Source organism: Mesoplodon densirostris, chromosome X (assembly GCF_025265405.1).
Source record: "Mesoplodon densirostris isolate mMesDen1 chromosome X, mMesDen1 primary haplotype, whole genome shotgun sequence".
NCBI lineage: Eukaryota > Metazoa > Chordata > Mammalia > Artiodactyla > Ziphiidae > Mesoplodon > Mesoplodon densirostris.
Window position 1 is genome coordinate 42,292,681 of NC_082681.1, and position 277,633 is coordinate 42,570,313.

A 277,633-nucleotide genomic window follows, 5' to 3' on the forward strand; every position below is an offset into this window, starting at 1 on the left:
CTCCACTCTTGCATAAACCTTCACTCTACCTCAATTTGAAATCCAAATTAGTTTCCCATCATTCCACACTTGCTGCCATTGGTTCAGGACAGTGCGTTACAGTGTAATACATGTTCCAATGTGAGTGTGTGTCAGAGGTCACCTGCAGGGCTTGTTGAAACACAGATTATTGGACCTCCCCTCCCAGAGTTTCTGATTCAGTCGGTTTGGGGTGAGGATCTGATCATTTGAGCTTCTAACGAGCTCCCCAGTGACGTGGATGCTGCTGGTCCAGGAACCACACTTTGAGAAGCACTGGTATAGCAGTTAAAGAGTATGGCTTCTGGATCCAATCTGCCTGAGTTCGAATCCTGGCTCTGACTTTTTTTTTTTTTTTTTTTTTTGCGGCACACGGGCCTCTCATTGCTGTGGCCTGTCCCATTGCGGAGCACAGGCTCTGGACGCGCAGGCTCCGCGGCCGTGGCTCACGGGGCCAGCTGCTCCGTGGCATGCGGGATCCTCCTGGACTGGGGCACGAACCCGTGTCCCCTGCATCGGCAGGCAGACTCTCAACCACTGCGCCATCAGGGAAGCCCCTGGATCTGACTATTAAGTTGTGTAACATTAGGCAAGTTCTTAGTCCCTCAGTTTCCTCATTTGTAAAATAGAGGTAATAATGCCTACCTCATAAGGTTGTTGTGAAGATTACATGATTTAATATATATAGTTCTTAGTACACTGGCACATAATAAATGCTGTAAATTGTTGGGTATTATTGTTCAATTGACCCAAAATGCTAGAGCCAGTAAGAATAATCTAGGCCATCCCTCACGAAATCCAAGTCCAAATTTGCATAATACCTTTATTCTTGCTGTATGTAGTACTCATTATTTTGCTAAATGCTTTTCTTTAGGTTGGCTCATGGTTTTACCTGGCTAAATTTATTTTAAAATAAAACTAGAAATGGAAGACCAGTGTTTTCCAAATTTAAGATAGAATATATAAAAAACTATTAAAATAAAATAAATTTATCTGTGTACCACCTCAAACCACTGATTGTTTGGGTGTCCCTCTTTGAAAGAGGATTGATGTCACTCATAAGCCTTCTTTTCAAATAAGGAAACTGAAATCCAAAGGAAAGGAGGTACTCACTTATGATCACAGAAAGTTAATGGTAGAGCTGAGACCAAGTTTCCTCAATCCCTGACAAGGATACTGTCTTTACTACCTCTTGGAAGAAATGCCCCACTACCCCTTCCTCCTGCCTTAGGATGACATTCTGGCAGCTGTCTCTCTAATACTGAAGACACCTAATTTCTATCAAGGTTTTGTCATTTAACCTGATTTTATAGGTCTGTGACAACATCTGTTGTTATATCATAGGGGTTTTGGCCATGGTTGATTATTGTCCTAAGAGCTTAGTGTTGGAAGAGAAGCCGAACATGCTGGCTGCCAGATAATTAGGAGGAAGTGTGAAAAATGAACATGGGCAAGAAAAACAGTCAGAGGTTTTTAACAGGGTGAGGTTGGCATACCAATGACAGGAGAGAACTGAAAAGCAGATTCAGGGTACATACACAACTTGGATCTCAACAAAGTTAGAGGAAAGAGGAAAGAAGAGCAGGGAAGAGGAAAGAGGCTCTGAATGCTGTGTTGTTTGGTAGGCCATATGCAAGCATGGGAGAAGTCTATTTATCTGATGAGTCTCTTTATGGAACCATCAGTCCTTTCTCAAGTTCTTTCAACACCCAAGGGCATCCTGGCCCTCACCTTGAGAAATGCTGCTTTACATTTTAGTGTGGAGCACTAACACAGACTCTTCTAGATAGCATAGACCCTCAACTTAGTCCAATTCAAATAGCAGTCCATCAGAGCAGAACTTTGCATACAGCTCTCTTCAGGAAGTAAGCCCCCTGAATTCTGAGGTGCCCTTCCGTTTTTCTTCTTCCCTGTGAGACTCAGAGTGGCTTGAGCAATTAGCAGAACCAACACTGGGGATTCTTTGTAAGTGTGCTCTCAAGAGGGATAGAGCCTTCTTAAGCCATCCAACTTTTGGAAAGCTTCCCTGGCAGATCTGGGGAAGGGTTTATACAAAACATGGTGAGGGTTTGCTTTTTCCCTGAGGCACCATTTTCCATTGTTGCTTTTTTTTATCACTGGAGTTAAGAAGTTCAGGATTATACAAAATGCGCTGAATAGCCAAAGCAATCTTGAAAAAGAAAAATGGAGCTGGAGGAATCAGGCTCCCTGACTTAAGACTGTACTACAAAGCTACAGTCATCAAGAAAGTATGGTACTGGCACAAAATCAGAAATATAGATCAATGGAACAGGATAGAAAGCCCAGAGATAAACCCACACACACATGGTCACCTTATTTTTGATAAAGGAGGCACGAATATACAATGGAGAAAAGACAGCTTCTTCAGTAAGTGGTGCTGGGAAAACTGGACAGCTACGTGTAAAAGAATGGAATTAGGACACTCCCTAACACCATACACAAAAATAAACTCAAAATGAATTAAAGATCTAAATGTAAGGCCAAACACTATAAAACTCTTAGAGGAAAACATAGGCAGAACATTCTATGACATAAATCACAACAAGATCCTTTTTGATCCACCTCCTAGAGTAATGGAAATAAAACAAAAATAAACAAATGGGACCTAATGAAACTTCAAAGCTTTTGCACAGCAAAGGAAACCATAAACAAGATGAAAAGACAATCCTCAGAATGGGAGAAAATATTTGCAAATGAAGCAAGTGACAAAGGATTAATCTCCAAAATTTACAAGCAGTTCATGCAGCTCAATATCAAAAAAACAAACAACCCAATCCAAAAATGGGCAGAAGATCTAAACAGACATTTCTCCAAAGAAGGCACACAGATTGCCAACAAACACATGAAAAGATGCTCAACATCACTAATCGTCAGAGAAATGCAAATCAAAACCACAGTGAGGTATCACCTCACACTGGTCAGAATGGCCATCATCAAAAAATCTAGAAACAATAAGTGCTGAAGAGGGTGTGGAGAAAAGGGAACTCTCCTGTACTGTTGGTGATAATGTAAATTGATACAGCCACTATGGAGAACAGTATGGACGTTCCTTAGAAAACTAAAAATAGAACAACCATATGACCCAGCAATCCCACTACTGGGCCTATACCCGGAGAAAACCATAATTCAAAAAGAGTCAGGTACCCCAATGTTCATTGCAGCTCTATTTACAATAGCCAGGACATGGAAGCAACCTTAGTGTCCATCAACAGATGAATGGACAAAGAAGATGTGACACATATATACAATGGAATATTACTCAGCCATAAAAAGGAGTGAAATTGAGTTACTTGCAGTGAGGTGAATGGACCTAGCATCTGTCATACAGAGTGAAGTAAGTCAGAAAGAGTAAAAAAAATACTGTATGCTAACTCATATGCACGGAATCTAAAAAAATGGTATGGATGAACCTAGTGGCAGGGCAGGAGTAATGGCACAGACGTAGAGAGTGGACTTGAGGACATGGTGGGAGGGGAGGGGAAGCTGGGACAAAGTGAGAGAGCAGCATTGACATATATACACTACCAAGAAGGAGAGGATGTGGGGATATATGTATACATATAGCTGATTCACTTTGTTGTACAGCAGAAACTATATATAACAATTATAGTCCAATAAAAATGGAAAAAATAACTTATCTCACTGAAAAAAAAAGTTCAGGATTTGCACAGATAAGGTAAAGTAAACAAAATATTTTACCCCACTGGTGGTTTCTCCAAGCTTAACTTCCCCTCTCCCCACATACTCCTTCCATCCTAGTCCCATGATCCTGGCATATACACACCTCTGACCCCTCTTCTATTCTGCACAGTTCCCCAAGATAAGCAAAACTAATAGAGGTAGCTATATGCAGAGTGCCCACGAATGTTACCACATCTATTGATACAAGACTTAGAGGAGTGTGTGAGCTGTATAAAATGGACATTCTGGCCTCAAAGCATTGTGCATTTAACATGTACAGTTGATTGATTTCACCTCTTTTTCTTCCCAGACAGGAATTAATTATTCCCCTTGCATGTTAGCAAACCAACGTGTCATGTTCTTTGGGACTCGGAGTGTGTTAACTCAAACCAAATTACAAAAGTCCCCTGATGTCAACTATAACTGTCTAGGAGTACTTTTGTTGCAACCATATTCCAGGCATCTTAGGGAAGAATATTATAGAGTAAAAATCATTCCCTTTAAATAGGTGTACCCATAGGATTACAGATATCCCACTGAAATGTTCAGTAAAATCTTGATAGGCCAGAACCTTTGCTCTCTGGGATATCTGTGGTACTCCTCTTTTAGGAAGAATCACATATGAGAGGGAAATGACCTGAGAGGTCAGGGATATAGCCCAGAAAAAAAAAAATGGAGTTTCCAGGTAGCATCCTGGGACCCCTTCCCATTTAGTCCATGTCCTGCAGCTCTAACAAATACAGACTCAGACAATGGGAAATGATCTACTGGAGAATAACTCAGAAGCCACTGAGCTCTCAAATAGCAAAGAAAGATTTTCTATCATCTCCACGTCTACCTTATGAGACAGGAAGGTTGCCTCTGACAATTTAGAGAGATTTGCATCAATAAGGTTTTTCCCATTAGGCCTCAATGAACCATACAATTCTGTAAATTTGCACAGTCCATACTCCAAGAGTCCCCGTTACATAAAAGATTTACTGTAAACTCTAATAAATACCTTAATAAATTAATGAGTTTTCTAAAAGATAGGGCCCACAGGAACCCACAAATCTTAGGATATGATGCCCAAGGGCTGAGGAAGTTGCTTGTGAATCAGGACCTTCTCCAGCTTGGGAAAGAAGTGGGGGTTCCAGTTCTGCCCCAGCCCGGCCTGGACTCCACGGGAATATATGCATTCTCTATTTTTACTTGGTTTCTGGGCTTTTATGTGCAAATCATTCAGTGGTCACAGTACCTATGACAGGATCCAGGATTCTCATTTCAACAAATATTTCATGGCCATGTGGCTAGGTTCTAGGGAAACATAGATGAACAAGACAGAGACCCCACCCTCAAGCACCTCACTACCTGGTGACAGAAGGAGACCAAGAGATTAACAATCACAATTTACAGAGGTAAATGTTATTATAGAGGTATAAACACAATGCAAAGTGAGCATTTTTTGTTATTTGACAGATAGTAGAAATAGCTATAAGGACGATTATTTCCTTTGCTGATGTGACCACTTTTTTTTTATGGGTTAAGATCAGATTTATTTGAACTAGAAAAAAAAAAGAAAAAAATGATTACTTCATTACTGTACGTTATAGGGATATATGTTCAGCAGCATATAACTTCTTGCAAAAATATTTTCACATGAGAATTCATGTTTGGGCCTTTATTTACTATATAATATAACTTTTGTATATCTAGCTCCCTTCTATAATGTCAGCTACACGAGGGCAGGGATTTTTGCCTGTTTCATTCACTGTTGTAGCTGCAGCGCCTAGAACTGAGCCAGTGAATGTGTAATAAATATTTGTTGAACAGATGAGTAAATTAAATATAGATGATTAAAAATTATGAGAAGTGCCATGAAAGAATATTAACGTGTGTGGTTAGAGATTATAACAAGGGTATCTGCTGTAGATCAGGGCATCTCGATGGGTCTCTCTGAGCCAGAGACATTTGAGCAGAGACATGAAGAGTCAGCCAAGACAAGAGTGTTACCCTTTAGACAACAAACAGCTCCCATTTGGCATACAAAAACTTCTGGAAATCTGCATATGTCTGGTTTTTAAGTGGCTCACATTTTCAGGCTACTCAGTTGACATGTTAAGAAATGGGTTCGAAGTGGCAATTTGTAGGCAGGGGTTCTTGTTGATTATCTCAGTCTCCCAGTTCTACATAAATCATTGGGTTTAAAGCCAAGGCAACAGAGTTCAGACCCATGTTTCCCTCCTGCTTCAGTCCCCATGTGGGTTTCTGGATAGACTTAGTTCCGTGCATGCAGTCTCTTGAAACTCCTTTGTGACCTCTTTGGAGCTGGCACCGCCACTCAGGATGCTCTCCTTCATTGGCAAGAGACAGGTCTGCCATCTGGAGTCAGAAAAACAGCCTGCCAACCACTGAACAGTTCAGCCTGGGCCCCGGACAATCAGCATCGGGCAATAGCCAATTCCTTGTCTGCAATTTGCTGATTATCACACCCCAGGGTGTGGGATTGTACAGCCAGGACCGTTTTGCTCTGCCTCTCATCAAGGCAGAATGAACACAGATCCTGACAGGTCAAATCTTCCCCCAGACCTCAGAGGTTGCTGTACAAAGGACCAGGCTTAATCTCTGGCCAAGTGTATAATTCATTTATCTGCACGGTCATGAATTCTGGGCTCTCAGGGCAGGAAGCGTGGGGCATTGTGACTGGTTCTACAGGCCCAGGGAGTCACTTAAGCCCTGATTGTATTGTGGAGGGAGGGATTTCGGAGACAAAGGCTTCTGTCCTCCAGAGATTGAGCAGACTGGAAGGGGAGCCTATGCGCACAAAGAAATGGCGCTGTAGGGAGAGGTTGACAGCCTTGTCATCAATGCCCATGAACTTCTCTAGATCATGTAAGTGATGACAAGGGGGCTGGAATTAATTATTTCATAGACTTTAGCCAAGAGGAATTGAGATAGGTAAAGAGTTCATCTCAGGATGTTTGCCCACTGCACATCCGCCACTTTGTAGTGGAGAGAAGTTTTAAACACCAAGTGCTACTTTTTTCACTTGTCCCCTTCTCAGGGAGCTGTTGGGGGTCTTAATTTTCACCTCCAGCTGTCAGAGCTCCTTTACCACCACCCAAAAGACTTGAAATAGAAGGCAGTGCTGTATAGAGAGCAGATACTTTAAAGCTAATTGGAAATTGTTTGGAAATTTACAGTTTCCTGGCTTGGCCAGCTGGCGCTCTCTCTCTGATCCTCTGGACTTCCTGCTGAAGAGAGATGGGAAGGGGATGCCATTCTGTGTTCCTGTAGTTTCATTTGCATGGTTCCACAGCCTGAGGGAAGTTGACCCGCTGCAATAAATGTAGCCTCAAATTTAGAGTTATTTGGATTTTCAAGTGTTTCCAGCTCCATATCTTTCATGTCACTGCAGCCTACATTGAACTGTGCAATGGAGGGCATTTTAAACATGAATTGTATGTTAGATATACACTGCAGGCTCTAGAAAGGGAGGAGGCGGAGTGTCATGGAAGGCAGAAAGCACTGCAGAGGAAGGCAAAGGACAGGGCTCTAGTGCCTACTCTGACCTTGTATACTTCACCTCTTTGTATGGTGAAATATCCGGATGCATCATTTTTTACTTTTCTCCCTATTCATTTTTGGGATGTGATGTAAAGGACATGATGAAATGCCAGGCCCAGATCTCCCTAACCAATCCTATTAGTATCTACACTGACAGTCATTCATCACTCCATTGAAGGGTCTCTGAGTGCAATCATTATCTGGAATGCAATCAGGCATCAAATACATTATCAGTCATTAATACTTTTCCCCTCAAATGCATTTATCAAATTAGTCTCAAGAGAAAATTGGGACCCCTGGGGAAACGGACTGAAAGTATAAAGCTCTCTACGGTGACTGGAGAGGATTTTGTTTGCTTAGTCTTTTTACCCTTTGACACCTAATAATAGGTGCATAGATAGTTGCATAGATAATCAGATAGTTCCTAGATAATCAGCAAGCACTAAAGAGTCCCTGCTTCATATGAGTTCACTTATCTGCCAGCCAACAGCCTTATCACTGGTAAAACCATCAGAGGACTCTATATCCCAGTGCATCCCAAGCAGTTTGTTGCTTTTTTCAGCAAATCTTTGTTAAGCGCTAATTCTAGCACTGTGCTAGGTCCTGTAGAGGATATGGAAAATATTTCCATAGTCTTCCTTTAATGAGCTTGTTTTCTGGTTATTGGAGATAAGTCAACAAAATCTGCAATGTAAACCTTTAAGGACCACGTGCTAAGTGACATAATTAGTGCTCCAGATAGAGTTTTGCAGTGATGTAGCAGATGGATTAGTCAGGATAGGGTTCTTGATGGAGATGAGACTTTTCCTGGGGCCTTGAAAAATGCATATAATTTTAATATGAAGAGAAGAAGGAAGAGGGCCATTTGTGCAAAGAGAATTACACGAACCAAGGTCCAGAGGTGGGGATGAGCCTATAAATGTATGTGGAGGGGTTATGTAAAAGAGATAAGGGTAGAAAAAAAAAGCTTCAGACCAGAGTAAAGAGCAGAAGAATCTTGATTTGATCCTTTACAGTAGTATCTTCAAAACCTTTTTGATCATACATTCCTATCAGAAAAATACATTAACATACCCCCAACGTACATATATTTATTTGTAAAGGGTATACTTATACTAATGCACTAGTACATTATAAAGCATAAGCAAAAATTATAAAGGATGATGTAATAAAAATTTAAAAGTTCTAATATTTCCTTCTCATACCCCAAAAATCATCTTGTGTTCCCCCTGGGGTGCCTGTGCCCCCGCTCTGGATACCACTGCCTTAGAGCATCAGTTAAACATTTTGGGACTACAGAGCCCTTTAAAAGTCTGATGAAAGCTACATGTCCTCTTCTCTCCCCAGAAATCCATGTACAGATGCTTAAGTTTTTTGTACAATTTCAAAAAGGGTGGAACAGGTGATGAACCCTCTGAAGCCCATTCTTAGACCCCAGTTTAAGAACCCCTTCCCTGGGTGGAGAAAGACACTGAAGACTTCTGAGTAGTATAACAGCCTGTAGACTTTAATCTTTTCATTGAATTTGGTCATCGTGCATAAGATGAATTGGCTGTGGCCAGGGTGGTGTGGGCAAGGGCAGGTGGTAGAAGCAGGGAGACAAATTAATAGGCTACTTCAAAACCTCAGGCCTGAAGTACAAATGTAATGACAATGGAAAAGGGAACAGATGCAAATAACATTTCAAAGGAAGCGTGAGTGGGTTTCAGTGATCAATAGCAGATGAAGGGGAGGGAGGGGAATCAATGGCAACTCTGAGGCCTCAAGTTTGGGGTAGTGGAGGAAGGGCAATGATTCTTGGAAACTGTAAACTGGTTCAGATGACAGCCCAGCATCCCAATAGAAATCATCTGAGGACAGTGAGAAATGGGGGATGAAGCTTGGGAAAACAATCAGACAGGAGTCACAGATTGGGGAGTTGAAAGAATGGGAGTAGAGCAGCTCTGAGAACAGACAGAATAACAATGGTAAACATTTATGTACCAGGCACTGTTCTAAGCACTTTACATACATCGATTCAGTTAATCCTTATGACAACCTCTGTGAGGCAAGTGCTATTACAATCATCATTCCATTTTATAAGTGGGAAACTGAAATAAAGCATCTTGCCTCAAAGTCACAGAGCTAGGAAGTATCAGTAAGGTTTCCAACCCAAGTGGTCTCCAGAATCTCTACCCCTGAGCACCATTCCATGTGGCGTCTCAAGAGTGAGGGATGGAGAGTGAGTGATGGGAAAGTTCACAGGGAGAGGAGAAGAGGAAAGGACTAGCACCTATGGAGCACCCCAATGGATCAGGCATTGTGCCAGTGCTCTAATAATAATAAAGGCAGTATAGCAGGGGCATAGTTAAAACCACCAAGCGCTTTCTGGGGCATAGTGAATATACGTCGTTTTAAAATCAGTCAGCACCCAAATGCCATTTCTAGTTGGAAAGAATTCCCCATTGCATGAGTCTTGTTGTGGAGCAGGGCTTCCCCCCTTACTGTGGAAGCTGAAGGAGACCAGATACTTTCTTTCCCCATTCCTGGGTAGCTACGGGGTGGGCACAGGACCTATGCCCGGCCAATAGGGCACTTTCCCTGCAACTTTCAATCTGGAGCAACTGAAGCTAAGATGACAAGACAGAATTCAACTACAGTGGTAGTCCATGGCTGTGGTTATGGTACCTCGACCAGACTGTTCCTGCTACTGAGGTTCCAAAGTCTTCTCCACCCTTCCGTCTATTCTGGAAGTCTCCATATCACAGATTGTCAAACTACAAATCTGGCCCATTACCTTTTATTCCAAATAAAGTTTTATTAGCACACAGCCACACCCATGCATTTATTCAATATGTATTGTCTTTGGCTGTTTGGGGCCTACAGTGGCAGAGTTGAATAGTTGCAACATACATACAGTTGAATAGTTGCAACACCATACATACAGCCCACAAAGCCTAAAATATTTACTACGTGGCCCTTTCCAGAAAGTTTGCCCTCTCCTGCTCTACATCCTTCCAGTATATCCCTTTTTTGCTTAATATGTGCAGACTTGATTTCTATTGCTTACAGCTAAGAACTTTAACTGATACAAATGTATTATCTCATCTAATCCTCACAACAACCCAGACAAGTAGGTGCTATCATTAACCTCAATTTGAAGAGAAGAAAACTAAGACACAAGGAGGTTATCTGCTCGGGATCACACAGATAATAAGTGCTAGGAAGTGACACAGCTGAAATTCCAGCCCAGTTCTATCTGACTCTATCATACATGAAAGAAATGAAGAAAATGGAGATGGGGCAGTTAGCAGTCCCAGACCTGTTTTGAGATAGGAAATGAAGGAAAATTCTTTCCCCATGTTGTGCAGAAGCACCAAAGTGATCCGCACCATAGAAACAGAGAGGAGAAAGGAATAGAGATAGCAGCAGCTTGGGTTTGACATGTTTATCTCCCTCTTGGCTGCTTCTATGCAGTCTATTAAAATGTTGGTTTGAGCCTCTGTCAAAAGGTTACACCGACCTCTCAATTCTTACATCCTCTGCCAGCCTTTTACTTGTTGAGAAATCTAGAATACATTTGAGTTGCAGCCCAGAGGTATACTAGACTGCGGAGTTTGAATTCTCTCTTCAGGTCACTTGGACCTATGCTGGATCCAGGTGACAGGAGCTGAAGTACCATATTGTTTCCTCTGCTAAAATCTGTGCCTTTTGAGGACAGAGTGTGTTGGGCTGCACCCCACAGGCCTGTAAGCCTTGTAGTTGCCCAGCCTTGAGACCAAAGAAAGAGCCCAGAGACAGCAACAGGGACGTCAGTGGTTTATTGGGTAGGGGACATTACACGTCCTCAATAAAAGGGCCTGGAGTGACACCCCCCACTGTGGATGGCAGGCAAGACATGGCAGTCATCCTCACTCCTGGGGGAGAAGGCAGCTACCATTAATAGGGGGAATTATGTCAGGTTGGCTCATCAGTTACCAGGGAAACCAGCAGCTTGGGCACAGCCTGAGGTTAATGACCATCACGAGGGCTGATGTTTCTCTTTAATAAAATAGCAGGTGGAGCCATTCGAGCCTAAGGATTGGAACAATCACTAGCTAGGGCAGGGGGCAAGCACGTTCTTGTGAGTAGGGTGTAGGTGAGGCAGGAACTGGTCGAGCAGGGGATGTACAAAGAGCAAGAGAACAGCCATCTTGAGTGGCCTGACTATATAGGGTGCAAGGCTTGCTCGCTAATACCACCTACGTATTGAAATATGTAGTCGGTGCCGTCTTTTGAAGTGGCACATGTGGAGATGACCACAAAAGCTAATTTCACAGGCAACCCCCTGTCCTCTCTGTGTGACTAGGGCAGATGGTCACTTTCACCCTGAGCTCAGCTGTCTGGAGCTTTTGCTTTGCTAAATAAGACGACAATGGCCAATAAGCCACAGCTTTTTAGGGGTGGATGGGAGAAGGTTCGGGCATGTACAGCTTTTCAGTCTCACCCACTGGGCCTGGAGTTCCTTCCATGGGACTCTTGTGAATCCTTACAATAACACGGTGTTCCCTCTGCTCAGTATACCATTTAATTAAGCTAATTAATGACAAGTAAACATCTCACAGCAGCGAGCCTTCTGTTGGAAGAGTCTGAAGGTAGCAAGGAGCAAAATGCAGACTGGTGAAGGAGGCTTCTTGGACCAAGGCTTTTGGAGTGTTATCGGACTGACCTGTTTGTTTATGCACGCGGGGACTGATGGACACACACACACACACACACACACACACACACATACACACACACACCTTTCTGTTAAAAGAATCTTCTTTTAAGCTTGTTGGGAGAATTTGTGAGTTTCATTATTGTCACGTGTACTGAGGGAGTGATTTTACCCTCAGCAAACTTCTCTCTCTGATAATTTAAAGAAGAAGACCCTACTTCTGCCAAGTAGGTTGGGAGAAAATTTGTGAGCGTCCTGTATTTTGTAGTACATGATGGTCCCCCAGGAATGCCTTTTTTTTTTTTTAACCATCTGCTAATGGGCCAAGGGGACACCCGAAGTGGTGTCTAAAGACAGACATCTTTTTGCTTTGGGTCAAAACCCAGCTCCATGGCTGTCCGAGCTGGCTCATTTTTGGATGAGTGCCTGGAGCTAACTAGCAAAAGAGTGAACCCAGGGAAGCCGTTAGGAACTTTCATTATTATTTCTTGATGATCTGTATGTGGAAAAGGAGTGTTGGTCAGGATGGTTGAATCAGCCTGCAGGTTAGGACAGTCGAACCAGCCTTCAGCACACTCATTCGCAAGGTCTAATCACCATGCTCTGATCATATTCACCTAGTACTGGATCCTTGTTCAAAGCACTTTCCCATTGAAGATTCTTGTTAAACCCTTGCAACTGTGCAAGTTCCATTATTAGGGGCTACCCTGTAGATCAGTTGGTCAATAGCTATGCCATTCGGCAGGTCAGATGCTCAGGTGTGTGTTTCCAGGTGCCCTGGGCCTGGGAATTGAGGAATTGTGGCATTACTGGACAGCTCAAAGAGAAGCAGAGCCTAAGCAAACTGAACTCACAGTTGCATGTTTTTATGATCAGTGACCAACGATACAACGATGACCAACAAGAGACTCTGATTCTCTCAACCCTTTGATTTTGCTGTAAAATTCTTTCAAATTAAATCTTCTCTGACCAAACTCAATGTTGATTCTAAGCACTATAACTCTGAGAATGTTGCTTAAAAGTGAACACTGAATAACACATTGTGGCAACGGAGCCCTGTTTGGTGTAATCAGAGAAGAGTGTTTGATACCTCACTTCTCATTCTCCCATGAAGGAAGCAAAAAACGTTGATGAACACATCTGAAGAGCCCATTTTTCACAGGGCTTCCCGTATGCACACTCAGATAAGGGGATCACATGTCTTAGTTAAGTCCACAAACAGAAAATACAGATCATAACTTTGCCGTTCTTCTGAAGAGAACTAAAAGAGAAAATATGACAGCTGTCATTTCATTAAATGTCACATAAGCTGCCCCAACTTTGGAGGAGGACATTCATGTGTTTGATGGATAGGACTAAGTTGTTTGAGCAGTAAGGGGGCTCGTGTCTATCCTGCAGTGAAGCGGTGATGTAGGTTGATGTTTCTCCAAACACATGTGGTAGCTTTTGTGTTCACACAGGTGCAAGGGTGATGCAACTTTGACACTGCATTCACTTCAACTACTATGTAAAGCAGAAGCTCCCAGCTTTGGTTGCACATTAGAATCATGTGGGGAGCTTTTTCAACTCCCAATGGCCAGGCCACACCCTGTCTTAGCTTGGGCTATCATAATAAAATATCATTGCTGTGGCTTCAACAACAGAAATTTGATTACAGTTCTGGAGGCTGGAAGTCCAAGATCGGGGAGCCAGCATGGTTGGGTTTTGGTGAGAGCTCTCTTCCTGGCTTGCAGATGGCCACCTTCTCACTGTGTCCTCACATGGTGGAGAGAGAACTCTGGTGTCTCCTCTTCTTATAAGGGCACCAGTTCTTTCTGATCAGGGCTCCATCCTTATGACCTCGTTTAACTTTAATCACCTCCTTAAGCCTGTTTCTCCAGTATAATTATGGGGGGTGGGCGTGTAGGCTTCATTATGAATTTTAGGAGAACGCAATTCAGCCCACTGGATACCCTAAACCAATTAATTAGATCAGACTGCCTGAGAATGAGACCCAGGCATCAGTAGTTCTTAAAGCCCTCCAGGTAATTCCAATATGCAGCCAAGCTGAGAACTACTAATTTAGAGCAGCCCACAGATCAGTAGCATCAACATCACCTGGGAGCTTGTTAGAAAAGCAGCATCTTGGGTCTTACCTCTGACCTCTGGAACCAGAACCTGAAATTGAACAGGATGCCCAGGTAATCCGTATGCACGGTACATTTTCAGAAGCACTGATTGAGAGCATCTAACACGTTTCTACTCTAGAGCATCTTCCTCCTTCCTTATGCAGTCAAATATTTGCAACAATAGCTATGTGAGCCCTTTACAAACTATAGGATTATCTCCGATACCAGATGGTTGGCTGGGCAGTCTTCAGACAATTGCTGCATGGTACAGAGTACGAGGTGGTCTGCTGGGGTCTGATCACTCACTCAGGTGTCATGCGCATTGCTGGGTAACTGCCAACAATGTGAGTGAAGTGACCAGTTTGAGGTTCTCTTCTGAAAACAGGAGTGCAGTCCCCTCTTTCTTCCTGGTAATGTTTTTGCTATTGGATCGGTTTCACAGAATTATCTTGTCTCAAAACCATTTGCAGCCTCTTTTTCAGGCTATGAATTTCACCCAGTTGGCTTGTTCAGCTTATTATTGCCAAAGGTTTTGATTATTAAGAGGGCATACCACTAACCCAATCTAGATGTTTCCTATATGTACTGCTCATACTTAGTGGTTTCCATGGTTTCCACAAAAATCAACCTCTTTGTCTGGTCTTGTTACAGCCTCGTCATTAATTGCATGGTGGTATTGTTTTTCTTTGATGTCAGCTACTCTGGGCAATAAGGTTTTCTTTGTTGTTGTAAAAATGCATTTTACTAGTTTCAGTTGGGGAAGATGAAGAAGTTCTAGAGATGGTTGGTCGTGATGTTTGCACAGCAACGTGAATGTACTTAATGCCGCAGAACTGTACACAAAATTGGTTGAAATGGTACATCTTTATGTCATGCATTTTACCACAATTTTAAAAAATAATGCATTTTACTAAATGCAGTGATGTGTCTTGGTTTGGGTCCTGGGACAGAAAAAGGGCATTAGGATAAAAACTGATGAAATCTGAATGAAGAATGGAGTTTTGTTAACAGTCTCATATCAATGTTAATTTCTTGGTTGTGATAAATGTACAATAGTTATGTAAGATGTGAACATTAGGGGAAATCAGGTGATGGATGTGTGGAGTATATGAGAACTCTTTGCTACCCTGGCAACTTCTCTATAGATCTAAGATTATTCCCCAAAACAGGTTACTAAAATATTAAAAATTGTTTCTAGTCTGATACATCATTTTGGAAAGGATGTAGGAAAGACCAGTAGAGCAATCTGACAGAAGACAACAAGAGCTAGAATCCTTTTCTTCTCCAGAGCTTTCAGGTCAAGCCCCTTAGAAATGATGGCAGCTGAGGGTCAACAGAGCACCCCTCACCATGATATGGTCCTCTGCAAATAACTTGGTCAGAGGGCACTTTTTCTTCAGGGCTCCAAGCTGTAAAAAGTTAATTCATTACTTCTATGTATCTCACAGAGGCTCTTAATAGTACTATTTGCTGAATGTCAGTTCAGCATAATAGTTAAGAGTGTGGAAGTCTGAATTTGAATAGGGCTTCTCCCACTTTCCAACTGTATGACTATGGCTAGTTATTTAACCTCTCTTTGTCTCATTTTCCTTATATAGAAAGTGTGGATGATAATGGTACCTCCTTCATAAGACTTTCTGAGCATTAAATGAGAGCATCCTTATGAGGTGCTTAGCACGGGCCTGACATACAGTGAATGCTGGGTGTTATTATTTATGTGCAGATACTATATTGTGTTTTATAGGCATTTATATTACATGTGAACCTCCTATCATGTCTCACTTTTATTTTTCACAGCTTTTAAATTATATATTATATATACTACAACAAATTTTAAATTACATTTAATATACAGTGTAGTCAAATCATAAGTGTACAGCACAAAGAATTTTTACAAAGTTAACACACCCATGTTAACAATCAGATAAAAATATAAAACATCATCCTCACCCCAGAAGTCCCCCATATGTCCCCTCCCATTTATTACCCACCACAATTACTCATTTGTTATTGTTTATATTCAATTTCAGAGATCCTTCCCCCTCCACCTTTCATAATTTAATATAATTTTGGGATAGGCAAAACAATAACATGGTTCAAAAGTCAAAATTCCACATTAAGAAAAACAAATATCATATATTAATGCATATGTGTGGAATCTAGAAAAATGGTATAGATGACCTTATTTGCAAAGCAGAAATAGAGACACAGATGTAGAGAACAAATGTATGGACAGCAAGGGGGGAAAGGGGGTGAGGGTGGGATGAATTGGGAGATTGGGATTGACATATATACACTATTGATACTATGTATAAGATAGATAACTAATGAGAATGTACTGTATAGCTCAGGGAACTCTACTCAGTGCTCTGTGGTGACCTAAATGGGAAGGAAATCCAAAAAAGAGGGGATATATGTATACATATAGCTGATTCACTTTGCTGTACAGTAGAAACTAACACATTATAAAGCAACTATACTCCAACAAAAATTAATTTAAAAAAATCTCTGCATTAGTTAATCTCTTTTTCTCCTTCCCTCTCTTTCCTCCAATATCTAATTTGAAGTAACATAGCTATTTATTTTTAAATGAGAATCACATGGCACTTTTGTCAGAAAATTACATGGATGGTAGTTTCTAAAACATTCTGCAGTACTTCACAGACCCCTCAATTCAGTTCAACCAATATTAAGTGAGCACCTACTATGGCAAAGCACAGTAGTGGAAAAAAAGGTGAAGCAAAGTCCCATTTTTAGATGCTCCAAGTCTGGTTAGAGAAACTGACCCTTAGACATAGAATTCTAGTTGTTCAATGCACACTCTGAATATACAGTAGAGGTACAAAGTTCTGTATGGAAAATTACTATTCACAATAACAACAAAAAGAAAACCTGTAACTTTTTTTGTTAGTAGTTCACCTAACAAAAAGTATATCAGACATTTTCCAGATAAAAATTTTGAATTCCATTAATGAAACATAAATGACCTGAATAAATGGTGGGATATACCGTGTTGGCAGATGGGATGACTTATCATTGTAAAGATGTCAATTTTACCCAAATCTATCAATTCAGTGCCATTCCCATCAAAATACCAGCAGGATGTTTTAAGTAACTTGAAAAACTTATTCTAAAATGTATATAGAAAAATAAATGTCTATGAATATCTAAGTCAATTTTGAAAAAGAACAGATGAGAGATGTGCTCTTCTACAGTTTGAGACATCATCATCATCATCATCATAAACTGTAGGACTGTCAATAAACCATAGGAATAGAACATAGAGCACAGAAACAGATGATAATAAGTACAACGCAATTTCGCAGCAAGGGAAGGATGGATCATTTGGTATTGGAAGGAGTGGGTCACCATGTGGCAAAACTTCCCAATCAGTGTGTCATACTGAAAGCCACAAATGGGTTATAGAGGTGTAGAGCTATTGATCCCCTTGACCCTTAGGATGGCCAGGCAGGACCTAAAGTGGCCAGAGCTCCGGTGGCCTCCATCTCTGGCTATAAGCAGCCCCATCCATTTACCACATTATGCTTGGCGCATACTACCATATACTCTCTACGCCATGACATCGAAAAGATTGAGAAGCACTGCTATATGGAGAAAAATGAAGTTGCATCACTACTTCACATCACCTACCAAGGTGACTTCCAAGTCGATTAGAAGCCTAAATGTGAAAGGTAAAACTATAAATGTACAATTTCTTTATAGTTTGAAATGGTATAGGACTTCATAATTAAGACCCCAAAGTCCAAAACATAAGGTCAAAAAAGTCATGAATTTTACTACAACAAACCTAAGATTTTCAATTCAATGAAAGGACACCATAGACAAAGTTAACAGACAGATGATAGACTTGAAGGTATTTGCAATGTCTAAAACTGACAAGGCATTGATATCTAGAATGTCCGGGGGACTCTGGTAACTTATCAAGAAAAAGGCAGAAAACACAATAGACAAATGGGCAAAGCACATTTACAGTATGGACAGCTCACAGAAGGGAAAACTGTATTGGCTAACAGGCATATGAAGAGATGATCGATCTCTCTAGTATTCAGAGAAATGCATATTAAAATAACAGAGAACAAGTTGTACTCATCCAATTGACAAAAATTAAAAAGTCAGATAACACCAAACATTTGTGAGCATGTGGGGGGCAAAAGGAATTCTCTTGCATTGCTGGTGGGAGTGTAAACTGGAATAGCTTTTGAAGAGCAATATGGTGGCACTTCTTGATGGTAGCTATGTATATATTCCTACAACCCAGCAACCTCACTCCTGAGTATATATCCTGGCCAAATTCTCCATAGTTCTAAAATGGAACCCTTATGAAGATATTTATCATAGAATCATTTGTTTATCACAGAATCATTTGTGTTAAGTGATTGGCTGCAAACTAGGTTGTCCATCAGTGAGGGAATATACATAGAAAGCAAGCTGAATGCATACTATGCATACTAACAAGGATTAGGAGCAAATACCAACATAGATCTTAAAAACATTCTCATGAAAGGAGAAATAGAATGATCTCTATATAGCCCAGTGACATTTGCTTGAATTTAAATACACACATACAGGGCTTCCCTCATGGCGCAGTGGTTGAGAGTCCACCTGCTGATGCAGGGGACATGGGTTCGTGCCCCAGTCCGGGAGGATCCCACATGCCACAGAGTGGCTGGGCCCGTGAGCCATGGCTGCTGAGCCTGTGCTCCACGACGGGAGAGGCCACAAGAGTGAGAGGCCCGTGTACCGCAAAAAAAAAAAAAAAACACATACACACCAAAGGTAGGAGACAGATATAGATGTGGATGTAGGTGATGTACACGTAGGTGTAGGTGTAGATCTAGATATAGATGGATATCTTGGACTGACATCAAATACATTTGAGAAATTTCCTGTGAGGGGACAAGAATGAGAGTGGAGATTTGGATGAAGGAAAATTTAAAAATAAAAGGAGGGGCCTTATATGGACTAATGATTCTATTTTGCCATGAACTGAGGGGTGTGACAAATCCAGCTCTCTATAGCTGAATTCCAAACCAAAAAAAGTTGTTTCAAGTGTTAGAAAAAGGAGACGTTAACTCCAAGCAGGGAAATACGAGAAGTCTTTTTGGAAGAGGTCAGATTTGAGTTGAACTTTGAAGGATGGTTAGAACCTTGGTAGAGAGTTCTGGAAGAGAAGGGTATTTTTGGCAAGGAAACCTCTTGGTTGGAAGCCCAGGGGTGAGAAAGAGTACAGTGTGGATTTAAGAATCAACGAGGAGACTGTTATACTTGGAGTCTAGGGCAGGTAAGGGTGTTAAGGGGGAAAATAAGCCTGCAAAAACAGGTGGGAACTGAATGAAGGGCCATCAATGCCCAGTTAAGGAGTACGGATTTAGCTGTGAAAGTAATGGGGAGTGATTTACAGTTTTGAGCGGAGGAGCAATAGGATCAGACTTAGGAAGATTACTGTCCAGAGTGTTAGATTGTGGCAATGTTTGACTGGACACAGAGAGGACTCCAGAGGCTATTGTCATTATCCACGGGAGAGCTAATGAGGGACTGAGATAAGCTTTGGTATTGGTCCCTAAGAGGACCAATAATAGTGCCGTGGACATGGACTTGGGAAATTGACAGGACCTGAGAAATAAATTAGAGCGATGCTTCATCTTTATAGAGGAGGTGGTAGAAGCTGTAGGTGGTGGATGAAATCACCAAGAGACAGGCAAGAGCCTCTGGGCAGAATAGAAGGGACCAGTAAAGAAGATGGCGACATGATAAAAGACTAGAGAGTCCAGCGTATAGAGCAATGAAAGCCAAGGAGAGGGTTTCAGAAGGGAAACGAGTGCTTAGCAATGACAAAAGCTGCAGAGAAGGCCTATGGGATTCAAATTTAGCAGGGATCACTGGTTACTTTCCAGAGAGGACTTTCGAGCCAGAAGAGTTGGTCGGCCCAGATGGCCTGGGGGTGGGGAGAGTGGTAGGAGAGGAAGAGTGGCGGCAATGAGTGATGTCTATCAAGAGGTTTGTTCTGGAAGTGTGATGGAGAGATGGAGTGGTCAGAGCAGCAGAGGAAAGATTTTCCTTTATTTTTTTAGCATCAAGCAGATGAGAGCACATCTTGAAGACCAACAGAAAGCAACCAGTCTAGAAGATAGAAAGGGAAGAGAGGGTAGTTAACAGGAGTAGGGTCTCAAGGGATAGGAGGGTCCCTCTGAGCCCTGGAGCAGCCTACCTGGCCATGCTCATTGAAAGCTAGCCTTGCTGTACCTTGATTTCCACCTTTCCCCTAATCATGCTCCTTTGTTTTGCCTTTGGGAGAGCGTCCCTCTCCCAGATGACTTACTAGAACTTTCCCCTGCCCCCCTTTTACACCTCCTCACTTTTTTTTCCTTCTGCTGGGTTCCAGAGACTGGTTGAAACTAGACTAACAAAGAAACCTCTCTTTGTCAGTCAGCAAGTTGAGAGAAGTGATTAGCTGCTAGGTTCTTAGGCCAAAGGACCTGCAGCACTCAAAGCCTTGAAGGGGAAAGCACTTGAAGGTCTGTTTACCACTCAGCTTTAGGGGGCAATTGTTGCTACTCTTGGCTACAGGCTTCACCGGGGACTTTATCTCTGCAGAATTCTCTGTTAACTTTTTCTGAAAGATTGCCAGCACCAGATCTAAAAGCTTTTAAAATCCTCATAAAACCAGAGAATGAAAAAAGCGGTGATGGATGGAGAGGTAAGGGGGGGCCATGGGGCTTCTTGCCCAGATAACCTCCCCGGGCCAGGCCCCTGGACAGGCCAGCTCCGTTTTCATATCTTTTGTCCCCCAGGTCCTAGGGTTTGGCTCCTTTTGCTTTCTTTTCCAGCTGCTGCTTCCTCCCTCCCCAATTTTCCACCTGGATTCCTCTCAGAATCCTCTCCTGATTTATCCCTAACTCTGCTTTCTCTGGGAACCAGATTATTGTTTTAAGCTGTTTAAAGTGCTTTCATTTCTCCTATCTCTAAGGGAGTAGTTGGGCAGAGTGAAGTATAACAAAAATGTAAATGACACTGTGGCAGTGGAGAAGGTATAGAGGACCAAGAACTCAGACAAAACATGTCTTCAGTGAACTGTGAACATGGGAGCTACCTGCTTCCCAACCCACACATGCCATTGACTCTGCCCTGGGCATTGGCACCATTATCTTTGCATCAGCCCAAACCATCTCCCTTTGAATTGGATACTACAGCAAGGTCGTGTAGATGTGGCGTGACATCGCTAATGGTCTGGTGGATTTCTCCACATCTGGATCACCAGGTTGTTCTCTCTGACTCCAGATTTGTCTTGACAGCCTTGACTCAAGTACTAAATGATGGGCATAGTTCCTAGCTATAGCTAGTCTAGCCTTCTCCCTTTGAGCCAGGCCCAAATGGTCTAGGAAGTCATCTGTTTATCAGGAATGACTAGCTCCCCTCCGGCTCACTCTCCAGCCTGGCCCCCAAGATCAGCTGTGTCAACAGTGCTTTCATATCCTCCTGTTGGACCCACCCGTCTCCCTCACCCCCAGTACTTCTGATGTATGTGCCAGCATCCAACCCTGGCAAACCCCGCTACCTGCTTTGCCAGGGCTGCCAAGTACAGTTTGAGGAAGCTTCCCCAACAAAAGTACGTTCTCTAGTGTCCACAGAGCCCTCAGAGCTGCTTGGCAGCCCTTCACACTTTTCTAACAATTGACTTCCTGCCATGGCCTCCACAGCATCTCCTCCCCGCCCTTTGCCAGTCGTCCTCAACCTCAAATATCCTCACTCTCTACCTGCAACCTCACTTCCTACATTTATTGAGAAAACAGGTCAAGTTGAAATGGACTTTCTCCACTTCCCTCTTTCTTACCAAAACTCATCCTGGCTCCTTTTCTTCATGCATCCTTCTCCACTCTCTAGTTTGGAGGGGTAAAATGTGCTCCTCTATCTTCAAGACAGATCTATCGACGGCCCTTGGGTTCAGAATCCTATCCCTTCTGCCTTCCTCTGCCTTATGGTATATTGATGTGTGTACATAACTAGTCTCTCTGACCTGGACTGAGAGTGCCTCAAGGGCAGGGACTGTGTTACTTTCATCTATGTGCTCCCAACATGTGTCACCATGGCTGGCGCACAGTAGGCTCTCCACAACTGTTTTCTCAATTGATGAGTTATGAAGGGACGATGTAGATTGACTTGAGTTCTCTGTCCTTTGTGCATCTACTTAATTGGTTAATAAGTGTGCCAATGGGCAGCAAGATGGATGAAGGGAAGAGTCAAAAGGATTCAATAAGCTCCAGATCCAGGGCTTTGGGTGGAGTTACATGACATTTTTGTGGGAATTTGGGACCCAGAATTGACCTGTCTCTTTATAAAGGGAGTAGCAGAAAAAGCACCAGACTGGGACTAAGAAGGTCTGGCTCTGCTGCTCAGAAGCTGTGTGGCCACGGACAAGTTAATTCACTTCTGGTCTCAATTACTTCTCTAGTACTTTGAGGATGGGGATATTCTGAACATTCAATGGAGTCGTGGATGTGCAAACACAATTGAAATCTGAAGCGCCTCTCCAAAGCAAGATTGTAGCTTGTTTCTGATGCCACTAATAGCTCTGGAGCTTCTACTTGTCACCTATACCACAGCAGCCTCCACCAGCACAGCCCATCTTTCCTGTTGCACACAGAGCTTGATTTCATCTCAGCTTCCCATTGTCCACCACGTAAAAGGAAAATATATCAGAAATGTGGAGCTTCTCGCCCTCTAGACCCCCTTCCCCTCTCCTTTTTGGCCTGCTCACCTCTGTGCGGATGACTGGACTTGTCCATAGGGACTACTGCATACAGCTGGCAGGGGGAGCTGTAAGTCATCCCATCTTCTTGAATTCAAATCCACGGCAGGCTGGGAGGTGTAGGGTAGGCTAAGCCAGAGCACCAGCAAGCCCTACCATTTTAGCAGACTCCTGTGCCTGCGGGCATGTGTATTGGGGTTGGAATGCCTATCTCTTTATCTGCATGGGTGTGGAAATGAATGCTCCTCTGGTTCTAAATGAATGCAGGGGTGTGGGCCTGTAGGAGAACAGCAGGGAGACTATATGAGTAAATTGTTCCTCTCGCTCCCCTGCCCTCCCCTCCCCTTTCAGAGCTCCCTGAGTTCTTTGACAATGGGGTCCTAGCAGATTTCTTTCATCCTATCCTCCTTTTTCTCCTTCTGTTTAAGGAGCAGTAATTGGTTACTCTCTGTTACCTTGCACCCCCAAAACTTGAGGGCTTCTCACCAGAGACTTGGGGAAGCCAACAGTGATCCAGAAGCAATCAGCTCACACCAGCTCAGTATTGGACCAAAGGTTGTGTGGTATATCAATGATGGGTAATTTATTATGTCAGAGAAAAATGCCACAATATCCCTTTTCTAATGGAGTAGGTACACTACAGCAAAAATTGCTGTAAAGTGAATTTCTGGCAAGACCTGTTTCACTTTGATTTTTTCATTATAAAACCATGGCTATGTTTTGCTAGAAAAAAGAAAACAAAACAAAAAAAAAAGATTGGCTCCAGGTTGTAATTAAACCATGTGTTTTAAAATAAACCACATTTATTTATTTATTTATTTATTTATTTATTTATTTATTTATTTATGTTGGAGTATAATTGCTTTACAATGGTGTGTTAGTTTCTGCTTTATAACAAAGTGAATCAGCTATACATATACATATGTTCCCATATCTCTTCCCTCTTGCATCTCCCTCCCTCCCTCCCACCCTCCCTATCCCACCCCTCTAGGTGGTCACAAAGCACCAAGCTGATCTCCCCGTGCTATGCGGCTGCTTCCCACTAGCTATCAGTTTTACATTTGGGACTGTATATATGTCCATGCCACTCTCTCAATTTGTCCCAGCTTACCCTTCCCCCTCCCCGTGTCCTCAAGTCCATTCTCTAGTAGGTCTGAGTCTTTATTCCTGTCCTGCCCCTAGGTTGTTCATGACCTTTTTTTTTTTTTTTTAGATTCCACATATATTTGTTAGCATACGGTATTTGTTTTTCTCTTTCTGACTTACTTCACTCTGTATGACAGACTCTAGGTCCATCCACCTCACAACAAATGACTCAATTTCATTTCTTTTTATGGCTGAGTAATATTCCATTGTATATATGTGCCACATCTTGTTTATCCATTCATCTGTCTATGGACACTTAGGTTGCTTCCATGTCCTGGCTATTGTAAATAGAGCTGCAATGAACATTGTAAACCACATATTTTTAAACTACAATAATAGGATAAGAGGGTAGGTCCACATTCTTTCTAAACTATAATGACAACCCTGTGCTGGACCGTTAATTTGCTCCTACCTTTCACAGCTTTACATTCTGCTCCTTGTTTCATTCAATTTTTTGTCTATTGAAATCTCCTCCTCGTGAGCCTGTATTTATTTAAGAGCTTACAGCCCTATGAGCCCAGCAAACAGGGGTTTTTGAACACTGGGAGTTTGGTTACTAGGGCTTTTTTTCCCCCAAAGCAAAACTTAGTCCATGGAATGAACCCTCAGCCCCTTTTCACATACATTGTCTCAACTGATGTTCAAAGCAATTCAGGAAATAGGCAGGGCAAGTAATATCCCCATTTTGCTGATGAGAAAACTAAGGCCGAGAGATGAATTGGCTTTCTCAAGATCACACAGTCAGAAAGTGAGGGCAGGAAATAGAAACTTAATCCTATGATTCTGCTTTAAACAGGCAAATTTTCTGTTTACTAGAAGGCTTTCTTAAGAGACTTGTCCCATCAAATCATACACAAGTTGCCCTTCAAATTCTAACGAAAACAAAATTATGGTAAGTTAAGTATTTCAAATTTTTCCAACGTGTGTATTAGTTTTAGGTTAAATTCATCCTAAGTAGATAGAACTGTATTTATTTCCTCATGCAGTCTGGAATCTCAGCACACACTTTATAGTACAGTGGGGCTCTTTGTATAGTCTGCATGTGTATTTGAAGGGCTACGGGGACTCATTCAACCATTTGTAATGGTCACAGAGGTGTTTGGTTGTTCTGTTTTTATTTTTGTGGCCAACTATTGGTCATATTTCCAGTTTCATTTGATTTGGGGTTCTTGACTATCCCAATTATACTATTATCACAAAAGAAGAGATTTTTCTGGTTTCTGATGTAGTTTTAAGAACATGTTATAGAGAAAAGGGAGACCTGAAAATTCTTCATCAACTTATTTGCCTCTATCTAGCAGACATCTCTGCTTCATCCTATTTTAACAATTATTAGCATTTCCCAAGAGCAAGGGAAAATACGACATGTTTAAAGACAAAATTACCAATTTCTGGGCCTCCCTGGTGGCGCAGTGGTTGAGAGTCCGCCTGCCAATGCAGGGGATACGGGTTCATGCCCCGGTCTGGGAGGATCCCATATGCCGCGGAGCGGCTGGGCCCGTGAGCCATGGCCGCTGAGCCTGCGCATCCGGAGCCTGTGCTCCGCAACGGGAGAGGCCACAACAGTGAGAGGCCCGTGTACGACAAAAAAAAAAAAAAAAAAAAAAAAAAAAATTACCAATTTCTGCTCACCACGATGATCATCAAATTAGTACACTGTGCCTGTATTCCCCCTTCCACCCCTAATTGAATATGCTAGCATTAGGAACTCGTAGCACATCAGAATTTGTCTACGAGAACCTAGTAGACTGTCCATTGCCCACAGACCAATCAATAAGGCCACTTTAATTGTGGAACAAGAAGGAACCTTCCATCTTTTTAAGGTCTAGGATGTGCTATCCCTTGAAGTGCCTTTTATGACTTAATTCTGTTAAGCGAGTTTCTATTAAATGGTACCTGTTCCAGTGAAAAGATTGGGAAAATTGAGATAAATTGTTCCAGTATCAATGAAAATGAAAATATTTTCTGCCCACAGTAGCTCTCACTGCCCCTCTTCAAGTGGGTTTGTGTTTCTATTAATACTTTCAGAGCATTATTCAATGCAGAGAGGCAATATAAGCTTGGTAGAAGAAGCAGAGGATTTGGTATCACCAAAATTGGCTTCACCAGTTGCTTACTGTGTGAATTCAAGCAAATTCCTTACCCTGTCTATATTTCAGTTTCCTCATCTGTAAGATGCATCTAATACCCACCTGTTAGGGCTGTTTAGAGGATTAAAGGAGACAGGTTAAATGAGACGGCACTTAGTATGTGTTTGGTGAAAAGAAGGTTATTATTATGTTTTAGAAGAGAAATGTGAATAAACAGGTAGAAGGGAGGGCTGCAAAGCCTTGCCTAACAAGAGTTAAATGTTAGCACTCTGGGAGGTGTCTTTCCAAAAATTTAAACATGCTGACAACAGCCAATGGGATGGGTGTGTGTGTCTTTGCAAACAAAACATGTAGATGCATGTCTTCATGCCTGGGCTGGCTGCTTCAAACACTGATTATAGCTTAAGAACTAGAAAATAAATGTGTTTTCATTTGGGTGTTGAGGGCGAGACTCTGATACTGCTTCTCAGCTATGGCAGACACTGAGAATTTTGGGGGTTCGTTCTTTGGTAGACACTAATCACCTATTTTTTTTTTTTTTTTTTGGAAGATGGGAAGGGTCACTGGCTGTGCTGGCAAATTGTAGATGCTGCTAACATTATCAAGCTGAACCAGGGCTTCCTGGGCCACAAAATGGATCTGTACATCTGTATAATATGAGTCTTTATCTGCCGACTTTATTTTTTTATTTATTTATTTTTTTTGCGGTATGCGGGCCTCTCACTGTTGTGGCCTCCCCCGTTGCGGAGCACAGGCTCCGGACGCGCAGGCTCCGGACGCGCAGGCTCAGCGGCCATGGCTCACGGGCCCAGCCGCTCCGCGGCATATGGGATCCTCCCAGACCGGGGCACGAACCCGTATCCCCTGCATTAGCAGGCGGACTCTCAACCACTTGCGCCACCAGGGAGGCCCTATCTGCCGACTTTAGACCTATTCTTCACCTGCTGGTGTTCTTTCTCCCTTATTTACTTCTGCAGACAGCACTAGCCCATTAGTGCTGTTACTAGGAGAGTGGATTGTAGGGCTGTACGGATGGCTGTTTCCGTTTGTCGCAATAGAAGGAGCACAGAGTTGATGGGGAGGCCCTGATATTCACTCTGCCACTGACCAGCTGTGTGAAATTAGCAAGCCTCATTGGCTAACCACTTTGTAGCTTGGTGCCCTCCACCTACTTCACAGGTGTATTGTGATGCTCCAAAAGAATGGTGAAAGGAATAGTGTTCTGAGGTTTCTTAAGTAATCTGCCCTTGGGGGGTATCATCGTTAGTTTCCTTCTTACCACATATTTCATGGCTAGGGAGGGATCCCAGCTACTTAGGCCAGAATCTGTTAAGTTCTTACACCCCCTCCACCCTGGCCTCATAGCTGAGATGGGAACTCCAGCTGAAAACTAGGGACAAATTGTAGAATTCAAGCCACCTGGTCCCTAGGCGGGAGGTCAGGGATCTCTGCTCCCCTTTTACGAGAGGCCACAAGGGATATTTTGGGATGGCAGCAGAGTCTTTTAATCTCATTTTGCCCCTAATGAGACTTGGAAGTGGCCTTCTCAAGGATTCCCACGTGCATATTTAATTCTATATTTTCATTCATTCCACAATTGTGCCTTTCCCACACAATTATGTTTTGAGGGTCTACTGCACACCAGACACTGCATCTCTCAGAGATACCAGGGCAAACAAGGTCAGTTGAGCTCCCTGCCCTCTCAGACTTTCCAGTCTAGTGACAGAAACAGGTGCTGAACATCTCCCAAGATGGTCCGAAGGTATCTTAATCCCCACCTCTCCAGAGGTGAACTCTCATCTTCTACCCAAAACTTCCTCCCCTAAGCTTCCTCATGTCAATGAGGAGATCCACTCGGTCATCCAGTCAAGAGACTTGGGAGTCCTCCTTCACACCTCCCTGTCTTACCCACCAATTCCAATCTAGCATCAAGTCCTATCATTTTTAGCCTCTGAAATATCTCTTAAATCCATCTTGTCCCTGTCTTCACTGCCATGAACCTAGTTCAGGTCACCATTATTTCTCTCCCTGAGATCACAACCTCCTCACTGGGTTCCCTGTCTCTGGTCTTGCTGTCCCATCCACTCCCTTCCACTTGTGATGTGTCCAGAGGTGATACTGTATGAACTTGAGTTAGTCCCTTTCCCTTTCTGGGCTTCAACTTCTCCATCCTGAACTGGATGATTGTCTAAGTCTGGTGCAGCTCTCTTTTCTGTTGATCTGTGATCAGATGTTTCTTGCTCGTACTCTAGTGCAGCCATCCAGATTTCCAAAGAAGATACTGATACACCTGGCCTTCTGGCTTCTTGGTGCGTGTACTCATTCGTTCATTTCTCCATTCAGCAAACATTTACTGAGCACCCACTGTGTATGAGGCACTGTAGTTAGCACAAGTGATTCAGTGGGAAGTAAGACACAGGCCCTGTCTTCAAGGAGTTCAATCTCTTGGGGGGTGGTGGTATGGACACAAATAGACAATCTAGCCCATTCTGTGGGGGGGGGGTAATCATGAAAGTTTACCTGGAAGAGCTGATATCTTAGTTGGAGCCTGAATGATAAATAGGAGCTAGCCAGGAGAACAAAGGCATGTACAAAGGTCCTGAGGCAGGATGCTGGGAGAGACTAAATCTAGACTGAAGAATGACAGACCAATTGGGAGGCTGTGGCGCCACTCTAGGGGAGAGACAAGGAAGTCCTAAACTAAGACCATAGAGGCAGAGAAAAATGGACAGGTTTCAGTTATATTTTCAAGGTGGAATTGACAGTCCTTGCTGGTGAATTGGATGTAGAAGATGAGGGGAAGAGAGAGGTCATGGAGGACCCTTGGGTTTTTGGCTTTATCAGCTTTGTAGATGGACTGCTATTTACAGAGTTAGTTCCATTATCTCAGGAGGAAGGATCTGGTTTGGGGAATGAGGCTGGGGAAAAGATGATGGGTTCAGCTTTAGTCTTGTTGAGTTTGAGTTGGAATATCCAGGTGGAGAGGTCTAGTAAGCCATTGGCTATAAGGATCTGACACACTGAGAAGAGGAATCTGGTCTGGAGGTTCAGACTGGGGAGTCATTAGCTTGTAGATGAGGTCCCTTTGAGGAGAATGAGCAGACCCTGAAGAACTGAGTGCCCAAGAAATCCAGGACATCAGTGCTAAGAGGGGAAATACTCTCCCAGATGTGGAGTGCCCATTGATTCCTGGGCACACATCTCTGCCCCAAAGAGAGTTTCACAATGTTGTCTGTGCATTGCTCACTTATACTTAAGAGAAGGAGCATTAAGTACCCAATTATAACTTCTCCATTTTACCATAAACATGCCTTAAAGAAGAGAGGAAACAGATACGTTCATGCTCTCTACCAGGTATGTTACATTCACTGACTCAAATGCTCCCAATAACCCTACACTAGAGCTATTATTTCTTGGAGCCCTTAGAAACTCAGAGTGGTTAAGTCACTTGCCCAAGGTCACATAGCTATTAAATGGCACTAAGATCTGACTCCAGGTCTGTCCTACTCCAGACCCTGCACCATTATACCACCTAACAGCACTCCACCACCTCCTTCAGTATAGCCAGATCCTTAATAAAGCCTGTGCACACCGCTTTTCCCTTCTGTGCTTCATAAATATCATTTGCATCCCCTAGCTTAACACTTTGCTCTCCATTAAAATACAAATCCCCTGGGGAGAAGTAAAGCTCTAAGTTGTTGTCAGTCATTTATGCCTCAGTGGGAATGAATTTCAGATTCTTCCTTAAGAACAAATTTTAATTTTATGGGACAAGGACACTGGAACCTTGAGGGAGGGATAAAAAGGCAGAAATGGGCTTCGTAATGAAAAGTCATTCCCCTCTTAGTTTCATAGTTCTACTTGGTTGGAGACATGTGCTGTTAAGGTTCTTAGATGCTATTTCTGCATATGTGTACTACTTTATATGCAGGCCCATTTCTGGGTCAGCTACCCCAGTTATCTGGGGCTGGGGCTCGGGTGTGGTCTGATCGGAGGTGAAATTAAACTACACAGTGGGGACTTCCCTGGTGGTGCAGTGGTTAAGAATCCGCCTGCCAATGCAGGGGACACAGGTTCGAGCCCTGGTCCAGGAAGATCCCACATGCCGCGGAGCAACTAAGCCCGTGCACCACAACTACTGAGCCTGTGCTCTAGAGCCCGCGAGCCACAACTACTGAGCCCGTGAGCCGCAACTACTGAGCCCACCTGCGGCAACTACTGAAGCCCATGCACCTAGAGCCCATGCCCCACAACAAGAGAAGCCACCGTGGTGAGAAGCCCGTGTACCTCAACGAAGAGTAGCCCCCGCTCGCCGCAACTAGAGAAAGCCCGTGCGCAGCAACGAAGACCCAACACGGCCAAAATAAATAAATAAATAAATAAATGTATATATATATTTAAAAAAAGCCAGTGTTGTCCCAAGCATTATCTAAAAGAAAACCACTACACGCTGACCCCAACCCACTGTGGTCAGCAGGAGGCAGCCAGCCTGGGCCTTAGGCTCAAGTCCCAGCTCACTCTCTTGAGAATTAGACCCTGATGTGCATATTTAAAATACCAAGCGGATGGAGGCAGGAGAGCTTGTTGGAAAGACTTGGAGGAGTCCCTTCTGCCCTGTCTGGCTCTATTTGCCAAAATAAATGACATGTATCAGGGCAGGGCATTTGTCCAAGCCCATTGAAATTCTGCTAGCAGTCCAAACAGTGATGATGTTTCAGATTGGTTCTGTGAAATGATCAGTTAGGAAGAGAGAAATGATGTGTGAGCATCTGGCTACTGCAGCCTACTGATGGGGACAGTCCCAGGGGCGGGCCTGGGGTGTGGGGGGGGGCAGCCTCAAGGACCCCCCAGGACATCTGCCACTGGCAAACAGGGAGAGAGCCACACACTGGCAACGAGTGGTCTAGTTTGAGTCCCATGCTGTTCCTCACTAGCTACGTGACCTAAACAAGTCCTTCCCGTTCTCTCGGTCTCCTTTTTCCCCCTGTGTATAAAATAGAGCCTGGATGGAACGGTCTCTAAGGGCCCTTCTTGCTCCAACATTCCGTGACTTCTCTGATACTGGTTTGATTTCTTTTTCTCTGTAGTGGTAGAGGGAGAGGCCCACCCACCCACCTGCTTATCTGTAGCCGCTATGTTCTCACACTGCCCTCTGCTGGCCATTATGAAAAGTGCCACCGATAGCTTCTTTGGAGGAAAACAAGCGAACAAACCAAAAAAAGCACTTCATCATTGATTTAGTATTAAGCGTCAGCAGTCCACTGGACATGGTGACAGAAAGCCTATGCATTGGAGACGAGGGAAAAGATCATACAGCTATACGCACAGAGTAAGCATAGCTAGAGATGGCTGACAGAACAGCCCAAGAAAGAAATGTCTCTCTCAATTTTTTTCTTTGCCATCTTCGTCTGTTCATGGTGCTCTGTGCCACTGTATGAAAGAGAGGACCTCAGTGGATAGGAAGCCTCCTTGTCTCGTATCCTAGGACTGCAGGCTCCAGAAGGGCCTGGCACCACAATAAAGAGGAAGTTCTGGGCCAACAGCGCCTCAGAGGACTTAAGACATCCCGCAGGCCCTGCTTCTGTCTAAGAGGTTTCTAGCTGAGACCAGCCCAGAAGTACACCTTCCTCCAAGGGGTACCGTTTCAATTGCCCCTTTGGAAAAAGAATTCGAATTCAAAGAGTCCATGAGCTCTTTCAGAGACTCACTTTAAGCTCTCTGACTGGAATGGAGGAGTCATCTGTGTGGCTATGGTAAATTCAGCCTGCCCTCCCAGCCAAGAGAAAGGGAGCGGGCCATGGAAGCCTGCCTTTTCTGGATGGAATCAGATTTCCTGTTAAATGCAGCCCAAGAATTGCCTCACTCCTATGTCTCTTTGCTTATTCTTGCTGAGTGTGCACTCACAAAGGCAAGAGACCAGGGCTGGAGTGTGCCAGCCCCTATGCCCACACCAGGCACTGCTCAGGCTCTAGTGATGTGAGCAAGATGGGAATTGGGCCACGCCACAGTCTGCCCTCTCAGTAGCTGTTCAACGGTTTATCATGCTCTCACCTCCCCTCCCTTGATGCGCGAAAGCTTTGGGCAGGGCTCAGATTTGGGTCAAGCATTCAGTGCCCTGACTGCATCTCCTTTGCTAGTAATAACATGGTCTTGGCAAACCTATCGTACCTCTCATCCTCCCACCAACCAGTCCTTTCCTCCCCCAACAGCTGGTTCTTATCTGTCTCCCTTGTTCCAGCCTCAGGCAGGCTGCCCTGGCCTCATGCTTACACACACACACACGCGCGCACGTGCACGCACGTGCACGCGCACATGTGCAGATTCTCCCGAACACTTGTTGATGAGTTTCAGCCCTGAAACACTGCCTTCCTCCCATCCCTCCTGTGTCCCCAAACCTCTAAGGGTTCCCTATTTCCTGCCACATCAAGTCTTCAACTTCCCTGCCTTGCTTTCCAGGCCTACTTCAGCTGGGGCCCACTCAGCCTTTCCAGTGTGGGCCGTGACTCCCCTGAGCCGTGGACAGAATGTAAGCATTCCACAAACCCTCCATGGCCAACCCTGCCTTTGTGTTCCCGCAGCACTTCTGCTCCATTCCGGACTTGAACTGTTTGCAGTGGTTTTGTGTACATTAGTCTTGAAAGCTAGGCCCACATTTTAGACTTCTTTGTTAATCCTCAACCACAACCCAGCACTATTTTTTTAAGTGTTGCTCTTTTACTTTTTAGTTGTGTGTGTGTGTGTGTGTGTGTGTATATATACAGTGAAAATTTATAAGAGTAATAAATAAGAGAATCATTGTAAACAGAAGTTCAACCAATAGGAGGTAAGAGCATAAAAAGTAAAAGTTAACCTCCCACCCCATCATTCCCAGAAATAAGCCTGTTAAGCATTGTGCAGCCTAGCACCCTCTGTAGGTTGCGTGTTAGGGGTCGGGAACGTTTGATTGGTGAGTGGCACCCGCAGAGAATTGCATCTCCTTGGGAAGAGCATCTTTTACTTCTTTGCTAGAGTCCCAGGTCTTCATGGGCCTGATTGACACTGGAAATTTTAGTCTGAAGGCCCCGCATAGCTGGCATCCACTTGCGTCTCCAGTACGTGACTCTAACCACTGCATAAAGCATCTGTCCTCAGCCCTTTCAAAAGTAAATCTTGAAGGTGAATATTAAAGGGCATGTTTAATGGAATTTTCTCAGAGTTTTGCACAGGTTTGTAGGAAATTGCGGACAGTCGGTAAAAGGGGCTAAGGGGCAGAGATGGAAGTGTTTATGAAAATAGGCTTTCTACCTGATATGGTGTTGTGTTCTCTGAGAGTTAATGCACATTAGTAATGGTTTTCATTTTTCTGCCAAGAAAATTCAGTCCCTTCTGGGATTTGTTCTAAACAGACTAGCCGGCCTCTGTTGCACCGACTGGGGTTAATTCTCTATCTCGGTCAGCTTGAAAATGTCAGCCTGAACTCTCAGACTTAATTGTTACAGACACTTTATCACCAGGGCATTCAAAATCCTCAGGCTGCTCCCTCTTGCTATCATAATTGATACTTAATGGATATTCTCAGGCTTCTTGGATTTTACACATTCAACACTGTACCGATGGCGCGGGTGCCGGGGCATAGAGAGGGAGCAAATAAACAATGTGTGTGTGTTCGCTGTGAGTGTCTGTTTCTAGTTGCAGTGCTGGGGTTCTGGGAACTGCCGTCAAAGATAAGCTGATAGGTTGGTCAACCGTGGGTTTCTGGGTTCTCCTCCCTCTGGCCCACCGAGGCAGTGTTCTCCAGGCACAGCCATTTCCGGACTTCACTGCAAGCATGCGGTTGGCCATTTGGACATGGGTTCGAAAACGTCCTGATGCTCTCCAGAGTTCTGTTCTTTCACTCTTTTAACAACCTGATGGATGGCCTAGCATTAACTAGGAAGAGGACAATGTTATCCAGCCTGAATAACTAATCTCCTAAGAAGTACAAAGTTGAAGGATCTTGGTGCACATGAATCTTATTAAATGTGCTTATAAAATATGTTCTATCCAAATAAGCTTAGCAGCCCCTAAAATAGCCCGTTCTGATCCATGTCTGGAACTTTGGCATGCTTCATAGGTCTCTAAGCCAAAATTATTTAGTGAAGTGATGACAGTGTTCTTTGTGCATGGGAAAATGGGAAGCGGGGATGGTAAGTCCTCTGTTGACTAATCGTACTCCTTCTGTCCATCTTAGGGGCGACCAGGACCAATTGGAATTCAAGGTCCAGTGGGTCCTCAAGGATTTCCTGGCCCTAGTGGTTTATCAGGGTTGAAAGGAGAAAGGGGCTCCCCAGGACCTCTGGGACCGTATGGACAAAAAGGAGATAAGGTAAGAACACCAAAGCTTGATTTTTCCTTTCACTCATGGGCTGTAAGTGTGAAGGTAAAAGGTTCTAAATCTCAGTTCTGTTTATTTATGGAAAGAATACTAATCCCAAATACCTTGGTGCCAGGCTACATACTTTAATAAGAGACAGGCTGGGTGTTGTGCTGCTACAGCCCATTTTTGGTGAGATTCCCATAGCCAGCAAGTCAGAAAGTGCATGTATAAGCTATTTGCTAGACAAGTGGGCTGACTGTGGTGGGAAGTCATGTGGGTTTGAACTGGGCATGGGTCAGAAGGCCAATCAACAGGGCAGCAAAGGAATCCAAGTAAGGGGAACAGGATTCAAGGGGTCAGAATGCTTGGAAACCAGCTGGGCCACAAATATAGGGAAAGAGATGCAAGAAAGATTGATCATGTCATGGTGGCTGGCTGACTGAGGTTAGCAGTTCAGTTTATGTTATCTGCCGATTTTAATCACCTCCTACTCACCCCATTGGTGAGGGAGGGATTCCTACTCTAGGGTCCTGGGGATGGCCAAAGTCATGACACCTGACACTGGACAGAAGAGATCACCAACAGGTTTATTAGTCACATACACTCACAGCACAGGGGAGGAGGACATCACACCCCATGCAGGGCCACACAGGGCTTGCGCTCTGAAACAGAAGGAGCCAGAAGGGGCTGTGAGAAGCAGACTTTTGTCATGTCAACAGGGTGAGCGCCCCTTAATTCTCGAGGGAGGGTATAACTGGCTTGTTTAAATAATTCAGTGGGCCAGCAGGGGATGGAAACCCACTACTCAGGAATAAGCGGGAACTGCACCTGGTCTATTTAATAAGAAGGGTCGTTTGCCCAAGAGACCTTATCTTCAGAAGCAGAGTGGAGAAGTGAACTTTTGCTTAGGCCATTTGAGGCCCTCCCAGTTTTCCCAGATGTCAAGGCAGCATGTAATATTGAGCCTTATTTTTAGGTCTTACACCACATTGTCTAAGACAAGAACTGTCCGAGACCTTAGGTAGAGGCTAGTGATCACTTGGAAGTGGAATAGGGAGCAAGGTGATGCAATGTGGGGAGGGAGGTACAAAATACTTCTTAACAGCTTAGGTCATGAATCACATGAACAAACCCACTTCATCTAATGGAGATCAGTTATATCATCTCTTACATTCCTCTCCCTACTCCTTTTTTTAGGGTCCCATGGGAGTTCCTGGGTTTCTTGGCATCAATGGGATTCCGGTGAGTGTGTTCATAGAAGCATTTTTGAAATTTATTTTATTGAAGTATAGTTGATTTACAATGTTGTGTTAGTTTCTGGTGTACAACAAAATGATTCAGTTATACATATATATATACATTTTTTTTCATATTCTTTTCCATGATGGTTTATCACAGGATACTGAATATAGTTCCCTGTGCTATACAGTAGGACCTTGTTGTTTATCCATTGCATAGAGGCATTTTTAATACAACCTCTAGGTTCTGCCTCATAGCTCAAGCACTTTGGCCTTAACAACATCCTGTCTCAGGCACACATGCTCAGGGCCAAGTGTTGAGATGTGCATGGTAAAGCTTAAAGGGCAGTGCTCATCCACAGTTTCCTTGGGATTCAGTTACGGGCAGAGCTAAACCATATGGTTGGGTGATGCAGAGACATGTGCAGGCATAAAAGACCATCAGTATCTTAGACAAAATGAGTTAGGTCTTATGGCTTGAGGGGAGCTTTCATTGGGGATGAGGGACTGGTGTGAAGACAGTGCCACATTAGAGCACATACATCCTCATTATAAGAAATTAAGAGGGTACATGAAATTAGATAGAAAAATACTTAGTGATACCTTAATACATTTAATTTTAATAATTTCTCTTCAGCCTTATTTCAGAGTGAATTTCCCTTTAGTTGTTTTTTTTGACTCTTAAATACAATTTTTAAAGGTTGCTTTTTATTTAGTTATTACAACACATTGGCTATATTCCCTGTGTTGTACAATACATCCTTGAGCCTGTCTTACACCCAATAGTTTGTACCTCCCACTCCCCCATCCCCTATAGTGCCCCTCCCTTCCCCCACCAGTAACCACTAGTTTGTTCTCTGTATCTGTGAGTCTGCTTCCTTTTTGTTATATTCACTAGTTTGCTGTATTTTTTAGATTCCACATATAATTGACATCGTACAGTATTTGTCTTTCTCTGTCTGCCTTATTTCACTTAGCATAACACCCTGCAAGTCCATCCATGTTGCTTTAAATGGCAAAATTTCGGTCTTTTTTATGGCTGAGTGGTATTCCATTGTGGTATATATATACCACATCTTCTTTATCCATTCATCTGTTGATGGACATTTAGGTTGCTTCCATATCTTGGCAATTGTAAATAATGCTGTTATGAACATTGGGGTGCATGTATCTTTTTGAATTAGTGTTTTGGGTTTTTTTCGGATGTATACCCAGGAGTGGAATTGCTGGGTCATATGATAGTTCTATTTTTATTTTTTTGAGAAACCTCCATACCATTTTCCACACTGGCTGCACCAATTTACATTCCCACCAACAGTGTAGGAGGGTTCTCTTTTCTCTACATCCTTGTCAACATTTGTTATTTGTGTTCTTTTTGAGGATAGCCATTCTGATAGATGTGAGGTCATACCTCATTGTGGTTTTCATTTGTATTTCCTGATGATTAGTGATGTTGAGCATTTTTTCATGTGCCTGTTGGCCATCTGCATTTCTTCTTTGGAAAAATGTCTATTCAGTTCTTCTGCCCATTTTTTAATTGGGTTGTTTGTTTTTTTGATATTGAGTTGTATGAGCTGTTTATATATGTTGGATATTAACCCCTTATCAGTCATATCATTTGCACATATCTTCTCCCATTCATTAGGTTGCTTTTTTGCTTTGTTGATGGTTTTTACAAAGTGGCTACTCCTAAGATCACTTGGAGACAGCCTCTTCCATTCATCCTGAGGAACTGGCTTTGCTGGAGATAAGTGGGGAGTCTGGAGCTTGCAGACATCTCCTTTTCCCATTCCATCCAGCCCAATCCCTTAGTTTCTCCATTTTCACCCAATATCCCTACTTATCCTGCCACTGGAGATTGCATGGTAACATTTCTCCAGCCTTTAAGATACAGTATTTGGAACTTACTTCTATCACTTTTTAGTTATATCCTTCAGCACTTCTCTATATATTTAATCTTTAGCCTGGACTGTGTTTGCCTCTAGCAGTGGTTTTCAACCTTAAGAGAAGAACCAAATCTTGTGTAGAAGCTCATCATATATAGAACAGGAAAAAATGGAGCTCCTCCATTTGAGGAAAGTCCTACATCATGCCTTTATCTTTCAAACAACCTCTAAGGGGTTCTTTTGAATCATATCAAAGCAGTTTGGTAAACTCTTGACTTAACAGCTTCTTGTGTTACACTACATAATCATCTAGTATCAGCTAAGGGGGTTCGGATTTCTTTGTGCCAATCTATAGGTATTTCTTGAGTACCCGCTATGTGCTAGCACTCTACTATGGGAATACAAAAAAGGCATATGGCTCTGCCCTCAAAGGTATTATCATCTGATTCACTTTATCCCCAGATCTCGTATACATTTGTGGATTTGGAGAATAGAAGGCTCACTTACCTTGTATTTGTTATACATATCAACAAATCAGCCATAATATTTCTGCCTGTTATTCAACTGCAGAGCCTGCAAAATGCCCAGGAAGGGGCCAGTGGGGAAATAAGTGGACGGGGTTGGCCACCCTTTTATGCCATCCCCTGGGGTTTTCTCATGGCTGTGTTCTATGACCACGTCATCCAGAGTCTCCACTCAGAATGTGTATCTTGTGGGAACCAGTGGGTGAGGGAAACTAGCAAACTGGAGGACACCTCTTCCATTCATCCTGTGGAGCTGGCTTCACCAGAGATGAGTGGAGGATTTGAAGCTCACAACAATACTATACCCTTTCTCCTGTAGTCTCTTTTTAATGGGGGCTGGAAGGAAATGAATCCTGTGAAGCAGAGGCTGATTCCGGTTCTGAGCTGGAACCCACTCCAGAGTCCAGCTGGACACTTCTGCCCCCAACTTGTGGCCAACAGAGCCAGAGGGCTTCTAGAAATTGACCACTTCTCTTTGAGGGCCTCGTTGCTTGGGAGAATGAGTCGCAGCTGTCCAGATTCCTCCAAATGAGTGTGCTGCTCCCAGTAGAAGTCCCCACTCCCTTGGCCCTTCGCTTGGCCCTTCCCTTGACCTAAGGTTGCACATTTTTCCTTTTGACTTTCAGTCACTTTAGCTTCAGGCTCCAAGCCTCACTACTCTAAGAAATTATTATCCCCTGTTCCCTCCCTCTCTTCCAGCTATTCATGATGTATTAATGAGCACCTCCTGTTGACAGCTTACCTCTCCTTTCCATCTCTATTCTTCCAGGAGTCTTTGGTGTCTGTCCCACACACTCTAGCTCCTTATTACATATGGTACATGGTATTTATTGACTGTCTTGTATGATAGCCTTATCTAGCTCCTTGAAAGCACAGAGTCTGTCTTCTGCTCCTCTCAGAGGCCTCAGAGACCACAGAGCTAAATTCAGCATAGAGTAGGAACTCCAGAAATACTGGGGGGACTGACTCCAACCTTTAGTGCCTATAGAAGCAGCAGTTCTCAGACAGGCAAGACTCCCTCAGACAGAGGAAAACACAGATACCCTCGGCCCAGTCAGACTAATTATTTTGCCCAACTTTCAGCAGCACTTTATTAAGCCATTTGGCTAAAACCAACAGCTTCCCCAAAACACATCTTACTAAACTGGATCACTGCACAAATCTGGTTTCCCCTCGTGATATTGGTGGACTGCTCACATCTGTGTCACTGGTTTTGGTCCCAGAACTCCATTTTTGCTGTCATGTAGACACTTTCCACATGAATGAGCAAGAGCATCCAAGTCTGTGCACTAAGGGGCACGGCCACCAGTTGAGAGTGAACAAACAAGCAGTCATCAAGATATTCAACATTAAAACAATATGGACGAGGGGCGGTAGGGCTGTGGCTTTTAACGATGTCACAGCTGTGAGTTGGGCTGTGGCACCCACAAGAAATGTAGGTTGAGCCAATGTTTTCAGTTCAAATAAGTTGGAAGCAGAAGTTTTCAAGTTGTCCTTTGCAATCTATGTTTAGCTTTTCCCATGGAGTCAATCTCAAACATTTCCCCGCCTAGAGACTCGTAAATGAACACACGAGGTTTATATCTTCAAAATGACCACGTACCACTCACCAAATGGAAACTTTTCCTTTGCACTCTGGGTTCTGAGGAACATTGCTTTTCTGGAATACAGCAGATCCACCTATTCTGTGTGTTTAATCCCCTGTGATTATATAGAACCGTGGTTTTCTCCCTCAAAGAGCTGCATTCCCTTGGAGAGCTGGCACACACATATGTAAAGTCATTATCTCTACCCAGAAAGGGCAGAACCAAGGTCCCAGGACTAAGGAAGATCCCTAGTACTGAGCCAGCCTGTTGTCTTGTCTTAACTCATCTCTGTTACCCAGTTGAGAGATAACCCCTAGCAAACTTGGCCGGGACATTTTAAAATGGTGATTAGGATCCCAGGAAGAAATAGACACTCCACCTGAAGGGGTCGACTAAATAGAGTTAAGTGAAGCGTTTATTTAAAGGATGCAAGCAGGGTTAAGGGAAACAACAGTGCAGGGTGAAGCAACCAGCCCAAAGCTGTTACCACCCCTAGTCCCAAAGGGGAAAGGAGGAATGATAATACTGGAACCCTGTAAGAACTGGAGCCATGGAATAACAGTTGCCCAGTGGGAGCTAAGATTATAGAGGAATGTGGCCATTGCCAGAAATATAGCCAAGGAGGGAGGGCATGGGAGAAATAAACAATCTGTGCTCGTCCTTCTCGTGCTCTCCCATCTCCTGTTTGTGCCTCCCAGTGACCAAATATAACTGGAAGGCAGAGGGAAAGGGAGCCTAGACAGTACCATCCGTGAAGGTCAGCCTCCCAAGGCACAGATCTAGGGAAGGTAGAGTGTAGATCTTCAGGGCAAACAGGAATAGCCACCTCATTTGGTAATAAAATGTTGATGACTCTAGTAAGCTGTCTCAGTTTCCCCAGTGCAACTAAAACTCCTCACCTGAGTCTGGAGAGGCACAGCTTATAACAGGTTTATTGCAAAGATATGTTTATTGACCACTCCTCTGGACTCTGCATTCCATGAGTCCAGCAGTCTAGACTCATACTCTTGCATTAACAGATCATCTATCTCCTACAACTATAATAGCAATGAAAATGAAACAGAATTCTATGGAGCATTCTCACAATAAGCATTTGACAAAAGGTTGTTTCCTCTAACAATTTGAAAAGTTGCTTTTTGAACACATGGCATGTTTCCCCCAAATCATTAAATATATATACATATATGTATATATATTTTAAAGCCAAATATATATTTTATATATATTTTAAAGCCAAATAAAATATATGTATATACATGTATATATATATGTGTATGTGTGTGTGTGTGTGTGTGTGTGTGTGTGTATATACACAAAAATATATATGGCTTTTAAAAGTGTGTATGGGAAGGTGGGAGTCTACCTTTTATTGACCCATCTAGATTTTTGGTCTTTCAGGTCATCTCTTTGCTCCATACCCAACACACAACCTGATTTTGATAGATTGAAAAAGATATATTTCCTACAAAGAGGTAGATTCTATGCACCAAGGAAGCACAGAATTATTGAATTCAGACACCAACTGTATGTGAATGATTACTGATTCCCCAGCAAAACAACTGCCTCAGTAATGAGTATGAAGAAGAGAAGATACAGTTCCCTGACTGAAGCAATAGCATGACGTGAGAAAATGACAAAATAAGGTTCAAAGTGTGGTTCTTCCTTGACTTGTTTATTTTTGACCAAGCAGCATTCAGGAGAGGTGGTGCTATGGAAACTCCTTCTGCTCTTGACCAAAATCCAGCCTCATTTCGCATGCAGAGCTTCCAATACAGAAAGCCGTGCCAGGCTGCCCAGGTTCCAGTCTGTTCTGAGGAATTCCCAAGGCCTGGCATGCTTCCCTGTTGGTAGAAGTCCAGCTGCCTGGCAGCTAAGCCCCATCTTAGTACATCTTAGTACATCTTTGTACTGAAGGAAGGTGAAGTTGCAGCACCCTGTGTAGCCCATCTCTTCACGTTTGATCCCTTTGGTTTCAGCTTGGATCCTATTAAAGCATCAATCTTTTGCAGAGGGGTAACACTGAGCTGTCATCAGCCACCTACACCTGAGTATAGTGAACAGCGATGGCAGCAGAGGTGATGGGGCAAAGGGAGTGGACAAGGAGCCAGAGTTTGACAGCATCCTTGACTTCTCTCACTGTGGAGCTTGTCGGAATAGCTAAGAGTCCTGTGGCTGACTTGATCCCTTCTTTCTCTTTGAACAGGGCCACCCTGGACAGCCAGGACCCAGAGGCCCACCTGGCCTGGATGGCTGTAATGGAACTCAAGGAGCTGTTGGATTTCCAGGCCCTGATGGCTATCCCGGGCTTCTCGGACAACCCGTATGCTGCCAGATCTTTATACATTATTTCAAATGGCTTTGCTTGCCTCCAAGTGTGCCCTATCTTCTGTTTCTCTGGAGAGCTCGTTAAGTAGCCGAGGGGCAACCACTGCAGACCCTTGTCCAATGCAGGAGTCTATGCTGGCAACACCACAACATTAAAAGTCTAAAGAAGAATACCAGTTGCAGGGAAGTGTACACATGCTACACTACTTAGGATTTGGTTGTTTTTAATGATGCTTTTAGAGTTGGCAAGATTATGAAAAGACTAGTAAATTTTAGAGCAAAGTACACACTTGGGCTATTTGACATTTTCCCACATTAGACGATATTGTGAGATGCAGTACTTGGAAGGCTTACATGGGATCATGGGAGCACTAACAGTGACCCAAAGGGCTTGGCAAGCTTGGTCTCTACCAGCGATTCTTAACCAGCAGTGATTTTGCCCTGCCCCCCATCCCCGGGGACATTTGACAGTTATTTTTTTTTTTTATTTTTTTTTTTTTTTGCTGTACGCGGGCCTCTCACTGCTGTGGCCTCTCCCGTTGCGGAGCACAGGCTCCGGACACACAGGCTCCGCGGCCATGGCTCGCGGGCCCAGCCGCTCCGCGGCATGTGGGATCTTCCGGGATCGGGGCACGAACCCGTGTCCCCTGCATCGACAGGCGGACTCTCAACCACTGCGCCACCAGGGAAGCCCCATTTGACAGTTATTATTGACACTTTTGGTCTTCATAACTGGGGGTGTGCTACTGGCACAGGATAGCTCCCCATCACAACATCAAGGAATCATCTGTCCCAAAGTATCAATAGTGAGAAATAGTTGGGAAATCCTGCTCTACACTGACGTAGTTTTCCCTCTTCCCATCCGCTCCCCACATCACAACCCTCAGTTCTGGGATTGTTAAGACGTTTATTGTATCTTGGTGTCATCACTTTTATTTCATTCCATTCATCCAGATAGAGCTCAAATATTGGGATCTAAAAGATCTCTAAAAGATACCATGCCCTTGCAAGGCTACTTTTATGAGTGGCTGAAAAGAGAAGAATAACACATTTCAAGCCCATTCTCAACCTCATTTGAAATAATCTAAGAGAATAAGGGTACTGATGTGATACATTTAGCTAGAAATTGCACTATCTGTTAGACTCCATAGCTAGGTGAATTAATTGGCGTTTTACTGGAAGAGCATTGCCTTCAGTGACCAAGTTGTGGGTGTGAGTGCATACGTGAGAAGGTGAGACGGACAAAGCACAAGCACCAGATTGGCATAAGGACCTTCACAACTATGGACCAAAGCAATATACATCAGGGAGTGGGGGAGAAAGATGTATTACCAACATAGTATGAGCTGTTTGAGTCACAAAGGCCTCCAAACACTGCTATGGCAACAGGGGAGGAAAACAAATCACATCTGTGTTAAGACAATGGAAATCCAGCAAAGTAAGGAATCACTGCCCCCAAGAGGGAGAAAAGAAATTTTGAGGTAATAAACAGCCCCTGACAGCCAAAGAACCAGGGTAAAACCTAATCCTGTCCCTAAACCTCCCCTTAAGCCTAAATAGGAACTTGGGTGTGTATTTTACTAAGCTGAACCTTACTAACCCTGCCGAATACTGAATGGATATCCTTTGAATCTTCTTTGATGAAAGTAGTGGCCATGAGAATAAGGGGAAATCGGAAGTGTTAGGAAAGAAACTGGTTTGCGCTTCTGGAACCACATTGTACTTTTATTATACCTATGGACCTTGAACTCAGGAATCCATCATTCAGTCAACGCTTCAGTCCCCAAAGCTTAGCCCTACTCCCAACACTAATCCCAACTTCCCCTTAGGTATAGGGATATTGATTTTCCCCAGGAGGCCAACATCTAGCAGATATTAGGTGGCATCTGCCACTGAGACATTAAAAAGTCTGGCTGACTAGATGGGTTGGGCATACTTTGAACTGTTTTCCATGTTAACAGTGAGACACACTAGCCTCTTAGACAGGTGTAGAAACTGAAGTTGTATGGTAGAAGCACAGGATGGAGATGGTTTTGTAGCTATATCTTAGACCAGGCGTCTGCAAACTGGCCCATGGGACCCTTGTCCCATGGCTTGTTTTTCCATTTTTAAAAGACTGTGAAGAAAAACAGAAGAATATGAAACAGAGCACAGATATGGCCCACACAGCCTATATTGTTTACTATCTGGCTCTTTTCAGAAAAAGTCCACTAACCTCTGTCCTAGACCTAGTCCCTGTCAGTGACTTGTACCTGTGAGATATGGAGCAGGTGAGCTATAGGCTTATAAACGGCATGTGTATTATATGTGGATGTTCAGATTGGTACTCTGAATAGATTCAAAGTCTACTTTCTAATCCCTTTACAGACGTCTGACTTGGAGGCTGGGGGAGCAGGCATGCAGCTCTGAGACACAGCACAGTTCAGGGGATGTACTTTGCCCCCTTAGCATGGCCAACTCTGCCATAGAATAAGCCACATGGTTTTAGGCTCTTGCTTTTCCATCCTCTGTCTGATCAGATCATACTATTAACAATACTGTGTGTGTGTGTGTGTGCCTGCGTGCATTTCTTCACAAAATTTTCTTATTTTGCTCAGGGGCTTCCTGGTCAGAAAGGCTCTAAAGGTGAACCTATCCTTGCCCAAGGTGATTTCAAAGGAATGAAGGTAAGAGCCTCTAAGGCAGACAGCTGAGTAGGCTATAAGCTGAGTTCCCCGGAATGGAGCCCCACATCCAATGAAAACATTTCCAGAACTACCATCTGCGTCTCTATTTAAGGAGCAGACCAAGCTGGATTTAAAAAAGAATCCAGAGCTTTTTGTGGTGGAAACATTGACAGAAACGTTTGCAACCATACTGTCAAAAAGATTTGCTTTGTAAGATCTAGGCCAAAAATAGGGGACAGATCAGCAAACAAACAGTTTGCATGGGTGTCATTTTCCTTGACAAGCCGAGACACTTCCTGGAGGCAGATACCTTTTGTCTACTACAGAATCTTTGATGTCTGCATACCTTGGTTTGTAGCCATGTATGTCTCTGCCCATCTTAACATGGCCACCAGCCCAGGATCATGGCTCCGCCCTTTTCTGTACCTGCATACCAGCCATCACCCTCGCTGGGCCCCTGACTATCTACAAAAGTTGCCCATCCACTCTGAAGCTGGCTGGAAACTTTCATCTCTTCCTGGAATTGACAAGAACCTTTTGTATTCTTGTGGCTGTATTCTTGGTGTATGCTGCCTGGTATCCTGTGGGCCTTCAGTAAACTCTGGTGCCAAATGACTGACCCTAATCCCTTGCAGAGTGGGAAGGGAGCCCATCATTTCCCTGGGAGCAGACAGGAATCTATGAGTGCAACATCTGAGGGGAAATGCACCCAAACTCACTCAGCTGAAGATGGCACCTTTCTGTCTTCCACCCATGCACAGAGCCAGAAATATTGGAAATCACCTTGGAAGGCAGTGATGGGTGTGGGTAGCTGAGAACTGAAGAAGGTACAGTGTTTCGGTTCTTGACTATAGAAGCCATAGCTGAAGATGGAACGTTAGACTTGGAAAGGACCTCATGATTGTCAGATTCATGTTGCTCATTTTACAGATAGAAAAACTGAGGTAGCCTGAGGCTATGTGACTTGCTCACAGGCACAAGCCAGCTTCCCGAAGAGCTAAAACCCAGGCAGTGCTCTTCCCAGGTTGCAGAGAGCTGATTTTTCACTGTAAGCCAAGCGGGATAAGACTAGCAGGTGTCAAAATGTGACCATTGTTGTAGCAAACATTGATTAAATGGTTTTGCCAAAAACCAAAGAGACCCTGGACCCAGCGGAACACAGCAATTTCCACAAGATGGTTATATTACAGATTCATACGGTGACTTAAGATGCTGCAAAGTAATTAAAATGTAATCAGAGACTATATGCTCTATTGATTCTCCCTTGAAATGTCTGATTTGCGTTGTATACATATGGGCACAGATTCTCTGGGGATAAAGGCACACCAGAACGTAGCTTTGCTTTCCTCCAAAAAGAGCAGGAAAATCACCAGCCCGCAGAAACAGTTTCTAATTGATAAGTTCCTAGCAAAGGTGAAAATTAATTAATCCAAGTAAAATATGAATTCCTGTTCAACCAAGGCTATAATATTTTTCTTCTAGAGTCTAGATTTTTCTTAAGAAAAAAAAGTAGATGGTTGAATCTTTCCAATTCATGCATTATTTAAAACACAAGACCTTGACAGAAGAGGCCCAAGCTTCAGTGATGCATTTTTATGCCTATTGCATCTTAGGTCAGTTATCTGTGAAATACCACAAGTTTAATGTATTCATCTCTTCAATGTCCTGCCTTTGTCTGTTTCTCAGGGGGAGCCTGGGCTGCCTGGACTGGATGGAATCACTGTAAGTTGTTACCTGTGTGTTGAGCTCCCAATGTTTGTCTAGTCAACAGTACCAATGACCCCTTTTCATTCCTCTCTACGGTGTTCGAAGGTCTTTGTAGACCTTCTCAAGGACAATCCAGAGAGGTAAAGTAGAATAGATCACTCTACCGACATTTTCCAAATGAGAAAGTACTGAGAGGATGGACTGTCTACCTTCAGTGACATGGCAGGCTGGCTTTCAGACCTCTCGGCCAGGGACCTGCATCCTCCCTGGATGGGAAAGAATTTTGCCTGTCATTTGGCAAGCATTTATTAAGTGTTTTCTGTGTGTTCAGAGTACTGTGGGTAAAATAAAAGAAGCAAAACACTCTTCTTTAAAAGGTATTCCACGTAGAAAAAATTTTTAGGGACTCAATAAGAGTGAGTCCATGAAAGGCCATGAGTTGTATTAATAAGAGCTTTGTTTTTCCTTGACTTTCCACATTGTCATCATTTTCCTTTGAAGTGGCTTCATAAAGGCCCCTTCTCTCCTCCTCTTTTCCTGTATCACGGTTCCTTCCTTTCTTCTTCCATTCCAGAACAGATACTGAGCAGAACAGATACTGAGCAAAGGGCTAGGAGTGATCCCTGAGACAATTCAGACATGGTCTCTGCACACACACAGCCACCTCCCACCCCAGCGTGTGAAAAACTAGTAGGAATGTGGCGTAAGGATTCCACTGACAGCATCAAGAAAGAGATGCTGTCCACCTAAGGCTACATCATGAGAAACTTTATATCTAAGAGAAGGTAGCCTCTGAAAAGTGTACCTGACATTTCGGCTGGCTGGCAATGGGAGGAAGCTTTCTAAACAGAGAGTAGTGTGAGCAAGCACACATGTAAACAGGGATGAGTGAGGACCAAGGGCATAGAGGTCTAGAGTGAAACAGCATTGGTTTAGATGGTGTGTTAACTAAATCTGTAGAATAACATCCAGTGTATTTGCTGCATAACTTCTCTTAGAGATGCCTTTCCCTGCCCCCAGAAGTACAGTGTTTGTCTGCATATACAGATATGATAAATAAACCACTTAGATTTGGGGAGGGGGGGTTCCTGGCTGGATAAGAGATTTGTGATCAGTTAGAAGACCACAGGTTATTAGTTATTATCAGAGCAATGTTCTACTCTCATGTATTCCTGTGAAACCTTTGAACCCCTACTTTCTCTCCCTCCTGTCTAAGTCTCAACTTTACTTAGCCTCTCCATCCCTTACCTAAGCACATATCACCTTATTGCTGCTCCCCAGCTTTAACAGGGCCATGAATTTTCCCATACCATCTTTCTCTTCAGATTTTGTTCTCTTACTTTCAATATTGTCATCATTCATTTCAAAATATTTTCTAGTTTCCCTTCGGATTTTTTCTTTGACCCATGGAGACTTGTGTTTAATTTCCCAAAATTTGTGACTTTCCAGATATCTTTATATTATTGATTTCTAGTTTGATTTTATTGCAGTTAGAGAGCATATTCTGGATTATTTCAATGCTTTTAAATTTGTTCAGTTTTATTTTATGGCCCAACCTATGGAACTATCTTGGTGAATGTTCCATATGTACTTGTAGAGACTATGTATTCAGCTGGCTGGGGCGGGTATAGTGATCTAAAAAATATCCATTAGGTCAAGGTAGTTGATAATGTGGTTTGGACCTTCTTTGTCCTCACTGATTTTTTTGTTTAGTTGTTCTATTAATAACTGAGGGAGGAATGTTAAAATCTCCATCTAGAATCGTGAATTTATCTATTTCTCCTTACAGTTCCATCAGTCTTTGCTTCATGTATTTTGAAGCTCTGCTAATAGGTGCATACACATCTAAGACAGATATAGATATATTTGTCTTCTTGATGAATTGAACTATTTTACCGTTACAAAATGCCCCCTCTTTATCTCTAGTAATATTCTTTGTCTCAAAGTCTACTTTATCTGATATTAATAAAACTTTTTTCTTTTTTAAGTTTTTGGTTATTTTTATCACTTTAATATGAAAATTTTCAAATAGAGAGCAAAGTTGAAGAAAGTTTTCAGTGAACACCTGTACCATGAATACTTTATTCTACTTGATTTACCACACTTCCATCCATCAAGCCATCTTATTCTTGATGCATTTCAAAGTTAATGGCAGACAATAGTACTCTTACCCCTAAATACCACAGCATGCCTACCATTAGCTAGACTTCAAATTTTGTTTACAGTTTTTCTTTGTATGTAAAATTTACATATAATGAAATACACAAATCTTAAATGTGCCTTTGCTGCATTTTCACAAATGCACACTCTGTGTAACTCAAACCCTCTTAAGGTGTAGACCATTCCCATCACCTCAGAAAGTTCCCTCCTGCTCCTTCCCAGTCAATCCCTGCCCCGCCGCACATCACAGGCAATCACTGTTCTGATTTTTCTTCTATCATAGATAAGTGTTCCATATTCTAGAACTTCAAACAAAGGGAATAATACAATATGTAGCCTTCGGGATCAGGCTTGTTTCACTTAGAACAGTACTTTTGAGGTTCATCCTCATTGTTTCATATATCAATAATTTGTTGCTTTTTATTATTGAGTATTATTCTACATATAGATGTATGAGTTTTTAAAATCAATCCTAGTATCAGTGGACACCTGAGATATTTCCATTTTTTAAAAATTTTATTGAAGTATAGTTGATTTACAATGTTGTGTTAATTTCTGATGTAGAGAAAAGTGACTCAGATATATATATATATATATATATATATAGATAGATAGATAGATATAGAGATATATATATATATATATTCTTTTTCATATTCTTTTCCATTATGGTTTGTCATAGGATATTGAATAAAGTTCCCTGTGCTATACAGTAGGACCTTGTTGTGTATCCATCCTATGTATGTTTGCATCTGCTAATCCCAAACTCCCAATCCTTCCCTCCCCCACTCCCCTCCCCGTTGACAACCACAAGTCTGTTCTCTATGTCTGTGAGTCTGCTCCTGTTTCGTAGATAAGTTCATTTGTGTCGTATTTTAGATTCCACATATAAGTGATATCATATGGTATTTGTCTTTCTCTTTCTGACTTACTTCACTTAGTATGATGATCTCTAGGTCCATCCATGTTGCTGCAAATGGCATTATTTCATTCTTTTTTATGGCTGAGTAGTATTCCATGGTATAAATATACCACATCTTCTTTAGCCATTCATCTGACATTTTTCAATTTTTAACTATTATTATTTTTTCTTTTTTCTAACATTTATAGGAGTATAATTGCTTTACATTGTTGTCTTAGTTTGTGCTGTATAACAAAGTGAATCAGCTATATGTATACTTATATCCTCATATACCCTCCCTCTTGCGCCTCCCTCCCACTCTCACAATCCCACCCCTCTAGGTGGTCACAAAGCACAGAGCTGACCTCCGTGTGCTATGCAGCTGCTTCCCACTAGCTATCTGTTTTACATTTGGTAGTGTATATATGTCCATGCCACTCTCTCACTTCATCCCAGCTTACCCTTCCCCCTCCCCATGTCCTCAAGTCCATTCTCTACGTCTGCATCTTTATTCCTGTCCTGCCCCTAGGTTCTTCAGAACCAATTTTTTTTTAGATTCCATATATATGTGTTAGCATACGGTATTTGTTTTTCTCTTTCTGACTTACTTCACTCTGTATGACAGATTTTAGGTCCATCCACCTCACTACAAATAACTCAATTTCGTTTCTTCTTATGTCTGAGTAATATTCCATTGTATATATGTGCCACATCTTCTTTATCCATTCATCTGTCGATGGACACTTAGGTTGCTTCCATGTCCTGGCTATTGTAAATAGAGCTGCAATGAACATTGTGGTACATGACTCTTCTTGAATTACGGTTTTCTCAGGGTATATGCCCAGCAGTGGGATTGCTGGGCCGTATGGTACTTCTATTTTTAGTTTTTTAAGGAACCTCCATACTGTTCTCCATAGTGGCTGTATCAATTTACATTCCCACCAACAAGAGGGTTCCCTTTTCTCCACACCGTCTCCAGCATTTATTCTTTGTAGATATTTTGATGACAGCCATTCTGACTGGTGTGAGGTGATACCTCATTGTAGCTTTGATTTGCATTTCTCTAATGATTAGTGATGTTGAGTATTTTTTCATGTGTTTGTTGGCAATCTGTATTCCTTCTTTGGAGAAATGTCTATTTAGGTCTTCTGCCCATTTTGGGATTGGGTTGCTTGTTTTTTGATATTGAGCTGTATGAGCTGCATGAGCTGCTTATATATTTTGGAGATTAATCCTTTGTCAGTTGCTTCATTTGCAAATATTTTCTCCCATTCTTAGGGTTATCTTTTCGTCTTGTTTATGGTTTCCTTTGCTGTGCAAAAGCTTTTAAGTTTCATTAGGTCCCATTTGTTTATTTTTGTTTTTATTTCCATTACTCTAGGAGATGGGTCAAAAAGGATCTTGCTGTGATTTATGTCATAGAATGTTCTGCCTATGTTTTCCTCTAAGAGTTTCCTCTAAGAGTTTTATAGTGCTTGGCCTTACATTTAGGTCTTCAATCCATTTTGAGTTTATTTTGGTGTATGGTGTTAAGGAGTGTTCTAATTTCATTCTTTTACATGTAGCTGTCCAGTTTTCCCAGCACCACTTATTGAAGAGGCTGTCTTTTCTCCATTGTATATTCTTGCCTCCTTTATCAAAGATAAGGTGACCATATGTGCGTGGGTTTATCTCTGGGCTTTCTATCCCGTTCCATTGATCTATATTTCTGTTTTTGTGCCAGTACCATACTGTCTTGATTACTGTAGCTTTGTAGTATAGTCTGAAGTCAGGGACCCTGATTCCTACAGCTCTATTTTTCTTTCTCAAGATTGCTTTGGCTCTTCGGGGTCTTTTGTGTTTCCATACAAATTTTGAAATTTTTTGTTCTAGTTCTGTGAAAAATTCCATTAGTAGTTTGATAGGGATTGCATTGAATCTGTAGATTGCTTTGGGTAGTATAGTCATTTTCACAATCTTGATTCTCCAAGAACATGGTATATCTCTCCATCTGTTTGTATCATCTTTAATTTCTTTCATCAGTGTCTTATAGTTTTCTGCATACAGGTTTTTGTCTCCTTACATAGGTTTATTCGTAGGTATTTTATTATTTTTGTTGCAGTGGTAAATGGGAGTGTTTACTTAATTTCTCTTTCAGATTTTTCATCATTAGTGTATAGGAATTCAAGAGATTTCTGTGCATTAATTTTGTATTTTGCTACTTTACCAAATTCATTGATTAGCTCTAGTAGTTTTCTGGTAGCATCTTTAGGATTCTCTATGTATAATATCATGTCATCTGCAAACAGTGACAGTTTTACTTTTTCTTTTCTGATTTGGATTCCTTTTATTCCTTTCTCTTCTCTGATTGCTGTGGCTAAAACTTCCAAAACTATGTTGAGTAATAGCAATGAGAGTGGGCAACCTTGTCTTGTTCCTGATCTTAATGGAAATGGTTTCAATTTTTCACCATTGAGAATGATGTTCGCTGTGATTTTGTCATATGTGACCTTTATTATGTTGAGGTAAGTTCCCTCTATGCCTACTTTCTGGAGAGTTTTTATCATAAATGGATGTTGAATATTGTTGAAAGCTTTTTCTGCATCTATTGAGATGATCATATGGTTTTTAATCTTCAGTTTGTTAATATGGTGTATCACATTGATTTATTTGCATATATTGAAGAACCCTTGCATTCCTGGGATAAATTCCACTTGATCATGATGTATGATCCTTTTAGTGTGCTGCTGGATTCTGTTTGCTAGTATTTTGCTAGGATTTTTGCATCTATGTTCATCAGTGACATTGGCCTGTAGTTTTCTTTTTTGTGTGTGACATCTTTGTCTGGTTTTGGTATCTGGGTGATGGTGGCCTCATAGAATGAGTTTGGGAGTGTTCCTCCCTCTGCTATATTTTGGAAGAGTTTGAGAAGGATAGGTGTTAGCTCTTCCCTAAATGTTTGATAGAATTCACTTATGAAGCCATCGGTCCTGAGCTTTTGTTTGTTGGGAGGTTTTTAATCACAGTTTCAATTTCAGTGCTTGTGATTGGTCTGTTCATATTTTCTATTTCTTCCTGGTTCAGTCTCGGCAGGTTGTGCATTTCTAAGAATTTGTCTTCTTCCAGGTTGTCCATTTTATTGGCATATAGTTGCTTGTAGTAATCTCTTGTGATCCTTTGTATTTCTGCAGTGTCAGTTTTTACTTCTCCTTTTTCATTTTTAATTCTGTTGATTTGAGTCCTCTCCCTTTTCTTCTTGATGAGTCTGGCTAATGGTTTATCAATTTTGTTTATCTTCCCAAAGAACCAGCTTTTAGTTTTATTGATCTTTCCTGTTGTTTCCTTCATTTCTTTTTCATTTATTTCTGACCTGATCTTTATGATTTCTTTCCTCTGCTAAATTTGGGGGGTTTTTTGTTCTTCTTTCTCTAATTGCTTTAGCTGTAAGGTTAGCTTGTTTATTTGAGATTTTTCTGGTTTCTTGAGGTAGGATTGTATTGCTATAAACTTCCCTCTTAGAACTGCTTTTGCTGCATCCCATAGGTTTTGGGCCATCGTGTTTTCTCAGTTTTTAACTATCATGAATAAAGTTGCTATGAACATTCTTGTGCAATTCTTGTGTATATATTTTTCTTGAGAAACTGCCATACTTTTTTGACCTTGATAAAAACATGCCTCTCTAGGGCCCACAAGGAGCACCCGGATCTTCAGGAGCTGTGGGACCCATAGGACCACCAGGACTGCAAGTAAGACCCAGCTAAATCTACCACATGTTCACAGCATTCACATGAATGCTTTCCCTACCAGGCCATGGATTAAATGTAAGCCTATGTAAATGTAGGCCCTCCTAGCAGAGAATGGCAACTTCCATTCTTGGAGGTTAAAGTGAAGCATGCTCTTGTAAGGAGCTATTTGTTATCTTCTTTTATCAGAGTCTCTCTGACCATCCACTCTGTGCCTCCAAAACCTCCTAGTGTAGCTCAACCTAAAGTGTAGCCCAAGGATGGCTAATACCCGGCACATCTATTGTGACCTTCCACTCCCCTTACCCACGACAGACATTGCTAATTAATCACATCATTATCACCCACCCTGAGCACAGAGGCAGCTTCAAAATCTTTCTCAACACTTCACCTTGGAGAGCTCTTCCCACCTACCTATTTCCCATCACTGGCTATAGGAAGAGCATAGCCAGTCATCTGTGTGGTTCTGGGAAATCCACATCCCCAGATTGTTCTCTCTCCAATGTGTGAAATCCCACCACCACTGATTACTTTGGTTTACTTTCACCAAAAGTCATCATTTAAAAAGTGCTGACCTAATGGGAAGAATGACACAGGAAGTCTTCACTACCATAGCATGAATGTGGTTATCAGGTCAATTGGGGAAATTTCAAAGGAGATTTTAAAAAAAGGAACCCAGGGAGAAGGAGCTAGAATCTTCTACACCAAAGCCAGACCACATCAAGGGGGTGGGGGACTTATCTTCAGTGACTCTCAACATGCCTAGATTCTTCGGGGCTGAAACTAAAAAGCGCTCTTTCCTTTCATTTTACATCTAGGGTCCTCCAGGCCCCCCTGGTTTCCCTGGTCCTGATGTAAGTAGACTTTGTCTTGGGGCATTTGACCTCCTACCACTAAGTACTCTAGTTTCCCCAGAGATATTCTGGTCTGATTAAACATACTTTCTGGTAAAAAAGACTGCATTCCAATTTAAGTTCCTGGAGGTTGTTTAGTAATTGATTTTGTTTTTCCTCCCTACACCCCTTTGCCCCAGGGGAATATGGGGTTAGGTTTCCAAGGAGAGAAAGGAGTCAAGGTAAATAAATTTTGGAACATACGCTCTGCAGTCCATATGCTCCTAGAAATGTGTCTAGCTGCACACATGTGCCTGCTTGTGATAGGGCTGCATGTGCACGCATAGGCTACTGTGGTCTTTTTCCTTCAAAATATTGTAGTCTTCCTGCTTCCTACCTGTGAAATGTACATGTCTTACAAACATATGCTCTTTTTTTTTTTTTTTTTTTTTTTGCGGTATGCGGGCCTCTCACTGCTGTGGCCTCTCCCGTTGCGGAGCACAGGCTCTGGACGCACAGGCTCAGTGGCCATGGCTAACGGGCCCAGCCGCTCCGCAGCATGTGGGATCTTCCCAGACCGGGGCACGAACCCGTGTCCCTGCATTGGCAGGCGGACTCTCAACCACTGCGCCACCAAGGAAGCCCACAAACATATGCTCCTGAGATATATTTTCTCTTCCTTCCACCTGGGTATTTCCCTGCTGATTTGTATTATATTGTGTCACCTTCTCTTTCCTTTTCTCTGCTTCTCTTCTCTCCATCCTTCCTCCTCCTCCTCCTCCTCTCTCTATCTCCTCTATCTCTCCTTCTTAACCCTCTCTCATCATTCCCTTTTATTTCCCTTCCCTCATTCTCCTATTTCCCTCTATACAAACTGTATAGTGATTTAGGAGCCTCAAGGGAGACTGGGAGCTTGCCCTCCCCATCCTTGGCAGCTGCCTCTTGTAGACTGCACTGTCTTCAAGGAGCAAATCCAGTCTTCAGTGTTCCAACACAGACTTCACTACCTCTGCTTGTGCTCTTGGCAACGATTGGACCAGTTAGAGTCTGATCACTGTTGCCAAAAGGTAGCCATTTACCTTGCTCAAATCCTTTTTTGCTTTCTTCTAAACACCCTTTCATGCATGACCATGGCAACCGTGAACCTGCCATTTACTTTCATCCATCTTGCTTCCTCCCTCTGCAGTGCTGATACAAAATGCATCTGGTCAGGCTTATAATTCTTTTCACCCCTTGAGACTGTTAGCTTTGTTTCCTCATTGATGCAAAGGTGAGGGTGAAGAGGCTAAAGTCATGGACAGTTGATTTGTGAATTACATCCTGAGGACAAACCTACCCTCCGGAGAAATATCTGTGTGGTGTCTGCTTTGCTTAATGTTTCCTTTGATCTTACAGGGGGATGTTGGCCTGCCTGGCCCTGCAGGACCCCCACCATCTACTGGGGAACTGGAATTCATGGGATTTCCAAAAGGGAAGAAAGGATCCAAGGTAGTGAACATTTGAGAACAAGAAGTTAATAAGCCTTTTCCTATTAATACCAGAGTTCAACTCTAATAACCAGAGTATACTGGAAGGATAGAGGGTTCTGGGTAATATGGATATGAGCTTGCCTGGGTTTCTGAATATTCATTCAAGTGCTATTTTCTGTGTTTGTTTTGCAGATTCAGTTATCAAAACGCTGAATAACTTAAAACAAACATTTAATAGTTGGGGTTTCTTCCTCCTGACTACCAACCCTGTCAATACTTACGTTGTCCCCAAAACACTGTGACAGAACAATAGGGTATAATGGTTGCTTTCAAGTTATCTGTTTAAAGAAATTATTTGCCCTCAGAACATGACCCTGCAAATAGTGTATACTGTCACCAAGTGGCAGTAGATGCCCTAATTTGCCTGATCTGAACTACCAAGGCTGAAGCTGTAGACCTGTTTAACCGAGATATTTTATAATCTGTATTTTGATATGAGTGTACACATGGTTGTATTTGAATGACTATTTGCTGCTAAGGTGTGCAGATATCTTTCAATAACCTGACTTCCCTCCCTTCCTGGGGATTCCTTAAGTTTTGTGATCCTGCACCTATGGTCAAGGGACCCAGGCAGGGGAAGGTGTTTAGTCCCATTTCTTTAATTCTGTCTTTGTGGAAGCAACAGCTCCAGGCCTTCTCCAGGTTTACAGGAAGTAATTATTGAGTTGGGAACAGTTTGGGAGCATATGAAAAATTGCCTGCCTCCCTAATCATTCCCAAACCTTAGGGAACCCTTTCATGGCACTTATAGATAAATTAGCATATCAAGGAAAGAGATTAGAGTATTATGTTGCCCTTTGCAAACTGTAATTATTACTCTTTTCCCAAAACCACTGATGTATTTGCAGCCAGTAATTTGCTAGAGGAAATCGCACTGAACAGCTTCTTCCGGTAGAAAGAAAGCAGATGATCATCTTTTCTATCTCCCAATTAGCCTGAGCATTTGAGACTCTGTTTCGGATAGTTTTCTTTGCCTGTCATGGACTTTGGTCCTTTCCACACTACTAAGGGCTCCGTAAACTAAGACATCCTGGTGTAGTTACTAGTTGTGGAAACTAGGCAATCTGCACCAGCCTCTGGTGTCCCAATTGTGATGCCCTATGGTTTCCCACTGCCCAGCCCAAATAACTCAAGGGGACCATCTCCTTTATGTTCACTGCTTCCTGCTGCTACTCACTAAGCTTTGGTTGATTTTCCAGGGTGAACCAGGGCTTCAGGGCTTCCCAGGAATAAGTGGTCCTCCAGGTCTCCCGGTAAGTCTCCCTATTTGGTCAACATGTATTCAAGGATCTGATTGGACAAAAGCTATACCAATAGAAAGCTAACAGGAGGACCTCCTTCCTATGGTTATTGTAGAGAATTTCACTATCTTCATTGTTAGAAGGCATTTAAGGAAATGTCTTGTTTTTCAAACCCATGAGGACATTAGGTTCTTTATGAGACTATATAGCTTAGAGGTTATAATCTCAAGCTCTAGAGGTAAAACAGACCTAGGCTTGACTTCTGATTTCAGCAGTTTCTAACTATGTAAACTTGGACAAGTTTCTTAACTTTTCTGAGCCTCAATTTCCTAACCTACCAAAAAAGGGATAATAATGGGGGTGGTTATGAGAATTAAATGAGATAATATGCATGAAAAGGGCTTAATAAATGCCTGGCACGTATCAATTGTTGAGTAATTGGTAGTTAGTGTTAGTGATCCTATTTTCACTTTCCTATGTGCCCTTGTATCTTAGATTCTTTCACCCAACAAATACTTTTTGAGGGCCCCTATTTGCAAGGCCTTCTGCTTGATTCTACGGCTGCAACAGCAACTAACAGTCAGATAAGTAAAAGTCCCTGTCCTTGAGGAAAGTACATTCCAATTGGGGGGGATGAGGGAGGGGAGAGAATCAACAAGTAAACAAATGAAGGAGAACAAGTTCATATATTGGTAAGTGATACATAGAAGATAAAAAAGGGTAAAAGTGATGGAGTGTGGATGGGGAATGGAATGGGCACCTTTGGACAGAGTGGTCAAGAAGGGCCTCTCTGAGGGATCGCTTATTATGAGGGAGCGAGTCATGTGAAAGTTCGGGAAGAGTGTTTCTGGCCAAGGGAACCATAAGTGTCAACACCCTGAGGTTGGAACAAGCTCAGTGCTTTAGAGGAACAGCAAGAAGGTGAGCGGGTGGAGAAGAGTGAGCGAGGCCAAGAACCAGACAGAGAGGCAGGAGCCAGATCATGGAGACCTTTGTAGGTCAAATGTGGCTTTTATGTTAAATGTAATGGGAAGCCATTGGAAGGCCCTGACTTGTATTTTTAAGATCTCTCTGGTGGTAGTGGGAGTTGGGGGGCTGGGTCATGGAGGATGGGGGGAGGGGAAGGCAGCAAACAGAGGCTACTGCAACAATCCTGGTGAGAAATGGTGGTGGCTTGGACTAGGATGATGGCAGTGGAAATGGAGAGAAGTGCATGGATTCAAAATGTAAAAAGTTTACAATTTTTGTTACAGAACATTTCAAACACATACAAAATAGGGAGAGCGGCATAATGGTCCCCCTGTGTACCCATTACCTAGCTTCAATAATTAGCAACTCATGGCCAATCTGAAGCCAACAACAGATGTGGCATTTCATTACAAATACCTCAGTATTTCTAAGAGATAAGGACTTTTTAAAAACATAATGATGATTTCATCACCACTAATTAATTATCAGAAATGACAATATCTGTTAAGTCAGAATTCAGGTTTATGATTGTCTCATAAATATAACTTTTTTATAATTACCTGGTTTTGAATCAGAATCCAAACGATGCTCACACATTACATTTGGTTGATGTATCTCTTAAACTACAAGATATGTTTTGAAGGAGCTGATGAGATTTCCATGGATTGGGTGTAGGAGTCAGGAGGGAAATGGATGAATCAAAGATGACTAGGCCTGCCCCCGGCTTGCTTGCAAAGTGGGGAGAGATGACTCCGGTGGTTCCCTGCAGTTCTTTGAAACACTTTGGGTCTCTCCAGGTGGCCAGAAAACACAGCCAGTACAGCCAGTGGCACAGATTGCTTCCACAGTGATCCCTACTACTCCATAGAGACACAGGGGCAACAGAGAACCATCTATTCAATGGCCTTGGTTTTAATCAGCTCAGTATCTAATGAATCAAAGGGAAAGAATCTTGATGTTGGAGACAGGACACCTGGACTTCAGCCTCAGCCCCAGCTCTGGGCCTTCAAGTATCTGAACCTCTCTGTATATATGTCATGTGGCAATGGTCATATCTACTGTTTTGAGGCCCAACTCACAATGTTCATCAGGTTTCTTTATAAAGTATACATCTGTGCTGTCCAATATGATAACCACTAGCCACATAACAGCTACCAATCCCTTGAAATGTGGCTAGTCTGAAATGAGATGTGCTGTAAGTGTAAAATACACACCAGATTTCCAAACCTAGGTGTGAGGAAAATAATCTAAATGATCTCATTAACAATTTTTACGTCAGTGTTGAAATGACAATATTTATGATGTGTTTCGTTAAATAAAATGTTGTTAAATGAACCTCACCTATTTGTTTTACTTTTTTAATGAAGCTACTAGAAAATTTAAAATAACATAGTAGTTCACATTATCTTTCGATTGGACAGCACAGACATAGAGTACTTTGCAAGTGGGCTGGGGAATAAAGTCTGCACCTTTCTTTGTGAGCATTTCACATAAATTCTAGTCACCTCATATCATCCCTATGATGTAAGCAATGTGGGCTGGGTTTATATCCCTGACTGATGAGGAAACCATGGCCTGAACGGGTAAAGAGGCTTGTCCAGAGTCACCCAGCAAGTTATTAGCAGAGCTGAGACTGAAATTCAGTTTTCTTGAATACTAGCCAACTCCAGGCTTTTTCCTCATACCATACTGCCCCCTACTGTTCAGTTCATTCTTGTCATGGTGGTTGTGGATTGCGTGATCTCTGGTGCTTTGCAGTTCCCTGGCTCACGCTCCCTCCCTCCTTACCATTCCCTTCCCTGTTCTACCTCAGAGGATTTCCCCTTCTGCAATTTCACCCGTTCCCTTTTGCCCTGTGAAAGAAAGACACACTGACTGACAGCAATGAACAGTGATAAATTGCAATACCGTTTCAAGCTCAGCATTTCCAGTGTTTCATAGCGTGGCCTGACAAATAGAAACCCCAGTTGATTGTAAAGACATCCAAGGTGGAAAAAAAGCTTCCTTTATATGGTACAGCATATTTTCAGAGAGTGGGAATCAAGAAACCAGAGTTCTCAGGCCACTTTGGTGTGGATTCCACATGCAACCCTGGCCAAATCCTATAACTCCTTTGCTGCTAATATCTCTATCTGCTTAATGGGAACATTTATAGGTAACTTCTGTGACTTCTGCCAGAATAGTTGTAAGAAGAAAGGTGGTGACGTGTTTGAGATGCTCTGGGCTTTTCAGAGGAAACACACTTCTCAAATCCGAAGTCCTCACGTCGGCTTTCAATTATCCACACTTACTGAGAAACAAGGCAGCGCTGAGGGTGGAAATCTCTAGGGAATCTGAAATGTTCCCTTCAACCATTTGTTTTCTTTCCATCCTAGCCCAGATCTTTGCAGGAGCTGCTGACAAGTGGCCAACCTGAGTGATTTAGACCTCACTTTCTTTCCCTTGCCCCGTCTGCACTGACCCAGCATCCTTGCTTTTCTGGCTCAGCCCCAGCTTCACACATTTCATGACATTGTCCCAGCAGCACACTCACGTGTAGGCCACAGATGCTCCCGTGGAGATTGTCAAAGAGAGTCATATACCTCTGTGCCCTCCAAGACACCAGCAAACGCAGGGTAAGGCAACATGGCAGATGATGGGAGAGAGAAGGGGAGAAAGCGGTGAATCCTGAGGTACCTATTGAGTGGATCTGAGGCAACTACTGGACAGGCGGGAGTTCTCTTTCTGCTGAGCACCAGGCTTTCCAGGCACTTCAGGTAGGTCCTTCGGAGGAGGAGCCCCCTCTTGACAGACTTAAGCTAAGCCCTCCCCTCCTCTCCCCCCCCTCAACCCGGCACCCTGAGGGGTAGTAGCAGCAGTGTGGCAGGGTCAGAGTTGACAAGGAGACTGACTTTCCTAACCTCTCAAGTTTCACATCTCAAGTCACCCTCGCAGTGCCAAGCCAAACCCATTGCTGCAGTTTAGCCTCCAAAATGTGACCCCCAAATATGATCGTTCCCCGCCCCTCCCCCATGGCCTCCGTCCCCCTTTCCAGGCTTCAGCCTCCTTCCTGCCTTCCTGCCCTCCTTGTGCACGTGGGCCTCGCCCCTCTCCACCGCCCTCACTGGGGCCGGACGAGGAGCTCAGGCAGAGTGGGTGACCACCGTGCTGGCAGCCTGCCTCTCGGGCCAGCAGGCCTCTGAGGACCCAGGGCCAGAGTGTCTTTCACTCCACAGCGGGGCCTCACGGCCCCTGGTTCCAGACTACTGTTTGCAGCTTGCCTTTTTCTCACACCCCCCTCCTCACCCTGCTGTCCGCCCCGACTCCCAGCCACGTGACTGAAGTTGAGTTTTTGCAGAGCCACTAATATCCATGAACCCAAAATACCAGGAGACCAGAGCCCTAGAGACCACACCTGTAAACAGCTAAGCTAGTGCTCTAATGAGGTGTTCCTGACCGTGGGTGAGAAGGGGTAAGAGAGCAGTGGGTGCTGATCAGCTCATGATGGCGACCGACTGGGACGGGGCAGGGGCCCAAGACATCTTGTTAGAACAGCTTGTTCAGCAGGGCCTCGTACAGGGCCTCCCTGTGCTGGGAGACAAGCTGAGCCTACAGCCCAATATCTTGCCAAGTCATTTATGTTTTACTGGCTCTAACCCCGACACACAAATTGCTTTTTAACAATTTTTTTTTCCTTTTTAAACTTTGTATATGTTTTTTTGCTCACCTTGTAGCTCAAGCTCTCAGACCCTCTCTCTGAGAAAGCAAGAGTCCAGAGGCTCTTTCTGCTTTCCGGAGAAGAAGGACAAGGCCCCCTTGTCTTTACATCTGTGGAAAAGACAGGTGGAGGCTGTGAGATGGTACCTGGACATTCTTTTTCTCACGCTTTTGAACAGTTTTTTTCCCTGGGTCACTGTTCCATTTAATTCAACAAGTGTGTATTGGACCACCTTGTATGTGTTCAGGCTACAGTAACATGCCTTGGAGGAGACAGAAGTGAATGTGATACAGACCTTCTCTCACAGACTTTCATCCGGAACCCCGGCTTAGTGCTTGAAGAGTTTGGGGCAGCGTGGGCTGCCGTAGCTTCTGTGCACAGGCCAGGGAAGGCTCCGCAAAGTGTTTGACTTCAGCCGCCAATAGATACACGCCACCAGGGGGCAGCATGCCTTGGTTTCCAATTCGAGCTGCAGAACTAAGTTTGCATTCAGTTTGACACAGGGGCCTTTCAAATAGAAATCCTATTCAGCATGAGGTCTGAGCAATTTGACTCCTAACTGTAGATATAGAAAAGAGGGAAGGCAAGTAGGAACCAAAGGCTGCTTTGAGTTGGACCCTTCACAGGCATACACTCCCCTCCTCAACAACAACAACAATAAAAACAACTCACGTTTTAAAAACAAAAGAAAGTAAAAACTTGAGCCTAGAAAACTAAGGGCTATACAGCCAACTGTACCCACGGGAATGCTCTGAGTATGAAAGAGGAAGAAAACTACAAATGGGATTGGAGCAGTGCTTTTACAATCAGCTGAGCCAGGTCACATCAAGAGGACAACAGGAGATGTGCCATAACATTTAGTGTCTTTCACAAGCTTACATTTGAGAGAACTTCACTGCCTCCTTTACTCTCATGATAGGCCTAAATGCTATTTGCCAACATCCGTGCTCCAGGAAGTCCCATTTTAAACAGTAACAACAAAGTGACCTCGATTACATTTGCCATGAAAGACTTTATCCACTCTGGTAATGAATTCTTCTGTATCTCGGGGCCCAGAATATGCTTGCCCTGGACCCAGAGAGGAGGAAGCTCTCTCATTCACTCTGCTTTTTGGATTTCTGCTTGTTCCTAGAGAATCCCCAAGTCATGTCTGTGGCTGCAAGCCCTCACCTTCTGTGAGCAGGACAAGAGGGGTTGGTGACCATCTTGCAGTCCCTTTGAGAGTGTTCCTAAAGCCCGCACAGTTCTAGATCATGCCTAGATAGAAACACTCCTTCCCACTGCAGAGGATGTTGCAGTCATCATGTCTCCAAAGGGCAAAAGCTCTTCTCTCTAGCATCAATCCCCAAGGATTAACACAGTTCTCCATTTGTGGGTCATCTTTGACCCAAGCTCCTAGATAGTGGGAAGCAGCCTGTTCTCTGGAACAGCCATGGAATGGAAGCTAAAGCCCTGACTGTCTCATTGACTCTCTAAGTCATGCAAGATGCTTGGCCCTTCTGAGTGTTAGTTTCCGCATCTGTAAAATCAATGAGGTTAGATCTGTCATTATTTCTATGCTGTTAGTTCGTGTTTCCATAAATACTTGTAATAGTTTTTTGGGGAGAAGACATTACTTCTAGAACCAAAAAGAAGCCTTTAATGAATGGTTCAAATTATCTTCAAGTCCTATGTGTTTCCCAGGCGGTGATGAGACGCTCAGCATGGTGAGCTTCCCCAGTGGGACAGTGGAGCTGATTGGAAATTACCACCTTGCCAAATTTGGATGGAGCCAGGAGACCTGTGAGGAAATGAATGTTATAATCTGTGGTCTCTTTTTCCTTTAGGGCTTTGGAATTGCTGGAGAAAAGGGAGAAAAGGGAATCCCTGGTTTGCCGGGACCTAGGGTATGAACCTGGAATTTTGCTTGCCTGGATCTGTCAAGTCACCCGGTCCCTTTTGTTTCCTGTTTGCATCTCTGTTATGTAACTTGATGGCCTCCTAAGCTTCTCTTGTTTCTCTTTCTCAACCCTCGGGCAGGTCCCTAAGACCTCTTCCTCTCCCTTCTGCCACATTCCCTTGACTTAGTGGCTCCTTTGAATAAGGAATGAGGTACAGTAAGTCCCCTACATACAAACCTTCAAGTTGTGAACCTTTCAAAGATGGAAACGTATTATAAACCTATTACAGTACAGTACTATATAGCCAATTGTGTTAGTTGGGTATCTAGGCTAACTTTGTTGGACTTATGAACAAACTGGACTTACAAACGCACTCTTGGAATGGAACTCGTTCGCATGTAGGGGACTTACTGTACCCCCTACACCAGGTGGTTCCTCAGCCCCTTTACTCTCCTTGTCCTCAACTATAATTATCTTCTGGGCTAAAGAATGACATGTCTTACTTTCATTCCATTCTATCCTGAGGGAAGGTGGGGTAGGGGCAGTTTGCAGGAATGGAAGAAAGAGGACCAAGTGCAATTTTTATAGGACAGAAACAAACCTGAGAAGTTCTAGAACATAGTGAGTAATGTTTGGAGTCAACAGTTTCCAATAATAATCTCACTTCAAGTGGAGAAATAACTGTTAGCCTCTCTGATTCCTAGCTTCAGGCTCTTAGGTCTTACGTTGTTAGTAATTGGCCAACCTTAGCCTTAAAGAAGCAACATTTCAGAGAATTAGTTGTCTTTTTAGCTTGTTCATGAAGTTTGTCAGGAGTCTTTTGAGTATTCAGCAATGTTCATCCATTACCCTGCCATTTCTTTCTTCACTTTCCTTTACTCCCTTGTCTTGAAAACACAAAATCACCAACAAAAATGCATTGGGGGAGAGAGACGAGAGGCCCTCCCACAATCTATTTAAAAATCTCATGACTTGGAACTAATGCAGACTAAGTATAATACCACCCAGCCCTTCTACCCAATTCCACCTAGTACTTAAAATGTTTCCATTTATTTAGCTCTTTAAAAATTCCCTGTGTGCCTATTCAGCCTGATGGATTAGTGCTTAGAAAGAAGTCATTAAGGCACGTCTAGGAACATTCTCTTACCTGGTTTTAGCAGCTGCTAAATCCTGATCTCAGTTGGAGAGCTTTGTTAAGTAAGTCTAGTTGCTTTGTCTAGTATGGGCTATTAATCTTTCTAAGGTACCTCTGTTCTCTTTACAGGGTCCCACGGGTTTAGAAGGAGTCCATGGCCCTCCAGGGAGTCAGGTATTTTGGTTAATATCATTAAAGCCTCAGTGTATAAAATCCAAATCAGAAGACCCTCTTGCTTTACTTAACATGATCATCAATCCAAAGGGGAACACTGCTTACAATTCAAATTGTCCACCTCTCTTTGTTTGATAGAATCTCAGCCACTCACTTCTTTTGTTTTTACCCAAGAAGATGAGTGTCCAGTGTTCAGTGCTATGATGCAGTCGTACTCCTTTAACATGTTATCAGGGCCTAGCAAAGCCAGCCTGCTTGTATTCATCTCTAGCCTTGTGGCCTTTGTACCTCCTAACATGCAAGTTGGCTACCTAAGTGCCATATTGCCTTCTGGAACATTTTACGGCTTCCAGAGTCAGGTATGATCCATATATATCCTGGAATGCCGGCCAAAATCCCTGTGCCATTTGCCCTGGCCTAATCCAAAAACCACCCCCTCTTATGCTCTTAGACATTCAATTCAGTTGTAACTATGTTTCTGTCACAGGGCAAGAAGGGGTCTTCAGGTTTCCCTGGGCTTAATGGATTCCCAGGAATTAAGGTAATGTTGTTGGGAAGTGAAAATCCAGGATTGAGGAGATGGAAGGGTGAAGAATTAGTATAAATGCTATTTAGTCCATTTGGGCTGTTATAACAAAATATCACAGACTGGGTGGCCTATAAAAAAGAGAAATTTATTTCTCATAGTTCTGGAGTCTGGAAGTCTGAGATCAGGGGGCCAGTATGGTTAGGTTCTGGTGAACATTCCCCCTCTGGCTTGCAAACTGCCTACTTCTTGCTGTGTCCTCACATGGTGGAAGGGGCAGGCTAGCTCTCTTGGGCCTCTTTTATAAGGGCACTAACAATGGTGGGAGCTCTGCCCTCATGACCTAATCACCTCCCAAAGGCCTCACCTCCTAATATTGTCATCACCTTAGGCATTAGGTTTTCAACATGAATTTTCGGGCGACACAAACACTCAGATCATAGCAAATGCCTATATGAAGAAATGGAGTATTTTTTAGTATTTTGACATTTTAGATGTCACCCTTTTCACACGAAATGCATACAAGCAAATCCATCCCTACAAGGAGAAATATTTTATTATTGACATTGTTTAGAATTGCCAACTTTTGGGTTTTGTTATTGTTTTTAAATTCTCTCAAGCAATGCATCCCCTTATTGCCTGCACCTGGGGCAGACAGCTCCTACCTCCCAACCCTGAATATGCCACTCTGTCTGATTCTGGTACCTGAGTCTCCCTTTTGAGAGAATTAGGACTCTTTTGACTTCCTCTGCCTGACATCACCCACTAACAGGGGCCATGACAGTAGCAGAGTCCCAAGCCTGCTGAAAGTGGGGAAAAAAAGTTAAAACTCTGTTCCCTCCTTAACACCTCTTGGGTATAGCCGTATTGTCTATTCCTGCAATATGTTTCCCAGGCCCAGAAGCAGACTGTCTTGGAGTCAGGTTGCAAGATAAAATTGGGATCCCTTGTCCTTGACAGGTTCTCAATTGAGTGTCAGGCCTCTGGGCTGCCTTGTGTCACCTTCATCTTAAATTTATTGGACTTTGAAATTAACCTATGGATTATTTGGCCCTGGAAATCAGGGGTTACAGAAGGAGGAACCTTCCATTGTCCCAGGGAATGGTTTTGAGGGAACATAAATCTTATGTGATGAGGTCACAGAAATATTTGTGTTTAATGTATTTAATCTTTGCAGGGTGAAAAGGGTGACATTGGCCTGCCAGGCCCAGATGTTTTCATCGATACAGATGGTGCTGTGATCTCAGGTGCAACTTTTCATTGATTGGAGTGGAAAAAAAAAGATAGGAACTTGAATTCTATATCCCCTGCAATTGTTAAGAGGATACTTTGTCAGCCACTGGATTGCTGCTAAACCCGATCCCCACAAGGGCCACTCATGGATCCTAAACTTGGGAAATGAATCTAACTCCAATGTCTTAGGCAAAGAAGCCAAGCTCCATACTCCATGTTTGTGTTGGGTCCACCAAGACTAGGATTTGCGTTGGCCTGGGTCTGGATTTGCTAAAAATGGTTCTCCTAGTGATGCTTAGGGAAGGATTCATACCCTCCCAGCTAGGCTAACTTCAGCCTGATACTCTGGGACACACAGGGTCTCATGTACATGATCCCATGCATGCTTGAGCTTGACAATTTCATGGGAAGTGGAAAAGTATCTTTCATTAGGGGAGCAAGTATCTTTTGGTTAGGACAGCCCTCAATGGTGTGACGCTTTGGAAGTTTGCCTTCACCTCTCCTTGTTCTAGTTACTGTGTGTGCCCAACTCTTCCCTTTGACTTCTCTAGAGATCTGGATGTCAGTGTCTCCAGCTACTTCTCGCTTGACCAAAGGCTTCTCCTATAGTGCCTCTTCCAGCTGGGTCTCCTAACTTCCTTCTCCTCACATCCTCTCAGGCCGGTGCCCTGTCTGGTAAACTCATTAAAGCTGAGGTGTTAATGGTTGACAGTGGCTTTCTGTGTTCCACACTCGAGAAACCTGTGTAACATGAAGAGTAGGCTTCAACACCTTAACCCAAATGGCAGAGATTTGAGGCATGACAAAAGATTACTAGTAGTAGAAGAACCTTCCTAGTACTTATCAGATCTTACCATGGAAGGTAAGCCCTGGCCAGACCAGTACTGAACAGTAGGAGAGCCTTAGCTCAAATAGGCCCATTATCACGTGAGGGCATTAGCATCTGGGAAACCTATGAAGGGCAAGAAAGGTGCTTCTAACCTGAGGACATCTCCTTGCAACTCTTTTGAGGCATTTTGTGGCATTTGTTGGCCTCCCTTCGGTTTGCTTACTGCCTTTTTTGTTGTTGTTGCAATGCCAGGTTATCCTGGAGACCCCGGTATGCCAGGCCTCCCAGGCCTTAAAGGAGATGAAGGCATCCAGGGCCTGCCTGGACCCCCTGGTGCCCCTGGATTACCAGCTTTACCAGGTAAAACAAACTAACCCACCCCATGCACAGATCTCCACTCTGGTGCTCAGCATCCCCTTCTATACTCTGGTCTGGGTACATACCCAGCCAAAATCAAAAGAAAGGTAGGCTATAGTCAGTAGGCTCCCTGCTGCAAGCCCAAGACCAATGTATATGAGAATAGGGCTTGGGTAAGCAGCTTTCCCTTGACCTCAATAATGTACCATAACTAGACAGGCAATCCCAGACCATCAATGAGGGGGCCTGTGTTGGCCTGCCAGAGCCCTGTCACCCTTCTGTTTATGTGCCATCCCAGTTGATGCTTGCCAGAAGGAGCTAACAAAAGCCCAGATGAAAGTTTGTACCCAGACCTTCACTCTGTGCTTAACCCAGGATCCTGTGGATGACATCCTTGACACAATCATTGGAGGAACACACCCATATGTCACTCTATAGTAGTAAATAGAGAAAGGGCATGCCAGAGTCTGGGAGGCAGTGATATTCCAAATGTAAAGCCTCAGACATTACTTTTAAAGACAGCAGTTTCTAAATTCTCTGGAGATGGGCCTCTGTAAGGATACCTGTGCTTTTAAAATGGCCCCTTGGAGGAGGTACAGCTGATCTCAGCACCGAGGTGGAAAAAATCTAGAAATGGGAGGCTGGAGACCCAGGTTTCCCTCTCAGGTGTGCCACTTAGAAGTTCTGCACCCCTGACCATGTTTCTGTACGTCTTTGGGCCTCCATTTCCCAAGAGGTTAGGCTAGCTGATTCCTAGGGACCCTTCTAACTCAGCTGCAGGAGAAGGGCAAATGCTTTCCCAAATTCTTCCTTGGAGCTAGTGTCTAACATCGGCACTGATTGGAATCCCCTGAAGAGGAGGGTGATGTGATGAACATGTTTGTGTGGGCTTATCCTTCCAGGTGGCCCCGGTGCTCTAGGGCTCCAGGGAGTTCCAGGCCTGAAGGGGGACCAAGGAAACCCCGGCCACACCACAATTGGGGCAGCTGGCCTCCCTGGCAGAGATGGTTTGCCAGGCCTGCCAGGCCTACCAGGCCTACCCGGTAAGTTGTTTGTTTCTCTCTTTGGTCTTGAGATCCAGGTGTGATCCAGATTGCAGAACAGTACTGATTTTTGAGGGAGGGAGCATCTCACAGGTTAGGGACCACAGCAATCAGAGTATGCATCAAGGAATAGACAAGTGAGGGCCATCTCAATGATCAGACACTACCTAATGCCTTCTGACTTCGTAGTCATTCCGTTTCCCCGTTCACTGTTCTCAGCCCCTAGGCCTGTGGTCTTGCAGCTTCTGAAGGAGCAGCATTGGCTCTTTCAAGCTTTCCCTGGTCCTCAGGGCTCCAGCAGGGTGGGCTGAGAGTCCAAGAAATGGGAAACCAAGCCTGGATCCTCAAAGTGGCTGCTAAAAGCCTCCACAGGGCTTATTCTCCTTAGGTCATCTACCTGAGCATGAGATTCTAGATTCTAAGCAAAAGGCTAGAAATATGCTCCACATGTTTCTTTGTAACCTGCAAGCCCTGACCACTGCAGCTTGTACCCATCTCCTCTTTTGTCCTAAGAGGACTTCCTGGGTTAGACATGGGGACTGCTGAGTTGCTGAAGCTGCCTTGGTTATTCCCATATCCCCAATGTCTAGTCCAGTGCCTGGAGCATAGTAGACATCCTATAAGTAGTAGTAGTAGAGAGAATTGAACCAACAGAGTTTGGACCTGTTACAGACTTTGGGTCCTCGTCTTGGATTTTTTGGGGGGAGGGTGTCTCTGCTCTGTTGGTTGAGGCTCAAGGTCCCTGGGTGACTGAGCTGCTATGCTGAGTCACATGAGCCCAGGCGCCTGTAAGTTGCCAATCTTTTATGTTTCTTTTTCCTAAAGGTCCAGCATTTGAGACGGGAACTCTACAGAGCACAGAGCCAGGGCTGCCTGGTCTCCGAGGAGAACGAGGTCCAAAAGGAAACCCGGGCCTCAAAGGAATCAAAGGTGATTTTGTCCCCTTAGGTTTCTTTGTTCCCCAAACTCCCTGGAGAAGGCCCTCTGGGAAGAAGCAAACTAACAGCCTTGGGAACCTGAACAAGACCAATCCTGGATCTTGAGTGGGGATGTGATTATACGACTATTGGAAGTGTTATATTTGGAGCTCTAAGACTGAGGCTGGCGATTGAGGTCACACAGGACAAAGTGGCCCCCAGGCTACTCTACCTGCCCCTCCACCTGCAGAAGCTACTCTGCACATTCTGCAGCCCCTCTCAGTTTGCAAGGCCAAGGCAAGAAGTCACTTATGATTACCTTCAGCCTGAAGGAGAGGTCAAGACCTGGAACTCTGAAAAAGTCAACTGGCTCCTGGAAAACAACTCCGGTCCCCACAGATTGACTGAAGGATTGATTGATTGCCCCAGCCTTCTGCTGCCTTGCACTTTCCATCTTCCTGTTGTCTTTGGGTCATTCGTCCATTTCATACTCTGAGGGGCAGATGCTAAAGTGCAAATAAATCACTTCATTATAGTTCCAGCCCAGGGCAGGGTGGAGGAAGAGGTAAAAGTACTGGCTGAAGAGAGGTTTGGGTATACCTGGGAGTTTCAGGTACCTGAGATCTCTCAAGGAATTCTCTCAAGGAATTTATAGCTCTCCTCGACCTCAAACAGAGAGGTTTTAACTCACTCCTCTCCTTTCTCATTGCCCTATCATAAAATGGAACTACCTAAGTATAGGAGCTAGTTCAGAAATTTTGGAAAGCCCCATCTCTAATTTTTAGATCCAGGGAAGATGATTGAGGGCAAAGAATATTAAATTTCAAGTCTTGACCTAGGATTTCAACTTTGGCCCTTCCCTGACTCACTGCAGAGCTAGTGCGCTTCTTGATACCATTCTCATACTTAAAAACAGGGCCAACTCTAATGCCTCCCCTCCTATATTCCCATGGGACCAGAAGGTTTTTTTTTTTTTCTCTCTCTCTCTCTGAGACTGGAATAGTGATAGTGGTTCTCAAGTGATTCACTGGACATGAGAATCACCTAGGGGAAATTACTACAAATTAGATTCTTGGATGTGGCCACCTGAGAGCCTGATTGATTGGACCTGGGGTGAGGCCCAGCAAGCTGCCTTATAAACAAGCATCCCAGGTGACTCATGCAGGAGGTTCATGGATCACACTCAAGAAATGGTTATTTGGAGAACAGGCTGTTCTTTCAGAGTTTCAGGGATTATCGATTTTCTAAAGGTAGGAGGAGGCCCTTCAGGATCTTAGGGAAACGCAGAGTCACCTCTGTTGATCCAAAGTCTCATTTCCTAGACCATAAGCATGGAAGGTATAAGTGGCTGGGCTATAGTGCTAGTGACTCCTTGCTATCTCTTCAAAGATGCTTTGCTGAAATCTCTGTCGTCAATTTATTTGGCATTTGTCTCTGTGTACAAAAGACAGGGGAAAGACATTTTGGTGAATAGGATGTTCAAGTGGCTTGGATTCCAGACTCTCAGTTGGTTAGTATAGGTCCGTGGTTCTCAACTCTGGCTGCACATTAGACTCACTGATGGCTGGGCTCCACCCCAGAAGATTGAAATCCAAATCACTAGCACAGATGTACTTTGATGGAAAGTGAACCTAGTTCATTCGAGTCTGTTCTCTGCAGGCCTTCTGATTCCCTCCATGGAGTTGTTCAGGTCACAAATTACCACTGGCAGGTCTTCCTTCTTCTTGGAAAGATGGCCCACTTAGATTAATGTTGTCTCTTTTTTTTTCCTCCAGGGGACTCAGGTTTTTGTGCTTGTGATGGTGGTGTCCCAAACATTGGACCACCTGGGGAGCCAGGCCTGCCTGGGCCACCAGGTCTCCTGGGCCTTCCGGGTCTGAAAGGAACAAGAGGAGATTCAGGCTCTGGGGGTGCACAGGGCCCATCAGGGGATCCAGTAAGTCTTACCAAACTTTGGCTCTGAGGGAGCAAATGGGAGCTTTTAAATGCCCCTCACTCCTCACCAATCACTTTCCTAAAACACATAAAAGAAAGATGGGGATAAAGCAGACCTTCAAGGTTTTGATCCGTAGTATGAAGAAGTCTATCTAGGTATCTTGAAAGTCCCTTTCTGCTTTAACCTACCTATGTTCCCTCCCTTCCTCCCTCCCTTCCTTCCACAAAATTATTTACATTTGCCTAGAACTGTGCCAGGCCCTGAAGACAAGGTTCCCATCCTCAAAGATTTCAAAATTTAGAAAGGGTAAGAAAATAAATGGGCAATTATAATCCAAGATGACGATATAATCCAGTGTCCAGAACTGCACCAAAATGTACCCAAGGACCTGTTTTAGGTCAGACCTATGCGAGGTGCCAGAATCTTATGAAGTCTGCATCTCCTCATCATTCCCTTCTGTCTTTTTGTCAGGGTGTATTTGGGCCTCGAGGTCTGGCAGGCCCCAAAGGAAAGAAAGGGGAAGCGACTCTCAGTACAGGATCAGGGATGCCAGGAGATCAGGGTGATCCTGGTCCCCAGGGGCTCCCTGGCGAGACAGGAGCCCCAGGCAAGGACGGAGTACCAGGTTTACCAGGCCTGCCAGGCTTTCAGGTAAGTCGATTGTTCCTGGGTAAATAGTGCTGTAAATCCTCACACCTGACTTGGCAGGTGGGTGGGTGGGGAGTATCTGATGGCTACTTCCTGCCTCTGCCACTGACACTTTTGGCTCTGTGCTTTTCCTTTCTGTAAAATAGGGATCTTTTTCTCAGAATGGGTCATTGGCTCACTTGATAAACGCTAGTGACAACTGACCACATCACTTAAAATGTTTCTGCTTCTCAGGAGCTTTCCCTTGCAAGTAATCCAGCTGCTTTCTATGACCCCCCCCCAACCAGAGTTGTCCTTCCCCCTCACCCCCACCAATCTAGAACCTTTTGCATTATCAGATCACTCAGGGTTGACAAGCTTCACTCCCATTAACTCGACTCAGAAGAATTGATTGAAAAACTAGAGTGACAGAGAATTTTAACCAAAAAATAAAGCCCTGCTCATACTGGTTAGGTGTTTCTTTCCTGTGGTCAGAGGGCTCTCCAGATAAGTCTCTTAAGTCATGCTTTCATCCTTTCCTATGTGTTGTCTAGGGTGATGGTGGACAGGGCTTCCCAGGTGAAAAGGGGTTACCAGGACTTCCTGGTGAAAAAGGCCACACTGGTCCAATTGGCCCCCCAGGAATTGGGCTACCAGGATCTTCTGGACCTCATGGGCTTCCTGGAGATAAAGGAGTAGATGGATTCCCAGGGCAACCAGGCCCCCCTGGGATTCCAGGTGAGTCGGGGAATCATCTGGCTTTGGGCTTGGAAAACTGACTCCTTGAGGGTAGATATGACCCAGATGCGTAAAATGTGTCATAAGAAGGCTAACTGGAATCACTACTTTCAATCCTCTTGAGGGTTTTCATGTGGAAAAAGGGTCATACTGTGGTACAGTTACACAGAACAATATAGATTTCAGCCCTACTAAGTGAAAAACTTTCTAACAGAGCAGTCTGAAAGTATAACAGAATGGCCTTGGGAGGTTATGAGCTCATAATCCCTGGAAGATTTCAAGCAGAAGCTGGATGACCATTTATTACAAGTGCCATGGAAGTAATGAGTGGAAATTGGACAAGGAAGCTATCCTCTAAGTTGTATGGTAATATCATCAGTAGGGAAGAACCTTTCCTTAATTCATGAGATCTCAGATTGAGAAGAGACCCTAGTTCTATCTAGTCTGATCTCCATTTCATACCTTAAATCCCTCCCATTTATGTAACTTCTCTTTGTACTTGAATTTTAGTAATTATAATGAGTGACAGCCCTGCTTATAGATCAAGGTACTATGCTATTAACTTGCCTTCTTGCATACAGCTAGAACAGTTCTTCATCCTAACTTCTGTGTTTCCACAACTTCTATGTTCCCATTAGTGGTACCACACTTCTTGTAGTCGTCTGAAGTTTGAAAACTTGAAATTCGTCTCATATTCTTCATTTGCAATGCCTCTTATATTCTCCCCTTCTTCTTCTTGGTATTAAGCTCATTATCTCATGCCTAGCTAACACCTATATGCTTGTTGGAATAGATGGATGGATGGATGAATAGATGGATGGATGGATGGAAGAATGACAACATCCTAAGTAGTTTTTCATTTCCTGCCTCTAGACTTTCCCCACTCAATTCCACTATGAACACTGCTGCCAATTTAATAATCTGTAAAGAGCTGGTTCCATCATGTTACTCCCCTAGTCCAAAGCCACAAATGTTCTCTACTAAATAGAGGACAATGTTCAAACTCCTCAGCCTAGAATTCAGAAGTCTCCAAACATGGACACAACCAACCTTTCTAACCTGACTTTATCTCATACTCTTCATGATTAAAACAAAACAAAACACTAAGACAACAGTATCTTTCACTGTCCCCATAAACCATATATTCATTTCTAACTCCAAGATTTTGCCCATGTTGCCTTTTTCTTGAATATGCTTCCTCCTTTCTCTATGTACTCACATCCCATCCAACTTTCAGGGTTCGATATAGGCCCTAATTCTTCCACTAAGCTTTCTCATGACCCCTATAGTATGTCTTTGCCAGTTAGATTATATATTTTCTTCCATTAATGCTTTTACTTTTTCCAAATGCATTGTAAGCCTCTGGATACTAAGGAAGTAATCCTTTTTAGTGTTTCTCAACCTGCCTAGTGTAGTGCAGTGTTCCACAGGAGACTAATATACATTTACAGAGGAAAGGGCCTTTTCCATAACCAAGGACCTTTTTCTTAGACCTATTTCTCCTCTTTCCACCTCATCACCTTGAAGAATTACAAAAAAGAAGACAGATACCAGGTCTTGTAAAAATTTATTTCTTTTAAAATGTACTTTTGTGAATTGGTATAATAAGGATTACAGTACAAGTTAAAAATGGATGATTCCAGATTCTTAAACCCAAGTCAGTATTTCAGTCCAAGTCAGTATCCCTATTAAGGCTGTGAGGAATTTTGTCAAACAAAACCATTCGGCCCTTTGGAAGTCCTGGTGTCAGCTATAGCTTTGCTTCCAGCTCTGTTCCCAGAGACATTATTCATGGTCATTCCACCGCCCCTCCGCCAATTGGGTCTTCGTTCTAGTTCAACCCATTTTGCAGGCAACTAGGTTTTAAACTGAGTTATATTAACATGGTGCCTATATACTTAGATACGCTCAAATCTGGATATTATCAACATTTCAACTGCTTGGAAACAGAAGGAAGCCCACAGGAACATTTCTGTCCCAAACTTCACTATCCCTGGACCCAGAAACTTCTCAGGAAACTAGTGATCTAGAAAGCTATAGCCTGGGAGATGCCTTATGCAGAAAATGTTCTTGTTGCAATACCAAGACTTTCCCAAAAATTACTTCAATTAAGAGCATTAGCTTTCTTTTTCTCTCTACAGCCACCAAATATAACTCCTCAAACCTAGCTTTCTTTCCACACAATTGTAAAAACACTTAACCTGTGGGCCCTAAACATTTGCATTATGGTCATTGCTGTTGCCATGAAAGATGAAGATGCTGTTCCTAAATGTACTCACTCCAACTGGTGGTGGCTCAGGCTAGGACAACTACATTGCCAGGAAAGGGAATGAAGTCAACAGAAGCCTTTCAACCTAATAGTGTGAATTATTACAAATCCTGGGCAAGGAGACAACTGGCTGCTTCCAAAGAGGCTCTGATCCAGATGCTCATAGTAATCAATCACCCTGGTTATCACTGCAGCGGCTACTGTGTCCTTGATCCAGTGTGGATGCCAGCTTTCTCGACTCAGTCCAGACAGGGAATTTGATCGGTGGGCTACAGACAAGACTTCCCTTGGGCCTCAAGGAACTTCTGTCCCTGTTTAATTTTCTTCTTTACTTGTTTGGTCTAGGTGACTGCTGCTGCAGGGAGAAGGTTGGGCAAGGAGACTTAGACACAGAGGGAGGTGAGAGGCAGTTAGGTCTAGAGGTTCTCAAACACCAGTGATGGCAAACCACCCCCCTTCCTTTTTGTTCACTTAATGTCAGACACTCACCATGGCCTGAGCACCACACTGGAGGCCCGGGCTGGGGAGGGGTGATCCTAAGGCTGGGGCGCAAAGACTCACGCTGACACCGCTGCAAAGTCTCCTTAGCACACCTCTCCTGGGAGGGAGGAGAGAGGAAGTGGGCATGCAGTCTCTGCAAGGGGATGGCCTTCTTCACTGTGCATGTTGATGGCTTGGCTGATCTCTTCCTTGAGCATCTTCATTTATGAACTTAACTGAGGCCATGACTTGCCTTGGGAGGTACCTGGAAGGAGCCACACATGTCTGATATTTATTCACTGGAACCAGAATCAGCTGAGATGTTAGAATCTTGATAACCAGAGGTGCTTTTTTATTCTGAAGATGAATTTTGTCATTAATGGGGAAAATTCTGAATTTTCTAGGTCATTTGTTGCACTTATAAAACAGAACAAGGGTAGAGCTGGTTTCTGCTTTGTTGGGGAGAAGGCTCGGAATTCAGGGATGTAAAGTAAAAGACAGGAATGTAAAGTAAAAGAGTCAGATAGCAGTATGACGTGAAGTCCTTACCTTCTCACCATTTTGACCCTCTGCTTGCAATACACAAATGTGTTGTGTTGTACAGGACTGGTCAGAGGCAAAGGGAAGTATGTCCTTGATTTCCTCTGGGTTCTACTCATCTTCCCTTTTCTAAGTATATTTCCTGCCCTGGAACCTTTCCAGATGCCTGTCCTTGGCCCCATCTTCTAAAGATTTTGTTTTGCTCTGGCTGTCACAGGTGAAAATAATCTATGAAACAGAAATGATCAATTGAAAATGGATGGCTTCATGTTTGGACCTGGCCCAGAGATATTTGTATTTTATCCAGTTTGTTTTTTAAGACTTAAAGCAATGGAACTACAGTGTTTGACACATTAGAGTCAATCAGCTACTGAAATAGTTGGGGCAGGAGGGTTTTCTGCAGGGTCCCTCTCATGATACCATCTAGCGAGGCAGTTCTTCAGCCTAGTCCAAAGCTGAGCACAGGACTGGCAGCCCTCTCCCCATGAAGCATCTCATCCATCATGAGATGCTTGCTCATAAAGCATGTTTCCACAGTAGGGAAATAGCCCTCCAAAATAGCTCCATCATTTCAACATCTGGCAGGATGGAGATGGGTATGACTACCTATGGAGGAAGATCAGGCTTGTGGCCATCTTTCCACCTGTGGAAATATAACTATAGGAGCCTGAGGTCTAGAAGGCAGAGAGTTGCTGCCCAGGCTACAAAGTAGTGTCACTAACCTGACTGAGGTAGAATCCAGGGGATGGCCTTGCGGGAGCTCTTCTGAATACTCCTCCTTAAGTAAGATACTAAAACACTAGTATTCACTGAGCACATACCAGGGTGTCAGGCGCTGTGCTAAGTGCTGTTAACACTATTCCATATAATCCTCACAAGCACCATATGACGTAAGTAGCTCCAATTTTACACGTGAGACTCAGAGAGGTTGAGTATCTCGCTCATACCACTAGTTAGTAGCAGAACTACAATACAAGCTCAGCTCTGTCTGGCTTCAGAGCCCAACCTCTTAACCAATACATTATACTGTTCAATTCCAAATTTTGATTTAGGACTAGAACAGGTGGGCTAAAATGCCATCAAGCCTTTAAATTGGAAAATGGAAGCGGGACTGGAGGAGGAATGCTAGCCAGTTCAGTAAGCAGTCTGAATCATAGGTTGTATACATATCTTTAAGAGATGCAATTTGTGATTTATTTTACGTACAGGCAAAAGCTATAGCAGTTTATTAGAACTGTGGACTCTGGCTTAAAGTAGATCTCAGGGGATTGTTTTAATGAATAGGCAAGACTGATTTTAATTAGCAATTGCTTATAAATGGCGTTTGAAGGAGCCAACTAACAATTTGTTCACTGGTATTTTATTAAACCTCCCCCCTGTGATCTTATAGACTCTTTATTCGCACTATTAGTGAGCAAGGAAGAATTTGCCAGGGGAAGGGCTCCGCAGGTCAATTTCAATGTCTTGAATAGTGAAATTGACTACCCCTTCTCCCTGAGTAGCAGAGTTGACAGTTTCAAATGAGGAGGTGAGGGAAGGGTCACTGTCTGCCATGGCCAAGAGAGTGGCCTTCAGTGTTTACCTGGTACAGACATATGGGTCCATCTGACCAAGGACAATCAGTAGGTTTCAGTAGATCTCAAATAACATGTGTCAAAAGAACCCAGTGGTTTGGGAAAAGCCTCATTCCAAGAAAAGAGCAGTCATCTGAACCTGAGAGGTATTGGCTTCAAACACTCCAATCTAGTGATGTGGGCATAATAATAACTAACACCAAGCACGCATCCTAGGGAGGGGTTCCATCTGAAGGCAGGGTGAATAGGCAACTGCTGTTTGCTGCTCTTCCTACACAACAGGAAACTTTGTTAGAATGAGATGTCCTGACTTGGACACTAGGGGCATTCTTATCTGTGAGAAATTGCACTAGGAGTAACTCCCAAGAGCTTCTGATGCTATGATTTTTCTGCATGGGCTCCCAGCTTCTGGGTGGGGAGAATAACTTAGCTGTTCCATTCGATGGAGTGGGAGTAAAGGAGCATGCTAGGGGGAAATCGTCTGTGACTCAGGGGGTTCACCACCTGCTCACATGTTACCATTTACAGGTATCACCTTGCCTTGTATTATTCCTGGGCCATACGGTCCATCAGGATTCCCAGGAGCTCCCGGATTCCCAGGTATGGAATGAGGCCAGAAAAAGCCACTGAGCACACTTGTAAGGGCCATGCACCAAAGGAAGCTGAGGATAGCCCGGTAGCATTTGGGGATCCACATTCCTTCTGAGAGGGTGGCCTTGAGGATTGAGGAAATAGAATGGCTGCTAGAGAGGGCTGTGTCGGGAGGTGAGAATAAGAGAGGGTCTCCAAGAGCCTAGAATTTTTTTTTTCGGCCGCACCACACAGCTTGTGGGATATTAGTCCCCCAACCAGGGATCAAACCCACGCCCTTGGCAGTGAAAGCACGGAGTCCTAACCACTGGACCACCAGGGAATTCCCGAGACTAGGATTCTTGACTGGATATCACAAATCATAGCTAGCCACACTGACTTTCCTTTCCCCTTACCACTCACATTTGGGTTTTCAGGCCCTAACGGGGCCCGTGGCCTCCCTGGGACTCCAGGCCAGCCTGGATTGCATGGAAATAAAGGAGAGCCCGGAAGTCCAGGATTGGTTCACCTCCATGAATTGCCAGGTAAGAAAAGGAGCTTCTCCTCACCTGCTTCTCCTTTTGTGTGAATGTGTGTTTGGATTGTGGTAGCCATCCACCCACTATAGGAAGTTAGGTTTGTGCTCTGGTGTAAGTGGGACAGTTTTAATTTCATACTCAGGCAAGAGAGCTCAGAGCTATAGAATGCCAGCATCTCAGAGCAATAACGGCCATTTGTGCGGAGCTGGGCCAACGTCTTCACTTTCAGAGGAGGAAACTGAGGCTCCTATGGAAGGTGACTCACCTGAGATCACAAGGTCACTAGTGATAGAGCTAGGACTCTGCCACGTGGTCTGACTGCAAGTTCTATGGCAGTTTCCTGGATCAACTCCTTAAAGGTCAGAGAAGGAGATTCAGATGAGTGAGAGGGAAGTTGTCGTATTTCAAAGCCTTCACTCACACCCTGTCATTCCAACCTGAGCTTCATTGTTCTGCACTGCACCAGTGGTTCTCAAACTGTTCCCTCGGCCAGAAGCGTCAGCATCACCTGGGAACTTGGTAGTAACGCAGTGCCTTGGCCCCTTGGCAGAGTTACTGATCAGAAGCTCTGCGGGTGGGCCCTGCAATCTGGCTTTTCCCAGGCACCCCTGCCCCAGGAGACTCTGATGCATGCTCCGTTTGAGAACCACCCTTGCTCTACGGCATGAGGCTCATCTTAGGTCACGTTCCCTCGGGCTTATCAGTGCTGCAGGTCCCTCTGCCACCCAGAAAGAGGGAGGCGTGATAGCAGGAGTTAGACGACTCCAGAAGAGACCAGGCCTTTGACAGGAGGTCCTGGGCGTAACCTGTGCTCTTTGGCCACTGTAGGCTCCCCAGGAGTGGGTTGCTGAGCTCTGCCCGCTGAGCTAGAACCTCCTCCAGGGCACATGGGGCAGTCCCTGCCACTGGGCAAGTCTTCCCAGGACCAGAGACTCCTGACCTTTAAGGGAAGCGACACACATTACTAATATGTTAGCTTTTGTAGTAGGGAAAAAACCTGTGTCAGAGTCCTCTCCCCAAACCTACACTTCTAAACCTCCATGGCCTTTTATTTTTGCCTCTTTACATTTAGGATTTCCTGGACCTCGTGGAGAGAAGGGCTTGCCTGGGTTTCCTGGGCTCCCTGGAAAAGATGGCTTGCCTGGGAAAGTTGGCAGTCCCGGCTTACCAGGTCCCAAGGGAGCCCCTGGTGACATCATTGGTGCTGAAAATGGTGCTCCTGGGGAGCAAGGCCTACAGGGACTGCCAGGGGACAGAGGATTTCCTGGAGACTCTGGCTTTACAGGACCCAAGGGTGACTCTCTTTGCCCCACTTATTTGACAGTCTACAGAAAGCCTTTCAGTAACTGCTATACTTGCATGAATACCTGCATGACTCTGGGGTGATGGATTAATTAGGGGCTTGAAATAAAAAGTCATTTTGTTCTGTCCTTCCCTTTGTGGAACTTTTTCTTAAATCACCTGTGTCCATTCTCCTGTCTTAGTAATTCCAGAAGTATCTATAATCCATAGTCAGATTTCTTGCAGAGCCTGTGATTAGCAACAAGGCTTGAGCTGACAAGACAGTGGCACGTGGGGTGCATCCTGGGCAGGCTCTTCCGCTGGAAGTTGGTTTGGTAATCGGCCCCTGCTATCAGTCCAGGCTGTAATTGTCTGGCCCTTCCTTTCCTTAGGTTTGCTCGGGAAGTCGGGCTTGCTGGGCCCCAAAGGTGATCGGGGCAGCCCTGGAATACCAGGCCGCGCAGGACAACCAGGCCTCCGGGGATCTGATGGTCTATTCGGCATCAAGGGCAAACCCGGGTTCCCAGGAACACCAGGCTTTCCAGGCACTTCAGGTAGGTCCTTCGGAGGAGGAGCCCCCTCTTGACAGACTTAAGCTAAGCCCTCCCCTCCTCTCCCCCCCCTCAACCCGGCACCCTGAGGGGTAGTAGCAGCAGTGTGGCAGGGTCAGAGTTGACAAGGAGACTGACTTTCCTAACCTCTCAAGTTTCACATCTCAAGTCACCCTCGCAGTGCCAAGCCAAACCCATTGCTGCAGTTTAGCCTCCAAAATGTGACCCCCAAATATGATCGTTCCCCGCCCCTCCCCCATGGCCTCCGTCCCCCTTTCCAGGCTTCAGCCTCCTTCCTGCCTTCCTGCCCTCCTTGTGCACGTGGGCCTCGCCCCTCTCCACCGCCCTCACTGGGGCCGGACGAGGAGCTCAGGCAGAGCGGGTGACCACCGTGCTGGCAGCCTGCCTCTCGGGCCAGCAGGCCTCTGAGGACCCAGGGCCAGAGTGTCTTTCACTCCACAGCGGGGCCTCACGGCCCCTGGTTCCAGACTACTGTTTGCAGCTTGCCTTTTTCTCACACCCCCCTCCTCACCCTGCTGTCCGCCCCGACTCCCAGCCACGTGACTGAAGTTGAGCTTTTGCAGAGCCACTAATATCTCTTTTTATCCCCTTTGTCCTTCTGTGTTTCTGGGCTCTTCACATAGGCTGTCCAGGTGAGAAGACAGCACACAAGCTCACAGACTAACACTCCCACTAGCTTGGCCCCTTGGGGAATTATCTTACTATACACTATAACCTGGCAAGGCCAGGGGTCCCTGAACTCATGCTGTGGGGTTGGCCCCCATTGAATTTCCTTCCCTTGTTGTGGAATCCCCTTCACAGCCTCCCATTAGAATCCTGGGGCTCGCAGCTACTTGATGCTTTTCAATCCATAGAAGGCCAAGTCAGCCATTCATTTAGGTCCTTGGGGGCCCAAATACCTCTGTCGTCACTGATTTAATCCTTTGGTTTTTTAATTTCCTTGCTTTGTACCTGAACATTCCACTCTGGCAGCAGCTCAGGAGGTTAATCCCATTGAGCAACTTAAAGCCTGGTGAAAGAAGTTTCAGAATACCTAGGATACCAGATGGGCCTTGGGGATTTCTACAGTACTTGGCCCTAGGGGGTCTTTCAACCCTAATGCCAAGGAACTGGCTGACTTAACTGCTTGCATGAGGGATTAAAAGGGCAGCCCTGTATCCATGGCTCCCTGGGAGGCTGAAACAATGGCTTGGCTTTAACCTCTACTTCACCGATTGGCTCAGGAAACAGCCATTGTGGAGTGATTCAAACTGGAAGTACCAGGAAACTAGAGTCCAGTTGCCACCCTGGCTTCCCAGAGCTCCATTCAAAGGCTAAAGTGTGAACCACATTCATGAAGGGGGAAGAGTTATCATCAGAAGGGGTTTGCTCTCCCCCCTCCCCGCCCCCGCCAGCTACAGTGCCATGTTGAAAGAAGTCGCCATTGGCGGGGCGCCCTGGGTGGTAGGTGCTAATGCTTCAGCCAACTAAGAACTCTGTCTGTTAGCAGCCTGCCTAAGCCATTGTTAAAGGGCAGTTTATAAACGCTAACAAGCCAACCAACCAGAAGCCATGGGAATGGGCAGCGGCCCAGATCTGGACAGAGTCTCACTTGACAGCTGTCCTGTGTTCTCTCCTGTACTGATTCAGGACATCCTGGAAAGAAAGGTCCAAGAGGCGATATAGGTCCCCCTGCATCAGCTGGAAAGAGAGGCCTGCCTGGGCTGAAAGGCCTTCCAGGATCTCCAGGGCTAATTGGCTTCCTGGGGAACTCCGGCTTGCCAGGGGCCGCTGGACTGCCAGGCCTGCCAGGTCCGAAGGGTAAGTGAAGGTATCAGGAAGGCACCAGTGGGGGCCAAAAAGGGGCTGCCATGCTGCCCAGCTCGCCCCCACCCTCCTCTCTGCCTGGGAAAGGGGAATGGGGAGGGAGGTGGGCAGGGCTTTCTTGGCAAGATAGTTGGACAAGGCTAGTGCTAAAGGAGGAACCCCACCCAAGGTGAGTCGCCTTCCCTGCCTGCTGGGTGGATCACTGGGCTGAATAGCATGGGCAGGGAGCCCAAGACAGGAACAGCCACACCAGGGTTACTCATTTGCACAACTTCTACCATAGAGCCTGATCACTCTCAACTCCTGTGACTGTCCTGCTAGACACCAGAGGCTGGGCATGGGGGGAAAGTGACTGGTCCAAGGTCACACAACTGGTTAGCAACAGCACCAGGCTAGAGCTCATCTCCCTGCCTCCTGGCCATAGGCTTCTTTTTTTTCCTCCTGTGCCAAACATGAGCTCTAACTTGGCAAATCATAAGAGAGGTTCCCACCTCTTCTTTCCTTTCTGGTGCTTAGTACAATGTCCCTGTTCAGGGAAGTAGCATAACATGTACTGACTAAGAGCTTTGGCTTTGGGGTTAGAGAAACTTGGGTTTGAATCCCTTCTCTGCAACTTCCTAGCTGTGTGACTTTGGGTGAGTTAATTAACGTCTCTGAGCTTCCATTTTCTTATATGTCAAACAGGGATAATAATAGAAATTCTTGTTTCTCAACAGGTGAGAAGGGGTCTGTTGGACTGATAGGTTTTCCAGGGATTCCAGGTCTCCCTGGTATTCCTGGTGCAAGTGGATTAAAGGGAATTCCTGGGTTGACGGGAAGAGTTGGACCATCTGGACAGGCTGGTAGCCCTGGTGAAAAAGGTGAGCTGGGGAATTGAATTCTGGAATTGCCACCCATGCTTCCCATGGTCCATTTTGTTTATCAACTTTGTCATTCCTGTGGCTTATACCAACCCTCTGTTAGATAATAAGATCTGAGGTTTCTGAATGAAGTCCTTTTAAACCAAAAGACCTAATCACTCTGAGTTACTACTGCACGTTAGAGGCCTGGACACACATTCCCATTGCTCAGTGGAGAAGGGTTTTGAGTAGGGTCTAAAGTTGCAGGTGGACCTTGAGTTTGTCGAAGGAGGGAGAGGGCGTGCACATTAATGCAAAGTTGGGGAAACAGGGGCGGGGAAGAAGGTGGAAGAGCCCAGAAAGGGGGCCTGGGGTGGGGCAGGAAGAGCTGATATGAGCAGTCAGCCCGTGCCTGACCTCGTGTCTAAGCTCCTGCTCACACGGCTCTCATGATCTCCATCCCTGCAGGAGACAGAGGCGACCCGGGGCCCGTCGGAGTACCCAGCCCCAGACTTCCAGTGCGGAACCTGCACTTCACAGGAGACAAAGGCTCTCAGGGCTTAGCTGGATCCATTGGATTTCCTGGGCCCAGAGGTGCTGCGGCAGGGAATGGGCAGGAGAAATGCCCAAGACAGTTTTTATGACCAAATTCAACTTCTTTCCTGAGAAAAGGCCCCTCAGAACAAGAACCCCCAGAGCAGCAGTATGGGTGGCAGCTGGGGATCCACGGAGGCTGCCTTCCCTGGGCCTGAGGGCGGCCTGGACCGTGAGCCTGCCAATTTTCATTGCCACTGTGGAACTCCGTTTTTGAACCACAGGCGGCTGTATCCCTGGAAGGGCCTGGCAGACAGTGGGGATGGGCACTGAGTGGCTTTCCCAGTGAGGTACCTCCCTCTATCCCCACTCCTCCCCCTAAGCTAATTGTCCCCAAGCTTGCGCTTTGGCCGCCTGTGACCCAGGGCACGTGCACCTTGGGGAGAAGATTTTCTCTTGCCTAGAGTCTTTCCACAAGACTTTTGCTTCTTTCCCAGGTGACAAAGGAGAGGCTGGCAGCCCTGGGCCACCAGGCTTGCCTGGAGCTCCTGGCTTCCCCAGCCTCATCAAGGGACTTAGTGGGAGACCAGGCTCCCCTGGCTCCACAGGACTACGGGGCTTACCAGGCCTGAAGGGGTCCCCTGGAATCACAGGTTTCCCAGGAATACCAGGAGAAAGTGTGAGTCGGCCCACATCTTTATCTCCCCACCACGGAACGGCCTCCATAGCAGGGGGATGTGTTCCTATTGCCCACCTTTCTGATCCGAGCCCACTTCCCAGCCCCCTTGCCCAGCTCCCTCCCCCAGCTCACCCCAGACAATGCCCCTCCTTGAGTCTGCCAGGTCTTCTCACCCTTTCCCAAACATCCCCTCTTCCTTCCGGGGCCCTTGTTCATGCTATCTTCCCCCACGTGGCAGAGCGTCCTCCTCAAAATTGCTGACTACCTGCCTGTCCTTCAGGCCCTAGCCCAGGCACCCGCCCCTCCAGGAGTCCCTGAGCTCCCACCCTGCTGGCACCCTACACTTCTCACTGCTTACACTTATCCTAGTTGGTTCTGTGTGGGTCTGATTTCCTCAACGAGACTGTTAGGACTTGAAAACAAGAACCACCTTGCATGCTTTTTGGTCTGCATCCCACCGCCAGCATCCCACATTGAGTTTGGGACAGCAGAAGAATTCGGTACAGACTATTTGATGTTTTGATTTCAGCAAGGTCTTTGCCAGTTGTTGCTTCTTGTGGAGACAACAAAGAATCAAAACCAGTTTCTCTGGGTTCTTAAAAGTTTGGGTGGTAGAGTAGGCTTAGCAATGAGAAGACGTAGGCTTGCATCTCAGCTCCATCACTCATTAGCTCTGTGATTTTGTACGTATCGCTTAACTTGGTAGAGCCTCGCTTTTCTCATTTGTTAAAAATGGGAATAATTTCCAAACCTTCTTCAGACCATAGTGAGGGTTAAGTGAGCTGATGTGTGTAAAGCAGTTACGTTGTATTTGGCACATGGTAGGCTCTGAATAAATAGTAGCAATAATAGTAGTAGTATTGAAGGGACTAAATAAACTGGATCACAGGACACCTGTGTTCCCTGCAGACAAAGTCCCTGTCCTTTAAAAGCGTCAGTCCAGCTTGTGGAGAGAAAACACCACACACACACACCCCTGAAGCAACTGCAAAATAAACAATTCTCAACCTGCTACTTACACACTAGGAAGGATGGAATCGAAGTGGGACAGCATTCTGGGAGGGGTCCCAGCATGAGCAGAGGCTCAGAATGAGTAGATATGGCAATACGCAGAAAAGGCCAGGTGAATGCAGGGGGTGTCCTGGGTCGTGGTCCAGTGACCAGAGTGACCCAAGTTGGACTCCTACCCAAGGCACTAGGTAGCATATGTCCTTACTGGGTACATCTCCAATGAATCAAAACCATACCAGATGCCAGGGAAAGAATTGTACCAATGGCAGCTGACACGCCCATTTCCCAGACTCAGATAGTATGTTGGACATTAGCCAATGAAGGCAGTTTTTCTTGTGAAAATCATGGAAATATTAGCCCAAATTCAGACTCCAGTACCTGTATGCATACAGCCCACTACCTGGTGGCAGAAAGACTCTGTTCCTTGTGGAACCCGCGGCAGAGAGCTAGCCCCACGTTGGTGAGGCCACGCTTGTTCTCATGCATAATGGCTCCAGAGCTTTGGCATGGGCGGTGATAGCCAACTGTATGCAGAGCAGATCAAATGCCTGGCCTGACTGTTAGGTTTTGTATTTCCTAAGAGACTTGCTAGAACATTCACACCTTGATTTCCCAAGATACCAATTTTGATAGGCATTGGGAAGTTATGAATGACAAGACCAGGATTGATCTGCAGATCGAATCCCTCCCCTGTAACCCGTAAATACGCATTTCCGCCCTCTTGCTCATCACTTTCCCCTCTGCAGGATGCCCCCCACCTGTCTGCCCCTGCCACAGACTACTCGATGGACATCTCTCCAGCAGTGGCTCAGGGAAGGGATGGGGAAGAGAGGGCGGGAGGCCCTGAGCGCTGGGCAGAAATACTGACTCCCGTCTTGCTTTGAAGGGTTCACAGGGTCTCAATGGAGCTCCTGGGCTCCCAGGAGCATCTGGTCTCCCAGGTTTAAAAGGTAAGGAGCATTTTCCCCTTTAATGCGTTTTTCCAGAGCAAGGTGGATTTCTAACAGGCTCAGGGCTCTCCCTGGGGGAGACATTGTGTTTCGAGGAAAAGGAATCGATTTACATTTCCCCTTCGGCTGAACCCCCTTTGCAGTCTTTGTTCCTCAAAGATACGTGACAAACAGTGGTTTGACCCAGCTGCCTTCCAGATTCAGCAGCAGAGGAGAACCTCAGCTCTAAACAGTCTCCTCTTCTGGTGATGTTTTAGGGCCCCTCCTCTCATCTTCTCTGCCCATACTGAGCCTAGTGATGTGTTTCCCAATGGAGATATGCTGCATGTAGCAGCATTTCATGCCAATAGTCTGGTAGCATCCAAGCCCTTCATTGGGGCATAAAAGCATAACCTTTTACCCACGGGGTAACTGTGTCAAGGAGCCTCTCTGGCTATGATTTTTTTTTTCTGTCAAAAGATCTATGTGCTGCAAATTGAGCTGTAGCTTCTCCTGACCACTTGAACAATGTCTTGATATCCCCAGGAGATCAAGGCCAGACACTTGGAATTTCTGGTAGCCCAGGACCCAAGGGACAACCTGGGGAGCCTGGTTTCAAAGGTAAGGCTGCTGTACTTTTGTCTCCCATGTCTCACAAACTCCTCAAAACTGAGGATCGGAAGGAATTTTGGGGGCCAACCCCAAATTCTGCAACTTCTATACAGTGCAGAAAAATTCCTACCTGACATGTATCCACTCAGAGGCAGTCAACAGTTTTCCCAAGCAAACCAGCCTACTTTTCCTTCAAGACTCACAGACTTACGGGATAAGTCTAAGACCTTTAAGATAATGGTGTCCACCCCCTTAGTTTTTAGTTAAACTAAATACTTTGTGAACATTTCCATACATCGCTCCTACTCCTGGGAACACTCAGAACAAGTTTACTTACTTTTCAATTGGGAAGCATCTTTCAAATATGAAGACAGCTGTCACAATCCCTTTCAGAGTATCTTTGTTGGATCCAGCTCCCATGGCAACTCAAAATGGCTTCACCTTCCTGCTCCCCCTCTCCCGTGGAGGAACACACTGCCTGAACTGTGGCCTGATCACTCAGCATTTTTCTTCATTTTGTAGGTGTGAAAGGAAAAGATGGACCAGTTGGTGAGGTGGGTTTCCCAGGAAACAGAGGTGAAGATGGGAAAGTTGGTATTTCTGGAGATGTTGGCCTTCCTGCCTCCCCAGGTACCATGCCACATGACAACTTTACTCTGAAAAAGTTCAGAACAGCTTCAAGTCACAACCCCTTCTGAACTTCTGCCTTGTTTTCACTTTTAGGACTCCCCGGGGTCGCAGGCATGAGAGGAAATCCAGGGCTTCCAGGTTCTTCAGGCCATCCAGGGGCAGCTGGGCCCCTGGGACCCCCTGGCCTAATAGGAACCAAAGGTATGAGAGTTGGGAGTAGGCAGTGGGGAAAAGGGTCCTTTCCTCAAAAAAAGGATGGCAACTACTTTTTCTTAGGAGACCCTAAGCTGGGATTAAGCCGTATCCAGGGGAGTCATTGACTGGGTTTCATGAGGGATAACAGGAAAGGAGGAGGAAGAAGAAGAAAGGAGTGCAAACATGAATGGGAAGAGGAGAACATGGGATCCATGGAGAGCAGAGTTGGGAAGGAAGGTCGTTGCCCTGGCATATGTAGCCTTTTCCTGACTTAGAGATTGGGCAGCAAGTCTCTGGGAGCTGGCAGCTCCAGGTCTTGGCACTGCCACTCTGATTTCTTCTTGGAGATACCTCATTATCTACCACCCTGCTCTTAAGCTATATTGGTCTCTAATAAGAGGCAGGAAGACTTAGGGTGGAGGGTGGAGACTAGGTGTGGTCCAGTCTCCCTTAGGGCATTAAATAATGCCCTTTATTTAATAATGACCTTTGAAATGAGGACTTTGCAGTGCCTCTGGGGGCAGGACCTTTTGCTGACCCTTCATGATTCAGAGTGGCTGGAGCCATTTCTGATATTCTCTCCCCTCAGGTTTCCCTGGACTTCCTGGTTTACATGGACTGAATGGGCTGCCAGGAACCAAGGGAACCCATGGAACTCCAGGTAAGCAAGACCCTCAAAGGCAAAGAGGAGAGCACTCGCTCTCTCGGAAGCCTGACAGAGGCTGGCCTTGAGTTCTTGGCTGTGCTGTATCCCATATCCTTAGACTCCTAGGTCTCCTTGACAGCCCCCAATTTGGGATGCCTTGATGTGGGGAAGAAGGAGGATGCGGTTCGTCCTTCTACCTGAACGAGCTCTCCTTCCTGTCATTTCAATCCTCAGCCTCCAGTGTCTGTCAAGCAGGCCCCCTGCAAGTGAGCTAGGCACAAAGGTCTCACCCCCACTGACTTCTGTCCCCGCATCTCTCTGCATCTCCTCCTAGGACCTAGTATAACTGGTGTGCCTGGGCCAGCTGGCCTGCCTGGTCCCAAAGGAGAAAAAGGTTCTCCAGGAATTGGCATCGGAGCCCCAGGAAAGCCAGGCGTGAGAGGACCAAAAGGTAGCAGAGGTAAGTGAGGCCAAGTCAGGCTTGGCTGGGCAGCCAGGGTTGGGTTTCCTCAGGGCCATGTGGCTCACAGGGATGAGCGGTGCGTGTCTTTGCATATCTGGGAATCTCAGAACCCAGTGGAACTGACTACCGACAAAAAGAGGGTAGGCTACAATTAGGGCTTTCCTGGGAAGGGGTGTCAGAGAGCAGTTCAGTGAGTCCCACCCCCCCAGCCTCCAGGTTCCCTCCCACTCTCCCTTATCAACCTCAGGGCCTCTCTTTCTCACTTTGCCACATAAACTAAGCCTGGGTTTAATGGTCCTGAGGGACTGTGCTTGTCCACATAGCGAGAGGTTTACCAGAAGTTCCTTGGTGTCCAGTGCGGTTGGCAGTCCCAGAGCCCTGGAACGACAGTGTGGCTGCTGGAAGGAGCCCAAGTCTAAGAGGATAAATGTCTCCCTAGGACAGGCACACAGCAAGCACTTGATTAGGATTTACTAGGTTTACTAGAAATCTGGTTTCGTCTTAATCTCGGCCCCTGACTCATCACATAGTCTGAAGTCCCCTTCTGAGCCCCCATTTCCCCACTTCTCAAATAGTCTGAATGAATTCTGATTCATTAACTCTCCTTAGAAATGTTCTGGAGACACATATACCTCCCACTCAACGTAGAACAAGAAATGAATTTAGTGTAGTATCACAGCTAAGAGTATGGGCTCTGAAGTTACACTGATAGATTCAAATTCCAGCTCTCCCTCTCACTAGCTAAGTGACCTTGAACAAGGAAGTTACGTGCCCCTCCATCCCAAAGGAACGTGGGTTTCCTTTTCCATAAAAGGTGAATAAGAGAATCTACCCCATAGGTTTGGTGAGGAATCAATGAGGAGTGAGGTAATGTATATGGAATCACTTAGCACAGTGCATGGCACATAGTAGTTGGTCAAGAAACACTGGCCATTATACCATCACATGTTACCTGGGGAAATCATGTTTTCAAAATGTTCTGTTCCTTATAGTTCTGAGGCCTGATGTCCCACCACGTTATTTTATGTGTTTATGTGCATGTGTGTGTAGGTTTTCCAGGAACTATATTCATGCATTAATTCATTTCCAGCTGCACTATTTTTTTGCGGTACGTGGGCCTCTCACTGCTGTGGCCTCTCCCACCACAGAGCACAGGCTCCGGACACGCAGGCCCAGCGGCCATGGCTCACGGGCCCAGCAGCTCCCCGGCACGTGGGATCCTCCCGGACCGGGGCACGAACCCGTGCCCCCTGCATTGGCAGATGGACTCCCAACCACTGCGCCACCAGGGAAGCCCCGCCAGCTGTATTTCATATCGGGGCATCTGCTATCTCTGTGTTTACTCCTTCCTTTGTCTGGACCAACCTGTACTTTTCTGAAAGCCAGCAGCTTCTTCAGAGTGAGGCCTCCAACAGGGTCTGAGCCTATAGGGAGGTTGTGTGGCTTCTTTGGCAGGAGATAGAGAAGAAGGGTCCTGGGTGGAAGCACAGGCATGATGCGTGTTCTGTTTTTAAACCTTGACTATGAATTCCTGGTCATTAAATTATTCATTGCCTCTGGCTATCTGAGGTAATAAAATCACAATCACAAATGCAGTAAACAGTACATGTCAAGGTAGATACATTTCAGGCACATAACAGAGAGGGGGAAGAAAAGGAAGTTACACAGGAATACATTTGGTATGACTCCAACCAATATGTTGTTTAGGGATACAAATATGCATGGTCAAACTGTGATGAAAAGGGAATGATGAACACAAACTTCAGGAGTGGTTGCCTCTGCGAGGGAGGGAAGGTGGTGGAATCTGTGAAGGGCATGCAAAGAAATTCAAAGTTATCGCTATATTCTTTTCCTTAAATTGGGTGGTTGGAACACAGATGTTCATTGTATCTGGATGATTTTTTAACATATGATTTATAAATATTCTTCTGTTCTTCTCAATATCTAATTAAAACAATTTGTTTTAAAAGAATATAGGAAATCCCCAACATGAACCGAATCTCTGATTTGATTAAAGAAATCAGTGTACAATGAAGATTTACCCCCAAGAAAATTTCCTAAGAGCAATCCCTGACCCTACAATACCTTCATCTAAATAACATTAAATTAGGCCAAACATTTTCATATTTGCACTAAATATTGAGAGGCTGCATTCGTATATTGGAGGTTTTTTTTTTTTTTTTTACGTCTCTGACAATGGAATGAGTTGGGAAAACATGCCATCTTGCATTTTCATGTGATCATTTACAACGTCTCATTCCTTCTACCTACCACCAGTCCCTCCCACCAGGAAAATTGCACAAACCTCTTAGATAGCCTCATCCACCAGAGGGCAGACAGCAGAAGCAAGAAGAACTACAGTCCTGCAGCCTGTGGAAGAAAAACCACATTCACAGAAAGATAGACAAGATGAAAATGCAGAGGGCTATGCACCAGATGAAGGAAAAAGATAAAACCCCAGAAAAACAACTAAACGAAGTGGAGATAGGCAACCTTCTAGAAAAAGAATTCAGAATAATGATAGTGAAGATGATCCAGGACCTCAGAAAAAGAATGGAGGCAAAGATCGAGAAGCTGCAAGAAATGTTTAACAAAGATTTAGAAGAATTAAAGAACAAACAAACAGAGATGAACAATACAATAACTGAAATGAAAACTACACTAGAAGGAATCAAAAGCAGAATAACTGGGGCAGAAGAACGGATAAGTGACCTGGAAGACAGAATGGTGGAATTCACAGCTGCGGAACAGAATAAAGAAAAAAGAATGAAAAGAAATGAAGACAGCCTAAGAGACTTCTGGGACAACATTAAATGCAACAACATTCACATTATAGGGGTCCCAGAAGGAGAAGAGAGAGAGAAAGGACCAGAGGAAATATTTGAAGAGATTATAATCGAAAACTTCCCTAACATGGGAAAGGAAATAGCCACCCAAGACCAGGAAGTGAAGAGGGTCCCATACAGGATAAACCCAAGGAGAAACATGCTGAGACACATAGTAATCAAATTGGGAAAAATTAAAGACAAAGAAAAATTATTGAAAGCAGCAAGGGAAAAACTACAAATAATATACAAGGGAACTCCCATAAGGTTAACAACTGATTTCTCAGCAGAAACTCTACAAGCCAGAAGGGAGTGGTATGATATACTTAAACTGATGGAAGGGAAGAACCTACAACTAAGATAACTCTACCCAGCAAGGATCTCATTCAGATTCGATGGAGAAATCAAAAGCTTTACAGACAAGCAAAAGCTAAGAGAATTCAGCACCACCAAACCAGCTCTACAACAAATGCTAAAGAAACTTCTCTAAGTGGGAAACACAAGAGAAGAAAAGAACCTACAAAAACAAACCAAAAACAATTAAGAAAAGGGTCATAGGAACATACATATCGATAATTACCTTAAACGTGAATGGATTAAATGCTCCAACCAAAAGACACAGCCTTGCTGAATGGATACAAAAACAAGACCCATATATATGCTATATGCTGGCTACAAGAGACCCACTTCAGAACTAGGGACACATAGAGACTGAAAGTGAGGGGATGGAAAAAGATATTCCATGCAAATGGAAATCAAAAGAAAGCTGGAGTAGCAATACTCATATCAGATAAAATAGACTTTAAAATAAAGAATGTTACAAGAGACAAGGAAGGACACTACATAATGATCAAGGGATCAATCCAAGAAGAAGATATAACAATTATAAATATGTATGCACCCAACATAGGAGCACCTCAATACATAAGGCAACTGCTAACAGCTATAAAACAGGAAATCGACAGTAACACAATAATAGTGTGGGACTTTAACACCTCATTTACACCAATGGACAGATCATCCAAAATGAAAATAAATAAGGAAACAAAAGCTTTAAATGACACAATAGACCAGTTAGATTTAATTGATATTTATAGGATATTCCATCCAAAATCAGCAGATTACACTTTCTTCTCAAGTGCGCATGGAACATTCTCCAGGATAGATCACATCTTGGGTCACAAATCAAGCCTCAGTAAATTTAAGAAAATTGAAATCATATCAAGCATCTTTTCTGACCGCAACACTATGAGATTAGAAATGGATTACAGGGAAAAACACGTAAAAAAACACAAACATGGAGGCTAAACAATATGTTACTAAATAACCAAGAGATCTCTGAAGAAATCAAAGAGGAAATCAAAAAATACCTAGAGACAAATGACAAGGAAAACACGACGATCCAAAACCTATGGGATGCAGCAAAAGCAGCTCTAAGAGGGAAGTTTATAGCTATACAAGCCTACCTCAAGAAACAAGAAAAATCTCAAATAAAGAATCTAACCTTACACCTGAAGGAGCTAGAGAAAGAAGAACAAACAAAACCCAAAGTTAGCAGAAGGAAAGAAATCATAAAGATCAGAGCAGAAATAAATGAAATAGAAACAAAGAAAGCAATAGCAAAGATCAATAAGATGAAAAGCTGGTTCTTTGAGAAGATAAACAAAATTGATAAACCATTAGCCAGACTCATAAAGAAAAAGGGAGAGAGGACTCAAATCAATAAAATTAGAAATGAAAAAGGAGAAGTTACAACAGAAACCGCAGAAGTGCAAAGCATCCTGAGAGACTACTACCAGCAACTGTATGCCAATAAAATAGACAACCTGGAAGAAATGGACAAATTCTTAGAAAGGTATAACCTTCCAAGACTGAACCAGGACAAAATAGAATATATGAGCAGACCAATCACAAGTAATGAAATTGAAACTGTGATTAAAAATCTTCCAACAAACAAAAGTCCTGGACCATATGGCTTCACAGGTGAATTGTAGCAAACATTTAGAGAAGAGCTAACACCCATCCTTCTCAAACTCTTCCAAAAAATTGCAGAGGAAGGAACACGCCCAAACTTATTCTATGAGGCCACCATCACCCTGATACCAAAATCAGACAAAGATACTACACAAAAAGAAAATAACAGACCAATATCACTTATGAATATAAATGCAAAAATCCTGAACAAAATACCAGCAAACAGAATCCAACAACACATTAAACGGATCATACACCATGATCAAGTGGGATTTATCCCAGGAATGCAAGGATTCTTCAATATATGCAAATCAATCAATGTGATACACCATATTAACAAATTGAAGAATAAAAACCATATGATCACCTGCCGGGGTCCCGGGATCCAGGGGTGGCTTCCCTGGGAGAACGCACGGCGCGCCTCGGGCTGGTGCAACGTCACGCCGACCTCTGCCACTGCGGGTTCGCCCCGCACTCCGTGCCCCTCCCTCCCGCCCGGCCTGAGTGAGCCAGAGTCCCTGAAGAGGCTACTCCTTTAACCCTGTCCTGTCTGAGCGAAGAACAGACACCCTCCGGTGACCTACACGCAGAGGCGGGGCCAAATCCAAAGCTGAGACCCAGGAGCTGTGAGAACAAAGAAGAGAAAGGGAAACCTCTCCCAGCAGCCTCAGAAGCAGCGGATTAAAGCTCCACAATCAACTTCATGTACCCTGCATCTGTGGAATACATGAATAGACAACAAATCATCCCAAATTGAGTAGCCAGGAGTCAGTGCTGTGCCTCTGAGGTGGGAGAGCGAACTTCAGGACACTGGTCCACAAGAGACCTCCCAGCTCCACATAATATCAAACGGCGAAAATCTTCCAGAGATCTCCATCTCAACACCAGCACCCAGCTTCACTCAACGACCAGCAAGCTACAGTGCTGGACACCCTATGCCAAACAACTAGCAAGACAGGAACACAACACCACCCATTAGCAGAGAGGCGGCCTCAAATCATAAAAAGTCCGCAAACACCCCAAAACACACCACCAGACGTGGACCTGCCCACCAGAAAGACAAGATCCAGCCTCATCCACCAGAACACAGGCAGTAGTCCCCTCCACCAAGAAGCCTACACAACCCACTAAACCAACCTTAGCCACTGGGGACAGACACCAAAAACAACGGGAACTACGAACCTGCAGCCTGCAAAAAGGAGACCCCAAACACAGTAACATAAGCAAAATGAGAAGACAGAAAAACACACAGCAGGAGAAGGAGCAAGATAAAAACCCACCAGACCTAACAAATGAAGAGGTAATAGGCAGTCTATCTGAAAAAGAATTCAGAATATTGATGGTAAAGATGATCCAAAATCTTGGAAATAGAATAGACAAAATGCAAGAAACAGTTAACAAGGACCTAGAAGAACTAAAGAGGAATCAAGCATCGATTAAAAACTCAATAAATGAAATAAAAAATACTCTAGATGGGATCAATAGCAGAATAACTGAGGCAGAAGAACGGATAAGTGAGGTGGAAGATAAAATAGTGGAAATAACTGCTGCACAGCAAAATAAAGAAAAAAGAATGAAAAGAACAGAGGACAGTCTCAGAGACCTCTGGGACAACATTAAATGCACCAACTTTCGAATTATAGGGGTTCCAGAAGAAGAAGAGAAAAAGAAAGGGTCTGAGAAAATATTTGAAGAGATTATAGTTGAAAACTTCCCTAATATGGGAAAGGAAATAGTTAATCAAGTCCAGGAGGCACAGAGAGTCCCATACAGAATAAATCCAAGGAGAAATACACCAAGACACATATTAATCAAACTGTCAAAAATTAAACACAAAGAAATCATATTAAAAGCAGCAAGGCAAAAACAACAAATAACACACAAGGGAATCCCCATCAGGATAACAGCTGATCTCTCAGCAGAAACTCTACAAGCCAGAAGGGAGTGGCAGGACATACTTAAAGTGATGAAGGAGAAAAACCTGCAACCAAGATTACTCTACCCAGCAAGGATCTCATTCAGATTTGATGGAGAAATTAAAACCTTTACAGACAAGCAAAAGCTGAGAGAGTTCAGCACCACCAAACCAGCTTTACAACAAATGCTAAAGGAACTTCTCTAGGCAAGAAACACAACAGAAGGAAAAGAACTACAATAACGAACCCAAAACAATTAAGAAAATGGGAATAGGAACATACATATCAATAATTACCTTAAATGTAAATGGACTAAATGCTCCCACCAAAAGACACAGACTGGCTGAATGGATACAAAAACAAGACCCATATATATGCTGTCTACAAGAGACCCACTTCAGACCTAGAGACACATACAGACTGAAAGTAAGGGGATGGAAAAAGATATTCCATGCAAATGGAAACCAAAAGAAAGCTGGAGTAGCAATTCTCATATCAGACAAAATAGACTTTAAAATAAAGACTACTAGAAGAGACAAAGAAGGACACTACATAATGATCAAGGGATCAATCCAAGAAGAAGATATAACAATTGTAAATATTTATGCACCAAACATAGGAGCACCTCAATACATAAGGGAAATATTAACAGCCATAAAAAGAGAAATCGACAGTAACACAATCATAGTAGGGGACTTTAACACCCCACTTTCACCAATGGACAGGTCATCCAAAATGAAAATAAATAAGGAAACACAAGCTTTAAATGATACATTAAACAAGATGGACTTAATTGATATTTATAGGACATTCCATCCAAAAACAACAGAATACACATTTTTCTCAAGTGCTCATGGAACCTTCTCCAGGATAGATCATATCTTGGGTCACAAATCAAGCCTTGGTAAATTTAAGAAAATTGAAATTGTATCAAGTATCTTTTCCGACCACAATGCTATGAGACTAGATATCAATTACAGGAAAAGAGCTGTAAAACATACAAACACATGGAGGCTAAACAATACACTACTTAATAACGAAGTGATCACTGAAGAAATCAAAGAGGAAATTAAAAAATACCTAGAAACAAATGACAATGGAGACACGACGACCCAAAACCTATGGGATGCAGCAAAAGCAGTTCTAAGAGGGAAGTTTATGGCAATACAATCCCACCTTAAGAAACAGGAAATATCTCGAATAAACAACCTAACCTTGCACCTAAAGCAATTAGAGAAAGAAGAACAAAAACATCCCAAAGTTAGCAGAAGGAAAGAAATCATAAAAATCAGATCAGAAATAAATGAAAAAGAAATGAAGGAAACGATAGCAAAGATCAATAAAACTAAAAGCTGGTTCTTTGAGAAGATAAACAAAATTGATAAACCATTAGCCAGACTCATCAAGAAAAAAAGGGAGAAGACTCAAATCAATAGAATTAGAAATGAAAAAGGAGAAGTAACAACTGACACTGCAGAAATACAAAAGATCATGAGAGATTACTATAAGCAACTCTATGCCAATAAAATGGACAACCTGGAAGAAATGGACAAATTCTTAGAAATGCACAACCTGCCAAGACTGAATCAGGAAGAAATAGAAAATATGAACAGACCAATCACAAGCACTGAAATTGAAACTGTGATTAAAAATCTTCCAACAAACAAAAGCCCAGGAACGGATGGCTTCACAGGCGAATTCTATCAAGCATTTAGAGAAGAGCTAACACCTATCCTTCTCAAACTCTTCCAAAATATAGCAGAGGGAGGAACACTCCCAAACTCATTCTACGAGGCCACCATCACCTTGATACCAAAACCAGACAAGGATGTCACAAAGAAAGAAAACTACAGGCCAATATCACTGATGAACATAGATGCAAAAATCCTCAACAAAATACTAGCAAACAGAATCCAACAGCACATTAAAAGGATCATACACCATGATCAAGTGGGGTTTATTCCAGGAATGCAAGGATTCTTCAGTATACGCAAATCAATCAGTGTGATACACCATATTAACAAACTGAAGGAGAAAAACCATATGATCATCTCAATAGATGCAGAGAAAGCTTTTGACAAAATTCAACACCCATTTATGATAAAAACCCTGCAGAAAGTAGGCATAGAGGGAACTTTCCTCAACATAATAAAGGCCATATATGACAAACCCACAGCCAGCATCGTCCTCAATGGTGAAAAACTGAAACCATTTCCACTAAGATCAGGAACAAGACAAGGTTGCCCACTCTCACCACTCTTATTCAACATAGTTGTGGAAGTTTTAGCCACAGCAGTCAGAGAAGAAAAGGAAATAAAAGGAATACAAATGGGAAAAGAAGAAGTAAAGCTGTCACTGTTTGCAGATGACATGATACTATACATAGAGAATCCTAAAGATGCTACCAGAAAACTACTAGAGCTAATCAATGAATCTGGTAAAGTTGCAGGATACAAAATTAATGCACAGAAATCTCTGGCATTCCTATATACTAATGATGAAAAATCTGAAAGTGAAATCAAGGAAACACTCCCATTTACCATTGCAACAAAAAGAATAAAATATCTAGGATTAAACCTACCTAAGGAGACAAAAGACCTCTATGCAGAAAATTATAAGACACTGATGAAAGAAGTTAAAGATGATACAAATAGATGGAGAGATGTACCATGTTCTTGGATTGGAAGAATCAACATTGTGAAAATGACTCTACTACCCAAAGCAATCTACAGATTCAATGCAATCCCTATCAAACTACCAATGGCATTTTTCACAGAACTAGAACAAAAAATTTCACAATTTGTATGGAAACACAAAAGACCCCGAATAGCCAAAGCAATCTTGAGAACGAAAAATGGAGCTGGAGGAATCAGGCTCCCTGACTTCAGACTATACTACAAAGCTACAGTAATCAAGACAGTATGGTACTGGCACAAAAACAGAAAGATAGATCAATGGAACAGGATAGAAAGCCCAGAGATAAACCCACGGACATATGGTCACCTTATCTTTGATAAAGGAGGCAGGAATGTACAGTGGAGAAAGGACAGTCTCTTCAATAAGTGGTGCTGGGAAAACTGGACAGGGACATGTAAAAGTATGAGATTAGATCACTCCCTAACACCATACACAAAAATTAGCTCAAAATGGATTAAAGACCTAAATGTAAGGCCAGACACTATCAAACTCCTAGAGGAAAACATAGGCAGAACACTGTATGACATAAGTCACAGCAAGATCCTTTTTGACCCACCTCCTAGAGAAATGGAAATAAAGACAAAAATAAACACATGGGACCTAATGAAACTTCAAAGCTTTTGCACAGCAAAGGAAACCATAAACAAGACGAAAAGACAACCCTCAGAATGGGAGAAAATATTTGCAAATGAAGCAACTGACAAAGGATTAATCTCCAAAATTTATAAGCAGCTCATGCAGCTCAATAGCAAAAAAACAAACAACCCAATCCAAAAATGGGCAGAAGACCTAAATAGACATTTCTCCACAGAAGATATACAGACAGCCAACAAACACATGAAAGGATGCTTAACATCTTTACTCATTAGAGAAATGCAAATCAAAACTACAATGAGATATCACCTCACACCAGTCAGAATGGCCATCATCAAAAAATCTAGAAACAATAAATGCTGGAGAGGGTGTGGAAAAAAGGGAACACTCTTGCACTGCTGGTGGGAATGTGAATTGGTACAGCCACTATGGAGAACGGTATGGAGGTTCCTTAAAAAACTACAAATAGAACTACCATATGACCCAGCAATCCCACTACTGGGCATATACCCTGAGAAAACCATAATTCAAAAAGAGACATGTACCAAAATGTTCATAGCAGCCCTATTTACAATAGCCCGGAGATGGAAACAACCTAAGTGTCCATCATCGGATGAATGGATAAAGAAGATGTGGCACATATATACAATGGAATATTACTCAGCCATAAAAAGAAACGAAATTGAGCTATTTGTAATGAGGTGGATGGACCTAGAGTCTGTCATACAGAGTGAAGTAAGTCAGAAAGAGAAAGACAAATACTGTATGCTGACACATATATATGGAATTTAAGAAAAAAATGTCATCAAGAACATAGGGGTAAGACAGGAATAAAGACACAGACCTACTAGAGCATGGACTTGAGGATATGGGGAGGGGGAAGGGTAAGCTGTGACAAAGTGAAAGAGCGGCATGGACATATATACACTACCAAACGTAAGGTAGATAGCTAGTGGGAAGCAGCCGCATAGCACAGGGAGATCAGCTCGGTTCTTTGTGACCGCCTGGAGGGGTGGGATAGGGAGGGTGGGAGGGAGACGCAAAAGGGAGGGGATATGGGAACATATGTATATGTATAACTGATTAAATTTGTAAAAAAAAAAAAAATCCTCACGAAGAAACTCAAAAAAAAAAAAAAAAACCATATGATCATCTCAATAGATGCAGGAAAATCTTTTGACAAAATTCAACACCCACTTATGATAAAAACTCTCCAGAATGTGTGCATAGAGGGAACCTACCTCAACATAATAAAGGACATATACGACAAACCCACAGCAAACATCATTCTCAATGGTGGAAAACTGAAAGCATTTCCTCTAAGATCAGCAACAAGACAAGGATGTCCACTCTCACCACTATTATTCACCATAGTTTTGGAAGTCCTAGCCACGGCAATCAGAGAAGAAAAAGAAATAAAAGGAATACAAATTGGAAAAGAAGAAGTAAAACTGTCACTGCTTGCAGATGACATGATACTATACATAGAGAATCCTAAATATGCCACCAGAAAAGTACTAGAGCTAATCAATGAATTCTGTTGCGGGATACAAAATTAATGCACAGAAATCTCTTGCATTCCTATATACTAATGATGAAAAATCTGAAAGAGAAATTGAGGAAACACTCCCATTTACCATTGCAACAAAAAGAATAAAATACCTAGGAATAAACCTACCTAGGGAGACAAAAGACCTGTATTCAGAGAACTATAAGACACTGATGAAAGAAATTAAAGACGATACCATCAGATGCAGAGATATACCATGTTCTTGGATTGGAAGAATCAAGATTGTGAAAATGACTATACTACCCAACGCAATCTACAGATTCAATGCAATCCCTGTCAAATTACCAATGGCTTTTTTTTATGGAACTAGAACAAAAAATCTTAAAATTTGTATGGAGACACAAAAGACCCCAAATAGCCAAAGCAGTCTTGAGGGAAAAAATCGGAGCTGGAGGAATCAGACTCCCTGACTTCAGTCTATATTACAAAGCTACAGTAATCACGACAGTATGGTACTGGCACAAAAACAGAAACATAGATCAATGGAACAAGATAGAAAGCCCAGAGCTAAACCCATGCACCTATGGTCAACTAATCTATGACAAAGGAGGCAGGGATATACAATGGAGAAAAGACAGTCTCTTCAATAAGTGGTGCTGGGAAAACTGGACAGCTACATATAAAAGATTGAAATTGGAACACTCCCTAACACCACACACAAAAATAAACTCAAAATGGATTCGAGGCCTAAATGTAAGACCGGACACTCTAAAACTCTTAGAGGAAAACAAAGGAAGAACACTCTTTGACATAAATCGCAGCAAGATCTTTTTTGACCCACCTCCTAGAGTAATGGAAATAAAAACAAAAATAAACAAATGGGACCTAATGAAACTTCAAAGCTTTTTCACTGCAAAGGAAACCATAAACGAGACGGGAAGACAACCCTCAGAATGGGAGAAAATATTTGCAAACGAATCAACGGACAAAGGATTAATCTCCAAAATATATAAACAGTTCATGCAGCTCAATATTAAAAAAACAAACAACCCAATCCAAAAATGGGCAGATGACCTAAATAGACATTTCTCCAAAGAAGACATACAGATGGCCAAGAAACACATGAAAAGCTGCTCAACATCACTAATTATTAGAGAAATGCAAATCAACACTACAATGAGGTATCACCTCACACCAGTTAGAATGGGCATCATCAGAAAATCTACCATCAACAAATGCTGGAGAGGGTGTGGAGAAAAGGGAACCCTCTTGCACTGTTGGTGGGAATGTAAATTAGTACAGTCACTATGGAGAACAGTATGGAGGTTCCTTACAAAAACTAAAAATAGAATTACCATATGATCCAGCAATCCCACTACTGGGCATATACCCAGAGAAACCATAATTCAGAAAGACACATGCACCCCAATGTTCATTGCAGCACTGTTTGCATCAGCCAGGTCATGGAAGCAACCTAAATGCCCATCGACAGACGAATGGTAAAGAAGGTGTGGTACATGTATACAATGGAATATTACTCAGCCATAAAAATAAACGATATTGGGTCATTTGTTGAGACGTGGATGGATCTAGAGACTGTCATACAGAGTGAAGTAAGTCAGAAAGAGAAAAAGAAATATCATATATTAATGCATATATGTGAAATCTAGAAAAATGGTACAGATGAACCGGTCTGCAGGGCAGAAATTGAGACAGAGATGCAGAGAAGAAACGTATGAACACCAAGGGGGGAAAGCGGCGGAGGGGTGGGGGTTGGTGGTGTGATGAATTGGGAGGTTGGGATTGACATGTATACACTGATGTGTATAAAATTGATGACTAATAAGAATCTGCTGTGTAAAAAAATAAAATAAAATTCAAAAATGTTTAAAAATGTCTCATTTTTAAAGAAGTACTTTGGCTTTTTTTTGTTTTTTACTACTTGATGTCAGTAGTACCTTTATTGCAGGTTTAATGATATATTGGTGTAATTATAAAATCAAGAAACAGGTGAAAAGAGAAGGAGGCTCCAAATATTGCCATGGAAACAGACATTTTTACAATCCATGTGCTGTCCACACTTACTCTACTATATGTGGTGTCTTGTTTATTGGTTTTGCGTAATTTCAGCACATATATATGTATAGATATATGAAGTTATATTTTCAGGACAAAAATACAATATGTCTTTCCTTTCAGATTTTTACCTTTGTGAAGAAGAAAAATACTTCAACGATTCATTAAGACCTAACTGACAATGCTAAAAGTAGCACCAAGTGGTTTTGTAACTAGTTTTGCTTTTTGTTTTTCCTTTGTTTCTTTTCCAGGCTTCTAGTAAATAGAAACTTTTCTTTAAATTTATTTTTCCTCCTTTATATTTCCTCAGTATTCAATTCATCAATGAGCTGCTAAAGACACCCAAGTTAACCAATCTGCCATCTTTCTTTACAAATTATGATGGATTTAGTATTTCTTAGCAAAATATGAGAAATTCACCATTAATATTTTCAGCTTCTCTTGTCAGAAAAATAAAATTCAACATCACATTTTGGGATTTTCTTGTCACAAACAAGAATCTCAACCACCAAAACAGTTTGTCAACCAATTCGAATCTATTCCTCTTCATTTGACTATCTTTTAGAATATACCAAAGTAATAAGTACATTTCTTCCATGTTCCAAGAATAAAATAGATTTCTACATTTGTATACATGGCTTTGATGTGTTTTCCCAGCAAGATTACCATCTATGTTTTCAATGTATGCATATTGTATAAATCTACTATAATCGGTTGAAATTTTTGGTTTTGAACATATTATAATAGAAATCATTCCACAAACAGAAAACATGTAAAGCAGTATTAAACTTTGAGCAAACGAGTATTATGTATGTACTCCAGTAAATGGCTATTCTCTTTGGCCAAACAGGGAGAAGGAATTCAGGCAATTCAGCAAGCATTCAGCTAATATCATGAGTTACCTATAAAACTGTTTTCCAGCTTGCCTGGAAGACCCAGGAGTTAGCTGTAGAAAACACCGGGGGTCATAGCACCCTTGCCACCTCCATTCTGCTCGAGCAGGGGAGTGGGTGTCTGTTCTGACTGGCTGGGGCCTGTGCCCCACCTCGATCTGTGACCTCCTTGGAGTAGCAGCAGACAGGACTGGCTAACTTGATGAAATGTTGTGCAACAGGGACAGTAGGTTTAAAAAACACTGTAGGATGGGCTTCCCTGGTGGCGCAGTGGTTAGGAGTCCACCTGCCGATGCAGGGGACGCAGGTTCGTGCCCCGGTCCGGGAAGATCCCACGTGCCGCAGAGCGGCTGGGCCCATGAGCCATGGCCGCTGAGCCTGCGCATCCGGAGCCTGTGCTCCGCAACGGGAGAGGCCACAGCAGTGAGAGGCCCACGTACCGCAAAAAAACCCCACAAAACAAAACAAAAAAAAACACTGTAGGAAACTTCGATTCCAGGTGCTGCAGTCATACCTTCTTTTCTTCCTGATTTAGGGAAAATCTGTTTAAAGTATTCCCATTACCAGCGAGGTTGGGGAGCTAGAACTTTCCGAAGCTCTATCCATCCCAATTCAATGCAGGGCCTGCTGCGAGCGAGGAGTCTCTGAGCCGCTGTCAGCTGCGCTGAGCCGATGGCTGCCAACCGAGGAGAAAGGGAGAAGAGCCCTCTGCTGGCCTCGGCTGGTCTGGCTCCTACTTTAAGGGCTTCCATTTTCTTGTGTGAACTTCCATTTTCTCTGAGAGAGCCTGGCCCTCTCTTAGGCACACAAAGCCCCTGCAGCCCCCTTTATTTATTCTTTGCAGGTTTCCCAGGTCTCCAGGGCCCCGCTGGTCTCCCTGGCGCCCCAGGCCTCTCCTTGCCCTCAGTCATAGCAGGACAGCCTGGTGACCCCGGGCGACCAGGCCTAGATGGAGAACAAGGTAAAGCCAGGAAGCCCAAAGAGGGCTGGCCATCACCTTTTGTCTGGAGTTTGGGGAGGGCCTGTCTACAGTCCAGCCCCATCCCCACTGCTGGATGTGCATGGGCCTGTGAGGCCTCACGTCCCTCCTCCCGCAGGGACACAGGGGGTTGGAATGGGCTGCATTTTGCTAAAAGGGTTTGGGAAGGTCTGGGCACTGGGGCCCCACAGAAGGCAAGGGAACATTATCGGCCCTGGGAATAGCCTTTGGCTTCCTATCAGCCCCGAGGCTTTCAGCAATGGCCGCTTCCTCTTCCCTCTGCCCTCATCCCTCTTCTGATCTTATCCGTAGGCCGCCCAGGTCCCCCGGGGCCCCCAGGCCCCCCTGGGCCATCCTCGGATCAAGGCGACCCGGGAGATCCTGGCTTCCCTGGAATTCCTGGCCCTCAAGGGCCCAAGGGAGACCAAGGAATTCCAGGTTTCTCTGGCCTCCCTGGAGAGCTAGGACTGAAAGGTATGACTGCGTGGCTGCCTACTGGGTCCTTTCCCACTCCACTGTCAGAGATGGCCCCTTCCTGCAGCCCTGTGAAGAGAGACAGTCTGATGATGCTTTTCCTGTCCTCGCCTCTGCTTAGTCTCAACCCCACCACCACCAGCACCACCGTGCCAGGCCCTGACTTGCTTTCCTTTGGACTTTGCCAGGCATGAGAGGTGAGCCTGGCTTCATGGGGACTCCAGGCAAAGTTGGGCCACCTGGAGACCCAGGACTTCCGGGGATGAAGGGGAAGGCAGGGCCAAGAGGTGAGTTGAGAGCATGTGCCGGGCTGATCCTGAGCTCAGGGGAGGGGTTGGGGCGTATCATTCCTTCAGGAGTCACTGCTAAGCATGCCAAGAAAGCCTGGATGGCTGAAGCAGCTGGATAAAGCTCCTCCAGGGAGGGAGTTTCTCCACCTTGGAGATACCTCTGCCTCCATCAGCTCCCAGGACTGAAGGCCATTGCCGCTTTGCCACCACGGATCTTGCCACTGACCTCCCCTCTCTGCATTGTTTCTGCATTTGCGGTCACGGCGTTTGCACTCAGATCACCACTCACCCATTTGCTGAATCCAGAAATGAAGAACCATCCTTTCTGTCCTTTATCACCACTCCCCTCACACACATATCCAATCCATTAGCAAGCCCTGAGGGCTGTGTCTCCTATAAACGTGCCTTGCATCTGCCCCCTTCTCATCACCTCCACCTCTACCACTGAGGTCCAAGCCACCAACATTTCTCATGTGGATCACTGCAGTGACAGCTAACTGGTCTCCCTGCTTCCGTTATTCACCTCCCCCAACAATCATTTCTCTAGACAGTGGTCAGAGAGGTCTTGTAAAAACAGAAATCATTCATGGGCGTCCCATGGCATAAGAATTAACTATGGCCATGAAGCCCTCTGTGATGCCTCCCTCTCCATCCTCATTACCAGGCCTTCCCCTTTGCTGTTCACTGTGCTTTTGTCACACTAGCCTCTTTCAGTTATCCAGAAACACCACACCTTGGCTGGCCGCAGGGCCTTTGCACATGCTAGTTCTACTTCTGGAACACTGTCCCCCATCCCCCAGCTTGTTCTAATGCTTTACTGGTCTCAGCTTAAGTGTCACTCCTTGTAAGAGGCCACTTATAACTCTCTCTAAAGCAGGTTCTCCACCCCATAGCCCTCTCTGCTCCCTCCCACTGTCCATGCACTGTCCATTTCCTTTGTAGCACTTCTTACAATTTGCAGTAAGATTAATGGTTTTCATCAGGTTATGCATTTTTCATCTTTATCACCAGACCATCGTCTCATAAAGGTCTTACTCACTGCTCTATCCCCTGATCTACCAGGCTCTGGCACATAGTAGGCACTCACATACTTTTTCAATGAATTAATAAGCAAATTGGCTTGTTTGGCTTCTATTAGTAAGCCAGCTGGCTGGGTTTGGGGTCTCGGCTGTGATGCCAGCTGAACCTCCGGGAGCCCACCCTGGCCACCTCCTCTGCCTCCGCTTGACATTTCCGTTTCTCCCACGTGCCCACAGGCTTATCTGGCCCCCGAGGTGCTCCTGGACAAACACCAATTGCAGAAGCCATCCAGGCTCCTCCTGGATCCATGGGTCTAACAGGCATCGATGGCATCCCTGGCCTCATGGGGGACCCTGGGGTCCAAGGCCCTGGAGGCCTACAAGGTGAGGAGGGCGCCAGAGAAAGGGACTTTGTGGGGAGCTGAGACGGCTTTGGCTGGGAGGCTGAAGCAACTGGCTGGGAACCCCGGCTCCAAGGGGGCACCTTCATCGAGCGTTTCCTCAGCTCCTTCACAAAGCTTCCAAGCTTCTCGCCAGGAAGGAGGGGACCAGCAGGTCCAGCAGTTGTACTTGGCTTCAGAGAACGAAGCACACAGAACGAAGTGCTCTGTGTGGGCAGAGCACAGCAGCTAATCCAGACAGCTCGTCCCTCGCTAACGTGCTGCTGCGGGAAGGAGGGAGCGTGGTGGGGGGACAGAGAGCAACGGAGAAAGCCCAGGGCTGGGGGACGGAAAACCCGGCTTCCAATCCCAGTTTTGCCCCAGCTGGAGTAAGCTAGCAGTCTCTCTGGACCTCGGTGTCCTCATTTCTGACATGGGACCCCAGCAGTTGCCTTGCGTCCTCCCTAGCATTGCTGGGAAGATGAGAGGAAGGGAGGGGGACATGGGTGTGAAGGAGCTCAGAAGGGCTAAATTCAGAGTGGGGTCCCAGGGCTGAGCTGCCCGGACGTGAACTAAGGACTAGCCCAGGAGGCTGTCCTGAGCTCGGTGCACTCCAGGGTGATGGCCAGTTCGCCCTCTCCTGGTGAGTCCTGGGCATGACACACGAGTCCCCTTTTTCCAGGGAAGGCTCCTCCAGACACTGCACATTGAGTACCCCGCTGTGGGCCTTCTCTCCTGGCAGGCTTCAAAGGTTTACCTGGCATCCCCGGCAAAGATGGCCCCAGTGGACTCCCTGGCCCACCTGGGGCTCTTGGTGATCCTGGTCTCCCTGGACTGCAAGGCCCTCCAGGATTTGAAGGTCTGGCAATGTTGGCACTAGGGGGCAGGGGGCTTCTGTAAGGGTTTGAGGCTTGAGGGTGAGTCAAAATCTCGAATCGTGGAATTAGGAAACTGGGCAGTAAAGCTTGACACTACTAGCAGGCTGGAAAACTGGGCTCGAATCCGTTCACTCCATTCTAGGCCTGTGAAGGATTAGAGCCCTACATTTCAGAAGGCAAAGGACTGTTCCACATAGTTCTCTGGGTTCTCTTCCAGCTCTTAAGAGCTATAACTCTATACTATAGTGTGGCCCCCTGCCCTGCACACCCCCTCTTCTACCCAGGGATTCTGACGTGGATGGGAGGGGGGTGGTTCAAGGGAGAAGAGAATCTGAGATAAGATATGGCTGTTCTATTACCTACCTTCCATTTTATATCAGAGATGGCAAATCAGTTGTCCCGAGTAGAGAACAGTCCTGAAGCTCGCTGGGAAAGTGCCGCGATTGTTAGCCACGTCTGCCACGGGCAGGAGAGGAGGGTGTGATTTTTGCCTCGCTAACCCCAGCTCTGCTTTTGCACTGCCTCTGATTCAGCGGGTCCTTGGTTATCTCTGCTCTCTCCATCTCAGGAGCTCCAGGGAAGCCGGGCCCCTTCGGGAGGGCTGGAATGCCTGGGCAGAGTGTGAGAGTGGGCTACACCTTGGTGAAGCACAGCCAGTCGGAACAGGTGCCCCTGTGCCCCGTCGGGATGAGCCAGCTGTGGGTGGGTTATAGCCTGCTGTTCGTGGAGGGGCAGGAGAAAGCCCACAACCAGGACCTGGGTAGGTACCGGCTCGCACATCCAGCCCTGGTTCTCTGTCCCCACAAGGACCAGGAGCCACACTCCTCGCCCCTCCCAACCCTTGGTGGGCCCATGTCGCGTAGTGGGTTACAAGCACCAGCTCTGGAGTCAGGCAGATATGGGTTCAAACCCCAGCTGTGCCGCTCCCTCTGGACACGTTATTCAGCCTGTCTAAGCGTCCGCCTCCTTCTCAGTGGAACAAGCCTAATTCTAGTACTTGTCCCATAGGGTAGACTAAGGATTACAGGAATCACCCATGTAAAATGCTTAGAACAATGTTTGACACGTATTAAGCATCCATTAAACGTTAGCGATTAGTAGCAGTAATAATAATATGACCTGCCGGCAACAATGATTACCCAAGAATTAATTGAATTGTCTTCAAGTGTGTGTTTCAGAGAAACGCAGGCTCACTCTATTAAATGCTGATTTGACAAAGCGGACTAATTAGGGAGTCATCATTCAGTTTCTAAAAAGATTCTTTTCATTATCAAACTTCCCCGGTGCATAGAAAATAGACTTCAGTGTGTGCACAGTGGTCCAGGATAGGAAGGAAAGGCGTCCCTGCTCTGCTACAAGCAGTTGGATATGAACCCAAACCACCATCTAAGTCCAGTCGTAGTGGCTCCAGGGACAATCGCAGCCCTGCCCCTCAGCCAGAACTTACCTGCCCCTGCCCACCTTCTCTCCTTGCAGGGTTTGCTGGCTCCTGCCTGCCCCGCTTCAGCACCATGCCCTTCATCTACTGCAACATCAACGAAGTGTGCCACTATGCCCGGCGCAACGATAAATCCTACTGGCTCTCCACCACCGCGCCCATCCCCATGATGCCCGTCGGCCAGACGCAGATTCCCCAGTACATCAGCCGCTGCTCTGTGTGTGAGGCGCCCTCACAAGCCATTGCTGTGCACAGCCAGGACATCACCATCCCGCAGTGCCCCATGGGCTGGCGCAGCCTCTGGATTGGGTACTCCTTCCTCATGGTAAGGTCCCACACCGCCCTCTCCACCAGGATGAGGGCCGAGGGCAGGGAGCGCTGGGAGGGAAATTCTGAAATCAAGTGCTGAGGGAGCCCTGTGACTCGAGGGCCAGGACGTTAGGCCAAATACGAGGCCTACTTGTTCTCGGCAGGTAACAAACACTAAATGGCACCCTAAAGGGTATGGTACAGATTGCAGTAAAAGTTCCAGTGAAGGGGCTTCCCTGGTGGCGCAGTGGTTGAGAGTCCGCCTGCTGATGCAGGGGACACGGGTTTGTGCCCCTGTCCGGGAAGATCCCACATTCCGTGGAGCGGCTAGGCCTGTGAGCCATGGCCGCTGAGCCTGTGCGTCCAGAGCCTGTGCTATGCAAGGGGAGAGGCCACAACAGTGAGAGGCCCGCGTACCGCAAAAAAAAAAAAAAAAAAAAAAAAAAAAAGTTCCAGTGAAGGTGACTTCAGAGCCAGAGCTATGAATAGTTCCGCTGCGGGGAAGGGCCCATGGTCTAACGACCTTGAGGACTATTCCGTGCTCTCTCCCTTCTCTGGAGCACACCGCCAAGAGCTTGGGGCAGACAGAGGGCTCTGAGAAGAACAGCAACCTGAGCCCTGTTGGCAGTTTCCTTAATTCAGCCTTTCTCAGATTTGTCAGTGGAAATGTTTGGGGGGCACCTAACACACCTTGGACGCGGCGGGATGGCAGCAGTTTGGGAAATACTGGCTGGGATGCAGCCGCAGCCCAGGAGCCGTGGGTTAGGAGGGCCCTAGGGAGCTTGGAGGGGGCGCTCCTGGCTCTGAGGCTGAGACAAGGGAGGATGAGTGCCCCTGGTCCTAAAACATAGCTATTGGTCCGCTGGCCAGACAGGGGGGCTGAGCCAAGAGACCAGAGCTGAGAGGCGGAGCAGCGGAGTCCATCACCTCCCAAGGTGACCCGTTCACAGCCACCGCCCATCTGTTTCAGCACACAGCCGCCGGCGCTGAGGGCGGGGGCCAGTCCCTGGTCTCCCCTGGCTCTTGCCTAGAGGATTTCCGAGCCACTCCTTTCATCGAGTGCAGTGGTGCCCGGGGCACGTGCCACTACTTTGCCAACAAGTACAGTTTCTGGCTGACGACGGTGGAAGAGAGGGAGCAGTTTGGGGAGGAGCCTGTATCTGAGACGCTGAAAGCCGGGCAGCTCCACACCCGGGTCAGCCGCTGCCAGGTGTGTATGAAAAGGGTGTAGGATGGCACCTGCCACTCTGCCCCTTGCCCTCCCCTGCCCTGCACAACGGTCACCTCACAAACCTGAACGGTCTGAAGAAGGAAGGCCAAGCCCTTTTGCCCATCTGTCAAGTTGTACATTGGAGCCTCGTTTGGGCTGGACTACTGGACACTGATCACCTCCACCCTCAGGCCCCGTGGGTGAGCCCACCTTGCTGAGATCTGCTGTCCCATTTCGGTGCTACAGTTTGGTTTGGATGTTTGTGTGACTCTTCGTGGCTACCTCAGAAAGACCTGTTGGGCCACCACTTTCCTAGAATGCTAGCTTTCCTCACTCTCTTGATCAGAAAGCTCTTCGTGATAGCTAAAGGAGTCATTTCATTATGTCCAGAGGTCACCGCACATCATTTGGCTTAAACTAGAACCCAGTGTTTCCACATGAAAAAAATTTCTCTGGCTCAACATTATGGATGGCTCAGGCCTGCACAGGGCAAGCTCTCAACTCTTCCCGGAGACCCACTGTGTCTAGGCAGGCAGCAGAGCTGGAATGAGGTGACAGCCAGTGTCCCAGGGTGAGCTCTGACTCCCTTGAGAGTGAGCACGACTGGGCCCCAGATTGCTTAGGGACGCTGGAAGACCAGCAGCCGAGAGGTGCTCAGTAACTTCACATGGTCGTAGACAAATCGCTTCCTCCTTGCCGGCTCCCTCCCCAGCCACAGGCAGCAGACTTGGCCTGATTCAGAGTAGAGCACAGGATGCACCAAATGTGGTCAGACCCATAAAGGGAAATGAGAACTGCAGCCCTTTCTCCCGGGCCGGGGGGAGAGGGGAGGATGGGTAAGGAGGTGTGAATTTTGCTTTTGATTCCAGGAACAAAAAGGAAAATCCCTTGTCCCAATTTCTCAGAAGCTCCTTGTATTCCAAATGCCATTCAGATATGTTCAGTGTGGCAACTCGACACTGCAGTGTTGGTTCCTTTGCATTTTGAGGCTGTGAGAGACTTTCCATTAAAATGTCCATCCAGTTGCTCTTTCACAGGTAGCCTGTTAAACCATTTTGATATGTTTTTAAAGCCTCATAAAAATCTAGCACAGTCCTCTCTTTAGCAGTTAGCAGACCCAAAGCAAGCCTGAGTAGACTGTAAAGTATATTCTGTTTAGGGGGATTTGTTTTAACCACTTTATTTCATTATCAGTTTCCCAGAACACTTAGCTATGGTGACATGAGGCAATTCCTTCCAGGTGATTCTGTTTCCTTAAATATTATGTAAAGTGTGCCAACAAAAGCATAATCAGTATAATCTGAACTATTGTTACCTTCACCTCCTCAGTAATAAGCATGGTGTCAGCTTTGTACATTGCAAATAAAAGGAATCCAATATGAATGTTTGACTCCTTTGACATTCTTTCTTTGATGAAAACTTTTCTGAAGTCCATCTCACTGAAATTCATAAGCCCCCCTCAGAGCCATGGGGGTTCCTGTCACTGCAAGTCGAGCTATATAACAAAACACTGAGACACGGAAGAATACAATTAAAGTCAAGGGTTGATAATGTCTTCCAACAGGCAACAAATCCACAACATGCTTCAAGATAAGCCTACAACTGTTTTTAGCCCCATCACATGCTAGAGTTCAAGAAAGGAATTTCCATATTTCTGGGGCCTCAGGATCATTTACAGATAAACCAAAAGTAGAGAAATTTTAAAGTCATTAAAATCAAATCTAAGATATATGTGCATATATTTGTATATACATAAAATATATCCTCTGGAAGGATAAAGAAGAAATTAATAACATTGGGAGCGCTCAGGAAAGAGAACTGACCTGTGGAAGGGAGAGACATTTCACTGAATACCATTTTGCACCTTTCGAATTCTGAACCGCTGGAATATATTACCTACTGGAAAAGAAAAAAATGGAATCTAAGGAAACAAGTGTTCAAATATTCCTAAATATACCACACAAAAAACCCCACCTTGGTTTGGTGCTAGCCTTCAAACCGCAGTTGCTGGCCTTCCTGGGGGCTTGGTTGAGCATGGAGGTGAAATGCATAGGTTAAGAAGGAGAGGAAAAGGGGAAGATACCACTGGGACATGAGGTGCATCCACACAGGAGAGTGGTTAGCAAAGCCAATGTGACGAATATGTGCTTTCAAATTTAGTATGTTGCTTGCCAGTCCTGAAATGGTTTGGAATTGTATTTGATGCACAGATTAATGTCACCACATGAATAATTCTTTCCAGTTATGACTGTCAAGCAAAATGGAGTCAAATTCAAACACAATTTTTAATTTCCCAAACAAAAATCAACAATTTAAGTCAGTGATTAGCAAACTACAGCCTGTGGGCTAAATCCAGCCCTCTGCCTGTTTTTGTAAATAAAGTTTTATTGGATTATGGCCAGGCTTATGTGCATGCACATTGTCTATGGCTGTCTTGGGGTTTCATCAGCAGAGATGAGTAGCTGTGACAGACACTATGTGGTCTTCAGAGCCTAAAACATTTCCTATCTGACCCTTGACAGAAAAAGTTTGCAGACCCCTGATTTAAGTGATAATGATTTAAGGACAGGGTGACCATCTGACAAAAGTATCAGTAAAGATGGGGACAGTGACCCATCAAATAGTTAAGGTTCTCTCAAATAGGAAGGAGATCAATAAGTATACATTTGATGTAATGTCTTTGACACACTTTTTGAGATCAATTATATATATATATTTTTTTCTCTATACGGGCCTCTCACTGTTGTGGCCTCTCCTGTTGTGGAGCACAGGCTCCAGATGTGCAGGCTCAGCGACCATGGCTTACGGGCCCACCTGCTCCGCAGCATTTGGGATCTTCCCGGACCAGGGCATGAACCCGTGTCCCCTGCATCGGCAGGCAGACTCTCAACCACTGCGCCACCAGGGAAGCCCCAATTATAATTATTTAAATACATATTCAAATAATTTAACAAGAACTTTTTTCCCCTGATACAATGATTATCACTTTATTATTAGAGCAAGAGAACAGATTGCTTCTTAGTATTTAGCCCAGAGAGGTCAAACCTGAAAGGGTGAAGAAGCACAGGGTAACCATCTCTCATCTGCTGGTGCTGGAAGCAAGGTGGGAGTTTCTGTCTATCTTCCAGACATCCACCTCCTCATTTCAGTAGCTGAAGATTCGCTGTGGCCACGTAAGAAGCTGGGAAGTGCAAGAGACAACTCCTAATCTTTCTGCTCCTAGATTCCATGATTGTTTTAGTTCTTTCTGGGAAAGGGGTATATTGTTCACTTGTTTGTTTTTTTCTGAGAAAAGGTGATTGGCTCAGTCATGATTGCTATCAAGTTTGTATGCTGTTGGCATATCAGGCACTTGCTGACTAGAAAAGTTTTATGTGATGAGTTCATGTTCTTCTGGTGCCAGATGGAAGACAGATCTCCAAGGTGAGTTCCCACTATTCTATATGCTCAGAATCTCGAAGTCTTCCTCCAGGTCAAACTCCTCTAGTTGTTCAGTAGAGTCGATGAATTCTATCATCGAAAAGAGGAAGAAAAAAGCTTGACACTTTGGCTCAAGCGGTCAATAAGTTACTCAGTAATTAAGACCATACATTTTTAATTGCTTTGCTACAGAAAAGTTTGTGTAGAGGAGACTTATAGGCGGGACCACTGCTGAGTATTAGCAATTCTCTATAAAGAATCAAAATAGGTTTAAGGGCCAAGATGTGGGCGTAGAAAGACCCTGAGCTCATCTCCTCTCATGAGCACACCAAAATCACAACTATCTGCAGAACAACCATTGATGAAAAGGACTGGAACCTACCAGAAAAGATCTTCTACAACTAAAGTCATAAAGAAGGATCCACAACATGACAGGTAGGAGGGGCAGACTCACGATATAATCAAATCCCATACCGCCAGGGTGGGCAACCCACAAACTGGAGAATAATTATATCACAGAAGTTCTCCCACAGGAGTGAGAGTTCTGAGCCCCACATCAGGCTCCCCAGCCTGGGGGTCTGGCACTGGGGGGAGGAGCCCCCAGAGCATTTGGCTTTGAAGGCCAGTGGGGCTTTACTGCAGGAACCCCATAGGACTGGGGGAAATACAGACTACACCCTTAAAGGGCGCACACAAATATCTCATGTGCACTGGGACCCAGGACAAAAGCAGTGATTTGATAGGAGCCTAGGCCAGACCTAGCTGCTGGGCCTAGAGACTCTCCTGGAGAGGCAGGGGGGTGGCTGAAGCTCACCTGAGGGAATACACCCTGGTAGCAGACATACCAGGGAACATTCAACTACATGAACACTCCTGGTGGCTGACATGTTGGATCATTAGTGCCAAGATCTGGCCCCACCCGACAGCCTGTAGGCTCCAGTGCTGGGACACCTCAGGCCAAACAACCAATTGGGCAGAGACACAGCCCCACCCATCAGCAGACAGGCTGCCTAAAGAAGTCCTGAGCCCACGGCCTCTAGACAAGCCCCTAGACATGGCCCTGCCCATCTGAGGGCCAAGACCCAGCTCCACCCACCAGTGGGCAGGCCCTGGCCCCTCCCACAAGGAAGCCTGAACAAGACTCTAAAGCAGGCTCACCCACCAGGGGGCAGACACCAGAAGCAAGAAAACTACAATCCCAGAACACAGGCCAGACCCTATCCTGGGACCAGCTGGCGCCTGACCCTGCCAACTAGCAGGCCATTTCAACCTCAGGGACACCCCAGACCCCATACCCAACTGTATCAGAAACAAGCCCCCCCTTACCAGTGATTTGAAATGAGCTCTGGGATCCCTGGGCCCAGGAGCCACACTCCAGGAAACAGCTCTGCCTGCCAGTAATCCAGCACTAACCCCTGCCAGTAGTTGGGCAACAGCCCCAGAGGCTTCGGGACCCTGACTCTGGCCACCAGTGAGCCAGCACTAGCCCCGGGGCCCCCTTGGATTCCACAACCAGCCACCTCATGACCAGGCCCCACTAAACAGCAACCAGCAGCATCTGCACAAGGCAGGGCCTTGGCAACCAACCAGACTAGAAGCCAACTAAGCCTAGCAGACCACCCACATAGTCAGCCCGCCACAACAGAAGGAACCACACAGCCCTCTTAGGGGGAACACCTAGAGCATATAGCTTGGGTGACAAGAGAGGAGTGCACTGCTGGAACACATAGGATGCCTCCTACAGAGGGCCACTTCTCCAAGGTTGAGAAACGTAACTAACCTACCACAGACATAAAAATACGGATAGCAACTTAGACAAAATGAGGCAGCAGAGGAACAGGTTCCAGACAAAGGAACAAGATAAAACCCCAGAAAAAGAACTAAGTGAAGTGGAGATAGGCAATCTACCCAAGAAAGAGTTCAGAGTAATGGTCGTAAAGATGATCAAAGAACTCAGGAGGAGAATGGATGCACAGAATGAGAAGCTAGTTTTTAACAAAGAGAAAATACAAAGAACAACCAAACAGAGATGGAGAATACAATAACTGAAATGAAAAATACACTAGAAGGAATCAATAGTAGACCAAACGATATAGAAGAATGCACCAGTGTGCAGGAAGACAGAGTAATGGAAACCACTGCAGCTGAACAGAAAAAAGAGAAAAAGAATGGAAAGAAATGAGGACAGTTTAAGAGATCTCTGGGACAACAACAAGTGCACTAATATTCGCATTACAGGGGTCCCAGAAGGAGAAGAGAGAGAGAAAGGGCCTGAGAAAATATTTGAAGAGATAATAGCTAAAAACTTCCCTAACCTGGGAAAGGAAACAGGCACCCAAGTCCAGGAAGCACAGAGAGTCCCATATAGGAGGAACACACCAAGACACACTGTAATCAAACTTACAAAAATTAAAGATAAAGAGAGAATACTAAAAGCAGCAAGAGAAAAGCAACAAATAATATACAAGGGAACTCCCATAAGGCTATCAGCTGATTTTTCAGCAGAAACTCTGCAGGCCAGAAGGGAGTGGCACAGTATTTTTAAAGTGATGAAAAGGAAAAACCTACAAGCAAGAATACTCTACCCAGCAAGGCTCTCCTTAAGATTTGATGGAGAAATCAAAAGCTTTACAGACAAGCAAAAGCTAAACGAATTCAGCACCACCAAACCAGCTTTACAATAAGTGTTAAAGGAACTTCTCTGGGTGAAAAAGAAAAGGCCACAACCAGAAACAAGAAAATTATATAATGAAAAAGCTCACCAGTAAAGGCAAATAAAGGTAGTATATCATACACAGACAAAACTAGTAGGGAGGTTAAAAGACAAAACTTGTAAAGTCACCTGTGTCCACAATAAGCAGTTAAAGGATACAGAAAACAATCAGATGTAAAATATGATATCAAAAACTGTAATCGTGAGCGGAGGAGAGTACAAATACAGGGTATTTAAAATCCACTTGAAATTAAGAGATCAGCAACTTAAACAATCACATTTATATACAGACTGTTATACAAAAACCTCATAGTAACTGCAAACCAAAAACCTATAATAGATATACACACACAAAAGAAAAAGGAATCCAAACATAACACTAAAGGTAGTTATCAAATCACAAGAGAAAAAAATAAGAAAAGGGAAAAAAAGACCTACAAAAACAAATCCAAAACAATTAACAAAATGGCAATAAGAACATCTATATCTATAATTACCTTAAATGTAAATGGATTAAATGCTCCAACCAAAAGACATAGACTGGCTGAATGGATACAAAAACAAGACCTGTATATATGCTCCCTACAAGAGACTCACTTCAGATCTAAAGACACATACAGACTGAAGGTAAGGGGATAGAAAAAGGTATTCCACGCAAATGGAAATCAAAAGAAAGCCAAAGTAGCAATACTCATATCATACAAGATAGACTTTAAAATAAAGACTGTTACAGGAGACAAAGAAGGACACCACATAATGATCAAGGGATCAATCCAAGAAGAGGATATAACAATTGTAAATATATATGCACCCAACATAGGAGCACCTCAATATACAAGGTAAATATTAACAGACATAAAAGGAGAAATTGACAGTAGCACAATAATAGTAGGGGACTTTAACACCCCACTCACATCAATGGATGGATCATCCAGACAGAATATCAATAAGGAAACACAGTTCTTAAATAACACATTAGACCAAATGAACTTGATACTCTACAAGAGCATTCCATCCGAAAGCGGCAGAATACACATTATTTTCAAGTGCACATGCAGCATTCTCCAGGATAGATTACATGCCAGGCCATAAAACAAGCCTTGGTAAATTTAAGAAAATTGAAATCATATCAAGCATCTTTTCCAACCACAACACTATGAGATTAGGAATCAACTACAAAAAAAAAAAAAAAAAACTGCAAAAAACACAAACATGTGGACGCTAAACAATATGCTACTAAACAACCAATGGATCACTGAAGAAATCAAAGATGAAATTAAAATATACCTAGAGACAAATGAAAATGAAAACATGATGATCCAAAACCTATGGGACGCAGCAAAAGCAGTTCTAAGAGGGAAGTTTATAGCGATAGAAGCTTACCTCAGGAAAAAAGAAAAATCTCAAACAACATAACCTGACACCTAAAACAGGTTAGAGAAAGAAGAACAAAGAAAACCCCAAGTTAGTAGAAGGAAAGAAATCATTAAGATCAGAGCAGAAATAAAATAGAGACTAAAAAAACAATAGAAATGAATGAAACTAAGAGCTGGTTCTTTGAAAAACAAAATTGATAAACCTTTAGCCAAATTCATCAAGAAAAAAAGGGAGAGGGCCCAAATCAATAAAATCAGAAGTGAAAAAAGAGAAGCTAAAACCAACACCACAGAAATATGAAAGATCATAAGAAACTACTATGAGCAACTATATGGCAATAAAATGAACAGCCTAGAAGAAATGGAAAAATTCTTAGGAAGGTACTATCTCCCAAGACTGAACCAGGAAGAAATAGAAGCTATGAATAGACCAATTACCAGTACTGAAATTGAATCAGTAATTTAAAAACTCCCCACAAACAAAAGACCAGGACCAGATGGCATCACAGATGAATTCTACCCAACATTTAGACAAGAGTTAACAGCTATCCTTCTCAAACTATTCCAAAAAGTGCAGAGGAAGGAACACTTCCAATCTCATTCCATGAGGCCACTATCATCCAGATACCAAAACAAAACAAAGATATCTCAAAAAATAAGAAAATTACAGGTCGATAACACTGATGAACATAGATGCAAAAATGCTCAACAAAATATTAGCCAACTGACTCCAACAATATATTATAAGGATCACACACCATGATCAAGTGGGATTTATCCCAGGGATGCAAGGATTTTTCAATATCTGCAAATCAATGTGATACACCACATTAACAAATTGAAGAATAAAAACCATACGATCATCTCAATAGATACAGAAAAAGCTTTTGATTAAAGTCAACATCAATTTATGATAAAAACTCTCCAGAAAGTGGGCATAGAAGAAACATACCTTAACATAATAAAGCCCATATATGACAAACTCACAGCTAAACATCTTACTCAACGGTAAGAAGCTGAAAGCATTCCCTCTAATATCAGGAACAAGACAAGGATGTCCACTCTCGCCACTTTTACTCAACATAGTTTTGGAAATCCAAGCCACAGCAATCAGAGAAGAAAAAGAAATAAAAGGAATCCAAATTGGAAAGAAAGAAGTAAAACGGTCACTGCTTGCAGATGACACAATATTATACATAGAAAATCCTAAAGATGCCACCAGAAAACTACTAAAGCTCATCAATGAATATGGTAAAGTTGCAGGGTACAAGATTAATATACAGAAATCTGTTGAATTTCTATACACTAACAATGAACTATCAGAAAGAGAAATTAAGGAAACAATCCCACTTACTATCACATCAAAAAGAATAAAATACCTAGGAATATACCTACCTAAGGAGGCAAAAGACCTGTACTCCAAAAACTGTAAGACACTGATGAAAGAAACTGAAGATGACACAAACAGATGGAAAGATATACCATGTTCTTGGATTGGAAGAATTAATATTGTTAAAGAGACCATACTACCCAAGGCAATCTACAGATTCAATGCAATCGCTATCAAATTACCAATGGCATTTTTCAAAAAACTAGAACAAATGTTTTTACAATTTGTATGGAAACACAAAAGACTACAAATAGCCAAAGCAATCTTGAGAAATAAAAACAAATCTGGAGGAATCAGGCTCCCTGACTTCAGACTATACTACAAAGCTACAGTCATCAAAACAGCATGGTACTGGCACAAAAACAGATGCATAGATCAATGGAACTGGATAGAAAGCCCAGAAATAAACCCATGCACTTATGATCAATTAATCTATGACAAAGCAGGCAAGAATATACAATGGAGAAAAGACAGTCTCTTCAATAAAAGGTGTTGGGAAAATTGGACAGCTACATGTAAAAGAATGAAATAAGAATATTCTCTAACACCATATCCAAAAATCAACTCAAAATGGATTAAAGACCTAAATGTAAGACCAGATACTATAAAACTCCCAGCGGAAAACATTGGCAGAATACTCTTTGACATAAATTGCAGCAATATTTTTTTGGCTCCATCTCCTAGAGTAATGGAAACAAAAGCAAAAATAAACAAATGGACCCTAATTAAACTTGAAAACACTTGCACAGCAAAGGAAATCATTAAAAAAAATGAAAAGACAGCCTATGGACTGGGAGAAAATATTTTCAAATGATGTGACTGACAAGGGATTAATTTTCAAATACACAAACAGCTCATACAGCTCAATAGCAAAAAACCAAACAACCCAATCAAAAAATAGGCAGAAGACCTAAATAGACATTTCTCCAAAGAAAACATACAAATGGCCAACAGGCGCATGAAAAGATGCTCAACATCACTAATTATTAGAGAAATGCAAATCAAAACTACAATGATGTATCACCTCACACCAGTTAGAATGGGCATCATCAAAAAGTCTATGAATAATAAATGCTGGAGAGGGTGTGGAGAAGAGGGAACCCTCTTACACTGTTGCTGGGAATGTAAATTGGTGTGGCCACTATGGAGAACAGTATGGAGGCTCCTTAAAAAACTAAAAATAGAGTTACCATACGATCCAGCAATTCCACTCCTGGGCATATATCCCGAAAAGACGGAAACTCTAATTTGAAAAGATACATGTACCCCAATGTTCATGGCAGCACTATTTACAACAGCCAAGACATGGAAGCAACCTAAATGCCCATCTACAGGTGAATGGGTAAAGAAGATGTGAGATACACACACACACACACACACACACACACACACACACACACACACAATGGAATATTACTCAGCCATAAAAAATAATGAAATAATGCCATTTGCAGCAACATGGATGGACCTAGAGATTATCACACTAAGTGAGGTAAGTCAGAGAAAGGTAAATACCATATGATATCACTTATATGTGGAATCTAAAAAAATTATACAAATGAACTTATTTACAAAACAGAAACAGACTCACATACATAGAAAAAAATTTATGGTTACCAAAAGGAAAGGGGGGGGAGGGATAAATTAGGAGTTTGGGGTTAACAGATACATACTACTATATATAAAATAGATAAACAAGGACCTACTGTATAGCACAGGGAACTATATTTAATATCTTATAATAACCTATAATGGAAAATAAACTGAAAAAGTATATATATAACTGAAACTCTTACTGTACACCTGAAACTAACACAACACTGTAAATCAACTATATTTCAATTTAAAAAAAAGAATGAAACTAACTGGACTTGTTACACGGTCCTATTCAAAGTGATGAAGTTGAGTCTCTGTAAGACCTTCAAGGTACCTTTTGAATTACCCATGGCCTCTGATTTGTCTTCTGAACCAGACCATGAAAAAAAGAAATTCTAGTCATTCTGATTTTGTATGGAACTTTTGCACAGAGCTCATTTTTTTTTACTATCATTCTTTGAAATTGGTAAATATCAGTTCATCAGAAGAAGCACCATTCCTTGATCAGTGCAGCTGAGTAGAAATTTTTCATTTCCACGGAAAACATGACCCACAATTGCTTATGTCTCATAAAACAACTGCTATCCATGGGTCTGCTGGCCAGAGAGCTTCTGAACAACAGCTTACCTGCCCCCGTGGTTGTCACTTCTGGCTTGGCTGGAGGAACAAAGGGAGGCCAGTGTGATGGATGTTTCTGAACTAATTCAAACATCCTTAAATTTTCCTTTAGAATTTCCTGAGGAGACATAGAAACAGTTGTAAACACTGCAGAGTCACTACATATCTGCCCAGTTGGCAGTATATGACTCCAAACCCTAAGAGAGTGGCCTGGTTGTTGAAAGGTGAAAGCAAAGACTTAGCATATACACCCATCCTCTACTTGACCCATCTGAAGACCCAGCTCTCTTCAATTCTAGATACTGTTGGCCAGGAAGGAAGGACACTGGGGGGAGGATCTGATGGAAGGCAAGTACTCACTGCCCATGCTCCATCATGAGGTGTTACGCCAGTTGCATGGGACCAACTCAATTTAGGGGTGAGATGTTCCTGAAGTGTTGGCTCCAAAGAAATGTTGGTTAGTCAAGTTAAATCTGCCCCCAAAGAATATTGGTACATATTGGCATGGTTTCAGTTTCAATCTAAGATGTATGATATATGTCCTAATTTAAATAGCATAGTCTTATCAGAAAATTTTCTTTCTAACGTTAAATGTGATATACAGTTTTGCGGCATTCTGAAATGTAAGTAAGGCCTTTAGAAAATAATTCTCCATTATGTCTCAGCCAATTATTAACTGGGGTTTCAGATTCAGCTGGGGACTTTAGTGTTAATTATTTGTTCACCTGTGAAGAAAAATCTTCCCTCCTTGTACTTACAAGAGGCTCTGAGATCCCATCTCTCCAACCCCTCTGTTTTGCAGATAAGAGAACATGATGTCTCCTGCCACCCCATTCAGGGCTCTTTAAACTACTCCCTATGATTTCCCCTCATTCTTTCAATAAGAGTTGATCAATATCTTCCACATAATTGGCATGTGTTAGAAGCAAAGGATGAAGGAGGCAGATACAAAAGTTGTGAGCCAGCAAAATGATAAATACCCTCTGACATAAAATGCCAAAAAGAAAGAATAACTTGCTTTCGTATTTACACAGATTTCTGCAAACTGTGTTTGCTTTAAGTGGCAGTGTGCCTATATTTTATATAAATAAGACAGTTAATAGAAAGGCAAGCCCCTTAAACAATAATGGAACACATTAAACTGTAAATGGACACGAAACAAATAGAAAAGTAGTTTGGCTTCTTCAACCATCTCTGTGTTACAAACAGAGTAAGGAAGAATTTAGGCTGAGCTATATGAAATTGGCATTTTGAAGTTAAAATGGTAGAATATTAGTTGAATATTTCATTGACTCATGGGCTCAATGAGATGGAACATTCAGTAGTTAAAAATATCGCTCACCTGACACACTAAGCATATTGCAAACCAAAATTTTTCTTTAGTTTCTCCAAAGTTATGTACAATTCCCCACATCCTAGTTTCTTTCTCTTGCAATAAAGTCATATCAGGCTGGATTTATGTTACTATGAAAAACCATCTTGGAAAGGAATTATATTGAATAACACTTGTTTTTTAAGACTAAGAAAAACATACATCTTTACCTTCTGAACAAGGCTACACCAGCTATCAAAGTCTTTTTCTTCTTTGCAGAAAAATCCCTTGGGGGAAAGCAAAAGAAGACAACTTAGAACTGGTCAGGGGCACCCAGGCAGGCCCTTTGTATTGCAAGATGGTGCCATTGGCCCAGAGTTGTGAAGTAGGATGTGGGCCACTTCCTTTGGATGTGTCCTCCCAGCAACAAGGAGGAAGAGTGTCTGAGCTTATCTCTCTCCTAGATCAGTGCCTCACTTGGACACACACATCTGCTCATTCATCTTCATATTTTCTCTCTCTCTCTGCCTCTTTCTCTTATTCTGTCCCTTTCCCTTTTACCCTGTCCCTTTCCCTCCCTGATCCTCTCCCTTCACACTGTGAGATATAGTAACTTGAAAACCAATCTCCAAAGCACAGGGTTACTTCCATTACATTCAGTGCACAAATATACCTACGTATAAAAAACAATCCATTAAAACCAGCAAACAAAAGCCAGATAGTACTTTTAGCTAGAGGCATTACTTAACAAGGTGGCTTTAACCTTAAGGAAATTATCTTTTAGAATAAAGAGGTGGTGGTGGGATGAATTGGGAGATTGGGATTGACATATATACACTAATATGTATAAAATGGATAACTAATGAGAACCTGCTGTATAAAAATCAAATCAAATAAAATTCAAAAAAAAGTCAGGGACTTCCCTGGTGGTAAAAAAAAAAAAAAAAAAAAAAAGAATAAAGAGAACCATCAGCCTCCTTCCCCATCCTCAGAACCATCCTACAGCACTAAAAGAACTGTCCAAAACAAGAGGAGGACTCTGTCAGCTCTCTGTCACTTGCCCTCCAACAATCAGGTTAAACTGGTAGAGAGGATGCAGACAGGCCTCAGAACAACGGGCTACTTCCCAGGCAGCTGTCCCTTCCATGTGTGGACGGCAGTCACATTTCCAGCAGGGGAAAGCCTGCAGCTTCCTGGATTGTGTGCAATGTCCAGAGGAATGGACATTGTCCACCCAGGAGGTCTTGCCTCCTTTTCCCTCCTTCCCTATGTCTCACCTTATTCCCGGTGCCTGGATGGCAATATTTAGAGGGAAAGAAGGAAAAGGGGGGAAAGATGGTAACACTGGTCATGACTAACATTTCTAGAATGCTTACAACATGCCAGGCACTGTGCTATGTGCCTTACACATAGTGTACTCATACAGCCATGCAAGGAAGGAACTACCATTTCGCCCACTGGAGGGATGAGAAGGCCGAAGTTCAGAAAAGTTAAGGGACTCCCCCTAAGTCCATGGCTGGTAAGCGGCTTCGATCCTAACTCGGCTTCAGGGCCCATTCCTTCCCCACTACACCACACGACACTACGTCTTGTGGCGGGCGGGGGAGCAAACATTCTTTTGCCGCCCTCCCTAACAACCTGGATAACTTCCAGGGAGCCAAACTGTGATAGGGCAGCGTTGTATCTCTTGGGCCACCCAACCTTCAGATACCCACCAATGCTACAGAGGGATCCAAGTTCAGGATGTTCATTCGCTGTGGAGGTTGCAGACAATGGAAAGTCTGGTCGTCAACCGTTCCATTCTCCTCAGTGTCAACAAAGGTCTGGGTTGTGTGAGGGTCCAGGAAAATGAGCTCATCGCCTGTTTTGAATGAAACATGCTTAACCTTCGAAGAACTACCGGCCCTGGCCGCACTGCTGTCCTTGGGATGAGGCGCTCTGGTTGTCCTAACCCCTCCCTTGGTGACAATGAGAATGAGATGACAGAAAGCCGGAAGGAGGGTGACCATGCTTGAAGGAAGCCACCCTCGCCCAAAGCCAATCATTCAATGCGAAGACTTGCCCTAGCATTTATATGTCCTCAAAGCCCAAGTCCAAAAGTGGGAAAGGCACAGGTTTGGGGAAAGGGGGGAATGAGCGACCACAGATGACATGGCGGGCTCGGTGAGCAGCAGTAGCCAAGAGGTGGTAGGTGGAATCACCAGGCCATGAGTCAAGGTGCCATCAGGGAGCTTCCTGACCCTTTCAACACTGGAAAGCCTCTTGCTCTAGACCATTGGTTCTTAGACCTATGGTCAAAGAGCACATCTGGGAAGGAAAAAGGCCTTGGCCTCCAAAAGAAATGGGAATGCTGACTCTGCCATGGATGAGACACCAGGGAGCTGACTTCTGGTCTTGATTTGCTAGCAAGTTAGTCATGGTTAGCAAGTCAGTAATTCGTGTCAGAAAGCACTGCCTTGGTCACAGTAATATCAGTACAGATACGCCTTGCTGGGAAAACTCACTTTGAGATTGGTCGACCGTTACAAATTGGAGAAAAACGCTGCTTCATTAAATTGAAAAAGTCTAGCCCAATAATGATCTGGGGGGAGTTTGGGATAATAAAATCTCTACTTTTATCTAATGTTCAAAGGGTTGAGAGTCCCTCTAATGCTCAGCAGCAGCATACTGAGTAGGCTGACGTACCTAAGGGGTCACCCCAACCTCGCTGTCCAGGCCTGAGAACCATCTGGGCCTCTGTGTTCTAGACTGGGTTAAGCAAGCAAAGAGAGAGATCTGCCTGAGGCAGGAGGATGGGGTGGGAAGGGACACCCCGAAGACACTCTCTGGAATGGCATCCAGGATTCTTCTGGGTACATCTAAGTGCTTCTGTTGGCAAAAAGTGTTTCTGATGTCTGATGCCAAGTTTAACTTATCTCTGTCGCAGACCTAGGACAAACCATTTCACTCTGTCTTAATTTTCTTGCTTTTAAACTGGGGTCACTGGGTCTGTTCCAGTTACCTCACAGGGTATTATCAGAATGAGAAGATCTCACCTCTGTGAACTGCTTAAAACACAATACAAACGCAAGGTAGTCATAGATGTACCTTGCTGAGACTCAAAATGATTTTCCTACAAATATATGTTTAAGAGCATATGGAAATCAATGCCCCCATATGGCTTGCTTTAGGAAAGTCAAGGTACATACTCCCCCAGACCACAGGAGGGTGAGACCAGTTATATCAAAAAAGTCTCAAGGCTCAATGAAGAGCAACAACCAGGACGTTTAGAGGAAAGCCTACCTAAGACCACAGAAAGGGAAGGGGAGAAGGAAGCTGTGCACGAGAAAATGCGACTCCAAAGCAGGATTAGGACTGAGCATTCTGCCAGGTTTGAGTTAAGGTACTGGGAATAATAACAGTGTCCTCTCTGACTCTGGCCCTTTCCTGTGTGTGTGTGTGTGTGTGTGTGTGTGTGTGTGTGTGTGTGTGTGTAGTGGAGCTTTGTGGGCTGCCCTATTTCTGAGAGTGCTTAAAAGAGATACGGTAGATCAAAAAAGTCCTAGAAATGATATGGGGACTAAATCAAGGTCTCTAATGAGGCCCAAGAAGAAGTGGCAGGCAGGTCCACCATCTGCAGACACTGGGCTCATGCGACGTATCTCCAGGTGGCACCCTCCACCAAAGCGCAGGGGACAAACATTCTAAGCAGAAAAAAATCTCCCAGCCAGTCTCTCACCCTGGCCATAGTCTTGTGCACCAGGAGCTTCTCCCAGCTTCCCACCGGGCAAGAGGGCACTCGGGAGGCAATGTGGTGTGGTGGGCAGGGATGGCCAAATTGGGATCGAATCCTGGCTTTGCTACTTTTGAGCTCAGTAACCTTGAGTAAACAACCCCTCTAAGTCTTCCACTAGGTATAAATAGAAATAATGATCTCTACCTCACAGGGGTGTTGTGCTAACTCTATCAATCAATCAATCTATCTAAAGCTATACATCTCTACATAACTATTGATATTAATCTATATCTCTCTATACATGTATATATGTTTTAATATATAATTATATATTATATAATATAAATTATATATTTATATATAATATAGGAAATATATTATAATGACAAGTAATATAAATATATATATTTTATACATGGAGAGAGAGAGAGAAAGAGGGGGAGAGAGATTGAGAGAGAACCTTCTGCAGAGTCCCTTGTTCAGAAAATGGCAGTTCTCATCTGTCCCCTCTCTTCAGACATTCTGCCAATCCAGACTCTCCCCACCCGAGCCTAATACAGTAAGAGGGTAAGTCAGATAATGGGAGTTGAGGGGAGTTTGGAGCCTCAAGTGAAGGTTAAACAAAGGATTTATGGACATTAGCGGACAAATGGGCACTATGTAAACCTCTGTCTTGGGAACTGAGGATTGCCCACACCTCTTTCAAAAGTAGTCCAACTCCACCAATGTCTCCCCGACCCAGTGGCCTCAGGAAACAGGAAGGCTATGCCAGCTTGGCGAATTCTCTCTGGGTAACTTGGGATAAAGGAGGCCAGGGTGCCCAGGATTCACTGAGATCCCTCCAAAATTATTTTCCAGTGTTTCCACCTTTTCCTCAAGCACGGACAATAGGAAATAGATTTTTGCTACATTTTCTTTGACAGGAACCCAAAAGCTTAGAAACAGAGAACATCTAAATTTATAACACTCTAAATACTGGGGTGTGTACTTAGAAAAATAAAAGCCTCCACTTTCCAAATGTTCCACCAAGCTGTAGTTCTTAGGATTGACCAGTAGATGGCAGCATTCGAGAGAGCCCCAGCAACTGTGGAGAAACCCTACCTTAAAGAGAGAAAGAGCGAGCAGAGGAAAGAGGCGCTGGGGTCAGGCTGGCTCTTTTTGCTGACTGCTTTCCTGTGAGGGGACAACATGGTGAGCTGGGGGTCAGCCCTATCTTCCATAAAGGGAACTTGAGACTGAAAGAGGTGACACTCTTTTCCTGCTGGCACACAGCTAGCCAGTGGGAGACTGGCCACATACAGGGCTGGGTCTGTTTCCACCCGCCCCACCTCCATGGATCTCCGAGGAGATGAGTGGGAAGGTGACCAAGCCCATCTCACTCAGTCCTCTGCACATGCCTCAGGCCATTCCCCACGCCTGCTCTGGCTCTCCCTTGCACTCTAAGCTCATAGCTTCCTCGAAGCCCACTCCTGCGAGAGGTGTCCCGTATCCAATTTCCCTCACCGCATCACTCCCTTACTCTGCGGCACTAAGCAGGTGTCTAGGCCCTTGGTACTCAAAGTGTGGCACCAGCAGCACCGGCACTACCTAGTTAGAAATGCAGGCTCTCAGGCCCCACCCCAGACCTGCTGAACCCACATTATAATAGGCTCTCAAGGTGATTCATGCGCACATAAAAGTCTGAGAAGCACCGGGCTAGCTCCCCTCGTGTGCCAAGGGCCTTAAATGTCTCTGGTCACAGCTAGTGAGTAAGGTGGCTGGGTTTCCAGAGGCATCTACTGAGGCAGGTAATGCCGGGCTGCTCATCAGGATCCACATTAGGAGGTTAGTTGTTTTAAGGCTTAGCCTCCAGTATCAGGAAAGGGATACCTCTGTCTTCACCTCCTCTTATTCCCACCAGAGTCAGGGCTCTGAACAATAAGCTTAGCAGCCCAAGCTGCATGAGCCTGGGAAGCCAGAGGACGGCTCCTAGCCTGAACGCCCGAGCCCCAGTAAGAGGGGTATCGGCAAGGCCAGGGGAGTGAAGCCCTGCCACCCTGGACGCCACAGGAAAGAGAGACAGGTGCTGAAGCAATGCTATGACCTTGGGGCCGTCCAGTGGGAAAGCAGCCATGGAACCATCTTATCAAGAGGCAACGAAGCAGAGGCACTGAAGGGGGATCTGCTCTCTGTCAGGCACAGGTAAACGTTACTCTCCAGGCCAGAGACAAGATGAGCTGCCCAGAGGCCACGGCATCTCCAGGCTAGGTGAGGGCCCCCTAAAACTGGAATTGCCTGGTCTCCCGTGCAGACCTTCTGCCCACCCTCCCCTAGCCCATGATGACTTACTTGTGATTCCTCTTTTCTTACCTAAGAATCCTATGAAATAATAGGCGTTATTTGGTTTTCCTCCTAATGCCCCTAAAGACTGTGGCATCTTAAAACACTCCTGGAGGGAAAGAGAACGCAAGATTCTCAGCTCATGTGTGGACTGCTGCTCACGGATCTCCGTGCTCACATGGCGGTGGGATGGGCGGGCAGCAAGCGGCTTGGGGAAAGGTGCGACTTACTTTGAAGGCGTCGACATAGACAGGATTGATTTGGTTTATGCCCAGGCGGAGGGGCACAATGAGCAGCAAGGGTTTCCAGGCTGGAGAGCAGGCAGAGGGGCCCTTACTCTGGGTGGAAGCATTCAGAGACTCAGGGGGGCTCTCAGCAGCTGTTTCGGCACTCAAGGGGAGGGTGTGGCACATTTTTTCTAGAAACAGAAGACAAGAGGGCTGGGTAAATAAGGGACATCCAGCCCTAGGAGATGTGCCAAGGGCAAGACTAAAGGAGACCTCACGTGACAGCCGCTGCCTGGAAGGCCCTTCCCCCCGCCAGCGGGGCCCTGCTGCCCCACCTCCTACAGGAAGCCCAGGCCACTCTTCCAGCCCTTACTTCTCCTCCTTCTGGCAACTGAACACTCACTTACCTCTTGTCAGATATTATAGGCTCACTGGGAGAATCTCATTTCTCAACTAGACTGCAAGGGCCTTGGAAACAGGGACTGTATCTGTTGGTCCCTCTAACCCTGTGGCGGGGAGCACAGGGGGGCCGCCACAGAAGACCTGTCAGTGGTTTAACTGATTACCCGCACTTGGGGAGTCCTGCAGGGAAAGGGTCTGGTGCCTCACTGAGGGGCAGCAGAGATCCTCTAATTGTTTTCTCCCTTTCAGAAAGCTGAAAGGGAAGGGAAGAAGGGGCACAGGGAATGATTAACCGGAGCCCTGTGCTCCCCTGTCCTGCTAGACGGGCAGGCCAGAGAGTCGGGGGGCAGGGGAATGGGGGTGTGTGTGTATCTTCTTTCTCTCTTTCTCCCTCGCTTTCTGTCTTTCTCTCCCACCACGCCCCACACACATTCTGAATGGTGAGGAAGAACCTCATCACCCAGCCACCCGAGAAGGTAAACTGGCCCGGGACTCACTGATATCTTCAATAACCACGGTGTTATCCATTGAAACATAAACAGCCAAGGAATTCCATTCATCAAATAAAGCAAGTTTTCTGCAAAGCAACATACATTGAAGTCACAATTGGGGAAGATGGACATCTCGGCAGGAAGCAGTACAACCTAAGTATGCCCAGCGTTCCTGAAGTTACCGAACACTGAGCCACAGAGAAGTTGGGATTCAGGTCAGGTCTGGCTCCCTTGACTGAGCTCTGGAACATTCTATGTCCAGGGACTTTGAGAATGCCAGAGGCACTGTTTCCGCACCTCAAAAATAAGGCCTGCTTTACAAAATGCAAAAGGCTGCCTTGCAAAATGATGGTACTCCTACTGGGCGAAAGAGAGAGGTTACCAGTGCATCTTCTCCCAAGAGATTTTGTTTTCGTTTCTTAAATAAGAGACATTCTGACTTACTCCCTTTTTCAAAAAAAGAAAACTGTTATTAATATACACATATATATATATATTTGTTGAGGAGCATACATAATACAAACAATAAGTTCTAGGGAAATCCAGGGAGCGGGGGGGAGAGAGAGAGAGGTGATCTCTTCTATCCCTTCCCACATGCGGTAAGGATGCTGTCCCAGGAGACTTGGGCCGCAGATGGCTTCAGTGCCGGGCCTTGCTGGTCAACAGCTGAAGACAGAGCATGCTGAAGTGCATGACTTCAGAGGAGGTTAGAAAGAAAACCCCTTTAAAAGAGAGATTATCTGATGTCTGAGTAAAGTACCTTGTCTATTTCTCCCTTATTTCTTTCTCCTCTTGCCAGTTTGAAGAAGACATGTTTACCCTGGCTACTCTGGAATTCTGCAGTAAAGCCCAGTCTCAATGGCCGACAAAACAAAACAAGACAAAAGACACATTCTCTCCCAAACCAAAGTAACTCCCAAGAAGAGGTTAATTACCATTATATTTTAATTTCATTTAATGTAGTATCTTTCCCCCAAAATAACAATGACGACATCATCATCATCTACTGTTGTTAGTAACAATCACGATGACTCAGAACCCACTTAAATTCTTTAAAAATGTATGTTTCCATTTGCTTGTTGTTGGGAAGCTCAAAGTTTAGAAGAAAGAAGCAAATTCTGAGGGATGTCATTTATAAACCAACCACATCAAGCTAGGTTTTGGGCTCGGCACAGCCATTCTAATCTTCTACACTTTCTGCCCTGGGTTCCTACAGTGGCTCCCGAAATACCACCAGATCCTCACTCAGCAGATCAACAACACCCCAAAAACCACTACGGACCAAGATAAGAAAGTGGTCTCAGAGAGGCTGCACTGTTAGCAAAGAGTAATGCAAAGATACAGGTTTCACTTGGGTCCCCAGGAAGTCCAGACTACTCCCCTCAAAAGCACATTTACAAAGCATTCCAGTTCATTGAAGGTTGGCTAATAATTGAAACAGTGCCCCATCTGTATTTTGCATGGAGCAGGTCCCATCATCACACGCCAGAGAGCCCAGGAACTGACGTAGCTACCAAAGGAGGCTAGACAGTTTCAATTTTCTGATGCCTAAATCCAGCCCCAGATTCTATCTGCCATTTTCATTCATTCATTCATCAAGTATTTATTGAGCACTTACATGTGCCAGGCAGTTTCATGTGCTAATATTACAGGAGTGAACGAGGCAAATACAATCTCTGCCCTCATGGAGTTCCCATTTGGTGACAGGTTGTCAGAAAGGAGACTGACAATAGGTGAGATGGCCTGCAAGTGTAGGTGCTGATGCCACTCACCCCATTCATTTCCAAAGCATTGGTCCTGGCCTCTCCATGTCGCCTCTTGCTGTGGGAGGTGAATTCTGAGACTTAACAGGACAATTGCAAAAGTACCATGCTGGGGTACCTTGAGTCTCCTAAGAGATGACAAACTGATTCTAAGACTCCCTTGAGGTTTGTCTCCTCCAGTAGGTGGTGAGGTCCTTGAAGCAAGAACTACACCTAGTTTATTTCTGTGCACTCAGTACTTAGGGCAACAGAGGTACCCAGTAAATGTTGAATGAATCAGTGAAGGTTTTTTTTTATACCATACAGGGTGGGAGTCTGTGTCTTGCCGAGGCTGCCTCAGGCTTCCCCGCTTAGTGTAAACCCTTTGGCTTCAAAGTGACCCTCAGGCTGACGGCTGAGCATGTGAGCACCAGTCTACAAGTGGGATACGGAATGAGTCCTGAGGGGCCTCCCCATAGACTGGTACCAATGACTATAACTGTGATTTAGCAAGACAGCTGCCCACACACATTACACATTTCAAAGAACTATCTGAGCAAAATGGTACAGATGTTTGGTGGCTTAGTGGGATGGCAGGAACAGCTGGGTTGATGGGATGTTGAGTTGGTGGAGGGAGGCATAGGAGATGGTAGAATAAGGCGCATGCCAGACTCTCTTACTTACTTTAACACCTGTGCAACTGTATTTGGTCCAAACCATTCGCCAATTGATTTCCCTTCTCCTACACCCATCTGTGCTGTTTTTATGTGGAAAAATAATAAACAGGTTAGCAAACCACAAACTCCTAATTTTTTGCGTAAATAAGTAGATGGGACGACTTAGTAGAGCCACATACAAAGCAGGGGACAAGAAAAGCAAGTACAGCAGTGTAAGCTGAATTTCACATACAGTGTTCCTTTCCTCTTAATTGAACTACAGAACAGAGAGACAGCCTTTAAACTACTCATGTGACCTTACCCATTTGATGGATAGAGTAGCAACAATCTTTTCTATCTAGGAAGCACTGTAGGATTCGTTGGTATTCTTTGGGTTGTTCTTTCTGTTTCTCCCAGTTCCAGTCTTTTTAGGAAAAAGAAAAAATGAGTTAAAATTGTTTTTATAACTGCTTGTTATCTCTGCACTCTTACTGTGACTACGAGGTTAGAAGGAAAACAAAGGAGTTACATGTAGAAGGTGGGAGCGATCAGGTCAGAACATTCCTAAGTATCTTTAACGTTGAGGACCAAGACATCTGGAAACTGTTTTCTTTCAAAGACTCAGTGGGTATAAAGTAAAAGCAAAACAAGAAGTTGACCAAGGAATTGACTTATCCCACGAGCTTGAGTTGGATAAATATTACATGAAGACAGTGTCACAAGGCCTTTCTGGTCAGCTACTCAGTGAACAGGAGGTCACCACAAAACCTGGCAGTATATCCGTGTCTCACCCAGACGCTGTTATGTCTCATATCCACATAGACAGCAACGGCTTTGGTCTGTATATTTTGGCAGCATTGCCAACAGAGTCTCATGGGGGGAAGTGCTCTTCTGACACACACCTATTCCCAGGAGAATATACACAATTTGCAACTAAGGAAGCTTTTTTTTTAAAATTGCATGCTGCCATTTTTACACAAGCTTTTCAAAAGGCCACAATGAGTTTTGAAAAAAAAAATACCTTTGTTATCAGGTGTTCCAGGTTTCCTTATGACCAAAACTAAAATAATTACATCTGTGGGGATCCCACCTGTGCCTCAGGCACAGCCCCCCCAAATCCTATAGGGGCTTCTTATTGCTTACTGAGGACAACTGCACAAACTCTCGTCGGGGCTTCCCTGGTGGCGCAGTGGTTGAGAGTCCGCCTGCCGATGCAGGGGACACGGGTTTGTGCCCTGGTCTGGGAAGATCCCATGTGCCGCGGAGCAGCTGGGCCCATGAGCCATGGCCACTGAGCCTGCGCGTCCGGAGCCTGTGCTCCGCAATGGGAGAGGCCATAACAGTGAGAGGCCCGCGTACCGCAAAAAAAAAAAAAAAAAAAAGAACTTTCGTCGTCACTGCTGTGGACAGGCTGCACTATTCCCATTCCCTCAGCTCTACGAACTCTGTCTAATGGGACAGATTTCTGAGACTTAGTTTGCTTCCAAGACAGAAATTTCTCTCCTGAGGTTTTAGAGAGCACTTGAATTCACCACAGCTGAAATCGACTTGAAGCCAAAGGCCAGTGTCTCCAGAGTCTTTAGTTCTCTTCGCTTCTAGTATTTCTGAAACCAAAGTTTTAAACTTCGTATCCCGCAGTCTTCAAAGGGTGAAGAACACCCAACTGTTTTTCATCAGCTACCAAACTGTCCAAGTCTGGGGGAAATCCTGATTAGCTGGCTTCTAAGTACCACTAAATATTTACTGATGACAGTGATAAGTGAACACCCCACCTCAACTGTAAAACAACCGAATAGGAAACACTCCAAAATACTTCTTTATAAAATTACATCTTCTCATTCGTCTTAGCTACAAGATCTATTTCCACATTCTTCCTGCTACTTGCTTTTATATTAAGACAATTGAGATTGCTGACTGTGGGTTTTTTCCCCCAGTTTGCTTTCCACAAAATTCACTTCCAGAAGAATCATCTTGAAGTGTTTCATAAATGAGAAAGTTAATCAGTAAGAACGATCTGCTCCAAGAAGTATGTGTACAGTAGAAAAATCACTGGACAAGGAGTCAGAAGACCTGCATTCTATTCCCAAATCAATCGATGCCTTCTTGCTGTTTGACCCAGGGCAAGTCACCTTACTTCCTGAGCCTCAGTTTCCTCATCTGTAAAACAGAAATTATGATACTACCCGGGGAACACAGGCACAGGATATCCTAAACTCTGAAAAAAAGGCACGAAGCCCTAAACCCTCCCCAGCCCCTTCCCCAATCTTCTCCGGGAACCGCAGGAAGATGTGTGAGGTTGCGTAGTCCCGGACAGGGAGCGACGTTTTTGTACCTCTGAATCTCAAGGAGCAACAGCCGATGAGTTCAGCAGCCCAATCTCATCCAAGGTGTTCTTTCACTCCCTCATCCCCAAGGCAACCCAGACTTTTCCCCAAGTGCCTGAACTGGCATCTACCCAAGGTCAGCCTACAGATGCCGACAGGGAAGCACACGCATGTCTTAAGAAAGCAAGACTCGAGAGTTCCAGCTGTGATTACTGGAAGGTTCTTAATGAAGCAGCCTCCTGAGGAAGCTGATTTAAGGATTTCTTCATCATCGAATGGACATCATCAGTGAACCCAAACCAAAATAGCTCCCTCATTAGGCACTTCCTTTAGGTCACTGACATCCTTCACTAGGCAGATATTTTAAATGAGGTCAAAAAACAGACTTACCACCACACCCTTCTTCCTGCTCCCTTTGTTATCTGACCTGTTTAAGGACTCACGCGAACAATAGTGAAGATGGAAACTCTAAATGATACACCTGCCTCAACGTTCATCTGTCCCAGGAAAATAAGTCTCCGGCTTGGTGAGTCACAAGGAAATGCCGGCTGTTTCCTTCTCACGAGAGGTTTTGCCAACTTGTCAGCCCCACTACTTGGACTTGCAGAGAGTACTTCAGGACCTGCAGCTCTGTTCCCTCGGCACCAGTGCTAAACTACCAGCAGCAACTGCAACTGCAGAGGTCTCCGAGGCAGTTTCCAGAACAAATTTAACTCACCCCTGCCCAAGTGTCTGCAGATAAGGGCTTGAGCCAGCATCATTTGTCCACAGCGCAGCATACATCCCCAGCCAGCGTCTGACGAAGGGCCCGTTCCCCCTGTTGGCAAAATGAATGGGGATGAATATGAGTTCCTTGAACTGCCCTTTCCCGAAACATCAGCATATTTGGGAATCATACAAGACAGACAGGTACACATACTCGGAATAGAGAGGCAAAAGATATAGCCAGACATCAAACAGGGTTTGTTACAGGGTGGAACTTGCAAAGATAATGCTGAGTTAACCAAAACAGGTTCTATGGCCAGAGGAAAACAAACAAATGAACAAAACCTGCCCCTTATGTTTTCCGCCTAGAGACATCCAGGTATACGTGCAGTTTTGGTACATGACTACCATGTATGACTACCAACACTTAGTCCATGCCATGTCATCATCTGCTTGACTGAACCTGACTTTTCACAACTCACTTCTCGGGGAGGGCAATCTTACCTTAGTTAAGGAATAAATGCTACCAAACTTGATTATCAAAATGGTCAAGGAAATCTGGAAGGCTCTTGACTGTTCTAAATATGCATTATGAATGTCTGAACAGTAAGAGGGAGAATGTAAAATAGAGGAAAGAGTCCTAGATTAGGCATCAGAAGACCAGTCTCTAGTTACCTAATCCAAGCCTCATCTGTAGACTGGGGATAATAGCACATGCCTTGCCTACTATTAGTGGATATTATAAGAATTAAAAGAGAGAGTATAAAAGTGTTCTACAACCCACTCAGGACGATGTAAATATTTGGTGTTATGAGTATGGTCATAATTAAAAATACCACTAATAAATTAGAAATGTACTACCTTTTTAAAAGGCACAAAGCCAGTTAATACGACAACGGGTTCCATTTTAAGAACACTTGATGTAACAAAAATCCCATAAACGTGGCCAGGGTGAGCTCAATATCCTTTTTTCAAGGTACCAGTGAAATGAGATAACTTAGATGGCAGAGGAGACATTCTGCTTTCATTGCTTCATTTCCAACATGGAAGTGGAAAAGTATGCTATAAGCATGGTTTCACAAGATAAACTGTAAAGGGGGTCATCAACCGCGTAAGACAAGTGGGCCAAGGTGGCCGCTCCTTTCCTTTTGTTGTGGGGACTGAAGGAGAGTTGCTACAGCAAGATGGGGAAGGTTGAGCCAATTTGTGAGCTGGAAGGGGAGTCCTTTGGCTCTTGCTAATGGTGGGATTATGGACCAGATTAGTATGGAAAAGATGCAAGGAAGCCCACATAAAAAAAAATATCATCTCTTCCAAAACACTGTCAGAGTTGAACTGCAAATGGTTTCAAATCTTGCAAAGATCTCTTCACCCAGAAAAAAGTTTAACAGTTTAGAATCACTGGGTACTAAAGATTGTTCTTTTGTGTATTTTGCTCAGGTACTTCCTGTGGAGAGCAAAAAAAGAAGAAAAAATGTCTGTGTGAACTTCACTCTTTGCACTTATCAGAAAGGTTTATTTCACTCCAGTTACTAGGTCCAGTCCTCGACCAAAATCAGTCAGACAGGTTTCCTCTTAGGAGAATAGCTTCCACCATTTGAGTTTGGTGATCCTTTCCTACAGTACCACGAGACTAGGAAGAGGTCACCCTAGCAAACATTTCACAAATTTTCTCTGGAGAGATCCTATTCACTTAGCTCATTGAGCTGTCCTTTTTTCTAGACAGCAGCTGGTACTCTTAACTGACTAGAATTAGTTCCAAGAAAGTCCATTATAATTCATCTCCCAGTGGCAAGATGTTTTCATCTCACAGGGAAAAAAAAAAGGCAAAGGAATTATTTTCTTTCTTTCAAGGTACAGCCATCTTTAATAATCAAATAGCTCCACAAAGCAGTGGATTATAATTTAATAGATACTGTCCAAATTAAAAGCTTGACTTTTTCCTTGCTCTTAGAATTAAAACAAGTAACACTTCTAAGTGCCTGAACACTTGGAGGTGGTTGGGCTCAAAAGTATACTGGCATTACACATTAACACCCTGGAACCATACATGATGAGGCACGTCGGCAATGAGATTTCTGGATGAAGCATAAGACTTAACTACTCTGTCACATTAAATTATTCGCCATAGTGAGCTGTTAGTTCTGAGGTTTCCATGATGTCACTGATAACCTCAGGAAAGCTATCTACAAAGAAGAAAGCACAGTATAATAAATGATATACCTACCAATTGGTGAAAATTTCCTTCTGTATGTAAACCATAGACGAGCACTTATATCAGACAACAGCTTAGATTTTTCTGTAATTAAATGTGAAATTAAAATTAAATCATTGTATCCCATCTGAAGATATCTGCCTTTGATTTCTGAGCCAGCAGCAAACTCAATTTCAAATAACCAGACAATTCCATTGTTATGAGGCTAAGGGAAATTCATAGGAAACCCAATCTCATTTTAGCCAAATAATTTCAGCATTTCCTCCCACCTATGTTTTGATCAGAGCTACTGGCTAGTACAATGATGCTGAGTGGTTCCTGCCTCCTTCTCACTGAGAGCCAAAGCCCCAACAGGTACTTAACCCTGGGGTCACATGGCCAAAAGACAAGGACTAGGAAAAGCAAGGATCCTGGATAACCTGCTAACAAGGCAATCAGCCCCTGCCTGAATGATGATGGTTGGTTGGATCTCTTATCAGCATCCACTGTCTGCTATCTAAAACTAGGGATGGGTCGTGTGTGTGTGTGTGGGGGGGGGGGTACACACAAATGTTTAACTACGAAGGAGATGTCCCTGCTAAGCAAATTAAGTGTATAAGAAATTTATCAATACTACCTACTGCAACTGGCATTTGTAATCTAAATGGGTGTATAACATCACAAATGCTTTTGTATATTTTTTTCCAAAGCATGCTTTCTTGTATTTTATGGCATAAATTTACTTCGATGGCCACAAATCTGGCATCCACATGTCATCTGTACTTAGATGTGGTTCCATCTTTCTTAGTCTTCTCTCTCCCCCTTCTCAACAACACATCTATATTTGTATTCTATAGAGAACTTATAGCCATTGCACTTTAAAAGAAGAAAAGGAAGTTCAATTTTAGCCAATAGTCTCTATTTTTTCTCCTGCCTTTCCTTTGAACAAATCAGAAAGTTGAGCTGTCTGGATTTTCCTTCCCCTTCATGTTGCCGGTGCCTAGCACATTATGGGAAGCAGACGTAAAATGGTTAAGAGCAAGACTTCTGGAGCCATATTCTGCCTGGGTTTGAACCCTGACTCTACTACTTACCAACTGTGTGGGCTTGTCACTTAACCTCTCTAAGCTTCAGTTTCTTCATCTGTAAAATGGGGAGAATGATCGTACCTACTTCATAGACTTATGAGTATTCAACAAGATAACACTACATGGAAAGTAGTAGCTTACATGGTACAGTATGCAGTAAGTCTGAGGTAAATGTTAGCTGTTATTATATTCCCTCCTCTCAAATGCTCACGCCACTCACTCCTTCCTCTGATATTCTCTATGTCTTCCAGCTTGCCTATATGCTAGAAAGTCTGGGGAAAAGTTGTATAGACATTTTAATAATAATTTCACCTTGAAAGGTGTTTTCCAGCCTAACGTTTGAAAATGGGCATATTTGAGGACATGGAAGCAACCTAAGTGTCCATAGACAGATGAAATGGATAAAGAAGGTGTGGCACATATATACAATGGAATATTACTCAGCCATAAAAGGAAACAAAATTGAGTTATTTGTAGCAAGGTGGATGGACCTAGAGACTGTCACAGAGTTAAGTAAGTCAGAAAGAGAAAAACAAATACCGTATGCTAACACATAATTATGGAATCTAAAAAAAAAGTGGTTCTGAAGAACCTAGGGGCAGGACAGGAATAATGACGCAGACATAGAGAATGTACTTGAGGACACGGGGAGGGGGAAGGGTAAGCTGGGATGAAGTGAGAGAGTGCCATGGACATATATACACTACCAAATGTAAAATCGATAGCTAGTGGGAAGCAGCTGCATAGCACAGGGAGACCAGCTCGGTGCTTTGTGACCACCTAGAGGGGTGGGATAGGGAGGGTGGGAGGGACATGCAAGAGGGAGGAGATATGGTGATGTATGTATATGTATAGCTGATTCACTTTGTTATAAAGCAGAAACTAACACACCATTGTAAAGCAATTATACTCCAATAAAGATGTTTAAAAAAAGAAAATGGGCATATTTGGCAACTTGGGGATCCCTGTTGTCATGGAATGCTGAACTAGAAGAGATCATCTCTAGTGCCCCTCCAGTTAATTACTGGTGAAAGGAGTTAAGATCTGGAAAGAGAAAGTGAATTATCCAAGGTAGAAGAGCCAGAATACATAAGGTCTCCTAACTGCTATCACTAGGTGTTCTCGACTATTCAGGATTCTCCAATCAAAAGGATGAAGTCAGACTCAGATGGAGTTAAGAGATGCTAACTTCCTCTCCTGCCTTTTTTTAAAATTTTTTTAATTTTTTAATTTCTTGGCCATGCCACATGGCATGTGGGATCCTAGTCCCCCAGCCAGGGACTGAACCCACGCCCCCTGCATTGGAAGCACAGAGTCTTAACCACTGGGCCGCCAGGGAAGTCCCCCCTCCTGCCTTTTGATCAGCTTCTTCCTGTCCCTCCCTCCATGCTAGGGCCTCCAAAGAGGATCTCTCCTCAGATACAAAAATCAGAGCTGCCTCTCTCCAAGTTCAGGCTTTATCGACGTGCTGGGTTGTTAGCAGTTTCAGATGAAAAGGTCTTTCCCAATCTATAAGAGCATAAGGGTAAGGAAGAAAAATCCAAGCCTCCTTTCCATCTAGTTGCAGTGGGTAAAAGTTCTATACAAAATCAGAATAAACTGAGACAGTTCTGCAGTCAGCAAAAGCTCTAAAACTATAAGACTTCTCAGTGTCTGATATTGTTTCTGAGAGCCATGGGCTGTTTAGAAGGTCCTTGGGTGGCAGTGTTTTTCATCTAGATAGAAAAGGACATGAGAGGAATGAGAAGTATGTAGCCCAGTCATCAAAGACTAGATACTGGTTAGTGATACCAGGAGCAGGTCCATGTTTTTTGAAACCCGAGGCTTATAGAATCTGGGGGTTCTCCTTTAAGGAAAAGAACAAAAATACATGACTTTTTCAAATCGTACAAATACCAATGGCCATGTGAACACACTGCTAGGGCCTCTCAGGACCTTAGAAGGGACCCTGCATGCAAGCAAGGGGCCTGAGGCTTAAACTCCTCTGGTTGTCAGGTAAATCCGCCTAGGAGTAACATTAACCCTTATCAACCCAAGGAGGAAAACAGGATAGGACCTTAACCTTGGGCACCCACCTCATTTGTGTTCTCACAGTCCAATGCTACCAAACCTTACCGGTTTTAAGAAGATGCTGTTTCCCCAAGATCCATACCAGCTCATCTGTATCTGGAAATTCTTCTAGGTAGTCAGCGAAAATAGTAATCTGGTTTTCATACTTGGATAAAACTGAAAGAAAAAGAAAGAAACTTAGGCAGAATTTAACACAGAGGGTTTGCTTCTGTGGTTTACTGATTATTACCTTTGTCCTGAAGGTAAAAGGTCACTGGCTAGAATTTAATAGAAGCAAATCCTTTTCCTTGAGGAACAAAGACACTCACAAGGCCTGAAAATCCTTTAGTAGAGGGATTTCCTCTTGACCACATATTTTGACCTTCCCTTTCTCATGGGCCCATGTGGCACCATCTCTGAATAATTTTTTGGTCACAGCTATGTCAAACCTCTTTTTTTCCCAATGGGGCTTTCTTTGTAAATAGTCACTTTCCAGCTTTTCCTAGTGTGACTGTAGCAGGTGGCACAATAATACCTGCATACCTAACCCCTGTCCACATCACAGGGAATATTGTGAGGTTTCTAGCGGCCAGTGGCTTAGAAGGGGGTTATGATAAGCCTGAAAGACTATACAACTGTGAAAACATAATATTTTAGCTGGAAAGCCAAATATTTTAACAGTACTTTCATTTACCATTTTATTCACTTATAACTTCTGCAAAGAAGAATCTTGAAGCTGCAGAGAAATATAACTTGTTCTTGGGATTCACAAGTGACTCTCTCTCAAGAGAAAGCAACCAAACAAAATACAATTAAATCTCATAAGTTCACAGGCCACAGTCTCATAACTTATGGCCATGTAATGTGAGATATGTTAATATTCACTTTTGTACCACCTGCGGAGAAAGGGTCTGCTGAAAGAGTCGAGACTGATTTATGAAGGGGTCTTATTGCAAAAGTTCCCTTTAAGTAATTTTCTGAGAGAAAGAATATTGTAGGTAAATAAGCTTCCAAGCCAGCCCAGAAAAATCTATCTTAACCTGCAACCAGAAAAATCAAATTGTTAGTATATTTCGTAGTTTATGGTGTTATTTCAATGACAAATCATATTTCAAGTTCAAAGCTGAGACAACTCAACACACACCTTCTCTTCTCAGCTCTTGGAGGCTCCCAGCCCCTATGGGGAGGGGAGCTCAGACAGAGTAGGGGCCATTTTGTGCAGATACAAGTAGCTGCAGGGACTCTCCCAGACCAGTCCCTAAGAGCACCAGGGGAATAGTTTCCTATAAAAACAATGGCATTGTGGGATGTGTTTAAGCTCACTTGAAAGGACAAATTGCTTTCTTTTGGCTTTGTTTTCTAAGGCATGCTGTTTTCATAGAAATAAATGTTCTTAAGTATAAATGAGTCTTATCTGATCATGAAAACAGGTTACGTGGTTGGAGGCTGATGTTATACTTTGTATAATTTGTATAAATTGAAGTTATAATTTGTTTGAAGTTAAAATTTTAGAAACACAGCTACCCAGGGATACTGCCTTTCTTGAAACACATTCCAGAAGTCCAATCTTTCAGGGATTTAAGTAGCCTTTCTCCTCAAGATGTTTTAATCATTAGGGTTACAGCCTTGGCAGTATTTCAAACCTAAAGATGTTAGAAATGAGACAGCCATTTCATTCCCCAGTGAAAACTCATCACTGCCGAATCTGCCAGGGAGCTTGTGCCATCTTAGCCTTTCTGCCACTGGCCTCAGCCCCTGGCCCATGCCCAGGAAACAGCAGGCTAAAAATGATCATCCAGGTCAGGCCAATCCCAGGAGGTGGTGGACTGAGGTGGCATAAATCACACTCTGTACCTCCCCACCCTACTCTATACCCTTCACAGGCAAGAGAAATCAGCTTAAAATGAACGTCCAGTGTAGCATAGAAAAGAGAAAAAAGAAGTCAGGAAATAAGTAGCTTGCGAGGAGTGTGGGAAAGGGGCAACTTCTCCGGCATTCCCCTGGTAGGGATGAGGAAGGGTGGCATTGGATGAATGTACAGCATGTATGCATATAAGCCTTGGGTCTTTTTTTAGTACTGGCTGAAAAAAGAAACATTTTTCTATCGCCAACCCTGTCTCAGTGAGTCATTGCCCAGCTATCTGGTCAAATTAGTACAGCCCCTTAAAGCCTGTGAGAACTGCACTGCTTCATCTGAGATGGCTCTGACCAAAATGGTAGCCAAAGAATTTTCCTCTTGCTCTTCCACACCACCCCCCAAGGCCAGCAGAAAGGGCATTACAGTCTCTATTCTGCCTGATTCTCCTCTTAGAAAACAGACTCCCAGAATGCAGTGTGTCAGGCCATAGCCAGCCTGAGTTGAAAGCTACATGGATGAAACAAATGAAAAGCCAGAACAGAAGATGAGATTAACGGAAGCAGAGAGCAGTAACACGGCGGGAGTATATAAATGGGAGTCCGGGGAGGAGAGAGGAATTGGTCTTCTACAAGAAGACCCCCAAGAGATGAAGAAGCCAGCTGGGATGTGGCTGAGGCATAGAAGTGAAATGGCATTTCCAAACAAATCACTTCTCACAATTGGCAATCCTTTGGAAAAAAATTTTCAAAAACGACTTTTGTCTTGCCTTAAAATTAACAAACAAGACATCAGCCCCATATTAGTTCCTTGCCCTTTCAGCCTGTTTAAAGACATAGAACTGTACAGGCAGAGCTACAAATACTGCAGCTTAGTGGACCAAGAATTCGCTTCTACAAGGTCCGATGGACAACAGGCTTCACTCTGTTCCATTCTACTTTAATAATTATTGCACCGAAGTCTCTGCTGGGTTAGCTTAGGAGTCAACTAATAATTGATAAAAATGTTTCCATAAACTCCTGGAACCAAAAAGTCTCCCAGTCTTGGCCAAGTGGCTCTGTGTACATGTTGGGGCATGGCTTCAACAGTCAGCCAGGTGGTTGATTAACTCTGCCTTAGTTTTCCCTTTCTGCTTGTACAGAGCTCAAAGTTAGCCAGAGTGAGAGCTGAGGGCCTTCTCAGGTCTTTCCTGAGCATGTGCACAGCCTTGGGAATGCACATAGCCCTGAACATGCATGTGGTCCTCTAGATTCCCAGGAATATGCCTGAACTTTTCAAAGCCCCAATGGATATATTATTCCTCAGCTTTACCTTTTAAACTTTTTGGTTATCTACTCCTCAAACAGCTGTGAAGTTAATCAATTGCCTCTAATGATTTTCCAAAAAAGCCCCGGCAGGGAAGGCTTTCTGTACCTCCAAGTCAGGACAAATAAATACAAGTCTTGTAAGTGGGGTCTTCCGGGGACTCGTCAGACAGATCAAATAATGACAATTCTCTAGAAATAAGGCTTTACAGGAGCTCCAACTGTGTTCTGCGTCCTCCAGGGGCTACCAGGTTGCTGGCTTTCCCTATGGTTGCAGGCTGTGGATTCTCAAGGCTACTGCAGAGCTGGAGAGCAAAGGATGGGCATAGCGCAAGTGAAAACGCCACAAAGCTTACTATTCTTACCAAAAATGCAGCTGTTTTTCATGAATAAATACTCCCCAGATTGGTGCAAGCCTTTGGTTAATTTCCAGAGTGCTGCAAAAGTTGATTCTGATCATTTTTGCCAATTCTTGTCATTTTTATTATGGGTAGAATTTTCAGAAGTCCTCACTCTGCCATTTTTGCTGATAACTTACTTTAATAATTTGTTTTCCAGTGATTGCCTATATTTCTAAGGATTGTTTTGTAAAACTGAAAGTAAATGAAGAAAAAATCAATTTAAACAACAGTTTTTCTGATAGGGCTTAACAAAGCTTGTACATCAAGGCTCCCAGATTCTGTGGGGTTTGTGCCCCACAAACAACACAGTCACTCTAAAATGAAATCAAAAGGTCACAGAATCTCAGGGCCAGTAAAAGCCTGAGACACCACAGCGTATCTTCCTTGTAGATCACCCTATTCTAAAAGCACTCCAGGATACTGCTGCTTCCAAAACTGCTTTCTCAGCAACACATTTTTTGAATTTTAAAAAAATTGAGGTATAGTTGACGTACAATATTATTTAAGTTTCAGGTGTACAACACAGTGATTCACAATTTTTAAAGGTTATATTCCATTTATAGTTATTATAAAATGCTGGCTATGTTCCCCGTTTTGTATTATATGTACTTGTAGCTTATATTTTATACATAATAGTTTGCGCCTCTTAATCCCCAACCCTAATCTTGTCCTTCCCTACTAGTAGTAACCACTAGCTTGTTCTCTATATGCCAGTCCATTTCCTTTTTGTTATATTCACTAGTTTAATGCATACACATTTAACATACTGTCAGGTCACAGCTTCAAAAACATAAGAAAATGTTCACTTCCGACAGGTATGGTAAGGGCTGAATATACATTAATATACTCATTCCATAAATTTTTACAGAGTACCTACTATGTGCTAAGCACAGAGAATAAGACATCACTGAAATGTAGCCTCCATCTTCTAAAAGATTTTAATCTAGTAGAGAGGATAGGTCTGGAAACAACTAACAACAATAAGTCCTATAAGAAAGGAAAGTGAGAGAGAAGAGATCAAGATGGTGGAGTAAGAAGACATAGAGCCCACTTCCCCCCACAAAAGCATCAAAAATACATCTACATGTGGAACAATTCTCACTAAAACTAACTGGAGGGACTTCCCTGGTGGCGTAGTGGTTAAGAATCCACTTGCCAATGCAGGGGACATGGGTTTGAGCCCTGGTCCGGGAGGATCCCACCTGCCATGGAGCAACTAAGCCCATGCACCACAACTACTGAGCCTGCACTCTAGAGCTGACGGGCCACAACTACTGAAGCCCATGTGCCACAACTACTGAAGCCTGTGCGCCAAGAGCCCATGCTCTGCAACAAGAGAAGTCACCGCAATGAGAAGCCCATGAACTGCAAGGAAGAGTAGCCCCCACTCACAGCAACCAGAGAAAGCCCGCATGCAGCAACGAAGACCCAACGCAGCCAAAAATTAAAAATAAATTAATTAATTAAAATAAAAAAGGAAAGAATCTGTCTGCCAATGCAGAGGACACGGGTTCGAGCCCTGGTCCGGGAAGATCCCACATGCTGAGAAGCAACTAAGCCCCTGCGCCACGACTAGTAAGCCTGCGCTCTAGAGCCCGCGAGCCACAACTACTGAAGCCCGCGTTCCGCAAGAGAAGCCACTGCAATGAGAAGCCCACGCACCACAACAAAGAGTAGCCCCTTCTCGCCGCAACTAGAGAAAGCCCCCACGCAGAAACAAGACCCAACGCAGCCAAAAATTAATTAATTAATTAATTAATTTTTAAAAACCTGGAAACTGGCAGAAGCACTCCTGTACAACCAAGATTGTAAGAACAATCCACACATAATCCAGTAGGAAGGGAAGAAAAGTGATCAGGTTGAGACCCGTGCCCCTGGGAGGGGAATCAGAGGAAAAGGGAGGTTGCATGGGTGGACACCCACCCTGGGGAGTGATCAGGTTGAGCCACAGACTGGGTGTCCCAGAGCTGGGGTTCTTTGTGGAGGAGACAAGCCCCCTCGGCTGGTTGGAGGACAGCCAGACAACAAGACTGGACTCCATTTGTGAGGAGTGCATGCACGTTGGCTGTCCCCGAGGCAAGGCAGAGAGAGATCTGCTCTGAGGCAGCTGGGTTTCCCACGACCAGCTAGCCATGCACCTCAGCCCGAAGAAACAAGCAATGCTTCCATCCTACTCATTCCATGCCACAGCACACCATTTGGATCTGGGGTAGCCATGACCAGAGAAAAAACTTGACCGTGGGATGCAGAGGTGACTGAGTCGTGGGGTGGAGCCTGGGTGGGGCGGCAGTGGCCATTGTTGACACTTACTCAAGCAGCGTCCCAGAAGCCGCCCAGATCTCTGATGGCAGCCACTCCACCACAGCTCACACCCCCACCCCAATACACACAGAGTGACCACAAGGGCCCCGCCTGCCCTGCGGAGCAGTTTCACAACAGGGTGAGAGCAGCTGAGGCTGGGGACAGTGATCAGCTGTGAGAGACAAAGGGGAACTGCCCCTAAGGCAGGGCAGAGAGAGGTCTGCCCTAGCAGCTGCTGGATTTCCCATGACTGCCTTGCCATGCCCGCCAGCCCAAGCTCAATGAATACTCTAGCCCCACTCAACCCATGCCATAGCACTGAACTGGATCTGGGGTGCCCATGACAGAGGAAAAGACTCGACTATGGGACACAGGGGTGACCCAGTCCCAGAGTGGAGCTACTCTTAGCTCTTACTCAAGCAGTTTCTCAGAAGCCCCCGAGATCTCTGACAGTGGCCGCTGTATCACAGCTAACTTCCCAATATACATGGAGAGTCCACACAGGCACCGTCTTTCCTGTAGGGCAGTTCCACAACAGGGCAGGGGTGGTGGAGGCTGTGAGGAACAAAGGGGATCTGCACCTGAGGCTATGTCTGTGTGGAGCCACAGACACCTATACAGGCAGTGCATTAGACCTCTGTCAGCGCACAGGCCCCACTTGCTTCAGCACACCCCTCCTCTGGGGCAAAGGTCCTGGTGTGGGGAGAGGGAAAAACACACACTTAAAAGGAACAGATTTAGCTCAGGCCCCACCCCTGAGAGGGTGGTGACAGCCACTGAGCAGAGAGGAAGTCCCACCTCACACCCACCTCCAGCTCTAGCCCTTAAATCTCCAGCCACACCAGCTACGAAGGTGATAGCTGCCAGCACACCCTGAGGAAAGATGTGACTTGCATTCACATCAAATCCAGCTCTTCCCCCAAAGGCATCCAGCATACACAGTCTGTATAGAGGTGGTCCCACAGAAAAATACACCTTCAAGACTGCAATAGATAACGGTTCCACCTATATCACAGAGGCAAGAAAGTTAAGCAAAAATGAAAAGGCAGAATAACTACTCTTAATTGAAAGAGCAAGAGAAAGCCCCTGAAAAATAAATAATGAAAGAGAAATAAACGATTTACCACATAAAGAATTCAAAACATTGGTAATAAAAATGTTAACTGAATTAGGGAAAATAATTGATCTAAACAGTGACCATTTCAACAGGGAACTAGAAAATATTAAAAAAAAAAACCAATCAGAAATGAATAATTCAACAGCTGAAATAAAAAACACACTAGAAGGAATGAATAGCTGACAAAGTAATACAGAGGAACACATAAGTGATCTAGAAGACAGAATAATGGAAACCACACAGTCAGAACAGCAGAAAGAAAAACAAATTTTTGTTTGTTTGTTTGTTTGTTTGTTGTTGTTGTTGTTGTTGTTTTGCGGTACGCGGGCCTCTCACTGCTGTGGCCTCTCCCGCTGCGGAGCACAGGCTCCGGACGTGCAGGCTCAGTGGCCATGGCTCACGGACCCAGCCGCTCCGTGGCATGTGGGATCTTCCCACACCGGGGCACGAACCCGCGTCCCCTGCGTCGGCAGGCGGACTCTCAAACACTGCGCCACCAGGGAAGCCCCGAAAAACAAATTTTTAAAAATTAAAGCAATTGAAGAGATCTCTGGGACAACATTAAGATCCAAACATTTGCATTATATGGGTTCCAGAAGGAGAAGAGAGAGAAAAGGGGATCAAAAATGTACTTGAAGAAATTATGCCTGAAAACTCCCCAAACCTGAAGAAGGAAACAGATATCCAGGTACAGGAATCACAGAGGGTCCCAAACAAGATGAACCCAAATAGACCCACACCAAGACATATCATAATGAAAATGGCAAAAGTTATAGATAAAGAGAGAATTCTAAAGGCAGCAAGAGGAAAACAAAGAGTCATATGCGAGGGAACCCCCATAAGGCTATCAGCTGATTTCTTTGCAGAAACCTTGTAGGCCAGAAGGGAGTAACATAATATATTCAAAGTGCTGAAAGGGAAAAACCTGCAACCTAGGATACTCTACCCAGCAAGATTATCATTTAGAAGGAGAGATAAAGAACTTCTCAGGTATGCAAAAACTAAAAGAGTTCATCAACACTAAACCTACCGTAAAAGAAATCTGAAGGGTCTTCTCTAAATGGAAAAGAAGTAAGAATCTATAGGAAAGGGAAAATCCCACTAGGAAAGGCAAATATATAGTAAGGATTGAGGATCAAACACTTAAATAAGCCAATATGTAGATTAAAAAACAAAAAAAAATGTAAAAGCAACTATAACTGCAGTAAACAGTAAAGGGATAAGATTGAAGATGTAAAATATGACATCAAAAACACAAAATGTAGGGCAGGGAAGTAAAAAAATGTAGATCTTTTAGAATGTGTTTGAACTTAAATGACTACTACTTTAAAACAAGTAGATATAATTATAGGTCAGCATATATGAACCTCATGGTAACTACAAATAAAAAACCTACAATAAATACACAAAAACTAAAAAGAAAGGAACACACACATACTGCTAAAGAAAATCCTCAAACCACAAGGGAAGAAGCAAAAAGAAGAAACGAAAAGAGAATAACTACAAAAACAAGTGGAAAGCAAGTAATAAAATAGCAATAAGTGCATACTTATCAATAATTACTTTAAATGTCAATGGACTACATGCTCTGACCAAAAGACACAGGGTGGCTGATTAGATAAAAAGCAAGACCTTTCAATATGCTGCCTACAAAAGACTCACTTCAGGGATAAAGACACATAGAATAAAAGTGAGAGGATGGGAAAAGATGTTTCATGCAAACAGAAACATGCAAAGAAAGCAGGGGTAGCAATACTCATATCAGACAAAATAGATTTTAAAATAAAAGCTATAACAAAAGACAAAGAAGCATATTATATAATAATAAAGGGACCAGTACAAGAAGAGGATATTACATTTGTTAACATATATGTACCCAATACAGGAGCACTTAAATATATAAAGCAACTACTAACAAACATAAAAGGAGATATTGACAATAATAAATAATAGTAGGGGACTTTACCAACTCACATCAATGGACAGATCATCCAGACAGAAAATCAATAAGGCAACAGTGGCCTTAAATGACAAAATAGTCCAGCTGGACTTAATAGATATCTACAGGACATTACAATGAAAAACAGCAATGCACATTCTTTACAAGTGCACATAGAATGTTCTCCAGGATAGATCACATGCTAGGCCTCAAAACAAGTCTCAACAAACTTAAGAGGATAGAAATTATATCAAGCATTTTTTCTGACCACAACAGTATGAAACTAGAAATCAATGACAGGAAGAAAAATGGGGAAATCACAAACACATGGAAACTAAATGACATGCTACTAAAAACCCAACAGGTCAATGAAGAAATCAAAGCGGGTCTTCCCTGGTAGCACAGTGGTTGAGAGTCCGCCTGCTGATGCAGGGAACACGGGTTCGTGCCCTGGTCCAGGAAGATCCCATGTGCTGTGGAGTGGCTAGGCCCGTGAGCCATGGCTGCTGAGCCTGTGCATCTGGAGCCTGTGCCCCGCAATGGGAGAGGCCACAACAGTGAGAGACCCGCGTACCGCAAAAAAAAAAAAAGAAAGAAAGAAAAAAGAAATCAAAGAGGAAATCAGAAAATACTTTGAGACAAATGAAAATGGAAAAACAACATTCCAAAATCTATGCAACGTAGCAGAAGCAGTTCAAAGAAGGAAGTTTATAGCAATACAGGCCTTCCTCAAGAAACAAGAAAAATCTCAAATAAACAACCTATCATGCCACCTAAAGGAATTAGAAAAAGAACAAACAATACAGCAGAAACTAACACACCATTGTAAAGCAATTATACTCCAATGAAGATGTTAAAAAAAGAACAAAGCCCAAAGTCAGCAGAATGAAGGAAATAATAAAGGTCAGAGAGGAAATAAATAAAATAGAGATAAAAAACAATAGAAAAGATCTATGAAACCAAGAACTGTTTTTTTGAAAATATAAACAAAATTGATCAACCTTTAGCCAGGCTCACCAAGAAGAGAGAGGACCCAAATAAATATGAAATGAAAGAGGAGAAATGACATTCATACCACAGAGATACAAAAAAATCATAAGAGAATACTATGAATAGTTATATGCCAACAAATTGACAACCTAGAATAAATGGACCAATTTCAAAAATCATACAACCTGCTAAGACTGAATCAGGAAGAAACAGACAATTTGAATCCACTGATCACTAGTAGCAAAATTGAATTTGTAATAAAAAAAAAAACACTCCCAGCAAACAAAACTGCAGGACTGGATGGCTTCACAGGGAAATTCTACCAAGCATATAAAGAAGAACTGATACCTCTCCTTCTCAAGCTATTCCAAAAAATTAAGAGGATGGGACACTCCCAAATTCTTTCTACAATGCTACCATTACCCCAATACCAAAACCACAAAAAGACGCTACAAAAAAAAGAAAATTACAGGCCCGTATCTTTGATGAATGTACATGCAAAAATCCTCGATAAACTATTAGCAAACTGAATCCAACAATATATAAAAAGGATCATATACCATAATCAAGTTGGATTTATTTAAGTTGGATTTATTCCAGGGACACAAAGATGGTTCATATTTGCAAATCAATCAATGTGATACACCATATTAACAAAAGGAAGGACAAAAATCACATGGTTATCTCAATAGATGCAGAAAAAACATTTGAAAAAGTTCAACATCCATTCATGATAAAAACTCTCATCAAATTAGGTGTAGCAGGGGCTTCCCTGGTGGCGCAGTGGTTGAGAGTCCGCCTGCCGATGCAGGGGACACGGGTTTGTACCCCAGTCCAGGAAGATCCCACATGCCGCGGAGCAGCTGGGCCCGTGAGCCATGGCCGTTGAGCCTGCGCATCCGGAGCCTGTGCTCCGCAGTGGGAGAGGCCACAACAGTGAGAGGCCCATGTACCACACACACACACACACACAAAAAAAAAAAAAAACATTAGGTATAGCAGGAACATATCTCAATGCAATAAAGGCCATTTATGACAAACCCACAGTTAACATCATATTCAACAGTAAAAAGCTAAAAGCCTCTTCTCTAAATTCAGGAACAAGACAGAATGCCTATTCTCTCCACTATTTAACATAGTATTGGAAGTCCTAGCCACGGCAATCAGACAAGGAAAAGAAATAAAAGTATCCAAATTGGATGGGAAGAAGTAAAACTGTCACTATTTGCAGATGACATGCTACTTTATACAGAAAACCCTAAAGTCTCCACCCAAAAACTATTAGAACTAATAAATGAATTTGGCAAAGTTGCAGGATACAAGATTAATACGTAGAGATCTGTTGCTTTTCTGTACACTAATAATGAACTATCAGAAAGAGAAAGTAAAAAAAAAACTCCCTTTAAAATTGCATTAAAAAGAATAAAATATCTACAAATAAACTTAACCAAGGAGGTGAAAGACCTATACTCTGAAAGCTATAAAGCATTCTGAATGAAACTGAAGATGATACAAAGAAATGGAAAGATACACTGTGCTCTTGGATTGGAAGAATTAATATTTGTTAAAATGGCCATCCCACCCAAAGCAATCTATAGGTTTAATGCAATTCCTATCAAAATACCCATGACATTTTTTTTTTCACAGAACTGGAACAAATAAAATTCATATGGAACCACAAAAGACCATGACTTGCCAAAGCAATCTTGAGAAAAATGAACAAATCTGGAGGTATCATACTCCCTGACTTCATAATTATACTACAAAGCTATGGCAATCAAAACAGTATGGTACTGGCACAAAAACAAATATATAGATAAACAGAATAGAATAAAGAGTTCAGAAATAAACCCACACACCTATGGTCAATTAATCTACAACAGAGAAGGCAAGAATATACAATGGAGAAAAGACAGTCTCTTCGATAAGTGGTGCTGGGAAAACTGGACGGCTACATGTAAAACAATGAGATTAGAACACTTCCTCACATCATATACAAAAATAAACTCAAAATGGATTAAATATCTAAATGTAAGACCTGAAACCATAAAAATCCTAGAAGAGCTCATAGGTAGAACACTCTTTGACATAAATTTTAGCAATATTTTTATGGGTCTGTCTCCTAAGGCAAAAGAAATAAAAGCAAAAATAAACAAATGGAACCTAATTAAACTTAAACTCTTTTGTACAGCAAAGTAAATCATCCACAAAATGAAAAGATAAACTACGAATGGGAGAAAGTATTTGCCAATGATATGACCAACAAGGGGTTAATATCCAAAATATACAAAGAGCTCATATAACTCAATATCAAAAAAACAAACAACCCAATTAAAAAATGAGCAGAAGACCTGAATAGACATTTTTCCAAAGAAGACATACAGATGACTAACAAGCACATGAAAAGATGCTCAACATCACTAGTTATCAGAGAAATGCAAATCAAAGCAACAAGGAGATATGACCTCACACCTGAATGGCTATCATCGAAAAGCCTACAAATAATAAATGTTGGAGAGGATGTGAAGAAAAGGGAACCCTTGTATATTGTTGGTGGGAATGTAAATTGATGCAGCCTCTATGGAGAACAGTATGGAGGTTCCTCAATAAATTAAGAATAGAACTACCATATGATCCAGCAATTCTACTCCTGGGTATGCACCTGGAAAAAATGAAAACACTAAATCAAAAAGATACATACACCCCAATGTTCATAGCAACACTGTTTACAATAGCCAAGATATGGAAGCAACCCAAGTGCCCATCAACAGATGAATGGATAAAGAAGATGTGGTATATATATACAATGGAATATTACTCAGTCATAAAAAAGAATGAAATACTGCCATTTCCAGCAACATGGATGGACCTAGAGAATATTACACTTAGTGAAATAAATTAGACAAATACAAATACTGTATGATATCACTTATATGTGGAATATAAAAAATAATACAAGCAAATATATATGTAAAATGGAAACAGACTTACAGATATAGAAAACAAATTAATGGTTACCAAAGGGGAGAGGGAAGGGGGGAAGGGCAAATTAGGGGTATGGGATTAAGAGATAAAAACTACTATGTATAAGATAGATAAGCAACAAGAATATACTGTATAACACAGGGAATTATAGCTATTGTCTTGTAATAACTTTTAACAGTATAATCTGTAAAAGTACTGAATCACAATGCTGTACACCTGAAACTAATATGGTAAATCGACTCTACTTCAATTTAAAAAAAAAAAGGAAGGTGATGTGGAAGGCAACAAATGATTAATCTGGGAATGAATGGATCTTCCACAACCTTGAAAAGGTGGCATTAGAGCTGAAACTTAATGGAAATAAGATATAAGTGGGATGGGGGAAGGGAGGAAACTCCTGTATGGGGGAACACCGAAAGGATTTGGCAAGCAACTGCATGTGGGATGGGTCTGGGAAGAGTGAGAAAGAGAGTCAAAAATAAGTTGCAGTTTTCAAGTGTGGGTGATGAAATGGTAGCAGAAAAACATGGTTGGGGATAGGGGGATAATAATCTTGAGCCAGCCAGAACCTGTTGGAGTCATGGATTTGGTTGACAAAGGAATGAGAGGTTAAAAAAAAAAAAGCAAAGAGGAAAATCAACCTGCATAGGGATCATGTAGATGGGCATGGTAGATGGCAGGTTGATTAGCAGAGCCTAGGAAAACAGGAGGAAATCAGAAAAACAAAACTCAGCCTAAAATGTACCTTCATCCTCTTCCTCCTGGGTCCACTTAGTGTCCTGGTCTTCCCAGCCTCTGCTCATCTGTGCATAGGCCCTGCCCCCATCTTCATTTCTCTTCCTTCCAGTGCCCTGCTTTTCTGACAACCAAGAATTTTGAAAATAAAGAGCTGGAAAACAATTCTTAGCACTGGTCTAGACCTATGCTATCCAGTACAGTAGCCACTAGCCACGTGCAGCTACCTACAATTAAATGAATTCAAGTTAAATACAACCAAAAATTCAGTTAGTTGCCTTAACCACATTTCAAGCACTCAATAGCCACGTGCAGCTAGTGGCTTCCATATTGGACAGCACAGCTGTAGAATAGTTCCATCATCACAGTTCTATCGGACAGTCCTATTCTAATGGCATTTCTGTGATTCTGTAGGAGATAGAGGTGGGGTGGGTTGTTAGGAGGGGTACTCCAAGTGCTTGGAAGAGAAGATGGGTTCACTTGTCTCTTTCTTAAGAGAGCCTGTATGTGAATTTCTAAGTAATTGAGGCGGTAATTATTTATTAAGTTCCGTCCGTGGTTCGGTGAGGAATACAGAGGAAACATCCTTATAAACATTCACTAAATGTTACATAAACAAGCTAAGGCATCATAGAAATCATAATCTAGTTAAGCATATGAGCCTTAGGTAAATGAAAGAGCTAAAAATATAAGGTAATGTATATAGGCAAGTGTTGATAATAACTAAGTGCTGTCAAAATTCAGAAAAGGGGGAAGTCAGTCAGCATTGGAGTCATCAGGGAAGATTTCAAGGACGATGTAGGATTTGGACTGGTCCCTAAATTATTGCTTGGATATGGATGAGCAGATATAAGAGGGAAGAATATTCCAGATGAGAGGAACACCTCATGTGTGTCAGAGACAGGGACAGGTTCCAGAGAATACTGAGCAAAGAGATTAGATAGGTGGCTTGGGACTGGATTGTGGAGGCTGGAAAGCCAGGCAGTATAGTCCAAAGTCTCAGTAAAGCCATTAACAGCTTTCAGAGCACTTTCACATGATCCTGTGACAGCCCCTTGGGATAGCCAGGGCAAGGATCATTACTTTCATTTTAGAGTTGAGGAACTGAGTCTCAGGTGATATGACTTGCCCAGGGTTATATAGTTAATGAACAATATAACCAGGATTCAAACTGAGTTAATCTTACTCTCCATTCAGTATTCATCCCACTATACCTTGCTGTTAGGATAAAAGCTAGATTTGAAGCACTGGAGAGAGGGAGACCAATGAGAAAGTTGTAATAATCCAGGCATGAAGTGTTGAAGGCCTGACCTAAGGTGGCAAGAAACCAGATGCTCTGGTTATATAATATCCCATAAAGCAGACTGACAATTCAGTACCCACTGTTTATAGGGGAGAGTAAGAGTAGACAGTCTGAGGTTAGAACACTATAGTTATTTTTAACTGGAAGTGATCTAAACTACCCCCAAAGGAATAAATATTAACAATATAATTCATATACTGTGTCCGGACTTTTCCAGACAGCTGTAGGCAATGTTTCGGACACGGTTCCTAAGCAAATATCACTTTATATGTCTATGCATTTTAATGAGCCATTTCTGACTTTATTTCCTCTGTCAATTTCAATTTTCATTTCTGAAAACTAATTAGTCATATGATTTCTTACCTCATCTACATTTCCAGTGAGAAAGGACTAGTGCAAAAAGGTCAAGGAGCTACAGGCCTTGGAGTTTTTCTACCCTATTTAGTAAAACTAATTATTAGCTTAGCAATTAATTACCTAATAATGATTTACTAAGAAAACACTAAAATACACCATTGCCAGATTAATCTTAAAGGATTTCTCTGCCCATGTCACTAAGCTGCTCAGAAATTTCCACCAACTTCCCAGATCGCCCCAACTGATAGGAATCAAATACAAATTCATCAGCCTGGCATTTAAGGCCCTCTCCAATATGGCCACATTCTACATTTCTAATTGTTCCCCACTGCTCATTTACTCCTTCATGAGATCTACTCTTTTCAGCCAATATAAACCACATGATACACTGGAGGATCTTTGCTCATTCATGTCCTACTTGCACATAAGTCCTACCACAAATACTACCTTCTCTATGAACCCTTCTTCCTCAATTTTCCCACCAAGAAATACTTGCTCCTTCTTCTAAGCCTCTATAGTCCTTTATTTATATCTCTTTTATGGCACTGGGCCCTTTTTACTTTAGATTATTGTTATTTGCAGGCATGTCATCTCTCTGCTATTGGAATGAATTCCCATCTCAGCCCACGTAGTGTTCATCTCTGTATCTCCTACAGTTCTGATCATAATGCCCTGCAGTAAGTTGTCCCCTAAGGGCCAACAAATGTTTATTGAATGAATGGGCACACTGACTAAGTCCAAAAGCTGGTTTATATGTCCATCCACACATTAATTTAACAATCCTTTGCTGAGTGCCTATCATATGACCAGCACTGTGCTAGGCCCTGGGGGTAGCAACATATTTTAAGCAGTTTCAAGTCTAATGGGAAGATAATGAGAAGGAGAGTTCATTTTGATATAGTATGGTCAGTGTCTGCACAGGGGGCTAGGGCAGAACAGCAGAGGGTTGTCTAAGCCAGCCTAGGGTACAGAGAAGGCTTTGGGAAGAAAGATGATGGCAGGACTTAGCCTTAACGGATAAAAGTTAGGCAATTTGGGCAGGGGAAGGACGTTCCAGGCCGAGGAGAAACGTGTACCAAAACACTGAGGGCTGAGAGACCGTGGAATAGTGATGCCACATGGAGACTGTCAAAGATTGAAGTTGATGAGGCAGGCAGGGCTGAGAGATGCTGGTCCTGGAAGCCTTGGTAAAAATTCTGGACTTAACCCAGGCTTCATGGAGCCCCTGAAGGGTTTCAAATACATCCAAGAGGAAGTCTAGGTATTCCACTATTTGCAGAAACCAAGCTGTGCAACAAGTAATTGCCTGTAATGTAGTTGCTTTTTTTTTTACATTCATTATCAAATTAAATTCTGTTAAGAAACAAAACAAAACAAAACAGAAAGCCTCAAAAACCTGAAGTAACCATCTTTGTCAAGGAAGGGTTTAAGGTGAGTCTCTGTTTTACAGCACACTCAGTGGTACAGCACAACTGGAGAAACCCTGAATCCTTTCCAGAAAGAGTACTCTTCATTTGGAGCACTTTTCCAGTTTTCTCCTCTGTTTACAACCACCTCACTCACTTCCCAGACCACAGGAATTTTCCACACACCCTTTCAACATCACACTTCATTAGTAAATGTTGCTAGCAGACATATGATGTTTAAAAATTCTTTACCTCCAATGTAATGTAAAATTATACTGCCAGAGTTAAATTGTTGGATTACATAAAATTATATGTGTATCTTCACTTCCAAAACAAAAGATGTACTCCCAAGTTAATCCTAAGGCAGATTTCTGTAAAGTGAACTTGATTTTTCAATGTTATTTTATGATCATTTGAGCCACATTACCCAAGAAAAGACAATTTGACCCCATCCAGAAAAGATACAGCTTGTATTAAAATGGTTCCTCAGCCCTGATGTGCACTCTATGTATCAGACACAAGGAAAATAAATATCTATCTACCCACAAGCATGAAAGACCCAACCCTCCAACCACAACAAAAATACTCTCTAATATATGACAGGCAGAAAATCTTGACCTGCTAAACAAAACACAGATCCATTTTTAATCCCTAAAAGTGGCTCTTCATAAAGTGGGTTTTCTTATTCTCTGCCATCAGTTCTTTCATTAATACTAAGTTAAATTATTCTAAGTTAAATTAATTCAGTTAAAATGTCTTCTTATTGCACCTACCCTAGCAATTCCACTCTTAGTTTTATATCCAAGAAAAATGAGCACTCATGTCCACCAAAAGATATGGTAAAAAATGTTCATAGCAGTTTTATTCATAATAATCAAAACCTAAAAACACAAATGTCTATTGACACAGATGTTATGGACTGAATATTTGTGTCCTCCCAAAATTCATATGTTGAAGCCCTAATTCCCAATGTGAAGGTATTTGGGGTCTTCAGGAGGTAATTAGGTCATGTGGGTGGAGCCGTTATGAATGGGATCAGTGGCCTTATAAAAAGAGATACCAAAGAGATGATCTCTCTCCAGCATGTAAGGACACAGCAAGAAGGTGGCTGTCTGCAATACAGAAAGAGGGACCTCACCAGACATCTAATCTGCTGGTTCCATGTTCTTGGGCTTCTCAGCCTCCAGAACTTGTGAGAAATAAATGTTTGCTGTTTAATCCCCCTGGTCTATGGAATTTTGTTACAGCAGCCTGAATTGACTAAGACAAGGGGAATGGATAAATAAATTGTGGTGAATAACACATGGGAATGGTACACAGCAACAAAAAAGAACTAACTAATACCATACGCAAAACATGGATGGATCTCACATACCTTATGTTAAACAAAAGAAACCAGACACAAAACAGTACATACAATACAATTCTATTTATATAAAGTTTGAAATCAGGAAAAGCTAACCTATGATGATAGCAGTCAAAGTAGTTGTTACCCTTGGGAGAAGGTACTGACTAAGAGGAGGCAAGAGAAAACCTTCTGGGGGATCAGAAATGTTCTATCTTGATATGGGTGGAGGATGCACGTACATAAAATTTCATTGAGCTGTACACTTAAGATTTGTGTACTTTATTGTCTGTAAGAAATACCTCAGTTCGGGCTTCCCTGGTGGCGCAGTGGTTGAGAGTCCGCCTGCCGATGCAGGGGACTTGGGTTCGTGCCGCGGTCTGGGAAAATCCCACGTGCCGCGGAGCGGCTAGGCCCGTGAGCCATGGCCGCTGAGCCTGCGCGTCCGGAGCCTGTGCTCCGCAGCAGGAGAGGCCACAACAGTGAGAGACCCACGTACCGCAAAAAAAAAAAAATCTCAGTTCAAGAAAAAAGAAAAAGATAAGTCCCTATAGTGGATTTATTTCTAGTACAGATTGGCAATACGAATAAAAATTATGCTAACAACAAAATATTATTTTGTTATCAGGAGCAGAGATAGAGTTATGAATTTATCCCTGTACACACACACACACACACACACATCAAATATAAGTGCAAGTAGTTTGGGGCTTCAGATATTATTTAGATATAAGGCTAATTTATTGGATTTTTCCATTTATAGCATTCCAAAATGTTATCTATTTATACAGGATCATTTTGATTTGAAAGTCACTTCATCAGAGAAATATATTGAATTTGTTCCCCAAACCTTAATGAAACAAAACATAGTATACTAAAGAGAACACTGGCCTATGAATTAGAAGAGCTGGGTTTTATTTCTGCTCTTTTACTAGCCAAGTTACCTTGGGCCAGCCTTCAAGCAAAGATTCCCTTTCCTTATCCATAAAATGGAGATAATACTTTCCTCCCTACAAAGCTATAGTGAGGATCAAATAAGAAAATGGTTGTGAAAGTGCTTTGTAAAATTTAAATAAGTGTTAATATCCTCAAAGCTGTGTTTAATTAGAATTTGTGCCTGGGTGTGGCCAATAGAAAATGTACTTAAATTTCAAAGCTTGTATTTCAGTTTCACATATCTTACACTTCACCAGAGTCAGGATTAGCACATACACTCAAATTCTAATATATCTGAAAAGTTGAAATAATTCCATTATAATAAATACTAAAACTAGATATGTTCAGGGAAGTAGAGTTAATAACTGCCTTCCTTGTTTTTCCTAATTATGACTTCTACATGTAGCTCTAGTGATGTAATATGCATTATATTCAGTTCACACTTCTAGAACTTTGAACTGTGTCTGCAACCCACGCCATAGTCTCCCTCTCCATTATGAACTTCTCAATATCTGCCCCTGAAGGCTGCTCCCATTTCTACCCTCTGCCATCCATTGTGACCACTATAAAAAGTTTTTTAAATATTCTTCACTCTGAAATCTTTGTCAGAGCCCTGAATACTCCTAGTCAGAGAGCCCCAAATGGAAGCTCTTTTGTGTCACCTTTGGAAGTTTGTTTCTCTGATGAGAGGAAGTGATATAGGCCAGAGTAGCCTCAAAATGCTTCCTGTCACCAACTGTTCTTTCCACTGGACCCAGCAGGAAACTACTGATTGGAGAGCCATGCAGTGTGAGAGGAGCTTGACAGAAGGGAAAATTAGGGTGATTTGGCTTCAAGGACTCCAGTGGTTCCTGTTCCTGGAGATTTTGTTCTTAGTTCCACAGCTAAGCTCCCCAAACTAGAACAAGCTTGCAGATAAACAAACAAAACAGACTAGAGAAGGTAAATCCTGAGCCTCTTAAGATCCGTGAAAAACATTCCCTTCAGGCATTAAGTCCTAGTTAAGAAGTCTCTGTCGAGCCTAGTGAGCTAGGGAATGGGGATGAATTTTACAAAAGTAGATCAAGAGCAGCCAGAAGGGTCAACTGACAAGGAACGAGACAGAAAACCATGAAAATCTAATATGGATTCACACACACACACACACACACACACACACACACACACACACTAAATGGCCTATGACCATTTAGTGCAAGGGCAAACATTAAATCACATTTCAATAGGCCTTAGAATACCACTATATTATAACACAATACAACAACGGACAGTCATAATAATGATCCTTAACCAAAAAAGATTAAATTATGTCCATAAACACAGTACAAGAAGTCAGAGGAGTAGACTGTTTCATTGAGGTTGTTTGTTGTAAGAGAATTCCACTCAGGGTGGTTAAAATGTTTAAAAAAAAAACTCATGGTGCTTAAATTAGAGAAATAACGAGCCATTTGAAAAACCTAGTGATTAAAAATGTCTTGAGGCTTCCCCAGTGGCGTAGTGGTTAAGAATCCACCTGCCAATGCAGGGGGCATGGGTTCAAGCCCTGGTCCGGGAAGATCCCACATGCTGCAGAGCAACTAAGCCCATGCGCCACAACTACTGAGCCTGCACTCTAGAGCCCATGAGCCACAACTACTGAGACCACGTGCCACAACTACTGAAGCCCATGTGCCTAGAGCCTGTGCTCCGCAACTAGAGAAGCCACCACAATGAGAAGCCCATGCACCACAACAAAGAGGAGCCCCCGCTCACCGCAACTAGGGAAAGCCCGTGCACAGCAACGAAGACCCAATGCAGCCAAAAATAAAATTAAAATAAATATTTTTTTTAAAAATCTTTAAAAATAAATAAAAATGTCTTTTTCCCAGAAAGAGTCACGTAGCAGAGGTTTTCTGAAAAAGGAGATGAGCATGGGATAACTTAGTCAGAGAAGGCTTCATGGAGGAGGCAGGGCTCAGGGTTGGGTTTACTTTGAAGTCTCTTTCCATTCAAAGTCTGGTTCTGCCTTTACTGATTTCCACCCTTAAGCACACCTGCCAGGGCCTCGGGTTGAATGTCACTACAGGAGACTAGTCCTAAGGGAAATTTAATGAGAATGAATAAAGAGAAAGATGGGATGCAGACTCTGACCCCATTCTATTGTATCATAAAGGAGCTGGCTAAGGCTTCAATGACTGAATAAGCAGAGTCTCTGGTATGGGCAGCAATTGTGCCAAGCAGCAGAGAATCTGTAGGAATGATGAATGGTACCCCATCCATAGTTCTTTGCTCTGAAATTACTGGAAAAGCAAGGTTTAGCAAAGAATTTTTACTTCAACTTTTATTTAGTATATAGAAGTACACCAATGACAAACTACAAAACATTACTGAAAAAATTAAAGATGACACAAAGAAATGGAAAGACATCTGTGTTCATGAGTTGAAAGACTTAATATTGTTAAGATGTCCATACAACTGAAAGCGATCTACAGATTCAATGCAATTCCTCAAAACCCAGTGGCAGTTTTTTGCAGAAATAGGTAAATTCATCCCAAAATTCACAAGTAATCCCAAGTGACCCCAAGTAGACAAAACAATTTTGAAAGAGAAGAACAAAGTTAGAAGACTCATACTTCCTAATTTCAGAACATGTTTCAAAGCTATGGTAATCAAAACAGTGATACTAGCATAAAGACAGACAATAAAACGAAAGGAGTCGAATTGAAATCAGGGTCTCAAAAAGATATTTGAACATCCATGTTCATAGCAGCATGATTTTCACTAGCCAAAAGGTAGAAGTAAATAATCTGAATGTCCATCGATGGATGACTGAATAAACAAAATGTGGTATACACATACAATGAAATATTATTCAGCCTTAAAAAAGAAGGGAATCCTGTCACATGCTACAATATGGATGAATCTTGAGAAAATTATGTTAGGTTAAATGTCAATCACAGGACAAATACTGTATCACTGCACTTATATGAGATATCTAACTAAACTAGTCAAACTCATAGAAACAGAAAGTAGAATGGTGGTTATCAGGAACTAGAGAAAAGGTAAATTGTTGTTTAATGGGTACAGAGTTTCAGATTTGCAAGGTGAAAAAGTTCTAGAGATCTATTTTACAATAATGTGAATATACTTAATACTAGTGAACTGTACACTTAAAATTAGTTAAGATGGGTTTCTTTTTGTTGTTGTTATGTGCTTTATACCACAGTAAAAAAAAATCCTAAAAAAATAAGTATACCAATGCAGGTAGGGATGAGAGTGATTTTACCTATTCTTAACTAGATTTTTACTGGGAGAAAGGCTATAGCTAATACAGCATCCATGTTTTCTTTAAGTAACTACTTATATAACTTCTGGTTCTAAGAAAAGACAGAATAGATATATTTCTTTATTCTTCCCAATAAGTACAGCTAAAAACACTGGACATTATAATATATATAATAATAAGTAACATATTAGTATAATGATATAATAATATTAATATAGCACATGTATGTGTGCATATATATGTATATATATATGAACTTTGAAAGGTGGTGAGAAGACAGTTTGGCTAGGGATCTCAAGACATAGGCAATGACCTGGCAATGAGTTCCCTGGGTTTTGTTTCTAAGTAATATACCTCCTGGACCTGGTGATGGAGAAGACAGCAACCCAGAAATGCCAAAGGATGCAGACAAAAATGTCCTCCCAAAAGCTCTAGCCAAAGGAATAGGAAAGGGGTGGGGCAGCCTACCAAGATAGAAAACTTTAAGACAGTAACTGCCATACACTATCCAAGCACCAGAGAAAAACCTGTGGCCTCATCCCACACCCATTAGCAAAGACCAAGTGGGGAGCCTAGACTTCTACCTTCATCTGGCTGTAAAGAGTCACACATACCCTTCCCCCACTCCCTGAGGTGATTTCAAAAAAGGCTTAAGTGGGGATCTGGGACATTCATCCCTTCCAGGCAGTAATGAAGCCCCTAGAACATGATGGTAGAGGAGGCCATGAGCAATAGCAAGATGTCCTTCTCTCTCTAAGCCAGGGTGGTGTCAGCAGAGGTCTAGTGGGGAGCCTGAAATTTCACCCTTGCCGAGTAATAATGAGGGACCCCTACTCCTACCTCAGTATCAATGGATTGTGAATGGGAAACCCTGACTCCCACCCCTCCCTGACAGTAATGAAGCCATGCCCCCATTCTTGCACCTGAGCAGTCTCAGAGCTGACTCACTAAAAAGAAAACATTGATATAAGATCCAGGGTCTCATAATACCCCAAACGTCCAGGATACAATAGAAAATCAGTCATCATACAAAGAACCAGGAACATATTAAGTTGAGTAAGAAAAGAAAATCAACAGAAACCAACATTGAGATAACATACATACTGGAATTATCCAAGAAAGATTTTAAAGTAGCCATTATAAAAATGCTTCAACAAGAGGGAAGGAGAGGACTGGAATGTACACCAGCATTCTGGCTCTTAGAAGGGCTGCCCGAGGGACTGGTATCTGTCTTACCAGAATTGGGGTGCTGATAGAGAGCTGGCTCACTTTGGATGCCTGGTGGTCACTGAGAACAAAAGAGAGTGGAGCAGCTTGCTCCTGTAGAACCAGAGAACATGCACTGGCACAGAGAGGCACCAGTAGGAGCAAGGATTTACAATCTCCTGAAAGAGAAACTGGCAGGCCTCTCTAATTGAGAAATTGCATGCATAGGACCAGAGAAGTCACATCCCACTAAAAAAAAGGTTTCAGAAACCCCAGAATCTCTAGTCATGCTGACTGGTGAAGGTCTTTCACTGTACCAAGCCAGTCCATGAAAAATGGGAGAAGTGGCTATGTTCTCAAATATGCAGACCCCAACACAAAGTTACATGACACACAAAGGAACAGGCAAACATGACCAAAAAAAAAAAAGAACAAAATAAATCTCCAGAAACTGATCCTAAAGAAACAGAGATATATAAAGTATCTGAAAAAGAATTCAAAATAGTCATCATGGATGATCCACAAGCTCAATAAAATGGTGTATGTACAAAATGAGAATATCAACAAAGGGACAGAATATACTTTTAAGAGCACCAAACAGAAAATTATAGCTGAAGAATATAATAACTAAAAACTTCACTGGAAGGGTTCAACAGCAGACTAGATTAAGCAGAATAACCAGTAAGTCAAAGACAGGTCACTGAAAATTATCCAGTCAGTGGAACCAAAAGAAAAAAGAATGAAAAAGAGTGAAGGAAGTCTAAAAGACTTATGGGATACTATCAAATTGACTGATAAATGCATTTTGGGAGTCCCAGAAGGAGAAGAGAAAGGGATAGGCAATTTACTTGAAGAAATAATGGCTGAAAACTTTCCAAATCTGGGGAAGAAAATGGACATGTACATTCAGAAACCCAATGGACTCCAATGATAACCCAAAGAAACTGAAATTAAGACATGTTATAATAAAATTGTCAAAATTTAAAGACAAAGGGAATTTTGAAAGCAGCAAGAGAAAAGCAACTCCTCACAGCAAGGGAACTACTATAAGACTATCAGTGTATTTCTCAGCAGAAACCTTGCAGGCCAGAAGGGAGTGGGATAATACCTTCAAAATACTGAAAGAAAAAAATGCCAGCCAAGAACACTATAACCAAGAAAATTATCCTTCAAAAATGAAGCAGAGGGCTTCCCTGGTGGCGCAGTGGTTGAGAGTCCACCTGCTGATGCAGGGGACATGAGTTCGTGCCCCGGTCCAGGAAGATCCCACATGCTTCAGAGCGGCCGGGCCCGTGAGTCATGGCCGCTGAGCCTGCATGGCTCAGGCCGGAGAGGCCACAACAGTAAGAGGCCCGCATACCGCAAAAAAAAAAAAAAAAAGGAGAAATAGACATTCCCAGATAAGCAAAAGCTGAGGCAGTTCATTACTACTAGATCTGTCCTACGAAAAATTCCGAAGAGAATTTTTCTAATTGAAATGAAAAGAAACATGAAAGCATACGGAAGTATAAAGCTAATAAAAGTAAATATATAGGCAAATACAGAACACTGAGTACTGTAACAGTGGTGTGTAAAGCATTTTAATTCTGGTATGAGGTTAAAAGACAAAAGTATAAAAATGACTATAACAAAAATATGTTAACAGATACACAATATAAAAAGATGTAATTTGTGACACTGATGACATAAGGTGTGGTGGGGGGAAAAGTAAAAGTGTAGAATATTTGTATGTAATTGAAGTTGTTGTTATCAGTTTAAGTAAATGATTATAACTGTAATATGTTTTACATGAGCCCCATGGTAACTGCAAAGAAAATACTTATAGAATATACACAAAAGAAAATGAGAAAGGAATCAAAGCATGTCACTAAAAACATGAATGAAAGAAGGGAAGGGAGCAAGGGAGTTAAAGAGGACAAAAAAGGTACAAGACAGACAGAAAATAATAAAGTGGCAATGGTAGGTTCTTCCCTATCAATAATTACTTTAAATGAAAACGAATTAAATTCCCCAATCAGAAGACGTAGTGGGGCTGATGGACAAAGAAACAAAATCCAACTATATGCTGTCCACAAGAGACTCACTTAATTTATTTATTTTTGGTATTCTTTTTTTTAAACTTTTTAAATTAATTTTTATTGGAGTATAGCTGCTTTATAATGTTGTGTTAGTTTCTGCTATACAGCAAAGTGAATCAGCTATATGTATACATATATCCCCTCTTTTTTGGATTTCCTTCCCATTTAGGTCACCTCAGAGCAATGAGGAGAGTTCCCTGTGCTATACAGTAGGTTCTCATTAGCTATCTATTTTATACATAGTAGTGTATATATGTCAATCCCAATCTCCCAATTCATCCCACCCCTGCCTTTCCCCCTTGGTATCCATACATTTGTTCTCTAAGTCTGTGTCTCTATTTCTGCTTTGCAAATAAGTCCATCTGTATCATTTTTCTAGATTCCATATATAAGCGGTATTATACAATATTCTTTTTCTCTTTCTGGCTTACTTCACTGTATGACAGACTCTAGGTCTATCCACATCTCTGCAAATGGCACAATTTCATTCCTTTTTATGTCTGAGTAATATTGCATTGTATATATATACCACATCTTCTTTATGCACTCCTCTGTTGATGGACATTTAGGTTGCTTCCATGTCCTGGCTATTGTAAACAGTGCTGCAATGAACACTGGGGTGCATGTGTCTTTTTGAATTACGGTTCAGGTATATGCCCAGGAGTGGGATTGCTGGATCATACGATGGTTCTACTTTTAGTTTTTTTAAGGAATCGCCATACTATTCTCCATAGTGGCTGTATCAATTTACATTCCCAACAACAGTGTGAGAAGGTTCCCTTTTCTCCACACCCTCTCCAGCATTTACTGTTTGTAGATTTTTTTGATGATGGCCATCCTGACTGGTGTAAGGTGATACCTCATTGTAGTTTTGATTTGCATTTCTCTAATAATTAGTGACGTTGAGCATCTTTTCATGTGTCTATTGACCATTAGTACGTCTTCTTTGGAGAAATGTCTATTTAGGCCTTCTGCCCACTTTTTGATTGGGTTTTTTTTTAATATTGAGCTGCATGAGCTGTTTGTATATTTTGGAGATTAATCCCTTGTCAGTTGCTTCGTTTGCAAATATTTTCTCCCATTCTGAGGGCTGTCTTTTCATCTTGTTTATGGTTTCCTTTGCTATGCAAAAGCTTTTAAGTTTAACTAGGCCCCATTTGTTGATTTTTGTTTTTATTTTCATTACTCTAGGAGGTGGGTCAAAAAGATCTTGCTGTGATTTATGTCACAGAGTATTTTGCCGTGTTTTCCTCTAAGAATTTTATAGTATCCAGCCTTACATTTAGGTCTTTAATCCATTTTGAGTTATTTTTGTGTATGGTGTTAGGGAGTGTTCTAATTTCATTCTTTTTTTGCATGTAGCTGTCCAGTTTTCCCAGCACCACTTATTGAAGAGACTGTCTTTTCTCTATTATATATTCTTGCCTCCTTTGTCATAGATTAGGTGATCATAGATGCGTGGGTTTATCTCTGGGCTTTCTATCCTGTTCCATTGATCTATATTTCTGTTTTTGTGCCAGTACAATACTGTCTTGATTACTGTAGCTTTGTAGCATAGTCTGAAGTCAGGGAACGTGATTCCTCCAGCTCTGTTTTTCTTTCTCAAGGTTGCCTTGGCTATTCAGGGTCTTTTGTGTTTCTGTGCAAATTGTAAAATTTTTTGTTCTAATTCTGTGAAAAGTGCCATTGGCAATTTGATAGGGATTGCACTGAATATGTGAATTGCTTTGGGTAGTATAGTCATTTTCACAATATTGATTCTTCCAATCCAAGAACATGGTATATCTCTCCATCTGTTTGTGTCATCTTTGATTTCATTCATCAGTATCACTGATGAACATACATACAAAAATCCTCAAGAAAATACTAGCAACAGAATCCAACAACACATTAAAAGGATCATACACCATGATCAAGTGGGGTTTAACTCAGGGATGCAAGGATTCTTCAATATATGCAAAACAATCAATGTGATACACCATATTAACAAATTGAAGAATAAAAACCGTATGATTATCTCAGTAGATGCAGGAAAAGCTTTTGACAAAATTCAACACCCATTTATGATAAAAAAACTCTCCAGAAAGTGGGCATAGAGGGAACCTACCTCAACATAATAAAGGCCATATACAACAAACCCACAGCAAACATCATTCTCGATGGTGAAAAACTGAAAGCATTTCCTCTAGGATCTGGAAAAATACAAGGATGTCCACTCTCACCACTATTATTCAACATAGTTTTGGAAGTCCTAGCCATGGCAATCAGAGAAGAAAAAGAAATAAAAGGAATCCAAATTGGAAAAGAAGAAGCAAATCTGTCACTATTTGCAGATGACATGATACCATATATAGAAAATCCTAAAGAAGCCACCAGAAAACTACTAGAGCTAATCAATGAATTTGGTAAAGTTTCAGAATACAAAATTAATACACAGAAATCTCTTGCATTCCTATACACTAACAATGAAAGATCAGAAAGAGAAATTAAGGAAACACTCCCATTTACCATTGCAACAAAAATAATAAAATACCTAGGAATAAACCTGCCTAAGGAGGCAAAAGACCTGTACTCAGAAAACTACAGGAGACTCACTTTAGATTTAAGGACACACATAAGCTGAATTTGAAAGGATGGAAAAAGTCATTCCATGCAAAATGTAACTAAAAGAGCATAGGCGTGGTATACTTATATCACACAAAATCGATTTTAGTTTAAAAAAATTGCCAAGAAATACAAAGAAAGACATTATATAATGATAAAAAGTCAATTCACCAGTAAGTTATAACAACACAAATATAAAGCATGCAACATCAGAGGACACAAACATATGAAGCAAACACCGACAAAACTGAAGGAAGATATAGACAGCAACAAAATAGTAGTAGGGTATTTCAACATGTCACTCTCAATAATGGACAGAACACTCAGACATGAGATCAGTAAGAAAACAAAAGACTTGAGCAACACTATATGAGCCTAACAGCCATATATAGAACATTCCACCCAATAGCAGAAAAATACACATTCTTCCCAAGTACACACAGAACATTTCCTAGGACAGATCACATGCTAGATAACAAAATAATTCTTAACAAATTTTAAAAGGTTGGGATCATACCAACTACATTTTCCAACCACAATGGAATGGAACTGGAAAATAATGGCAGGAGGAAAACTGGAAAATTCACAAATATGTGGAAATTTAAAAACACACTCTTGAACAACCCGTGAGTCACAGAAGAAATCAAAAGGGAAATTGGAAAATACCTTGAGACAAATGAAAATGAAAGCACATCATACTAAAATTTATGGAATGCAGCAATAGCAGTACTAAGAGGGAAGTTTATAGTGAAAATTGCCTACATTAAAAGAGAAGAAATTTTTCAAATGAACAATCTAATATTACATCTCAATAAACTAGAAAAAAAGAACATATTAAGCCCAAAGTTAGGGGAAGGAAGTAATTAAGAGCAGAAATAAACAAAATAGAGAATAGAAAGAAATCGATCATACTAAGTGCTGGGTTTTTTTAAAGATCATCAAAATGTACAGACCTTTAACTACTGTAGTTTAAAAAAGTACTCAGATAAATAAAATCAAAAATGAAAGAGGAAAAAAATTTTAAATGAAAGAGGAGATATTATAATGAATGCCATAGAAATTAAAAGGATTATATTGACTACTATGAACAATTATATGTCAACAAATTGGATAACCTAGAAGAAATGGATAAATTCCTAGAAATACATAACTAATCAAGACAATCATGAAGAAACAGAAAATCTGAACAGAACTATAAGTAGCAAGGAGATTAACTCAGTAATCAAAAACATTCCAACAAATAAAAAGCCCAGGACCAGATGGATTCACTGGTGAATTCTATAAAACATTTAAAGAAAAATTAACTTATTTTAAAGAATTAACTTTAAATTCATGTCTAAGTTAGTTCTTAATTTAAAGAATTAACTTCATTCCTTTTTAAAAAGAGTTTCAGAAGCCAATCTTTCTCAAACTCTTCCAAAAAGCTGAAAAAGAGGGAGCCCTTCCCAGTTCACTTTGTGAGGCCAGCACTATCCTGATGCAAAAACCAGAAGAAAGACACTACAAGAAAAGAAAACAATAGGCCAATATCCCTGATGAATATAGATACAAAAATTTTCAACAAAATCCTAGCAAACCAACTTCAACAGCACATTTAAAAAATTATACAACATAACAAAGTAGAATTTATCTCCAGGATGCAAGGATAACTCAACATATGCAAATCAATCAATGTGATACACCACATTAACATAATGAAGAGAGAAAAATATCACATGATCATCTCAATAGATGCAGAAAAAGCATTTGACAAAATTCAACATTTTTTCAGGTTAAAAAGTTGAGTATTCTAAACTCAACCAACTAGGAATAAAAGGAAATTACCTCTACATGATAAAAGCCATATATAAAAAAGGTCCACAGTTAACATCATACTCCGTCATGAAAAACTGAAAGATTTCCTCGTTCAGGAACAAGACAAAGATGCCCACTCTCACCACTTCTATTCAACATAGTACTGGAAGTTCTAGCCAGAGCCATTAGGCAATAAAAAGAAACAAAAGGCACTCAAATTAGAAAGGAGGAAGTAAAATTAGTTCTGTTTATATGACATGACCTTATATGTAGAAAACTCTAAAGACGCCACAAAAATTGTTAGAACTAATAAATTAATTCAGCATATGCTCTATTAAGTCTTTACAGGATACAAAATAAATATACAAAAATCAGTTATATTTCTATATGCTAACAATGAACCATGTGAAATGGAAATTTAGAAACCAATTTCATTTAAAACAGCATCAAAAAGAATAAAATACTTAGGAATAAACTTAATGCAAGAGGTGAAACTCTTGTACACTGAAAATTACAAAACATTGCTGGAAGGAATTTAAAGGTACAAATACATGGAAATATATCTCATGTTAATTGATTGTAAGACAATATTGTTCAAATGTCCACACTATCCAAATCAATCTACATACTCAATATGATCCCTATCAAAATCCCAATGGCATTTTTTATAGAAATAGAAAAAATCCTAAAATTCATGTAGAACCCCAAATAGCCAAAACAATCTTGAGAAAGAAGAACAAAGCTAGATACCTCACACTTCCTAATTTCAAAACATATTACAAAGTTACAGTAATCAAAACAAAATGGTGCTGGCATAAAGACAGACATATGGACCAATGGAACAGAGCACAGTGCCCAGAAATAAACCCACACATATATGGTCAAATGATCTTTAACAAGGGTGCCAAGAGTACACAATGGGAAAAGGATAGTCACTTCAACAAATGGTGTGGGGCAAACTGAATATTCACATGCAAAAGAATGAAACTAGACCCTTATCTTACACCACACATAAAAATCAACTCAAAATTAAAGCCTTCAGCAGAAGACCTAAAACTATAAAACACTTAGAAAAAAACCTGGGGAAAAAAGTTCAAGATATTGGTCTTGGCAATGATTTCTTGGATATGACACTAAAAGCACAGGCAACCAAAACAAAAACAGACAGGTGGGACTACACCAAACTAAAAATCTTCTGCATAGGGCCTCCCTGGTGGCGCAGTGGTTAAGAGTCCGCCTGCCGATGCAGGGGATACGGGTTCGTGCCCCGGTCTGGGAGGATCCCATATGCCGCGGAGCGGCTGGGCCCGTGAGCCATGGCCGCTGGGCCTGCGCATCCGGAGCCTGTGCTCCGCAACGGGAGAGGCCACAACAGTGAGAGGCCCGCATACCGCAAAAAAAAAAAAAAAAAATCTTCTGCATAGCAAGGGAAACAATCAACAGAATGAAAAGGCAACCTACAGTATAGGACGTTATTTATATATGTAAACCATACCTCTGATAAGGGGTTTATATCCAAAATATATAAGGAACTCCTACAACTCAATAGCAAATAATAATAATAGCAACTTTATTTTAAAATGGGCAAAGGACTTGAATAGACATCCCTCCAAAGAAGACATCCAAATGGCCAACAGATATATGAAAAAAGTGTTCACCATTACTAATGCAAGGATGGCTATTTAAAAAAAAAAAAAACAAGTGTTGGCAAAGATGTAGAGAAATGGAACCTTTCTACACTGTCGGTAGGAATGTAAAATGATGCCACTGTTATGGAAAAATAGTATAGATGCTCCTAAACAATTAAAAATAGAACTACTATATAATCCAGCAATACCATTTCCGGGTATTTATCCAAAAGAATTGAAAACAGGCTTTGGAAGAGATATTTGCACTCCTATGTTCATTGCAGCATTATTCACAATAGCCAAGAGGAAGAAATAACCTAAATGTCCATCAATGAATGAATAAAGAAAATGTGGTATATATATGGTATATAAATACAATAGAATATTAGTCTGCCATATAAAAAGGAAACCCTGCAATACGCTACAACACAGATGGAACTTGAGGACCTTGTGCTAAGTGAAATAAGCCAGTCACAGAAGATCAAATACTGCATGGTTCCACTTAAATGAGGTATCTAAAGTAGTCAAACTCATAGAAACTGAAAGAATGGCGGTTGCCAGGGACTAGGGGGAGGGAGAAATGGGGAGTTGCTATTCAACGGGTATAGAGTTTCAGTAATGCAAGACGAAAACAACATTCTGGGGAGGACTTCCCTGGTGGTGCAGTGGTTAAGAATCTGCCTGCCAATGCAGGGGACATGGGTTCGAGCCCTGGTCTGGGAAGATCCCACATGCCATGGAGCAACTAAGCCCATGCGCCACAACTGCTGAGCCTGAGCTCTAGAGCATGCAAGCCACAATTACTGAGCCCATGAGCCACAACTACAGAAGCTGCATACCTAGAGCCTGTGCTCTGCAAAGTAGAAGCCACCGCAATGAGAAGCCCATGCACCACAATGAAGAGTAGCCCCTGCTCATCGCAACTAGAGAAAGCACACGTGCAGCAATGAAGACCCAACGCAGCCTAAAATAAATATAAATAATTTTTCTAAAAATAATATTAAAATAAATTTTTAAAAATGTGCCTATAGTTAACAATATTGTGTAATGTACACTTAAAATTTTAAGAGGGTAGATTTCATATTATGTGTTTTTTACCACAATAAAAAAATATGTGAGGGGGCTTCCCTGGTGGCGCAGTGGTTGAGAATCTGCCTGCCAATGCAGGGGACACGGGTTCGAGCCCTGGTCTGGGAGGATCCCACATGCCATGGAGCGGCTAGGCCCATGAGCCACAACTACTGAGCGTGCGCGTCTGGAGCCTGTGCTCCGCAACGAGAGGCCGCGATAGTGAGAGGCCCGTGCACCGCGATGAAGAGTGGCCCCCACTTGCCACAACTAGAGAAAGCCCTCGCACAGAAATGAAGACCCAACACAGCCAAAATAAATAAATTAATTAATAAACTCCTACCCCCAAAACTCCTACCCCCAACATCTTAAAAAAAAATGTGATATGCAGCTAAACCGTTGCTGAGTGGGAAATTTATAGCACTAAATGCTTACCTCAGAAAAGAGGAAAAGTCTCAAATTTAAAAATATAATTTCCCACCTTAAAAAAAAACTAGAAAAATAAGAGTAAAATAAACCCAAAGCAAGGACAAGGAAGGAAATAATCAATTTAAGAGCAAAAATCAATGAGATTGAAAACTGAAAATTAATAGAGAAAAATCAATGACATAAAGAGCTGATTCTTTGAAAAGATCAATAAAATAGACAAGCTTCTAGTGAGAATGACAAATAAAAAAAGAGAGAAAACACAAATTATTAATATCAGAACAAGACAGGGGATATCACTAGAGACTGCAAACACCAAAAAGATAAAGGAAATATTACAAACAAATTTTACAATTTTGAAAACTGGACCAATTCCTTGAAAAACACAAACAAACACCCAATACAAAATAGATAATTTTAGTAGTCCTATAGCTATTAAGGAAATTGAATCTGTACTTTTAAAACTCCAGGGCTTCCCTGGTGGTGCAGTGCCTAAGAATCTGCCTGCCAATGAAGGGGACACAGGTTTGAGCCCTGGTCCAGGAAGATCCCACATGCCATGGAGCAACTGGGCCCATGCACCACAACTACTGGGCCTGCGCTCTAGAGCCTGCGAGCCACAACTACTGAAGCCAGTGCACCTGGAGCCCGTGCTCCCCAACAAGAGAGGCCACCACAATGAGAAGCACGTGCACCTGAAGGAGGAATAGCTCCCGCTCACCACAACTAAAGAAAGCCTGCACAGCAAGGAAGACCCAACACAGCCAAAAATAAATAAATAAATAAATAAAAATAAAATTGCCTTAAAAAAAAACTCAAAAAAAAATCTTCAGGCCCAGTTGGTTATACTAGAGAATTCTACCAACCACTTAAAGGAAAATTAATACAGTGTAGAGACTATTACACAATCTCTTCCAGACAATACAAGAGGAGGAAATACTTCCCAATTCTTATTATAAGGCTAATATCTCATTGATATGAAAATCAGACAAAGACAGTACCAAAAAATTAAATAACAAGCCAATATCATTCATGAAGAGAGACACAAAAATCCTTAACAAAATATTAGCAAATAGAATTCAGCAATATGTAAACAAATTTATACACTATGACCAAGTGGATTTATTTCAGGGATGCAAGGTGGGTTCAATATTTGAAAATCAATCAGTGTAATAAAAAAATCACATGGTCATATTAGTGGATACTGAAAAAGCTGTTTGACAAAATTCAACATTTATTGACGATAAAAATCCTCAGAAAGGCCTTCCCTGGTGGCGCAGTGGTTGAGAGTCCGCCTGCCGATGCAGGGGACACAGGTTCGTGCTCCGGTCCAGGAAGATCCCACATGCCACATAGCAGCTAGGACCGTGAGCCATGGTTGATGGGCTTGCGTGTCCGGAGCCTGTGCTCCACAACGGGAGAGGCCACAACAGTGAGAGGCCCGTGTACCGCAAAAAACAAACAAACAAAAAAATCCTCAGAAAACTAGGAATTAGAGAAGAATTGCCTCAATTTTAAAAAGAATATCTACCCCCAAAAAACTACAGTTAACATCACACTTAATGCTGAAAGATTGACTGCTTTCCCCCTAGGACTGGAAACAAAGCAAAGGTTCAGCTCTCACCACAGCTATTACACATAGTACTGGAATTCTGAGCCAGAACAATAAGGGAAGACAGAGAAATAAGAGGCATAAAAAGTGGAAAGAAAGAAATATCACTGTCCCTATTTGCAGATGACAAGATGGTCTACAAAGAAAATCCAAAGAAACCAACAACAGAAAAAACCTCCTAGAACTTAATCAGTAAATTCAGCAACATTGCCGGGTACAAATTATATAAAAATCAATTGTATTACTATGTACTAGCAATGAACCCATGGAAACCAAAATTGAAAATACAATACCATTAACAGTCACACAAAAAATGAAATAATTATAATTCTAACAAAACATATACAGGACTTGTATGTTGAAAACTACACAATGCTGAAAATGACACAATGCTAGCAAAAGAAATAAAAGAAGATGTGAATAAATGGAGAGATATGCCCTGTTCATGAACTGAAAGACTCACCATAGTAAAGATTTCAGTTCTCCCCAAATTGATATACAGTTCTTATACAATTCCTATCAACATCCCAGCAAACTTTTTTTAGATATAGGCAAGCTTATTCTGAAAAGTATAGGGAAAGACAAGCAAACAATACTGAAAAATAATAAAGGAAGAAGTATCACTCTACCCGATTTTAAAATTTATTATAGAGCTATAGTAATCAAGACTGTGTGAGATGGCAAAGGGACAGACACACAGATCAGTGAATCAGAACAGAGAACCCCAAAATAGGCCTATACAAGTACAGCATACTCATTTTCTACTATAGTACAAAAGCAATTCAATAGAGCTGAAGCAACTGGACATCCATAGTTTAAAAAAATTAACCTCAACCTAAACCTCAACACTAAATACAAAAATTAACTCAAAATGGATCATGGACTTGAAGGTAAAATATAACTAAAAAAACTTCAGAAGAAAATCTAGGAGAAAATCTTTGAGACCCAGGGCATAGTGAAGAGTCCTTAGACATAGCAACAAAAGCACAATCCATAAAAGAAAAAAAATTGATGAACTGGATATCATAAAAATTAAAAGTTTTTGCTCTATGAAAAAATCCTATTAATAAGATGAAAGGACAAGCCATAGACTGGTAGAAAAAATATTTGCAAACTACATATGTGACAAAGAACTTATATCTAGAATATATAAAGAACTCTCAAAATTCAACAGGTTAAAAACAAAAAAAACCCAAACAATGCAATCATAAAATGGGCAAAGGATTTGCAATAACGTAGATGGAATTTGAGGTATTATGCTAAGTGAAATAAGTCAGATGGAAAAAGACAAATACTGTATGATTTCACTTATATGTGAAATGTATAAACAAACAAAATAAATGAGCAAATGAAACCAAATATAAACAAACACATAGATACAGAGAACAGAGTAGTGGTTACAAGAAGGGAAGGGGTGGAGGGAGGGCAAAATGGGCAAAGGGGGTCAACTGCATGGTGACAGATAGAAACTAGATTTTTGGTGGTGAGCACACTGTAGTGTACACAGAAATAAAATATTGTACACATGAAACATATAATGTTATTAACCACTGTTACCTCATAATTTTTTTTTATTTTAAAGAAAATAGGCAAAGGACATGAAGAGACATTTCACTAAAGAAGCTATAGGGATGGAAAAGAAACACATGAAAAAATACTGACCATCGTTAGCCATTAGAGAAATGCAAATAAAACCACAATAAGATAGCACTATGCACCTATCAGAATGGCTAAAATAAGAAACAATTACAACAACAATGCTGGTAAGGATGCAGAGAAACTGGATCTCTCATACATTGCCAGTGGGAGTGTAAAATGCTATATAGCCACTCCGGAGAAGTTTCTTTAAAAACTAAACATACACTTACCATATGACCCAGCAATTACTCTCCTGGGCATGTATCTCAGACAAATGAGAGTTATGTCTACACTAAATCCTATACTCAAATGTTTATAACAGTTTTATTTGCAACAGATCCAAACTGCAAATAACCAAAATGTCTCTCATTAGGTAAATGGTTAAATAAACTGTGGTATACCCATAGCATGAAACACTCCTCAGCAATAAAAAAAAGAACAGACTACTGATACATGTATCAACCTGGATGGATCTCGAAGTCATTAAACAAAGTAGAAAAAATTGGAAAAAATCACATTCTCCATTATTTCATTTATATAAAATTCTCAAAATGACAAAATTATAGAGTAGGAAAACAAATTAGTATTTGGCAGGGGTTGTGGATAGCTGTGACTATGAAGGGGTAGCTTTCTAGTGAAGGAATATTTCTGTATCTTGATTGCAGTTATGGTTGCACAAATCTACGCAAGTGAGAAAATAACATAGAACTGTACACACACATCCTACCAATGTCAATTTCCTGTTTCTTGCTTTGTATTATAATTGCATAAAATGTAATGATTGGGGTAAACTGGACGAAGAGCATATGGTACTGTTTTTGCAACTTCTTGTGAGTCCCTTATTCTTTATAGTAAAAAGTTTAAAAGTAAACCAGGGCTTCCCTGGTGGCGCAGTGGTTGGGAGTCTACCTGCCGATGAGGGGGACGCGGGTTCGTGCCCCGGTCCGGGAGGATCCCGCGTGCCGCGGAGCCGCTGGGCCTGTGAGCCATAGCTGCTGGGCCTGCATGTTTGGAGCCTGTGCTCCACGGCGGGAGAGGCCACAACGGTGAGGGGCCCGTGTACCGCAAAAATAAATAAATAAAAGTAAACCATTTATAAAGCAAATAACTCAGAAAACAAGAGTGTGTGGAAGCTAAAACCCAGGGAGCAAGTAAATAAAATGTTTTATTATAATAACCTATAACAATATGCCAGCTTTACGAAGAGAGAGATTTAAACAGGGAAGATTTGCATAGGTCAGTGACACACAATACCAAGGACATTTTTATCTGTAAGATTAAAACATGTGCTTAAAAAATATTAGAGCCACAGATTAAAATGCCTTTTCTTAAACCAGGCAACTGGCTATTGTGAATTGCTTGCAATTAATCACATAAACAACTTACATCTGCAAACAGTGAAAAAATCAATCGCAAAGGGTCTTCAGGCCAGTTGTTCAAACTTTATCTAGTAAGTGGTGGGAATGGAGAAGTTTCATTCTGGATAAGCCAGAACCTATTCCTGTGACTCTCATACAGTTAACTGTCATATACCTCTGTAGGGTTTCCTCAAGTTTGTTTCACTATAGAATATATTGGTTTCCAGCTGTGCTATGGAAAGAATATTTACATTAAATAAAATGTTTAGATCACTAATTAGAAAGGAGCAAGTAGGGGGAAACTGCCTCTCTCTTGCACTGTCCACAATGATAAACACTTGCCACATGAAGCTACTTAAATAAAAAATAGTTAAAATTAAATTTAAAATTTAGTCCCTGGACACATTTCAAGTGCTCAGTGTGACTAGTGGCTACCCTACCAGAACAGCATAGATATAGAACTTTTCCATCATCACAAAAAGTTCTACTGGACAGTGTTGCTCTAGAGCATGAAAATCATGTCATTTCCCAAGAATCATAGGTAGTGTTACAGCCCAAAGAGCTCTGACAGGAATTAGTATTGCATTGCCTGAGGTTTGCATTTACACATAATTTCATCTTCAGCAATATTGAGCAGTATGTTGCAGTGGTTAAGTGCTAGGGCTTTGGGGTAGAATAGCAGTGAATTTTAATTTTAGCTCCAAGTTTTGCCAAATTGTGTGACCTCAGGCATGCTACTTCGCTTCCCTGTGCCTGTATTCTCATTTTTTAAAAGGTGGGGACTGGAGGATAATGGTACCTCCCTCATAGGGTTGTTGTGAAGGATTAAATGAAATAAGCCCAATACCTGACACATGTGATCAGTAAACGTTAGTTATTCTAAAGGCCAGAAGGTGAACTTGGCTTGTTCTAGAACCTAGACTCTATATGACCAGTAGTAAAGGGAATATGCAATTGTATGCACAGCAACGGAGTCAGTCCCTAACAGGGCCCCCCTTTGACTCTTCTTGATAAACAGTAACCACACTGTTCCTCCATACTTAAGGACAGTGACAAAAGGGAAGACACCTTTGAAAGCATTCAAAGAGTCAAATACCTTACCCTTGGCCTTAAGGGACTCAGAATTGAAAGTTAACCACCCTGTCATATCAAATAAAATAAAAGCACAACACACCGTCTAAAAAGGAAGATTACCCAAACAAGTCACTCAGTAGGAGAGGCACTTGGAGTTGTTTTTCCAGCTGTTTCCGACAATCAAATCCAATTTCTTGATGTATTATTATGGTGAAATGTTACTATACCCAATCCTTTGCGAATACCACACAACAGGCCTGCTGTACCTCTGTAATCAACTGGATAAATATTTATTGAACACCTGCTAAATACAGGACACTTTTACACACAAGCCATAAGCAAACTACATCTGGCAGGCCAAATTAGATCCATTATGTGTTTTCCTTATGGTAAGGAAGGTAGGAATGATTTTTACATTTTTTTAACTGTTGGAAGAACTGCCTTCAACCACTACTACCAAACACCGAATGGCCCTGGAAATTAGCTTTTGCTCCAGACTTGATAATGTTTCTTAATTAATTCAACTTAAAATTACAAGGCAAAACAGCACTTATATGTGAAATTTACACTGCAGGAAAGTCATTTCAACAGCTAACATTGTTTGAATCATAAGTAATGTCAACATGCTTTATATGCATCCCATGCTGTCACAGGTCAAAACAACAAAATCACAGTGAGATACCACTTCACACTCACTAGAATGGCTATAATAAAAAAGACATTAACAAGTGTTGGTAAAGATGTGGAGAAATTCTAACCCTCCTACATTGCTGGTGGGAAGGGAAATGGTGCAGCCACTTTGGTAAAGTCTGGCAGTTCCTCACAAAGTTAAACATAGAGCTACCATATGGCCCAGCAATTCCACTCCTAGATACGTGCTAAGAGAAATGAAAACACATGTCTGCACAGAAACGTGTACATGAATGTTTATAATGCCATTATTCATAATAACCAAAAGGCAGAAGCCAATGAACTCATGAACAGATAAGTGAAATATGGTATAGCCAAACAATGGAATATTACTCAGCCATTAAAATGAATGAAGTATTGATATAAACTAAAATTTGGATAAATTTCAAAAACCTTATGCTAAGTGAAAGAAGCCAGACACAAAAGATTACACACTGTATGATTCTATTTATATAAAATCCCCTAAAATGAAAATCCATAGAGACAAAAAATAAATTAGTGGTTGCCTAGGCCTGGGAGTGGAAATGGGGAGAGAGTGAAAACAGGCATGAGGTTTCTTTCTAGGGTAATGGAAATGTTTCAAATAAGAGTGTGGTGATAGTAACACAATTCTAAAATACTAATAACATTAAATTGTACAATTTTTAAAAGTGTACAGCACCAAAGGCATGACCCATAAAAGAAAAAAAAACAATAAATTAGATCTTGTCAAAATTTAAAAATTTTGCACTTCAAAAGACATCATTAAGAAAATGAAAATAGGGCTTCCCTGGTGGCGCAGTGGTTGAGAGTCCGCCTGCCGATGCGGGGGACGCGGGTTCGTGGCCCGGTCCGGGAGGATCCCACATGCCGCGGAGCGGCTGGGTCCGTGAGCCATGGCCGCTGGGCCTGCGCGTCCGGAGCCTGTGCTCCGCAACGGAAGAGGCCACAACAGTGAGAGGCCCACATACAGGAAAAAAAAAAAAAAATGAAAAGACGAGCAACAGAGTGGGAGAAAATATCTACAGGGACTTGTATCCAGAATATATAAATAATTCTTACAACTCAATAATAAAAAGACAATAAAGATAATAACTCAATTTAAAAATGGAAAAGATGTATGAATGGCTAGTAAGTAAATGAAAAGGTGCTCATCATCATTAGTCACTAAGGACATACAAATTATAACCACAATAGGATATAATTTCACATCCATTCAGAATGGCTATATCAAAAAGACAATAACAAATGTTGGCAAGGAAGTGGAGAAACAGAAACCCTCATACATTACTAGTGGCAATGCAAAACAGTGCTGCTGCTTTGGAAAATAGTTTTATAGTTTCTTATAAAGTTAAAGATAAATTTGTCATATCATGCAGTCATTCCACCCTTAGGTTCCTACCAAAGAGAAGTGAAAACACCTGTCCACACAAAGACTCACATGCTAATGTCCTTAGCAGCATTATTCATAATAGCCAAAAACTGGAAACAACCTACATGTCTAGCGAGTAGACAGACAAAATGTTTTATAGCCACATAATGGAATGCTATTTGGCAATAAAAATTAATGAAGTACTGGTACATGCTACAATATGGATGAACCTCAAAAAATATTATGCTAAGTGAAAGAAGCCAGGCACAAAAGACCACTTCTTATTTGATTTAATTTAGATGAAATGCCCAGAATAGGCAAATTTATAGAGACAAAGTAGATCAGTGGTTCCCTGGGGCTGGGAGTGGGAACGAGGATTAACTGTAAAAAAATGAGCGTGAGGGATCTTTGGGGGGAAATGAAAATGTTCTGAAACTGATTATGATTATGGTTGCACCATGCAGTAAAGTTACTAAAAATATTTAACTACACTTAAAATGGGTGAATTTTATGATATGAAAACTATATCCCAATAAAGCTGTTAAAAATAGGAAAGGAACAGTAGGGGAAACTGGGTGAGGGGTACACAGGAATTCTGCATTATCTTTGCAACTTTTCCATAAATCTAAAGCTATTCTGAAATTTAAAATGTATTTAAATAAAAAATAACAAGAATATGTTTGTGGAGTCATACCTATTTGTGTGAAAAGACATTTACAAAGATGAAATGGGTAAAATCTCATTACAGATCAGTATTAACAGATGAACATTTGAAATGATTTTGATGATAGGGAACACTGACTATTAGCCCCAAATAAACAAAATGTTATCCCCCCCAAAGAATTCCATTATTCTCATTAGTAGTCTCATATTACAAAAAAAAAATGCTCAATTATTATTACTATACCTTGAATTTCATCAATAAAAATTTGTTGAAATTTGTTTTCTCCCTTGTCATGTAAGTACCTACAAATTATCCTCGATTTTGCCTTTTGGCCCCCAAAGCCTAAAATATTTACTATGTGGCTCTTTACGGAAAGGTTGCCAAGCCCTGTTCTACACCATAACAGGGTAAATATAAACATAGTCAGTCTCTTTCTTGAGTGTATTCTTATCGTTACCTGGTTTTGGTATGATGCCAGCCTGGATATGCCCTATAAAGGATAAGCCTTGCATCTCTTCTGCTATGGCACTATTTAGGAATCCCATAAATAGAAACACTATTAGCTTAATAGTTGTAGCAAAACTTCGATGTCACCGTTATTATCGTGATATTAAAGAGCCAACACCATACCACAGTGTCAAGATGACCCTCATCAAGTTGTGATGTCACCAGGCCATGGACTCCCCGAGATCTCTTAGATATCAAGTGGGACCTATGGCATCACACCCTGCCTTTGGCATCACCCTGGCACATCACCTTACTACGGTGTCATATGCTATCACTGTTGTGGCAGAATTCTGCCCTAATGCCACTCTGTCGAAACGTCAGAATAATTAACCCCTAGTTCTTTCCATTCCTTTGGCAGCGATACCAGCGAGGGGGAGGATGGCCACAGGCACTGGTTCGAGCTCAGGAGGTAGTACTCAGCTGCTACCGTTTTCCCTTCCGCTTACCACTGCAGGTCAGGGCCCCCGTGGGACAGGACTTTCTGGCTCCCATAACTCTCTTGCCATGACCCCGCACCCACTTCGCGTCACCGACTCAATGCCCCAACAGCGACCACCCACCCCGGTTCTACACGAAGCCGCTCCCCGTACCTGACTCCATTCTCCAGCTGTCATCCTGGGCCAATTCCACCGGCCACTTGACTACGGCGGCCGCAAGGGATGCCGGGACTTGTAGTTCCGCGCTGCTAATGGCAGAGACGGAGACAGCGGCAAAGGCTCCTCCCCGCCCGGAACTGCGCTCAAACTGCAACTCCCAAAGGCGCCCTGCGATGGGGAAAGACGCAAAGGAACGAGCGAGGTTGGTGACTGGAGGAGCTCTAATGCCTCCTTTTTGATTGGCAGTCGGAGCTGGCGACGTTAGGCTGGCGCTGCTCAGGCTTCACGAGATCCTGTGAAAGCAAAATGGAGGGGTGTGTGTCTAACCTAATGGTCTGCAACCTGGCCTACAGCGGGAAGCTGGAGGAGTTGAAGGAGAGGATCCTGGCCGATAAATCCCTGGCCACTAGGACTGACCAGGTAAAGGAACGCTTGGGGCCTCTCCGCTGGCGGCGGCGGCGGCGGCAGCGGCGGAGACCAACGTGGCTGCCCGGCCCAGCCCAACCCATGGGGAGGCCGGTTCCGAGAGGGCCAGATCTCCGCCCCCGCCGCCCGATCCTTACCCCAGGGTCACCTCAGGACTCGGGACCGGGCGGCCGGAGCTAGCCCCACAAACCGCCAGTGTTGTTTTTTGGCCCAGTACTTAGTCGCTGTATTTTGGATATTTCTAGAACGTTTGCGCATTTCTCAGAAATGCCCAGTCTTTGAGACATCAGTGAGAAGGAAAGTTTTTGGTTTTTGGAAATGGGTTTGTTTGCTTTTATTAGTGATTTTATTCAATGGAACACGTGTAACTGAACGCCTCAGCTGGGAGCTGAGGATACAGTCGAATGGAAGGAGCAGATGTTAATAAAATAATTCCAAATCATATGTCCGATTATAAATTGTGGTAAATACTCGGGAGAGAAGTTGACGTGGGGCTTTCAGAACGTATCATGGAAGGACCTGACTTAATCTCGCTTAGAAAAACCGAATGTTGTCGTAACTGAAGAGGCTTTGCGAAGGAGGAAAGGTTGGCTGTATCTTGAAGGATGAGTGGGATTTCCCTTTGGGATGAAGGGGCATTTTAGGCAAAGGCAGAACAAAAGTGAGTGGACCCTGGGAAGTGTTTCTTTCTGCCCTCCTGCTCAAAAGACCCTCATGCTTTCACCCTGAGTTTCTAGAAGGATTCACGGTGCCCTCAGTAAGCCAACATACATTTATAGATTGCCTCCTATTTGACAGGCACCGTGCTCAGCACTAGCAAGACAGTGTCACATAATTACAAATCTCCATTTTGTGTGTTTGGGAAGAGAATTAGAAGTTCAGAGACTTTTTTTCTGGAACTTTTCTTTATTGCTCAACCTGAAAATGCCTTTGTCTAGTTTACCTTCATTTTGGTCTGGTGATATTTAATACTTTAGATTTAATTTAACAATATCAAGATTTAATAATACTTCTAACCATTCTTCATGAAGTCAATGGCATGAAAAAGGGAGAAACTATTCAAGATCAAAAGACTTAAGAGGGCTTCCCTGGTGGCACGGTGGTTGAGAGTCCGCCTGCCGATGGAGGGGACACGGGTTCGTGCCCCGGTCCGGGAGGATCCCACATGCCGCGGAGCGGCTGGGCCCGTGAGCCATGGCCACTGAGCCTGCGCGTCCGGAGCCTGTGCTCCGCAACGGGAGAGGCCACAACAGTGAGAGGCCCGCGTACCGCAAAAAAAAAAAAAAAAAAAAGCTATTAAAAAAGACTTAAGAAACATAACAAACATTTGCAACTTATGGAGCTTGTATGGATCCTGATTGAAACAAGCCAACTGCAAAAAGACATTTGGTGGACAGTTGGGGAAATCTGGGTATTTGATGTTATAAAGGAGTTAGTGTTAATTTTAATCAGTGTAATAGCTATGTAGTAAAGTATTTTTTAGATACTCAAATATTTAGGTATGAAAGGTCATAATATTTAAGATTTGTTTTTAAAAATCTCATCAAGGAGCAAAACAGATGAGGCAAATATGGCAAAATAGTTATAAGATGTAGGTGATAGGCATATGGATTATATTATGTTCCCTGTATTTTTACATGAGTTTGAAATTTTTGTAATAAATTTTAAAATACCATTTTCTTTTACATAGGGCTACAAAATATAGCAGTCACTGCAAAAAAGAAAAGAGACAGAGAGATTCCCTTTGAGAAACATGACTAACTCCTAGCTTATTATTTTTTTAAAGTAATGTTGCTCTCTAATTCTGTGTGTGGTATGTTTTTTAAATGGTTATAATCTCAACTAGTTTCATGAACATTTCTTTCGCAGAAGATACATTTGTTCTTTCTAGAGCATCTAGAAAATTCAGAGCTGACGAGTTTGTGTCCCAACTTCACGATTTACTAGCTGTGCGACCTTGACAAGTTGCTTACCCTGAGGAGTCTGTAAAATGGGGATAATATCCACTGTATAGGATCATGGGGATTACAGGAGATGATGCACGTAAAACTCTTAGCACAGTGCCTGACATAAAAGTACGTACATAACAGAAATAGCCAAAGCTGTATTTCTGCCAAAGCACTGAAATCAGTTTTTTGCTCTATTGCTTTCATGGCTCTAGTCTGCCCAGAATTACCTACGTTCATCAATGTATTCTCCTCATGTTACTAAAACCTTGGTCTCTCTTATGTAAGTAATATGGTTTAAGGTTACCTACCTGAGGATCCAGTGCTCTCCATTCCTTGTTCCCAAACCGTAGGTTTGCTGGCTCCAATATTAAATTTTTTTTTCTGTTTTCTTGCCTTAGTTCTATTTTTCTTCAAGAATGTTGGTCTTATTGCTTCTCTGCTTCCTGTGTAGGACAGCAGAACTGCCTTGCATTGGGCATGCTCAGCCGGACATACAGAAATTGTTGAATTCTTGCTGCAACTTGGAGTGCCAGTGAATGATAAAGATGATGTGAGTACTAGGCAGAGTTGATAAATCCCCAGTTATCTTTAGACTCCAGACTGGTGTTTACTAAAGCCCGAGTATTAAGCTCACAAACAAATTTTAACGTTTATGACTAGGAACTTACAGCATGTCCCCAGTGACCAAATACAGGACTGGTGGTTACATTATTTCAGAATGTTCATTTTGCCACTCATAGCCTGTAATTTAAGGTAAACATGCAGATCAAGTCTTTTATGATTACCCCTAAGAGACTACAAATCCTTTTTATTATGTTGGAAATTGTTTTTGGTGAATATTGCCTGAATAATGAGGGCCTAGTATCTTTTTTTGTTATATAAAGATTTGGTGTAATGGTATTGGTTATATTAGGATAAGACTTGTGAAGAATAAGGATGGAAATGTTTTTATAGGCAGATTCCTTTTCGAGGATGCTCAATAAAATAATATTGATAATGGCAAAAAAGTAAAAACAGTTTAATGGAGGAACAGTTGAATACAGCATATATATATACACCTAATAAAATAATACGCAACCAGGGGATTCCCTGGTGGTTCAGTGGTTGGGACTCTGCACTTTTGCTGCCAAGGGCACAGGTTCAATCCCCGGTCAGGGAACTAAGATCCCGCAAGCCGCCTGGCGTGGCCAAAATAATAATAATAATAATAATAATGATAATAACATGCAACCAATAAAGTTATGATTCCAAAGAATGACATAGAAAACTTTTCACAACGTAATGATAAGTGGATATTGTGGAAAATGCACCTCACGGAACTTGATACCCTATTGGGGTATCCTTGATCCCAATCTTAAAACACATTAGAATTAGACTTACGTATTATTTCCATGTTGTGGGATTATGGGTGCTTTTCTTTTCTTTTATATATCTGGTTTCCAAATATCCTGCAGTGCTTAATGAGGGAAAGAGAAAGAACATTTTTTTAAACCATTTACACACAGCTCTGTAAACCCGGCCTAAATGTTAGCATTAATCCCTGTGCCTTTTCCCCCTGGTTTTTGTTCTGCCCACCTCTTACAGGCAGGTTGGTCTCCTCTTCATATTGCTGCTTCCGCTGGCCGGGATGAGATTGTAAAAGCTCTTCTGGGAAAAGGTGCTCAAGTGAATGCTGTCAATCAAAATGGCTGTACTCCCCTACATTATGCAGCTTCCAAAAACAGGCATGAGGTAGGGTTCCATTCCTAGGCTGCTTCTTTTGAGTTCTAAACCTGTACGCAAACACAAATAGATCTCTGCATTGTTTTCTTCTCCATCTTCCCAGATTGCTGTCATGTTACTGGAAAGCGGGGCTAATCCAGACGCTAAGGACCATTATGAGGCTACAGCAATGCACCGGGCAGCAGCCAAGGGTAACTTGAAGATGATTCATATTCTTCTGTACTACAAAGCTTCCACAAACATCCAAGACACTGAGGGTAACACTCCTCTGTAAGTGACAAGTAGCAGTCATTTGTATTCTACCTGATATCAGCCCTCTTGCACTAATTCTTTTTTTTTTATTAGTTTCTGCTTTATAACAAAGTGAATGAGTCATACATATACATCTGTACCCATATCCCTTCCCTCTTGCGTCTCCCTCCCTCCCACCCTCCCTATCCCACCCCTCCAGGCGGTCCCAAAGCACCGAACCGACCTCCCTGTGCTCTGCGGCTGCTTCCCACTATCTATCTACCTTACGTTTGGTACTGTATATATGTCCATGCCTCTCTCTCACTTTGTCACAGCTTACCCTTCCCCCTCCCCATATGCTCAAGTCCATTCTCAAGTAGGTCTGTGTCTTTATTCCTGTTTTACCCCTAGTTTCTTCATGACATTTTTTTCTTAAATTCCATATATATGTGTTAGCATACGGTATTTGTCTTTCTCTTTCTGACTTACTTCACTCTCTATGACAGACTCTAGGTCTATCCACCTCATTACAAATAGCTCAATTTCATTTCTTTTTATGGCTGAGTAATATTCCATTGTATATATGTGCCACATCTTCTTTATCCATTCATCCGATAATGGACACTTAGGTTGTTTCCCTCTCCGGGCTATTGTGAATAGAGCTGCAATGAACATTTTGGTACATGTCTCTTTTTGAATTATGCTTTTCTCAGGGTATATGCCTAGTAGTGGGATTGCTGGGTCATATGGTAGTTCTATTTGTAGTTTTTTAAGGAACCTGCATACTGTTCTCCATAGTGGCTGTACCAATTCACATTCCCACCAGCAGTGCAAGAGTGTTCCCTTTTCTCCACACCCTCTCCAGCATTGTTTCTAGATTTTTTGATGATGGCCATTCTGACTGGTGTGAGATGATATCTCATTGTAGTTTTGATTTGCATTTCTCTAATCATTAATGATGCTGAGCATTCTTTCATGTGTCTGTTGGCAATCTGTATGTCTTCTTTGGAGAAATGTCTATTTAAGTCTTCTGCCCATTTTTGGATTGGGTTGTTTGTTTTTTGGCTATTGAGCTGCATGAGCTGCTTATATATTTTGGAGATTAATCCTTTGTCAGTTGCTTCATTTGCAAATATTTTCTCCCATTCTGAGGGTTGTCTTTTGGTCTTGTTTATGGTTTCCTTGGCTGTGCAAAAGCTTTGAAGTTTCATTAGGTCCCATTTGTTTATCTTTGTTTTTATTTCCATTTCTCTAGGAGGTGGGTCCAAAAGGATCTTGCTGTGATTTATATCATAGAGTGTTCTGCCTATGTTTTCCTCTAAGAGTTTGATAGTGTCTGGCCTTACATTTAGGTCTTTAATCCATTTTGAGCTTATTTTTTTGTATGGTGTTAGGGAATGATCTAATCTCATACTTTTACATGTCCCTGTCCAGTTTTCCCAGCACCACTTATTGAAGAGGCTGTCCTTTCTCCACTGTACATTCCTGCCTCCTTTATCAAAGATAAGTTGGCCATATGTGCATGGGTTTATCTCTGGGCTTTCTATCCTGTTCCATTGATCTATCTTTCTGTTTTTGTGCCAGTACCACACTGTCTTGATTACTGTAGCTTTGTAGTATAGTCTGAAGTCAGGGAGCCTGATTCCTCCAGCTCTGTTTTTCGTTCTCAAGATTGCTTTGGCTATTCGGGGTCTTTTGTTTTTCCAAACAAATTTTGAAATTTTTTGTTCTAGTTCTGTGAAAAATGCCAGTGGTAGTTTGACAGGGATTGCATTGAATCTGTAGATTGCTTCGGGTAGTAGAGACATTTTCACAATATTGATTCTTCCAATCCAGGAACATGGTATATCTCTCCATCTATTTGTATCATCTTTAATTTCTTTCATCAGTGTCTTATAATTTTCTGCATACAGGTCTTTTGTCTCCTTAGGTAGGTTTATTCCTAGATATTTTATTCTTTTTGTTGCAGTGGTAAATGGGAGAGTTTTCTTGATTTCACTTTCATATTTTTCATCATTAGTGTACAGGAATGCCAGAGATTTCTGTGCATTAATTTTGTATCCTGCTACTTTACCAAATTCATTGATTAGCTCTAGTAGTTTTCTGGTAGCATCTTTAGGATTCTCTATGTATAGTATCATGTCATCTGCAAACAGTGACAGCTTTACTTCTTCTTTTCCAATTTGGATTCCTTTTATTTCCTTTTCTTCTCTGATTGCTGTGGCTAAAACTTCCAAAACTATGTTGAATAAGAGTGGTGAGAGTGTGCAGCCTTGTCTTGTTCCTGATCTTAGTGGAAATGGTTTCAGTTTTTCACCATTGAGGACGATGTTGGCTGTGGGTTTGTCATATATGGCCTTTATTACGTTGAGGAAAGTTCCCTCTATGCCTACTTTTTGCAGGGTTTTTATCATAAATGGGTGCTGAATTTTGTCGAAAGCTTTCTCTGCATCTATTGAGATGATCATATGGTTTTTCTCCTTCAATTTGTTAATATGGTGTATCACATTGATTGATTTGCATATATTGAAGAATCCTTGCATAACTGGAATAAACCCCACTTGATCATGGTGTATGATGCTTTTAATGTGCTGTTGGATTCTGTTTGCTAGTATTTTGTTGAGGATTTTTGCATCTATGTTCATCAGTGATATTGGCCTGTAGTTTTCTTTCTTTGTGACATCCTTGCCTGGTTTTGTTATCAAGGTGATGGTGGCCTCGTAGAATGAGTTTGGGAGTGTTCCTCCATCTGCTATATTTTGGAAGAGCTTGAGAAGGATGGGTGTTAGCTCTTCTCTAAATGTTTGATAGAATTCGCCCGTGAAGCCATCTGGTCCTGGGCTTTTGTTTGTTGGAAGATTTTTAATCACAGTTTCAATTTCAGTGCTTGTGTTTGATCTATTCATATTTTCTATTTCTTCCTGATTCAGTCTTGGCAGGTTGTGCATTTCTAAGAGTTTGTCCATTTCTTCCAGGTTGTGCATTTTATTGGCATAGAGTTGCTTGTAGTAATCCCTCATGATCTTTTGTATTTCTGCAGTGTCAGTTGTTACTTCTCCTTTTTCATTTCTAATTCTATTGATTTGAGTCTTCTCCCTTTTTTTCTTGATGAGTCTGGCTAATGGTTTATCAATTTTGTTTATCTTCTCAAAGAACCAGCTTTTAGTTTTATTGATGTTTGCTATCGTTTCCTTCATTTCTTTTTCATTTATTTCTGATCTGATCTTTATGATTGCTTTCCTCCTGCTAACTTTGGGGTTTTTTTGTTCTTCTTTCTCTAATTGCTTTAGGTGCAGGGTCAGGTTGTTTACTCGAGATGTTTCCTGTTTCTTAAGGTGGGATTATATTGCTATAAACTTCCCCCTTAGAACTGCTTTTGCTGCGTCCCATAGGTTTTGGGTCGTCGTGTCTCCATTGTCATTTGTTTCTAGGTATTTTTTTATTTCCTCTTTGATTTCTTCAGTGATCACTTCGTAACTAAGTAGTGTATTGTTTAGCCTCCATGTGTTTGTATTTTTTACAGATCTTTTCCTGTAATTGATGTCTAGTCTCATAGCATTGTGGTCGGAAAAGATACTTGATACAATTTCAATTTTCTTAAATTTACCAAGGCTTGATTTGTGACCCAAGATATGATCTATCCTGGAGAATGTTCCATGAGCACTTGAGAAAAATGTGTATTCTGTTGTTTTTGGATGGAATGTCCTATAAATATCAATGAAGTCCATCTTGTTTAATGTATCATTTAAAGCTTGTGTTTCCTTATTTATTTTCATTTTGGATGATCTGTCCATTGGTGAAAGTGGGGTGTTGAAGTCCCCTACTATGAGTGTGTTACTGTCGATTTCCGCTTTTATGGCTGTTATTATTTGCCTGATGTATTGAGGTGCTCCTATGTTGGGTGCATAAATATTTACAATTGTTATATCATCTTCTTGGATCGATCCCTTGATCATTGTGTAGTGTCCTTCTCTGTCTCTTCTAATAGTCTTTATTTTAAAGTCTATTTTGTCTGATATAAGAATTGCTACTCCAGCTTTCTTTTGATTTCCATTTGCATGGAATATCTTTTTCCATCCCCTTACTTTCAATCTGTATGTGTCTCTAGGTCTGAAGTGGGTCTCTTGTAGACAGCATATATATGGGTCTTGTTTTTGTATCCATTCAGCCAATCTGTGTCTTTTGGTGGGAGCATTTAGTCCATTTACATTTAAGGTAATTATTGATATGTATGTTCCTATTCCCATTTTCTTCATTGTTTTGGGTTCATTATTGTAGGTATTTTCCTTCTGTTGTGTTTCTTGCCTAGAGAAGTTCCTTTAGCATTTGTTTTAAAGCTGGTTTGGTGGTGCTGATCTCTCTCAGCTTTTGCTTGTCTGTAAACGTTTTAATTTCTCCATCAAATCTGAATGAGATCGTTGCTGGGTAGAGTAATCTTGGTTGCAGGTTTTTCTCCTTCATCACTTTAAATATGTCCTGCCACTCCCTTCTGGCTTGTAGAGTTTCTGCTGAGAGATCAGCTGTTAACCTGATGGGGATTCCCTTGTGTGTTATTTGTTGTTTTTCCCTTGCTGCTTTTAATATGTTTTCTTTGTGTTTAATTTTTGACAGTTTGATCAATATGTGTCTTGGCGTATTTCTCCTTGGATTTATTCTGTATGGGACTCTCTGTGCTTCCTGGACTTGATTAACTATTTCCTTTCCCATATTAGGGAAGTTTTCAACTATAATCTCTTCAAATATTTTCTCAGTCCCTTTCTTTTTCTCTTCTTCTTCTGGAACCCCTATAATTTTAATGTTGGTGCATTGAATGTTGTCCCAGAGGTCTCTGAGACTGTCCTCAGTTCTTTTCATTCTTTTTTCTTTATTCTGCTCTGCAGCAGTTATTTCCACTATTTTATCTTTCACATCAGTTATCCGTTCTTCTGCCTCAGGTATTCTGCTATTGATCCCATCTAGAGTATTTTTCATTTCATTTATTGTGTTTTTAATCGTTGCTTGATTCATCTTTAGTTCTTCTAGGTCCTTGTTAACTGTTTCTTGCATTTTGTCTATTCTATTTCCAAGATTTTGGATCATCTTTACTATCATTATTCTAAATTCTTTTTCAGGTAGACTGCCTATTTCCTCTTCATTTGTTAGGTCTGGTGGGTTTTTATCTTGCTCCTTCACCTGCTGTGTGTTTTTCTGTCTTCTCATTTTGCTTATCTTACTGTGTTTGGGGTCTCCTTTTTGCAGGCTGCAGATTCGTAGTTCCCATTGTTTTTGGTGTCTGTCCCCAGTGGCTAAGGTTGTTTCAGTGGGTTGTGTAGGCTTCCTGGTGGAGGGGACTAGTGCCTGTGTTCTTGTCGATGAGGCTCGATCTTGCCTTTCTGGTGGACAGGTCCACGTCTGGTGGTGTGTTTTGGGGTGCCTGTGGCCTTATTATGTTTTTAGGCAGCCTCTCTGCTAATGAGTGGTATTGTGTTACTGTCTTGTTAGTTGCTTGGCATAGCGTGACCAGCACTGTAGCTTGCTGGTCGTTGAGTGAAGCTGGGTGCTGGTGTTGAGATGGAGATCTCTGGGAGATTTTTGCCGCTTGATATTATGTGGAGCTGAGAGGTCTCTTTTGGACCCGTGTCCTGAAGTTGGCTCTCCCACCTCAGAGGCACAGCACTGACTCCTGGCTGCAGCACCAAGAGCCTTTCATCTACCCGGCTCAGGATAAAAGGGAGAAAAAGTAGAAAGAAAGAATTAGTAGAAGAAAGAGAGAAAGAAAGAAAGGAAGGAAGGAAGGAGGGAGGCAGGAAGGAAAGAAAGAAAGAAATAAAGGAGGAAGGAAGGAAAGAAAGAAAGGAGGAAGGAAAGAGAGAAAGAGAGAGAAAGAAGGAAAGAAACAGAAAGAAAGGAAGGAAGGAGGGAGGGAGGAAGGAAAGAAAGAAAGGGAGGGAGGGAGAGAGGAAGGAAAGAAAGAAAGTAAGAAAGGAGGGAGGGGGGGAGGGAGGGAGGAAGGGAAGGTAGGAAAAAGAGAATGAGAGAAGATAAAGTAAAATAGAATAAAATATGTTAAAATATAATAGTGTTATTAAAATTAAAAAGTAATTATTAAAAAAATGGATGGATAGAAACCTGGGACAAATGGTGGAAGCAAAGCTATACAGAGAAAATCTCACACAGAAGCATACACATACACATTCACAAAAAGAGAACAAGGGGGAAAAAATTCGTAAATCTTGCTCTCAAAGTCCACCTCCTTAATTTGGGATAATTCGTTGTAAAAAGAGGAAAAGGGGTAAAAATCTTAAATCTTGTTCTCAAAGTCCACCTCCTCAATTTGGGATGATTCGTTGTCTATTCATGTTTTCCACAGATGCAGGGTACATCAAGTTGATTGTGGAGCTTTAATCCGCTGCTTCTGAGGCTGCTGGGAGAGATTTCCCTTTCTCTTCTTTGTTCTCACAGCTCCGGGGTCTCAGCTTTGGATTTGGCCCCGCCTCTGCGTGTAGGTCGCCGGAGGGCGTCTGTTCTTCACTCAGACAGGACAGGGTTTAAAGGAGCCGCTGATTCAGGGGCTCTGGCTCACTTCAGCCTAGGGGAGGGAGGGGCACGGAGTGCGGGGATAGCTTGCGGTGGCAGAGGCCGGCGTGACGTTGCACCAGCCCGAGGCGCGCCGTGCGCTCTCCTGGGGAAGCCGTCCCTGGATCCCGGGACCCCAGCAGTGGCGGGCTGCACAGGCTCCCCGGAAAGGGGGCGTAGACAGTGACCTGCGCTCACACACAGGCTTCTTGGCAGCGGCAGCAGCAGCCCCAGCATCCCACGCCCGTCTCCGGGGTCCGTGCCTTTAGCCGCAGCTCACGCTCGTCTCTGGAGCTCCTTTAAGCAGCGCTCTTAATCCCCTCTCCTCATGTACCAGGAAACAAAGAGGGAAGAAAAAGTCTCTTGCCTCTTCGGCAGCTCCAGACTTTTTCCCGGACTCCCTCCGGGCTAGCCATGGCGCACTAACCCCTTCAGGCTGTGTTCACACCGCCAACCCCAGTCCTCTCCCTGCGCGCTCTGACCGAAGCCCGAGCCTCAGCTCCCAGCCCTGCCCGCCCCGGCGGGTGAGCAGACAAGCCTCTCAGGCTGGTGAGTGCTGGTCAGCACCAATCCTCTGTGCAGGTACCTCTCCGCTTTGCCCTCCACACCCCTGTTGCTGCGCTCTCCTCCGCTACTCCGAAGCTTTCCCTCTCCGCCACCCGCAGTCTCCACCTGCGAAGGGGCTTCTAGTGTGTGGAAACCTTTCCTCCTTCACGGCTCCCTCCCACTGGTGCAGATCCCATCCCTATCCTTTTGTCTCTGTTTATTCTTTTTTCTTTTGCCCTACCCAGGTACGTGGGGAGTTTCTTGCCTTTTGGGGGGTCTGAGGTCTTCTGCCAGTGTTCAGTAGGTGTTCTGTAGGAGTTGTTCCACGTGTAGATGAATTTCTGATGTATCTGTGGGGAGGAAAGTGATCTCCCCATCTTACACTTCCGCCATCTTCCCCCGGGATTCTCTTGCACTAATTCTTACACATCATTTCCTTTTTTAGTCTGCTTATAAATGTAATACATGTTTATGGCAAGAAAATTTGAAAGTACACAAAAGTATAAAGATAAAAATTCAAAATGCCTATCATTTTGCCACCCAGAAATAACCACTGATAACATTTTAATGTATTTCCTCCCTGTCTTTTATATGCAAATATACATACTTTACATATGCTTTTTTTTTGTAAAATTGGGACGATAATGTGTATGTAGTTTTATATCTTGTTCTTTTCACCTCATAGTGTGAGCATTTTCCAATGTTAATAAATATTTCTAAAACGTTTTTGAATGGCTATCCACAACTCCATTTTATGGATATGGCATAATTTAATAATTCCTCTATTACTGTATATTTAAGCTTTTATGAGTTTTCCACTATTATAAATAATGCTATATTGACCAACTTTATACAAAAATCATTGGCCATACTGCTTATTATTATCTTAGTATAGAAGTTAGAAGTAGAATTGCTGGGTAAATAGATACACATAGTTTAAGACAATTGCTGTATATTCCGAGATTGCTTCCAGAGGAGTTGTATCATTGTACCCTCCCAATAGCAGTGTGAGAGTGCCTATTACCCCCTCACCAACACCAAAAATATCCTTTTCTTATAGGAAAAATGGTATTTCAGAGTTGTAATTTACATTTTTTATTATCAATGAAGCTAAAAATTTTTTAATGCCTATGACTAATTATATTCCTTCTCTAAATTATAACTTTTTGTGTCCCTTTCTCTGTTTCCTTTTGGAGAATTAATTTATTTTTACTGATTTTTTTATGTACCCTTGACTTGACATAGTACAAATATTAACCTTCTGCCATGTTAGTTGAAAATATTTTCCCAGTTTGTCTTTTCATTTTGTTTATGATTTTTTTTTGAAATAACCAAAGATTTCAACTCTATCCAGTCAAACCTATTAATCTTCCCTCATAACTAGAAAGTGCTTCCTCACCCTGAAATTAGTTAACTATTCACCTGTATTTCATTGTAGTTTTTTTCAAAACATTGCATTGGTTTGGTTTGGTTATTGTTTTTCATTTAACTCAAATCCATCTGGAATTGATTTATGCTTGACCTGAAGCCGTCCTCTACCTTGATATTTTTTCTACAGTACTTGGCCACTATTCTTCCTTATCGAATGGTGACTTTTTTGAACCAGAAATTCTGTGAATCTTCTTTTTAGTCCAAAGTAGGTTTCAATTTTTTTAAAGTATTGTTTTCTTAACTCTTAGTTTTACAATTTTTTTCTGTAGTTCTGAGCAACTCTGTCTAGAAAAACATGCATATTCTAGCCATTTTCTCCAAATAAGAAAGGCAGGGTGGCCTGGAGGAAATTTAGGAGTCAGGCAGTATTGGGTCCTGAGCAGAGCCTACGATTAAGGAATAGCTACATGCTGTTTACCCAATCCAAACTCAGCCACTTAAACAACTATATTAAATACTTGTATTAAGTAACTCAGAGAAGTTACTTAACTTTCCTGAGTCTAATTTCCTTATCTGTAATATGAGGATAATAATTCCTTCCTCACTAGATCATTGTGAAGTTTAAATAAAATAACACGTTAGTGTCTAATACCCTACCTGGTAAACCGTTAAGTGCCTGACAAGGTTTCCCCCTCACTGCTCAGCCATGTCATCATAGGCAAAGACTAACCTCTGTCACAATTTCAACTGTAAAATGGTGATAATAGTACCTTGCTAACTTACAAGGTGTCTGTAACAATCAAATAATATAAAACTTTTTAAACTGCTTTTCCAAAATTTAAACCACACAAATTGCTGTTAGCAGGTTGTGTATGGAGATTTTTCTAAGTTCTCCCCTGGAATTATTGCATGTGTTTGGTGTAAACCACTAGTCTTCATAAAATAAGGATGTTATTCCTTAGGCTGGCATGTAGATCACTTCTGTTGTAGTAGGACCAGAATTGTGATTTATGATCTGGTGTTATAAGACTATTCCAATGAATTTTAACTTATAAACAGTCTTCCCCATGAAAATCGATTTTCCTTTCCAGATTAAGTAACGTTCCAATATTACACTACCTAATAATATGCAGTTTAGACTACCTGTCAGGAAATCCTAACCATTACATAGAATTGCAAATGATTAATCCTTCTTTGTGGTCCTTGATTTCAGACACTTAGCCTGTGATGAGGAGAGAGTGGAAGTAGCAAAACTGCTGGTGTCCCAAGGAGCAAGTATTTACATTGAGAATAAGGAAGAAAAGACACCCCTGCAAGTGGCCAAAGGTGGTCTGGGTTTAATACTCAAGAGAATGGTGGAAAGTTAAGCAGCTTGGATTTACTCTTACTTTGTATGTTTTGTGGTTGTCCCCTAATGCCCTGGAAACGAATGTACTTGTGCATAAGACGTCATCTATGAATGATGAAGTTTTTTCATCTTCCAAGTCTTATAAACATGTTGACTATTGTTCCTGCTGAGGTATTTTTTTCTTAGCTTACAACTTGCTTTCCAGGCATTGAATAACAATAATAATAATTGAGATTGTTCTACTGTTGTATATTATTCTGTATTGAATCTTGGTTAACTTTGAGTAAGTGATTCTGTGGCTGTTATGAGTCTTCAACACCCTGCCATGCACCCTCTATCCCCCTCTGAGGCAGAACAACCCCAATAGCACCAGGCCAATTGTTTCGCCAAATGTTTCTAGGTGGATTCTAGAATGTTCTTCCATACAGTTGAAACACATCATAACTCGTTTTTCAACCCCACTCAGAGGCCTATGCCAAATATTTCTGTTTTTTCCAACAGTATGGTTTAATTTGTTTTTGTTATAGGAGGAATACTTATATATTGTGAGGACGAAATTTTCAGTTCAGAGGGCAGGCATGCTATCCAAGTTTGGCATTCATAAACACTAAAATAATGAAAAATAATAGCCTGTGTACCAATGTATGTTTTTAATGATGAGCTATTTCCCTCCAAAATAAAGTGTATTGTTTTACGCCGGCCTCTCACTGTTGTGGCCTCTCCTGTTGCGGAGCACAGGCTCCGGATGCGCAGGCTCAGCGGCCATGGCGCACGGGCCCAGCTGCTCCGCGGCATGTGGGATCTTCCCGGACCGGGGCACGAACCCATGTCCCCTGCATTGGCAGGTGGACTCTCAACCACTGCGCCACCAGGGAAGGCCAAGTGTATTGTTTCTAAAAAGGAAGTTTTAAAGTACCTATATTAAGTCATCCTGTATTGAAAAGAATGTCAAGCTTGTTATCATGATGTGTAACAAAAATGTGTTTTGATTTGTATTTCAGAAACTAAAAAAATAAAACGTTGAGAGAATCTCCCAATTCTTTTTGCAAATCAGACACCCACTTAAGCCTTTAAATCCTTTATAAAGACAATTTCTTAGTTTTTGGTAGCTCTGAAGTCATTAAAATTAGTGAAGCTTGAACTGCAGCTAAAATCTTTAAAAATAGTAATCTTCTGAATTGCTAATTAAATGTGGAGCAAAAGAAAATTAATAAGTGTAAACTTGATCTCAACTTAGGGAAACATTTTAAATGATTACTGGTCATAAAATCTAATGAACTCCAAGTGACTCTTCAAATTATTTTTTAATTTGAACTTTATGCTGCAAATATTGCTTGAAATAAGTAATCCAAGTGAGTCCACAAACTTCAATTAATTTGGGGTCAGAGACTTAATGACCAGTATCTAAAATGAGTTTTGTAAACGCAAACTGTGTTGTTGATATTCAGACCCTTTTACGTAAGTAAGTATTTTGAGTGCTGAGCTTTACAATTATTAATCAGGGAAGCATATTCTTATGGAACTAAACTTTGTTTATTGAATGCCAGGGACAGAATTAATGACAGGGGAAATAATTTCTTTCTAATGCTTTTTAGCGTGATCAAAGAGTAAAGTTATATCTAATAAGGCCTGTTAGGACTGAAGGTATTCATAAGTACTGAGTTTTATTGTCTGAGGTAATAGGCTTTGTGAATGCAAAAGAAAATTCATCTTAGTTCTTTATAATACAGATGGAACCAGGCCTCAGGTAATTTGTAGGCTATTGGCATTTTAAATGAAGTGGCTTAACAACATTTCAATCACTGATTTGTGTAAACTAAGAATATTGATGGCCTCGGATATGATCAGATTGTTACCTGTTCCCTGTAGGAAACCCAATAGAGATGAAGCTGATTCAAGTTCAGTGGGTTTTGCAGTTACTTTCAAAATGAACTCAGGAAAGATGACAATTTTAATCGTAGAGCTTAACTGAGAATATAAGATGGAAGAAACAGGTAAATAGAAGAGTGGAAAAAATTACATTCTCAAGTATCTGTTGGAGGGAATCCACAGTTTCAGTGAGGTTCTATGAGATTCAAGATAATTCTTCATTTTACTTTGTAATCTTTGACTTAACAACTTAAGTGTATGACCCCAGTGTTTTGATTTCCCAATTTAACTATACCAACTACACTGAATTCATTACATGGTAGCGTCTTCTACTTTCTGTTGCCATATCCTTCTACACTATCAAACCCCCAAAACCTTCTGTTAGCAAGTTTGATATAGTGTGGGAGCTTTCCTTTGGGTGTATGACTCTAGCTTCACAGTTCTATTGACTGCCTAAAATTGAATGCAGAAATTTTTATGTGCATTTTTCTGGGAAGAGGGTTCAGTAACTTTCATCAGATTCTCAAAGGGATCTGTGACTTCCCAAAAGGTTAAGGATCCCTGGTTGAGAGAAAAAAGAATGCTGAATCAATTATCAGTAGACATGGGTTCTACAAAAGTAGAGTACCACACTTTATAAATTTTTACATCCATTCTCCATTGTAGGCATTAAGAAGGTAGAAATCATCTCCATTTTACAGATGAGCTGACACTGAGAACTAGCACTACAGCCAACACTAAAATCTAGCTTTCCTGGATCCTGATCCATTTTCTTTCTGCCTCTACTCAAAAACAGTGGGCCAAATGGAAGGTACTGTGGCATTTTGATAATAACCCATTAGTTGTAACACCCCACCGACCAAACCCTGTGCTTTTTTTTTTACATTCGTGGGTTTGGGGGATTTTTTTGGTTGGTTTTCTGGTTTCCCAGAACCTTCATTATCATCTCTGAATTCTTTTTTGTTTTTAGACCAAAGCTTCAAAGACAAGTGGGATTGAGTCTTCATTGATTGGTTTGAACATTTTATGAGACCCTCTAACCTGTTTTATAGCATGTAGACATTGTAAAACCACCTTTTATTACTAAAACTTGGGTTTGTTTCATTGAAATTAGTAGTTTGGTGCAGTTGAAGGAGCATTACACTGGGAATCAGGGAACTTGGGATCTAGTATTGACTGTAAAATCTTAGGCAGATTATCTTACCTCTCTTCACTCAGGGATTCTCCTCTGGAGATTGGGTGGCGTTCTATAGGAATGACCCAGCTTTTTAAACTACATTTACCCCTTCCTGTCTCCCCCACCAAGAATATAATTCTGCATCATCTCCCACTTCCACCCCATCATTGTCAGGAGTGGGTCATTGTGTGCGTTACTACCCTCAGATGCACTGAGATTGAAAAAGTTCGAGTCCTATTGATCTCAAAGCTCCTTTCTAGTTCTTACTGAAAGTTCATCAAACCTGAGTTACAGGCCAGTGTAAAAGCTGCAAATATTAACTTCTCAGCATACAATATTGTGGGGAAAGTTCACTTGGTACTCTAAAGGACATGGGAGATCTCAAATGCATAGTTTCTTGGTTGTTGGTCAAGAATTACTATGTTCCCACTTTCCAGGTGGCGCTCCTACGGTGTGTACCGTTAAGTGGGTTCAGTAATTTAACCACGTCAGAGAGGGAAACAAAGCTCAGGAATTCTAGGGCAGCCATCCACCACTTCCAAGAGCATCCATGGGAAAATGGGGAGGCCTGGACAGTCCCCGTCTGGCAGCCTCAGGACAGAGCCTTGAAGGAAAGCCTTGAAAGCTACAAGTTGTTTTACTTGCTCATAGGGTGCCAAGTGCAGAGGCCTTGTACCCAGCACTTCAGACCAGAGCTCCTAGAGTGAAAGGCTGTGCCCGACACTTCAACTTTGTGTGCTGTGTGTCACAAGACTGCAATTCAAGATGGCGATGGCAGACCACGTGCAGAGATGCCACACCTGGCACTTGGATCTGGAGCCCCGAGCAGCACAGCTGTGCCTGACCTGCAAGAACTCCACCCCCCTCTCCCCACTGGCAAGAACCCTATAAAGCAGCCCCGCCAATGGCCTTCTGGGAAAAGCATGTACTCTAGAGCTCAAGCTTGCACTTCTCCATTCTTTGATCAAAGAATAAAACTTTACTTTGCTTCTGAACTGAACTCGGACTCATTCTAGTGGCTGGAATGACACCAGACAGGAGGACCCTTGTTGGGACCTGACTCGAAAGGATCAGCAACAAATGTTGGCAACCCAGATGGTTTTTTCACCTGCACCTGTCCACTAAGCTCTGGGTTCACCCTGGCTACAGCGGGAGAATGGTGGAGGCTTTGAGAGGTTCACATGGGAATGATTGCCTCTGGTCTTTGAGTACACTCTGACACAGTAGAACAGCGGCAGCCTTTGGCCGAATTCAGAACAACTCTGCCCGGAAACCCAATACCTGGGTGTGGTGCTCATACAGCATAGTCCTCAGAGTCATCTGACTGCACCCCCTTGAGAGGATCATACTGTGGCATCACTGGGGATCAGAGATCAAAACTCATGTGTGTCTCCCTGCTGCCTCTGGCTGGGGACTTTGGGGACCTGTGGACGTGAGGGAGCCATGGCAGTCTTGCCCCTGTCTTACCAGTAGTGCTGTCCTCTTGACCCCTGTACAAGGCACTAGTGGCCACAACGGGGCTTTTTGCCCTCCTCGCAGACCTCCAGGGGTCAACAGTAGCATCCTCCATAGCCACTTTCAGTTTGGTAAAGGAAAGTAGCCAGACCTGTGAGCCAGGAGACAAGACTTGGAAAATCCCAGGTAATAAGGACCACCTGGCAAAACAGAAGAAAGACGCTGGCTTTGAGTTCAAGAAAAGGCACCGGGGATGCCTGAGTGTGAAAGGTTCCCAAGATAGGTCCGTGAGCCATAACTTGACCTCTTCCGGTCAGGCTAGTTTCTGTGAAGTAGCCGGGGAGCCCTGCAAGCTGCTTGCAGGACCAGGAACCCCATTACCAGGAAGCACCGTGAGCAGATGGCAAGAACAGGAAACACCCACTGCCTGACCTCTCCTCCCGCTCTGGGTCGTAAGGCGAATGTTGGGTGATTCTTTATCAACTGAGGTTCCACAGGCTCTCCTCCCAGTATCAGCCCAGAATACCAGCTGCCCCAGCGATCTGGTGAATACTGCGTGGGAATTCCTCGTGCTTTTAGCTCTCACCGGAGGGAAGTCCAGGAACTCCTCCTTTTCGGCGGAAAGGAGGAAAGAGAAGACCCCCATCTCTGACACCTGTGCCACCCACTAACGGACCACGGTGGTCAGGAACTAACGTGGCTAAGCTGCTCGGGCCCAGAGGCAGTCCTGTCTCACCTCCTGTGGGACACTGTGACTGGGGAGGGACTAACTATCTCAAGCACAGGCTGTTATCATTCAAAGGAGACCCCCAGTTATATCAGAGTTCACGCCAGCTGGACGCCTCCTATTTTGGTCTTCTGAGGACTCCATTAACAGTTTGGTGCTGGTTCCAAATTTCCTAAACCAGAAATCTTTTTTGGGTCAAATCGTGTGGCATTTGCCTGCCAGCAAGTCACTCCACCACCCCGCACCAGAGGTTGCAAACATCCACAACAGAACCCCTGAGGTATGCAGAGCCAAATGTCTACAGTACCAAAGGATGGCCCCTTGGGGTGTACCCTGCAGGACTTGAGTTATTCAGGTATTACCCTGGCCCGAAAACGTTTTATCTTCCTGTGTATTACAGCCTGGCCCCAATATCAGCTGCGAGATGGGGAAATCTGGCCATCAGCTGGGTCTCTAAATTATAAAACTGCTTGTCAACTGGACCTGCTATGCCAAAGATATGAAAGACATGGGATGAAATTCCCTATGTCCATTTTTTATGGCCTTATATCAGAACAAAGGCCTTCAAAAGGGATGTGGGCTCTCCTCCACTAGGGTAATGCCAGCTTGACCCTCCTCCTGAGGACCTTCTTGATCTCTTCGCTAATCCTCCTGCAACTGCTCCCTCCCTGCCCCCTTCTTCCTTATGTCCCAACTTGGACCCCAAGCCCCAGAGACTCCTTCCATACAAGCTCCCTCCCCTATAACCCAGTTCAGCAACTACACAAAGTGGGACTAGTTACCAGCCAGGGTCCAACAACCTGCCAGGAAAAGTATGAAGTACTCTTTTTTTTTTTTTTTTTTTTTTTTGCGGTACGCAGGCCTCTCACTGTTGTGGCCTCTCCCGTTGCGGAGCACAGGCTCCGGACGCGCAGGCTCAGCGGCCATGGCTCACGGGCCCAGCCTCTCCACGGCATGTGGGATCTTCCCAGACCGGGGCATGAACCCGTGTCCCCTGCATCGGCAGGCGGACGCTCAACCACTGTGCCACCTGGGAAGCCTGAAGTACTCCTTTTGAGGCAGGTCCCCAATGGAGAAGGAGGGTTCATCCAGGTATACATTTACCACTTCTGATCTGTATAACTGGAAAAGTATATATATGGCCCAATAGAAAACAGTATCCTCTCTGTCGGGAGACTTCGTTGGGCACTGCCCCTGTTAGGGCCTCATTGACTAGGGCCTTATTAGACCCTGCCAATCAGCCTGTAATACCCCTATTCTTCCTGTAAAAAAAAAAAAAACCAATGGGGAATACTGGATGGTGCAGGGCCTTGGGGCAGTTAGTGAAGTCACTGAGGATATACATCCAATAGTCCCTAATCCCTACACCCTGCTGGGCACTCTGCTGTCCACAAAGACCTGGTATTCTGTGTTAGATTTAAAAGATGCCTCCTTCTGTATTCCATTAGCCCCAGAGTGACAAGAAATTTTTGCTTTTGAGTGGCAGGACCCAAACACACAAAACAGCAATACTGCTGGACAGTCCTGTCTCAAGGGTTCAAAAATCCCCCCATCATCTTTGGGGAAACTTTAACAAAAGACCTAAAAGATCAGTATGTGGATGACATTCTAAACTCATATATGGTAGGCCCATTCCCCAAGCCCAGGAGAAGGAACAACCCCCGTGAAATGGAACAACTTGTGTGCTCTTCGGGTAGGAGAAACCATGAAAGCTCTCACGGGATATGGTAACAGGTGCTCCCCACACCCACTGATCTGGCCCTGCACCCCTTCCGGCCGGGAGACAGGGTGAACCTAAAAACCTGGCACACCAGCAGCCTGCAAGATCACCGCACTCCTGGATGGAATGGGCCCCACTTGGTGATCTCACTACCCATTCTGCCCTGAAGCCGCAGGGGATCACTCCGTGGGACATTGAACTTGAGTGAAGAGGCCCCCGTGCCACAAACTCCAGAGAGACAACCTGGGGCAATGGACCCCCTTGACTAACTGCTCCTGAGAACCTCTCTCACCTGAAGCTTCTCTTCCGTAAAGCAACTAAAATGTGACCAGGGAGACTGAGGCCCTGGCAGTGAGCATATCGTCAGGGCACTCTGCCTATAGGCTAAAGACCTAGATACCTGCATGTTTAGGAAAAATTTGACATGTGACCATTATTCTCTTGCTAATATCTGGGCCATGTATTTGAAATCGTCTGGTGTCCTTATCTCCAAAATGGTACACAAATGGTGGTCACTCAGGGACAAGAACAGTCAGGGCCGAGACCTCGTGGCCCTCAAACACATCTAAAGGCGGCTGGTAGAGGTTCCGCTCTTCTACCCAGGGTCATGACGACGCCCCAGATCAGCAGGAAACAGTTACAGAAGATGGACCATCGCCCCTCAGAGCCCTTCAAGAATGAGGAGCAGGACAAAAGACACAGCAGGGATTTGTCACCGGCAAAGCCTATTAACAATACCCGGAGAATAAAAATAGAATCTGGGTAATAAAATAAAATCTGAACATTTTCTCTCTTTTCCATTGTGCTTAGTCTAGTTTCACTTGCTCATAGGGGGCCGCATGCAGAGGCCTCGCACCCAGCACTTCAGACCAGAGCTCCTGGTGCAAAACGGCTGCGCTGACACCTCAGCTGAGGGCCGTGCGCAGAAGCCGCGCACGGAACTCAATTCAAGATGGCGGCAGCAGATCGTGTGCAGAGATGCTGCGCTCGGCACTGTGATCTGGAGCCCCAAGCAGCACAGCTGCGCGTGCGTCTGTGCCCGTGTCTGCACCCCGCCCCTGCGAGAAGTGAGCTCCCTCCCTGCGAACAAGAGCCCTATAAAGCAGCCCTACCCAAGGCCTTCGCTCTGGAGCCCGAGCTCGCACCTCTTCATTCTTTGATCAAAGAATAAAACTTCCGGGTTTTCCCTGGTGGCGCAGTGGTTGAGAGTCCGCCTGCCGATGCAGGGGACACGGGTTCGTGCCCCGGTCCGGGAAGATCCCACCTGCCGCGGAGCGGCTGGGCCCGTGAGCCATGGCCGCTGAGCCTGCGCGTCCGGAGCCTGTGCTCCGCAATGGGAGAGGCCACAACAGTGAGAGGCCCGTGTACCGCAAAAAAAAAAAAAAGAATAAAACTTCCCTTTGCTTCTGAACTGGACTTGGGTCTCATTCTATTGGCTCAAGTGACACCCTCTAGGAGGACCCTTGTTGGGACTGGAGCAAACTGGCGTTTTCTCCCTCTTGTAAATTTCTCTGTGTTGTATTTCTGTCCTCCTTTTAAACTCTCATTTGAATTTTTTTTTCTTTTTTAGTTATCAAAAATAATGTATGTTTATTGTGGAAAATATAGATGATTAAAAACAAGTAAAATGAAAAAAAAGAATTACTATATTTTAGTCCTTTATTTAATCATAGATCACTATTATTTGGAGGCCCTCCACAGTGCCATACAAATTCCAGCCTTCCTCCCCTTCAGTCAGCACACTACTGTTGATAATGACGTGCAAGAACTTGTCATAGTTAGTGAAGCTGTATATTACATGAAGACAAGAGCTAGCTCTGATTCTGCTCACCATTGTACCATCAGCCACAGTACCTTGTCCATAGTACCCATTCAGCAAATGTCCAGTGGGTGACTGAATAAACAGATGAATTTGGGGAGAATAAGGACTGACAGCCCCAAAGCTGTTCCACTGACTTTAGCATATCCTAGTTGCTAAATGCTGAAACAAAGAGGTGAGAGAAATTCCTGGAAGTCTTTTTGGGTGGTGAGAAGTGAATGGTTAAGAAGCCAAGGCTGGTTTGGGATTTGGTTGGGACTACCCACTTAACTTTTAACTACCTGTAGCAAAATAAATCAGGTAGTCCCTTATCTGAGTGAGAATTAAGCTGAAACAATTTGGTCGAAGCTTAAGCTATCAGAATATTTGGGTAATGACCTATTCCATTACTTATCTTCTGATCCACTGATGAATAAGCAGAAAAAAAAAACCAACTTTCTTTTGTTCCCTTATTGGAAATCTCTTTAACATAGGAATCCATTTTCCTGCCCAAGTAAAATTTAGTGAACACAATTTTGTTACGATTCTGTATTTTATACAGTCTCAGGATTCATCACAAACATAAATATATGGTATATTATGGATGTACTAATAGAAGATTAAGGAGACTGGGATAAAAGTTGCACTGACCCAGAGTGGCCTTATAAGTAGATGGTAACCCGCATGGTTTGATTTGAGAGGGGCTGAGAAAGCTTCTTTCTCCAGGAATATCTCCCCTCTAGATTGTTCCAGTGCTTGAAATTCCACCATTTTTAGTATCTTTGGATTAAAGAATTACCTGTCTTCAAGAGTCCCCTCTTAGGGACTTCCCTGGTGGTGCAGTGGTTAAGAATCCACCTGCCGATGCAGGGCACACAGGTTCGATCCCTGGTCCGGGAAGATCCCACATGCCGTGGAGCAACTAAGCATGTGCACCACAACTACTGAGCCTTCTCTCTAGAGCCCGTGAGCCACAACTACTGAGCCCACATGCCACAACTGCTGAAGCCCATGTGCCTAGAGCCCGTGCTCTGCAACGAGAAGCCACTGCTATGAGAAGCCCGTGCACCACAACAAAGAGTAGCCCCCATGTACTACAACTAGAGAAAGCCCACACACAGCAACGAAGACCCAATGCAGCCAAAAATAAAAAAAAAAAAATTTAAGAGTCCCCTCTTAAAAGATAAATTTTCCTAAGAGAGCTAGTTTATTATCAACCTTAATGACATCACCTGATGATGAAAGATCATGTTCACTGGACAAGAACAGGTCACAGAACAGCTACCTTTTGAAAGGGTAGCAAGTGTAGAGATAGGTTGAGCAATGAATCCTGCCTGAGGGACACAGATCCAAATGGGTCACTGAGCCAGTAGGTGCATGACAATCCTGGGTGTCTGGAAAATAATGCCAGAAGGCCAAGAAGGGCACTGAAAGGAGAGACCCAAAGATACTACTTCAGATTAACCTCACCTACTTCCCAACCTTGCCCAGCTAGGGTTTCTGCATTGGCAACATGTACTCTATATCCTTAAATCTGGACCATACCCTCCATTCCTGGCAAATTCATTATGTTGATTTCAACTCAGCTTCCAGACTATCAAGATCATTTTGAGTATCCACGCACCCCAGGATGCATGATTTATTAAGTGTACCTTCTGTGTTTTTATCTAATTCACTAGTTCTTATTCTTGGATTCAGGGAGTCTGTAATTCGTCTAAAACTGTACTTGACATTTTGTGTGTATAAGCATTTTTCTAAGGAGAGAGGTCCAGAGTTTTCAGTGTATTCTCAAAGTGATCCATGGCCTCAAAAAAGGTTAAAAACCACTGATCCAACTATTTATTGGCATTTTGATCAGAACACTGCTAATAAGAGCAGGGCTCTATAAGACCACCAAGAGTGCCTGCCTTCCTGTTCAGCACCAATTCAGCAGAAACTTGGGGGTGGTGTTGACTATTATATATTATTAGTCTCTTGCAATTTACCTCTGTCATAAGAGTAGAAGGGAAGGTGAATTCCAGCTACTTTGGCATTCTGGTAATTGAAATTTTTAAGCTCTAAATGTTAGATCATTCTTAAGACCTTCATCATTTTGTTTCCTGAACCCATCAGACACCGTATGTCATAATATTATATTTGATCTGAATGGAATTACAGATGCTTAAAAAATCCCTGCGATTGGCTGAAAATTAGCACATCAAGGAAAATGCATAAGTAAAAACTTGCTATCTCTTCTCTCCATGACTCCGGACAAGCGTAATATTAATTTCAATTTCAATCTACCCTAAAACCTTCTAAAACTCTATCTCAATTAGTGTATAGGTATGATCTATATACAAAAGGTTTCATAGTTTCCCCTACATGAAAATCTGAATGTGATAAGTTAGAGATTCATTACTTTATTTTAAAAGACTTCACTTAGGGGCTTCCCTGGTGGCACAGTGGTTAAGAACCCGCCTGCCAATGCAAGAGACACGGGTTCAAGCCCTGGCCCGGGAAGGTCCCACATGCCGCGGAGCAACTAAGCCCATGCACCACAACTACTGAGCCTGAGCTCTAGAGCCCACAAGCCACAACTACTGAGCCCACATGCCACAACTACTGAAGCCTGCGCGCCTAGAGCCCGTGCTCCGCAACAAGAGAAGCCACAACAATGAGAAGCCCACACACCACAGCGAAGAGTAGCCCCAGCTCACTGCAACTAGAGAAAGCCCGCACACAGCAAGAGACCCAACACAGCCAAAAATAAAAAATAAAATAAAATAAATAATTTAAAAAAAAAACTTCACTTAGAAGGAAGTCAGACACAAAAAAGTACATACTGTATGGTCCTATTTATATGAAGGTCAAGAAAAGGCAAAGCTAAATCTCTAAGGATGGAAAACAAATCAGTGGTTGCCTGGGTCCAGGGTGATGGTGGGATTGCATGAAGGGACACAGGAAACACTTTGCGATGATGGAAATGCTCCATTTAGATTATCACGGTGGTTTCATGGGTGTATACATCTGTCAAAACTCATCAAATTTTACACTTGAAATAGGTGCAGTTTATTGTACATAATGTATATATCAATAAATTTATTTATAAAAGATTTACCTTAGGATCATTAAAATAAGATTTTTATTGAGTATTACTTATTGAACCTTAAAATAAGATTTAAAATCTGATTGATTACACAGATGAAAAAGTCTACCAGTAAATTTCTTTAAAGTGAGATGTGGGTAAAAAATGATCAATAGAAAAGCTTTTTAACAGGTGAAAAAGAGGTGATATCGATGCGTTTCAGTTAATATTAAGCATGTATACAAGATTGATATCTCTTTATTAATGTGAAATATCCCAACAGTAAAATAGATTAATTAGTTCAGATTATCTAAAATAGATCTTAAGTGTTCATTTAGAACAGTTTCCTAGTCTGGCCCTTCCAAAGTAGATAGCATCAGACAGTGTGACAACATAATAGCCCATTCAAAGCTAAATTGTACATCACCTGTAGTATCAATATTTTGTATTCATTGAAGGAAAAGTGTATTTAGAATTGTTTGCCTGTATGTTAGTTTTCATTTAAAAATTGGGTTATTTTAAAATTTTGCTGTGCTCACATATTGGATAGCTGGTGGTTCTTTGGGAAATCTAATATGATAAATGAAGCATTAATTTTAAGACCTAGTTTTAAATGCTATGTACCAATTAATATGTACCCTTTATTCCCCTCTGGAATTTTAAGGATTTTTTTCCAATCTATGAGATAATGCTGGTGAATTATTTTCTTAATGGTCCGTGTGAAAATGAATAGGGAAGCTCTGTCAACAACAAATCCTAGAAATAATATTGAATCCAGTTAATGCCACCTTGTCATGTGTGCATGTGGAATCTCAAAGAGTAGCTAAAAATAGAGAAGTAAGATTGTCTGAAATAAGACACAGGTTTTGCAAAACACTTTCAACTGAGTTCAAAATCACTTGTCATTTAATTAGTTGTGTTTACATGTTAGTCAAATTGTAAGTACTCTATACTGGTAATGCAGGAACCCTTGCATTTATTTAGTAGTTATCTTGACCTGTCTGTTTTGGATTGATGGTAGGAGCACCTTGTTAGAAGAGGTTTGGTCAGAATGGAGGGAGGTGGTGGGTTAGTTAGGTCAACTGAATTCCAAATGAGAGTAATGGGTTCCTTAGTAATGAACACGGTACTCTGGCCAACGGCCTATGTCTTAATCACCCCCTTTCCCTCATCACAGAAGGGCTCAGATACAGTCGAGGGCTCCGGTTCCTGCTGTGGCTCCAGCTTGATCTCAAACTCAGGTGCCGGGGCAAGCTCAGGCCCTGAGACCAGCTCTAGGGCAGGCTGCACGGCAGGTTCAGGCTTAGGGACAGGCTGGTGATCTGGCTCCAGGGTGGTAATAGGCTCAGCCTCATGGATGGAATATGGCAGAGTTGCTTCTGTGTGGATGATATCTTCATCTGGTATTGTCTCACACTCTGCATCTTGGTTTATATTTGTCATTGGTCTGCAGGAAGAAGGCCCAGGGAAGAACAAGTTAGGGTTTGACATCTCACATGGAGCCATAGGCTCTGTAGCCTCAGTGACCATAGGTCCCAATCTGTTCAGGACCTCTGTGATTTCTGATAGTCTGACTCACTGTCAGACCACAGGTCTCCATTTGGGGTGCAGAAAGGTTAGGTCTCAACAGTATAATGAGAGTTCAAGAAAGACTAACCAGTGTTTAAGAGGTGAGAAAACTCTTGTGAGGTTGAAAGGGTCTAAAGTTCTAATAAGGTCTTTGGCCAAATCCATGGCTCTGGTGCATGTCTAGCACCCACTCCCTCTAGCACAATGCTTGGTACTTGGTTGTGGAAGCACAGAAGTGTATAAGAAATCACATTTGATAAGAAATAACAAAGTGGTCAAGAGCCTGGGCCCTCAGCACTTTTGCTTCCCTGGGCCCCTTGTTCCATAAAATTAACATTAAAAATTACATTTTATCACTATTGGTAGAAGGACAAGTATATTAATATATTAAAACATTTTCTTAACTGTAAAAGGATTGTCGTGGCAGTTAAATGAGTTGATACACATAAAATGCTTAGCACAGAGTCTGGCGCACAGCGCTCAGTACATGATAGTCATCACCATTCTTTTATAAACGCAGTGAGGGTGTGCAGAAAGATGCCTCTATATCTTATGCTAAAAGGAGTGCTTAGGAAGAGCTGACTGAAAGAGATAGGCCTGAGAAATGTCTATTCAAGTAAAGACAACAAAGTAAGGTCTTACACGAGTTCTGTGGTGGGTTTAGAATTTCTCTTCCTTTCCTTCCCCTTTGCTTTTGCCTTGTTCCTTGCGAAACACACCACAGAGAAGATAATGGCAGCACCTACTAGGATACCCACCAAGGTCCCGACAATGATTCCAACTTCTGGATCTGGAGGACACAAGCAACTGGTTAGTAATGTGGAGCATAGTGTCTGCCTCATCCACATGCATTCTTGACCAGTGGGGAATATCCGGGGCATTCATATAGTGGGAAGGTGCCTTGTATAGGTTGAGAGCGTGGAAACCCCTAGAACTCTTTCAGCTGGACTCATAGCAGGAGAAGAAATGAGACTGGCTTGACTATGTAGCCTTCCCATTCACATTTACACACATAAAGAAAAAAAAATATGCCAACTTGGGGGAGGTGGGATTGCTTTAGAAATGTGGTTTCGGACCTCCCTGGTGGTCCAGTGGTTAGGACTCTGTACTTCCACCGCCGGGGGTGTGGGTTCAATCCCTGGTCTGGGAACTAAGATCCTGTGGCACGGCACCCCCCAAATAAAAGATGCGGTTGGGAGAAGTAAGTCTTCACCGTACATTTGCTTGGGCAGTGAGAGAGACACGATGGAGCTGCAATCCGGTCACCAGAGAAATGACGTCTGTTACAGGCAGGGACGTTTCACCAGGCTTTCCCAAAGCATGGGTGAAGTAGTTCCCTAAAAACCTTCTCTTCCGCAGATTCCATGCTCACCAAAGAGCCTCATGCATTCTGGCCACTGGGAAGGGATATGCCCATTTCCATAAACAGGCATCTGGTTTATTAGATCAGTCTATGGAAAACTTAATGAGTGTGAGATGATCCAGCTGAGCGCCAGACCTTCAAGCACTGAGGTATTGTCCCCAAGAGACCATGTCTGGGGGTTCCAGGTGGGCCCATTCCCATCGGCCTCCCTTCAAGCAAGGATGAATATCTTATACTTTGAGATGAAAGGCTAGTTGAGTTGCCTGATCATTCTTTTAACTTTCTATGATTAAAGGAATACATGTGCATCATTTAGAAAGTCAAACAGTTCTACTAGGCTTCTAACAAAAAAAAAAAAAAATCAGCAGTTCCTTTCTCCACACCTTCCCATCTCTAAGTCCCATTCACAAGAGGAATTTGCCCCCATGTTTCTATTACACTTGTTCTAATATGTTCTGCCTTTTCCAATTTTTGTCATTTTCTATTGGCTTCCTATTCTGGAGGTTGAAGATTTAACTCTCTTACACCACTCCCCTCACATCCCGCCATATTCTCCTAATATAACATAAGGTATTGTTAAATCAATGTTTGCAGTATTATGACCATGTAAATATTGTTCACAGCTGCAGAACATACTATGACTCTTTCTTATACAACATTTAAAAAATTTCCCCAAGGTTAATAATTGCCTCATTTGGGGATTTATGGGTTTTTTAATGTATTATTACTAATCCCCAAAAATTTTAGCAAAAGTCCTTTCGGTAGTTTCAAACACATCAGCTAATCTATTGGTTTCTTATGTTGTTGTTGTTTCCTCGCTTGGAGACATCCCTTCTGGAGTCCTCCACCTTCCTCCCGAGTATCGAGTATCGACTGGTTGCCTTCCTAAGCCTGCTGCTCTGCTGTCATCCTTCAACCTCCTTTTACCCTCATCCTAATTTTAAAGATAAAGAAACAGGCTTTGCAAGCTCCATCTCAAATAGCACTTCATTGGTAAAGCTGGCCCTGGTTCTATAAGCATAATTAGTTGTTTCTTCTTTGGCATCCCATAGACCCTGTGCAGACCTCTGTTATAACATTTAACAAATTTTAGTGTTTGTGCCTCTAGCTAATCTGTGAGCCCCTTGAGTGTAAGACATATATCTTATTAATGTCTGAATCTCCATCACCTAGGACATTCCCTGGCATACAGTAGATAATCAATGAAGGTTTGAGGAAGGGAAGGATGGAGGGAAGGAGGGAGGCAGGAAGTCAAGAAGGCAGGAAGGCAGGAAGGAAGCCAAATGCTAGACATCATTGAAAAGAGGATTCAAAAGGAAGCAAGGCTCAAGTACAAATCTGAGGAGTCTCTATATCTGCAATATGACTGTACCTCTAGAAAGGCAAAATGAGATTGGGGAAGATCTGGAGAAAAACAGCAGAAATGATCAAGGGAGCAGGGACAGAATGGGACCACAAAAAAGGACACACAAAAAGATGAAGTTTCCAGCCATAAAAAGAAACGAAATTGAATCATTTGTAGTGAGGTGGATGGACCTAGAGTCTGTCATACAGAGTGAAGTAAGTCAGAAAGAGAAAGACAAATACCGTATGCTAACACATATATATGGAATCTAAAAAACAAAAAAGGTTCTGAAAAACCTAGGGGCACGACAGGAATAAAGACGCAGATGTAGAGAATGGACTTGAGAACACGGGGATGGGGAAGGGTAAGCAGGGATGAAGTGAGAGAGTGTCAGGGACATATATACACTACCAAATGTAAAATCGATAGCTAGTGGGAAGCAGCCGCATAGCACAGGGAGATCAGTTCAGTGTTTTGTGACCACATAGAGGGGTGGGATAGGGAGGGTGGGAGGGAGGGAGATGCAAGAGGGAAGAGATATGGGGACATATGTATATGTATAGCTGATTCACTTTGTTATACAGCAGAAACTAACACAACATTGTAAAGCAGTTATACTCCAATAAAGATGTTTTTAAAAATGGCTGAAAGTGAGACAAAAATGAAGGAGCAAACTGGAGTTGGAAAATGTCTGAATCCAGACAAATAAAAGGAAGAAAGCTCAGCTTCATAGGAGAATAATAATCCAATGGAACTGGGCCCCCTGGATATGGTATATATTGAAATCACAGATTCAAAGGAAGTTTGAAAAAATGAATAAATGACAGGATCTGAAATGTAATGAAGTGATTCTTGAGAGATGTAGCAAGATACCCCTTGTGAGAACTTGCCCCCGACTGGCCCAATTTGACAATCTCAGGCCCTCAAGTCTATGCTTAGTAACTAGGCACGTTTGAACTGGAAGGTTGAGGTTTAGAGGCATCGTGACTCTGCCAGTTACAAACTGAATGACCCTGAGCAAGTCACTTACCTCCCTGAGCTTTAGTTTCCTTTTCAGTAAAGTGAAGCTTAACAGTATATTCTGCCTCCTAGACGGGGTGATTGTAAGACTGAGTGGGATAATGCTTGCAGCATGCGGCCAAGCGTCTGGCACATATTTTGTGCTCCGCAGTATTAGCTACTCTGAATGTAGGTGCAAGTGTCATTATTACTATTATTATTAGAGGCAGATTTTAGCAAATTAGTTAATAACTGGAAAGTTTGTGAGCTCCATGTTTGACACAGATTGCCATAGCTTCACCTGGATCTACCAACAGCATCACAAAGAAAATTCAGCCTCGTACTATGCATGAGGCTGTTGTTTTACTTTCTGGAGGTTTTGTGAGGGTTAAGCAAATTAATTTTTGTAAACAATTTGAAGCAGCATGTGGCATATATTAAGTATTATGTAAGCATTAGATATTAGGATGGTCATCCACCACGTCAACCTATAAATAAAGCACCAAAATCTCCAGTCAGGAAGGACTAACCAGGGATTCTAATTAATTTACTTGATTGGCAGGCCTAGCATACTTGACTTAAGGAGAAACTGTTAAAGTTATATGATCAACTCACGTGAAGAAGTTAGGTCAATTTCACAGGAACTATTGCCAAGGTTGTTGATAGCGGTGCACTGGTAATAACCTTGTACAAAATTGGTCAGATTTCCAATAAACAAAATCCCGGTGGCTGGGTCTGTCAAAACCAGGAAATAGCATTTTGAAATCTCTTATGTGGGTAGAGATCATGTGAATGTAGCAGACCATTCAATGCCCACCCACTTCCTCACATTGGCCTCCCTTTCTTGAGATTGTCCAGGGTCCAACTAGACCCCTGGAGACTCCCATCTGGGACCATGCCTATTTTCTCCATACCCACCACCTGTGAGCCAAAAATGGTCTTGATTTCTAGAAGTTGGGGAGAAGACCAGAGGACAGCCATCTTGATGAAAGATTGACATTCTTTGTACATTCTCCTCCCAGAAAACTAGAAGACTGTGCTCTAAGGACAAGCAGCCAGTCACACACACATGCTGTCAACCAAGCCCACACACCAGGCCTTGCCAGGGGCAGCAGAGGGCTATACTCACTGAAGGTTTCTTTCACTGGGACGATGTCTCTTCCTTCAAGTTTATACCAGTAGTACACCGGGGAAGGTGTTCCAAGCTCAGAGAGGCAAGTAAGAGATACAGGATGGCCAGTTTCTGGTATTCCTTGGATGCTGCAAAAGGGCTTAGAAGGTTTGACTGTAAGGCAATGACAAAGAGTAAAAAATCCTGCACGATGAATGGCAGTCTGTACCAATTTTAGTCACTTCCTCACTTTCATTTTGTAGAATATGTATACTTATTTTTTTTTAATCTCTAAAAACTTATTTTGACAGTTTTCTAGCTGTACCACCAGATGGGAGTACAGCACTTCAGGTACAAAGACCTTCTGTCACTGGGCCATTAATATTCTAATAGCATCCATTCTATCTGCCTGCTCCCCAGATTCATAACCATGAATTTCTGCATCGTGCCTTAAAATATGCCTTTATTAAAAAACAACTAGGAACATAGTTTATACTTTGGAAGCACAGTCTTAAAGGAAAACAGAACCCTTAAATACTTTGAGATAACTGGTTGCTTATTCTTTTTAAAGCATTGTTTTATTAATGCCATATTTTTCCTTTGTGAGTCATTTTTTGGCCTTTATTCTTCTGGGGGTGACACAAAATGGAGGGTTTGAATTTGCCCGTGTCCCTCATCGGGAGGGGAAACCCATTGCGGGGGAGGGGTGTGCTACAGGGCACTGAAATCTTGATTCATCCTTCATGCCACAAGCACTTACTTGAGTGCCTTCTGTGTGCCCAGCACTGGACTAGGCACCAGAAATTCAAAAGTGACTCTGACACAGTTCTGAAGTAGGGTGGGGGAGTGGTAAGAGATTAGGCTAGAGAGCAGTGAGGCCATAGATTAGGGGGCTTCGTGCGTCATGTATTTTATACCGAGAGCAGCAGGACCACAGAAGGAATTTAAGTAGGGGAGGGACGATGATCATTCTAACGTTTTAGATGAATTGCTCTGACTCCAGGGCTTCCTGAGCCAAGGGACAGGAGGAGACAGATTCAAGCTGTAGTGAGAGGTCGAGAGGGCTTGAGGACCAGCTGGATCTGTGGCATGAAGAAGAGGGTGGGCTCAGTGATGACTCCCAGGTTCCTGATTTGACAGCTGGGTACATGATCTTGCCATCCCCTGAGATAAATACAGGGTTAGGGTTAGTGTGAGGGTTAGGGTTAGGGTGAGTAGCAGGTTTTCGGGGAAGTAGTGAGGAGGAGGAAGGGGCGATGATGAGGTCGGTTTGGGATATACTGAGTTTCAGCTGCATATGGGGAACTCCTGTGGGAAGCTGAGAATCTGATTCTCCTCATTTATCTTACAGCTCACAGCTTATTTTATCCTCAGTCTGATTTATAGATAAGGACCTGAATCGATACTTTCCAATTCACCTTCCTTAATTTGGATATAAAACATTCCAAAGGCATAGATTCTCTGCCTTAGGCTAGTTAGACCCTAAATGCTCCAGGATGCCCAGCTCTCTGGCTCTTACTTGGGAGGCAGCAGTTAAGAGCACAGCTCTGGATCCACACCGAACACTGCTCCACAACTTTACCCTAGATGTATTTAGGCAAGTAACCTAACATAGCCAAACCTCAGTTGATTCATCTGTAAAATGTGAACAAGAGATTACCTGGCCTCCAGCTAATCCAAATATATTGTATTTATATAAATAAAATAATGTATATAGTATCGTACACATGGAATTGCTGTTGGCCACAGGCAGGAATGAACTCCTGCTGCCACATTTTCAACCTTGCCACTGATAATCTTCCAGGCTCAGACTCTAACCCACTGTACATGTGAGCAGGAAAACAGATGGATATAGCTATAGCTCTTTGAAATTTTCACAATCCCTTCTTGTCTTTTAATTGAAGTATACTTGATTTGTGATATTCTGTTATAGTTTCAGATGTACAGCATAGCGATTCAGTATTTTTGCAGATTATGCTCCATTAGAGGTTATGATAATGGGTATAATTCCCTGTGCTATACAGTATATCCTTGTTGCTTATCTATTATATATATAGTAGTTTGTATCTGTTAATCCCACACCCCTAATCTGTCCCTCCCCCTTCCCTCTTTTCTCTGATAGCCACTAGTTTGTTTTCTATGTCTGTGAGTCTGTTCTGCATATACATTCATTTGTATTATTTTTTAGATTCCACGTATAAATGATATCCAGTATTTGTCTTTCTCTGTTGAACTTATTTCACTAAGCATAATATTCTCTAGGTCCGTCCATTCTGCTGCAACCAGCAGTATTCCATTCTTTTTATGGCTTAGTAATATTCCATTGTGTATATGTACCATACCTTCTTAAGCCAATTGTCTGTTGTGCCATCCCTTCTTTTAAACAGGTGTCTTTTAATTAAAAGAAGTATTTTTCTGTTTAGCTCTTCTTTCTTTTTTAAAATTTATTTATTTATTTATTTATTTATTTAATTATGTTTGGCTGCATGGGGTTTTCATTGCTGCGTGCAGGCTTTCTCTAGTTGCAGCAAGCCGGGGCTACCCTGTGTTGTGGTGCATGGGCTTCTCATTGTGGTGGCTTCTCTTGTTGCAGAGCATGGGCCCTAGGCACACGGGCTTCAGTAGTTGTGGCTCACGGGCTCTAGAGCGCAGGCCCAGTAGTTGTGGCACATGGGCTTAGTTGCTCCGCAACATGTGGGATTTTCCTGGACCAGGGATTGAATCTGTGTCCCCTGCATTGGCAGGCAGATTCTTAACCACTGTGCCACCAGGGAAGTCCCTCTTTATTCTTTCTTACTGTTGATTTCCTCAGATGGAAATAACTCCTTGGATTTGCCTACCCTAAATAAACTAGGCTATTTAACCAGAAATCCAGTGCACCTATCACTAGATTTAGATAGTGCCTTTTTTAAATAACATGGTGATTTTATTCCACTGTAAGTGGAATAGAATAATCTGAACCAAAAAGTAAATGGGGGTGCTTCATCACGAAGCCAGACCCCAGGACTTGAACTAATCATGGACAAAACCCTGGAATGACTTGCATTCATTTCTTGAGCCCAGAATCAAACCCAGATAGGCATTTTTTTATTTTGCTGAACACATTTTTCTTTTATTTTTTATTAACCAAACACTTAGTAAATCACTTTGAACCACATCCCAAACCCATATATTTTCTAAGACTACTGATTCAGTATTGAATTGACATTTCATCCAGTTAAAGTCCCCGACAGAACTTGGATGTTTAACTGGCAAAGCCACTGATCTACCATTTAGCTTTATTGGTTTCAACAGAATTGGGATGGGAAGAAGAGGTTCACCTCAGAAAATAAATGAAAATGCTTCAGTGTGTTCTCAAATCTTCTCTAAATTCATCATTTTCTTTTTATGTGCCAAATTGCAGAAGGAAGATGATGTTCCTTCCAAATGCGTACAAAACGATTATTCAAACTTCTGCTGGGTATTTTTCAGAGATTCATTTGCCAAGGTTATCATAACTAATGGAAGTCTCTCAAATTAATGGTCGTCCAAACCACCTGGGCCTTTGCACATTGCTGTTTCCTTCACCTAAATCGTGCCCTGCCACCTCAGCCCCTCTTCTGCCTGACACGCTCTTGCACATACTTCAACATTCAATGCAGAAGTCACTTTCTCCAGGAAGCCTTCTCCAGTTCCCCCTGCACGGCTTTATACCCTTTCCCCTGTGATCTCCCAGCTCTCCTCTCCTCCCTCCACTGTAAGCTTATGTTATCTATATGCCTCCCCCACTACACTTTGAAGTTTAGGAGGGCTGGGAGCTGAACTTTTACATCTTTCCATCTCCATTGCCTACCATAGTAACTGAACATGTGTTCAGGGTTTGCCGAATGAATTTATGCATGACTGAGTGAATGCATGGGATCTACGTCTACCACTGGGTTATGAAAAGTCTCCGAAAGACGCATTGCTAGGAAGAGCAATATTTAAGGAAATATCAATACCTCTCTCCTCAGTTGGTCTCCCTTACACACTTGCCCCTACCATGCCCCACCCCTCAGTCAGGGCAAGCAGAACAGGCACTCATGTGCAATAGAATTTGAGAACTGCAAACAGCCTCTGCAATGTTTAGAGGAAATTATCAGTCTCAAAATTTCCAGAAAGCATAAATTTGTGGAATGCCTTTGTTCTTAGCCTAATTGATAAAAATAGGATTTTGAGAGTTCCCAAACAAAGAAATCCACAGAGGCTTCTGTCTCTTATCTTACCTGGATACTGGATGCTTAAGGAAAAGTCATGACACAATCATTGCAAGAACAACTGACCCAAAGACTCATGGGAAAAAACAATTTAGAGAGGAAATGACCCTCAACTTCTTATGGAAGTTGATTGGGGACTCCCTGAACTTTAAGTTTAAGAATATTAACCACCCTAACTTTACCTCAGGGCTATTTCCAAGCTCAGAGAAAAACAGGCTTGGCTTCTTTAGGTTGTTTCTGGTCAGAAGGACAACCCAGAGCCAGGGAGTAACAGAAAACCGTTAGAGGACTAATCCCTTAAATTCTATGAACACTGAATCTCCAGCATATCATTTGATTCTCATAATGATAATATGACAGGGCAGTAATTTCAACCCCATCTCAAAATGGCCAGAGAAAGGTGGACTGACTTGTCTGAGGCCACTGAGTAGCAGAGTAAGAGCTAGAACCTAGGTCTTCTGACTCCCAGCCTGATGTGCTAGCATCTATTCCACACTGGAACATCAACTCTCCCAGGATAGGACTTGTGTATACTTCTCTTGTCATCCCCTTTACCCCAAAGCCTAGCACAGGGTACAGCAAAATAAAAACATGATGGAGTTATCCCGTTCCTAGAAATCAGCTCTTGATTACCTTTTCTTCTTTTCCAGGTGGGTAGATGCAGTAGCAAACCTCACAGTAAATAGTTGGTTCTTTTTAGGCATCACCTGGGCAGCAAGCTCAGACAGTTCTGGGCAGTCCTCCTGGGGTGTGCACCTTGTTACCAATTGTGGCTTTTCAAAGCTACTCAATTATCAAGTCACTGGTTTGATCTAGTTCCTCCTTTCCGGTGATGGATGTACACAGCTCAAGAGCAGCAACGACTAGATAAGCTCCATTTGGGTTACTTAGAAGTGGGAGAGCCCTTAGCTCAACTGGTTAGTTGGTGAAGGTTGACAGCCCTTTCATCCCTCCCTTCAGTACATCTGAAGGCCTGCAGACAGGACCTGCTAGGCATGGACAAAACTCCCATTGTCTTCTCAGACAGAGATTGGAAGGATCCCTAAGAATCACCAAAATTGTGAACTTCCCCAAGAGCAGAAACCATGCCTCCATCCTGGCTCCTGGCACAAAGCAGGCACTCAATAAATGCTGCATAAATTAACCACTCCAAATTCATTTAAGAGCAGATATGACTTGCCCCATGTCACATACTGAATATTTGTGTATAAATAAATTAATTCTCAACTCTTTCTTTTTTCCAAATAGCATTAATATTTTAGAGAGGGATCCATCTGCCTTTATTCCACAGAATGATTTAATGGTGGGAATTGTGGCTGGCTTTGCAGAGGTAACAAATTGACAGTTGTTTCCCCCAGGTCAGACTGGCCCTAATTGGAGGTTCCCTCTGAAAGAGTTGCTAGTGATCATATAGTGGGACTGTACATTTTCCCATCTGTTCTCATCACATCCTTCAGAGATAGGGATCCAGGAAGTGGTCATCTATTGCTATCTGCCATGTTGGCAGCTCTTTTGGTTGGACAATTGTTTCAACATGTTTTATGAGTGATTTTTCAGTGTTACTCTGTGGGTTGGGTTTGTGGTGTGTCTTTATTTTCCCGATAATAAAAGGAGCAGGGAGGATATTTACCCTGGGACTTAATTGGTACCAATAACTCACTGCCCTAGCTCATTCAATTCCTAAGTTGCTCCAAGAAGAGAAAAAGCAGAAAAAATTGTCCATACCTAACACACTGACGTTGAGGGTGCCTTGATTTTCGCCGGAAAGGTCAGGAGGGTTGTTAACATCGCAGACGTAGATGCCACTATCTGCTAGTTGCATATGCGAAATAGTGATGGATGCGTTACCTGGAGCATCGGACCCTACAATGCGATCTTTAAATTTCCCGATGGCTGTAGCTTGTCCACCTCCAAAATAGTAAATCTAGGACAGAAAATGACAGAAATGAGAACTGGACAGTGTCAGGGGCTAGGATAAGCTACGTGGAAGTTCCCCCTATCCAATGTTACCTACTTTGACACTGAATGAAAAATGAAGCAGTATCCCCCTCCCCCTGCCCCCCGTAAGGAACAGGTCCCTGTGGCAAAAGTTTCTCAGCTCAGTGGGACACTTTAGCTTTCTCACAGCACTGCACAGCCACGACCTCATTTGTACTCAAAGCAGCTCTGTGATGTCATCAGGGCAGGAAGATATGCATATCTTATAGACAGTAGGCAGCTGGAGCTGACAGGATTCAACTCCTAAGCTTTAGGCTAACACAGATCAAGATGCTCACCTGATGAGTCTACTTGGAGGAAACTCATTATTATAGGATACAAACGTCTGATGGGAAAACCAAAACCATCGTCTTTCCTACTTGATAAACATTTTTTTTTTTTTTTTTTTTTTGCTGTACGCGGGCCTCTCACTGCTGTGGCCTCTCCCGTTGCGGAGCACAGGCTCCGGACACACAGGCTCCGCGGCCATGGCTCGCGGGCCCAGCCGCTCCGCGGCATGTGGGATCTTCCGGGATCGGGGCACGAACCCGTGTCCCCTGCATCGGCAGGCGGACTCTCAACCGCTGCGCCACCATGGAAGCCCTTGATAAACATTTTTGATTTCGGTTTACTTTACCCAGTGGGATTATCTAGAATATCTGATTTCCCTAAAAGAATATTCACGCTCCTTACATGCATATTCCTTTGGGTAAGCAAAACTGAGTTCATCCTGTTTGCTAGAAGAATAACATTTCAGAACAGAGAGGCTCCTGAGAAACCATCTGGCCCCATCACTTCATAGTGGTGGTGCGAGGATGAAGCAAAGTAACTTAGCCAAGGGCCTAGGAAGTGCTTGGTCAACGGTAGTTACTACCTTTCTCCCCACATGGCAGGAGGCAGAACTGGAATTATTACTGCTTTTAGACAAATAAGGGCACTCAAACACAGAGATTAAATGACTCACCCAAAGCCATAAAGATTTATTTATTATTATTATTATTTACTAGATTTAAGAAAGATCTTGATTATAGTCCCATCTCTGTTAAAGAATATGGATATTCAGATCATAATGCTAACTGTGGAAGCAGCATGGTGTGATGGAAAGAGGCCTGGTCTAGGAGTAAGAAAACCTGGGTTTTATTTATTTATTTATTTATTTTTAACATCTTTATTGGAGTATAATTGCTTTACAGTGGTGTGTTAGTTTCTGCTTTATAACAAAGTGAATCAGCTATATGTATACATATATCCCCATATCCCCTCCCTCTTGTGTCTCCCTCCCACCCTCCCTATCCCTCCCCTCTAGGTGGTCACAAAGCACCAAGCTGATCTCCCTGTGCTATGCGGCTGCTTCCCACTAGCTATCTATTTTACGTTTGGTAGTGTATATAAGTCCATGCCACTCTCTCACTTCGTCCCAGCTCACCCTTCCCCCTCCCCGTGTCCTCAAGTCCATTCTCTACATCTGCGTCTTTATGTCTTTACCCCTGTCCTGCCCCTAGGTTTTTTAGAATGATTTTTTTCTTAGATTCCATATATATATGTGTTAGCATACGGTATTTGTTTTTCTCTTTCTGACTCACTTCACTCTGTAGGACAGACCCTAGGTCCATCCACCTCACTACAAATAACTCAATTTCATTTCGTCTTATGGCTGAGCAATATTCCATTATATATATGTGCCACATCTTCTTTATCCATTCTTCTGTTGATGGACACTTAGGTTGCTTCCATAAGACCGAGGTTTTAGCCATGCTGGACCTCTGACTGTGACATGGGGGAAGTAGCCTCTCCTCATGTCTACATGGCAACCTACTTTGCAATAAGAAACAAAGTTATTTAATCTCTCCAAACTTTAGTTTCTACATCTGAATGAAGAACCAGAGTAGTGTTCTCTAAAGTATGATATGTACTTCCTAAGCATAAGCCGACAAGTTGATTTTAGGTGGCAAGAAATTGAAAACTTTAAAAATGTAATGTGTATTAGAGACATAGCTATCACATCAAATCTGTGACTTCATGGATATTATTACTTACAGTGAAACTAAGGCAGACATTTTTAAGACTTTTAAAAACCAAGTCAGGGAGTGCCCTGGTGGTCCAGTGGTTAGGACTCAACACTTTCACTACCGGACCCAGGTTCAATCTCTGGTCAGGGAACTAAGATCCCATGAGCTGCGTGGTGCAGCCAAAACAAAACAAAACAAAACAAAACAAAACAAAACCAAGTCAATAGAGAAAACAACATTAAATAGTTACTAGTGTTGGTAATACACAAATATGACACAAATCATGAAGATGAGACATGAATGACTAAACTTTGGGAATCACTGAACTAGGTGATCCCTGAGGTCCCTTCATAATACACAAAGTCTATTTACACTCTTTGCTCGTTTCATATAAATGTGTATAATTCCAGTGATTGTTTTTTATTATTCAATAAACTGGGATTGCCCTAGTCCAATGGCAATTAATATTTCATAAAATCTACTAGAAGAGACTTATGGTTCATTTAATTCACTCTCCTCACTTTACAGAAGAGACTGAAGCCCAAAGAGGTTAAAAAAAGACACACAAAGTTAACAGTTAGACCAGGTCAAGAAGGTAGTTCTAATTCCTTGTCCAGTGCTTTTTACATTAACATGCTAATGAGAGGGAAGGCAATCAGTAAACCAAAAGATATTGTCTAGATAAATTCAAATGTATTCTCCCTCAGGTAGAAAGCCAATATACTTTTAAACTAACGCAGAAATGGAGATTCTGATGGAAAATTCAAAGAAAAGAGTATATTTAAGGAGAAAACAACTTGTCTCTCTCCTCCAGTTCTCTAACATCAACTAGCTTTCTTTTCTGCCTTAAATGAACCATTTATAATTCAATTCGTGCATTCATGCCTACTGAAATCACAAACTTTTGCCCCAGAGGGGTCTTGTTTGACTTACAAACTGGAAAGCCAGTGTTACCTAAGGTATTCAAGTAGGCCGGGAGGAAGTTCAACTTGTCAAAGGTCTATTACCTTCATGTGAGTTGACATCCAAGCTATCCGGCTTTCCATTTCACTAGCCAGCGCTGGCCTTATTTACTTTCTAATTAACAATTTGCGGTCCTGTGGACTCTTACCTGGAATGCAGCCTGTGTTCTATCAAGGAAGCCCTTTACAATTTAGACATCTGGCCACTTCCCCTGCTCCTAGGAGGACTGAGGGTAGGTCGGCCTGTTTTATGTTGAAGTCTGATGACATCACAAGGAGATACATCAGTCCTGCCTATGGCCCACAGTAAGTGCCAGAGGATCTAGTTGAAAGGACTTTATATCTGCAGAAAGCAGGGGGCCAAGAGAATGTGTTTTAGGTCAGGACTAGGACATGAAAAGAAGCCACACTGTAAAAGTCTCACAGTCGGCCGGGAATCAATGAGAAAATAAGTCATGAGGCCCTGGACTTGTAACTTCCCGACAAAAAGGACCTTCACCGGGCTTCCCTGGTGGCGCAGTGGTTGAGAGTCCGTCTGCCGATGCAGGGGACACGGGTTCGTGCCCTGGTCCGGGAAGATCCCACATGCCTCAGAGCGGCTGGGCCCGTGAGCCATGGCCGCTGAGCCTGCGCGTCTGGAGCCTGCGCTCCACAATGCGAGAGGCCACAACAGTGAGAGGCCCGCGTACCGCAAAAAAAAAAAAAAAAAAACTTGGTCTCTTTGGGGCTTCCCTGGTGGCACAGTGGTTGAGAGTCCGCCTGCTGATGCAGGGGACATGGGTTCGTGTCCCGGTCCAGGAAGATGCCACATGCCACGGAGTGGCTGGGCCCGTGAGCCATGGCCACTGAGCCTGCGCGTCCGGAGCCTGTGCTCCACAACGGGAGAAGCCACAACAGTGAGAGGCCTGCGTATCAGAAAAAAAAAAAAAAAAGGACCTTCACCAACCCTTCTATCCTTGCTCCTCGCAGTGTAGCCTAATATATCCTGCCCTCGCACAAATAATACTGGAGGTATCTGGGAGAGAAATGGAGGTAAGGAGGTGTAACATGGAGACCTAAAAGGGAAAGGCCTTGGCCTCAGGGTGCTGTGTGAGAAGGAAAGTTCCCAGGGCCAGTCAGCAGCCAGACACACAGATGGAGGGGCTTTCTGTTAGGGGAAGTCCACACTGTCACACTGTCCTTGTAAAGAGAAACAAAATGAAATGCTTTCCTGAAGCCACTTATCTAGTCACACAGGAAGGGCTGAAACTTGGTTCGATTTTCCACAAAAGAATAACCCTTTTAGAAATCAAAGCTGAACGGTGGCCAAATCCCGGCCCATGATCCTGTGAGTCTTGTACACTTTTCAAAGAAAGTATATTGTCAATTTAGAGATCAAAGCAATTGAGGTCCACGAAAAGCCATGGAAGTTCAACAGGCCGCATCCTTTGGGGGTGGTGATTTGGGGGCTGGCAAGTCAGCTTTAAGAAAACCCATGCAAGTGTTCCCTTAAGTGGTGCTTGTTCATTCTTTTGCCTACTTGCCCTTTGTGGCTGTGTTCATGACAGACTGCCCCACTTTCCCCCCAAGGTCCTCTCTGCCTTCCCCTTGGTGATGTTAGAGGCTGACATGTGGAGACATAATAGCACATTAGTTATAAGAGCCCCTTAGAGATAACTTAGCTCATGGTTGCTAAAGTTGAAGAGCCTTCAGGAACCAGCTGGATATTGGACATATGGGAAATGGCTGGGAGGGGCCTGTGGGTAGTGGTAAGATCATGGAGGATAGTGGGAACTGTGGTGAACTGGAGAGCCAAGACAAACAAGGCTTTCAAACTGTGGAAACGAACAAAATACTGGGCTGGCCAACCAACATGCATCCACTGGCCAAATCAGGCCCAGAGGCTGCCAGTTTGCAACCTCTGATTCATCCTCCTCTATTACAGAAAAGGACACTGAGGCCCCAGTAGAGCAAGTGATCTTCCCAAGATCACACAATTTGTAGTCAGACCTAGAATCCAGACCTCCCGATTCCCGCTGAATACCTTAACACAGCACTCATAGCCCTGCCTTAGACGAGGAAGATGACTCCCAGGCAACCTTCCCCTCTTGGGGCCATCCCATCCACTACTCCAACCCAACCCTTCTCCTGCCAGTTGCTTCTATTCATTGGCATGATGCTTCCCATGCCGAGTGGGTTCACCGCATGAGGCCTTCGACGGCTGCCAGCTGCAATGACAGCCTTTCTCTTCCTACTGTGCCAAGTTCCTATTCACAGGAGGCCACGCAGCTGGGAGCCAGATTTGTCCAAAAAGATTTCTTTCCCCTCAGCTTTGTGGCACTGCTCTGTAACTAGAAGCTGGAGTATAAACAAGAAGGGTTGAAAGAATTCAGTCTGCTTTCTGTTTGAGTCTGAGTTGGAGTTAATAAATGCCTTTAGCCTCCAGAGCTGCTTTGTGGGTACATTTTGGAAATGAGGAAGGCATGGAAGTCCACAGCAAACCACCCATTCTTTCCCTTCCAGCTTCTTGCTTTCCTGCACTGTTCATAAAGGCGCTAGCCATGGGAGGTGAGGAGTGTAGAGTGGCAATGGTCTCAAGCCCAGAATTTTCTCTAGACTGCATAGGGGGGCTGGGATTGCATGTGGAAGGAATATAACACCAAAAGGAAGGCTTCCCTCCCTCCAAACCACTCCCTTCCCAGCCTGCCATTTGCCTGAGACACCCGCCAACCGAACTGCTTCTTTGAAGCATGAAAGGATTCTGCTTAAATTATTTTCTTTGGGATAGAACAAAGTGAACGATCACCAGTCCTTAACACCTTAGCATTACATTAATTTATCAGATTTAACAAGAATAGACACCTGAGGGAATGGGACACAGAATAGATAAACTTTGATGGGAAGGGGTGGTGGGAAGAGAAGAACTTGGAGTGTTTCTCAGTGGGAACCACACTGGCATTTGGGGCAGACAATTCTTTCCTGTGTGGGTCTCTCCTACATATTGCAAGACATTAAGCCTCTCTAGTCACCACCCACTAAATGCCGGTAGTGACTCCCATTTATAACACTTAAACCAATACTCCTCTCATTTTCAAATGCCCCTGAGAAGATGAAGCACCCTCACCCCACCAACATCTGAAAAGCATTTGATATAATGCTATCTGCAGAGGCCAAGTTGGAAGGATCTGAGCAGCCATGGAATATAAAGGTACTAGGTTCTAGAAAGAAGTTGTCCACATTATATGTGTGTTAGAAAGACGAGGATGGCACAGGGTTTCTTCCACCGTGGCTCTTCTAGAAGAGTAAGTGTTGTTTGAGAGACTCATGCTAAGTAGGGTCAATGCCTGTTCTGTTCATGGGCAGGTAAAGTCTCTGTACTTTTACCAGTGACTAGCTGGATGGAAGAAGAGGCCATTCATGTGATCAGAGGGGAACCAAAACTTCTATGCTAGCCTGCCTGTTCTGGGGCCTAGAGGCTTCAGCTGTGACTCCCTGCTGAGGGACTGACTATCTGAATCTGTCCATGTCTTCTGAGAGGAGGGCTTCTCTAAGAGAAAGACCATGCTAATGAATACCCTGGCTCCTGGTCAGAAGACTTATGGCATACTTCCATAGCCTCCATTCACAAAGGAACCACATGGAGGGGATAATCAGTAAGAGATGATATTCTCTCCTGGGTACTGAGAAATACTAGGTCTTGGAGTCAACTACTCCTTTAACACAATGATCTTGGGGGAGGAAAAGAAGATGAACTTATGACAAGAGTTGACCACTGCCCTGCTCAAGGCAGCCACAGTTCCCAAAGCCTTTCGGAGGAAGCTGAAAGGAATTCCAGACATGAGCATGAGAAGGCAAACTCAAGACTGTCCCAGCTTTGCCAGGGGCTTGTGCTGATCTGAATTGTTACCAAACTCAGACCCTCCCATCCCACTCCTAAAAGCTGGTGCCATTGTCCTAGAGACCCCAAACAATGAAGGGGTCCAGTACAGGTGTTCTTGCCTGACAGATCCAACTACATCTTTCCCAAGCATCTCTTGCATGCACCATTTTTAGACACTGACTGACTGCCTTTTCCTTCATACCCTCACTACCGAGGCATGGGCTGTGCTGTGTTTGATCAGAAGTGGGTGGATCTGAGAACTGAATGCTAGATGGTGTACTGCCCATGTAGAAGAATATTACTATTCTACCATATTTTGAAGAGAGGCACAGAGTGATTCAGATATTTGTCTAAGGTAACCAGTACTGAGCAAAATTGTTGAACTTTCACTAGAGGGTGGCATTGATAGTCTCCTCTTGAACGATGTTTCCTGCTAAACAAATGTTCAGGACCTTTGGTAAAGACAAAAGACCAAAAGACCAGTGATGGTTGAAGAGACACTGGCCCTCCTTCTTCTCCACGTCTGCCCTTGGGCCTCCTCTAGCCCGCTCAACTCGCCTCTCCCTCTGTCTTTCTATAATCAGAACCCTTGCTTTCCTTCAAGGCCCAACTCCACTATATCCAAACCACACTGATTTGTCTCTTCTCTGAACTCCTTGTTTTGGATCATACATCCTTTTGAAAATCTGATGAAAGCTACAGACATTTTCCCTCAAGGGATATGTGTTGGCATACATGCTTGCACACTCACATGCATGAGTGCATGCACATGTGTACACATGCATACACGTGCACACACACACACACACACATACTTTTGAGTATACAATTTTAGTCCCTGGACTAATTTAAAGAAGGCATTACCCTTAAGGCCAGATGAAAAAATTCTGGGAATAGGCAGCTTGCAATTAGAATCATCCTCCTCCTTTGACTTTCACCCACCCTCCTCCAGCAACCTCTTCCCCAGACCCTAGCCTCCCCTCCTGTCCTTTATCCTCTAGCCTCCAGATGCCTTTTATTACCCAAGGTCCATTACTACTTTGCCCTTATCCACCCACCTGGAGAGTCTCATTCCATCAGGACTCAGTCTGTCACAATGAGCTAGCTCACTTGATAGGCAGAGCCCAGACATTAAGTTTGACAGAGATTTGCAGATCAACTAGGACATATATTTGAACTGGGGTTTTCTGGAAATAATAGGGCGAGATTTGGGGGATGGGAGAAGCCCTTTCAGAACTACTGCTGATTTCACCTGTGAGAAAGACCCTTCCTGTCTACTCTAGAATACATGATATACTTGATGTTGACCTACACAGAATTAAGATAACAGGCTGTAACTGAATATGAGGAGAGGACAAAAGCCAAGTCACTTAGATGATAATCTTCCCTAAACAGCTATCTTCAAACCCCTTGTATCTGAGGTTCTGCTCCTGTTGCCACTGGCTTACCATTCCTTCTTCTCACACTGACCCCAACAGTTTATGTCAGAACTACCAAAGGAGAGGAGTTTAGGGGGAAGAAGTCCTTACAGAAACTGGCTGTGACTCCTTATGGAAGAATGTCCACTGGATGGAAAGCTTGTCCAGTGAGACCACAGTGGTGGTGTAGATGCAGATGAGAGTGACATCAGATCCAACAGTCACATTCACAAAACCATCTGGGATGGTCACTTGCACTCCACGACCTGGACCTGAAAAGATAATCATAAAAAAACGATGGTACACACTCACATTCTGATGACATTATTTTTCATTACAAAACACTTTCAATGACATCTTATTTGAGGAATCCAAGGTAAGGAGAATGTAGAATGAACCATATAGGAAAGTCGAGCAAGCAACTGGCATCGGGTAGGGGAGTTTCTAACAAATTACAATATGAAGATGTTCAACTCCTATGTGATGGTGAGGTAATAACACTGAACTGGGAATTTCTTCTGTGTAAGGATGGCCTGTCAAAGAGGTTCTTAAAGTGTTGTCCAAGGACCCAAAAAGTCCATGAGTATGGAGAACAACCAATTCAGTTTGCCCAGGGCTGATGAGGTTCTGTAGATATGGCACTTTCAGTTTTAAAACCAGGTGAGTTTCAGGCAAGCTATACTGGTTTTGTCAGGACTTTCAGTGCTTAAACCAGGAAAGTCCCAGTAAAACTAGATGAGTTGGTCATCCTAGCCCTGAGACCATTTTGGAGAGGCTACAAGATCAAAATAATGTTCATAATAATACTAAGTTGTTATTTTTTCACTCTCATCTTCTCATGAGTGTACAACGGAGTGTTCCAGCAGTTACATGACAAGTAATGATATTCATCTAGTGGCTAATGGAATGCATGTTTGTGTATTTTTGTGTTTAAATTTCTTTTAGTTTTACTTTCTAATACAATAAATAGAAATAGAAATAACCTACATAGCAAAAGTCTTTTGGGCCCTCAACAATATTTAATTGAAAATTTTATTGGGATAATAGTATATTCACACACAATTCTAAGAAATAAGATGGAGATCCCATGTACACTTTACTCAGCACCCACGTGGTAGCTTATTTTGTAAAACTACTGTGTAATATCACAACCAGGACACTGATATTGATACAGTCCACTGATTTTATTCATCTCAGGTTTCTCCAGTTTTACTTGTAATACTGTGTGTGTATGCATTTAATTCTACACAATTTTATCACATGTGTAGGTTTGTGTATCCACAACCACAGTCAAGATACTGAACAGTCCACCACCACAAAGATCCCTCATATTTCCCTTCCATAATCACACTCACCTCCCTCCTGTACCCCATCCCTGATCCTAAGCATTGGCAACCACTAATCTGTCTTCCATTTATTTCTAAAATTTTGTCATTTCATAAATGTTACATAAATGGAAGCATGGTAACCTTTTTGCTGATTAGCTTTTTTTCACTCAGCATAATTACCTAGGAATTCATCCAAGTTGTTGTGTGTATCAGTAGTTCATTGCCTTTTATTGCTTAGTAACATTCAATGGTATGTATGTACCACGACTTGTTTAACTATTTACCCATTTAGGGGCATCTGGGTTGTTTCTAATTTTTAGCAATTGAATAAAACTCCAACAAACAGGTTGGTATCAGGTTAATACCAGCCTCATGTACAGATTTTTGTATGAGGATAAATCCCCATGTCTCTGGGATAAATTCCCAAGAGTGCAATTGCTGGGTTAGATGGTAGTTGCATGTTTAGTTTTATTAAAAGTAAAAGCAAAAAACAGCCACACTGTTTTCCAAAGTGTATGAGTTGTTCAGCCTCTCCACATCCTCATCAGCATTTGGTGTTGTCACTACTTTCTAATTTAGCCATTCTAATAAGTGCATAGTAATATATTATTGTGGTTTTATATTATTGTGGTTTTAATTTGCATTTTATATTATTGTGGTTTTAATTTGCATTTCCCTAATGCAAATTAATGATGCTAAATAACTTTTCCTGTGATTATTTGCCATTTGTATATCTTCCTCAGCAAAATGTCTTTCATGTCTTTTGCCCATTTTCTGATTGCTTAAGTTTTTACTGTTGAATTTTGAGAGTTCTCTATACAACCTAGATGCCAGTCTTTTGTTGGGTAGAGCGAACTTTATTTCTTCCTTTCCTATCTGTATGTCTTTAATTAATTTTTACTGCCTTATTACAGCAGCTATAACTTCCAGTATTTTATTGAATAAGAGAGTTGAGAAAGTAGACATCCTTGCCTTGTTCCCAGTCTTAGGGGAAAAGCATTCAGTATTTCACCATTAAATACAATGTTAGCTGTAGGATATTTGTAGATATTCTTTATCAAGTTAAGGGAATTCTCCTGCCATGGGTTGAACTGGGGCCCCCAAAAGGATACAAACAAGTGCTAATCCCTGGTGCCTGTGAATGTGATCTTACTTGGAAACAGGGTCTTTGCAATGTAATTAATGATGACATAGATCACCCTGGATTTAAGATGGGGCCTAAACCCAATGACTGCTGTCATTATAAGAACAAGGACAGTGAGATTTGTCACACAGATACATAGAAGGAAAGGCCATGTGAAGATGGAGTCAGAAATTGGAGTGATGCATATACAAGCCAAGTAGCACCAAGAATTGCTAGCAGCCAGCTAGGAGAAAGGCATGGCACGAATTCTCCAGAATCAATTCTGCCAGCACTTTGACTTTGGAATTTTGGCCTCCAGAACTGTGAGAGAATAAATTTGTCTGTTTTAAGCCACCCATTTTATGGCAATTTGTTGGAGCAGCTTTTGGAAACTAACACATCGTCTATTCCTAACATGCTAAGAGGTTTTGGGTTTTTTGTTTTGTTTTTTTTGTTTATTTTCTTTCATGAATGGGTGTTGGATTTTGTCAGGTACTTTTTTTTTGTGGTACGCAGGCCTTTCACTGTTGTGGCCTCTCCCGTTGCGGAGCACAGGCTCCGGACGTGCAGGCTCAGCGGCCATGGCTCACGGGCCCAGCCGCTCCGCGGCATGTGGGATCTTCCTGGACCGGGGCACGAACCCGTGTCCCCTGCATTGGCAGGCGGACTCTCAACCACTGCGCCACCAGGGAAGCCCATGTCAGGTACTTTTTCTGTATCAATTGATATACTCTTTTTTTTTAAGTTAGCCTGTTGATATGAGAGATTACACTGAATGTTTTTGAATATTGAACCAGCCTTGCATACCTTAAATAAATCCCACTTGGGTAGAATTCCTTTTAAACACCGTGGGATTCAATTTGCTAGTGTTTTCTTGAGGGATTTTGAGTTTAAGTTCATGAGAGATATTGGTCTATAGTTTTCTATTTTTGTACTGTCTTTGTCTGGTTTTGGTATCAGGTTAATACCAGCCTCAAAAATGAGTTTGAAATGTTCCCTCCTCTTCTATTTTTTGGAAAAGATTGTGTAAAATTGTTGTTAATTATTTTTTAAACATTTGGTAGAATTATCCAGTGAAAGTGTCTAGGCCTGGCAATTTCGTTTTCAGGAAGTTTTTGAATTATGAATTCAATCTCTTTAATGATTATAGGGATATTCAGCTTATACATTTTATATTGGGTGAATTTTAGCAGTTTGTTGTTTTTGAGGAGTTGATCCATTTCTTCTAAGAAGTCGTCAAATATATGAATGTAAAATTGTTCATAGTATTCCCTTCTTATATCTTTAATGACTGCAAGATATATAGTGATATCCCATATTTCACTTCTGATATTGATGATCTGTGTCTTATCTTTTTATTTTTACCAGTCTTGCTAGAGGTTTATCAATTGTTTTCAAAGAACCAGATTTGCATTTCATTTAATTTTCTCTATAGTTTTCCTATTTAATTTCCATTGATTTCAACTCTTGATTACTTCCTTCCTTCTGCTTGTTTGGGTTTATTTTGTTCTTCTTTTACTAGTTCCTTGATGTCGGAACTTCAGTTAGTGACTTGAGACTTTTCTTCATTTCAAATGTAAGCATTTAGTGTTATAAATTTCTCTTTCAGCACTGCTTTAGCTGCATGTTACATTTGTCTATATGTTATATTTTCATTTTCATTCAGTTCTATATATATTTTTAAAATTTCCTTTAAGACTTTCTCTTTGATCCACAGATTATTTAGAAGTGTGTTGTGTAATTTTCAAGTATTTAGAGACTTTCCTGTTGTCTTTCTGTTCTTGGTTTCTAGTTTGATTCCATTGTGCTCAGAGAACAGACTGTATAATTTAAAATGTTTTAAAGTTGTTGAGGTCTGTTATATGGCCATGCCTATGGTCTATTTTGGTAAGTGTTCTGTGGTGCTTGGAGGAAAAAAAGTGAATTCTGCTGTTTTGGGGTAGAGTGTTCTATACAAAGAGGTGCACTTTTAAAACACTATGAATACTCACCAAGATAGACCAGATTCTGGGCCATAAAACAAACCTTAACAAATTTAAAAGAAGTCACACAGTGTCTGCTCTCAGACCACAATGAAAATAAAGTAGAAATCAATAACAAAAAAATTACTGAAAAGTCCCCAAACACATGGAGATTAAACAACACACTTCAAAATAACACATGGGTCAAAGAAGAAAACTCAGGAGAAATTTTAAAATATTTTTAGCTAGATGAAAATGAAAATACAACTTACCAAAATTTGTGGTATGCAGCCAAAGCAGTGCTTAGAGGGAAATTTACAACACTGAATGTGAAAGCTCTAAAATCAATCATCTAAACTTGTTCCTTAGGAAACTAGAAAAAGAAGAGTAATAAACAATAAGGTCCTACTGTACAGCACAGAGAACTATATTCAGTATCCTGTGATAAATCATAATGGAAAAGAATATATATATGCATGACTGAATCACTTTGCTACACAGCAGAAATTAATACAATATTGTAAATCAACTATACTTTCATAAAATTTTTTAAAGAAAAGAAATAATGAAAATTAGAGGAGAAATCAATGAAATTGAAAACAGGAAATCAATAGAGAAAACCAATGAAACCAAAACTGGTTATTCGAAAAGATAAAGACAATTGTTAAGGCTCTAGCCAGGCTAACTAAGAAAAAAATACATAGGACACAAATTACTAATAAAAGAGGGGCCATCACTGCAGGTACCATGGACATTAAAAGGATAATAAAGGAATGCTAGGAACAAATCTATGCCCACAAATTTGAAAACTTAGATGAAATGGACCAATTCCTTGAAAGACACAATCTGCCAAAACTCACACAAAAAGTAGACAATCCGAACAGGCCTATATCTATTCTATAGCTCTTAAAGAAATTGAATCAATAATTAATAACGTTCCCAAACAGAAAGCACCAGGCTCAGATGGGTTCACTGGTGAATTCTACCAAATATTTAAGGAAGAAACTGTACAAATTGTCTACAATCTCTTTCAGAAAACAGAACAAAGGGAATGTTTCCTAACTCATCCTAAAATGCCAACCTCACCCTAATACTAAAACCAGAAAAAGACATTACAAGAAAACTATAAGACAATATCTCTCATGAACATAGATGCAAAAATCCTCAACAAAATATTAGCAAATCAAATCCAACAATGAATAAAAGGAATTCTACACCAAGAACAAGTGTGGTTTACCCCAAGTATGCAAGGCTGGTTCAACACTTGAAAATTGATTAATGTAACTCATCATGGCAATAGGCTAAAGAAAAAAAATCACATGATCATATCAATTTATTCAGAGAAAGCATTTGACAAAATCCAACATGCATTCATGATAAAAATTCTCAATAAACTAGGAACAGAGAACTTCTTCAACTTGATGAAGAACATTTACAAAAACCCTACAGCTAACATCATACTTAATGGTGAAAAACTAGAAGCTTTCCTACTAAGGTCAGAAACAAGGCAAGGATATCCCCTTTCATCACTCCTTTTCAACCTCATACTGGAAGTCCTAGCTAATGCAATAAGACACAAAAAGGGAATAAAATGTATACAGATTGTGAAGGAAATGAGAGATGACATGACTGCCTATGTAGAAAATCCAGAAGAATCAGCAAAAATCTCCTGGAACTAATAAATGATTATAGAAAATTTTCGGGATACAAGGTTAATGTACAAAACTTTATCGCTTTCCTATCTATAAACGGGACTCTACTCAGTATTCTGAGATAACTTATATGGGAAAATAATCTTAAAAAGAATGAATATATGTATATGTATAACTGAATCACTTTGCTGTACACCTGAAACTAACACAACTTTGTAAATCAACTATACTATAATAAAATTAAAATTTAAAAAACACAATACAATTTACATTAGCACCCCCAGAAATGAAATATTTCAGTGTAAGTCTAACAAAATATGTACAAGATCTGTATGAGGAAAACTAAAAAATTCTGATGAAAAAAATCAGACAAGAATTAATAAATGGAGAGATATTCCATGTTTAAGGAAGACTCAACATTTCTGAGATGTCAGTTCTTCCCAGCTTAATCTATGGACTCAATGTAATCCCAGTCAAAATACCAGCAAGTTATTATGTGGATAGCAACAAAGTTATTCCAAAGTTTATATGGCAAGGCAAAAGATCCAGAATAACCAAGACACATACTGAAGGAGACAAACAAAGTTGGAGGACTGACACTAACCAACTTAAAGACTTCCTGTAAAGCTATGGTAATCAAGACTGTGTAATACTGGTGAAAGAACAGACAAATAGATCAATGGAACAGAATAGAGAGGCCAGAAGTAGACCCACATAAATATAGTCAACTGATCTTTGACAAAGGAGCAAAGGCAATACAATGGAGGAAAGAAAATCTTCTCAACAAATGGTGCTGGAACAACTGGATTTCCATGTGCCAAAAAAAAAAAAAAAGAATCTAGACATAGAACTTACACATTTCACAAAAATTATCTCAAAATGGACCACAGATCTAAATGTAAAAAGCAAAGCTATAAAACTCCTACAACATAACATAAGAGAAAATCTAGATGACCTTGGGTTTGATGATGACACCAAAAGCATGATCCATGAAAGAAAAAATTGATAAGCTGAATTTCATTAAAATTAAAACTGCTCTGTGAAAGACACTGTCAGGAGAATGAAAAGACAAGCCACAGACTAGAAGAAACTATTTACAGAAGACAAAGATAATAAAGGACCATTATCCAAAATATACAAAGAACTCTTAAGACTCAATAATAAGAAAGCAAACAACCAGATTAAAAAATGGCAAAGACCTTAAAGAGACATCTCACCAAAGATGCTATATAGATGGCAAATGAGCATATGAAAATATGCTCCACATTTTATGTCATCAGGGAAATGCAAATTAAAACAACACTACTGGGGGACTTCCCTGGTGGTCCAGTGGTTAAGACTCCGCACTTCTAATGGAGGGGGCACAGGTTTGATCCCTGGTCGGGGAACTAAGATTCCACATGCCGCATGGCGCAGCCAAAATTTTTTTAATTTTAAAAAAAAATTCACAACACTGACACATTGAATGCCGATGAGGATGTGGAGCACCAGCAACATTTGTTGCTGGTGGGAATGTAAAATGGTACAGGCATTTTGAGACAGTTTGGTGGTTTCTTACAAAACTAAACATACTCTTACCATACTATCCAGCAATTGTGTTCCTTGATATTTAACCAAAGAAGTTGAAGACTTTTGTCTACACAAAAATCTGCACACAGGTTTATAGCAGCTTTATTTATAACTGCCAAAACTTGGAAGCAACCAAGATGTCCTTCAGTAAGTGAATGGATTCATAAACTGTGGTACATCCAGACACTGACAATATTATTCAGTGCTAAAAAGAAATGAGCTATCAAGCCATGAAAAGGCATGGAGGAACCTTAAATGCATATTCCTAAGTGAAAGAAGCCAATTTGGAAAGGCTACATACTGTATGATTCCAACTATATGACATTGTGGAAAAGGCAAAATTATGCAGACAGTAAAAAGATGAGTGGTTGACAAGGGTTGGTGTAGAGGAAGACATCAATAAGTGGAGCACAGAAGATTTTTAGGGCAGTGAAAATACTCTGTACAATAATATAATGGTAGATACATGTGATTATACATTTGTCAAAACCTATAGGCATTTTGTCTATTATGCTAGAAAACTCCTACTTAAATCTTTTATTTTAGCAGACAGTCACTTTTATTTTGTTTTATGTTTTGCACACAGGTCTTGGCCTACTTTTGCATATTTCTAATGCCAGTTTAATTTTTGTGGTGTTGTTTTGGTCTATTTGGTTATCTGGGGTCACCAGGGCTTCTATTTATCCCTGATCCTGTTGCCTGAGCACGTGGAAGCATTTCCCTAGGTCAGGTTTCTGCGTAACTCTCAGTGGGAGACAGGTATAGCAGGACACTCCTATTGGAACCCCCAGCTGCCCTGGTGTCTCTCTGTGGGGAAGGAGAGACAAAGAGCCTTCTAGAACCAGATACTTTCTGTGGTTTCATTCCTCTTGTCTGTTCCACCCTCCCTCCTCAGTATCGCTAGGTGAAAGTAGGGAGTCTCAGGCCCAGTGAGGAAGGAGATTGCTTCTTTTGTCTACTATCATTGGTGGGTCTCCTGATGACTGCCCCTTGCCAGTGGTGTTGAGCTCATCTGATGTTAGAGGGACTCCCTGTGGGCTGTTATGTTAGGATCAAGAAATGCCAGGACTGGGGCCACTTCCTCCTTTGGGTAAAGAGGCATAAGATACCCTGCCTCTCTGTAGTTCCCAGGGTCCAAGCCAGTTTGCTTTCTTTTTACTGTCTTTCAGAGTTCTCCCTTGGTTGTCTCTTGCATTATTTCCAGGGAGGGTTTATACTTGTGCTTAGCAGGGAGAAGCAAGGAGACACAGATCTATGTCATTTTGTCCAAACCAGAAATCTCCCTCAAGATTTAAGATTGTAAAAGGGGCCTAAGAGAACTATTGGCCTTAGAAAAGGATCTGCTTCCCATACGATTTGGAGGAATACCAAAGAGCTCCCTACCCCAAAATCCAGCCTACCACTGTACTTGAAATCCTTAGTACTATGTAAACATTTTCCCAAGGGATGTTATAGGGGACAATACTTTGGGTAACACTATAGAGGCATTGGCTCATCGTAATAACTGGTTATTATCCATTGCGAACTCAGAGTATAGAAGCTTTCCAGGATGGAACATAAGACTGTCAGGCAGGTATTAGAAAAGGTCAAGTTTAAGAGGTGCTCTCTATGCTGCAGGGGGGCTAGAGTGAGAACGCTAGCTGCCTTCCAGGTTGGGACAGGATGAGGATACAAAGATGGTGGGAAGATCAGAGGAAATAGTACAGAAAGACAAATTCCTGGCCCCCTTCCCAAAGACGACTTTAATTTTATTTTTTCTTCATGACAGTGGTCAGGCAAAAGGAACTCAGGGAATTAACAAACATTTTGAAAATTTTAAAGAAAAAGCAAACAATTATACTGATTACCCCTGGTTTCCTGGATTCAATAGCCATGTTCTTTGTCACAGCCAGGCCATCTGGTCCAGCTGCTTCTCTGTCAGAGTTGGCTGTTTACATGGCAACCAATGTCTTGATGAATTGAGAGAAGTGTTTTAGGGTAGACACCAGTGCAGCACCTTCTAACTCCATGCAGTTTTCCCTTTCCCAATGTTCTCCTCCATATGTGTTCCTGGTTCCCATAATGTCTATCCCAAAAACAAAATTGGCCTGCAGAAATCAGCTACATTTTCTGATGGAAAGTTCACTGGAGAAATCTAAGTGACTCTCTCCTGCCCTCAGAATCCCATCTAATTTCTCCTGGAAGTTAGCCAAATCCATCTGTGGCTATGCCCAAATAGTGACTTCCAAATGTCTTTAAAGCATCCAAAATTAAAGGGATAGAATGGGGATTTGGTGGCCATTAAAGTTCCCATAAACTTTCCCCTAAAAAGGGGACTTTGAAGATATTATTTGGCCATCATTTTTGTCCTCTAGTTTATGTCCCAGTATCTATTATGGGATTGGCTAATGGTAATAATTTGTGATAGGTAAGGCAAAAAAAGAACAAAAACAAAAAACAAACCAAAAAAGCCTTTAAGGGCTACCCTCGACAAAGGTGCCTGAAGGCAGAGTAAACACAATTCTCACACAAGGTAAGCCATGGAAGAAGCCTTGATGCCTATCAGCTAATATATGTTGAGCACCTATTTTCTACCACAAACAGTGCTAACACTGGGGAAATACTAATGAACAAGACAGACACAATCTCCGCCTGCCATGTCAATGCATGAGGAACCATTAATAGTACAGACCAGAATGGAGGCAAATGAATATCAAGGATTTGGGATTTTCAAGATACTTTTAATAGAAGACATATAAATATGTAAATTGAGATCTGTAAAAGCTCAACAATATCACCTCGGAATAAGTATGGTAACCTCCAAATCTACTGTGAGACAATATATTTTTAAGAATACGACACATTGTTCTGTAAATAGGTAACAATTGGCAAGGCAATATTTCCAGGCCATTTTTATTGCCCTGATTCCCAATACTCAGCACCATAATCAATCCTTAAATTCTGAAGAAAAGATAGTTTTCAGAAACTGTCCATCTCTAATATAATGACAATACACTTCAGAGCTGAGTTATATATTTCCAGATGAACTTTAAAAAAATGTCACATCATTCAATTAGTGCACACTACTTAAACCTCTGAGACCACTGTCTAGCCCAGCACTGTCCAATAGAACTTTCTGTGATGATGGAAATGTTCTACAGCTGTGCTGTCCAATTCAGTAGCCATTACCCACATGTAGCTATGGAGCACCTGAAATGTGGCTAGTGTGACCGAAGAACAGAATTTCTTATTTTATTTAATTTGAATTCATTTATATTTAAATAGTCACATGTGGATAGTGAACTGTACAAATTTAGTCTTAAACTGAAAGTGATTTTGTGTGTGTTAGGAAAAAAAGTGTTCCCTTCCTTTGGATTCATTTAGTCTAAATTGAGAAATTATTTAAAAATTGAAAAAGTCAGAAAAAATCTCCACTTTGACAAGACTGTGAATAAACAGCAAAATAAAGATTAGTACCTGATTTAAACAAAACTCAGAATTTCAATTTCACTCACTGACCTGGCTGAATTAAAAAAAACACCCCCCCCAAAAAAAACACATACATGGTTGAAATATGTGTGACTGCTTTTAAAAATCAGTGCATACTATTAAAGGAAAATAATCCAAGTTGTATACACTTGAGTTAATCAACACTCTAGAAAGATTTTAAATGCCTCATGTTTTGGTAATGATTGTTCATTCATCTATTTAATGCCTACAATGTGGAAGGCATTTGCTTGTAGGGGGATTATTATTCTCCTAATATACCAAATAGCCCTATTTGACTTGATGCATTTGAAGTGATTTAATTTCCAGCAACTTCATGTAAAATTGCTTCATTTTTGAGTTAGGGAATAATATAACCAAATGATCACTAACTTTATGGACCTGACTGCAAAACCAAAGTTCAAATATATTACTGCATTAAAATGCATAGCACGTACCTTCCGAGAATGGAAACAACATTAACATATCTTTCCAACAGGTGACTAATATATATTACAAACATCTAAAATGATATGCTTGAACTTTTGCAGAAGACATTTATGATTAACATTATTTTCCTGAAGTGGAATTTAACCTAACTTCCTTAGAAGTCAGCAGAAAGGTTTTCATTAAAATAAAATCTCTCATGCTTACCTGTACAAAAAATTCATTGTATATATGTAAGTGAAAATCATTTCTGGATGTTCGGGGTTTGAGGAGGTAATCCACTCTTTTATTTTTCCACCTTTATTCAAATATGATTTACATATAACATCGTGTAAGTTTAAGCTGTACAAAGTGTTGATTTGATATATATTTCAAAATGATTACCACCATAGCGTTAACTAACACTTCCATCACATCACATAATTATGTTTTCTTTTTTGTGGTGACAATATTTAAGATCTACCCTCTTAAAAACTTTCAACCATATAATACAGTATTGTCAATTATAGTCACCATGCTGTACATTAGATCCCCAGAACTTATTCATCTTCTAACCGGAAGTTTGTACCCTTCGACCAACATCCCCCCATTACTGCAAACCCATCACCCCTGGTAACCACTGTTATACTCTCTGTTTCTATGAATTCAGGTTTTTGTTTTTAGATTCTACATATGAGTGAGATCATACAGTGTTTGTCTTTCTCTGACTTATTTCACTTTGCATAATGCCCTTAAGGCCCATCCATGTCACGCATGGCAAGATTTTGGAAGGTAGTTAATTCTTTCAGTAAACCTTTCCTATGTGCCCACTATGTGCCAAGCACCATGCTTGACACCAAAAATGTGACATTCTTCCTGACCAGGAAACAAGTCCAGGTAGGACATCAAATTACACATGGATGGAAACATTATCAGTTACCTCACAGCCATTTCTGGACCAACTGATGGACACTACTAATGCCAGGCATACATTACTGAACTCTTTCTTTCTCTGACTTCCATACTTATGTAAGCAAACAATAATATATTGTACCATATTTCCATTCTATCTACTAGACTGACACTACCACATTTTGCTTTGGGCCAGCTAAATTGTATATGTACACTATACACCAACAAAACCAGTTATACAGTAATTTAAAAACAAAGGCTCTGAAGTATTTATTGATCACTCTGGGCTTTGTTCCAAAAGTCATAATCAAGTAAGATCCTGACATCATCTAAGTAAGTTTTAAACAATAAAAAAAATGTATACAAGGTATAAACCCAATTTTGTAATGTAATACATACACTTGCAAAGGAAAAAAATAAGAAATTCACCCAAATCTCTGGTAAGATTTCTGGTGACTTTTATTTTCTTATTTATACATTTCCGTATTTCCAACCTCTCTACAAAGACCATACATTACTTTTATAATCAGTAAAAATTATATATATATATATATATATATGCTTGTTAGAGTGAAAAACCACTCTTGCAACTGTTCTGAAACTGGCACCTAGTATAGGCCAGAGAAAGGCGTCACATAGGGAAGTAGGTGTTGACTACAGGTGTGATTTTTAGAGGGCTAGTGCAGAAGGCCCAGGGGCGACCCAATTAGCTAATGACTGGAAGCTCTTTAAAAGGAACAAAGACTTTCACTGTCTAAAGTTAAGGTTTAAAATGAATATCCCTGGGGGAAAGGGAAATAGTAATATATGTTCCCACCAGGATGGAAATTGAGAAAGGCGGCTTTTTCCAGCTCTAAGTCCTGGTTAGATCACTGGATAAATGCAGTATTGCCTTCTGGTGACTCCAAGGAACATGTTTGTTTAAACAGTAACGAACACTTAGAGAACTATTACTAAATACCATATAGTTTTGAAAAGTAACACTTTTTTCTGATTATAAAAATTGTGTAATATTCTTTGTAGAAACCGTGGAAAATATGAAAAAGGCAGAGAATAAGATAAAAAAAACATCTATAATCCCAGCAGCTGGAGGCAATCACCATGAGCAGTTTGGTATATAACCTTCTAGTAATTTATTCTAACAATGTGGGTATATCCTGCTTTTTCACTCAATATTTTATCCTGAGCATTTTCTTATGTCATTAAATATGCTTAGTAAACCTCATTCTAATAACTGCCTAATATTACTGATGGCTTAAAAATATCATTTCTTGGGTAAACAATCTTGTTGTATCTACCATGGACCTAATTTATCATAAGAACAGATTCAAAATGTATCTGGTATTTTAAAAAACTAGCCAAAGCGTTTTTCTGAATTAATGATCTCTCCTGGGTCTACCAACATTAACATTTTGACTCTAAAAATAATTTTATTCCGCTCAAACCCCCTAAAAACACCCATACTGTGCACAATGATAAATCACTCACATATTTTCCTAAACACAGTCTTATGCTTGGAAAAGGACAACTCTTAAGAAATGTTAGATAGTAAAGCACGGCAGGCACTCCCAGCCAGGCTTAGCAAGTCAATCAAAATGAGTTTGAGGGAAATGCTCAAGTAAAACAGAGAAAAATGTAGCCTTGGCACAAACTTCAGCTTCTGAGTAAATTCATCTGTTCAACTTTCAAACAAAAAAAAAAAAGGAAGATACTGTGATTTTCCTGTGAAAAAAATCCTAATTCAGAAACTACATAAAACAATTCTATTTACAGGCTGAGCCCCCAAAATATCGGCATGGCACATATTTGCTAAGCAAGATTTCCGAAAATTATTTTACTCAGCATACTAATCATAGTTCCTTTTAAGCATAGGAGAGGAATAGTCTATGTAAAAGTTTGCGATTTCAGTTTAAAAAGAAACTCTATTCCCAATGATCCTTGGTCGGTTGGAGATCCTTTCCTTACCTGCAAGGCAGTTTAGGATCAGAAAGACCTTCCAAAATGTGAACACCATCGTGCCAAGGTTCGCTGAGCGCAGCCAGGGTCCAGTAGCTTGCTTGGGCTAAGCTGAGTCTCAAACTGGCTTCTTCAGTCACACCGAGGTTTGCCAGGCTTATCTGCTGGCATAACCAAGCAAACAAGCCTCTTCGGGCTTACTTATTGGGTACAGACCTTTCTCAGAGCAGACGTATGTTTCTTTGAAACACTTTTCATGGGGCGTGTTTCCTTGACATATTTGCTACTGTGTTAATAATAAACCCACGTATTTAAATTCTTCAATCTTACACAGATTCTCTAAGTTTTATTGTTTAAAATCAATCTTATTGAAAAGTTATACTTGGGGGAAAAAGATATAATTGGAAGAGAGCCTATATAAATAAAAGTTGACAAGGCTAATTAATTTCAAATACTTCTATAAAAGTCTCAGGGCATTGATTCACTAACCTTTTACATATTAAGTTAGCAAATTGGTACTCTAAGATTTTCTCAGGGGACAGGGTTCACAGGAAGGGCACAGCGGACATGAAGTAAGAAAGCATTCATTTTTATGTGAACAAACTCTGGACATGTCACACTTTCGTGAAGCCCTAGCAGTAGGATGAATTGCATGCTTTTGTCTTCCAAGTTAGAAACCCTATAGCATTTATTCATCCACCTAATTTTGCAAAATCAGGTGAATGAATAAATGCTTTAAGACTTCCATTGGATGAGTCTGAATTTCTGCAGAATTAGGATATTGAATAGATACTACAGAGTTAACTTGGAAAGGGGGTTCACTAGAAAGGAATGGCAGGCTGCAGAGATGAGAGGCCTTCAATTGAACATGAACTTCTAACAAAGTTGCTCTCATGCTTACGTTACCCTGAGATACATAAGGGCCTCCTCTGGCTCTTCACCTGCAAGCTCTAAATGCTGGTGTTTCTGTCTCTACAATAGTTCTCAGATTTGTCCCTTCTCCAGTCTGCTGCTTCCATCCAGGTCCAGGCACGCAGCTCCTCGCCTCTAGCCTACTGTAGCAGCTTCCTAAATGGTCTCCCTGACTCCTTTCCCCTTCACTCCGTGTAGCAGCCACATGCCAATGTTCCAATCTTGATCACGCATCTTCAATGACACCATTATGGACTCTTTCATCAAGTCCAAAGTCCTTATTCTGGATTCCAGCCTTCCAGGCTCTGGTCCTCACCTCATCTGAACTTAAGTCATGTTAAATCATCAGTCACATGAAATATGTGCAAGTTGCAATGAGATGTTTTATGAACTTTAAGTTTTTTTTTTTTTTTTTTTTTTTTTTTTGCTGTATGTGGACCTCTCACTGTTGTGGCCTCTCCCGTTGCGGAGCACAGGCTCCGGACGCGCAGGCTCAGCGGCCATGGCTCACGGGCCCAGCCGCTCTGCGGCATATGGGATCCTCCCAGACCGGGGCACGAACCCGTATCCCCTGCATCGGCAGGCGGACTCTCAACCACTTGCGCCACCAGGGAGGCCCTATGAACTTTAATTCACAGGAATTATTTGACACCATCTCATCTCAGCCAAGCCAATTTCCCACTGCTCCTCAGAGAGCCATTTTGCTCTCATCAGGTGTGATACCTTCTCGAAGCCTTCTCTGTCCATGTTCATGTCTGATGCCAAACTTTGGCTTCAGGTGAATTCCATCACTACGTAGAACTTTCTCCTTCCTCCTTTTGCTATCTAAGCATATTCTTAGTGCAGATCAGTCATGCTGTCCTATGTGAAAATTTTTGAAGAGCCCACAAACCGCCCCTCTCTGGGCTCCCTCTTGGATAAATCTGTATTGTACTTAGATCCAATACCCTACAGTTGGCACCTGATTACTCTTCAGTAGTCTCCTGTTTATTAATGGGGTCTCCCCTAAATCCACTGGCTGTGAGCCCCTCCAGGGCAGGGACCAGGTCTTATACAAGTAGTTCCCAACTTAAGAAAGGGTATGCCCCAAAATGTATTGGTAAGCTGATTGTTTGGATCCAAGGGTACACATTCCTGCTAAAGCAATGGTATAAATGATGTCTCATTCCCAAACCTACGCAGAGCATAGTCTAGCACTGGCTTGAATTCTGGGTGCTGGGCAATGTAGGGTAAGGGAGGAGAAGAAGGGGCAGCAGGTGGCAGAGAAAGAACTTTCCTTTCCTTTCCCAAGACACAGGTTGAGCACAAGGCAACGTTTTTTTCCCAAATAACTATTACATGTCTTTGTCACCCACCTTCCCTTCTGCCCCCCACCCTCATGGTCCACTGGCCCCTTGTGTACCTAGGCTTCCCTAAGAGAGGGTCTTACTCCCCCAAAATCCTGTGTGGCAAAATTACTGTTTTCTTTCCAATCCTATTCCTCCAAGAAACACACTCCCTCCTCTGTATAAGCAGGTATCAGCTCCATACTAGGAGGGAAAAAAATCAATTGCCATGAACATTCACCAACCTGTTTACACTATTGAAAATAGAATGCTTGTCTTCCCCCAGAAAAATCTCTGAACAGGAGTATCAGGCAATGAATAAAGAGAAATGGTCTGAGGGAGGTTTCGCAGAGGAGAACAACTTGTAGGGCAGCTCTTCTCAGCCTTGGTTCTGCCTTTACCTCTGAGCCACCAAGCCTCCGAGAGACCCATAGTTTTCATAATGGCTCCTCTGGAAGTAATACTGGCTTTTCCAGTGGTGGGGAGCTGGAATGGGGAAAGACATTTCTGAGTCTGGTGTTTATCAGCTAAGGACTTCCTGTGTTTCCTTCCATGCACCATAGGTGACTATAGTAGGGTGATTATATAATTAATCATAAAACTAGGACAGTTTTGAGAGTGAAAGTGGTGCTATTAGCAATTACATGAGACAGATAGTGTAAACCATGACAGTCCCAGGCAAACCTGAACATCTGGCCTCCTGCCCACAGGAGAGTGCTAAGCACAAAGCAGGTGCTAAATAGGAGCCTGCTAATTAATTCAGTATGTCCAAGGTGATTGGCCCTGAGATGTGGAGTGGAGGGTATAGCTTAAGGCTATTGCCAAAATCCATCTACACCAGAATCTCTCATACAAACACAAAACACTCTAGAAAATTTAAGTAAAATGCTTACACTGTTGCTATGTGGGAACTAACTTGGACAGGTAGAGCTCTGTTAAAATAAGAGATAATCTAAAGTTTCCACTTCGGACTGAATTTTGATGTCATTGACTTGCTCAGAAGAAGCGAGTCATTAACTGGCATGTGAAATATTATCAAATATCTTGCACAGTTTTACAGAGCTTTACAATTTTTAAACTGCTTTTCCATTTTATCTTCACAACTGATAATAAAGTAGGGCAGGTATTATCTACATTCTCTATATAAGAAAACAGAGGCTCAGAAACGTTGTGTCTTTCCCAAGGCCACAGAGCACGCATTAGATGCTGTCCCTCCCGTCACGCTGAACAGTGTAACTATATCGTAACAAATATGCCACTGTTTTCAGAGTTCTTCTCTGGGAACTTTCAGAAATCCGCAGTATCTGGACTTATCCCTCAGTTTTTTATACTTAAAAATTACAAAAGTAATACATTTTGACTGTAAAGGTATTTCAAAGAACAAAGAAGCATACAGAGGATAAAAGAAGGTCTCTATTCTCTCACCCACATGGGTAATCTCATGCCATTTTCACAAGCAATGGGAGTTTTGCATTTTTCTCAGCCTTTCTATGAATTTATACACATGCACATGAGGTGGGTTTTTTTCTTTTTTTTTAAGGTAATCATAACATATGTATTTTTCTATTAAGTTGGTTGTTTTCCCCCAGAAAGCACTTTTGTTATCTCTTTATGTCACTATGTACAACTACATCTATAGATCTACCTTATCCGTTTTAAGGCTATATGGTATTTCATAGTATGAATGTACAATACCACAACTTACTTTACCGTTCTCCTCTTGGTGAATTCTTAGGTCGTTTCCAGTATTTCACTATTATAAACAATGGTGAAATGAACAGCCTTTTACTTATATTTCTGCCCACTTATGTGATTATTTCTGTAGATTAGGTACCTAGAAATGGAATTGCTGGATGATCAAGAGGTATGAACATTTTAATTTTGGGCAGATTATGAAACATTGCTCACCAGAAATTCTTTACAAATCTACACCTCCATTAAGAGTGTATGAGAGTGCCCGTTTCTCCACAGCCTTGTCAACTATGAAATTTGTCAGTCTTTTAACTTTATTAGTATCATGGATGAAAACTGATATTGCATTGTTGTTTTAATCTGTATTTCTCTAATGAGGCTAAGCCTCTTTTCATTGATTTACTGGCCTAATTGGTGTTCCTTTTCCTGTAAACTGCCTGTTTTATGACCTTATACCATTTTCTCACTGAGTTATCTTTTCATATTGTAGAAGTACTCTTTACAGTTATGAATCTTAATCTGAGTTTGGTACATACATTACAAATATTTTCTTCCAGTCCATCAATTTTTTAAAAAGTTTGTCTTTTACTATAAAGAAGTTTGTATTTTGTCGTAGTTAAATCTAGCAATTTTTTTCTTTGCAGCTTCTGAGTTTCATGTCTTCTTTAAGAAATCCTTCTCTAATCCAAGACTATAGAAATATTATTATATAATGTGAATATTAATATATAATATTATATTTTCTTCTAGTGTTTCTATCATTTTGTCCCATCTTTCAGTTATGGCAATTCTCTCCTTCCACTTTCTTAGGCCAAAAGCCTTTGTGTTACCCCTGACTCCTCTGCTTCCCTCATGGACCACAACTAATTCATCAGCAAATTCTTCTGGGTTCGTGTTCAAAATATACCCAGGCTCTGACCACTTTTCCCACCTTTCACTGTTACCATCTGAGTCTGAGTCACCAGCATCAGTTGCCTGGCTCACTGCAATAGGCCCCTAACTGGTCTCCTTGCTTCGCCTTTGTCCCCCTTGTCTATTCTCACAGCAACTTGAGTGATTCTTTTCTATGTAAGTCAGATTACGTCTCACTTTTGCTCAAGATCCTCCAATAGTTCCCAACTTCTCTTGCAGTAAAAGCCAAAGTCTTTAAAATAACTTAGAAGACCCTAATGTGATCTGCATCACCCATTCCACACCTCTCCAACCTTATCTCCTACCATTCTTCCCTCTCTCACTCTGCTCCAGCCACCTGCTCTTCTTGTTGACCTTCCACACCAGCCAGGCATGCTCCCACATTTTAGGGCATTTTCACTGGCAGTTGCCTCTGTCTGTGACACTCTAACCCCAGATAGCAACAGGACAAACTCCCTCATCTTCAAGTCTTTGTTCAAATGCCAGTTTTCAACCTCTCCCTTATTCACAAAATTTAAAACTGCAGCTCTCCCCACTCCAGTCCTCCCAGTCCCCACTAGCTTTTCCTTTTTTCATAGCACTCATTAACGTCCAACATACTATACAGCTTACTTATTGTTTACTTTTTCACCCAACTAGAAAGTAAGTTTCAAGAGGGCAGGAATTTCTGTCTGTTTTACCAAGGGCCTAGAATGGTTCCTTACACATACCAGGTACTCAATACTTTTTTGTTAAATGAACAAATTTGTGAATCTGGATTTAATCCATTTGGAATTTATTTTTCTGTATTGTGTGAGATAGGGTGAAATATTTTTTTAATGCCCTAATGTCCTAAATTAGAGCAAATCCTTACCCTTTAAGGGAATTTTCTCTTTGAAAATAGCTAGATCATTTGAGGCTAATTCTAATAGTTAAGGTAGGTGATCAAGTTCAGCAATGTTGTTTTGTGGTCAAGAAATGAGGCATAATTATAAGGTAATGAGCCTGCTGTCTTCGTGTGGCTTGGGAGCTGGCTCAGAAGTCAATCTCAGGTTTCCAAAAGACAGACCAAGGCCATTCTTATGGCACCATTATGAGAGAGAGACAGACAGAGACAGAGAGATCTGGGAGTAAAGCTTTTCATATATATATGTTTAAAAATTTTTATTTTATTTATTTTTTATACAGCAGGTTCTTATTAGTTATCTATTTTATACATATTACTGTATACATGTCAATCCCAATGTCCCAATTCATCACAACATCACCATCTCCCCACCCTGCTTTCCCCACTTGGTGCGCATATGTCAGTTCTCTACATCTGTGTCTCTATTTCTGCCTTGCAAACCTGTATATCTGTACCATTTTTCTAGGTTCCACATACATGTGTTAATATACGATATTTGTTTTTCTCTTTCTGACTTACTTCACTCTGTATGACAGACTCTAGGTCCATCTATGTGTCTACAAATGACCCAATTTCGTTCCTTTTCATGGTTGAGTAATATTCCATTGTATATATGTACCATATCTTCTTTATCCATTCATCTGTCGATGGGCATTTAGGTTGCTTCCATGACCCAGCTATTGTAAAAAGTGCTGTAATGAACACTGGGGTGCATGTGTCTTTTTGAATTATGGTTTTCTCTGGGTATATGCCCAGTAGTGGGATTGCTGGGTCATATGGTAATTCTATTTTTAGTTTTTTAAGGAACCTCCATACTGTTCTCCATAGATGCTGTATCAGTTTACATTCCCACCAACAGTGTAACTGGGTTCCCTTTTCTCCACACCTCCTCCAGCATTTGTTGTTTGTAGATTTTCTGATGATGCCCATTCTAACCGTTGTGAGATGATACCTCATTTGTAGTTTTGATTTGCATTCTATAATAATTAGTGATGTTGAGCAGCTTTTCATGTGCTTCATGGCCATCTGTATGTCTTCTTTGGAGAAATGTCTATTTAGGTCTTCTGCCCATTTTTTGATTGGGTTGTACTTTTAATATTGAGCTGCATGAGCTGCTTGCAAATTTTGGAGATTAATCCTTTGTCCGTTGATTCGTTTGCAAATATTTTCTCCTATTCTGAGGGTTGTCTTTTCATCTTGCTTATAGTTTCCATTGTTGTGCAAAAGCTTTTAAGTTTCATTGGTCCCATTTGTTTATTTTTGTTTTTATTTCACTTACTCTAGGAGGTGGGTCAAAAAGGATCTTGCTGTGATTTATGTCACAGAGTGTTCTGCCTATGTTTTCCTCTAAGAGTTTTATAGTGTCCAGTCTTACATTTAGGTCTTTAATCCATTTTGAGTTTGTTTTTGTGTATGGTGTTAAGGAGTGTTCTCATTTCATCCTTTTACATGTAGCTGTCCAGTCTCCTAGCACCACTTACTGAAGAGACTGTCTTTTCTCCATTGTATAACCTTGCCTCCTTTGTCATAGATTAGTTGACCCTAGGTGTGTGGGTTTATCTCTGGGCTTTCTATTCTGTTCCATTGATCTATATTTTTGTTTTTGTGCCAGTACCATATTGTCTTGATTACTGTAGCTTTATAGTATAGTCTGAAGTCAGGGAGTCTGATTCCTCCAGCTCTGTTTTTTCCCCCTCAAGACTGCTTTGGCTATTTGGGGTCTTTTGTGCCTCCATACAAATTTTAAGATTTTTTGTTCTAGTTCTGTAAAAAATGTCACTGGTAATTTGATAGGGATTGCATTGAATCTGTAGATTGCTTTGGGTAGTATAGTCATTTTCACAATATTGATTCTTCCAATGTAAGAACATGGTATATCTCTCCGTCTGTTTGTGTCATCTTTGATTTCGTTCATCAGTGTCTTATAGTTTTCTGCATACAGGTATTTTACCTCCTTAGGTAGGTTTATTCCTAGGTATTTTGGTCTTTTTGTTGCAATGGTGAATGGGATTGTTTCCTTAATTTCTCTTTCTAATCTTTCTTGTTAGTGTATAGGAATGCAAGAGATTTCTGTGCATTAATTTTGTATCCTGCAACTTTACCAAATTCATTGATTAGCTCTAGTAGTTTTCTGGTGGCATCTTTAGGATTCTCTATGTGTAGTATCATGTCATCTGCAAACAGTGGCAGTTTTACTTCTTTTCCAATTTGTATTCATTTTACTTCTTTTTCTTCTCTGATTGCCGTGGCTAGGACTTTCAAAATTATGTTGAATAATAGTGGTGAGAGTGAACATCCTTGTCTTGTTCCTGATCTTAGAGGAAATGGTTTCAGTTTTTCACCATTGAGAATGATGTTTGCTGTGGGTTTGTTGTATATGGGCTTTTTTATGTTGAGGGAGTTTCCCTCTATACCCACTTTCTGGAGAGTTTTTATCATAAATCAGTGTTGAATTTTGCCAAAAGCTTTTTCTGCATCTATTGAGATGATCATATGATTTTTATTCTTCAATTTGTTAATATGGTATATCACATTGATTGATTTGCATGTATTGAAGAATCCTTGCCTCCCTGGGACATATATATTTTTTGATAGTTGAAGTAGTCAACATGGGAAAATCAGAATTTATTGGACTTCCTTATACACTATTTATGGTTTTGTATGATTTTTAAATTTTTGAATTATATTTAGAAGGACACCATCTAGTCAGTGCTTTGAGTCTAAAGATTTCAATTCATTCCTGTTGGAATGGTTCTGAAGTTGTTTCAAAAATTCCTTGTGCAATCACAGCACCATTGAAGCTTCATTGCTTTTTCTAACTGCCTGCCAGGCATCTCTGCTTAGGTACCCCCCCCTTCCTTGTTCATCAAACTTTACCTCACACATATCATCCTCTGTTTCCAAACCTGTGCCACTTCCCAGCCACTGGTGCTGGTGCTCCCATTATAAGTCTTCGTTGGAGTATTCGCTGACTTCTACTTTTATTCACCCTTCCAATCCACCAGTACCAAATCCTATTGAGAACATCTTTATAGTCTATCTTCTTCTTTCCATCTCTTGTCTTACTCCAGTTCAGTCACTGTTATCTCTCATTTAGATGGTTGCAGTAGCCTCCTAGCCCATCTCCTGGCCTCAAATCTTCCTCTCAAATCCATCTTTTAAAACCCTGCCAGATAAGTTTTCCTAAAGTCCAATGTAATCATGTCATTCTTATAATCAAAAATCTTTCATGACTCACCATCACCTTTTTGCCAAGACATAAACATTTTTATCTGGCATCCAATAGGTACCCAACCTACCTTTCCTGTCTATTTTCTGCTGTTTGCAACACCAAAGAATGTCAGAGCTGGCCGAAGTCTTACAAGTAGTCTCCAAACAAAACAAAATACTCTCTGTTCCCTGAACATATGCCTCACTTTTCCACCCCTGTGCCCTTACAAAGCTATTCCTTCCTTCTAGATCACTCACCCCACCAAGTCTCATTGTCAAATATCTACTCATCCTATAAGCCTCATCACAAATGCTAACTCCTCCATATATTGTCTCCTGATTCCCATATGATGTGATCTCATCTTTACAGCACTAGTGAACACCATTTGCCCAGCACTTAGAGGTTAATGCAGCTACTCATGTACTGGTCTTCTTCCTGCTTCTAAGAATGCAAGCTCCGAAGGAGGATAAGGACTGTGTTTAGGTGATTTCTCTCTTTCTCTCTCTCTCTTTCTCTCTCTCTCTCTCTCTCTCTCTCTCTCTCTCTCTCTCTCACACACACACACACACACACACACACACACACACACACACACACACACTGAGATTGTTATGGGCCAGGCATTATGTTAAGTTCTTTATATGTATTATATCACAATCTTCTTCAAAGCTTTATGATATATAGGTAGTATTATTATGCCCATTTTATAGCGGAAGAAACAAGCACAGGGGAATCAAGCAATTTGCACAAATCTCACATATAGCAACAGATAAGACTCAGGACTCATATTCTCATCCCTCTCAACTGGCTTCAAATATTCCTGTTATATAGCTTGCATCCTATTTCACATGCACAGTTAGATGGTTTTTTGCCCTCTTCAGTGGGCAGTACCTATTGGCTCCTGTTCCCCCTCCCCATCCTTTACTGCACACATCTACTGAGCAGCCATGTTTATCTTGCTTTACCAGTTCCCTGCTGTGAAATGGCTGCCAGTCATCCTCCTCACAAGTAAAGCTGTTGTTGGTCAAAACCTCAGTCCCTGGTAACCACCTATGGCTGAAAATGAGGCTCAGAGAGAATTTTTCCAAAGATCACATAAATGCCCGAGACAGGACTTCAGCCCGAGTCAGCTGGCTCTGGGACACGTGCTCTTAACTCACGGTAGACTGTGAGTTAAAGGAACCGGCCTAGTAATGTTTGGTGAATTCACTTTTTCAAGTTCATGGTATAGCAAAGTGACTATTTGAAAGGTAGCATTCATTTGGATGTGCATGATCTCGTATACTTGTTGATAAACAAATCTAGAATAACATCAACATCATCAACAACAACAAACTTCCTTATTCCAAGTTAACACTGAATTGCCTTAAAAACAATAAAAAGAAGTGGCACGTAATTCTACAATTCTCCACACCAGGAGGCCGGGAGTCCCAAACTAGGGATTCCAGAAAGGGAGACTCTCAAGTAAATTCCGTGATGGCGTTATTCAGTGAAAAAGTCCTCCTTCTCCCTCCCATCCCTGTGTGTAAGGACAGGAGCTTACCTCGACACTCAACCCCGTGTGAACTCGCAACCCCTAAATATGCTCTCTGAGCACCTTGCTGAGAACCCTCCCAGAGGCCTCCAGAGAACGGCCAGCAGCAGCTTTCAGTAAAGCTGTGAAGCAAGGGTACGTCAGGAATATATTTAGGTAGGACTATGGAGGTTCCTGTCATGTCGAATTTGGGGAATCTTTGTTTCCTGTCCTGGAAGGAAGAATCATGCAGAAAGTTCTCCTTTGGTAAGTCGTGTTTTAACAAGAAGTATGAGTCAGCTTGTGTTGAGTAGCCTGGGATTGCTTACCTAGCGATAGTAGGGAGGCTGGAAAGAGTTAGTACCAGGAACCCTATGTTAACCGATAGTGTGACTCAACCTGCTGTGTACATTAACGTGTTTGGGGAAGCCTACTCCTAGGCAGTTTGTGTTGACGCACTGTATAAACACATGTCATAGGCTCTGCTTCGGAAAAAAAATGCATGTATGTGCAGGCGCAAGCACACGCACATGAGCGCACATACAGGCACACACCTATCCAACCCATAGAGGTCTCAGACCGTCCAATTCCTTCGAGTTGGAAGAGGTCAAGTTTGACTTGAATCCAGAAAAATCACATTCTAATTGTACAATTGCAGGGCCCTGGTTTGGTTGGTTGGTTGTTTGTTTTTTAGCCAGTCTTATTCAACACTTCCTAAAATTGCCATACCTGAGTGAAATTAACCCTAAAAATCAGAGGTCCTTTTGGAGCCAAGAGATTGAAGAGTTTCACAGCTGCAGAAGGTGATTAATGGTACTGTGACATAGTAATGAGTTGCCAAATGCTGAAGGCTTACTAGCCAGTAGGCCCCGCGTTAAGCATTTAATATGCATTGTGTCTCACACTAATCCTATGAAGGAAGTATTAGTTATGCTCCTCGTTTTACAAATGAGGGAAATGAAGTTCAGAGGGATAAAATGAGCTTTCATTGGTCACACACTTTGTAAGTGGTAGAGCGAGGCCTTGAGCCCAAGTGTGACAGCTCCATAGCCCATGCCCTTGCCAATTATGTGATGTGACCTCCCAGCTGTGAACAAGGGACAGTAAAACACATAGGTAACACAGCTCCTGCTTGCATGGCTCACACTCTTGCTGGGAAGACAGGACAAATACACACCAAACAGGGATTGATGCTAAGAAGTACGAGATTATGAAAGCCCACATTATGCAATACAGAAAACAAATAAATACAAGTACAGAAAGCAGAATGTGGGCCACTGCAAGGGATGGTGGTAAGCCCCCAAATCTTCCTTGCATAATGAGCTCCATGGGATCCACCTGGCAGGAGAGAGGGATTCTGGGAGGATTTGAGTAGGATTTTTGAAGGTAAAGATCTATAATGAACAATGAAAAGAGAGAGGTAGTATTTCAGAGGGCAAGAAGGACAATAAGGCAAGAAGGTCAGGTTGCTTTATGGAAGGGCTGGAAAAAAAGGTCATTGGGAATATCTAAAAAAGAGTTGTTAAGTGGAGGTCAGGCATGAAGGAGCTTACAAAGAAGATAGATGACAAAAGCAGGAAAAATGGCAAAGGTGTCAAATTCTGTCAGATTTGGTTTAAAGCAGGGAAGCAAATGAAAGGCCTGTTTTTGTGTTTGCTTGTCTGCTTGTTTTTTGTCCTGCATGGTGTTTTGTTTTTGCTGTTTATAGTGTGCTCGTTTGCTAGTTTTAATGAGGCAGCATAGCAAAGCAACAAAGAGCACAGTCTCCAGAGTCAGGCAGCTTGGCTTTAAGCCCAGGCTCTGCCACTTACCAGCTGAGGGACTGTGGGTAAGTTATTTCAATTCTTTGTGCCTCCTTTTCCTCACCCATAAAATGAGATCAAAGAAGACCTATCTCGTGAGATTGTTATTGCTACAATAATCATACAAGTTATTATTTGCAAAGTGCTTAGAACAGTGCCTACATATAGTAAGCACTATAGATGTGCTTTTTGTATAAATACAAATGTAACTTCTTATCAACACTGAAATCACTGTGTAAAGATCTTTCTCCTAAAACAACTGGTAGATGAGGCCATCCAGGCAGATTGCAGCATGGCACCAACTGAGGACAGCTGAGGAGTGGCTGATGCCTTCACATGGGGCTCACAGTTCCCGTCACCCCAACTGCTTACACCTGGCCCACCTCATGTGCTCTTGTGACTCCCGGTTTAAAGTGAAAGGGACATCCTGATTCCTAATAAGCCCCTATATTTACAAAGAGAGCTCATAAAGGAAGATATTTGGGCCAGGATCCCAGGCCTGGCTGAGCTCACAGGATGCTCTCACCCTTAGAGTCTAAGGGAAGTATCTGTCCTCCTCCCCAGCTGCGGTCCCTCCTTGGCCCCAGGTGTTGGGCCACTGGGAGGCACCAGCATCCCCCATCCTCAAAGCCTCCTCCACTGACTCAGATCTTCCTGCCCAGTTCAGCACTTCTGATGGGAAGGACTTAGGGCTCCCATAATCCTTTGCAGCAGCAACTGTGTGGGAAGCACAAAGCTGAGACCAGCAAAGCAGGAATGGGTACGCTTCCCCTGAGTGACCAGGCCTTGACAAGTTATGTCCTCCTCCTATGCTCGTTTAGGGGATTAAACTGTGCCTCAAGGTCCGAAAGCTCCACGACTCAGGAAGAATTTATACAGCAGCTAGCCCCAAACCACACTGCGAGGTCAACCAAGTTTTCCTTCAGAGCCACCATCCATTGTAGCATTCCCAGGCAGTCAGTTTCCTAGTGGTGCCTGGCTCTTCGTGTGCTGGAGCTGCTCAGGACCACTCAGTAGAGACCTTGGCCTGAGCCACCCCCAGTGGTTTTCTGACGGTCTTGAAGCTGGTGTGTCTCTCGCTCAGAGGAGATGTTCTTTCCGCCCTCCAGGAGCACGATTGAGTGACTGAGTCCTGCTTGGGCGGGGTGGGTGTGCAGGCCTGCCGGCTCCCAGGTGTCACCACCTTTGCTTGTGAGGAATGATTAATGGTGGGAATGTCAGGGCATGCAGGAGAGGAAAAGCTGTGGGAGGAGCTAACTGGGGAAAGAGACCTTGGGGCTTCAGTCAAACCCCGCTGCTGCCACTGCCTTTGAATAAGCGCCACAGCTATTACACCTGCATGCAGCTTCACGAAGAGGGCCACAGGAGGCCCACTACCAGGGTTAGAAGTCCTGTTGCCCATCACGCAGGAAGAGTAAAGACACAGACATGATGTGACACCTCTGGACCATTGAGTCCAAATCCTTCATTTCATGAAGCACCAACCTCGCCCTGGGTCTCACAGCTCCTTGTAGAGGTTGAGCAGGGAGTAGAACATAGGTCTCCTGGCTTTTGGTATGACTTCCTGGGAGAGGAAAAGGTGTAGAAGTGGGAAACTCGAGACTTGTTCTAAACACCCACGTATCTGATGAATAACAGCTCGGGAGCCCTTTCCAGCTGGGCGGAGGTGCACAGCCTGGTCCCAGCCCCAAAGCAGCAGGAAGTAACTCTGGCCAATCTCCACTACTTCATGACCCTCCCAAGGCAAACATTGCCTGGTCTCAGGTGGGACCAGCATCTGAGAGCCTTGCGGTGAAGACTCTGGGTAGAGAGGGCACTAAGAGAAGCATGTGTCTCTGGGGAAAGCTGTTTTGACCCATGCATATCTCCTAGGCGCTACCACCACACAACCCAGCAAGTCTGAAATTCCTTACCCCATTTCTCAGCTAAGGCTTTGTGCTCAATGGGTGGTCGAGGAGGGTGATGATAACATGGTCTAGCCCTCCGTTGCCTCTCTGACCTCCCACCACTCTCCCCCTTGCTCACTCCTCTGTAGCCACTCTGGCCTCCTTGCTATTCCTCGAACATGCCAACCATACTCCCACTCCAGGGCCTTTGTACTTACTGTTCTCCTCCAGCTATCTGTATGGTTTGCTCCCACCCTTCCCACAAATCTTTGCTCAAATGTCACCTTCCCAGAGATCCCTTCCCCAACTACCCTGTCTAAAAGTGCACCTGTCACCCTCTAAGGCCTTACCGGCTTTTATTTTCTCCTCATGGCATTTATCACCATCTTGCATTATATTACATATTTTGTTTAGTGTCTTCCCACACTAAAATATCAGATATGTGAAGATAGGGACTTTGTCTGGCATGTTCATTCCTGAATCTCCATCACCGAGAACAGTCCCTGGCACATAATGGGTGCTCAATAAATATCTGCCGGATAAATGGATGAGTGGCTAGAAAGGGGACTTCATCTTTTTCTTGGTGTGTGGTTACATATAGCAAGCGACATTGTAAACACATATTCATTCCATTTATTCATTTACCAAACAAATATGTCCCAGGCACTGTATATTCAGGCTAGTGGAAAAGAAAGATGTGTAGACAGGGAATGACAATACAGTGCAGTAAGTACTACCCAGTGTTTTTGGAAGCACAGAGAAGGAGCTGGTGAAGGCTTGCTTCTTAAAGGGAGGTGGCTCTTGAAGAGTAGGAGATGTTAAGAGAAGAAAATTGAGGTGAGGATGTGGAGAAGGGCATTTCAACAACATGTGCATGAACATAGAGGCCCATGTGGAGAACAACTTTACTGTGTTGGGCCACAGAGTGGCAGGGAAGGAGAGATGTAGGGAGAATCAAGGCAGGGGATGAAGCAGAGGTGCTAGCTATAGGGTCTTGCCTGCTGTACTAAGTACAGAGTTAAGCCTTTAAGTCAGAGGGGACAAACTTGTCAACCATGGAGAGACCCAGCCTACAGATGTATACAGATTGAGCTACAAACTTATTCTTTTAAGTGTAGTAGCCAATATTTTAAAAATTGAAGTATTTCACATAAAAATCCAGAATTTTAGCTTTTCTTGAAGTATCAGAATATCACACCCAACTAGCCCACATGGCTATGACTGTCAGCATCTGAGCAGTTGTCCTCATTAAACAGGGCTTTTGCTCTCCAATTTGTCAGTCCCCACTCAGCCTGCTTCACTGATTATGTTATGGCTGATCCCCCAACCCCTAGTATGGCCAGAAAGTGGCAAGGCTTGGGGTTTGAGTCTTTGTCCTCAAAACCCACACTCTTACCCAGTACCCGATTAATGCTTGGCATAAAAAAAGACCCTCCATAATACTTTATTTGAAGAATGAACACATTCATACCACTGTCTCCTACTAGAAAGTCCTTCCCACTGTCTCTGCCTAGGCAAATCCTGCCCCATCTCTCAGCCCAGCTCAGATACAGCCTCCTCCATGAAGCCTTCCCTGATTTCATGTTCCTCACCCAAGAGATGTGACCTGTCCTGTGGCTATGGGGTGGAGGATATGAAGGCAACAAACCTGGGGTACAAGGGCATATTGTGGGGAGCACTAGGATGGTTCGAGCTGTGCTGTAGGGGGAAGGAAAAATCTGAAGTTTGAACTTAAGAATCTGTGTACCTGAGTGGAGAGTGCATAAATGGTGGAAGCTGAGAGACAACTGTGAAAGAAGTAAAACAGATCCCAGATTTTTCCTTGCTTGGAACGTTGTCTCTTTTAATTTCTCTTCTTGTTTTCTTTCTTTTCTAGCCCTCTGCCCCCTGTACCTTAACTGGCATTAGAGAGTTAACAGAGGACCCACAGGCTTACAAAAGACAGCTTTCCAAAGAACTGTTCTGAGAGCAGCCAAAATGAGATTGCACCAACAATGCCCAGAGAGTTGCCATAAACCAGAACAATCGCCAACCATTCCAACTTCAAGTTGTGCGGCACTAACAGTTAAAGAAAATTGCCACCTGAGACGAGACCACAGTCCTATAACCCTCTCTTCTGCTCGTCCTGTAAAAACCCCAATCCTACTTCGGCTCAGGGAGTTACCTGATGCTGAGGTGCTCCTGGATGCATATCAACTGAATAAGTCTGTAACCTCTATTTGAGTCACTTTAACTATTTTTGACAGTCTGGTGCTATGACTCGGGTTGGATCTGGATAACCCTTGGGCCTACTGAGATTCAGCTACAGACAGAGCAAGCTGGGGAACCTCTTCCTCCCTTCTTGGAAGCCCCTGGTGGATCGAATGGTAAGTCCTGTTCCCACTCATGTTCTTTCTGGTTGCACGCAAGTTTCAGGCTTTGATTCTCTGAAAGGGTTAACCCATTGTCTGACTGAAGTCACTGCCTCTATTTCCTTTTCGTCTTTTGAGTTTTCTGGCCTTTCAGGTTCTCTGGGAGCAGAGAAAGGGATGATGATCCTAAGGTTGAGCAAGGCCTTTCTTTCTTCTTCTACCTTGATCTCTTTTATTATGGGCTGAATGGAGTGACTTTGAGGAAGACAATTTTGTTTTGTTTCTAATTTTTAGTCTATATTGGAGTATAGTTGATTTACAGTGTTGTGTTAGTTTCAGGTGTACACCAAAGTGTTTCAGTTATACATATACATATATCCATTTTTTTCAGATTATTTTCCCATATAGGTTATTACAGAATATTGAGTAGAGTTCCCTGTGCTATACAGTAGGTCCTTGTTGGTTATTTATTTTATATATAGTAGTGCGTACATGTCAATCCCAATCTCCCAATTTATCCCTCCCCCCACCACCTTTCCCCTTTGGTAACCATAAGTTTTCTAAGTCTGTGAGTTTCTGTTTTGTAAGTAAGTTCATTTGTATTATTTTTTAGATTCCACATATAAGTGATATCATATGGTATTTGTCTTTCTCTGTCTGACTTACTTCACTTAGTATGACGATCTCTAGGTCCATCCATGTTGCTGCAAATGACATTATTTCATTCTTTTTTATGGCTGAGTAATATTCCATTGTATATATGTACCACATCTTCTTTACCCATTCCTCTGTCGATGGACATTTAGGTTGTTTCCATGTCTTGGCTATTGTAAATAGTGCTACAATTAACATCGGGTTGCATGTATCTTTTCAAAGTATGGTTTTTTCTGGATGTATGCCCAAGAGTGGGATTGTTGGATCACATGGTAGTTCTATTTTTAGGGTTTTTTTAATTATTATTGGGGTATAGTTGATTTACAATGTTGTGTTAGTTTCAGGTGAACACCACAGTGGTTCAGTTATGCATATACATATACCCACTCTTTTTTAGATTATTTTCCCATGTAGGCCATTACAGAGTGTTGAATAGAGTTCCCTGTGCTATACAGTAGGTCCTTATTAGTTACCTATTTTATATATAGTAGTGTGTATGTGTCAATCCCAATCTTCCAATTTATCCCTCCCCCCTTTACCCAACGGTAACCATAAGTTTATTTTCTACACCTGTAACCCTATTTCTGTTTTGTAGATAAGTTCATTTGTATCCTTTTTTAAGATTCCACATATAAGCAATATCATATGATATTTGTCTTTGTCTGACTTACTTCACTCAGTCTGACGATCTCTAGGTCCATCCATGTTGCTGCAAATGGCATTATTTTGTCCTTTTTCATGGCTGAGTAATATTCCGTTGTATATATGTCCTACAACTTCTTTATCCATTCCTCTGTTGATGGACATTTAGGTTGCTTCCATGTCCTGGCTATCATAAACAGTGCTGTAATGAACATTGGGGTGCATGTATCTTTTCAATTTATGGTTTTCTCCGGATATATGCCCAGGAGTGGGATTGCTGGATCATATTGTAGCTCTGTTTTTAGTTTTTTAAGGAACCTGCATACTGTTCTCCATAGTGGCTGTACCAGTTTACATGCCCACCAACAGTGTAAGAGGGTTCCCTTTTCTCCACACCCTTTCCAGCATTTGTTGTTTGTAGATTTTTGGATGATGGCCATTCTGACCAGTGTGAGGTGATACCTCATTGTAGTTTTGATTTGCACTTCTCTAATATTAGTGATGTTGAGCATCTTTTCATGTGCTTTTCGGCCACCTGTATGTAGAGGAAGACAATTTTGAACCACCGTGGTCCATTTGAGACTCTTGGGACCCGTCGAGACTTGAACCTTAGAATAAAAGGAATAAAAGGAAACAAGCTGGCAGCTTTCTTTAACTGTTAGGGAGAAGCTGAGTAAAGAAACAGTACAGAAAGATTCCAATCTACTGAGTCCTCTCTTAAAACAACCTCAGCCTTCTCTCTTCTCAAAGACCTTCTCCTTTCTAACTCTGTGACTGCCCCTTATAAACCAATTCCCCCCTGGCCTTCCTCCTCTCTTGCTATCGGTCTTCTGCTCTGCCCTCTTTCTCCTCCTCTTTCCCTTTCTTAGCTTCCTCTCACCTTTAGATCCCTACCTTCAGAACTCTCCAGATATGCACAAGGCATAGAGATAGGAGAAAGTCTTTTCAAGGCAATCCCTGAAGCTTTTCCCTCTTCCATTGACTGAGGAATAATTCAAACCTGTCAACAAGGGTGCAATGAATTTGTCTTTTGGGATCAATTAGAAACCACTTTTAAAGAATATTCAGAGTTGGGCATTAATGCTAACTGCTTTACAATGGTGCGTTAGTTTCTGCTTTATAACAAAGTGAATCAGCTATACATATACATATATCCTCATATCTCCTCCCTCTTGCATCCCCCTCCCACCCTCCCTATCCCACCCCTCTAGGTGGTCACAAAGCACCGAGCTGATCTCCCTGTGCTATGCGGCTGCTTCCCACTAGCTATCTATTTTACATTTGGTAGTGTATATATGTCCATGCCACTCTCTCACATTCTTTGTTAATGGCCTTAAGCCTGAAATATCAGATATTCAGAAGCACAAAATAGCCTGGCCCACTACACCCGTTGATGAGTTACACTTTGTGTCCAGGCACTTTTTTGTTCAGCATTTTGAGGAAAGCATAATAAACACAGAGAAAACCGCACACTGCAAATTTATCTCATTATGACTTAAACAGCTTGAAGGAAATAAATGGCCTTCCACAAATACAACACAGATAGACATGCATACTTGTAGATATTGCAGAGAAAATGACACTGGGCCTGCGAATGTCCCACTTTGGCCAGGAAACAAGACACTCAACTAGGGTTGCCAGATTTAGCAAAATAAAATACAGGAAATTTTGAATTTCAGATAAACAACAAGTAATATCTTAGCGTGAGTATGTCTCATGAAATATCTGGGACACACGTACACTAAAAAGTGATTTGTTTCTTATCTGACATTCACATTTAATTAGACTTCCTGTATTTTACCTGGCAACCCTATACGGGTTGCTCAGTCAGAAACAAAGTGATTTCACCCCTCCAAGAAAGGCATCCTAGAGTATCCCCAATTGCCTTTGGATCAGCAAGGAGAAATAACTCTGTTTATTCACAAATGGTCATTCAATCTCATTTTTAGTAGGCACTGGAGCCACACTCTCTACCATTAATTCCTTCTAGTTTCCCACCACCCTCCCTTGGGATAATAAAAAATCTCCGTGATGGGATTTACCAATTGAATACACTCTCTCCCTCTTGCTTAGCCCTTTGCCTATCTCTTTGGGATCCTTAACTGCTCAACGTACCTTTCTCTTCTGTCCTTCCACCCTCTCTAACCAATTCAGATGGGACTTTTTGGTTCAGTGGGGAACTACTATTAGGTGTACACCCAAAGGACTTTTTCTTGATCTCTTAGACTCTGATAACCCAGTATGCCATCTTATGTTGGCTGTCCTCAACTACCTGAGTAGTACCTAAGGACTACTCCTGAGTTCTCCATTCACTCTCCCCCTAAAATTACCTCAGTTTTCTGATTTAATTTCTTCATTACCCAATATCTTCGGGGCCCCCTCATCTACAGATATGGGAAAAATAAAGGATATAGAACCTTTACAAGTCAATATTGACCTCACAATACCTCTGCCTAAATTGGCCAATATCTCCTAAAACCCAAAGCACTAGAAGGAGTGTGACCCATTGTGACAGATTTCATAGTTAAAGGCTTAATCATTCTTTGTACTAGTGTCTGCAACACTCCTATCCATCCAGTAAAAACATCCTAATGGACACAGGTACCTCTTTGTACAAGATGTAAGGCTACAAACTGTACAGTGTCCCACATTTCCCTATGGTTCCCAGCCCAACACTGTCCTGGTTTCTATACCTCCAAATTCAACATACTTCATAGCAGTAGATGTCTCTTCAGCCTTCTTTAGTGTTCCCTTACATCCTGATTTCCAATACATTTTCACTTGAACGTGCAAAAATTATTACACCTTGACTGTGATGCCACAAGGCCTCACTGAAGCCCCTTCATACTCATCTCAGGTTCTCAATCATAATCTCCAAGAATTACAATTTCTCTCTTCCTCTAACTTGATCCAATATACAGGTGAGCTGCTCTTATATTCAACTGATATAACCTCTTCGCAAGAGGCCTCTTTATCTCTTAGAAACTTTGGCTATAAAAGGACATACAGTTTGTAAGGATGACTTACAATTTTGTTACACTCAGATTCACTACCTAAGCCATGGTATATCCTAGGGAGGCAAATCTCTCTGAGCAGACAGAAATACAGCCATTCAAAATTGCCCTCACCTTATTACTAAAAGGCAACTTAGCAGATTTAGAGCCTTTAGAGGATATTGCAGTTAGTGGATTCTCAACTTTTCTGAATCACCTGCCACCATCTATGACATGACTAAATATGGCATCCCTGAACCTCTTCCTTCAGAGGGTACTACAGAGTTAGCTTTTGACCAACTCAAGGCTACTATCCACAACCCTACCATTCTGGGTCACCCCCAAATTTTACAAAGTCTTTTTTTCTCTTTAAACATAAAAGGGATGGTCAAGTTCTTTGTGTTTTATCTCAGAAATATAACGGAAATCAGAGAATCATTTGGTATTACAATCTTTCTCTCTATTCAGTAGTTAAACATATCCCACTTGTCTAAAAGCAATAGCTGCAGCTGCATTTGATCTTGGGGCCACCTTTCCACCTAATGGTACCTCATGCAGTTCAAATTCTTCTCACCAAAAACACTCAACATTTTTCTGCTTTCAGACTCACTTCCCATGAACTGCTGCTTCTGTCCTCAGCTCATATTGCCTTCTCTAGGAGTCATACTCTTTTTCAAAATTGAGATATAATTCATATACCATAAAATGTATGTTTTACAGTGAACAGTTCAGTCAATTTTTGTATATTCACAAAGTTGTTCAACCATCACCACTATATAATTCCCAAAGATTTTCATGATCCCCAAAAGCAAAGCCATATCCATTAGCAGTCACTTCCCTGTCTCCTCCCACACCAGCCATAGTCAACCATTAATCTATTTTGTGTCTGTATGGACTTGCATATTCTGGACTTTTCATGTCAGCAGAATCATACAATATGTGGCCTTTTGTGGTTGGCTTCTTTCACTTAGCATGTGTTAATTGTCACCCATGTTATAGCAGGCATCAGTACTTCATCACTTTTTCTTGCTAAATAATATTCCATTGCAGTCATATACCATATTTTGTTTATCCATTCATCAGTTGATGGACATTCAGATTGTTTCCACTTTTTGACTATTATGAATAATGTTACTATGACCATTCATGCATAAGTTTTTGTGTGGACATATGTTTTTAATTCTCCTGGCTATATACCTAGGAGTAGAATTGCTGGATCATATGGTAACTCTATGTTTAACCTTTTGAGGAACTATCAAACTATTCAGCAGTGACTGCACCATTTTACATTCCCACCAGCAATGTATAGGGTTTCCATTTTCTACATCCTTACAACACTTATTGTCCATCTTTTTTTCTTAGGGCCATCCTTGAGAGTTTGAAGTAGTATCTCAATGTGGTTTTGATTTGCATTTCCCTAATGACTAGTACTGTTGAGCATCTTTTCATGTGTTTATTAGCCAGCCATTCATATGTCTTTTTGTCATAATCTTAATCCAGCTATCTTATTCCCTCTTCCAAAGAAGTGAGAATCTCATGATTGTTTAACTTTAACCTAAGAACTCCATCTGTCTCTTTCTTATCCCCATGAAACATCTCCACAAAACCCAGACTTAGAATTCTTTGTAGACAATTCATATCTTGAGACTGAACAAGTATATTTTCAAGTTAGGTATACTGTCACCACTTTCCAAGAGCTTACTGAATACAATTATTTTCCTGAAGTCCACTTAACATAACTAGTTGACTTATAGGATTGACTCTAGCCTACCAACCAGCAAGGAATGAAAGGGTTAACATATACACAGAAAGAAGATATGCCTTTGGTGTGGTTTATTATTTTGCCATACTAATGAAACAACAGAGCTTCCTGATAGCTGCTGGTACTTAAGTAGCTGTGAGCACATTCAAGCTTTACTAGATGCTGTACTCCTCTCCAAGAAAGTGACTGTAATTAAAGCCCATGCTCATACTAAGGAACAAACCCATGAGGCGAAAGAAAATGCCTTGGCTGATAAGTATGCTAAACAGAGTGCTCTCACCCAAGGTCACTTGGCTCAGCAAATCAAAGATGATCTGGTTACTCCAGATTACTTCTATGAAACCTTGAGCAAACTTCAGTTAAAGCATCCGACTCTGAAAAAAAAAAAAAAGGATATTGGGAGAAATCTGGAAGTTCCCTTCATCAAATGGGCTATGGAGACACCAAGACTGCCCCTTGGTCTCTCCAGTCTCTCTGGAATGAAGCTTGATGAAAAATTTGCAGGCTATGACCTATCATAGTAAACAAACTTGAAAACTGCTCTGGGACTACTTTTTTTTTTTTTTTTTTGGCCATGCAGCACATGGTTTCTTAGTTCACCAACCAGGGATCAAATCCCTTAATTCACCAACCAGGGGTCAACCAGTGATCAGCGGAAGTGCAGAGTCTTAACCACTGGACCATCAGGGAAGTCCCTGGAAAAACTCTTAAGGTGGGACATACACAGAAACCATAGCCTTAGGGCTGCTTTGAACATTTACAGATGAACTTTGTACAACCTCCTACATCACAAGAATTTGAATATGTACTTACTATTGTCTGCCTTCACTCTGGATAGCTAGAAGTTTTTCCTGGTCCTTGATTACTACAGATTAGAATGTTAATTGTGACCCCCAGGGCAACCACTAAGAAAATAACTTAAAGATGTATATTAAAAGAAATGACTAGGGAATTAAAATGGTATGCTACAAAATATCAATTGAACACAAAAGAATTCAGTAATGAAGGAACTGAGGAACAAAAAAATGAGGCATATAGAAAACAAATAGCAAAATGGCAGAGGAAGTTCTTCCTTATCAGTAATTATCAGTAATTACATTAATGTAAATGGATTAAACTCTCAATTAAAAGTCAGAGAATGACAGAATGGAAAGAAAAAAAAACATGGTTCAGGTATATGCTGTCTATAAGAGACCCATTTTTAACCCAAACCACAAATAGGTTGAAAATAAAAGGATGGAAAAATGTATTCCATGCAAACAATAACCAAAAGGGAGCTGGGATGGCTATACTAATATCAAGCAAAACAGACTTTAAGGCAAAAATTGTTACAAGAGACAAAGAAGGACAATACGTAATTATAAAAGGGTCAAACACTCAAGAATATATAACAATTATAAATATAAGTTCCCCCAAAAATTGAGCCCCAAAATATATGAAGCAAAAATTGACAGAATTGAAGTGAGAAATACAGTTCTACAATAATAGTAGGAGATTTCAATGTTCCACTAATAATGGATAGAATAAATAGAGAGAAGATTATCAAGGAAATAGAAGACCTGAGTAATACTATAAACCCACTAGACCTAACAGACATCTAGAGAATACTCCACCCAACAACAGCAGAATAAACATTCTTCTCAAATGCACATGGAACCTTCTCCAGAAGAGACAATATATTAGGCCACAAAACAAGTTTCAGTAAATTTTAAAAGACTGAAATCATACAAAGTATGCTGTCTTGCCACAATGGAATGAAATTAGTAGTCAATAGAATGAAATTTGGTAAATTCACAAATAAGTGGAAACTAAACAGCACATTCCTAAATAGCCAATGAGTCAAAGAAGAAATCACATAGTAAATTAGAAAATATATTGAGATGAATGAAAATGAAAACACAACATACCAAAACATGTGGGATGTAGCAAAAGTAGTGCTCAGAGGGAAGCCTATAGCAGTAAAATACCTACATTTAAAAAGAAGAAGGCTTCCCTGGTGGTGCAGTGGTTGAGAGTCAGCCTGCCAAAGCAGGGGACACGGGTTCGTGCCCCGGTCTGGGAAGATCCCATATGCCGCGGAGCGGCTGGGTCCGTGAGCCATGGCCGCTGACCCTGTGCGTCCGGAGCCTGTGCTCTGCAACGGGAGAGGCCACAACAGTGAGAGGCCTGCGTACCACAAAAAAAAAAAAAAAAAGAAAGAAAGATCTCAAACAATATCCTAATGTCCACCTTAAGTAACTAGAAAAACAAGAGGAAACTAACCCCAAAACAAGCAGAAGAAAAGGAATAACAAAGATTAGGGCACAAATAAATGAACTGCAGATCAGAAAATAATAGAGAAAATCAATTAATCGCTCTTTGAAAAGAACAGCAAAATTGACAAACCTTCATCTAGACTGACGAACTAAAAAAGAAGTCTCATATTACTAAGATCAGGAATCAAACTGAGGACATTACTACTCACCTTAGAGAAATTAAAAAGAAAAAGGATTATAAAGAATACTACAAACAAATGTATGCCAACAAATCAGATAATCTGTTTCTAGGAACAGACAAGTTCCTAGAAACACACAAACTATTAAAAGTGACTCAAGAAGAAACTAGAAAATCTGAATAACAGGTAAAGTGAGTCAGTGTTTGAACTGAGTTTTCTTAGAAGCTGTATCTGTCTCTTTGGCATCCACTAATTAAAGGGCCAAACTAATGGCCAAATTTGTTTATATCTCCTCTGTGATATAAATAGAGCCCATACTTTGAGCCACCTCCTTATCTAACTCTCACATACCAAGCCAATATTTCCCCTGAACTAAGTCAACCCAGGCCAGATAACAGACAACTAGGGACAGCCCCCCTATGCCCCAAGGCCCACTAGAATTATTCAAACTAGCAGTCCTAAGCTACTTACCCTGCTCTGCCTTGCCTTGCCTTTCCTGGGAACCCCAGTAAAGGCTCTGGCCTAGGCCTTCCACTCACTCCTTTCTGCCTACTGACTGACACTGGTGCTTCCCCATGTGGCCTTGCATGGTACGGCATACTCCCTCCTCCTGGAAAATATAAGTAATAAAAATCTTCTTTCAGTAGCATTAGCTTCTCCATGTTGACATTCAGTCACCTCTACAAATTAAAATACTACAGGTATAATCATTGACACAGTTAGCAGTAAAATAAATAAATAAATAAAAGAAGCAAACAAAAAAAAAAACTTCCAATACAAAAAAGTCTAAGACCAGATGATCTCACTGGTGAATTCTATGAAACAATAAAAGAATTAAAACCAGTACTTCTCAAGTTCTTCCAAAAAATAGAAAAGGAGGGAACACATCCCAACTAATTCTATAAGGCCAACATTGCCAAAGCCAGTCAAAGACATCAGAAGAAAAGAAAACTATGGACCAATATCCCTTATGAATCTAGATACAAAATACTAGAAAAACACATACATCAGCATATTAAAGGATTATATGATATGACTAAGTGGGGTTTATCCCTAGAATGCAAGATTGGTTCAATATATGAAAGTCAATTAATATAATATACCACATTAATAGACTAAAGGGAGAAAAACACAATTATCTCAATAAACACAGAAAAAGCATTTAACAAAAATCCAACACGCTTTCATGATTAAAAAGAACTCAAAATACTAGGAATAGAAGGGAACTTCCTAAAGATGATAAGCGTATCTATGAAACACACACAGGTAACCTCATACATAATGGTGAAAAAAGGAATGTTTTCTCCTAAGATCAGGAACAGGGCAAGGATGTCTGCTCTTGACACTTCTACTTAACATTGTATGGGAGGTTCTAGTCAGGGAAATTAGGCAAGAAAAAGAAATACATGGCATCCATATAGTAAAGGAAGAATTAAAAGTACCAATGATTACTGATGACTTGATCTTATATATAGAAAACCCTAAAGTACCCACAAATAAACTATTATAGCTAACAAATGAGTTCAGCAAAGTTGCAGGATACAAGATCAATATACAAAAAAATCAGTGTTATTTATTATCCACTAGCAGTGAAAAGTCAAAAAAAAAGTTAACAATTCAATTTATAATAGCATCAAAAAGAATGAAATACTTAAGAAGAATCTTAACCAAGGAAGTGTAAGACCTGTACACTCTAAACTACAAAATTTGTAGAAAAAAAATTTAAAAGACCTAAATAAATGGAAAAAGCATCTTGCGTTCATGGATTGGAAGACTTAATACTATTAAGATGGCAGTACTTGTCAAAATTAATCCACAGACTCAAAGCAGTCTCTATCAAAATTCCAACTGCCTTCTTTGGAAAAACTGACAAGCTGGTCCTAAAATTTATATGGAAATGCAAGGGACTCAGAATAGCAAAAACAATTTTCAAAAAGGAGAGTAAAGCTGGGATCTAACACTTCCCAATTTCAAAACGTACTACAAACCTACAGTAATCAAAATAGTGGGGGTATCATAAGAACAGACACGTAGATCAATGGAATAGAACTGACAGCCCAGCAATAAATTTACGGTCAATCACTTTTTGGCAAGGGTGCCAAGGCCATTCAATGGAGAAAGAATAGTTTTTTTCAAAAAATGGTGCTGGAACAAATGGATATCCACATGCAAAATTAATAATAATAATAATTTGGAACCCTACCTCACACGATATGTAAAAATTTACTCAAAGTGAATCAAAGAACCAAATGTGATAACTAATACTATAAAACTCTTAGAAGATAGGTAATAAATATTTGTACCTTGGACTAGGCAGTTGTTTCCTTTTTTTCATAAGTTTTAAATTTTTTATTTTATTTATTTAATTTTGGCTGTATTGGGTCTTCGTTGCTGCACGTGGGCTTTCTTCAGCTGTGGCAAACAGGGGCTACTCTTTGTTGTGGAGCACGGGCTCTGGGCACGCAGGCTTCAGTAGTTGTGGCTCATGGGCTCTAGAGCGCAGGCTCAGTAGTTGTGGCGCACGGGCCTAATTGCTCTGAGGGATGTGGGATCTTCCTGGAACAGGGATCGAACCTGTGCCCCCTGCACTGGCAGGCAGATTCTTGTCCACTGTGCCACCAGGGAAGCCCTAAGCAGTTGTTTCTTAAACATAATACTGAAAGGACAAGCAACCGATGAAAAAATAAATTGGATTTCATCAAAATTAAAACTTTTGTATGTCAAAGGAGACTACCAAGAAAATTAAAAGACAACCCACGGGATTAGAGAAGATATTTGCAAATGACATAGCTGATAATGGTCTAGTATATAGAATATATTAGAATGCTTACAACTTTATAAACTCTATAAAAAGACAAAGAACCCAGTTTAAAAATGGACAAAGGATTTGAATAGACATTTCTCCAAAGAAAATATACAAACGGCACAAACATATGAAAAGATCATTAGTTATTTGGAAAATGCAAATCAAAACCACAATGACATACACTCACTGGGGTGGCTATAATTAAAGAAATGAAATATAACAATGTGTCAGTGAGGATATGGAGAAATTGGAACCATCATACATTGCTGCTGTGAATATAAAATGGTGCTGTCTCTGTGGAAAAAAGTTTGGCAGTTCTTCAAAAAGTTAGACATAGAGTTACCATATGACCCAGCAATTCCATACCTAGGTATATACTTAAGAAAAGTGAAAACCTACATTCAAACAAAAACCTGTGCACAAATGTTCACAGCAGCATTATTCAAAAACTGGATACAATCCAATTGTCCATCAACTGATGAATGGATACACAAACATGGTATATTCATATAATGGAATATTATCCAGCCATCAAAAAAAGGAGTGAAGTTTCTCAGCCTTAGCACCATCTTCTGAGAAATCACTGTGCCATGAGAGTGAAGTGGAGGAAGAAGAGAATGCACAGGCTAAAGCCCAAAAGACGAAAGATGAGGCAGAGGTCCAAGTAAACTTGTACACCCATGGAAGCCACAGGAGCAGAAACAAGAGAAGCCATAGCCAGAGACGCTGGTACAAATTGTTGGACTGCATGCCTACTGTCTAGAACTTATCTCAATGCATCTAGAACATCCATGGCCATTCTGACTGCCTCTACTACCTTTGAGAGACCCATCTTGCTCATGTCAAAACGGTCCCTTTTGGTCCTTTGCCCTGGACCTGTAATATTATGGGCTAGTTCTGTTCTCAGTTGTGGCTGAATGTAACAGGTGTACAATAAATCATCTCTTTTGTTGTCCTAGCTGAAGAAAAAGTAAAAGGAATGAAGTGCTGATACATACTACAACATAGATGACCCCTGAAAACATTATGCTAAGTGAAACAAGCCAGACACTAAAGGCCATATATTGTCCGATTTCATTTATATGAAATGTTCAGAGTGGGCAAGTCCATAGAGACAGGAAACAAATTAGTGACTGCCAGGGGGAGAATGGGGAACAACTGTTTAAAGGGTACAGAATTTATCTTTGGGGTAACAAAAATGCTCTGGAACTAAATAGTGGTGATAGTTACATAACATTGTGAATATACGAAAAATCACTAAACTGTACACTTAGAAGTGGGTAAAATAGCGAAATTTATCTCAAATAACTTAATTTTTACTTTTCTTAAAAATTTTAAAATTTAGTTATTTTACTTTTGGCTGCATTGGGTCTTTGTTGCTGTGTGAGGGCCTTTCTCTAGTTGCAGCAAGTGGTGGCTTCTCTTGTTGAGCATGGGCTCTAGGTGTGCGGGCTTCAGTAGTTGTGGCACACAGGCTCAGTAGTTGTGGCACGTGGGCTCTAGAGTGCAGGCTCAGTAGTTGTGGCGCATGGGCTTAGTTGCTCCACAGCATGTGGGACCTTCCGGGACCAGGGCTCGAACCCGTGTCCCCTGCACTGGCAGGCGGATTCTTAACCACTGTGCCACCAGGGAAGCCCCAAAACTTAATTTTTAAAAAGAGGGGAAAAAATGGAGCATTTACAAGAGTCTTTACTGCTAGACGGTCTGTGTAGATATAGCAAAATAAGTTTTCTTTTTAATGGTTTGGGGGAAAGTTCAGAGAAACCTTTTCAGTTATATACACAGGACTTCAAACAAGAGACAGAAAAATCTTCCCTTAGTGTTCTTATTGACCAAATGTGGTATGTTGTCTTACCCCTTCTTTTTTCCATTATCAAGGTCTGGTAAAATGGAGACCAGCTATTGGCCACTGACCCCTCCACTTGTCTTCTTTCAGGATTCCAGCAGGCTTCTGGTCTGGCAAAGCCTTTGCTCGTTGTTGTCAGGGCCAAGTAGCATCTCCTCCAACTGGGAACCAGTGGTCACTCCAGATCCTCAGAAGTGTGTGGGTCCATGGTCTGAAGTTGAAGTGGCCTAGCTGACACCCATGCTGATCTCCCTTCTCCAGTCCTCAGGGTTCCTCACAGCCCATCTAGCATCTGGGCTGCCACCATTCTTCTTGCCCCACCAAGCTCACTGACCAAAGGTGCCACATCCCTGGTGGCCTGGCCAGGGTGGGCTGGGAGACCATCAGCTGCAGGTGTGGTCAGGACCCAGGGAAGCCAATACAACCTTCAGGTCACAGTGGGTGGGGTCACCACTGCCTCAGGGCCAGGACCAGACTGGTTGCAGTGTCAAGGATTCCAGGTCACAGAAGTACCGAAGCCACTGGCCACCAGCCCCCTTCAAGCTCACAGACCAGCCCTGGCCAGGAGGTCTCCAGGGCTGGAGCTCCAATCTCACCTTGCTTTCTGCTGGAACTGACTACTTGAGCTAATGGGGTTTCAAAATTAAAACTTCCTAAACTTTCTGAATACTTATAACTACCTTGGCCTAAGGTAGTCTCGTTGGCCCTAAGGTGCCCTTTCCTTTTGGCAGGCATTGTCACTTTATGACTATATCACAGATTAGTGGAGACTGGGCATTACACCCTGATTTTCCACTCCACTTTGCTGCAAGCAGATACGACTCGGTACTGCAAAAGACTAATGCAATTGACTCAGACTTATTACCAAGAGGTTCAAACTGCCTTTCTGGGCCAGAACCCCTGCTTGCATATGGATATTTTTACCCCTGATTTTGTACCCTCGTATTTATAAGGGTATAAATAGTGTGACCATAGATCACAGCTGGCCCCAGGCAGTTCAGGGACTTACCTCCCCGCGGGGTAAGTTTTGTCACAGTGTAAAGACTAGTAGCACTGCTTTTTTTTTTTTTTTTTTTTTTTTTTTTTTTTTTTTTTTTTTTTTTTTTGCCACACGCGGGCTCTCACTGTTGTGGCCTCTCCTGTTGTGGAGCACAGGCTCCGGACGCGCAGGCCCAGCGGCCATGGCTCATGGGCCCAGCCGCTCTGCGGCATGTGGGATCTTCCCGGACTGGGGCACGAACCCGTGTCCCCTGCATTGGCAGGCGGACTCTCAGCCACTGCGCCACCAGGGAAGCCCTGGTAGCGCTGCTTTTATAACCTGGCTGGGACAATAAACTATAAGGTCACCAAACCTTCTTGCACTAATACTGATGGGTTCGAGGAGAAAACCTCACAAACACACCCATGCAGCCCCTGGGGACAACATAACCGCCGACACACCACCAGCAAAAGGGAGACAATACGGCTGCCAGAGCCAACTGCACATGTGCACAGAGGCATTGCGGGGGGGGGGGGGGGGGGGGGTGAGGGGAGGGACCAGGAGCAAAGTATGCAAACAGGGCCTGCAGCGCTTTTCCTGACCTGATACTGGGGGTGAGGGACTCAAGGGTTTTGCACCTGAGTTTGCCCATACTTTAGTTGGAGTTGCTACAGACAAATTCCAAAGTCACCAAAATGGGCCTCTGATGCATGGGGACATAATTCCAGCTGCCTAGGAAGCATATTTGGGGAGCAGCAATTGGATGGAAAATGGCTGGGGGTCAGACAGCTGCATTTGAGCAGCGAGGGTGGGCTGGGAGCTGCTTCCGGGGCCCAGGGAGAACAGGAAGCTGCTGTAGGCAGTCAGGCGGGTGTTGTGGATGAGGGTATTTGGAGCTGTGAATGAAAAATGGTGCCTGCCATATTAGCAAATAAAGGACGCCCTCAACCACTATAGCCCACCCCAGCGGTGAGCCCTGGGTGGACTCAGGATGGGAAAGAACAGGATACTGGCCCTAGAGAGCTAAGGTGCCTATCAGAGGAGTGATTTCAAGGAACCCAGACTCTTGCATCTTCCCACACATGAAAATGGTAAGATGAACATATCTGCAAAGCAGAAACAGAGACATAGGTCTAGAGAACAAATGTGTGGACTCCAGGGGGGAAAGCGGGGAGGGGATATGAATTGGGAGATTGGGATCGACATATATATGCCACTGGGTATGAAATAGATAACTAGTGAGGGCCTGCAGTATAGCATGGCAAACTCTACTCGGTGCTCTGTGGTGACCTGGATAGGAGGGAAATCCAAAAGGGAGCAGATATGCGTATACATATGGCTGGTTCACTTCCACGTGCAGCAGGAGGTAGCACAACATAGTAAAGCAACTATACCCCAATAAAAAATACAAAACAACTTAAAAAGTGCTAAATTCATTAACTTGAGATGTCTGGGTTTTCTTTTTTTTTAACATCTTTATTGGAGTATAATTGCTTTTCTAACAGTAATCTTTTGATGTCCCCAACTACCTGGTCTTTGTTTCAAAACTCCTATATATCCTGTCCTTACCCTTACCTCTTCAGAGCAGTCCCTCAGAGCTATCTGAGAGGCTGCCTCCCCGTCTTAAGTCCTCAGAAAGTTCCCTGAATAAAACATAATGCTCAATTTTTAGGTTGTGCATTTTTTTTTCAGTCGACAGAGCCCAGGTCCCGCTGACTCCAAAGTCCGTGCCCTTCTTTACTTTGCTCTTAGACCATGGCATGTAGTAGATACCAGTAAACACCATTTGAATAAATGAATTCACACCACGGTCTCTTTCTGAAGAAGTTGTTCCCTCCATCGCTGGGGAAATCCTGCCCTATCCCTCAAGGCCCAGCCCAAACGCAGCCTCCTCCATGTAGCCCTGGGTAATTTTGTGTCCCCTCTCAACCCAGCAGTTGCAGCCTCTCCTGTGGCTATGGTGTGAGTAGGGGGAGACAGGGAGAGGCATTAGTGCTGGAGTGCAGGGGAACGTTGGGTCCTTTGGGATGAGACAGCTGACTGGGGGGAAAAATCCCGAGTTTTGCAGATGGAGATTTTTGGCTCTTGAGTTTGTCTGTTGGAATTAAGGTTGCTATAGGAGATTTTAGCTGGTTAAACCCATGACATAATAACCCATCCTGAATCCTACTCTAGAGAAGTGCCTGGAGACTTTTACTTTTAGCAAGTAGTTCTACTGGTTGTTATAATCAGGCACATTCCCAAAACTGTTCTCGTCTAACCCTCTCAATTTACCTGTTTAGGAAACTGAGACCCAGTAAATAAAACTCATTTACCCAAAATCACACAGCCAGTTAGTGACAGAACCAGGATAAAAGTTAATCAATTATATCTCTTACAGTAACCTTATATTGAATTCCCCAAAGACAATGCTGCATCTCAGACATACTAAGTCATTTGGCAAATACTTGTATGAGTAGAATTTATAAGATTAGCACTTGCCACCTGCCAGGATTCCGGGGAGTGTGATGCTTAATGGGTAAATTTTGATAGGTGGAAAAAAGTGGAAAGTTGGTCATGA

The 277,633-nt window shown here is 42.3% G+C and overlaps 4 protein-coding genes across 8 annotated transcripts; 2 read left to right on the forward strand and 2 right to left on the reverse strand.

The window, feature by feature from the left end:
• Positions 1-14,280: 14,280 nt before the first annotated feature.
• COL4A6 (collagen type IV alpha 6 chain) lies at positions 14,281-110,421 on the forward strand. Its single transcript, XM_060086422.1, has 45 exons — positions 14,281-14,381; positions 21,505-21,679; positions 34,265-34,399; positions 35,588-35,632; positions 41,828-41,944; positions 44,547-44,615; positions 46,302-46,337; positions 53,046-53,108; positions 53,924-53,959; positions 54,139-54,180; positions 55,334-55,426; positions 56,667-56,720; positions 63,201-63,260; positions 64,519-64,563; positions 65,051-65,104; positions 66,267-66,336; positions 67,404-67,511; positions 68,411-68,551; positions 69,377-69,481; positions 71,244-71,404; positions 71,876-72,055; positions 72,586-72,769; positions 75,384-75,437; positions 78,161-78,232; positions 78,640-78,747; positions 79,814-80,035; positions 80,415-80,576; positions 82,224-82,394; positions 83,117-83,260; positions 83,708-83,833; positions 84,271-84,452; positions 86,350-86,413; positions 86,939-87,013; positions 87,527-87,634; positions 87,728-87,835; positions 88,419-88,490; positions 88,810-88,935; positions 104,268-104,384; positions 104,715-104,876; positions 105,065-105,163; positions 106,423-106,569; positions 107,308-107,424; positions 108,012-108,203; positions 108,920-109,206; positions 110,161-110,421. Exons 1-45 carry the CDS (start codon positions 14,281-14,283, stop codon positions 110,419-110,421), a joined length of 5,250 nt encoding a protein of 1,749 aa, XP_059942405.1.
• A 1,174-nt stretch (positions 110,422-111,595) lies between these two features.
• Positions 111,596-183,479, reverse strand: ATG4A (autophagy related 4A cysteine peptidase). Of its 4 annotated transcripts, XR_009530852.1 has the most exons (14): positions 154,375-154,462; positions 140,804-140,914; positions 137,634-137,705; positions 135,420-135,518; positions 132,700-132,801; positions 132,406-132,478; positions 129,986-130,065; positions 129,090-129,277; positions 128,890-128,968; positions 124,541-124,686; positions 123,056-123,112; positions 121,523-121,631; positions 112,224-113,910; positions 111,858-111,910 (listed from the first exon to the last, which is right to left on the reverse strand). XR_009530852.1 is itself a non-coding variant. In XM_060086971.1 (13 exons), the coding sequence occupies exons 1-13, from the start codon at positions 183,272-183,274 to the stop codon at positions 113,840-113,842; spliced, it is 1,197 nt and encodes a 398-aa protein (XP_059942954.1). In that variant the 5' UTR covers positions 183,275-183,479; the 3' UTR covers positions 111,597-113,839. The 4 variants fall into 4 exon arrangements, 3 of the variants coding, with proteins under 3 accessions (XP_059942955.1, XP_059942954.1, XP_059942951.1); XM_060086971.1 differs by lacking the exon at positions 154,375-154,462 and adding an exon at positions 183,265-183,479 and having other exon boundaries at positions 111,597-113,910; XM_060086968.1 differs by having other exon boundaries at positions 111,597-113,910.
• PSMD10 (proteasome 26S subunit, non-ATPase 10) lies at positions 183,467-197,580 on the forward strand. 2 transcript variants are annotated; one of them, XM_060086974.1, is made up of 5 exons: positions 183,467-183,690; positions 186,097-186,195; positions 187,230-187,376; positions 187,471-187,558; positions 197,284-197,370. In XM_060086974.1, the coding sequence occupies exons 1-5, from the start codon at positions 183,577-183,579 to the stop codon at positions 197,289-197,291; spliced, it is 456 nt and encodes a 151-aa protein (XP_059942957.1). In that variant the 5' UTR covers positions 183,467-183,576; the 3' UTR covers positions 197,292-197,370. The 2 variants fall into 2 exon arrangements, with proteins under 2 accessions (XP_059942957.1, XP_059942956.1); XM_060086973.1 differs by having other exon boundaries at positions 183,471-183,690; positions 187,471-187,637; positions 197,284-197,580.
• Positions 197,581-210,371: 12,791 nt separating this feature from the next.
• VSIG1 (V-set and immunoglobulin domain containing 1) lies at positions 210,372-246,132 on the reverse strand. Its single transcript, XM_060086423.1, is given in 9 exon segments — positions 210,372-210,675; positions 211,440-211,587; positions 215,120-215,239; positions 215,634-215,789; positions 221,576-221,774; positions 230,187-230,347; positions 244,477-244,549; positions 244,551-244,628; positions 246,103-246,132. Coding segments are annotated over 9 exon segments (1,269 nt in total).
• Between the last annotated feature and the right edge of the window lie 31,501 nt (positions 246,133-277,633).

Excerpts from the sequence above, each read along its gene's own strand:
- COL4A6 (XM_060086422.1), top strand. The coding sequence starts at position 14,281 with ATGGTTGGCTGGGCAGTCTTCAGACAATTGCTGCATGGTACAGAGTAC. Across the intron at positions 80,577-82,223 it reads AGGCTTTCCAGGCACTTCAG|GACATCCTGGAAAGAAAGGT; the intron begins GTAGGTCCTTCG and ends GTACTGATTCAG. Across the intron at positions 87,635-87,727 it reads TGGCCTTCCTGCCTCCCCAG|GACTCCCCGGGGTCGCAGGC; the intron begins GTACCATGCCAC and ends TTTCACTTTTAG.
- ATG4A (XM_060086968.1), bottom strand. The coding sequence starts at position 154,432 with ATGAGCAGAGGCTGGGAAGACCAGGACACTAAGTGGACCCAGGAGGAA. Across the intron at positions 129,278-129,985 it reads CGTGGTTATTGAAGATATCA|AAAAAATGTGCCACACCCTC; the intron begins GTGAGTCCCGGG and ends TTCTGTTTCTAG. Across the intron at positions 121,632-123,055 it reads GGTGTAGCCTTGTTCAGAAG|GAAATTCTAAAGGAAAATTT; the intron begins GTAAAGATGTAT and ends ATGTCTCCTCAG.
- PSMD10 (XM_060086973.1), top strand. The coding sequence starts at position 183,577 with ATGGAGGGGTGTGTGTCTAACCTAATGGTCTGCAACCTGGCCTACAGC. Across the intron at positions 186,196-187,229 it reads CAGTGAATGATAAAGATGAT|GCAGGTTGGTCTCCTCTTCA; the intron begins GTGAGTACTAGG and ends CACCTCTTACAG. Across the intron at positions 187,377-187,470 it reads CTTCCAAAAACAGGCATGAG|ATTGCTGTCATGTTACTGGA; the intron begins GTAGGGTTCCAT and ends CCATCTTCCCAG.